We start from the raw sequence: 276,704 nt of genomic DNA, 5'->3' as shown, positions 1-276,704 counted from the left end.
AGTTACTGACAGAGCTTGCAGAACCTGGAGGACTCTTGTAGATGAAGGCTTATACAGACATTCTCTCAATAAATGTCTAAGAAAGCATTCCTTGAACCATCTTGAACTCACCTTAGGTGTTTGCTAAACTCTGGATCTTCTGCAAAATCTTTTTCTGTGAAGACTCACAAGCACAAAGAAAGTATTTCTCTGACTGTGATTTTCTTCTCGATTGCCAGGCAGTTGTCTCATCTCGACAAGCACTCTCTACAGGAACTTGTCTCATCTTGACTGGCAGGTGCTTTACATCAGGCACCTTAGCTTTCTGTTTGAATCTGTTGAGTCTTCCATACAGACCTAGAGCTTTCTCTGTACATACGCAAACTGTGGTCCTCTTAACTTTCAGTCTCTGCTGAAGAGATAGCTGGTGCTTTAACATCAGGCAGGGCTGCTATATGTTGCCATCTCTTCTATTACATTCTGTCCAATCGCTCAAAGAATACAACACCATGTCATTATTGAAAGTCTAAAGTCACAGTCAAGTTACTTATTCTTACCTGTAGAAGTATCATTCTCGCTTTTCGGTCTCGTGGTATTTGTATACAAGATGATCTGTAATCAAGGAGAAGGCTGGTCCCAAATGACAAGATCTTCTTGTAAATACTTTTTTTGGTCTGAGTTGTCCTTCCTCTGAAAGAGATCAATATCACAGTAACCATCAGATGAATAGTATTCACGCATTGTGACAACTTAAACTTTCCTCTAACAAAAAATTACATCAGAATTGATACACAATTTTGATACAGACTGAATCGAAATGAAAACATTAGAACCAATGTATGAAGCAATTTGGCCAACACAGAGCAGATTGAGAACACTTAAAAAGGAGTCACACACAATTATGAAACACTTTTAAGTGTTTCATAAATTTGTGTGACGCCTTTTTAAGAAACAATCTGGAACAGTATCTAAAATAATCAACACTGTAAAATAAATCTGTAAAATTTACGGCACTTTACCTGGCAGCTAGGGTGCCAGGTGATGTGTAGTAAACTTCATGGTGGAAGTTTTGTAAACTTCCACCGTGAAATTTACTGCACTTTACCTGGCATCCTAGCTGCAAGGTAGAGCACCGTCAAGTTTAAGGATTTTTTTCACAGTGAATCTATCGAGTTCAATCTGGAAATAAATGTCAACAAATAATTATTTCAACTCACCTCTGATGTTTCCTTTGATGCCTCTATATCCACTGCACGCAGCTTGAACTGAAGATGAATATTAACACTCAAGACTAGTTATACTTTGACAAAAAGTAATCTCAAAAGTCAGCCCCTACAAAGATTTGCTTTAGCCTGGTTTGGGGCGAAGTTGTATTTTAAAAAAAACACAAAAAACCCACAATTTTCGCCATGCGACTATCTCTTTGACAAAGCAAAGTAAACAACAAGAAAATCAGAAAAACCTTAGTAGCATTGTGTTTAAACTGTTTCACTTTGCTTTTACAACAGTTAAAAACATTTTAGACAATTAAAATTAAACAATATGCAACAGTTTGAAAATAACGGTGTGAGACAGTCTGAATGTAAATTAAATGCAAATTGAACCATTTTAAAGGATTCATGTACTTTTTAACACAAAACACAATGTCCACAGGTTTACATTAAACATACACCGTTTGAAGATAAAAATAAAAGTTGCCGAGGTTCTGTAGTTTTTTGAGAATAAGTAAAACAATGTCATGAAAATATGTTTTTAAGTGCCAACATAATTTTCGTCTCATGATCGCTAAGACCCAAATTATTTTCATGACATTGGTTTACTAATTTCTTAAAAACAACATCACCTCAGCAAGTAATATTTTCAAAGAAGCTATCTACTATCATTATCTTCAAACCGTGTAAATATTAATCTATGGACATTGTCTTTTTTGCCCTACAAAAGGTATCCAGACCCTTTAAAAGAATGATTTTCGAAACCAAGTTTTCAACTTACCTGCGTATCCTCACTTGATCCCATTCACCAAGCTGCTCATTCCCTATTAACATCTTGAAAGACTAACATAAATAGTTCTAGGTTTGGTTAAGTTCAAAGTTAAATTGGTTTTTTTTTGTTTTACTTTGAGACCATCACTTACAAAATGACAGCAGGAGACAAACTAAAACAAAAATTAAAACACAAACGATACAGTTATTTAAAATAATTATAACACTCTGAAACCAAAAATGTAACAGAATGAACTACAATGAAAATCACTGGGCTCCAAAGTTGTTTACTTGTACTTTGATTTTAAGATTACATTGAAATTTGTAATGAACCAGTTTAGCATAACAATAGTTCAGCTAAACTTGATCATTAACTCTGCAAAAAAAATGAGACTTTAAAGGAACACTTTTGAGTGTTGAAGAACTAATAAAAGAAATGAAGCAAATCAGAAAGATTTAAGACAAACTGTAACAATAGGGCCTCATGAGATATTAAAATCAAATAAAACAAATCTGAAAAGACGATTGAAAACAAATGCAGCTCACCTGTCACTCTCATTGCAGATCCAAATATTAACACTTTGCTTTTTCTTTCTGAAAGACAAAAACGAACAAACAACGTGTAATGTTGTTTTGATTATCTATGAAAAACATGATGGAATATGAAAGAAAAATCATTATTGAACAGTTCGTATCATTCTCTTGTATTTTTCCTTTTTCTATAAACTCGTCTCAAAACCATTACAGGCATTTGTGCAGCATAAAGACCCAAAACAGGGAAAATGTTGACAAAAAGAACATAATTAATAATGAATTTACTACTAAGTGCCTACACAAATAAGTAAAAAATAATCATGTGTGTACTTCGTGAACATTTCAGATTTTGTCACGCCGCGGGGCTAGGATTAAAAAGATTAATGTCAAACTGAACAAAACAGTGAGGGCGCTATCCCAATTGCACGGTGTCCACGATCCGCGGTTTGTCTCAAACCGTGGCTTATTTATCGAGAGATGCTCACCGCTAAATGTAAATAGCGCCCTCTTATGTCCACCACCACACCTGGCACGACATTAGGTGTTTCGTTCTACATCAGAGGAACTTGCAGGTTTGGCCACCAACTGTTGCTCAATGCCCACTGCCGGTTTTTCCATTCACGGGAATACTTAGTACAATTGCTCGAATTTAGGTGAATGTTTGAGTGTGTATATTTCTTCATGGGACAGTGTGGGATTGGGGACTCTATAATATTATAGAAGGCAAAAGCCACTGCGAATCACAGATAACAACTTTCTAATTGCAATAACAAAGAGGAAATGGCCGTGCATAATTTACTTTTATACGTTAAGTGTTTTTCAGTTTTCTATGGCGCTCTTTTGAATAAAAAGGAGGAAATCAGCCGATCAGCTAAAAAGTTGCATGCCTGATATAAACAACAATTCAAGTTTACCGTCATTGGCTTTTGCGCCAGTCCAGTCCTTACGGGTGCTTGTTCCTACAGGTGCAGCACGGAGCCAACTTATCGGACCATGATCAAGGAACTGTAATAAGATCATTATATATACCATGCTCACGGATTCTGTCCCCAAACTACTATATACTAGGGCAATATCCCCAGGAGAGGAAAGACATCCCACAGTGGCAGTTGCGACCTCCACCGTACCCGGCCGGACACGATGTTGGATGTTGGGTTCATCGATCATCAAGCAAGATTTTATTTACAAAAAGAAACCTTTAATTGCACCCAGTGCCGGTATGGGTAATTTTGTCTCCATGGTTTTCTGATAACATGAGCACAACACACCTTGCTCTATGCACAAGAAGTCGATATTTTGTAAACATGTCACTAGTTGCTTCGATTCAACTCAATTCAATTAAAAAAACTTTATAAGTCATATAGACTGCATGGGTAATTTCAAAAGATAGGAAACTACTGTAAATGTATATTGCATCCTAATATTGTAAGGAACATCAACAGCTGTTTGAATGTCTTTGATTGAAGATTTTAGTCAAATCTTCAGGATTGAATTTGTTAATATTATTGATAAGACTTGCACACCCCCTTCCCTATCTCTTGTCACAGTCCACTTTCGAGAGAGTACGGTTTATCATGGATGTAAAACTAGTTTTTGAGAAAAGTAAAGCATGGGCAGCAAAAGTTAGATAGAAATTTATATAAAACTTACCTAGCAGGGATGACCATCATCGCAGCAGCATGTTCAGTTTCGCCATTCTTGAATGCCCTCCAGGGCTGTTCATGGTCAGGTCAGGGCATGGAGGCAATTCCATTCATCGTTACTGACGCCTAGACATTCTGTTAATTACGTAGGTCTCAACACACTGATAATGTTACCAAAGGGCGGCGGTAAACTGTCAAAGTGTAGGGTTACTGACCAAGTTGTCAACATGAGGGATACAATGGATTAGCCAGTTTGATTTGTCTGTACACAGGCTTAACTTAACTCTGTATAGCACACAACAGCTGCAGTGTATCACTGAAGCTGCGGTCTATTGTTTATCACTATATTTCTAGCTAAGGCTATTGCTAATTCGTTACTTGACTGTGCGAGTTCCGAGGAAGAAATGGCGAGTGCATGGTCTTTTTGTGAGTGGATTGCTGTAGTCAATGGTGGAGGCGAAACTGAGCTGATTGTGCTTTTGGTTCATGTCTTGTCATAATACTCGGAGGCAAGTTAGATATGGAAGCAGCTCAGTGATTGCGTGTAATTACGGTTATGTAGGCCTACTTTATTACAATTCTTTTAAATTTAGGGTAGAACAATACAATGCAGCAACGCCTGACATTGCATGATATTAATTTTGACAAAACACGAGTTCCCGCTAGACCTAATAATGTTGTTTACAGCCCACAGCAGCGTTGATGATCGCCAGTGAAAGTAGGGGATGGCGGTGTGCAAGTTTTGAAACAATCGATGCACTACAAGTTCCATACTATTAATTTTTTTTTTAACCAGGAGGCAAGTTATAGGGGGTGATATAAAACCATCCGACATGGGGTTTGGGCCTGGTACGTTTCACTTTCCTCATAAAACCATGAGCCTTACTCCCAGTTGCGAAATCCCTTTGACACGAAACGTCTTCTGAACAGCTGGGTAGATTTTGCCGCTGAGTAGCAAGCCAGTGGCAAAGGATACGTAACCCTACCCCTACATATTATGCTCTTTAATGAAGCAAAGGAAGTGTAATATAACACTAAAACGTGTCTGTATAGTATTTCACCTTTTTCTTCTCTGTGCTTGTTTTCACTTTTGAGCATCATTTATTTGCTCAGGCCTTTTGTGTAACGTTCGTTGTTGGGACCTATATCTGGAAAGAGTAATAATTTTCATCGCCCAAGTGTTCATGGATTTTACGACAGTCGTTGTTGTACATTGGTGCGATTGTAACAACATGTAACAGAATGTAACACATTTTGTATTACATTTTGTAAAGACTTCCGCTTTGCGGCATGGTTATGGAGGGATCAAAATGGAAGTTTCATACACAACAGGACGCATATAACTTGAATGCTAACAATAGTCTGGACGAAACTTATCTATTATAGTCTGTATTATGAAAATAGAAATAGGCCCAAAATGGACCCATCGCATTTTCTTTTCCGTTGCATTTTGTCCATTAGCCTCCCCTCGTCGCATTATTTGTTTAGTGACCTTCGCATTTTGTTTGCCGGTCGCATATTTTTGTCGAGGGAAAAAGTCCCCACACGGGCCCCCATGTTGCCCAGCGCTTTCAAGTACCGCCTATCTATACATCCGGTGATAATTCTTGTCAAAAGCCTGTTCAGCATCTGAACAAGGTGTGAAGAAAATGAAGGAGTTTCAGTTTCAAGATGTGGGATAAGTATTCCAGGGAAAACCCATGCAGTAGGGACAACCAAACTTCAAATTCCCACAGTGCCCCGATGGATAACTGTGGAGTGCAAGGCAGTATTGAGCCATCAACTTTACCCGACTCTGTCCTATGGTCCTACCAAATTAAATTAATTTCATTTGGGACTTCAGATTGTATTTTTTTTTAACACCTATGCCTACTCTTGGAGTAAATCTAAGCAACAACCCATGTTCAACACAGATCATGGCACATGCTTATAACAAAATAAGCATCGAACTCTCCCCCACCCCCCCCCCCCCCGGGCTCCAAAAGAAAAATATTTCGTTAAAAATCATTATTATAACATACTATAAAAGATCGTATAGCGGCCATAGAGCTTTTATATAGTTCTACTCGTCACACATACCACCTGCGAGGAGTCTGGTTGATGATTGAACACAATCATGTGCACAAAACTTTGATGGGGGTCATGGGTCACGGAAAATCAACCAATGGAGAGTTAGAGTTTGATCTAGGGATCACATGTGCGCTGCATGCCTTATACCACCATGCAGCAGCCACACACACCACAGCAGTAGTCTTGGTCCCAAGACCATTGGTGTTGCGCGGTCACACACAACCAACGTTCCGATTATGCACGGCAAAAACTGTCCACGCTTGTAATGAACGAACGCTAGCGGGCGCTCTGTTTCTCTGATTTAGATCTCACCATGGTCTTGAATATTTGCAACGACGGGTCTTAACTTTTTTATTGTTTTTCGGCAAATCTCCCCCGACTTTCCGGTGGAGCCAATCAGAGGCTGCGTTGCGGTTGGCTCATGAATAATTCATCAGTGTTGTGCATGTAGTGTACAATGCATGCAGTAATTCCATTGCATGACTTTTGCTTTACTCTGTGTGTGGGTATATATGTTTTTATCGGAGTATAATAATGTCCAGATCAGTAGGATTTGAAACTTTGACACAGGGTGGAAATACGATAAAGAAAGGTTTGTGGTACCAGCACAAACATTTCTGTGTATAATGTCCAGATCCAGACACCTGCATTGCCATGATATGCAGCTTGAAATGCGATCGTGGCGTTATGCTCCCGACGTGCCAGGGCCCACACTGATGAAGCCTGTATTGGCTAAACAATTTGCTTATAGTTAGCACAAAATAGTATTGCTTAGCAGAAACTGGTTGCCAGCCAATTTTTAATTAAATTTGAAATTTTGTAGTGCCCAAGTAAATTTTTGGATAGTAAAGAAATTGTGTACAGTATTTTCTGCCAAACAGATATTAACTGGTGGGCCCTGTAGTGTTATTCACAGTGAAAGTTTTTTAATCTTGGGGGAAGGAAATCTTGAGGGATTCAAAAGCATCTTTGTGAGAACGTATTTTGAAACGTAACCGTAGCTGCATATCTTGGAACGTAAGCGTAGCTTGACTTGGGATTGAAAGCGTACTTTTTGATATTGTAGCGTAACCTATTAGTATCTTGGAGTGTATAAGCGTAGCTGAGTAGCTGCGTAGCTTGGAACGTAACAGTATCTTTTGGTGGAGCGTAAGCATATCTTGGAACATAATTCATAGCTGCGTATCTTGGAACGTAAGCGTAACTTGACATGGGATTGAAAGCGTACCTTTTGATATTATGGCGTAACTTGAAGGAACGTAAGCAGATCTGTAAGCGCAGCTGAGTAGCTGTGTAGCTTGGAACGTTGACATCTTTTGGAACGTAAGCATATCTTGGACTGAAGCGTAGCATCTTGGAACATAAACGCAGCTGCGTATCTTTGAACGTAGGCATAGCTTGACTCGGGTTTGGAAGCGTACTTTTTGATATTATAGTGTAACTTGAAGGAACGTAGACCTAAGCGTATCTTGGAACGTAAACGTAGCTGCGTATCTTGGAATGTAAGCGTAGCTTGACTCGGGCTTGAAAACATACCTTTTGATATTATAGTGTAACTTGAAGGAACGTAGACCTAAGCGTATCTTGGAACGTAAACGTAGCCGAGTAGCTGCGTAGCTTGGAACGTAACCAAATAACATTTTTTGGGAATGTAGTCGTAACAATATCTTTTGGAATAACTCATGAGAAATTTCGAGTTTTGATTGCTTGTCCAGCGGCGACTACTGCTATTCAACTCCCAGTTATTTGAGGCGAATAGTCGGGTCATTAAATTCCACTAGTTGCCCAGTTTAATCATTACCTCAAAAATAACTCTTCATTCACAGAATTAAAAAAATAATACTTTGTTTGACAAAATTATGCTTTGAGGGAATTTTGTTTTAGCATTATTTTTATTTAAACCTTTTATAAAAAATTCTCATAATTTTTTTAAGCTACTCACACAATAATACTGTCAATATAACAATATGCGATATTCCTAGGTTTTGACATCATCAAAATTACCTGAAAACTCATAACAAAAAGAAATTAGGGGCCATGAATTAAAATGGAGCATATTGGAACGTTGCGATCATAAGAAACAACGGATTCGACACCCGCAAGCTGGGAGTTCATAGCGCCTGGGATTTAACACCTTCAACCCCACGAGACACGGCATGGGCGGTACGTGATATTCCACAAGGCTTATTTCATGTTCGGATTGCTCCACGCCGTGGGGCCATACAGCGTCCGATACACGGACTCTCTGAATGCTAATTTTACGTTCGATTTTTGACCATTATTTACGATTTCAAATCGTCACGTATCCATAATCTGAATAGGTACCTATACTTAAAATTTCACTGTTTTCCTTTTAATAGGCCTATAATGACCACGGAATCACTAGTTGGGCAAAGATTATTAAAAATAGACCGCCGATCATATTGACCTTTGACTCGATCTAGTTTGAATAGTCATCTTCAATTCGTCACATGATATGAATATTGCATGCATTAAAAGTAATTTACATAGTCTGGCCACGCCTTCAATTTGCAAATATCCAAGACCATGGTGAGCACAGGACATGGTGAGATCCGTAAATCAGAGAAACAGCGCCCGCTAGCGTTCGTTCATTACAAGCGTGGACAGTTTTTGCCGTGCATAATCGGAACGTTGGTTGTGTGTGACCGCGCAACACCAATGGTCTTGGGACCAAGACTACCACAGCAGCGGATGGACGACAACAACCACATACAACGAATTCGAAAACAATAACTCTGGCTCTCTCTCCATGCGGCTTCTGCTGAAGGGTGCAATTGGCAGCGTTAAATTTCGCAAAATGTGAAATCAGTCGGTGCTCATTCTGCTGGCAGTGGCGGTATAAAAATTGTCATTATTCACGTGACTAGAGTGTGTTCGACACACTGACAGGTTTGTAGTGTACTGACTACTAGTACTACACCGTTTGTAATATTAACTCATGAACTAACACTATTTTCTAAATAAATTCTACCGCCATTTGGCAGGTACATGTACTGTACATGGAATGGATGTACAGAGCATAGAGAAAGGACAGTAAGGTAGAAAGTGCCGGCCGTCGGGAGGAGGGTGACGTTATCGCAACTAAAGTGCATGGTGGTTTGGTTTAACTTTGGTTTGAGTGTCTGACGCCATCCAGTTTCATTTTGCACGTGTAGCCTCAACTTCATGCTTCGATTGTTTTCATGATTTCAAAGTGTCATTTAATCATTGACATTACCATGACATTACCATGCCGTGACAATACAGTCACAGAGTTTATAAATAAAACTTTTATGTGCATGGCCATTGTTTGTTTTGTTAAATGGAATATGAGGGAAAAGTTTCTGTATGGCGCCACCACTTTTTCATTTGATATGAAATAATATAGTAAATTTGTTTGTTTGTTTGTTTTTTATTTCCAAATATCACAATAAATAATCATAAAACATACAAGACATAAGAACAAAGGGTGATAAGAGGAGGGCACCAGGAAAAAGCCTAGGCTTGTACAGAGCCTGGACCCTTTATTTACCTCAATGAGATATCCTTTTTTGTAAAAATGAATAAAAAAGTGGTGGCGCCATAAGGAAACTTTTCCACATTTCCATTGCAAGGCCATTATGATGTAGACAGGGTTGTCCATAGGTTAAAATTTTGTCCGGGCGCTAAACCAATCCTGCACTATTGTCAAATTGCGCAAACCTATCCTGCACTGTTTTCAAATTGCGCAAATTATTCTGTTTCTATCGGCATATTGCGCACACAACTCCTGTACTATAGGCAAATTGCGCAAACTATTCATGCTCAATGAGATAAGCCAACTACACAAACCACAAACCATTCCTGCATGATCGGCAGTTGCACAAACAATTCCAGCAAGATCAACTGATTGTGCAAACAATTTTGCGCAAATCATTTCAGAACGAACAAAACCACTGTTTGCACGATCGCCCCCCCCAAAAAAAATTTGAGTTTCACACTTACATCCGTGTATTTTTCGATCTCTGATCGGTCTCCTCATACCACATAAACTTAATTTCAAGTCTGAGGGTGCGGTAATTTCTCTTCAGCGACAAGAATTTCCCCGTAGATTTGCTGCCACGCTCTAAAAACGCTCTAATGACGGATGTTAATTCACGAGAGGGCGCTATTTCAGTCAATAATATATCAGGGCGACTAAACCGCACGATTCACAGACTTGGAATCAAGTCTAAATACCATGCTGTTGTCAAATGGTAGTCGGGATGCCCTGCGCCACAGAGAAAAATGCATACGTAATGCCGTTACGAAATAGCCGAGATCTGGGTACCAGTCTTTGCACACTATTATTATATACAAAAAGGTATGTGATACAGCGCATCGAATGGTGGTTTGTGTTCGACATGAAGTGTTTTTCAATTTTGTTTGTCCGGGCGTGATATTTTTTTGCCTGGGCGCACAACGATTTTGTCTGGGCGCGGCACATTTTGTCGGGGTGCATTTGGTATTTTGAGATTTTTGTCTGAGCTTCTTTTAACCTTTTGGAAGAGTTGTTCCATCCCTGATCAGCAAAAATGCACCTGCGATTGCACAAATATCTCAGACAGATAATGGACAGATTGATCTTGCATGTAAATCAGTCTTAAAAATCATGCTTGGTAAAGTGTGATGTCACACTATAAATCACCATGGTAATACTTGTTTATACTGACAGTAAGTCTTAGTGATATATTAAAGGTTAAAGACACTGGACACTATTGGTAATTGTCAAAGACCAGTCTTCTCACTCATGTGAAAATTTGAGCTCAATCGGTCATCGAAGTTGCGAGATAATAATGAAAGAAAAAACACCCTTGTCACACCAAGTTGTGCTTTCAGATGCTTGATTTTGAGACCTCACCTTCTAAATGTGACGTCTCGAAATCAAATTCTAAGAAAATTACCTTTCTCGAAAACTACTCCACTTCAGAGGGAGCCGTTGCACACAATGTTTGATACTACCAAACTCTTCCCATTACTCATTACAAAAGGATTTATGCTAATAATTATTTTGAGTAATTACAAAAAGTGTCCACTGCCTATAATTAATCAAAAAGCCAACCAATAAATAAAATGTTGGAATGACACCATTATTTTCAACATCATTGCAGCTGAACCAGATCGAACGACTAGTCATCATTGACAGTCAATGCTACGTCTCTGAATGATGGCTGTATGTGTTAAGGCCCAGGCTTGGCGGTTGTTGGTGCTGGTACAGCTGGTCTTGCTGCAGCTCATTGAAGTCAACATGTTAGAACTTGTCAGCTTAGAAGTAACCAACTTTCAAGGAGGACGCATTCATACTTGTTAAATACGAGTAGGTATGATTAGTTTTTGCACAAGTGAGTGTGGAACAGAAAAATACAGTGCTTCTGCGTTCCAAAACTGAAAAAGTCAAAGGCCGAAGGCTGAGTGTTGAGTTGGATATACATGTAGACTCAATGCAGAGTGTGCAGCACACTCGAACACGCGTATCCTATTCGACATTTTGGGAGTCAAGACCTTGCGAAAACATGCAAACAAAAATTTGACTCCCAAAATGACGTGCATTGTTCGAAGGTGTGTTGTGTGAGGGGGCTACAGAAATCACTAAACACCACAAAGAACGGCTTTCATCCAATGATTTGCCTCCTTTTGATCTTGGGGGAGGGTGGGGGGATAGTTCTTCTTGACAGTTTGACGTATTATGCAAGGGGTCAGTGCATTTCCATATTGCATGAGTGCGCGCGTGATAAGAAAATTATCTTCAAGCAAACTTAAAAAAGTGCCAGGTTTGACATGTCACTTGGATCGACCATCAGAATCGATGATTCAAGATTGCTTGAAGCAAGCTTTTAGCCAGGATTTGAAAATAGGGTGTCCAAATTTGACTTGATTGAAAAACAGGGCGTCCAAATTTTTGGGGAAAATTTTTCAGCTATCATGTAGCCAGGTACATGACATGTACCACAGAGCTATTGCATCTACAGTGTGCTCAACTCAACGTATGCTTTGGGTAGCCAACCATGTACGGACAAATTTCTTTTCCACTGTCTTTTGTTTTTTGGGGAGGACTCTTCTAGATCTTGTGTTCTTTACCCTTTTATTTTTAGATGGGCATGGTACAGACTGATGTTGGTTGCTGTCACTGGAATCGACATCAGTTGGGAGACTTGGCTTGTCTCTTGGTTCGAATCAGGGAAGTCGAACTCACAATGGGAGTGGGACGAGCTGTTATTTTGCCCTGAGGGTCCCGGTTGTTGCATGGGGTCAGGAAAATCACTGCTAGAACAGTCACTCGGGTCACTCGACACTGGATCGGGTGACTTTCTGGCAAGATGTTGGAAGAAATTTGTGATTTTCCTTTCCCCATGATGAAGTAGGCTACAACCATTCATATGACAAAATAAATTGTGTGTGAAATGAAAACCTCGGGTGTCTGACGTGAAATTTGATACCCTTGCTGGCAAACAATGAATGGGCGACAGTATAAGATAAATTGGTTGTACATTGTATCTCGCAGAAACATGCAGCTGGCAGGTAGTAGCAATTTGGGTATTTCTTTCGTTTTGCTTACAATAGGCCTAACTGGTATTGAGTCTGATCAAATTTATGTTTGTTTTTTCAATGGCCAGATACAAGGTTCAGTAAGCTTGAGCATATTTCTTTTATTTACAGGCATGCAACTCTTCCGCGTTTCCGCGGAATTCCGCGTTTTTAAAAATATGATTAGCGCTAAAAAAAGACATTCCGCGGTTAGCGCGATCTTAAGACAAATACAACAATGCATCGTAACGCATGGTCTGGCCTCTGCCTCGGTACGCAATCCATTCTACTGCATGGTCAATCTAAAGCCCACAGCAAGCAACGCATACGTTTACACACTGCGTGCGGTCATTAATAGCCGTGTTTACGGTCGAAAAATCTGGAACAGTGGAACGCACCCCGTGGCGCGGGCGAGTTGTGTGCTAAACCAAGTTATTATACAGCCTTGAAATGAGTCTAAGGTCGTGTCTTCGTCTGGTCCCGCTGTTTTGCAATAGTATACACGTGTTGTACATGTATGTGAGTTAGTTACCAAACGTACATGTATACTGTGTGCTTGTCTCACATTGCGTTACGAAACAGTCGCATCTTCAAACGTCCGTCAAAATGACATCCAAAAGAAATTATATTTTAGAGCGGGACCGAGTGGTACCTGGCCAAATTAAAGCCATAGATAAAGGAGTAAAAAATACCCGGAAGTGGTTCTGGTTGGGAAAAAAAAGACGTAGATGGTAAACTGCTCTCCGAAACCGTCCGGAAAGTGGACAAGCCAGCAATGGCATATTGTGTGGTGTGCAAGAGGGAGATTTAACGACTGCAAGCGGGGACAAGTGGCTCGCACCGACCATTGTAAGGTGGCAAAGCATCGGGAGTTGATTAAGTTGAGGAAAAGTAACTATTGTTTCCCAGGTAGTTATGAAATTTGCATAAAATTATTATTCTTCCCCCCCCCCCCCCAAAAAAAAAAAAAAAAAAAGATTTTTTTTTTTTTTTTTTTTTTTTTTCTATTTTGGAGGGGGGGGGGAATAATAATTTTATGCAAATTATAATTATCTGGACAACAATAGTTAGTTTTCCTCAACTTAATTACGGTGCATACATAGGCAAGGTGTTTTTTCCATGTTATTTTAGTTGTATAAAACACTCCACTTTGTCTTACATGCTAACAATGAACCTAAGAGCATAAAAAACCTCAACACTTTTTAGGGTACCATTGTGGGTCTCGAAAAGTTTCCTCTTTTTTTTTCATCGGGCAGTTGCATGCCTGTATTTATCCCACACTATGTCATCAAAATAGTATCATTTATATTTTTAGCCTAAAATTCTGGCATATTTACAACGCCCAATTTCAACATATAATTACAAATCGGGGTATGGATCTGTGGGGTGTACTGTCTACCCATGGTGTGAACATGGGCCTTTCAGTTACACAATAGAGTTCTATTACACACACATAAAGTGTCTTTTTAAAGTGTCTACTGCACATGACTGTTCTTACATGTGTGCATATTTAGCTAGATCCCGCCCATCTCATTCTAGCTAACCAATAAGCATCCATAATGCACATGGGGTGACCTTTCATTCATAAAACGGTTGTGGATGGGTTGTGGTTTGTGTAATATGATCCCATTGTGGTCTGCAGTTCGGCGGCAAGGCGGCGCACAAGGCTCCCACACAGGGGAGGTAAAATGATACATTGTGTTACTTCTGCAGTGTCTGTGGGAGACAGCCTGGGCGCTAGAGTCTTTTGATGTTTTTTTTTTCAAAGAAACCCTGGTATTTCAGGATCAATTGTGGAATCTTGTGGTTGTTTCTGGGACTTTATATTTTTTTAAACAGCCCTTTGTGGTTGCAAGACGTCTCAATTAGGGAAGACATCAAGATACTTCATCAAAACCATGATTTGCCGACAATTCGATTAATCGCCTAAGCTTAACAGGGCGTCTTCAAGGGCGTCCGACAGTTTTTCGGGGCGTCCAAAAATGAAATAGGGCGTCCAAAAGACGCCCGGACGCATTGCTGGCTAAAAGCTTGGCTTGAAGGATGTGAGAAATACTTTAATGTACATCAGGAGTGTTTTGGGGATTTAAAGGCAGTGGACACTATTGGTAATTACTCAAAGACTAGCCTGCACAGCTGGTCTATCTCAACATATGCATAAAATAACTAACCTGTGAAAATTTGAGCTCAATCGGTCATCGAAGTTGCGAGATAATAATGAAAGAAAAAAACACCCTTGTCACACGAAGTTGTGTGCGTTTAGATGGTTGATTGGGAGACCTCAAGTTCTAAATCTGAGGTCTCGAAATCAAATTCATGGAAAATTACTTCTTTCTCGAAAACTACGGCACTTCAGTGGGAGACGTTTCTCACAATGTTTTATACCATCAACCTCTCCCCATTACTCGTCACCAAGAAAGGTTTTATGCTTATAATTACCAATAGTGTCCACTGCCTTTAAACACAAGAACAATTGAGATTGATCAGTTGATAATCTTTTGTCGTGTTCAGGATGTTGTATTCATTGACAGTTTGTTTTATGTTAATGCCTTTGCAGGTCCTTACGGAGATAGAATTAGGTGCTAACTGGATGCTTGGTGAAGTCGACGATCCTATGATCTAGATAAGAAGGGTCTACTCAACATCAAGGTACAAAAATTACTGAATTATAACTTATATCTGACCTCATTTATGAAAGTTATATTGTAGCTCTCCTGTGTTTGTCAAACTCAGCTCTATAGACGATGTGACCTGTGACATCACATGTTTACAAAAGAGCCACAGAGCATGAACTTCCTGAAGGCACAATTTGTACACAGCCTTTCGGAAGAAAACATGAAATCTTAGATTGTATGGAGATTGCACTGTCTAATTCTTATCAACTTTTGATGTGATGAAAGGGGGCACATCTCAAAACTTATCCAGCTTTTACTGTAATAATTCTTTGATTTGTGTGGAAATTATGATACAAAATGTCAACTTTCTCACAGGACCTTTTGTATTTGTTTAACTCCAAACTGAAACATTCATAGAGTTTAAAGGCATTTCATACTATTGGTAAATACTCAAAGTAATTATTAGCATAAGACCTTACTTGGTAATGAGTAATGGGGAGAGGTTGATAGTATAAAACATTGTGAGAAACGGCTCCCTCTGAAGTAACGTAGTTTTCGAGAAGTAATTTTCTACAAATTTGATATGAGACCTCATAGTTAGAATTTGAGGGATCAAGCATCTGAAAGCACACAGCTTTGTGTGACAAGGGTGTTTTTTCTGTCATTATTATCTGGCAACTTTGATCACCAATTGAGCTCAAATTTTCTCAGGTTTGTTATATTATTTTGGGGGTTGAACAAAGAATTGACTAGAGTGGGATTCGAACCAACGACCTCCGGATTAACGTGCCGTTAATCCGGAGGTCGTAGGTTCGAATCCCACTCTAGTCAATTCTTTGTTCAACCCCCAAAATCATTTACAAATTTACCCAGTCAGTTTCCCTTGTGGTTTATATTGATGTTTGTTATATTATGCACATGTTGAGATACACCAAGTGAGAAGACTGGTCTTTGACAATTACCAAACAAGTGTCCAGTGTCTTTAAATGAAGGAATGTATAATCCCTCTGCAAAATAGTAATTAGAATGTTGTGGGGACATGCTCTAAAGAGCCACAGATTTTATAAACCACAACATTTTTGTTTTGTTTTTGATCATAAGGTACAAAAGAAAAACTGTTTTCAATCATAATGCGGGGGGTCGTGTACAGTGGGGCTCTTAATCTCACATTAGACTTTAATTCTTGTGGGAATTTAACTGCATCTGTGTCCAATGATGAGCTTTGGCAGTTCAAGTTAAAGGCCAAAGCAAGTGAACATTTACAATACAGTTGTGGTTAGCTTTAGGGCACTGATGACAAACACTACATGACAGAGCTCTGTGGGTACGCAATATGTTGGGTCCTGACAGACTAACTCTACCAAGTCAATATTGTAGTTGAAATCAGTAAATCGTCCATTTTCCAATCATCAGTATAGAGTTATTATTGCTTCAGTTATGAAAAACTGTCAATATTTTTTATTGTTGCTCTTACAGATGTACATTTACACGAAAAGCAGTATATTATTGGGCCGCTCTGTGGCTACTTGCATGTTGAGGCACTACTCACTACTTACAAGATCTCGTCTGGACCACTCTCGTCAAGGTATTCAGTCTCAACCTTATGCAGGCTCGTGTATCACATTGGGGTAGTCATCCTTCCATACATCAGAGGTTCATACTGTGTTTGTTCACACACACATTGGACAAGAGAGGAGTTTGATGTCCTGAATAAACCCGTCAATCATTGAGGAAAGCCAAGGAGATGATGGGAGAAAACTTGTAGGTGCGTTCAGTGTCTTTGTTAGTAGTACCGTTTGTCAGATTCCCTCATCATTTATTAATATAGCGTGCTTGAGGGCAGGGAATAATTTATTGCATCGGTGCAACAGGCGAGATGCTTCTCTAACTCAAGTCTAAATTAAATATAATGTCCATTTTTGAAATAAGCAGCTCTATGATATTGGCCCAATTTCATATAAAGCTGTTCAGTAGAAAATAATGCCTGGCAAATTCCTTTGCTTATCAAGAAATGTGTGGGATACCAATCACTTCAATGGGTAAATTTATGTTTTTGGCTAATAACCTATTTTTTTGTTAAGCAAGATTTGTTTGTGCTTAGCAAGCTTTTTGTGTGTGTGGTTTTTGTGTTAGCAGGCTTGATGAAACTGGGCCCAGGTCATAAAGTGTACTATTTTTGATGAGATTCTTGGTCTTTTCTGTCTGCAGTATTCTCTACTTGGGTTTGCTGACGGGTTTTAACACAGTTACAGCTCCAGTCTTCGGTTCCAGGTGTGATGGTGTCCGGTCATCTACGAGCAGATGCACTCGGCAGAGTCATCCAGTACGTCATGAGCCACCAGTAACCAAGATGAAATGCAGTGACGCAATAAGGGAGAGGTGACACTTTTTAAAATCAGACAGGGCTCTTCTCAGAATTTCTCAAAACTATAGGGCATTTTAGCCCTAATATTGGAGTTTTCTACTCCGTGTTTTTCTTGGTTATAAAAGCCCTACTGTACAGTCTTGAGCATTCTAAATGTTTTTATATCTTGAAGCTTAAAAAGTTTGATTTGAAGTTTCAGGGCTCAATTATATCATATCAGCACTCACTTTGTGAGTATCCGCCCAATATTCTAGCTTGTGCATGGGGTGAGCCCTGTTTGAATTAATATATTGTTTATATACCAACACACTTTTTAGCAATTATAGAAACCATAATTCAATTAGCCACATTGAGATTTGGTGGACACAATATTATAACACTATTTGGTTTGGGCGTAAGGGATTGTCTCAAAAGTCGGAACGGTAGGAACGTTCTTTTTGGATCGCAAGAGTATCCCCGCCGCTTTACTTGGACCGGTCCTTTGGACCGCCAGAGCGATCTTTTGGATCGTTCCAAATGCGTGACCGCGTCCAATCTCATGTTAGAACGTTCCTAATGTCATGATGTTGCGATCCTGCGGGCATATGCGGGAACGTTCTTTTGCGCTAGGAACGTGCCCGACTTTTGAGACGCTCCCTAACTTGTCTGTATACACCCAAACCAAAACAGAGCACTCCTATAGTGGCCACCATTACCTCACAAAGGCTAATAGAATGGGATGTCAAAATCTTTCGTGCACTTCAAATGTTGAAACCAAGGCTCAATATGTTAGAAACAAGGTATTTTCATGATCCAGGTTCTGCAAACAGTTATAGGTTCTGTGTATTATTAGGGTTTCTGCAGATCCCTAAATAGTTGTAAAACGTCTAAAAATGAACTAGCAAAATTCAAGGCCTTAAAAGCATCAATGAAATACACAAAACTGGTGAAGCGTGTAGTGAACCAAATAATGCTGTGTGTAGAAAATTAAGTTGTCTGTAGAACTGTTTCTGCCCTGCTTTGTTCACTAATTTTCGGTCAGGGTGGCACTAAGGATCTTAAAAAGTCTTAAATTTTGCTTTTTGATGTGTGCAGATACCCTGATTACTCACAGACTGACAAGTTATTGGCAAAATTCTGCTTTTATTGACTTTTTATGTCGCACATATCGCCTCGCATTCAAACCTTGAAGTGTGCTGATCAATGTAAGTTTGTTAGTTTGTAATTTCACCACGCAATAATTTATAGTTTTGTTCATTGAACTTCTGTGCATACTGTGTAATGCCTTAAAAATAAGAAGGTATGATCAATTGAATCCTGGCAGTTGGTGGTCTGGAACATCATGTACATCAGCTCGCTAACGAGAATGACGAAATTTTGTCAAGTTAATTGGTTCAGGTGACTAGTGCAGCACGCCGACCACAAGCTCTTTCGTGTGAAAATAGTCTGATCTGTGACAGAGTGATCGAGAATCACCTGTAGTTTAGAAAGTAAAAATTTTAAATTTGGGAAATACATGTTCACCATGATGAACTGGGGATAAAGTTAGACAATACACAAAGGTGTACATACAAACAAGAACAAGCCGGCTATGATTGTGACCTCATCCAAGAATCCAAAAGATACGTGTGAGAGAGAGAGAGAGAAAGAGAGAGAGCAGGAGTACGATTTTGTTCAGTAATTTTGCATAGCAAATATTTAGACTGAGCTTGGTATGTGCACACCGAATGCCAATACTGAGCAGCAAGTCCTAATTTTTGAGTAGCAATTGATAGATTTTGTGTAGCAATTTGCTCTGCCATACAAGGGAAATCGATCACTGGAGAGTGTGTGTGCAGTCAAGTTTTATATACACATGTGTGAGCGGAGTTAGAGAAATTCACCTGGCGGTGTACAGCGAATATATGTGGGTCGCCTGGGCGATTTTGATAGAACAAAGAAAAATACTGTAAGACTACTACAACATGACCCATGAACTCCTTTCCATTATCGCTTTGGAGTACCTTTGGAGGACCTTCAGGACAGTAAAGGTCCAAGCATGCCTCCTTGCGATGGGTTCACTCTGTTTGGACGGTAATGGGTAAAGCCAAATGTACCTGCTGAAAAAATCCATGGTGTAATGTCCAGCGTTGTAGCTAGGACATTTTTAGTGGTGGGCGCAGCTGAATTTAAACTTGGTCCGAAATTGCGAGCAGTGCGCACGAACTTTGTTGTAAGGATTGTTTTTAGGGCTAAATATTAACATTCCAATCGTGCCAAATGCACATTATGTAAGATTCAAGAATCACACTTTTTAAGTATAATGACAATTGTTATTACAAAAATGTGTTAATACAAAATAATTGTGATGCATTTGTTGTGAACAGACTGTTTTTGAAATAGTTTCTGCTATTTGCTTGTTGTAATCCCGCCGCGATGAAGTTGAACTTGAATTTTGAAGGTGGAGTAACTGTCTCGATAGTCTCAGGTACAGTTTCATTCTCAGCACTAACTGAAGCTGCACGAGATACTTTTATATCATCTTCCAATCTTTTCCCGTTTTCCAAAAAAGTCGTCCAGCTTATCGTACGTTGCGAGGCCATCTTATAATATATACACAGATCTCATTCAAGTTAAAAACCCAGCGCGCTGTCCCTGTCACACGTGTGGACGAAGCGAACGTGTTTACATGCCTACATCCGGGACACGCGAACTCGTACACTAGACTTTACACAGCCCCCTCGTACTGTTGTGTGGCAATACTGTTTGTGTGTACATGGAATGCGTGAAGTCCCCGCGAAAACCTCACGACTAGACTTGTACATGTTGTGCACTCTAGGGTCTACCACTAGCGCGCTGGTGTACACCACATGTACATACATACATCGTGTACATGTGCACGGTACCAGCACTGCTGTCAGCCTGTATAGACTGTACGCCTTCTACACTAATATATAGTTCGTTCAATAAAAACGTCAGGGCACATTTCCTGAAGAAAACTTCACAAGATGACAAGAGGCAAGTTACATGGGAAAACACGTTTGAGGTTTTAATTGCTCGTAATTCTGGCTCAAACAAATTACAAACTGCATTTAAAATGACAAAACACGAAAAAACATGACATTTTAGTCTTGCAATGTGATCAATATCAGTAGAACTTTCAATTTTTTATTAATTTGGGGGGAAATTTTGTGGTGGGCGGCAGTCTATTTTTCAGCTGAAGTGCCGGGCGGAAATTGTCAGTGCTGGGCGGGCCTGTCCACCGCCGCCCACCGTGGCTACAACGCTGACGGTAATAGGTAAAGCCAAATGTACCTGCTGAAAATATCCATGGTGTAATGTCTTTGTAGCGAATGGCCAAGCGTGTTGTAATTAATAGGATGAGCCTTAGGCAAAGAGTTTAGTATCCACGGATTGACCTGTGAACTCCTTTCCATTATCACTTTGGAGTACTTTTGGAGGACCTTCGGATAGAAAGATCCTCAAGCACATGCTTCCCTGCTGTGGGTTTACTCTGTTTGGACGGTAATGGGTAGAACTAAATGTATCTGCTGAAAATATCCATTGTGTAATGTCTTAACAGTACATGTATATCAGTAACTGATGGGGTCAGCCATTTGCAAAGAGTTTTGTATCGACGGACTGTAGCAGGGTGTGCAGGCGTTTGTTGATACAGTCAATTGTAGAGCGACTCGTTACATGTACATCCACAGATGCACCTGTATCGATAAGTGCATCAAGGCGGTGCAGATGTGATAATCTTTGTCATAATTATCTATTTTGACTATTAATCTTGCAATAGCAAATATTACACATGGTTCTTAGAATGTACCTTTATATGTCTGCCCCTCTTGTAACTACTAATGTTGCCATACGTACTTAGTCTATTTGATGTATTTTCTGTACATTGTTAGCCATGACTGGTTTGAATGGCACTTTGTGTGAAGTTCTGTTAGGTACATGTACAGTACATAGTACATCAGAGCAAGAGGAAAACACTTTGTAACATCATCTATATGTATGGTAACATTAATCTATCTGTCTGGTACATTTGTACATTGAGTTTCCATCTCACACCATATAAAGACAAGTTTTATGCTTGTTCTGGCTTTCGAGGTTGCTGGAGGCAGATGATTGAGTCCTGAGCAGTGGGTAACAGTATTAACAACTAGAATACTTTTTAACTGAAACAAGCACATGATTATACTGTGTACATCTTCCATTTTAAATTACTTCTGTCCTTATGATCTTTCGAGACTTGTCACAAACTCTGTGTTTTAAGTAAGGTCTATAGTTAAGAGATATGTTGTGGTGAAACCCCTGAATCTGTCTTCAGGTCATGTACATGTTTTTGTTTTGCCCAGAGCAAATGTCACTATTAAGTTCTACATCTTCTTCACCAAGCCCAAAGTGAGAGAAAAAATGGTGGAAATACACATGTAGCTCAAAACTGCATTTGACCCTTTGGATGATGCCATCCCCTCATCCACTACGAAGTTGACCTGCTCGGGAATCCCTTCACAACAAACGCCAAATATGCCGCACTTAACCGGGCATAAAAAGTTCATTGAGTCTGGCTGGTTTGGATTATGCGGATAATGCACTTACTGTGCAAAGTCACATGAATAGTGGCATGTCATCTCTCTTGAAGCTGGTTGATTCTGACCCAGCGAAGTCCTGTTACAGCCTCCTTAAAAACTGGGAAGAAATAATTCTTTACAAGAAAAGAAAAATCGTTTGTGTTTTGTTGGTCTTCTGAGTTGCAAATGTTTGCTTTTCATGACAGTGAATTAGTCTTATTACCTTCAGCATTCGTAGTCTCCCCAAGTTGAATCCGCTCAAGTTTGGGGCAACTTCTTTGACACCCTCGAAGGTAAATGTAGCATCATCCGCCACCACATGGAACCGGATGGTGACATTGTTCCCCAAATGCTGGCTCTCCTTTTGAAGGTCTGCTTCTTCAGCCCTTGCCTCTGCCTTTCGCAACATCTGACAGAAGTGCTGGAGGAATTTAGGGACAGAGGATACAAGGCCAAGGGACACAATTAAGAACTGTGATAGTACCTCTCTAGAGGTGTGCTCAGAGAACCTCTCCACAGCATCCTGCCACGACAAGCTGTCTGTCAGATCCACAACCATCTGCTGAGTCCTCTGCAGTTTCTTAAGAACTGCAGCCTCGGTCTTCATTTCAGCGATGGTGATGCTGCGGGATCCAAGTTGAGCGAACGGCTCAAGTGTTGCCTGTCCTGGCAGGAGAGGAAGGTCTCTAAATACCTAAAGGTGTACCTGGACAACAGCTCTACTGTTGTTCTTAACTTTGATCTTTTGTCCTTCTAACTTGCCATCCTCGTGCATGGCCAGCACTTCATGCACTGCCATGAAATTTTCCTCATTCATACCAGCCAGAAGCTGGACTATTCTCGTGGTTTGAGAATCGGGGTCCTTATAAATAAAAAAAACACACAAGTTGCTTTATAATAGTTATCATTTTGAAAATTGTTAAATACGCCCAACAAGGCATATATCAGAGGGGAGAACAAATTTTGTTGCCTCAAAATGAAAAGATTGAGAAATAAACAAATTCAAGAGGTGTCCATCATTAACTGATTGACTAAAAAAATATTTTGGGTACCTTTCGACAGCATCCTCCCACGACGTGCTGTCCGTAAGATCCACCACCATCTGCTGAATCCTCTGCAGTTTCTTAACAGCACTCCAGCCTCGGTCTTCATTTCAGCGATGGTGATGCTGCGGGATCCAAGTTGAGCGAACGGCTCCTTGGTTGCCCGTCGTGGAAGGAAAGGGAGGTCTCTGAAGACATAGGGATGTACCTGGACAACAGCTCTACTGTTGTCCTTGGCTTTGATCTTATGTCCTTTTAACTCGCCATCCTCCTGCATGGCCAGCACTTTATCGGCTGGTACGAAATTGGCCTCATCTGTACCAGCCAGAAACTGAATAGCTCTCATGGTCTGAGAATCGGGGTCCTTGTAAATAAAAAAAACACAACACACAAGTTGCTTTATTTTGAAAATTGTTCTGATAAGCTAAATGAGAATCATATATCTAAAATCTTTGTTTAATTTTTAGATATCTCAGTAGATTTAAAAACCCATATTACATGTAATAAATGAAAAATAACAATAATTATTGGGAAACAATGGAAATTAACAACAAACTAAAACTTGACTTACTTTTCACTTTTCATTAGTTTCAACACTTTTTTTTGTAGAAACAAAAAAGAGCAAATGGTCCAATCCACTCTACATTTTAAAACAGTCTACCGACAGACTGAGAACCCATCTTACAAATTGGGCATTTGTGATAATTTTTGTGTAAATGGCTTGCCCATACTAGGCAAAGAGTGTGACGCAGGGCACAAGAAAATATCTTTCCATCTGTCCGCACAGATGTGGCAAACTGTTGACGCCTTACATGTTATCTGTGTAAAGTAAGAAAGACTAATAAAAGATTACAGAATTCTCCAGCGGCCTTTAATCCGACTAAGCGCTCTCTCTACAGTGCATCTTGCGCCACTTAACCGGGTATTGAAAATTTGCTGCTGCCTTGTAAGCCTGCCATATCTCACTAAACCCCTCAAAGAGATTTTTCATCGAGGGGTGGCCCGGATCCCCAAGAAGGAATATTGGGATGTCCACCCCTTTTATACTTCTTGTTGTATGGGGGAAAGGGTCCCTTCACATAGTTTAGTGTAGAGTGATGAGTTAGAAAAAACCTGTGCGTCGTGGACACTTCCTGGCCACCCAATACGCAGATCAGCCTCCATGGATCAACAAGCCTTCTGTTGAAATCAACAACAGCTTGCAAAATAATTGAATCGAAACCTTTACGATTTAGTTTGGCGTTCTCTTATGGTGCTTTGATTGGAATATGAGAAACATCTATTTTGATATGATTTTTGTAGTCATGCTGGTGAAGGTCCACTCATTGTCTACATTCTTTAATTTTCTCCACCTTCATGGAAGACATACATGCTTTGTGCCCAATCTGTTAAGTAATAAAAAACTGTATGAGAGAATGTACAAGTTAATCTTTGAAAATTAAGCTTTCCTTATATGACCCAACCCAACTCAGACAAGTAGAAATTGTAGTGTGCCTTCAACTTCTAGGATAAGTCATTCTTGCTCATCATCACCCCATGGCATTGCTTGACCCGTGAAAACATTGTGCAAAAGATGTGTTAACTTTTATAGAATGTAGTTTCTTGTTGAGACGAGATTTCATTTGCCATGCTTAGTAGACGTAAAGCCTTTAACATGTTTTGCTGTAGGAAGAACCTGTCATTTGATTCTATGACAACATAGCAATGAATGTGTTCATCAAAATTTTCACTTGTCCATTAGATTTGATTAGTCACTTGGTGACAAAGAAAAAAATGGTAGTGACAAAGGAAAAGTCTAACCACATGTGCTTGACTTTGGGCAAGAGCTTTATATTTCAATTGATGAAGTGGCATTATGTGATACATCACTTTGTGGTGAAGCAAAATGGCAATTCTCACAAAACAACAGATGCAACAAAACCTGAAAATCATCTTATATAATTTGTGTTAAATTTTGTGGCACAAAATTATTGAGAGATACCTGGAAATTAAATTTAAGAAGTAAAGAATCTTGATTGATGTTTTGCTTCAGAATAAAGAATAAAGTATGGCCGCAGATTTACAGTTTAAACTTTGTTTTTTTATATTTTTTGACATTTGAGCACATTCAGTAATTTCTTTATCGTTGAAGACGCTCCATTTCGTCCAGGAGGTTCTCAAGCGAGTTTAAGTCAGAAATTTAAGACTCCCGGCCAGTGGTAACCATCACCTCAAACTGCCAACTGCCCCCCATTTCCGCAATCACGGAGTATATAAATCCTTATTGATATTCTCTTCTATCCATGCCAGGCTCCAAAAAATGGAGAATCCTTTACAACCCCAGACCATAACGCCGAAACCCCCCGTGCTTGACAGATGGAGCCACGCACACTTCAGAAAACTCCTCCCCAATTGATCTTCTGACGTAAACACGTCCATCAGATTGAAACAGTTGGAACCGCAACTCATCGAGATACTTCAAATACCATACCTTTGAGGTGTACACAAAGGGAGTGTTGTGCTGTTGCATTTGGTGTTGGTGGTAGGCTACAGGATCTATTTTCCCCGTGGCTGCTTGCTTTTGAAACCATTGACAGCGAACACTTTCAAGGAGAGTATCACCACAGCTGTACGCGATCTGCATTGCCTTTAAAAACCTTCTTCTTGAATAGTGGACACTGTTGATGTGTTACTTGTAAATACTGTGTTGGCACTGACTGGCTGGAGAGCACTTTTAGTATGTCCATGAATACATGAAACAAGAAACTTTCCTTTACTGGCTGGAGAGCACTTTTAGTATGTCCATGAATACATGAAACAAGAAACTTTCCTTGCACTTCCCTTTACTGAACTGCAGCTCTCTTTGCCCGGGGAGAGTGAATTTAATCGTTACTCAAAGTTACTCTTTGTTGGTCGTGTTGGTTCAATTCGAATGTATAAAACCTACTGAATATTTCCTCTGTTTTTGTTGCATCAATCCGAGGTCATGCCTCATTCCCTGGCCCATTGGCATTTGAGCAGCTTCCTGTGAGGTTGCGTGTGGCTATTGACTCTCTTGTGGTGCCTGTAGTCATAGTTTCTTGCATCATCTTTGGGGGGGATTTTGCTCCTGTTGAGTTTTGCATGCTGAAATGTGTTAAACTGGTTTTATGATGGACGTTCTACATGAAATAGTATTGCCATTATACGAGAATGAGGTGGAAACAGAGCACTTATTTATTATCGTTGTGATTATCGTTCTCACATTGGACCTGTACGGGTTGTTGTTTTTACTGGATAGAAGCGTGCTTCTTTCACCAAGTCTAGTTCCTATTAACACATCTGCTTTTCTTGCGTATTAATGGAATTGGGGAACAGACTCAATGTGTAGCAGTGGGAGATACTTTGTGTGGATCTGTATTTCCAATTGCGCTTAACACTTGTATTACAGGTTGTAACCCAAACTTGCTAACAAGAAGTTGAAACTTCTCGTTTACATTTAAAATTCGGGACTGTACGAAGTCAGAAGAATAAGCCTTACTCCAGGCAGATGAGTACGTAGTGTGTTGGTCGTCACACTCCTTAAAACTATGAACAAGTTCGATGAAGTCCACTTTCAGTTTCTTGCTATTTGGTGGCATATTCACATGAATTAATCTGAATTGTTAGTTGGCATGTTCATCTCTGAATAAAGCAAAGTAAAAGACCAATATGAAGTAAATGAGTTAAATATGTTTTAAAAATATTTACTTTAAATCGTAGCTTAAGACCGCCCATACCTCATCTGTAGTTCTCTTAGAGGAGCTCTCTTCTGTCTGCATACAAATGAAACAATTTTTTTTTATCAAAAGTCATTAAATAGTTAGGTTTCTGTCATCACAACTCGAAGTTTATACTGTTAGCAGATTACCCATTAAATTAGTTAGCTTATTAACGTTTTTTTGAAGCTGATAAAGTGTTTTCCTGTCGAAATGATTTGTTTTTGTGGCATAATAATTTACCTACAAACAAGTCAAAGAAGAAAAACATTCAGAAGTGGAAAACCAAAATAGTTCATGCTAAATAGGTAAAATGTTGTTAAGCACCCACCTCCTATTTGCATACGTCCGCATATTGCTGACCGACTGGCCGATGTCAGACTTGACCAGCCTCCTGGTGTCGTGGTTGTCTGAAAGTGACATGCTCTGCACAACCATATCTACAGCAGTGTAGATCTTGGCATGAAGCTTGCTGGTTACGCCAGTCCTCTGTATGGCTTCTCGAATAGCACCCTAATTAAAGTGATAAGAACAATAACAAATTAAAAATTAAAAATCGGTTAGGTAAAGTAAAGAAAAATGTTTTCTCTCTGAGGAGTATAGTGTATCACACAAGTCATTTAATCAAAACTGATTAAAACTCACTTGATATTTAATCCTTTTGGACGATGATGTTCTTTTCTTTTTCCTGTGGGGTGCTGGCACTGTTTTAACTCAGTCAATATTCTACCACTCTGTGGCTGTTTGGCAACATATCCCTTTCCGGCTGGTTGAGGATAGTAATTTACGTCTAATAATGATCGGTATGATTCTAAAATACACTGACTAGCAGGATCCATGTTGAGTTGGCCTGCAAGACTAGAGTGGTAAGATTGAGTGCTGAGAAGTTGTGAGGCGGGACAGATTGTCTTCGAGCAATTTCTGTGTTTGAGCTAATGCTTTGCTTGTGTTCACTCATCTAAGAAATTGGTTTTAAATAATGGCTTCTCAGAAATTGTTGTTTAACCTCTGTATACACGGGGCCTACACCCAGCGAGTGTTGACTCAGCTTTTTATAATAGTTGTTTGGCGAGCCATGCACTAACGTCAGTGGAGCCATGTTTGAGTCCAGTTTGTGCCTTCTATAGAAATCGGTTGTACACAATGACTTGTGAGAAGTAGTTTAAAGTTTTAAATGAACCCTGTGAATCTTAACTTGGAGTTGTAAAGGTTGTCCTGCAAACCACTACTGACCGCAAGGTATAGTACAAAAACTGGTCTTCTCATCTACAGCCGCTATTCAATACAGATTGATCCCAAGGTATCGCTGCACTTTTCTCACTTGTTGTTCTGTATGAGCAGGGAACAATAAAAGTGGTTTCTTGTACATAGTTCATATCTGTCACTGAGTGACGCTAAGGCACTTCAACAGTCAGCATTTTCCTATGTGGGGCTATATGTTCCTATACATCTTGAGCTTCCTCTGAAGATCTTGCATCTGCCTCCTGGAGGACTTCATAGACTGGAAACTGTTGAAAACAGAAGCAGTTTTTTTACAAATTCAAGATTTGATCACTGCATGAGACCTTCGCTATGAGGAACGTGAGGACAGGAAGAGATGGAATTTGTCCAGATTTTGACGAAGAGAGCGACCACCGACGGTCACTCGATCATGTCTTACATTGGCTCTTTCAAACTCTTGAAGGAGATCGGTCTTCTGTGGCGTTTTTTTCAGCAGGTCTTATATGAAGAATATATTTATCTTTCTATTGAGGATTCCATTGAAGAGATCCTTGAGCACACCAAGCGAAAGGAACAGCGATACGATGTCACTTCAAGAAAACGTCAACAAGTTGGATCCTCTGGCCACATGTCTAACCATCACACAGTATGGCTTCTCTTTCATCAATACCTCCACTCTTGATTCAACAAAAACTCGCTATGACTATGACATCCAGGAGCATCTCTTTGGCCGTACAGTTCAGAAATGGATCTTGGGGTGTTTTGGGATAAGCGAGGCGCTGAAACATAACAGAAACTTTTATTCTCTTCAGTTATGCCAACATATAATTTCAAATACAGTCAACACCTTAGAATTTTTCAACTGTGCCACTCATGGTTTATTGCTAACTAAGATCCAATTTAACTATTATTATGAAAAGTTGTACAATTGGCAAGAATGTGTCGGAATAAACAACACAAAATAAACCACAACAAGAACAATGATCCACATTAACCAATATTCAGAACATACACAAAAATAAACCGCAAGAAGTACAATGGTCAACATTAACCTCTATTCAGAACATACACAAAAATAAACCGCATCAAGTACAATGATCAACATAATTAACCAATATTCAGAACATACCAAAAATAAACCGCAACAAATACACAAGGACGGCTGTCTTGTGACAACACCTCGGTCTCACTGGAAGATGGAGCAACAGCTAAGGAGGAGGGTAAACCCATTTGCCACCCATGGGATTACGCGTGCAAGTACATGTAACATGCACCTTCTTAACTGCGTACTTTACTTGCTGTGCCAGTCTGTCACCTAACCCTGAATTTGTATAAAGAACAAAAGTCACTGTCATTTTCAATTGTTTGATCTCTTCCCCGAGGTGTGCAACCCATTCTGCTCTGGAAAAGAACATAAAATTTAGAAGACAGAATTTAGTCTGTCCATCACTTCAATCAGCTTTACTATCATGATTTAAAACAAGGCAACAATTAACCGTTCTCAACTTGATTATTTAATATTCAGTCTTCATAAGCACATGTATACATCCTTTTTTTAAACTGTTTTATTCACCCGTTTTTGTTAGGGTAAAGTGTTCTTGGGTTTTTTATTAGAAACTCATTAAGATGCAAGGAGTTTTCCCTGTAGCGGCTTCCTTGTCTCGAATCGTTGAGGAAGGAATTGCCACCAAGTTGGCATTTCTCGATAAATTAAGTTAAACCCGCAAGGATCTTGACAAAAGCTTGGTTGTAGATTAAGATTTAAAAGGTCAATGTTCCTTTCTTCGCTTGTTCCAAAACAGCTATAGACTTCTATTAGCTTCAACATCTTCTAATTGTAATTTGGATTTCAAAGATGCTGCAAAGGTTGCTTTAGCTGCTCTCTGATATGAGCATGAGCTGGTTGATCTCTGAGAAATATGAGATTGCATAGAGCGATGAGATTGTGAGATTGCATAGAGCAATGAGATTGTGAGATTGCGTAGAGCGATGAGATTGTGAGATTGCGTAGAGCGATGAGATTGTGAGATTGCGTGGAGCGATGAGATTGTGAGATTGCGTAGAGCAATAAGGTTGTGAGATTGCGTAGAGCGATGAGATTGTGAGATTGCGTGGAGCGATGAGATTGTGAGATTGCGTAGATCGATGAGATTGTGAGATTGCGTAGCAATGAGATTGTTCTACGCTGAGGTTGTGAGATTGCGTAGAGCGATGGGATTGTGAGATTGCGTAGAGCGGTGAGATTGTGAGATTGCGTGGAGTGATGAGATTGTGAGATTGCGTAGATTGATGAGATTGTGAGATTGCGTAGCGCTGAGATCGTGAGATTGCGTAGCGATGAGATTGTGAGATTGCGTAGAGCGATGAGATTGTGAGATTGCGTAGCAATGAGATTGTGAGATTGCATAGAGCGATGAGATTGCGAGATTGCGTAGCGATGAGATTGTGAGATTGCGTAGAGCGATGAGATTGTGAGATTGCTTAGAGCGATGAGATTGTGAGATTGCGTAGAGCGATGAGATTGTATAGAGTGATGACTTCAAGTTTGTCTGTTTCAGCCTCGAGTATTCTCTGGCAGATCATCTTTGTAAGTCGGTGATGTTTCTTCCCCACCTTCTCGAATTTGATATAAAATGAACCACCTCTTGTTGTCAAAAGACAAAAAACGTGGTCTGGTCGGTTGTAACTCTCGCATACCTTTGCAAGACAATATTTATTAAAGCCAGGATTCAATTGATCATCAACTTCTATAATTAAGATATTATCTAAGGTTTTTGTTGTTGATGTTTTTTCAAATGAAGTTAATTGTTAGTTATTATGGCTTAAACATTGCGGGGATTCATGGTAGGTTTACAGCCAGTACAGGTATGACGGGAGATTAATTTGGATTGTTTAAACAAAAATCCTTATGACTTTCATACACAGCACCAGACTGCACAGGGCATTTGGTAATTACTCAAAACAAATATTAACTTAAAAACTGACTTGGTAACGAGCAATGTAGAGCTGTTGACAGTATAAAACATTGTGAGAAACGGCTCTCTCTGAAGTGGCATAGATTTTGAGAAAGAGGTAATTTCTCACTCAAATTACTTCTAGCCAGAAGTCTTTTATTCCTATCTGAAACTGAACCACACAAATTCGCCCAACAAGGGTGTTTTTTTTTTCTCATCATTTTCTCGCAACTGCGATGACCAATTGAGCACAAATTTTCCCAACATAATCATAAAATAATATTTTATTTTTATGTTGGGATACACCAAGTGAGAAGACTGCTTTTTGACAGATACATTCATTCCCTATTGTGTCCTTTGAGAAATAGTGCAATCTATTGGTGGCACTCATTATTACAAATCGCCCTACTTAAAACCACTGTATTACACACATGTATGTTCATTTTATCTATACTGTATTCCCACAGTCATCTTTCTGTTTGTTACTGAATGTGTTCTGTAATTTCAGGTTTATGATTTATCTATTTTGGAAGTTCTGCATTCACCTTAACCAGGCAGGCTTCTCGTGTCAATTTCACAAGGCGCTAAGATTCATCTTAAGATTTAGTTTTCAGTAAAGGCCGTAGTGATTTGATATTGTGATGTCTCACTTTGCTTAGCAATTTACCGGTTTAAATCTTAACATCAATCTTAGCTCTTTGTGATTCAAGCCTAGACAAGGCGTTTTCCGTTCTTCGTTTTACACTTGATTAAAGTTATTAAAATAAACCACAAGGGAAACTGACTATAAAATGTTGTTATGTTTAGGGGCTGAATAAAAAAAATTTGGTTCCATGCAAATTATCTAAAGCGTAATTTGCATGGAACCAAACCCTGCTCTAGAGATTTTGTCTTTGTTCAACTCCAAGTCGCATTACTGAAAAAAGGGAATATTAGCAATGCCTTTTTGATCCACACATTTTATTATGTAAAAGGTTGTTTACAAATTATTATATAACTCTTATATTTATGTGGAAATTATGAGACGAAATGTCAACTTTCTCATATATGACCAGTGCAGTATCTTGCCTGCCAGACCAGCCGAAGAATGCACAAGGTCACACTTATTGTAAACAAGTTCACATGGTCTCCAGCCAGCCATAATTATATTCCCTTTTTATACAAAATGTTAACTGATTTACCTTAAGTTTTTAAGAAGTAACATTGAACACTGAATGCTCAACTATTGACACTACTCCTTTTGACTGCAAAATGCTGGTGCAATGGCGCATTACTTTACAAGCGAAAATAAATGAACCAGGTGTTTAACTTGGTGAGTTTTTGTTGAGTGCCTTCGTTTCAATTTCGTATAAGAATTGTATCGACTTTAAGGCTGCCAATTACCTCGGTCATCTTGGAGCCCATAATCATGTCTTGGAACTACACGGTGTTTTGCGCCTGTTGCAACAATTGTTCCCCCACATCGCTATATTCGATTCTGTAAATATTCGACTTTTGGCGATCATGTATTGTTATTAAGAAGCTGTTATTTGAAAGAATTGTTTTTGTGAATCTGATCCAAATTGTGTATATATATAGTTTGAGTAATTATAATTATTGTAAAATGATTAGAATTGAAACGATTGAGGTTACAACTTGGAAATAAAATCTTTTACACCAGCAACCTTGTCCCCGTTTCCTACCATTTTGTCAGATAAATTATGTCGTATTGGTTAACAGTTAGGCGTTACGTGGGTGTGTATAAACCTTTGTTTATGACCAGTAAAAAGTGTTGAAACATGGGCGTGACACGCGAGCTTGCACCTGTTCTTATAAGACAGTTTCTTCATTCCTATTGGTCGAGAGCAACGGCTGAATCAGTTGTGCCACATCACGCGATACGTGCGACGCGCACAGCATTCCCTTATAAGGAGTTGTTTAACCGAGGGCGGCGGAGGGCTTTACCATTTCATAGCTGGAGGGGTGTTGTGTTGAAAGAAATCATTGAACTATTATAATTTTTGCATTTATTTCACTTTTTGACCAAAAAGTGTTGATGTTTTTTACCGAAAATGTATTATGAATGGGAATCAAAGTGTGTTGAATCGGTTTTCAACTAGTGGTTTAAACCCGCCAAGGCCTGGTTCTTGATAATTTACCTCGACTTCGTCTCGGTAAAATTATCAAGAACCAGGGCTCGTTGGGATTAAACCACTAGTTGAAAACCTCTTCACCACACATTGATTCCCTTATTTAAAAACAAAAAGCAATGAGTATATGAAAAGATGGATGCCACATAACTCAACAGTAATAAAATGTATAGAAATGTCTAGGATAATATCGATTTACGTAATAGTTAATACACACCTATCAGATTGGAGTCGTTGTGAGAACAGCCCTCGCACAGTACAGCCCCCTCTCGCGTGATAGTTGCATGAGAGCTGTTTCTATACAAAGACTTGTACAAGTCTACTGCATTGTACTCGGTGTGTGGTTGTGAAATAGGGGAATACCCGGCGCACAGAAATCGTGTTTTGATTTGTGACCTCGTTTTTCATGAACCACATAATATGGTCGCTCCCTTTGTTGAATAATACGGGTGTATAAATATAATCCATAACTTTACACAATGTGCTATAATAAAGCGGCAACCTACATATGGGAAGGAGGTGGTCCATGTCAATTGGTGTGTCATCAGTATTGGATTTTCCCATCCCAGCAATCAAGTACGTTTAACATTACTCGTATTCGTAGATGTGACACTATTTCATAGTTTGTCTCTGCTTTAGGGAATCATAGGCTCTACTCTTCACCTGCAACAGCCATCGTTAAGCTTGATTTTTAAGCTGTTATCTTGTCCAGTATCATGATTTGCCTAATGTTGGAATGTTTTTTAGAGTTTTTAGACGTTTTCAAAACAATCATGCTAATGTGCTTTCCTTCCTGGTGTATATGGCACCTGTCATGTTTTCTTTGGAAGCGTTCAATGAGGCCATTGCTCTATCGGATCTTGAGCTCGGATCTGTTCTTCAGGTATACCGTGATATATCATGAATACAGCCGTTGGTCCGTCACGTACCCACCTTCATCACACATGACTGTGGAGGAAACTAAGACGTTCTGTCAACAAGGTTATCTGGTAAGATGCCATCAGGGAGAAAATTGATCATTTATATTTAATTAAAGTTACAGATAAATTATTTTACCATTTATTTTTAAACAAAGTTTTATAGCTTTGTGATAAATTTTGAGGTGTGTCATGTTGCAGTTTTCGTGTGCTCGGGAAATCTGTGTGAGTGATTACTTTTAATGGAGTTTACATGTAGTTATAAATGCATGGCCCAGTTTCATAAAGCTGGTAAGCAGAAAATTCTGCTAGGAAAATTTGTTCTGCTTTAGCAAGAAATTGGTGGGTTGGGTACCAGTCGCAGCAGTGTTAACTGTATGGTATTTTGGCTGGTAACTTATTTTGTGCTAAGATTTGTTTGTGCTTACCTACATGCTAATTGGGCCCTGAGCAATACAATACATGTACCATCCAGTTACGTGCCACCTCCCCCCCCCCCCAAAAAAAAACCAAACAAGCCATGACTTTGCAAAATTTTGAAATGATTTATCATTCATATTTTGTATGTTTTTGAATAAGCATGGTAAAATTCAGTGTTGTTTATTGCGTAAACTTTTTTTTCCTTCAGAGCCAGGTCATAAAGATACCTGGATTCCTCAAAACACTGATCTTGAAGAAGTATGGGTACTTCAAGAATCTGCTATATGGAGACAGGAATGAAATTGAGCAGAGAAGTCGAGCAAATTCACGGGAGAAGAGAAGTCGAGCAAAACCATGGAAAAGGAGAAGTCGAGCAAATCCACGGGAGAAGAGAAGTCGAGCAAATGAAGTTGAGCAGAGAAGTGGAGCAAATGAAGTTGAGCAGAGAAGTGGAGCAAATGAAGTTGAGCAGAGAAGTCGAGCAAATGAAGTTGAGCAGAGAAGTCGAGCAAATGAAGTGGAGCAGAGAAGTCGAGCAAATCCACGGGAGCAGAGAAGTCAATTAAATCAATGGGAACAAAAAAGTCGATCAAATCAATGGGAGCAGATAACATTCCAGTACCAACTGAACCAGCCAACTAGGGCAGCACTAGACACTCTGACGTACCGTCAAGGCTATCCGGTAATCAATATCATTATTAACTTTTCGGTTTAATTTAGAAGTGTTTTGAATCGAGACACTTTCGAGAGTCAATTTTCTCGATGTGTCATTGAGAGCATCATAAAGGCTTTTAAACTGAGGTTTGGGATTAGTGACGAATGGTGCAAGAAAGGGCGGGGTTCAACACCTCAGCACCTCTCAGGAACTTCTAAAACAGATAGATTGCTCAATATTGGTTCCATTTCATTTCTGCAGTTTTTCACAACTTAATTATTTGATCATCTTTATTTATTATGTTTTGTTTTATTTTTACAGGGAAAGGAAGACAACATACATCTTTGTGAGAATTGGCTATTCTATAGCAACAACAAACGTGGGCGTAATGGTAAGTGTCTATCAGATGTTCCAGAAGGGGTGTCCAATGTTTTCCACTAAATACTAAAGATGTACTGTATGAAAGGACATTTTGGTACCAGAAAAACCCAAGTGGGAGGCTAATCATCCTTACTCGCAGCTAAGAGCTGAATGTCGAAGGACGGCATGCAAGGGTGCTTTTGACAGCCAGCCACACCAACCCATTATGACCATGGAGCACAGCCAGAGATCGAAAGTGTTTTATTTTTTTTCCTGTTGGAGGAAACCGAATGGTCTGCAAAACATCTTGGCACACCATCCAACACTGCATCACCCATGAGTACGTCTTATTGTAGAAAACATTTTAAGACAACTCTCAACAACAAACACCTTGAATTATGTCCCAAAATGATGATCTTGTTTATTAGCTGTTGGTGTGTATTTTCATTTCGTCTCTGTTTTAGGATATGATTTTCAAGAGAATTGAGATTTCTTTTCTAAATAATTAGACTCTTGTCATTACTAATTTTGTATTCATCACTACCCTTCCCGAGGTATGTCTATCGATCAAGTTCATGACGTCTGGTATGGAAACTACAGTTTGCTTGAGACTTGCCATGACTTCATTCAGTGGTATGTTGGTAGTAAAGAACGGCCATGTGTGTTTGCATGAATTAAAAACTTGTTTTTCAAATATTTGTCAATATTACCACATTCAGTCATTATTAGCTGTGAAGGGGCCAAGATCTTAAAGCCATTGGACACTTTCGGTACAGAAAAAAAAACTTTAAAGATTTACAAATAACTTACAGGGTTTACAGAAGGTAATGGTCAAAGACTTCTCTTGAAATATTATTCCATGAAATGCTTTACTTTTTGAGAAAACATTAAAACAATATCGATTCTCGATATCGAGAATTACGGATTTATTTAAAACCCATGTCATGCATGACACGGCGAAACGTGCGGAAACAAGGGTGGGTTTTCCCGTTATTTTCTCCCGACTCCGATGACCGATTGAGCCTAAATTTTCACAGGTTTGTTATTTTTTTATAGAAGTTGTGACACACGAAGTGTGGGCCTTGGACAATACTTTCTACCGAAAGTGTCCAATGGCTTTAAAAGATGACAATGAAGAATTTTGTCAACCATCTGACAGATTTACTGGCACACTATTCTTGTATCTCAGACGGATTATTTGGGATTATGTTGAAAGATTTAACTTGTTCTATTAGGCTTACTTACTTTTTTCAAAGCTATAGCTGGGCATTTATTTTGAGAAATAAGATTGAGCTAATCACAGTTTTGAAGAAATCATCACTTTTTAGAGGACAATCTTTTAGAGGACAACAGCAAGCAAACTAATACATAAAATCATTCACTCGATTTTATTTCAGACATTCAGACATTTATTTCATGTTGGGATCCTCAATGACAGTAAATACAATTTTCATTGGGACAATTTTAAACAGTTATTTGCAACAGAATAATGGTTGTGACTTGTTTTGTAGGTTGTTTCCAATCCGAGAATTATCGATGTACAATCATCAGGCTCAAGAGCTTCAACTTCACGAGGCAAAGGTAAGAAAGAAAAAGTTTTTAGAAGATGAATATTCATTATAAATATAAATTGATTTTAAGTGTAACTTCTCTGATTTTGATCACTTGACTTTCACTTAAAGTGTTTTGATACCTTTTTTAGATCAAGTTATTTGGCCATGACATGAATCCCTACTCTTTGTGAATGAACATGATTGTATTACCTGATAGAAGTTTCAGCTTCATAAGTCGTCAACAGTTTTTGAGAAAAAAAAGGTGAAAATCACAGAACGATGTTTTCAGTAAAGACCAGTACTGTGAAAAATACGTTGTATCATGCCAAAATAGTGTTCGTCTCCTGAGCCGAATTTGTTTTTTGTGAAACTACAGCACCTAGGCAAGTAATATTTAAAGGGAAGCTTTCTAACATTATTATCTTGGAACGGGCAATTTTAATGTAAATATGTGGACATTGTATTTTGTGTCCTGCAAAAAAACATTATTCATTGAATCTATCTGTGCTTCTCCTTTGCATGTATTGTTGTGTTTATTTTGTATTTTGCCTTCTTTGGTTTTTGTTATTATATTAATGTATCTTGTGATTTTACCTTTCTTCTTTATCAGAGTATTATTGAGGACCCTGCTGCTAGACAACGAGTCTTGAAGTCATACCACATGATGCTTGATTTCTGGGGCATGAGTCTTGAGGATGAGAAGACTGGGGTTATTGTACGAGGAGACAACTGGGAAGAAAGGTTTAGAAATCTCAATAGGTAGGTTTAAGATCTTGAGAATAGTTATTGTAGGAGAAGACAACTGGGAATAAAGATTAAGACATTTCAATAGGTAGGTTTTATATCTTTGAGAATAGTTATTGTAGGAGAAGACAACTGGGAAGAAAGATTAATACATTTCAATAGTTAGGTTTAAGATCTTTGAGAATAGTTATTGTACGAGGAGACACTGGGAAGAAAGGTTTAGACATCTCAAACGTTAGGTTTAAGATATTTGAGAATCGTCATCAAATTTTATAGTTTCATTTTGTATAAAACAATGGTTTGCTATAGTCTACACCAAGCTATGGATGAGAGAAACATCAAACGGGCTTTAAAGGCAGTGGACACTATTGGTAATTGTCAAAGACTAGCCTTCACAGTTGGTGTATATCTCAACATAAGCATAAAATAACAAACCTGTGAAAATTTGAGCTTAATCGGTCATCGAACTTGCGAGATAATAATGAAAGAAAAAACACCCTTGTCACACGAAGTTGTGTGCGTTTAGATGGTTAATTTCGAGACCTCAAGTTCTAAATCTGAGGTCTCGAAATCAAATTCGTGGAATATTACGTCTTTCTCTAAAACGATGGCACTTCAGAGGGAGCCGTTTCTCACAATGTTTTATACCATCAACTTGTCACCAAGTAAGCTTGTATGCCAATAATTATTTTTAGTAATTTCCAATAGTGTCCACTGCCTCTAAAGGCAGTGGATATTATTGGTAATTATTCGCAATAATTGTTAGCATATTAAAAACTTACTTGGTAACGAGCAAGGGGGAGCTGTTGAATGCATACATCATTGTGAGAAACGGCTCCCTCTGATGTAAAGTAGTTTTTGAGAAAGAACTAATTTCTCACTAAAATGTTTGGAATTCAAGCATTTACCTGTTAGTCTGCTGCCACCCAGCGTCCTAGCGTCCTAAAAGTCCCCCACTGCTAAGACTTGACCCAAGTCCCTATCTCGTGCCATTCGCAAGAAAACTGTTGTGTTATGCTCTGCATTTCCCAACCTGTTCCGCACGCGTGAGACCACATATTTTAAAGCGAGCGCGGACTGTCAGACTTGTTTGCTAGTGGCACGATATGCTTGGGGACCTCTCACACGAGAACGGGACTTGAATCAAGTCTAACAATTGCTCTGTGTTTTCTTCGGGGGAAAGGTTTTTGGTACTAAACTGGTCTGCATTTCTAATACTGCTCTCGTCGTTTTCCATACTAACAGATCTTCACACAACTATCTGAGGATAACTCGTATGCTGAAGTCTCTAGGGGAGCTTGGTTTTGAGCATCTTAAGTTCCCTTTCTTGAGTTTCATCCTGTGTGAAGTCTTCTTAGAACAGACTTTGGTCAATGCCTCGGAAAGCTGCCGCCATTATTGGATCTACTTACTTCGAGATGAAGAAGAGAGTGGAAAGATAAGGGAAACTGCTCTGGAGTACCTTGGTTGAGACTAAATGTGAAATATTAATGGTTGAACAGAGATACACGGCTGAAACAATTAATGTTCATGCTTCTCAAATAGAGTTAGAGTTTTTTTTTTAAGTTTTTTTTACGACTAAAGCTTCAAATTCACCCAGTGGTTAAAGCCATTATACACTTTCGGCACAGAAAAAAATAAAAGTTCACAGATTTACAAATAACTTACAGGGTTTACAGAAGGTAATGGTGAAAGACTTCTCTTGAAATATTATTCCATGAAATGCTTTACTTTTCGATTCTCGATATCGAGATAGACGGATTTATTTTAAACACATGTCATGACACGGCGAGACGTGCGAAAACAAGGATGAGTTTCCCCGTTATTTTCTCCCCACTCCGATGACCGATTGAGCCTAAATTTTCACAGGTTTGTTATTTTTTATATCAGTTGTGATACACGAAGTGTGGGCCTTTCGACAATACTGTTTACCGAAAGTGTCCAATGGCTTTAAGCTTAAAGTCACCTGGAAATAGATTTTTTTTTCTTTCAAACATAAGAGTATATGCTTACGAACAATAAAACAATATTTTTAGTAATTGTTTGTCACGATTTATATGTTTAAAAATATATAAAGTTGTTTGGGGGCTGACTCCGCCTACCCCTTTTGTGACGTCATTCAAGGCAGACTTTGCCTGCAATGCGTATAGTAAACACACGTGCAAAGTACATGTACGTCCACGTCGTGAGTTGGTACATTTCAAAAAGTGTTTTTCTGCATTGAAACGTACAAACTCACGACTTGGTCCGTACATGTACTTTGCAATTGTGTTTACTCTACGCATTACAGGCAAAGTCTGCCTCGATTGACGTCACGAACAGCGCCCTCTCGGGTCGGGGTCTACTCTTAAATTTGTAAATAACATAAGAACTGATTTCTTAAAACCTTAGTTAACTGTTTATTCACATTCAACTCATCAAAACACATATAATAGTGGCAAAAGCTTTATTTTGAAAAAATACCACTTCCAGGTGACTTTAAACAGGTATATTGATCGAATTTGTTTTTGACGTGAACAATATAACGTGTTTGTTTATTTAAATGTGATTTTGATATTTGTTCACTTCTGAATTTTCCAAGGTTTTGAAAAACTAAAGACACTTCTTCCGTTGATGGGATGCGTCAAAATGACAATGCTTTGAAGTAATACGTGGGAGTTTGCTTTGTTATACCTCTACGCTGCCACAAAGCGGCTATACAATTCGAGCTCCCATGATGGAACATGAGTGATGATGTAACACATTATTTTCGCGAATCTTTCAGAAAAGCACTGGATAAGGGTATTCGAAATGATTTTTTTTTTTCCACAATCAAAATCTTGTTTCAAATCAAATTTGTAGCCGTATGACTCGAATTCCTTATTGATTGAAAACATTTCAAATGAAATTCAGCAAAGATCACGACTTGTTTCGCGCAAGTACCTGTTTAAGAAATAATACGTGCATGACTATTGGCATCACGAGCAACCTTTTTTTGTGAATCGTCACTCGAATTTACTTGATGTAATTATTGTGTACAATGTTTTTGGTAAACGCTTGTAACCTTTTGGGTTCAGGTACTTACAAAAACACTCTAATAAGTACGAGACAAAGTCGTACCAATCCGTTTAAAACATTTACCCACAATGCAAGTACGTATAGTTTTATGAGAAACATGCTTAGGTGGTAATATTAATTTGTTTCGTGTCGGCTCATCTGATTTTATCAACTATAAAGAAAACCTTTAATTTACCATTCGTCTTAAAATAGAAACACAAATAGTTTCATTGGGTTAATGTTTAAATGACGAATTGAAACAATAAAATTTCAATTATTCGTTTGACCCAATCAATGTTGTTTAAGCATTCAACCGACCTGGCAAACAATATAATTTTGTGCGTTAGTTAAGGTTATCGTATAGTGTATTTGATTGTGATGAAAATATTTTATCAATGCATCTTTACTTTTATTATTAATTTTGTAATGTTTTTATTTGTTTACTTGTAAAAGCGATTTGTATAGGGACAAGCAAATTGAACGTTCAAATAGTTTTAAAGGCAAAGTCTATACCTTTGGTCTAGGGAACCGTCCGTGAACCGTTGTGAAAAGTTCATCGACATCATTGCAATTGATAAACGCATATTGACTGAAATATTGACTGAATATTGACCGAATGAATGCGTCTATTGTTGTGTATGAATGATGAATAAGGGAATTCTCACGTACAGAAATATTGCCTAATTTTCCCACTTCGCTTCGACAGATCGCATGTAATATCGCTCCATTCATTGAACAAATAGGCCTTAATATTGACGTAATAAACCTCAATATTATTACTCGATGTACTTGAGGGTGTTTTTTCTTCCATGATTATATTTCAAATTTTACGACCAAAATTCTGCTCAAGTTTTCACAGGTTTGTTATTTTGTGCATATCGTGAGAAGACTGGTCTTTGACATTTACCAAAGTGTCCAGTATGTTTAAAGGAACACGTTGCCTTGGATCGGACGAGTTGGTCTATTAAAAGCGTTTGAAACCGTTTGTTATGAAATGCATATGGTTAGAAAGATGTTTTAAAAGTAGAATATAATGATCCACACAAGTATCACTCGAAATTGCACGGTTTTCCTTTTACGTCGCGAACTATCACGGTCGGCCATTTATGGGAGTCAAAATTTTGACTCGCATAAATGGCCCACCGTGTTAGTCGACAGGGTAAAAAGAAAACCACGCAGTTTCGAGGCATATTTGTGTAGATCATTGTATTCTACTTTTACAATATCTTTCTAACCATATACATTTTACAACAAACGGTTACAGAACGCTTTTCAAAGACCAACTCGACCGATCCAAGGCAACGTGTTCCTTTAACAGCTCATCTATGACTACATGTGGCCCAGTGCCTTGTTCGCTTGCATATAGTCTGGTTTCAATAAGGCTCGCGGCTTCCGTACAACACACGATAGACAGTTCCGTCGGAGTGAGCCAGTCTTTTTCGTCATATCAGGGAAACCCGTAGGCGAGAATATGGCGGCAATTGTATCGTGTTTGCGTGTCCCCTGTTGCCATGGAGCCAGTGAGTACCAGTCCGTTTTATGCATAATAATATTGCGTTGTCAATAAATCCTAACAATAGCCTACACACGTACCATAGAGGCTAGTCAGTCAATGCCATGTGCCGCGCATCCAATGCTTGCAAGGTTGGCCTTTGAGTTTCATATCCCGTCATATTATGTACAAAGTGTACGACTGGCGGGTTGGCTCGTTACACTTTGCTTTGGTTTTATATGTGAAAACACTTCACAATGATTCCTGGTGCGAAGAAAGATTAATTTTGAACTATGTACATTTTGAACTATGTACGTTTTGGTAAGTCAGATATGCAAATTTTTCACGTCACAGTTGTTACTGTTTATGTTATAATACTCTACATGTATGTGTATGACCTGGTTGCCACAGGTAAGTGTTTGTGGTGTTTACAGAGGGTGGGGGGGGGGGGGGGGGGCTTGTTGACTTATGGGCATGTAGGATGTTGTATACGTGTGGAACAGTTTAAAGGCACCGGCAATTATCTAATCTAATCATTTATTGTTGAGAGTGCACCATACAATTATCTCAGCACACCGCACACTATTAGTAATTATGCTAGAAATTATAATTCTATATAAATGTACAATTTTGTTTACAGTTAAATTCGTGGTCGCTTGTTAGATACCAGCGAAACTCCGGAGTGAAGAAGAATTATCTTTAATAGGAATGCAAGTGCGAGTAGTTTTACCTCGGTAACGCTTCTTATCTTCACTTTTTGGGGGACTAATAAGTGATTATGTTTTAACACTAAATTAGGCCTAGTACTCCGAAGTGAACTGTTTCTGAAAAGCATTAACCTCTTCAAAGCTGCTGAATTACCATTTCAATTGTCAGAGTCATCGTCAAACTTGTATAAACATACCCTTATAGACCTTTGAACCGTAAACGCTCTGCCAAATTCAGGGTGTCAAAATTTACAGATCGAGTTCTTCTTGTTCGGACACTATTGGTAATTGCCGAAGACTAGTCTTCACAATTGATGTATCTCAACATATGCATAAAAGAACAAACCTGTGGAAATTTGAGCTCAATCGGTCATCGAATTTGCGAGATAATAATGAAAGGAAAAAACACCCTTGTCACACGAAGTTGTGTGCTTTCTGATGCTTGATTTCGAAATCAAATTCGTGGAAAATTATTCTTTCTAAAAAACTACGTCACTTCAGAGGGAGCTGTTTCTCACAATGTTTTATACCATCAACCTTTCCCCATTACTTGTAATCAAGAAAGGTTTTATGCTGATAATTATTTTGAGTAATTACCAATAGTGTCCACTGCCTTTAATTGGTAGGCATGCTTTATTGTTGCCGTTTTGCTAAATTAACGAACACATTTTAGTCAGTCCGAGAGCCCAGGCCGAAAGTAAAATATTGAAAAACAATGCTAACAGGAAAGGGATAACAAGGATTTCGCACTATGCTTTGTCGTTTCGGGAATGATTTGCATAATCATATTGGTTAAATTTACGGCATCAAACAATTAATTTCACTGACACGCAATATTCAAATTCACGCATTCTCTCCATTATTCAAGCAGACTTTATGAAGTTATACAACTTTACATAAAAAATAACCTAACTTTTGCTGGTGAATAATGTTGTTTGTTTAAATGAACATTACAGAATTGGTTTTTCTAACAAAACAGTTGCTGGCAGTGTAAGCACTTTATGTAATCCACCATATACATAAACTGACAAACCTGTAGAGTTTGGGATCGATCGGCCATCTAGGTCACGAGAGAATAGTGAAAACCGATACACATTTTGCATGACATTGATGCAAAAAAAAAATGAATAAAACGCTCACTGAGCGATAAACTCCTAACGCAAAGTTGATTTAATTATTTCTCATCAAACATGACATTTCAGGCAGAAATATTTCAAGGGATGTTTTCTATTATCATCGTCACTAGACCGTGTAAGTTTTATGTAAATCTGTGATCTTCACGATTTTGTTTTCTTACCAATTCTGTAACGTTCCTTTAAAATTAAGAGAATAATTTGTTTATCGGTTCCTTCATAGTGAGGAGTGTTTGTTGTGTTCATGTATAATGAGCAAATTTCGTATATCCAATTTCAGGCTCTAAAATAAAAGAATGGAGGTAAGTTTGTGGAGCGTGGAACGAGCAACTAGTGACTTATATTGAAGACTAGACTTATAAAGGAACCGAGTACCCTGTTAGTTAAATCACAAAGTATTATAGCAACATGACGAGCAAGAAGGAATTGACAGAATTGATCAAGGCAGATCCAACGGCTGTGGAGGCTTACATACCTCAGGTTCTTGAGGGAATAAGAAATGATGAAGACGATCTGAAGAGGAGTGATGAGTTCGGTGATGCACTTAAAGGACCAATGCTGAATGAAGTAAAAACAAAGTAAGAAAGTTTACAACAGTAAAAGTTTAAGTTTTTCAAGTGAGAAAATAATATTTGACAGTTCAAACTGCTTATTCAATCCAACCAAAAGGGCCCAACGGTACTGTAAAAATAGGGTTATGGGTCACATTTGGTTCGCTCTTTATAGTTTGTCATGACTTTTTTACGTAAAACTATTTTCATCATATTAGCTGAATAACTAGTGGCGGTGTAGTTTTTTTTTATTAAGTGAATGCCTGTCTTTACGCTGTAACTCATCTCCAAGTTTCATCTCCTGGTCATGGAAGACTTTATTAGAGCTTGGCTACAATTGGTTTTGGATATTAAAAAAACAAAAACAAAATAATAATATTCTTTATCCCCGGTGCAAATTTAACATCTCTTAGATAAAAATCACTATAGATTTCCTCCATTTCACTTCTTTTTTAGGAAAAATAAATACGAGAACCAAATGGCGGATGTATGTCAAGCTTGCTTTGAGAAAAGAACAACTAAGTATTATGAGCTCGCCGCTGCGATGTTTGCGGACAAAAAGATTATCAACTGGAAGGTATGTCTTGAATACATTGTTCAATCAGGAGTGACAAAAACCAAATCAGACAAAGCAACCCTCGACCCTTCAATAATTATTTTAATTGAAAAATAAGATTTTTAAATGTTGCAGCTCTTTCTCCTGCTCAATGGCACTTTGGACACTCTAATAGTAATTACTCTTAAAAATGGTTAGTATAAAAAGTTTATTGGAACGAGCACTGGAGTATAAAACATAGTGAGAAACGGCTCCATTTGAAGTGGCCTTTCCTAGTTTTTGAGAAAGCGGTAATTCCACTCAAATAAAAGAGGTTTCCGCTTAGCACCTTAAAGCACATACATTATTTTGGGCAACAAGTGTGTTTTATCGTGCATTATTCTCTTGCAACTTCGATGACCAATTGAAACCGAATTTTCAGAGGTTCGTTATTTAATGCATATGTTGGGATACACCAAGTGAGAATAAGCTGGTCTTTGACAATTACAAAAGGTGTCCAGTGCTTTTTCGGTGATTAAAATCAATAACCCACTTTGGAGTTCCAGCTGCGCATGTCTGTTACTGCTGACAACGCATGTTGTATGTTGTCTATCTCTAATAACCTATCAAAAGGTGGCGGGAGATAGACAAAATCCGTTGACGGCAGTAACAGACATGCGCCACTGACATTCCGAAGTGGCTTATTACAGGATTGCAGCGAAATTGTTTGTTTTCCATTAAATTAATTGTCTTTTCAGGAACGCATCTCATTGGCGGAGAAGCTGACCAAAACATTAGAAGCTCCGGTAAAACTCATCAGAACTGAAAAGGATGATTGGTGGGGCAAGGACATCAAACCAAGTAAAACTGAAATCGGCAAGGCAATGATGTCATGCATCAAGAAAATGATGGAAGCATTTGAGTAAGTTCTTAATAAACAGCAAATAATGTCAAAAAACTATTGTCACTTGTGTCACTAACCGAGTGTGTATACACCTTTTGGAACCCCTTGAATGTTTGAATATTTTATATTATGCAAAAAACTAACCTGTGAACATTTCGTATCAAAAGGTGGTGGTGTTTTTGAGATGTCGCCTAAAATCCAGGGTTCAGGAATAATCGTTTATATACGCCTCTCATTGTATGCATGACGTCATAATTCTTACACAAAATGAGGTTATGGGTGCACGTCCCCCATCACTGCAGTGGCTGCGCCCATCGCCTTATTTTGGATTAGCATTGTGACGTACCTCATGCATAAACATTAAGAAAGGCGATAAAAAGGTGATATATTTTTTCATCCGCAGTATTTCGAAGTGATATGTTTCTCAACATGCACTATACAAAGCTGTTCTTTTACCACGCAAGTTTTATTGACACTAATTTGCAGAGTCATTATCAAACGTATACAAGCCTAGTCTTGGTGCAAGACGTTTCTCAACTTCCTTTCACGCACACCGCGGCCAATACACCGATCCATTAAGCCAGGCCCAATTGTCATTAACCAATCACAACCGCAAAATCTGATCACCATTTGAACCGTTTGGTGATCGTTGCACTAATGGTGATCAGGTTTCGCGGTTGTGATTGGTCAGCTGGTAAGGAGGCGGGGCGTAATGGATCGGTCTATGGACCAACAGCACGCGTACCGACTCACCTGACCTCACTAAGCCAGGTGATTCGGTGCGGGCGCTGTTGGTGAATTGCCCGCGGTATGCGTGAAAGGAAAACGAGAAACGTCTTGCATCAAGACTAATACTAGCCCAAAGACAACAACGTGTATGTGATTTTACTTTCCTTTTACCTTTATACGCTCATTGCCCAAGTTCCTTGATCAAATAGCTCGCTGGGCCATAAATGGTCCACACCTCCTCCTCTTTCAATAAAAGTTTAACTTTGATTTCAGCCGAGACAAGATCTTGAAGAAAGTAAGCAAGTTCATTGTGGAGCTTCTTGTAGTCTTCTTCAAGGCACCAGACGATTTACAACTTGTTAAAGCAATGGCTTTTTCCTCAAATTCATCTCATCCCATAGTATGGGAGGTAAATATCGAAACATTATAACTATTTAACTAAGCAACTTCTAGAACTGGACGCCTCTGGTGTTGTCAAAGACCGGTATTCTCACTTGGTGTATTCCAACATGGCATACAATAACAAATTGATGCCTAAAAAGGCTTCATGCCTGAAATGTACAATAGTTAAAGCTGCTGGGCACTTTCGGTAAACAGCATTGTTCAAAGCCCACACTTCGTGTATCACAACTTATATGTAAAATAACAAAGCTGTGAAAATTTAGGCTCAATCAGTTATCGGAGTCGGGAGAAAACCCACCCTTGTTTCCGCACGTTTCGCCGTGTCATGAAATGTGTTTAAAATAAATCCGTAATTCTCGATAAAGAGAACTGATAATTTGTTTATGTTTTTTTTTTTTTTTTTTCAAAAAGTAAAGCATTTCATGGAACAATATTTCAAAAGAGTCTTTCACCATAACCTTCTGTAAACCCTGTAAGTTATTCTAAATCTGTGAACTTTTGTTTTCTTTTCCGAAAGTGTCCAATGGCTTTAAGTGAGAAATTATGTTTTTCTCAAAAACTACATTACGTCAGAGGAAGACGCTTCGCACAATGTTGTGTATTATAATACCCCTTGCAAGTATTCTGCCTGCTCATTGGTTTAGAGCGCGTCACATGACATGTCTTAGTTTTGCTAGACGACGGCCGTCGGTTTGCCATGCGCTAGTCCGAAGACTAGCACATGGCACACGGCGTGCAGTACCCAGACGTCCGTTGCGTTTACGAGTATGATAAATTAATAGTCTGTAATCATTTCGGATTGCACGACACTACATGCAACACATTAAAGTAAAAGTGTTTGCAATCTGTATTCGCGTCGTCCGTGGATTGTAGCATTCAGGTCTGTAACTTAATAATAAAAGTACAGTATTTAGAAATGTTTGGGGTGTTTTAAAACAAATATTGACTGCTTTTACTCGTGCAATGGTTAAAAACTATGACTCCCTCGGTGATCCCCGGAGCATTCTATTTTCCCTCGGCTTCATAGTTTACATTTGTATACTATCAACAGCTCTCATATCCATTGATCGTCGCCCAGTACATTTTTATACTACCAGTTTTTTGGAGTAACTTAACTTAAAGGTAGTGGACACTATTGGTAATTACACAAAATAATTATCATCATAAAACCTTTCTTGATTACGAGTAATGAGAAGAGGTTGGTAGTATAAAACATTGTGAGAAACAGCTCCCTCTGAAGTGACGTAGTTTTCGAGAAAAAAGTAATTTTCTACGAATTTGATTTCGAGACCTCAGGTTTAGAATTTGAGGTCTCAAAATCAAGCATCAGAAAGCACACAACTTCGTGTGACATGGGTGTTTTTTTTTCTTTCATTATTGTCTCGCAATTTTGATGACCGATTGAGCTCAAATTTTCACAGGTTTGTTATTTTATGCATATGTTGAGATACACCAACTGTGAAGTCTAGTCTTTGACAATAACATATGGTGTCCACTGGCTTTAACTTAAATGTATTTATTAAGCGCTTTATGATCATAAAATGTAGCGGCCATAATATCTTTTTCGAATAGGGGACAGAAAAGACCCTTGCTGAGATTTTACGTGCCATATGTGCATGGATAAAATCAGAAGATTTGGATTTGGAGTCTTCAACTGATGACAAAGCAAAAGCCATTGTAAGCACATTGCAGTCGTCACTAGCAGGCGCTGGGTAAGTAGATAAACTGTGGAGTGGAAATAGTATACAAATATTGACTGCTTCGAGTGCTATGGTTAAAACTATGACTCCCGAGGTGATCTCCGGAGCGTTCTGTTTTCCCGAAGCGAAGCCGAGGGAAAATAGAACGCTACGGGGATCACCGAGGGAGTCATAGTTTTTAACCATTGCACGAGTAAAAGCAGTCAATATTTGTTTTATAACACCCCAAACATTTCTAATGACTGTACTGTTCTTATTACGTTACAGACCTGAATGCTACAATCCACGGACGACGCGAATACAGATTGCAAACACTTTTACTTACTGTGTTGCATGTAGTGTCGTGCAATCCGAAGTGGTTACAGACTATTAATTTATCATCCCAGTACACGCAACCAATGAGCAGGCAGAATACTTGCAAGGGGTGTTATAATATACAAATATGGAGTGGCTCAGAGTGGAATGGGAAGAATAGTAACGCAAGGTACAATTTGGACTGTTCCATTTCACGAGGCTCCAGAAGAGTTTACCGTTCTATCTTGCATTTATAGAGCTAGTAAAACAAAGAATAACGAGCAAATCGAAATGGAGCATCTGTGGTCGATTTCGCAAAGAGGCCTAATTAATTACAATGCCTAGGACTCTTTGGGAGTTACTTAAACATAATGCTAGTTCCAAGTTAGGAATAGTAACTCGTCTTACATCGAGATAGTCTTAACTCTTTGTGAAATCCACATTTGATACTTTCTTTACCTGCACAACTATTGTTCATTTTAATACTCAGAGCACCATCAAAATATGCGAAAGAGTTGAGTGAAATATTCCAGTATGTGCTGACACAGGATTTGGACGGTCAACCATTCACGGGATGGGGGCTCATAGCACAGACTATCTGCTCTGCATTTATTATAAAGGTGAGTCAGTTACTTAGGCAATATATAAAGACTGGTCCCAAAAAGACAGGTGCTGGCTTTACAGAACCAGTGATTTAATTGGGTACAACGGTTTCATTGGATAAATGTGCAGTGAAGTCCCGTAAGCTTTCCATATCTGTGTTTTGATTGGTCCAAGGTGATGTTTGGCAGCTGCTCTTTCGTTCGTATGCGCAACCAGCGTGCATTTATTCTACTATGTACGTACGATTTGAATGCGAATCTCCATGCAAAATGAATGTAGGGGAAAGTTGATTATGGACACGGATTTGCGTAGACCGCACATATACACCCTTGCTAAGACACTGGACACTATTGGTAATTTTCAAAGACCAGTCTTCTCACTTGGTCCATCTCGATATAAAAATAAAAGACAACACACCCTTGTCACACGAAGTTGTGTGCTTTCAGATGCTTGATTTCGAGACCTCAAATTCTAGATCTGAGGTCTCGAAATCAAGTAGGTGGGAAATTATTTCTTTCTCGAAAACTAATCCACCTCAGAGGGAGCCGTTTCTCACAATGTTTTATAATATCAACCTCTCCCCATTACTCGTTATCAAGTAATGTTTTATGCTAATAAATATTTTGAGTAACTATATCAATAGTGTCCACTGCTTTTAAAGGCGCAGTAAAACAAAACGAAATAAAACAGACACGACAAAACTATGTGTTTGGAAACCTGTGGCATAAGATAAGTTTTGAAAAGAGATTTTAATGTTGTGGTACAAAAACAAGATCTCAAACTAAATTGCTAGAGAGTTCCGACAGCGGAAGAAAACTACCTGTAACCCCGAGACTTGGGTTCAATGAGAAGAAGCATGGAACTTGATCGAACATTCCTTGACGGAATGTAAACTTGAATTAGGCCTACTTCAGCGCTTTACAAGAACTATGTAATATTAATAGTACGTAAACTCAACTTATTGTTACTCCACAGCACTCTGGTACGGCAAGAGTCACCAAAGACTTCGTCCCAGGTTTGATGACGATTCTAAGAGGAGACAACGAGACATTGATCAGTATGGCATCTACTTGCGTTGCAAGCTTCTATCAACAAACAGATCTACTCGCACCGTTTGCTGATGATGTTATAGAAGTATTCTTGATCGGGAAGAGTGTCAACATTGGCGGTATGTTGTCTTGATCTGGCTTCAGACTAATTCAAGCTCGGTTCATACTTCCTACGAATGCGAATAAATAACTTTTTTATAGCGCTTTCCACAGGCGTTCCAAAGCGCATTAACATTGTCTGAAACATGTGTTTTAACAGAGTCTTGAATGAGCTGATCGAGGATGAGTCACGGATGTGAAGAGGGAGCTTGCACGATAAAATTTGTAATTCACATAATTCGCAAAGAACATTTTGCATCGGTTGACTTGTGCCAAATTAGTGGGACACATTCGCTGCCAAGACAGCAATGTGACGTCAAAAGTCGTATTGCATTCGCATTCACGTGAAATAAGAACTGGGCTTTAGTTAGGTTTGCGGTGACACCATCCTAAATCTCTCTTTTCTGACTAGTGGTGGCTCTGAGAAGAGGTTTGGTAAGTGTGCTTCTCATATATAGCAACAGGTACTCTTCAAAGGAGATTTTTACTTAAAGTTTCACCGCAAACTACACTTATTTTCCAACTTACACAGTCCTAAGTCTTATCTTGACTTCAAAACTGTTAACATTCACCATTTAGGAAAACTACGAACTGCTTTCAGATTATGGTATGAATGATTGTCAACGATACTCCTACATTATTGTGTCGTGGTTGGCACATTAAACCAGATGACAATTTTGGTAGATCAACACCAAAATAAATTTCAGACTTTTATAGGTTATGTTCTTGTAACTTTTGTATTCTTATCTGACAAACCTCTTTGAGTAATAATTGAAGTTTTGCCATGGTATTTCAACTGTGCGTATGTTTTTTAGTACATCTTATAATAGTAATTTGACTTACTGTCAATTGCCATAGGCCTACACCAATGTACAAAGGTAACATGACTTTTTTAAGCGAATGGTGTCTTGAATGTAACTAACTATGCTTATGTTACGTTTTCCTACAGTGGTTTTGAAGCCACTATATGCCGTAAGTCCAGATCCAATTCTGCGTAATTTCGACAGATTAGCTGAGTACATGGAAGACATGTGTCAAACTAACAAAGTCTACATCTATATGTTATGGGACGACATAGCAAAGGATAACGCCAAGGTAATATAATCATTTTTAAAAGTCACTATGCTTTCTACTACCCGTTTCAAACAGGCGATCCAGAGTCATGCAGAACCAAGTTCTGAATTAAGTACATGGAAAGTTCGACATCTGAAACAGTCAGGAGCGACTGGATTTTATATACTTTCCCGATTTTAGTCAACTACATCACAGGTATATCTCGGCTGGGATTCAAAACCCACGACCTTTATAGTTCTAGAGCAGTGTCCTATCAACTACATCGCCGAAATTGTCCGGTAGAGGCAATTCGACATCTATTTAACAAAAAGTGCACCGTTGCGCTGATACAGTTCAGACATAACTCCCGTTAGTTTGTCTTTTTTCCTAGTTATTAGTGCCTTATGTCGACCTGATGATGGATGACGCAACAAATGGCCAGCTTTCTCATACGGTTCTCACGGTCCTGGGAACTGTGTCGATCAAATTCCCAAAACTCTTTGTCGACAAGATCGACAAGTTGCTACGAGTGTCCAAACAGACACCAATCACCATCCACGCTGTAGCTAAAGTAGTTGCAAGTGTTGGTCAAATTGATGAGGTAAGTAGAACTAGCAATATTGCTGTTTCGGTAGAACTCTTCGATTTAGGTGTTGTCATTAGTCTTGTCATTAATATAATTGTATGCTTTTGATACATCGACTGTGTTTGAAAGCAAGCGATACTTCAAATTGATAAAATAAGTTACTCTTTGTTTTCGGACAGAAACAAGCCGATCGTTGCCTCAAATTATTCGTAGACATATTAAAGAAAACTGACGTTATATGGACCAGTACCATCTTAATGGAAATGAAGAGAGTTGGTCGAAAATACGTAGACATCTTGAAGAAGTACAGAGCAGATATTGAAAAGTTTAAGACAAGCCAACAGATGGGTGTGCCTGATCTTGTACAGAGTTTGATAGACTTTATGGAAGGCCGGAGGTAAGATTCATTCATTTCTTCTAACGAGGCCTTATTAAATCAAATTTCTTCTGGCCCTTTTCGAAACCACGGCTTTGGCTCCAAGTCGGCTCAGGCTAGGTTGGCTCCACGGTTGTTTTTACAATTGGGGGTGCTTCGCGTAGGTGCTCAGGGCTTCGTACGAGAGAACGGAGCCTGAAGCCGAATCCAAACCCGAAGCCGTGGATTCGAGAAAAAAAAAATCGGTAAATATAACAGATGGTTTAATCCCGTAAACATAGCCCATGATAAACGTTTATAGTAAAATACTCCCTTTTCAAGAAGAAGCAGTACAAATATACACCAAAAATACATCATCTTCCACAATATCTTTTACAGCTTGGAAACTCTTGCTGATGACATAGATGAGGTGAAAGATGACGTCAAGACCTTGGATACTAGAGTCACCGTGACAGAGGATACTGTGGATCGACTTGATAAAACTGTTACAGAGCAAGGCCAGGAGATCGACAATGTAAAGAACGAGGTTGTGGAACAAGGTGAAAGGCTAGACGAGCTTAAAGAAGTGGTGGACGACACGGTGTTAAAAGTCGAAGAAATCGATCAGAAAGTAAGTATTGTCAAAGTCTTTCATAAGTTAATCAGTCATGGCTACTTGTAAAAGTCAAGACAATTAATCAATATCAAGTTGAATTTTAAAGGAACATAAGATAGGTTTTTGCTCAAAGCAGTTGCTGGCAGTGTGAGCACTTTATGTAACCCACCATACAAAACCTGACAAACCTGTAGAGGTTTGAGATCGATCAGATGGGTCGGGAGAACAAAACAATGTTAATAACCGATTATACATTTTGCAGAACACCGATGCAAAAAAAACCACCAAAAACAAAACGCTTGAACTGAGTGATGAAATTAGTTTTCTTTATTTCTAAACAAATAATGACATCTCAGATGAAAACATTTCAAGAGTTGTTTTCTACTGTCATTATCATTAGATCGTGTAAGTTAAATCTAAATCTGTGATTTTCACGATTCTTTTCCTAACCAATTCTGTAATGCTCCTTTGAAAATAATGAAACAACATCAACAATTTGTCAGCACATTGCAGTATTGAAGTAAGGTTTAGTATCACATCTTTTAAATTCAGACAATTACCAATGCACCGAAGTGGTCCCGAGACGTCTCCAAGCTTCTCAACCCCGAACATGAACACGATTGGAGGTACCTGGCTATACGTCTCGGCTTCACTGGAGAGGATGTTCGCAATTGGGCACTGTCTCCAGACCCTACGATGGCCCTACTGGCGGAATGGTACACTGTACATAAGAGTAGTGAAGCTACGTATGCTGTACTGACTGCATTACAGGATATGGGTAGAGAAGATGCGTCCGCCATAGTGGAGGAATCATTGCAGGCTGCAGGTATGATGACGTCACGGTGATGACGTAGTTTGGTATCTCCGTTTAATACTGGTTACTCTTTGATATTCTCACGGCGAATGTGTTCTTCCATACATCAACATTTTTACAACGGTAAAAATCTCAGACATTGGACACTTTTACTCAGGATGATTCTTAGCATGAAAACTTACTTGGTGACGAGCAAAGGAGAGATGTTGATAGTAATAATAATAATAATAATAATAATAATAATAATAATAATAATAATAATAATAATAATAATAATAATAATAATAATAATAATAATAATAATAATAATAATAATAATAATAATAATAATAATAATAATAATAATAATAATAATAATAATAATAATAATAATAATAATAATAATAATAATAATAATAATAATAATAATAACCGTATATATAACACGCCTTTTGCCAAAGGATACAAAGCGCCATGTATTATTATGGTAGCGCCATGTATTATTATGATAGTATACACCATTGTGGGAATTGGTTCCCTCTGAAGTAACGTTTTTTGGGGAAAAGAGGTAATTCTTACTCAAATAAATTAAAAGGCTTCAGCCTCAAGTCTTTTGATACTTTTCAGGCATGTGAAAAGCACATCAAGTTGTGCAACATGTGTGTTTTTTCTGTCATTGTTCTCTTGCAACTTCTATGACCAACTGAGTCCAAATTTAACAGACTTGTTATGTTGTTCATATAACAAATTGGATACACCAAGTGAGAATACTGGTCTTACCAAATGTGTACAGTGTCTTTAAATTGATACCTTTCCAAATAAATAACGAGAGACACACGACAAGCTGTTTCCCCAGAAAACATGCATTATATCTGTATTCTGTTTTGATCCGTTGTACCAATGAAGTGATTGATTAATCCAAAATATAAAAACGGAGTATGTTCACTAAAATTACCGAGCCTTAATCATGATATAAAAACGCTTGACACAACAAAACAATAATATATGTTAATTTTCCGTGCGTGACAGATGCTCTGGTACCCAAGGCTGCCCCCGACATGTCAGAGAAACCCCCTCGGGTCTTCATCAGCTACCAGTGGGATCATCAAGCAGAGGTGAAAGTCATCAAGGAACATCTTGAGAAAGCTGGCTTTGGTTGCTGGCTGGATATCGGTCAGATGGGAGGCGGTGATAGCCTATTTGCTAAAATCAACGACGGCATGAGAGCTGCAAAGTTAGTCCTCTGCATGTGCACCGAGAAATACTCCAAGTCAGAAAACTGTAATAAAGAGGTGAGCGCACATGATTCTATGTCACCATCTTGGTCAAGTTCCCTGTTTCATGAATGTTAACATTCATTGTGCACACATGTCACCAGACTATTATTTCATCCAGCCTCAGTTTGGTTACAATGAGCAGGAATGAAGTAAAATCAGAGATGGTCATAACGTGATAAAGTGCTATACTGTCGACAGTCATAAATTTCACTATACAATACCATACTGGCCACAGTACGCCGCACCTTTTCTTTGGAATAGTCTTTCTGTGCATATTCGCCATGCTAGTTCTTTACAATGTTTTAAGCTGCTTTTGTAACGGTATATTTTACTTACTGTATACTTTATTGATCTTCGTATAAGCTGTGAGGCTTTTTGCATTAGGCGCTTTACAAAATGTCCTTATATTATCACTACAATGTAGGCCTATGTTGAAGTATTCCTCACGAACTTGAAATCCCATATACTATTCAATCCATGCCGACATTGAAGCTCTTTCCTCTAAAACAGGTGAATCTTGCCAACCTGTTGAACAAACCAATTATCCCTGTACTCATTGAGAAGACAGCTTGGCCACCAGCTGGCTCTATGAGTATGTTGTTTGCTCAGCTTCTCTACATTCAGCTTTATAACGATAAGGAGTACATCAGAGGAGACAAGCTTTGGGAAGATGCCAAGTTTGCTGAGTTACTTGGACAGATTAGTTACCACGCTGCTCCGGACGAAGACATGATCACTGACGGTAAGTTTTAATTAAATTCCTCATAGTTCACCAAGTAAACATAAAATAAAAGAGTGGCTTCTTATAGCGCGCACAACCGTCACTCAGTGACGCCCAAGTCGCTGTACCATTCATTTTTATCCTACAAGGTATCTGGGACCACGTTTGAATTATGAGACCTACTCCATTTACATTGCATCATGGTTTACAAGGTGCTGTGGCACAATATGCTACCAACCCAACCAGGAACACCGGGGCCAACCCCTTCTCTTTTCGATAAAGTGCACTGGGCTCTTTTACGTACATTACACACCACACGAGACCAACGGCTTTACATGCCATCCGAAGGACGAAGGTGTCTTGCTTAAGGACATAGGTGTAAAGACTTGGACTCTTTCTCCCATACTCTGCTGATCAGAAACACAGAGTTTGAATCTGGGGCTCTGTATTCCGCTAGGCCGTGACCCGCCATGTTAATGTTAAACAGTTGGCAAACAAACCAACCATGAAGTCATAAAGCTGTACTTAAGTATGGAGCCAGTCGTTGGAAGTGGTCTTTCTACCTCTTCTTATTTTTGTTCCTTTTTCTCCTTCCTCAATAAACACAGAGTATCGCAACTGGGTGCCCCAGATTGATGACCTTCCTCAAGTTGCCAAGAAAGCTGATACTCAACCATCAACCAACTCATCCACTCAGAATCCAACATCAGAAGTTCAGGTAAAACTCAACTCTATAAATCACAGTAGATTTATAAGTCATCTTTAATCGTCCTACCATTGAGGAAAATTTCTTTTTACTGTAAAACATTGTCTTAAACTAGAAACATACACATTTTGCCCTTAGCCCGATGTGCTATGTAAGCACTGTATACTCATATCAGTACTTTTCAAAATACTGAGTACATACAGTGCTTACTCAGTGCCTTAAAGGGTCTATGTAACTTGTGTTGGACAAAAAACACAATATCCACAGATTTACACTAAACTTACATAGTTTGAAGATAATGATAGTAGAAAGCTTCCCTGAAAATACTACGTGCTGATGTGCTGTAGTTTTTGGGAAATGAGTAAAACCATGTCATGTAAATAATTTTCGTCTCATCATTTACAAACTTATTTTCATGACATTGTTTTACTCATTTCTCAAAAGCTACAGCACCTCAGTAAGTAAGGTTTGAAGGGAAGCTTTCCACTATCATTATCTTCAAACCCTGTAAGTTTAATGTAAATCTATGGACATTTTTAAAAAAGTACCCAAATCCTTTAGTACGCACATCGGTGTAAGGGTAAAACAAAAAATAACATCTGCTAACTAAGTGTTTCATTCAAAGCCAGACAAAACCTAAAGGTTTTACAAACCTTTTCCCCCAATTATTTTCCCATTGACAGGTGGATGAGTTGATCCCGCAGGTATTTATCTCCTACCAATGGGACAAACAAACTGAGATCAAGAGACTTTACTCTCGATTGACATCACTGGGGCTCAGCTGCTGGCTTGATATCCTTCAGATGGGTGGAGGAGATCCTCTCTACTCGAAGATCGATAAAGGAATCAGGAATGCCAAGGTATCAACAAATTCTTATATAGCGCATTTCACAATAACCGCCACAATGCGCTTTACATTAGTGCCCTGGCCATTGGGTGAATATCAATTTCTTTGATCTTTCTCAGCTCCCTGGGGAGTACACGACCTTGCCAACTGTGGCTCTCTAAAGGCTTAGTCATTTACAATATCAACCTCTACCCTATGGCAGGTACCCATTTATACTCCTGTGTGAAGAAAATCATTTATAGTAACGCATCTTGCTGTAAGGACACAAGTGTCACGAACCCACACAACGATGACTTTAACCACCAGAACTTAAATTCGATGCTCTTTGCCACTCGGACATGAATACCTACTCATTAAACAGACATAACATTCCTACCCATAACAGCTTTGTAAAATGTATTAACTTGTTTTCCTCAACAGGTTGTAATTTCTAGCGTGACCCCAAAGTATGCCCTCTCTGCAAACTGTCGTCGAGAGGTCAGCCTTTCCGATGCCCTCAGGAAACCCGTTATCCCGATCCTCATGGAGCAGATGACGTGGCCTCCAGAAGGTCCAATGAGCATGCCCTTTGCGCAGCTTCTCTACATCGACTTCACAAAAGAGTCAACCCAGAAGGAATTCACCGACAACAAATTTGATGAATTGCTGGAGAAGCTCAAAGAACACGCAGCAGTTGAGGAACTCGTCATTCAGCGAAAATTACCAGTAGAGGAGCGTGAACAAGACGAAATGCCAGTAGAACAACCTGCAACTAAGAAGCCCTGTCAGACCATGGAACAGACGGAAGACAAATCGTTGACATCTCTCCCGGATGAAAATCACCTGGAAGAAGCAGATCATCCTGAGCGGCCGAGATTAGCAAGTGACCCTCAACATGAGGTAGTTGAACCCGAGAGACCCAAACCGGCTCTTGTAGAGTTCAAGAAATCTTCGTCCGTCAATCAGCAACCAGAACAGGGTTGTCATGAGGAACTACCCGAAGAACAACCTGTAACTAAGAAGCCAAGTCAGACCATGGAACAGACGGAAGGTAACCCATTGACACATTTCCCGGATAAAATTCACCATGAAGAAACTCTAATTAAACCTGAACGGCCAGGATCGGCCAATGGCACTCAGCATGCTAAAGTAGTTCAAGCAGAGAGACCCAAATCTGCTCCTGAAAAGCCAAAGAAATCTTCGTCTGTTTGTGCAATTATCTAAACAATAAGACAAAGTAGAATTGAACAACTTTGAAATGCGTTTGTGTGACTATTGCCTTTATTTGAACGGTCAAATACTTGTTTTGAAGATATTTATTTTTGGTACTGCACGAAGAAATGTAGTCAAGAGGCGCCCTTGCGGAAATTTGTTTCAGAAATAACATTGTTTATCTGCACGAGGCGTGGTTCCAATGGAAATGCGGTTCCATTTACAGGGCTGTGTCATTAAGCACGGGCAGCCATTTTGTTTTTCCTACTTTCGCATCAACGTATTTTGACGTCATATTATTAATACTTCTTACCTGGGCCCAATTTCATGGAGCTGCTACGCACCAAATTTGCTTAGCATTGAATTTCTTCCTTGACAAAAACAGGATTACCAACAAGTTTGTTGCATATTGCTTTTTACTGGTATTCAGCTGTTGTTTGCTAATCCTGAAAATAATGTGGAAATTTGGTTGGTAATCCTGTTTTTGTCAAGGAAGAAATTTCCTGCTAAGCAAATTGTTGTGCTTAGCACCTCTATGAAATTGGGCCCTGAAAACTAAAGTTCCCTAACCGCTTTTGTGGTGCTGAGTTGTGAGTGCGATTGTCTTCAGAGGGCGTACTACGTTGCGTATCGCCCGACAGGGAAAGAAGTCACGCTGAAACAATAAAGCTGGGGAAAAGGAGCAACAACACAATTGAGTCCCTTTATAATTCTGCCTGGCACAGTACACGGTTCAACTTTTGAAATGAACAATTGTCAAACTGTTTCGACTGTATCCGCTCCAATGACTGTAAAGATATACATTATAAAATAACTCAGAAAACAATGCAACTCGAACAGTCTACATTAACATTACTTGTTATTCTTAATTCATTTCTCTTCGGTACATTATTGTGGTCTCAATATTTGATTTTATAGTGCGTTAAATAGATAATGCCAAACCTCGCGGGTATTCAACAAGTTTCCGGAACCGTGTGTTCCCTTTTAATACATAATATAGCTTTTCAAAAACATTTAGTATATATTTACAACATTAGTATCGCTCTTGTTTCGCTCTTCCTCTCGTCTAAACTGCTATGATCAAACTAAACATTTGTATGTGTTGTCCAGTACAGAAGATTTGTGCATCCCCTTTTTCCCCCTTTTGTTGTTGGGGGGGGGGGGGTTAAGACTGAATATAATGGCCTCAAATGAGTTTGTAGGTGGATTCAAGGACCCATCGAGTTTGCTACAAGCTTGCGTCATTCATAATGAAACTAAGGCCGTTTCCGATCAGCTACGGCTACGTCTAGGGTCTTCATGCATCGCCATGCATGCATTGAGGTATCGGGCAGCCTTGGCAACTCCCTTAGCAGCAGCCGTAGCTGAAGCTTCAGCCACCATTTCGTTATTGTCGTCACTGCTGATTCATGCAGGTGGTGGAGCATCAGAAAAGTTGAACGTGTATATAGAAATAAAGTACTAGTAAGAAGAGATCAAGCGTTTAATTAGAGGTGACGTCATTCCGTACTACAATGAAAGTCAAAATAAAATGTTCATATTTGGATAAGGGATTTAATTTTCAGATAAGTATCGAGCAGCCAAAGACAGTAATCATGATTAGAGTATATTTCCTCATCAGAAACATGTGAATCAAGATTGTAGCAGCGGACACTCTCTTGAAAATATTCCCTCACGACTTGGTAGAGAGTGGCGTTATTGAGCTCACAAAAATGGGGCGTGGAACCAGACGAACTCCGCTTGATGTTGAATGAGAGACAGTCTTGGCGCTCCGTACATCGTCGTCTGCAGACGGCTACTGTGTCTGTTTGATATCTGTCCAGGGTGTGGCCGAAGAGACAGCGAGACACGAAGTAACCAGTAGACTAATCTATGGTCATGCAGTACACGTTCATAGCAGACTGGCTACGGCCGACTTGGCGAGGACGCTCACAGACGATGAACATAGGTCGACCTTTGGCCATATCACCCCAAAAGCCAAGTATGTCTGGATTCTTATCATCGTAAACATGGGTTACCATGAAGCCATAATCCTGATTTGCGTCCCATTGGTCATCGTCTGGTTGGTCGGGCTCCCACTTCCGATATTCAGTTAGATATTTACCATTCTCGATGCAGTTCCATTCACCTTCAACTTCAGCATCATTACAATTGATCCAAACACCTCTCAGATCTCCGTGGTGCTGAAACGAATTCAATAAGAACCCATTTTCGCCTTCTGAGCTTGGGACCATTATATATGCGTTGTTACGATCACACTCCATCACGGCAGTGGTCCAGTCGCCCTCCAGGGATCCATCTAGACCCAAGTAGCAAGACTCAACATAAGGTACCCATCCATAAGGGCAACCTCTCCCTGCAAAGACACCCTTTATCACCATGCCAATGACAGATAGAGCAACAACTGAGGTCGAATACATCATCAGATGAAATGAGCACTGTTTAACAATTTGAATCTGCCAGATTTCTTGAGGTTATTAAGAGTGGTGAAATCTTGGTGCTTAAATAGCGAGCATAAGTCAACAGTGAGTATTGCAAACCTGTGACGCAGTATGGACTTCGCTTTTTCTAAGGTATTGCGTATACTCCCGAATTCGTGACCAAACAACGACTAATTTAATTTAATAATTGCGAGCATTGTTGCGTAAAGCTGAATCTTTTGTTCATTTATTGGTTACCGGGATACGGTCAAACTTTGATATAATATTATTTCGTTTGGCCAAGACGTTATATTCAGTACGATAAGAACATGAAGAACAATTATGCACAAGCAAATTTAGTCAGACCTGTTACCAGTAGCACACGATAATCAACGGCAATTGCCGAAGGTATAACTTATTCCATCAATAAAACAACATTGCTAACACTGTGAGTACAATTCATTTGAAATGACAATTCTAACCATACACGGTGTCCGCCATTTTTGATCGTTGACTTTGGAAGGTTTTTTAGGCCTTCACAACCAGCTGGTAACCAAACTGAGTGAGGCCAGTAGGAATACTGGTTCCCTCATTATCATGTGGTCAACTGATGACGGCATGCACTGGTACTCGTCGCCTTTTGCTTGGGTATTGTGTGTTCGTGGGCACGCCATTATACACTTTCGATTTTTTTTTAAACACATGTCATGACACGGCGAAACGTGCGGAAACGGGTGAGTTTTCCTGTTATTTTCTCCCGGCTACGATGACCGATTGAGCCTAAATTTTCACAGGTTTTTTATTTCACTGTATAAGTTGTACTACACGAAGTGTGGGCCGTTGGACAATACTGTTTACCGAAAGTGTCCAATGGCTTTAATTTCAATGGGTGAAAAAAAAAAAAAAAAAAAAAAAAAACTTAACAAATTAGTGAGCCAAAGTAACTATAAATTTGTCAGGCCTCAAATTAAATAGTAACATTTTGGTGGTCATGCAAAAGAAACTGGTTATCGTGGCAAAATCACCTTCAATTCTAAAAGGTTATTTGGCATGCAGCTTTTGATTTTGACAATCGCTCAGTCCCAGTGTTTTTCAGCAGACCTCGGCAAAGTACTGGGTACAGAGTGCTATTACACAAATCGGTAAAGGTGAAACCTAAATTAATATTCTCAATATCCCCGATGCAACTTTAACAGCTATCGCGGTACCTGATGAAAAACCATGGAGGATAAAAATTGGATCATAAACTGCTTCCAGTCAATCTCAATGGTCTATAGTTAAGGATAATAGTGTAGAATCGACGGTTACGGAAGTATTAGGAACTCGCGTAAAGTTTAAAGAATTTTAATGACGGCATTCGAGCAGGGCGCCCTCTTGCTTAGAGGTAAAAGGAGGTTGTTCTTTAGCCTGAACATCTAACGTTACACTTCAAGGCTCGTGAATATAAACGTCAGAGACCTACCTCGAGTCCGGCGTGTATATTCACCTTTAACCTACCCTCATTTCAAATAGAGACATGCAGTTAAATTTTATTGCGGACGTTGACAGCAGCGACTGTTTGGGCATCTTATGTCACTGCACGTTTGATATCATTGTATCCAATGGAATCACTAGATCTAGCGGCAGGAAACTCTCTTTATCCTTGCGGATAAAGACAGGGGCCCAGTCTAACGGGTCAGCAGCTGTAACAGTTACTTCGAGTGGGCTTGCCAACAACTTAAGGTGCTTTGCTCTTGGCTGGCAAACAGTAATTATTTAAACAACTCTTGAATAATTGGGCTCTTTCGGCTAAGTGTTCCGAGGCGAAAGGAGGTTGGCGAAAACTTATGTAAGGGGCTTTGCTGTGGGATGCTGGTGACAGTAATTATTTACTTAACTCGTGAATAATTTGACTCTTTCTGCTACGTGCTCTCAGGCTATATTTATTTTATTATACTGCTTGTATTAAAAAGTGTTTGAATTAATTATTATTAAGGTCAATATCACTCTCATAGTCCGATCTGTGCGATCACTGGATGTTTGGTGTGTAGGTCACTCAGAAAGTAAGGTTATAATCGGTGAGATACTTTCCCAAAGCCTAGTGACTCTAACTTGAGAAAGCCGGAGACATTAATCAATGCTAGTGAGAACGACTATTATGCTAACTTAACATTTCAGAACTATTGAGGGCGCCTCACATTAATATTGAAGAATAAACCAAAACAATAATGGGTGTGTTCGATAAGCTTCCCTGGGTCGACCCCGCAGTGCTCACTGGGTGAGCCCCTGACAATTTCTAATCGAACGATCACACTCTCTTGTTGTGACGGCATGCACCTCAGATCCCCCCCCCAAGTGACCCACTCCACAAGCAGGGCACTGGGGGCGACCCGGGTGAGCCCCATCAAAACTATTCGAACGTACCGGGGCAGACCGGGTCGACCCAGGGAAGCTAAACGAACGCACCCAATGAACACACTTATCATTAGCTCTCACTGAAAAGTACTTATTTGGTTTTGTTCAAGAAGAGTTCACCTCTGTTTTTGATATCAGCCGTTATTCAATGTTTTATGCTAGCGACAACAGTCAGTGCAATTCTCACGTGTTTTCAGAATGTTGGTTGCGTCCACGTGCCCGAAGTTTTCCCTTCACTCGTAGTGCTTGAAGTGCGGGTTTATTTCAAACTATTACAAATTCACTGTCTCTGCCACAACCAACGCCCTAGTAGTAGAGACGACCATTGCACAACAAACCAAACGAGTCGTTCGATTGAGTGCGTCGATTGCGCATGTACGTTGCTGGTCAGTGGTCAATCACGGGTCGACTAAATATGCGCAGTTGAACTTGCTCGAAGCTGCCTAACGACCCTCGGTCAGTTCTTATAACAGAGCAATTCCATAGGGATCCACTGTGTTATTTTGCGCACGTTTTTTACACAGTATCATCAAGTTTATTTATCTCCGTCTGACGCCGCCGTTTCGGTGACAAATGGGGGATATATAAACCGAGGAGAGAACAGCAGAAGATCTATTAACAAGACCAATCGCCTTGCTGATTCGTGTCAACAATTCTACTTTAAACTCGTGTCTTTTTCACACACCTTAAAACTTAAAAGATATCAACGCAGTCAAAGTGAGCAAGTGACGGGTAAACAGATACCGAGCCAGGTGTGTCACGAAATGGCCTATCGAGTTATTGAAAAGATTTGTTACAATTTGGTGTCACTGTCTGTCATCAGCATGGTGATCAAAGGTGTCTTTGCTGCAAGAGGGTGCCCTTATAGATGGGTGCCTTATGGTGATTCTTGCTACTTGGGTCTAGATGGATCCATGGAGGGCCACTGGTCCGCTGCCGTGACGCAGTGTAACCTTCACAACGCATATATAATGGTCCCAAGCTCAGATTGGGAAACCAGATTCATACTTAATTCATTTCAGCTCCACGACGATCTAATTGGTGTTTGGATCAATTGTAATGATGAACAAGTTGAAGGCGATTGGAACTGCTACGAGAATGGAAATCCGACTGAATATCGGAAGTGGGATTATGATCAACCGGATGATGATACGCGCTCTTCTGATCAGGATTATGCCATGATGATAACCAAGGGCAACACAGACAGTCTTGGCCGTTGGCGCGATCTGCATAACGAATTCTCCCAGTACATCGTCTGTGAGCGTCCCCGTCAAGCAAGATGTGGTTAAATAAACTATCTCGCTGTCTCTTCGGCCACACCCTGGACAAATATCAATCGGATGGAGCGCAGACTGTGTCCCATTCAATTACAATCGGAGTAAGCTGCTACTATTCTTATTTCAAACGTGACTAAAAACTAACTTAACCAGTACATCGTCTGTGAGCGTCCCCGTCAAGCCAGATGTGGTTTATCAACTATATCGCTGTCTCTTCGTACAACCTGGACAACTATCCTATGGACACAGTAGTAGCCTGCAGACAACGATGTATGGAGCGCCGACAATGTCTCTCATTCAATAACAATCGGAGTTAGCTGCCACTATTCTGATTTCAAACGTGAATAACAAATAACTTAACCAGTACATCGTCTGTGAGCGATACGTCAAGCAAGATGTGGTTAAATCAACTATCTCGCTGTCTCTTCGGCCACACCCTGGACAAAATCAAACAGACACAGTAGCCGTCTGCAGACGACGATGTTTGGAGCGCCAAGACTGTCTCTCATTCAAAAGAAACTTTTCAAACTTTCAAAAGAAAATTTTCTGTAACCATGTTCTGAATCTGGAGCAATATCGGAACTTTCAAGATCGCCAAACTCTGTTAGTCGATACAAACGTCTAACTTTTCGACTACATTGAAAGCGGAGAACAAACCTGTCATAACTACAGACAGTTCAAATACCTTGACTTCGACAATTGGGGGACATTTTTACTGAGCAAACTGTAGTTTTTTTTACTTGTCAGTATTATATCGATAAATTCTGCCTTTGCTGCCTCATGGAAAATTGTGGTAAAACATTTGCTCGCCGTGAACATTTAAACTTCGCGCAAGATGCCACTTGTTGTTGCATTTTAATATTGTATTTTTTATGTTATCAATTTGCCTTCACCTGATTCATATTTGCTATATTGGTGTCTGAAGTAATGGAAAGAAAACAATGCACTCTTAGATATTACTTAGTGATACACGTAAACTGATTGAGGCACCATTTCAGGTATTCTAATTCATCAATTAGGTGTATGTCTTACCGGGAATGCTGTAGTACCCTGCCCTTATCGCTCCAAAACACACAGCTGGTTCTCATAGACCTACATAAAGCTAAAACCTCTCCATTGCATTTTCTCTTCTGGTCTAGCTCTATATATTAAAGAGCGTTGGGCATTTACATCCAAATTCAAGAAATGTCAAACTGAGCAAAGGTCCATTTTAAACACTTACCGAGTAAACATAAACAGTTTTTAGTTTTTCGAATGTATCCCATCAGTGAATTAAGTCATGTGGCTCATGTACATGGAATTTCAAGAAATAATATTTCAAGAGAAGTCTTTTACCATTACCTTCTGTAAACCCTTTAAAGTTATTTGTAAATCTGTGATTTTTTTTCTTCCTGTTCCGAAAGTGTATAAAGGCTTTAACAGTGCTATAACTACTGGGTATAGTAAGCCCACATTCGAGCAATTGCGCGCAGGAATCACTGAATGATTGATTTAACAAAGCACGAATTCTTCCCTAGACTTGCTCCTCCCCCACTTAGCCATACAAGATGGCTTGACTGCACCTGTAACAAAATCTGAGAGTAGAACAAAATTTACAACAATGTTGAACACCCCTTTTTACGAATGGAAGATGCGCACAAACCATTGTTGTGCTCGACTCTTGCAACAAAATTTGCACAAAAACAGTATGATCTTTTACAAATAGGTCACTTCGTAGTACGAGCCACAATATTATGACGTAAATTTATTTAAGTTACCATAATTAATTCAAGGTGCATCAAAGACAAACTTTTACAATGTTTATGAAAAAGCACTTCCTGCGAAAATTATAGCTCATTACAAATTTATTTCATTGTTTATGTACATGGTTAGAAAGGGGCATTTTGGTTAATAGGGTTTAACAAAACACTTGACTGACTTTCAATAAAGGATGATCTCAAATATATAGATATTACAGTTTTCTAATAGCTGCAGTCCATAGGAAACATAAAAAAAAATATAACGAGTCTCTTACCTCACGTTAAAACATGGTAATTTTTTTTTCTCCAGAACGCTCCTAGCCAAATTTCTCAAAAACGCGGGGTCAAGCATACCCGCGCGACAAAGGAATCGTGACGTCAGTGGCGGCTATTTGATGTGGAAAATAACGCCCTCAGTTTGCCAAAGCTGGAGAACTGTGTTCAAATCCAATTAGGGGAAAATCGTCACTGGCGTCAAGGGGTCATTGTAATAGATAAGCCGTTTTGACTCTCGGCTGAAAAAGCCGCGCGGCCGGGTGCATTTTTGACTCGAGTTGTTTATTACTAAATGCAAATTTTGAGAGTAAAATGGTTATTAACCGGTATCTACGATGTCTATTTGGCCATAAAAAGGTAAAAGTTGAAATATTGAGATCATCCTTTATTGGCTGTTTAACCTTTCACTGGCTTTCAGAACAATTCACACACATTTCTTCATTCCGAAGCTGCACTAACTTTGGGTAGATCTTTTTTAAAGCTATTATCTATTTTGTGAGATCGCATACAGCAATTTGAAGCCAATAATTGCGGCCCGGAAAACAGGAACAGAAGGCTACGGAAGCGTATCGCTGCCACATGAAAACTTACGTACACGTTAAGTTTACTTAGCGTTTACGTCTAAGATAAGTTATCGTGTACGTAAAAGATAAGCTATCGCCTACGTAGTATATTATACGTATAGACACTGAATACTATTGGTAATTGTCAAAGACCTTGCTCCTCACTTGGTGTATCCCAACATATGCATAGAAAACAAACATGTACAAATTTGAACTCATTTGGTCGTCGAAGTTGCGAGATAATAATGAAAGAAAAAAACACCCTTAGGATATAAAAAAGTGTTTTCCTCCACTATAAGAACGCACCATCAATACACGTAAAAGACCCCAGTACACGCTAATCGCAAAGAGAAGGGGTTCGCCCGATGTGTCTAGCAGTGCGACTATCTTCAATTATGAAGGCCTAGAAAGGAAGAAGAATAAGAAGAAGAAGTCATAGAGGTTTTACTTAAGGTTTGGTATACACCTGGGAAACTCCAACATTGTCGTTCTAGTAAAGATGTCTTTTGTGTCGGTTGTCTTTCTTGTCCTGTATGGCATTCCCAAATCAAGCAAAGACTTACCGGGTTTCAATAAGTCTACCCCATCCATACTATAATATACCATAAATGTATGATTGGCAAATGTGAAGTTGAAAACAAAACTGGTGAAAACCCTTTAATGCATAGCATGGCACGGTATACACAGTCCGTCCAGCTACCATATCAGACACCATGACGAACATGACGGTGGCCATAATAAGTCTGCTGCCACCTAGCGTTCCAAAGTCTCCCATTCGATCTATGGACTTTTCTTGAGTTATGGGTGAGCTAGTGTTGCGTTAACATAGCATGGCACGGTAAACACAGTCCGTCCAGCTACCATCTCAGACACCGTCACGTACAGGACGGTGGCCATAATAAGCGGTGTGAGCCCCATGATCAACCAGCAGACGACTGTTTCCAGTAAAAAGAGTTTCCTAAAAGATAAAAACAAAAATGTTTCTTCCATGGAAAGAAGTATAAGGTTCAAACATTAAAATGTATTGGAGGGATGCACATAAGATCGAGCATAAATGGTTAAATAAATTAGGAATCGGCCAACTGTCGCCTAAAAACGTATAATTTCTCCCTCCCAGATCCTTGAAAAAGCATGTAAATATATTAGGCAAATCAGGGCTTAGTCATACCAAAAATAACCCAAAGATAAAAAGAAGCATAGGCCTAACAAAATGCCTTAGAATAGAAGAGCAACATGATACAAAGGAGTCTATACAAAAGATACATACTTTGTACACACCAATTGAAACACGTATAGGTTTTCGTATAATGATAGAGAGGTTTCGCAAAGTCACCTATACTCTTACGTGAACGGATACGTCATAATACGTCATCACTTTTTGAGGTCCATGTGACGTATAACCGTTGTACACAAGTAAGAATAGTCGCTCAAAACGGGAATCTGTCGCCATACACGTAAGTAAACAACGAGTATATTTTGTTCATGTTTTTGTAGCGGATCGTTATTTTTTAATGCACCAGGTTTTCACCATGTCTATTAGAGGTATCATACATGGATGTAGTTGGACATTTGACCATGCTTCAGAAAAAGAGAAATTGACTAAAAAGTTAGGCGACGGATGTCAGTTTAGCCTGTGGTTTGTTTATGTACTGTACATTTGGTTAATAGCGCCCTCTTGAGCCTCAAGTTGAGGGTATTCGTTAGAATTTTGCGAAACAACTACACAGCTCACTTGACGCGAACGCGTACGGTTCGACATCTGTATGCGTATTCGCATCCGCGACTCTGCGAAACATCTGTTTGTACACGAACATAGAATGAGGTGCATGCTGGTCTAGTTAGGGATCAAACTTGAGCGCTAGCTAGACCAGCATGCACCTCCATTCAACACCTACATGCGCGTACCGAGTGTGTTTTGTGATCATGTCTATGGGATTTACATTGGGACCACCCGAACAGACTTAAATGCACTGTATTTTAAAAGTGAAAGCGGCGAAAGTCTTTTGACAGAGCCTCGGGTTCAATTCGCTCGTCCCCAGCGCCTTGCTTTAACCAAAGGCACTGGGATGGGCAAACGTATCATGCACTGTCATTGGTTTAATAATGCGCAGTCCCATCATGCATCACACTCACACTGCACCATATTTCTATGCACTGTACGCATGACGTACTTCCTGAACAAGAATCTGTGCAAGCGATTAGCCCATCCCAGCGGTCCTGGATAGACTGGCTGCTGGGGCCGAGCGAACGGGTTCAAGAGTTATAAAAGGCTTGTAATGTTTTTTAACTTAAAAATAAAAAAAATGCGGGACTTTAGAGACGATTGGTGGCAGCAGACTTTCCAGGTAAATTCCACAGTTTCCGGTAATGTGCACATGCGCAGAATTACGCAAACAATGAACGTGTACCTGGTATGTCTGCTGCCACCTAGCGTTTGAAATTCACCCATTGACATATGCCACTTACGGTGTTTTACTGATCCCGTTTTCTTGAAGCTGTAATCGCTGGAGGCGTGTATAGCACAATGCTGGTAGGAAAAACCCAACAGGAGGTAAGAAACAACCTCCAACTATTGCAAAATACAGGTTTACTTGAGGCACCGTTTCTTGCAAGAAAATCTGGAGGAGTATAACTAAGGGGCGTAGAACTAGTCGTTTCCAGCTGAAATCTGTCCGTTGATAAAGTAAGAAATGAACATGAGCTTGGACATGAACATGTTGCATTAATGAGCTTGGAGCATGGGTGGTAGGCGGTAATTATAGTGTATTATGTTCCTCTGTCCTACTGTTTACATGTATGTCTGTCTGTTTTGTTTCTTTGTCTCTGTCTGGCTGTTTTTTTACAAGCTTCTGCTTATCAAAACCACACTCGTATTTCTAACATTTTGTTTAAAGATGCTTATCAGATTTTTGGCCCAAAACATTAAAAAATAGATTTTTTTGAGTGAATGGTATTTCAAAGAGTATCACCCGCTCTAACGACAAAAAGTAAACTTTTACTTTTTATGGTCAGGAACCATGACAAAAATTTATAACGTTTCTTATAAAACACATAAGAATTGGTCACGTGATACATTGTCGGGATCCCGACAAAATCTAATTTTGAGCACTTTATTTCACTGCTACTAATAATTGGCGGACTTTTTCGAACAATGGCTCAAATGAAAGCTTGTAACTTTCTCGACCCCCATCAAAATACCTGTTGAATTTTAAATCAAAATTTTTGGGTCAAATCGGCCAAAAATCTGACATAGCATCTTTAATCTTACTTAAAATGTTTTTTTTTTGCTTTACTTAAATGCTAAGAAAGGTCACAACTTACCACCCGATGGTATCTCAAGTTTTTCCTCTAGGAACTGATACAAGGGATTGTTGCAGAAAAGTATAACCTGTAGAAGATGCACCATGATCAATGACGAGCCAATGGTCTTGAAGGCACCATCTGGGAGCAACGTCAGAGCAGAGGCATTCCCGGTTGCGCTTCCAAGCGACCCGTAGATAATGAAAACCGTAATGATAATAGGCAAGAATGCGACCGTGTTTACTGCAGGAATTATACAAAAATGAAATTAAAGACATTTGGAGACGAGCAGAGTTTACTGTTCAAAACGTCGAGACCAAACCGTTTAGAGCCAACACACAAAGATTTTAAACATGTTTGTCTGATTGTCCCGCATGTCTGCTATTCATTTTTATATTAATTTGTATAGTTACTCAAATTTGGAGACCGTCAAAACACTACACTCCCGGTCAAAATGCTTGGACCACCAATTCGCATCATTAAAAACATTCTCTCACGCTTCCCAAACTCAATGTTGAAGGCAGCGCAGACCACGCAATGAGAGCCAACATTAAAAGGAGGCAATGGGGCGGGGGAGGTGGGGGTGGTAACAAGATATGGCTGGGATGTAGGTCGCTAAATTATCCAGGAATCTTCAGGAGAAATTTTAAGTACTACCAACGATGATTATTACCAGTGTTGCTTGAAGGGTTTGGATACGTTTTTTCACAACACAAAACCAGCCTCCTCCTTTTTATACTTTGATATATCTCTACATATACATGTTGATGAAACAAAGCACAGTACGACTTACCGCAAGCCGATATAAGAACAACCTTCCCACCATCCGACGGTTCTTTCATGTCCTGTTGTATCGTTGGGAATATGTAGTGGACACCGGTTATATATATCAGTACCCCAATAATTTCTGCAAGATGGAAAAGAGGGGTCTCGTCATCCGGAGTGTCATCGTTGGTTGCACTGCTCGATTCCCCATCATTCGATAAAATCATCCCAAAGAGAACGACCGTGGCTGCAGCAATGTTACATGAAAAGGACAGCAACGAAACCAGCCTGTAATAGAAGATAATAATAATAATAACAATAACAATAACAATAAGAACAATAACAATAAGAACAATAACAATAAGAACAAGAACAAGAACAAGAACAAGAACAAGAACAAGAACAAGAACAAGAACAAGAACAAGAACAAGAACAAGAACAAGAACAAGAACAAGAACAAGAACAAGAACAAGAACAAGAACAAGAACAAGAACAAGAACAAGAACGAGAACGAGAACGAGAACGAGAACGAGAACGAGAACGAGAACGAGAACGAGAACGAGAACGAGAACGAGAACAAGAACAAGAACAAGAACAAGAACAAGAACAAGAACAAGAACAAGAACAAGAACAAGAACAAGAACAAGAACAAGAACAAGAACAAGAACAAGAACAAGAACAAGAACAAGAACAAGAACAAGAACAAGAACAAGAACAAGAACAAGAACAAGAACAAGAACAAGAACAAGAACAAGAACAAGAACAAGAACAAGAACAAGAACAAGAACAAGAACAAGAACAAGAACAAGAACAAGAACAAGAACAAGAACAAGAACAAGAACAAGAACAAGAACAAGAACAAGAACAAGAACAAGAACAAGAACAAGAACAAGAACAAGAACAAGAACAAGAACAAGAACAAGAACAAGAACAAGAACAAGAACAAGAACAAGAACAAGAACAAGAACAAGAACAAGAACAAGAACAAGAACAAGAACAAGAACAAGAACAAGAACAAGAACAAGAACAAGAACAAGAACAAGAACAAGAACAAGAACAAGAACAAGAACAAGAACAAGAACAAGAACAATAACAATAACAATAACAATAACAATAACAATAACAATAACAATAACAATAACAATAACAATAACAATAACAATAACAATAACAATAACAATAACAATAACAATAACAATAACAATAACAATAACAATAACAATAACAATAACAATAACAATAACAATAACAATAATAATAATAATAATAATAATAAGAATAATAATAATAATAATAATAATAATAATAATAATAATAATAATAAATAAATTACATTTGTATAGCGCTTCCCCCAGGCGTTTCAAAGCGCTTTAACATTGTCTGAAAAGATGTGTTTTTAGCTGAGTCTTGAATGAGTTGATCGAGGATGTGTCACGGATGGGAAGAGGAAGCTTGTCACGGATGGGAAGAGGAAGCTTGTTCCAGCAAGTTGTTGCAGCCACTGTGAATGCGCTATCACCATAGCGGGTATTCGTGCGTAGGCCATTGGGAAGTTGAAGATGTATGTTGGATGTTGATCATGGATGAAGAAGAACAAGACATTTCTCAACCCTCAAGTGCACAATAGTCAATTATTTGACAACTGGCAATGCTGATCTTAAGATACTAGTCATAATACTGTTTGTTGTTTGTTGTTGAATGATTTTCCCATCAAGGGAACTCGGCAAACAGCCAATCGCTCCCATACAAACATTAGTTTAACGTCTGTGATTATGAATTACACAAATCATGAAATTGTGACGACAATATTTCTAGTCACTGAGGAATAAACTAACTGTAGCAATCACACAGTCTTCCATATGGTCTAGAGATTGTGTTTCACCATTCTAGGGGCATACAGGTGAATATTTGCACGGGTGGGGTTTACGTGTTAATTGATACAGGACATAAGGTTCATTTTGTGCACGAGACACAGGGGAATTTCTTCGGACAGCGGACTGGTCTATGTTGTTAAAAACTCGGCGGGTAAACGAACTTGCCCCGGCCACTCTAACTTTGAATTATGTTACTCTTGCGTATTCTCTTATAAAGTGTGAGAAAATGGAATTTTAACTTAATTCTTAGGCAGAGTAAATGGTCTTTCTGGTAAGCAGCGTGTGGGTTCGAGTCACCGTCGTGCCATATTTGTCCTTGAGCAACCTACTGAACCTGTGACTGTAATTATTGTTCTGTTCTTCGACACGTAAAAGAACCCAGACGGAACATCGTGGAAGAGTAAAAAATAGTAAAAATTGCATTACATTCAAATATTTCACTCACCAAATATCTTTGGGTGTCTTCAGAAACGTTAGCGGGCAGGCAACGATGCCTATCGCAACGGGAAAATAGCAGAAGTAGCCCCGGAGTACCGGAACACCAAAGAGCATTATTAGTTCGGAACCGGCCAGAGGTACTGCTGAACCGGACAAGAAACATACACAGACCAGGAGAATATTCGCAACAGTTCTGCGTGATATAAAAATTACAATAAATAACTGAATTAAAACAACACTAGTTTTAGAAAGTGTAAAATACATTTCCAGCACGGAGCTTCGAACAATGATATAAAAAAGAAAAAAGAAAAAAGAAAAAAAAAACATAGAACTGGTTGACATTACCCTGCTCGGCTACCAAGGGCCTCAGAGCTAATCGCCCCATACGGATGACGCTCTGTTGGATATTTCTCGCGAACCATGTTCCAGCAGCGTGCTAGGAGCACCATGGTAAAAACAGCAGCGGAATAAACGAGACCACCAGTGACAAGCCCAAGCCATCCTGTGAAAAACAAAAACAGTCTTAAAATGTCCAGAGATATTTTACCGATACCTATACAGCGTGAGCCAAAAAGAAGTTGACCGGGATTGGTGATGTTTTCTCAAAACAAACAAAATGACACTCAAAAGTTCAGTAAAGCATATAAATTTAAAAATCATACTCTCCTGCTTATTAGAAGAAAAACAATTAAATAAATTGATCATTCTTGAGAGGAGTTATGTCTATTTTTATCAAGGTCTCATTATTTTCGCAAGCTGTCCACGGAATACTTGACAAAACAAAAGAATGACTTTTTCATACCCTTTGCTACTTACTCCATGATTAGATTACACAACCATGAGTGCTTTCAGGCATAACTTCTCTTAGAAATGATCACATTGTTTCATTCTTTTTTCTTCTTCAGATAAGCAGGAAAGAATGCTTGTTCAATCACCTGGATTTTGAGGTTCAGTTGTTGTTTGTTTTTTAAATCATATATCTCGGGGTAGTGTTTGTTGCTATCACAAGGTTGTGGGTTCGAATCCCCCAGCTAACCGCTGATTTCTAAATGACTAAAATAAATATTGTTGATTAGTTACTGAATCACAATTTCTTAATTTGTGTAATTTATAATCATATAGACGTTAAACCAATGTTTGTATGAGAGAGATTGGCTGTTGCCAGCTTGGTGTTTGTATCCCCTTGTGGGAGTTTGCCGAGTTCCCTTGATTGAATGATCATCTGAACATTATGTTGTCTTACCTGTACTGACCACTAGCACTGACGTCACCATTGAGCCATATCCACAGGTGCCTGCACTCAGCGAGAAAACCGTCTGGATTACACTCAACCCATCATCCTGCCAAAACATAATAACAAGTAAAACGTCAATAACTTAAAGACACTGAGACGTTTCTTAAGTGTTGTCAAAGACCACTTGGTGTATCCCACATACATAAAGTAACAAATCTGTGAAAATTTGGACTCAATTGGTCATCGAAGGTGCAAAAATATAATAATTTGCACAAATTATGCCTAATAAAAGGCTTCAGGCCAGAAGTCTTTTAGTATTTGAGTGGGATTACATTTGTCTGAAAAATTACGTTAGTTCAGAGGGAGCCGTTTCTCACATTGTTTATATCAACAGCTGTACCATTGCTCGTACACCAAGTAAGTTTTCATGCCAACAATTATTTTGAGTGATTAGCAATCATAGTGCCCAGTGCCTTTAATGTGCGGTGATCTTTATTTGGCAGAGGGAATCCCTTTTGTCTCAGTTTGTATGAGTATTTTTCGTCCCTGCCCTTACCTTTCCCGATAAGTCTCTCATACAGTCCTCATCCTGTCCTTGGTACAGACGAGTTCGAGAAGATTTCAGGAGGTGTAACTCCTGCCCGTGCTCCGTAGCTTTGTCGGCCATGATTGGTATACGGTGAGTTAACTGTATGAGTGTTTTGACCCAGCCTTTGGTTCTCACAGTGAAGTTTGTATGCCTTTCAACACGGTACTAGGCCTACAGGAGACTATTAATTCAGCTGTGACTACCAAAAGAAATCCACAAAAGAAAACGCACAAAGCTGTGATATGTTGTGTGAATAAACGCAGTTCTTTCAAAATCACTGATGCTAACCGGTATAGTGTAAGTATGTACATTGTTGGCAAACGAAACAACTGCAAATGTTAATAGAGGGTGAAAATCCAACTATACATACTACAAGCTGGTATTCAGGGCAAAATTTATGAAAGCATGTAAATCATTATAGTTTATTCATTTGTGTTGCGCCCATTCCAAGCAAAGAGTTGGCGCTCACGGAAACGGGGAGTTATTGGCTTCAAGCGTACTTCACGGGTTAGCAGGCTGGGAGTTTTGGCTTGCCCACGTGCGTACACCACATAAATGGGAGGTATTTAAAAGTGAATTCACATGATTGTAATTAGGGACCAATCTATTTTTAGATTTAAAACTAAATCTTTTTAGATTTGAATTTTAAATGCTTTAGGCTTATTTTAAATCTTCAAGTAGGTTGGACCTTACAATAAACTGCAAACCGTTGGATTTAACTTTTAAATCCCTCCACTTTAGAGTAGTGTTTTATAAAGTCATTTCAATTGCAGAACCTCTGCACTAGCTGGCCCGGACAAAGCGCTTGTTGACACAGCTAGTGCAGAATATCGGCAACGGCCCGGAGAGCAGAGAATGGTGATCGTAAGGGCAGAATGCAGCGGCAAATAGAGCCATGTGATATAGGGCCCTGTGCCTAATTTCATCGAGCTGGTTAAGCAAAAAAAAAAAAATGCTTAAGCACGAAAATAGCTTGCTTATTTACACACTGGCAAAAATTTAATGCCATATTATTGCTTGTGACTGCAGTGTTTAGCTCGTGTTTACTTAGCATAACAATTGAGTGGAGTGTTGGCCGGTAGTCTAATTTGACTAATCAACGATTTGTTTGCTTAAAAGCAAAATTGTATTCTTGAGCAGCCCCATGATTAACATCATGTTTTAATGAATTTCGTCTGACAATAAAGGTATAGTTTACTTTCCGAACATGAGATTTACCATTCAGCTGTCCACAAATTCGCTCAGTTTTCTAAATGCACCAAAATAATTATACTGGGCAGAATTATATTATGCTCCCTTTTTTTCAGGGAAAGGTGGTTAGGAATACGCTTACTTACAGTGTGTTCCTGTTATTATTATTATTATTAGTAGTAGTAGTACAGTATAATTGTATTTTATTATGCCATTTCAACGATAAAGGCCAGTGCTTTCAGAGGAGCTAGGATAATAAAAAACATAGTAATTACTGTGATCCGTAGACCTGCCCCCCACATCTGGTTGTAAAACAAGTAATAAAACGAATAATAAAATATAATTATAATATCACTTTATGTACAGAAAAGACACGAAAATGAACTATTAATAAAACATGTTTATGAATATCAAAGGGTAGCGTTATAATGCATGAAATTATGTGAAACATTAGGCCTACATTGTTTGCAAACAAAACTTGTCTAGCGGAATGTTACAAAGATAATTTATAGTTAATAGAAGTCCCAAGCTTGCATCATGTGATTTCATGGCACCTGTATGCTTTTGCTGTCAAGAAAAGTATTAACTTATATATTGTTTACGATTTTCGCCTGTCAAATTAGAAATAGTCTAGTTCTTCAAACCGATAATTACTAGCTGGCATTACAATGCTTAGTTTTCTGAAGGCTCGTGAGGGAACCAGACTACTGCAACAGAATAATTATCCTCTATGTTCATCTCTCTAAAACTAACGAATTTTCTCAGAACGCACCCCAATACTTACCTACATGTTCGTTTATGTTTCCCACGAAATTCATTATTAGTCGTCCTCAGAACGAAAAAAACAAAAACCCGCCTCCATCTGTCGGTCGGTGGCGCTGTTTATTGAACTATGCAAACTTGTACAAAATAAACACTACAGGAAAGAGCAGTGTTGTGTTCAAGACCGTTACACCCGAGACCAAGACAAAGACCAAGATCAGCATGTCCAAAGAGGAGACCAAGACAAAGACCAAGATCAGCATGTCCAAGGGGGAGACCAACACCAAGAAAGTCGAGACCAAAGGGAAGACGTGTCGAGGGGAACCGGTCTCGAGACCTCCAACACTGAAAAAGACAGGTCAGATTCAGTGATTATCTTGTATTATGGGTGCGTTCGATTAGCTTCCCTGGGTCGACCCCGCAGTGCTCAATCGTGTGAGCCCCTGACAAGAGCTAATCGAACGATCACACTCGCCCTCTCGTGGTGACGGCATGTACCTCAGGTCAGCCCCAAGTGACCACAAGCAGGGCACTGGGGGCTGACCCGGGTGAGCCCCGTCAAAGCTATTCGGACGTACCCGGGGCAGACCGGGTCGACCCAGGAAAGCTAAACGAACGCACCCACAATGATATCATTGGATAAAGGTGCAGTGACATGAGCTTTCCATAGCTGTGTTTTGATTAGTTAGGAGGATGTTGGTGCAATCACCTCGTACCAATCAAAGCACAAATTATGGAAAGCTTTTTTTGCATATGCATGTACTTGCGTGTGATGTTGGTGTAGAATTTGACTACGTTCATGTGAATTAAATGTAGGTGAAAGGTGAAGATACACGGCGGCTGGAGGCCAGTCTCTAGAGTTATTCACGAGCCTCCGAATGTAACGACAAAATTAACCAATCATTTCTCTTTCGCTTAAAAAATGCAATAACTTCTTTGGACCATATAACATGCAATGCCGCGGTATAAGACTAATCAATATTATTGTGCGTCACAAATTTGCAACACAAGTTCATCTGTCGATCGAGTTATTGCCGTAATTTGGTAATAATATTGCATTTGGTGTTACTGTCTGAAATCTTCATGGCTGAAAAAGATAACAATAACAAGTTTTAAACGTATACCAGGAACGACCAAATTAACAAGTCGTTTCTCTTTTCGTAATTTAAAATTATTGACTTATAATTGCATACAATGCAATCACTTCTTTGGACCACAATATGCAATGCCGCGGTAAAAGACTGGTCAATAGTGCGTCACAAATTTTCAACACAAGATCATCTCCCCGAGTTAATGCCGTAATTTTGTAACAACTTGTTATTTAATCCCACTGTCTGTTATCATCATGGCTTGACGAAATGATAACAATTATAACAACAAGTGTTTAGCGTATCCCAGCAACGGCTAAATGGACAAAATATTCCTCTTTTCCACATCACTGCATCAAATGCAATCACTTCTTGATCTGCAATTTTAAATGCAGCGCTACAGAAAAAAAGACTATTTGATACCTCGTCACAAAATTTGTAAGACTCACTGCAGATTTTTGCATGCACAGCATCACCTCAAAGATCCATCAACTTGCAAAATACCGTCTAGAAATCTTCCAGTCTCTAATATATTAAAGTGCTCATTGTGTCTGATGATGACTTCAATGACAGTTTAACTCTATCCGTTATCATTATGGTAACAAAGGGTGTCTTTGCAGCGAGAGGGTGCCCTTATGGATGGGTGCCTTATGCTGAGTCTTGCTTCTGTTCTATTTTTTAAACGTTTTGCCTCTGTTCTATTTTAAATTTTCTTTGTTCTGCCTTTTATCCACTATAAAAGATAAGAAAAAGTGGGGAAAACAGTGCAGGTACTGTGGTAAAAAATAACTTTAATCCGTGAACAACTTGGTGCCAGATGCCGGCTTTTTTGTGTGTAATGTTTTCATTGTTCATGTTGGTTGTTAATTTCACTGGACCTTTATCTGATTCATATTTGCTTTATATCGTAAGCAACATAATGAGGGGTCACTGCAACCAAATTTTATGTTTGAGAAAACAGTTAAGAAAGTAGATGATTTTACGACATATTTGTAAATAAGGGAATAAAAGGGTAGCGACGAGTTCTTACACGACCGTTTAAAGCCGGCAGGGTCGAGTTGCAGTGTGATAAAGGCCCGAGCCGATGGCGAGGGCCTTTAGCGCACGGCAACGACCTTGCAAGGTTTTAAACGGACGTTTAAGAGTGAGTCACTACTGATTTATTCCCATTCATAAATGCCCTTTTGTTAAAAAACGTTAAACAATACAATGACAGACACTTTGACAGTTGAAAATTTGAGGTTTGAAATATTGTTTTCAAAAACTTTGTGAAGAGTCTGTTGCGCGTGGGTTGTGTGTACGCGCGCGCGCTTAAAAATGGATTACGCGCGCGCGCTTAAAAGTAGATTACGCGTAGTTACTAATAGCTATGAATTGCGTTCCGCGCATAGAGTTATATATAAGAACTATAGCGCGCACTGGCCTGTATACGCGCCCCAGTATGCGAGCAGGCGGCCATTTTCTAAGTTGACAAAACAGCTATCTCACAGCGTGTGTTTGTGCGGCCATTTTGTAAGTTGAACAAATAGCATCGCGTGAGCGTTCAATAAAAAAAACCTCAAACGTGTATTTCATATTCAACGCGCGTGCAGAATGACGCGCTTGTCATCTTGCGGTCCCGTGGCGTTTGTGCACGAAGCATCACTCGTGCGCCCTCTAGTTCTTATATATAACTCTATGGTTCCGCGTGATAATCTTGCGCGCCTGACACGCGGAAGCAAACCGGTTATAAACACTGGTCATTATCAACCAGTCAAACACCCCCACGTGACGTTTTCTCCACCAATAGGAGTAGAGAAACTGTCTAGGGTATTTATGAATGATTTTTTTAATGGTTCATCCTTAGCACTATGTGAAATTACTGTTGATGTACAGCATGCGTTAAGAAAAGAACAGTAAGTGGTCTCAACTGTGGTGCACGCTAACTGGTCATTGCATATGCTTATTGCTCTAATTTACGTGTGTAGGATTCCTTAGGAATGATTGGATCACAAACAACCCCAAAACACATCGGGCCAAATATGAATTCGAACCGTTTACCTACCTCCCCCCCCCAAAAAAAAAAGAAGAAGAAGAAGAAAAAAGAAGAAGCAACCGGTTCAAAACAGTTTATAAGAGTTAAAATATTTACGTTGTGACGTAGCCTGGCCTAAATTCGTCACCATAATTGTTCAAGATTTGTTGTGCAAAATTTTTGACAAATTTAATGTTAAAAGCACTTATAGGCGTACGATTAGTGGGGGAAGTTTGTATATTTGATGTACTTTCACCTTTTTGTCTTCCCAATTTTTGGAGGCTATGAGGAAATAAATAAATTAAGAAATAAGTAGCACAGTACTAAGATATTTTATATTTATTTATTTTTTGTTAGAAAGGGGGATTATTACTAATGGTATTTACAAACACTAAAAGGATTAGCTGGTACGCAAAAGGATTTTTCATTAAATTTTCGTCGGCAGCCAAGAAAGCAACGTAACTTTATTTCGAGGGAGCCAACTAATAGGCCAAAGGAGAGAAAAACATTATTCGAAGGAACAAAACAGTATTCGAGGAAGCATATAATTTTTTATTTTACCTTGTTAATTTCTACGTTTATACCGGTATTCCCTTTTGGGCTCCGTAGAAAAGCGTGCTTTGTGTTTGTCTTGTTGTACATTAAGGGGCGTCATTAAGGCAGCACCATGACCGTGCATTTTCTGCACGCTATCCTTTCTGTGACAATGATTAATTTAAAGCACTCTAATATTCTAAGTAGGAATCTTTTGAAAGACCACTCGCCTCAAGAAAGGTAGAGTTGAGGCCATACCGATTGGCAGACCTGACTGAAATCGCTGGTAGAGACGTACATGTGAGCAATTCAGTGGCACAAGATGGCCTGTCGAGTTATTGCGGCAACTTTTAACATAGTTTCTTTTACTGTCATCATGGTCAGCAATGGTCTCTTTGCAGCAAGAGGATGCCCTTATGGATGGGTGCCTTTTGCTGATTCTTGCTACTTGGGTCTGGATGGATCCATGAAGGGCTACTGGTCCACTGCCGTGATGCAGTGTGATCGTAACAACGCATCTATAATGGTCCCGAGCTCAGACGGCGAAAATGAGTTCATATTCAATTCGTTTCAGCAACATGGATATCTAAAAGGTGTTTGGATCAATTGTAATGATGCTGAAGTTGAAGGTGAATGGAACTGCAACGAGGATGTTAAATATCCGACTGAGTATCGGAAATGGGCTCAAAATCAACCAGATGATGAGAAACACGTAGGTGATCAGGATTATGGCTTCATGATAATCCGTGATTACAAGAATAATCCTGATATGCTTGGCCATTGGGGTGACGTGTGGAAAGATTATGACATGTTCATCGTCTGTGAGCGTCCTCGCCAAGTCAGCCGTAGCCAGTCTGCTATGAACATGTACTGCATGACCATAGACTAGTCTACTGGTCACTTTGTGTCTTGCTGTCTCTTCGGCCACACCCTGGACAGATATCCAACGAACATAGTAGCCGCCTGCAGACGACGATGGAGCGCAAAGACTGTCTCTCAATCAATATTAAGCGGAGTTCGTCTGATTCCACGCCCATGTTTGTGAGCTCAATAAAGCCCGGTTCTCACTTCCTGCGAATGCGAATTTGAAGCGACTTTGACGTGAATTTGACGTCACAACCCTCCTTTCGCACCGATATTCGCAAGTGAGTTGAACAAAGTTGAACTGCTGCAAATTATTCGTTGCGAATTTGTGACGTCAACATTCGTATCGCATTCGCATCCGCAGGAAGTATGAACCGGGCTTAACGCCACTCGGTACCAAGTCTTGAGGGAGTATTTTCGAGAGAGTGTCAACTGCATGCTACTATCTGGATTTCACATGTTTCTGAAAAGTAGAAAGACTTTTGTCACAAATTATTTTTGTAGTTGCGCGGTTAGTTATCTGAATACGAGGCAAGATAAGTCCCATGTCAAGATACCCGAGCACTGTACTATAATTTCGAGATTTTCGAGCATTTTATTGAAACTTTTTGTATTTTTCCTTGTGGACCGAGCGACAGATAATTCAAAGGAATACAACGCGCCTGATGTTCATTTGTGTGTTACTTTCTTCCGACTGAAAGAGAACAAATCAATGAAAGTGATAACAGACAAACACTACTCGCCGTAAACAATAACCCTTGCACTCAAACACAACACTTTATTTTGCGGCTGTTGTTTCCCCGTAATTTAATTTTAAAAAACAAGTTTTTTGTATTGGTGTTACATTGGTGGTACGAGATGACTTTTACCTCTATATAGCATTTTGATCTATTCTAAGTACTCTAATGCAAGGAACGTAAAACTGCCTAATGCTCCACCTGCATTGAATGGAACATAAACATTTGGTTTTTGAATCATCCGATTGTTTTCATCCTACATCAGATATGTAGACATATACAACAAAACTAACCTTTGAAAATTGCATTTCTAAAGGTGATAGCGTTTTTGACACATCGCCGAAAATCCTTTGCGGTTTAGTCCATGCAGGAAAAGGAATACACAATCTGGGAAACGTTTCAGACAGTAACGTTTCTCAAATTCATATTTTCGGGTAAACAAACCATTGTCTGTCTTTATAACCACATCACTTCGAAGTGAATTTATTCTCAAAATGCTTTATGCTCTCGAACGTTGATGTGGGCCTATTTCTTCTAAAGTAAGTTGTCATTACATCTCTGTGGTACCCGCTGCCTAACATATGATTCGAATTGCCTCTAGGTACCGGGCAATCTCATTGGTCTAGTAGGTATGACTGCTATTAAAGACACTGGACACTTTTGGTAATTGTCAAAGACCAGTCTTCTCACTTGGTGTATCTCAACATATGCATACAATAACAAGGCTGTGAAAATTTGAGCTCGATTGGTCGTCTGAGTTGCGAGATAACTGTGAAAGAAAAAAACACCATGGTCACACGAAGTTGTGTGCTTTCAGATACCTGATTTTGAGACCTCAAGTTCTAAATCTGAGGTCTCCAAATCAAATTCGTGGAAAATTACTTCTTTCTCGAAAACTATGTCACTTCAGAGGGAGCCGTTTCTCACAATGTTTTATACTATCAACCTCTCCCCATTACTCGTCACCAAGTAAGGTTTTATGCTAATAATTATTTTGAGTAATTATCAATAGTGTCCACTGCCTTTAAACATTGGTGTATATGGGTAAAACCAAAACTACTTTTCTTTATCCCCGAAGCAAATTTAACATCCATAAAGTTGTCAGTAATTCTCAAGAGTGATCATCAAACACTTACCTTCCCTTTGGAATTATTACCACCGGGTTTTTCAGCACTTATGTAAATCCAGGTGAATACTAATGGGGTCATGCGATGCAAGGGGGCGTGGTGTTCATCACACCTCCTCTCCAATTGCTCATCAGCAGTGATAATGAATAAAATGGCGGCTAAGGCTATGGCTACGGCTACGGTAGATGCTTAATGGATTGCTTAGAACCCCCAATTCTTCAACGCATGATGATGCGTCAATCCAGCTGTAGACGTAGCCATAGCCGTCATTTCGGACACGGCCTGGTACTAACTCCCATAGGCCCCTTTCGAAACCACGGCTTCGGCTTTGGATTCGGCTTCAGGCCGTCTGAAGCCCTGACCCCTCAAAGCACGCTCAAAATGTCAAAACAGGCGCGGGCCAGGCTAGCCTGAGCCGAAATCTGGAGCCGTAGCCGTGGTTTCGAAAAGGGCCTTAGAAACGGAAGTTTCATTATCAATGCTGTTAGTTTGTTGTATACACGTGGGATGGATCTTTGAGCTTACCTTTCTTTTCAAACGAATTCAAAGCCATATTTCAAAATTTTGAAAGCAAATCCGTACCTGCCCTCCCTTCCACTTCACCACAACTGAGTTATTAAGTCACTGGAATTCTCATGTTCAATTATCGTGTTACACCTGCCGTGCTGGTTAATCAATAAGTGTGTACTTGGAAAAATACGAAAATGAGGCAATGCAATTCTCGCGTGTTTTTAAAAGTTTAATTGCATCAAGGTGGAAAATGGAAAATGTCATAATCCAACAAAATGCAGAGATAACCTTATGCAGTTAACAACATTTTCAATAACGTCATTAGACAAGCACAAATTATTTGCAACACCGACGAACGATTTTGTTTAACTTTAATTCCATAATAGCACACCAAGTATGAGTTTACAATAGCCTACAAATTTTAGCTGACACTAGGTTGCATTATTACTAAAAACTTAACATTATTTTGCTCTCATGTCTTAAGAAGCGTCTTGTCTGTAGGTGACGCCCTAGCATTTCGGCTGTTTCCCAAGGCATTAGTAATAACAATGACATATATTTTTCGGAATATAAAATGATATGATATCAAAGATTGATATCAACTGTTACTTTCAATCGTTAAATAAAGTTAGTTATCAGGTAAATATGATTCTGTAAAATGCACTGTACACTATTGGTAATTACTCAAAATAAGTATTAGCATACAAACTTTAACTTGGTAATGAGCAACGGGGAGCTGTTGAAAGTATAAAACATTGTGAAAAAGGACTCCCTCAGAAGTAACGTAGTTTTTGAGAAAGAGGTAATTTTCCACGAATTTGATTTCGAGGCCTCAGAATTAGATGTTGAGGTACCGAAATCAAGTATCTGTAAACACATAACTTATTTTTCTTCCATTATTATCTTGCAACTTCAATGGAGTTCAAATTTTCACAGGTTTGTTATTTTATGCGTATGCTGAGATACACCAAGTGAGAAGACAGGTCTTTGACAATTATCAAAGGTGTCCACTGTTTTTTAATTAAAACGTGACATGATTATATAGGTTTTCTCGGCGAATTTCGGAAAAAGAGCAGCCAATTTAACCGTCAAGCTATTCTATTTCGCACGAAATCGAATGCTACTGAAAAGGGTCATTCGATTTCGTTTTATTAATAGTCAAATGTAATGTTGCGTCATTCGATTTAACAAAATAATCATTCAATTTAACAATTGATCAAAGCAGCATTCAAATTCGCAGTCGCTTCTTGAGGCGTGTGTGTCTCGAAAAAGAATGACGATACACTAAATTGAACATAGTGCTAAAGGAATTTGACTCGACTCAAAACGAAATTGAATGGCCGAATTCTGAATTTGAAACGCAGTAACAACTAGAGATGCAAAACAGCTTTGATTCGAACGCATGAAAATGAAATTGGCTGCTCATTTGCCGAATTTGACCGAGAAAACCTATAGTAAAAAAATAAAAATAAAACCTAATCGAATGAATCAATATTTATGAGTAAATAGTTTGTTAAGTTTTATAATGGTTTATCTACCATTTATCAAATCGACGAAACAAATATGGAGGGTTTTGTCGTGCCCCTTATATCTTAACACTGCCCTCTGTTGATTGAAACACCTCTCAATAGGAAGTGGCATGGTCCAACTTATAGGATATCCTGGCATATGAGCTGACCGGTGTGCACGGTGTGGTTAAACGAACTGGACACTAATGGTAATTGCTCAAAATATTTGTTAGCAAAAAAACGTACTTGGTAACGAGCATTGGTGTTGATGAGAAACAAAGACCCCAAAACATTTTTTTTAGAAACAGCTCCCTCTATAAGTAAGGTAGTGTTTGGGGTAATTTTTCATCCAAAATAATAAAAGGATCAGACCTGAAGCCTTTTATGAGGCATCTGACAGCACATGTAGTTTGTGCAACAACAGTGGTTTTTCTTCCATTGTTTTCTTGCAACTTCGATGACCAGTTGAGGCAACATTTCCACAGATTTGTTATTTTATGCATATGTTGGGATACATCAAGTTAGAAGACTGGTCTTTGACAATTACCAGAGGTGTTCAGTGCCTTTAAAGTCACCTGGAAGTGGTATTTTTTTCAAAATAAAGCTTTTGTCACTAATATATGTGTTTTGATGAGTGGAATGTGAATAAACAGTTAACTAAGGTTTTGAAAAATCAGTTCCTATGTTATTTACAAATTTAAGAGTAGACCCCGACCCGAGAGGGCGCTGTTCGTGACGTAAATCGAGGCAGACTTTGCCTGCTTTTTTTTCTCTTTTTTTTTCCGGCAATGCCGACCAGGTGTATTGCTGCTGAATGCAGAAAAACACTTTTTGAAATGTACCAACTCATGACTTGGACGTACATGTACTTTGCACGTGTGTTTACTATACGCATTGCAGGCAAAGTGTGCCTGGAGTGACGTCACAAAAGGGGTAGGCGGAGTCAGCCCCCAAACAACTTTATATATTTTTTAAACATATAAATCGTGACAAACAATTACTAAAAAAATTGTTTTATTGTTCGTAAGCATATACTCTTATGTTTTAAAGAAAAAAAATTCTATTTCCAGGTGACTTTAAGACAATGGACCGTCTAACGAGCTCACAGAATTCGCAGCATCGAAACAACTTAAAAAAGGAGCGATTTTACATCTCCACCTCCTTCAATTTGGTTAACCAGCTCAGCGAACATAAATTCACGATATACGCGAAAGTTTATCATTTTGACTTTTGAACAGATTGGTACTTTTTTTCTACAATAAAGTTTGCGTGGATTTGTCCGAGTGATAGAAGTATCACATTCTAAAGGATGGTTTAACATTGTTAACTTCGAAAGTTGCAAATTAGCTAAATTATCAATTTTTCCGACCGGGACGGCATTCACACTCACACGCGATGCAAAATCTTGACCGAGGTGTGATCAGCCACGATGAGGTCACCGGTAGGAGTAAACGTCATGCCTAGAGGGTTGTACAAGCCTCGAGCTACACAGCCAATGTGATCACCTGATGCATCGTAATGATGTATCTCACAGGTTCGCAATGTACCGCAGACGTAATTGAAAGACGCATAGATGTCTCCAGCATCGTCGCAGCACACACCAAGAGGTTTTGCCGGCTTGCCGTCAATGGAGGTGCTGATATTGAACACCTCGTTTCCCGTAAAATCCAGACAAACTAGTTTCCTCTTGTCGAAGTTTCGAAAGATAAGTCGCTCCTTGCTGCTGACAGAAAGACGACAGATATTACTAACGTCACCATGATGTATTGTAGAAATGTTGGATCCATCCATATTTTGGAGAGATATTACCTTTCTCTTCCGGTCAACCACTGCAATCCGATCTTTCTTATCCACTGCGATTCCACGGAGACTCCCTGACTGCCCCTCGACTTCATTCTGTGAGGGTCTGAACTGACGAACATATCGCAGTTCTTTATCATAAACCTTCACAGCATGTCCATCAGTAGCCAGAATCAGGTCATCGGAGGTCACGGCAATCCGATAAGGTTTTTTTAGTTGACCATCCTCTGTTTCACTTTGAACACCAGTACATTTGTAACAACCCTTTGATGTAAATGTGGATATTAGATCCCTCCCTATATCAGTAACGACAATGTCACCATTGCTTAAACAAGCAATGTCCTGTACATAACTAAACTCCCCCTTACCTTCCCCTTCTTCACCAAACTCTGTCTTCACCTCCCACTTCTCTTCCTCTAGTATTTCACCGATATCCGCATCAGTGACGACATCATGACCTTTGAACCCTATGAATGACTTGCTATGCTGCAACGCTTGAAACTGGAGCTCTTTGTGGAATGTTAAGTTGTGCATGACTTTTGGCTTGAGGTCCAGCAGCTCAAAGTCATCAGCTTGTTGCATCAAGTCATTGACTGACGCTACGATCCGCTCTGCACGGCTCATCTTATCGTGATTGCTTCTCAGTTTGCTTTCGAATTCCTCACCTCTTCCTTGACCGATTAGAGTGACTCTTTCTTGAAGGAGGCGAGATGCATTTCTTATTTTAGCGATTTCCTCTTCCTCCTTAGCCACAATATCTCGAAGAGCCTGATCGACCATGAGTTGCAATCTACAACGTGAGTGTTTGATAGAGTTATCCACTTTTTGAAATTGCTTGCGACATTCATCAAACTTCATCAATGCCTCTTCAACAGCTTGACGGTAAGATGTAATGGAATCATTGATTTCAGAGAGAACATGGTTTTGTGCTCGGTGATCGTACGCCACACATTTGAGACACACAAGTAAGTCACACGTGTCGCAATAAAAACACAGCTCCTGGTCAGTGTGTTTCCGGCACTTTGTTGATTCCAGTTTGTCCTTGTTCTCGGGTCGCTGATTTGACGAGCCGACAGTATTAACGATTTGATGATGCCTGTTCATTTTTAATTTCGCGTGGTTTTCCAGACATATATCGCACAAATTCGCATCACAGTCAACACACCGTAAGACGGCTTCAAGACCTTCGTCGCATCCTTCGCAAGTCGAGACAGGGGGGTTAATGTCATCTGCCGGACCTTCAAGATTGATGACGTCATCAATAAGTGAGCTCAAGAAAAAGCAGTTAAAAAGAGCCGAAACTCCCTTATCTGGGATTGAAGTTTTCTCTCTACACACTGGGCAAATTATAAAATCCTTATTTTGATCCTGTTTGTCTGCAAGATCATGAAGACATTTTAAGCAGAAATTGTGCTGACAATCAAGGATTTTCGGATCGGTAAATCGAGTCAGGCAGATTGGGCATTCGATGTGTATATGTCTAATCTTGCAAGTGGTCTCAGTGGGTGGTGCAGCTTCGGCCATCTTGGTGAGAACGCACAATCCTGTAACCTGAAGTAAAACGAATCTCATTCCCATTAGTAACTACAACCAGTGAGTGAAATAATTAATGGATATTGTAAGACACTAGGTGGCAGCAGACTCACATGGGAAACTCGTTTGCACTCGAAAAAAGGTGCGCATGCGCAGAATTTTGTAAACAATCGACTGATTACTAAGGAATTTGTGCCAGTTGTTTGACAGACGAACAACAGGTTTCTTGACTTCAATTTTCATATTTCGAAGTTGCCTTCAAAATATTACAATTATTATGCTATTTTTCTTTATTAAAAGAAATAACAAAATAAGAAATTGTTTAACCTCTTTAAATATTTTAACCAGTTTTTTTTTAATTACATCTGAAAAAAGAAACCATTTATGGATGGAGTAGTGTTACTTTTCTGTGTTAATACCCACGGCAACATGTGCGTTATTTTTGCTCACAAATAACTGGATTTTATGCATGTTTAAATTGTAAACTTATTGCAATTCTGTTTGAATTTTGACCTTTATCAAACTAACCAGTTGATCTTAGTCAGATCTTGTTTTGTGTATTGCAACATACAACTTGGGTTAGTGTGCAAGAATGCAGCATGCCACGCCCCAGATGAGTCATGGTTTGTTAGGTCTTCTTTTGTTAGTAAGCTACTTCCATTCACTAGCTGAGCCTTTAGTGTTCTTTCTTATACATGTGCATTGTGTTTACCCGGGTCTAAGAAAGTTTGAAGAGCCTCTGACCTCTTTTAATTCCCAATGCTTTGTGATTTATATTAGTGCTATTGAATGCATTATCAGCTGACTTCAGTTTTGGTATTAAATCATTGTGCTCAGTTTCACATTGAGGACTTGTGACTCGGGAACCGGAGTGGCTAAATTCAGTGTCAGTGTTTTTATGGCTGGGTTTTCTGATCCCATGTGGTGACACATGCTTGCCTCTACTTGGTGATGATGTGTAGTGTAGCCAAGCCTTGTTTCTGTAAGTTTACATTTGTATTTCTTATACCCCGAGTCCGTTTCAGTTCCATTTTGTAGTGCCTTATTCACATTTTTGTAGTATAGGGCCCTTGGTTTCGACAGTGTTTTTCTTTGTACATGCGGGAGGGTAACATTTTGGGGTTTAATTCTGGGGAAAGTTGTTGTTGTGTGTTACAGCCTTCTTTATTAGGCCCTCCAAATTCAACAGCCGATTCGGCCTACTTTTAACCCAAATTTAATGATTAAAACATTGCTGCATGTACAGGAGACACATTGGGCGGAATTTGGGGTTCCTTTCCTGTTTATTCTGTAAGGTTCAATGGTTTGGTCATAATAGCGACATTCATTGACATTAAGTCCATACTGCCTCCCGTTTTTATGTGAATTGAGATTTGAAGGTTGTTTTGTTCGTTGAATTAAAAGTCGCTAAGAAATTACAGTGACGACAACTGGAAACTTTTGAATCGATTGCTAGTCCAAAGATTATTGACTTAATTGTTCATTTTTCTTTTGGTAATGGTTTGGCCATTTCTTTAATCCCTAGACTGGCGGATCTCCTAGGGGGCGGGGGGGGGGGGTCGTTACAATATACTGTCAATAATAACTGAATTTCCTGAAGGCAACCAATATAAATTCCAGAACATCGACAATTTTTGGTTCCCGTAGCTTTCGTACAACTTGTCAGATGAGGTTTAATCACAAGGTTTCATTGTCTATTCATAAACAAAACACTAGCCTACAGCTTGCGTGAACCAAAATGATAATTTTCACAATGTCCAAGGCACAGTGTCGGTTATAACAATAATTTGTCTTAACGTTCATTGGGAAAAACATAGGCCTACATAGACCTTAGTAAAAGTGCAGTGACGTACCTGAATCTGTAGACGTTACTATCTTTACTCACGACGTACAGTTGAATCTAATGGCCGTCAACATTAACGGATTATTGACGATAAACAACGTAAACATTTATCAAAAACGGTGCAGGTAATAATAATATTGCACTCAACCATTGCGATAGTGCGCGCTGTATGGTGGTTTCCAGATGTCATGAAACATTGATGTGTTCAGTGCTTGAGATATTGACCCCCAACAAAACACCATAACTTGGAAATTGGGAACTGATGCAAATGAAAAGCCATTAAATGTGCGTTGGTACTAGTCGGAACATTGTACATAGTCTACAACGTATGTACACCCAACGTCACCAATACATGACCCTGTTGACATTCCCCCATTGATAAAAGGATATTTTTGTATCAACATTGTTAATATGCAAATAAAGCCGGCAATGTGAACCACTTGACTGATATGACAAACACGCTGTATTTGATTTTAGTCGGTTCGTGTTATCCCGTTATTGTAACCCGCTCTCGCTGTGTGTGCAGTATCAGATCAGTACGAGTGTTTTGCTGCGATGAGCGGTATGCGTATTACTCTGTCGGCCTGACTCCTCCGCATGCGGGAAGCGAAAGTGGTACAAGTGCCGATGACCTGTGCAATGTAGTTGTACGAGCGTCGTGTATGTTAGTCGTGCGCTGTGATCATACACACACGTCCAGATTGTTTCAGGAATATTTCGGCAAAATGAAAACTGGGGTTGTATGTAGGGCACTGTTTAAAGCGTAAGGGGTGGCCTATCTATGCCTATAAAAGTTTTCATCTTTAAAATATGTATGCGTTCAATCCGTTTCTTTTGTTTATGTTTTAAAATAGGACATATATATTTGTTGTTTCCGATGAAGACATGTCCGCAAAGCCAAAGCTCCCATCGTACATTTAAAAATAATCGGACCATGTTGCTCTCTCTGCCTCAAAATACAAGAAATACAAGATGGCTTCCAGTGTTTTCTTTTTGTCGTGCTTACATGTAGCAAGGAGGAGCAGTTGCTTGTTATTTCATACAGCCCTTCAACTGTTTACACGGGTCCATTATTTAATAGTAAATAGGGATGCTTTTCAATCTGTGAACATTTCATTTCAAAAAGTGATTAAGTTTGTGAAAATCGGCAGTAGTTATGTCCATGTAAGGAAAACGAGTAACGATTCGGAGACCCGGTTTTAGGGTGTGTGTGTGTGTGTGGCGGGGGGTAACAGTTATTATAACCGTTTAAAATAAAATGTTTGTCAAAATGCATTTTATCCATGTTGATGTACTTCTTAGGAATTTTTTAATGCCATCAGTTTTTAGAGTCATTACTAAACGTATACTTCATCTACCTTTCAACTACCAAACACAATTAATATGTATATTAAACCAAACAATAATACAATTGCTTTCATCATTAATTGAGAAATTTGGGTTGAATAATAAATCTATGATGTGACAGCCAAGAAACTTGCGGTGACCAGCCAAAATAATAAGTCACAAGAAAAAGCTGTGACTGCCCCCGGGCATGTTTGGTTCAGGGGAAGGTTTTAGGCAACAGTTTAGGGTTAAAGTTAATAAAAAAAAAAAATTTTAAGAAGTGAAATGTGAAAACAGCTTTGGGGAATTAATGCAGTTTACCGTTTATTACTAATCATTTCTGTAATTTTAATTTACATCATGCTATATAATTTTACGGTTAAATTCAATGAAAAAAATCCAATAACTAAATACCAACCACAAAAACAGAGTATGCAGTTTTCTATATGATGTTATATGTATATTTTTTTAAGTTATTGAATAAAACCATACAAATAGAACCCGGAGAATGCTGAATGCTGTGTCGTCTGTGGACGCGGCACATCGCAGCGCGTGAACACGCGTTTATGGCAAAATGATCATCACGTGACATGTTCAAAGACCGTTTAATGTGTTTTTATTGGTCAATGTTCATAACGTCTACTGCTGGAAAAAAAGCAAATGCGCATCAATAAAATATGTTTACAACGAAGTAATTAATAAATTAGCGTTCTCCGGGTATTCTTGTAGTGTACACAAAGAATTTTAATTACTAATTGATTTTACAAGCTCCAGATATTAAAATAGAGTTACCAGAGTTTACGATACCCTTAAAGCCATTGGACCCTTTCGGTATAGAAAAAAAAAAAAGTTCACAGATTTACAAATAATTTACAGGGTGTACAGAAGAATGGTGAAAGACTTCTCTTGAAATGTTATTTGCATGAAATGCTTGACTTTTTGAGAAAACATCAAAACATTATCAATTCTCGATATTCTCGATATCGAGAATTACGAATTTATTATAAACACGTGTCATGACACGGCAAGACGTGCGGAAACAAGGGTGAGGTTTCCCGTTATTTTCTCCTGACTCCGATGACCGATTGAGCCTAAATTTCCACAGGTTTGTTATTTTATATATAAGTTGTGGTACACGAAGTGTGGGCCTTGGACAATACTGTTTACCGAAAGTGTCTAATGGCTTTAACAGGTTTTCCGATCAGAAGGTATGAACATTATGTTACATAATTTTTTTAATTGGAATATACAAACAACATGACCAGCAGCAGTAGCTGAAGGGGGTCACTTTACAATGGTAAAAAAAAAAACAGTCTAAAAGATTTAAATAATCACATTTTCAAAAGGCAACAACAAGAAAAACTTTTTTACAAAACCCTTCATAAAAGCTTACAACATCAGACCAATTGTGGAATGAAAGATTGCAAAACTCACTGATGCAATTTTAAAATGTAAGAACATGTAGTAAATACGAACAATAACTAGACACGTACGAGGGACATGTAGTAAAATAACTATTACAACAAGTTGGTAAGTTGTGGAGGGGTAGATTTCCCGTATCTCTCTGTTTTGCATTGAATTGAGTTTAAACCAGACTTTGAAGATGGAAGCAACTGTCGGGGGTGTGACAGTCCGATTTCAAAAGATTAGTACAAACAATAGTAAATCAGTGTCTATAGGTGGCGCCCTGTTCCGCTGCAATGCATAGATAAAGGACGTCAAGGCACATGATGAGGCGACCGGTGTGTATGATGTGGTGAGGACAATGGCAATACTTAAATTATAACTTGTAGTCTCAAAAGCTCGTTTTCCAGAGCTTAGAGTTTGTTTTCAACAATTTTAGTCTGGTTGTGATGTACCTCATTGTTGGTTTAATTTGACATTCCGGTGTTTCGGCCCAGCAAGATTAATCCATAAGTGGTTCGATTTAAACACAAATTAAATCGAATATTTTGTGATTTAGAGAAGTGATTGTTACGGCCAAAATAAGAAACTGTAGTTTGTGGTTTTCTCAAAATGCCATACATTCTCGAGTATGACCGAGTTTTTCATTTAATTATTATTAGCTACTTTTACTAACATTTTCTAAACTGTACGAAATTGCCTTGCAAATGTGTCGTTTTCGATCATGGCGTCATTGAAACTCACACGCAGTGCAATATCTTGACCGAGTGAAAACTAGCTATGATTAGGTCACCTGCGGGAGTAAACGTCATGGATAAAGCAAACACGCCACGAGCTACACGGCCGATGTGCTCACCTGATGCATCGTAATGATGTATCTCACAGGCTCCCAATGTACCGTAATGAAGAGACACGTAGATGTCTCCAGCATCGTCGCAGCACACACCGACAGGTTTTACAGGTTTGCCGCCAATAGTGGTGCTGATATTGAACACCTCGTTGCCCATAAAATCCAGACAAACTAGTTTCATCTTGTGGTAGTTTGTGAAGATCAGTCGCTCCTTGCTGCTTACAGACAGCCTGCATGGATTGCTTATATCGGCATGATGTGTAGTATTAATGATAGATCCATCCATATTATGGACAGATATAACCTTTCTCATACAGTCAGCCACTGCAATCTGACCTTTCGTATTCACTGCGATTCCACTGAGTAGACTCTCCGACTGCCCATCGACTTGATTCTGTGAGGGTCTGAACTGACGAATGTATCCCAGTTCTCTATCATAAATCTTTACATCCTTTTCGTCAGTAACCAAAAGCAGATCATCAGAGGTCACGGCAACACCGTAAGGGTGTTTTAGTTTACCATCCATTGTTCCGCTCTGAACACCTGTGGATTTGTAACATCCCTTTAATGTAAATGTGCTTAATAGCTTTCTCTCTATATCAGTAACAACCAAGTATCCAGTGTTAAAACAAGCAACGTCCATTGCAGCCTTGAATTCTCCCCTACCTTCCCCTTTTCTACCAAACTCTGTCTTCACCTCCCACTTCTCTTCTTCTAGTATTTCACCGATATCCGCATCAGTTACGACATCATGACCTTTGAACCCGATAAATGACTTGCTACGCTGCATTGATCGAAACTGGAGCCCTTTGAGGAAGGTCAAGTTGTGCATAACCTTTGGCTTGAGGTCCAGCAGCTCAAAGTCATCAGCATGTTGCATCAAGTCGTTGACTGAAGCTAAGATCTGCTCTCCACGGCTCATCTTATCGCAATTGCTGCTCCGTATGTTGACAAATTTCTCACCTCTTTCTTGACCGATTTGAGTGACTCTTTTTTGTAGGAGGCGAGATGCATTTCTTATTTTAGCGATTTCCTCTTTCTCCTTAGCCGCAATATCTCGAAGAGCCCGGTCGACCATGAGCTGTAATCTACGCTGCGAGTGTTTAACAGAGTCATCCACTTTTTGAAACTGCTTGCGACATTCATCAAATTTTATCAATTCCGCTTCGACAGCTTGACGAAAAGATAGAATGGAATCTTTGATTTCAGAGAGATTGTGTTTCGACGATCGGTGATCATACACCACACAAGCATGGCACGCAAGTAAGTCGCAAGTTTCGCAGTAAAAACGCAGTTCCTGGTCAGTGTGTTTCCGGCACTTTGGAGATTTGTCCTTTTCCGTGTCTTTGTGTCGCTTTTTTGACGACCCGACAGCATTAATGATTTGATGATGCCTGTGACTTTTTAATTTCGCGTGGTGTTCCAGACATGCAGTGCAAAAATTCACATCACAGTCAACACACCGTGAAACGGCTTCAAGACTTTCGTCGCATCCTTGGCAAGTTATGATAGGAGGGCTGGTGTCTACTTTTAGACCTTCAAGATTTATGACGTCATCAATAAGTGAGTTCAAGAAAAAGCAATTTAGAAGAGCCGACACTCCCTTGTCTGGGATTAAAGTTTTCTTTCTACAGACGGGACATATAATAATTTCCGTTTTCGGATCCTGTTTGTCAACAAGATCATGAAGACATGTTAAGCAGAAGCTGTGCTGACAGTCCAACATTTTTGGATCGGTGAACCGACTCAGGCAGATTGGACATTCGATGTGTATATGTCTAATCTTGCAAGTGGTCTCAGTGGGTGGTGCAGCTTCAGCCATCTTGATGAGAAGGGGCAATCCTGTAACCTGAAGTAAAACAAATGTCATTTCGGTTAATTTAAACAATCAATGGCTGCGTTTGATTATGACGTAGAAGCTATTCTATTCTCTTTATAGCAACTCTTTCGATCAACGCACAGCTCTGACCGGATAAACATTAGTTGCACTAAAAAAAAAATATATATATAGATATGGTCTTACCACCCAAAATACCGCTAAAAAGGACTGGTGTCATTTCATGCCAAAATGAACATACTTATAGGTTAAAAACTATTCTCAGTGCTTTTCCCCTACAGTTGTTTTAACAAAACGTTTAACTAAGGGTAATCACACAAACAATTTTTTTCTGTAAACCATGTGCATTTTAGCTTTTGCCTGTGATACAAGATCTTTATAATTGCCCGATTTCTAAATCGATGGCTTTAGAACCAATATGTTAACTCATTTTAATGTGAGTTCTGTATTTTGCATTTTTGCATTTTTAGCTGATTTTTACCGTGGTAATGATTTTTTCAAAACTGTAAACCATGTGCGATTCAGACTTTGCCTGCAATGCAAGATCGAGTCAGCATAAACTTGTCAGATCGGGTTTCATAAACGGATTGGTACTTTTCATAAACAAAGTACTGATTTGTGTGAGCCATCGTGCTCATGTTTTAGAGTGTCCGATCTGTGTCGGTTATTGGACAACATGAACTCCAAATGAAAGTTAAGTCCTACCTGAAGCTGTTGTTCCTTTGACTTCACTCTCTGCGTAGAGTTGATCCCTTTTGCTGAACTTCGGGAAGAGGCTAATGGCCGGCAGAAACTGGATCCTGAAAGAAACAACCCAAATAATATAGTGAACTTAATCGAATGGCAGTACGGTACATGTATCTGCTTTACTAACACCCACGCGCAAAGGTAGTTTCTCACAACTGGAAAAACCCACAAGTATTTATAGCGTTCAATGGTGCATGGATTGGTACTACATTATAATGTAGCCTATTACAGCAACCATTTTTTATAGAATCCAGCTATATACCTTTCTTTTGTTGATAACTAAACAAACCGTCTTGGTTGGTATGGCCGGCCGAATCTTAGTAAAACACTCAATCGTAAAAACATATGTTTAAGCAAAATTCAACATTTTCTGCAAGTTTTCAACAATAAGTAAAATACCTCTTTAATAAGTTGTTATGTATTAAACAAATTCAACAAATTTTGCTACATTGTTACCAAATTTGCACCTATGGCTTTCAATAGTTTTCCTGTCTGGGTTGGCAAAAACTCGGGCTGTGACGTTGCTAAAGAAAGGTCTCTACGATGATCTACACAATTCGCATATGTGTTTAAGGAACTTGATGATTTCAGTCATTTACCTGGTGACCCCAACATAAACAATAACACAAAAATTATGCAAATACAACCTGTTTTTGTTTGGTAGATGCATGATACTTTGTACCTTACGACAGTAGTTCGTCTGCGTACCCACATCACAACGTCATCAAGTAGGCCCTGACCTTCACATTCCCTTAAAGACACTGGACACTTTCAGTAGTTGTCAATAGTTGTGAAAGACCAGTCTTCTCACTTGTGTCTCAACATGTGCATAAAATAATAAACCTGTGAAAATTTGAGCTCAATTGGTGGTCGAAGTTGCGAGATAATAATGGTAGAAAAACACCACTGTCACATCAAGTTGTGTGCTTTCAGATGCTTAATTTCGAGACCTCAAATTCTAAATCTGAGGTCTCGAAATAAAATTTCTGTCTCGAAAGCTATGTTACTTCAGAGGGAGCCGTTTCTCACAATATTTTATACTATCGACATCTCCCATTACTCGATACCAAGTAATGTTTTATGCTAATAATTATTTTGAGTATTTACCAATGGTGTCCACACTGCCTTTAAGGAAAAAGAGGCGTTTTGGTAACAGCATAATTATTGTTATGCAAACAAAGCCAACAATGTGAACCACTTGGCTGCTTATAAATATGACACAAACAGTCCTGCTGTAATTGCTGTTTACGGTGTTCATGTAGCTGTAACCGCTGTGAAATGTGCCGTACAGTCCTGCCATTGGGATTCGTTACCTGCCTTGTTAACTTTTGAAAGAATTTTTATTCGAAAACGGAGGGTCCGTTTTACTGTTGCTTCCATCACAAAAGCACCAATGTACCACAGCACTGTGGAATGTAGATCTAACTTAGCAAACATCCCTCGTCGAAAAAACCGGGACTCGAAAAGCATGTTGTTCTGTCGACTTTTTATTTCAACAGAAAAGAATTACACGAATAGATTTATATAAGGATACAGACTTAAAAAATCAGAATAGAGACACCTATCAGCATTTATTAAGTCTAAGTTTTAGCTATTAAACTTCTATGTATGGTATTATCTTCCTCAAAACATCTGACAATCTACTTCATTGACCAATTTCAAAAGACAAACAAATGATATAAAATGATATAAAATTTACTGCATTACGTATCTATGGACATCGGACGATTCAGACGATGGCTTCGGCACCACCAGACTTGACTCAAATTCCAATCCCTTTGCCATTCTCGGAAAAACAGTAGCTACATTTTGACGGTGAGGGCGCACTGCTACACGGCTTGTAGTTGGCACGGTATTCCTAAGGGACATCTCACTCGAGAACGGGACTTGAATCAAGTCTAACACCACTAAGGTGGGGAAGCCACAGTGGTATTTAGCGGTTTCTAATGGTTTATATTTTTACCAAATTATGTAAATTAATGTTAAGGGTATTTAAACACTGCTAAACACCCAACTTTAATCTGTTAGATACTTGGCCGCCCAATGTATATTCATCAGTTATTTAATGTACACGAATCGATAATTATCAACTTGAATACTCAAAAAGATATACAACTCGCGGGCTGAAACACAATACACACATGGATGCCACAAGCAGGAAGTAGCTCTTTCGATGCACCAATCAGACAATGACCATTGCAATCAATGATTTTGTTTTATTATCAAAAATTTTAATTTGAATTCAAATACACGTGTGCTTTCATACTTCCATAAAAACAATTGACGACAAGTTCATGTATTACGGAGTAAGTAAGGCAAACAGATCATTTAGTAAACATAAACGTAATAAATAGAGTATGGGCCAATATGTCTATCTGGTATGTAAAGACGTAGCTTTACTGACCGCTAGTTAAAGGGCGGTATCATTCTTAATTTTCCTCCTGTGGCGTGGAGATTTGGGTAGTTTGGATTCTAGTACTAATTCGAGCTTGTATTTCAATAAAGGTCGTTATAATATTATTCATGAGCATGGATTACATTCGTTGAATGCGAAGGTGTAACCAGCATGCAGGGGACAGGGGTAGGAGTCACCCCTCCACCCATTAGACCCCTCCCCTTTTAGGCTTCAATATGAGATCGGGAGTAATAATATGCACGAACGATAATTTCAATAAGTTTAATAATATCAGCACTTACATAGCGCCTTAATCATGTCGATATGCTCTAGGGTGCTAGTACAGATGGTTTGCCTTCCTCCCAACCATTGTTTTAGCCTACCTGCACCCCCCCTCCGCACCATAACTATAATGTCTAGTTACGCCACTAATTACAAGCAAAGCATAAACTGTGTCCATGTTGAATGGATGGAGTGTTAAAGACACTGGGCACTATTGGTAATTTGTCAAAAACTAGTCTTCACAGTTGGTGTATCTCAACATATACACAAAATAATAAACCTGCGAAAATTTGAGCTCAATCGGTTGTCGAAATTGCAAGATATTAATGAAAGAAAAAACCCCACCCTTGTCGCACCATGTTTACACGAAGTTGTGTGCTTTTAGATGCTTGATTTCGAGACATCAAATTCTAAATCTGAGGTCTTTAAATCAAATTCTTGGAAAATTACTTCTTTCTAGAGAACTACGTAACTTCAGAGGCAAATGTTTCTCACAAACTGTTCTGCTATCAACCTCTCCACATTACTCGTTACCAAGTAAGGTTTTGTGCTAATAATTATTTTGAGTAATTACCAATAGTGTCCACAGCCTTTAAGCCGGGTGCGGCCTGTTAAAACCAATGACTTTTATCCAGATGAACTTTACTACAGAAATGTATTGGTTGTTGTTTGTTCATACACAAGCACTTGGTATTGGGTGATATATTATGGATCTCTTACTCAAGGACTCTGAGTACGTCTCTGCATGACAAGATGACTTTACCAACAATCCTCTGCAAAAGCATTTACTTAAATTTGCTCGTAATGTCTGTATTATGCTACCTGTTATTGATTTATTTTGCTATAAACGTCTCGACAAACTAGAAATTCCATAGACAAAATCAGAATATGATCACCGTAGTAAATATGACGCAGAGACTTGAAAACATCAGACGTTTAGTATTAATAACGAAATGTATACCCGATATAATATTCAGATTTTGTCAATCTCCAGCAGAGAGTCGCATCTTTCTTGTATCCGTGTTGATGTCAATCATGAAGACTTTAGTCTTAGTATTCGCAGTTGCCCTTAACTTCGTGGTATCGAGCTGCAATGAAGGTTTGATCTGCCCATCTGAGTGGGTGTTATTTGGCGAGTCATGCTACAAGTCAGTTATGGAGAAAATTACTTTTGATACCGCATTCATCACCTGTGCCGTTATGAGTGGCCACGTTGCAGTGCCTATATACGTCACTCACAGAGCATCAGCTTATCTGGGACATGGTCAGTAACGTTGAAAGTGGCAACGTCTGGGTTGGCTGCACTGACAGGGAGGTAGAAGGCAAGTGGGTGCAGCCTGGTGAGGGAGAGTGCAGTTTCTTCAACTGGTATCCAGGAGAACCCACCAAACAGAACGGTGAAGATTGTGTATTGATGAATCCTCCATGTGATGGTAGCTGGAATGATGGCTCCTGTAACTATCCGAGCTACGTGGTCTGTCAGCGCCCTGCCGTCGCACCAACCATCCCGCCAGTCAGTCCGTACTGTCTGCAAGCAGACACCAACGGCCGCTTCGCATCCCATTGCCTGACCGGTCATGTCATCAAGGAGTTACCGATCAAGGGCGTGGTTGCGTGTGGCTCAGCGTGCCGTGATGAGCCTCGGTGCCGCTCCTTCAATGTACGGCTTGGACGAAGAAGCAAAGAGAAGATCTGCCAGCTCAACAACGTCACTCGTGAGGGAGCTGATAACGAGGTTTTTGACATAGACAATTCTTGTTACTATTTCAACACCTGATGACCGTGGTAACATACGCACCCAAGCTTGTCCGTTGAGTTACTCTTGTCCCTCTTTTGTTTATACTCAACTTTTTTGCAACAGCTCCCATTGGTTTTGTACACGTTTTCCAACTGTGGACCTTTCCCGAACATTTTGATATCTTGTCCTCATTTGTTATAGGTTCCCGGTTTGAATATGTATACATACTCAAAGGAACATACCAAAGTAGAAACAATCGGTGGCATAGTGAATCGATAATGGATTGCTTAATCGATTAATCTTTCAGTCGATATGATTATTGATCAGTTATTGATATTACCTTCCAGGAAGTTACATTTTTGGAGTATGTTTGTTTGAACATGAAGCGCCTCCTGCAAAATCAATGGAAGTTTCATTCTATGACGTCACATTCTCCTTGGACTAAAGGTCAATCTTTGAGTTATGGACGTGGTTCGAGACAAAACAAAAGATGCCATAATCTTTATTTTCCATGTCCAGTATTCACATCACGAAGTAAACAAGGCGCTTGACCATGTTTTGCCTTTTTAACCGCTAGGGGCACTGTCGTCGTCATGATCAAGGCCCAATTTCATAAAGCTGTTTACCTGTAAGCAAATTTGTGTGAAAACAACGCAGCTTCAATGATGAATACTCCATGGACATCTGACGCTTATAACATAGACGACTCGGTCGCAGCACTCGATCACGTGATTGACACACCCTACTTTCTCTGCTTGACGCCAACATCAACAAGAACATATTTTCAGTGGAATCATGTCCTTAACAAAATAATGGACTTGCCCACACATTTTTAAGCTAAAACATTGCTGGTGATTCAGGCTAGCCAGTATTGAAAAGCATCCCTTTTTATTATGAAACATGAACCCGTGAAAAAAGTTGACAGGCTGTATGGAATAACAAGATACTTGCTCCTCCTGGCTACATGTAGGCACTACAAAATTTAAGAAAAATCCTGGCAGCAACCTTCCATCCATTTTCTTATTTAGCCCAGTGTAACCAAAGGGAGGCTGAGAGGGCAACAACCATCAGAACACTCTCATCTGCTCACAACCGGACTTTTTTCCTTTGTTGCTCCCCGAATATGGAACAACCTCCCAGTACGCATAAAAAAATATTGTAACTCTTTGACACTAATAAAAAAATCTCTATAAACTCCTTTGTCTCAGACGTTATAATATTATATTGTAGTTACAGTTCCATTGGTTTTGCTATTTTCAGCGCTTTGATCTTGATGTAAATGCGCTTTACACATATTTAGTTGTATGTGTTTGGCTCAGATGGTCATGTCTCCACCTTAATAGTATTTACGAAAACAACAGAATATCTGCCCTGTGTTATTAAAACATTAACAGAGTGAACGCATACATCTTATAAAGGTGAAAACTTTAGGCATACGTTTTTAAAAAGTGCCTTGCTTTCTCCTATCCTTGTTTTCAAAGAGCAGAAACATTCCTGAAACCATCGCTAGTCTTTCAGAGTCGTCGTCTAGTATACAAATATTGACTGCTTCGAGTGCTATGGTTAAAACTATGACTCCCGAGGTGATCCCCGGAGCGTTCTATTTTCCCGAGGCGAAGCCGAGGGAAAATAGAACGCTACGGGGATCACCGACGGAGTCATCGTTTTAACCATTGCACTCGAAGCAGTCAATATTTGTTTTATAACACCCCAAACATTTCTTAATACTGTACAATTATTATTAAGTTACAGACCTGCATGCTACAATCCACGGACGACGCGAATACGGACTGAACAAAAACTTTTACTGTGCTGCATGTAGTGTCGTGCAATCCGAAATGGTTACAGACTATTAATTTATCATCCTCGTACACGCAACGGGCGTCTGGGTAATGCACGCCATGTGCTAGTCTTCGGACTAGCGCATGGCAAACCGACGCACTAACACACGGCCGTCGTCTAGCAAAACTAAGACATGTCATGTGACGCGCTCTAAACCAATGAGCAGGGAGAATACTAGTAAGGGGTGTTTAAATCTGTATTACTCCACTGCAGGAGGAAAGCCTCTTCACCAATTCTGTGTCTCATTCTATCCTGCGCTGTCTGTTGCAAAGAAATGCTTCTGTAGGTACTTAACAGTTTATCTCTCCATCTTCTGATTGTCGCCCTCTTTTTCTTGTCCAGTTTCTTGGGGTCCAGTTGGTTGCTTTGCATGCCCATTGTCGTGCCTCCTTGCTAGATGGCCTGACCATCTCCACTCCTTTCATTTGATCGTCTTCCCTGCACTCTTGTCCTCATTTGTCACCGTGTCCTTCTCTGTTACTCATATCATAATCCTTCCCATAGCCCTTTCTGTCGTCCATGTCTCAGAGTACGCAGCACCAAATGGATGCTACCTTGCCTATCATTCACGCTATAAAGGAGTACACATTTACTCCTGGGTGTTGAGAAGCAATTAAAGCGGGCATTAAGCGTCTCGCCATATACTACAATTGTTACATTCATACAGATGCTTCAGCACAAAACAGCTAATCACAAACAAGAAAAAGATGAAAACCAGAGTTAGGTATAACTTTGCAGCTTAAATACTGAGCCATATGTACCATTATTTGACTTGCTGGCATCCTGCTTATAGTTTTGCAAGTCAAAGTGTTATTAAGTACAAACTTCTGCTTCAAGAGCTCTTTGAAACTATATGCTCTCATGGAAAGCCCAACACATCGGACAACTCTTGGACAAAACTTGCTAATAGGCTGACATACACTGCCAGCACACAACCTGCAGTGAACCGTTTTCCCGCCCTTTTTAATCACTACAAAAAAATGTTTCACAAAAAAAAGTATCACTTAGCTAAAAAACAAAAATCATTTTGCTCCTTTGGCATTTTGTTTCATGTTATCATCGAAAGGCTTGAAATTATTTACTGACATCGCGGTAAAGGGCATTTTTCACACAGAATAAAAAGTCGATAACACAGCATGCTTTTTCGAGTCCTGGTTTGTATTTATTCAGGTTTACTCTACAAATGATAGAGTCGTTATAGTTTTTGTGGATAAATCGACACAATGTCTACTAGTTTATAATCCACATTTTTTTCTGGTTGATTTGTACCTCTTTGGAAGCAACAGTAACACGAATCCTTTGTTTTCAAAGAACTTTCCTTCATAATTTATAAAGGAACTATTTACCAAGGCACGTGACAAATCACAGTGGCAAAACGGTATGCCCTACGCCATACTTGAGATAGGGTTACACTTATACATGAACATGAACCGTTACAAGCAAATACAGTGGGACTGTGTTTGTCATAATATCATCAGTCAAATGGTTCACATTGCCGGATTTATTTGCATAAAATAACAACGTTGATACCAAATAAACATTTTGTCCATGGGGGATGTCAACAAGGTCATGTATACAGTTGGTGATGTTGGGTGTACAAAGCAGACTCTGTCGTAATGTACAATGTTCCACTTCTACCAACACACGTTATGGTTTTCCATGTGCATCAATTCCCCATTTCCCATGTCATGTTATGGTTTGTGTTTGGGGTCAACAGCTCAAGGACTGAACACATAAAGTTTCATATACACAGCCTTTCTGTGGCATGTAGACTCGACGACAAGTCGTTAGGCGCTGCCTAGCTGTTACAAACACACATTCTGCCGTTCATGCAACAGTCACAGTGCGATTATACATACATGCAACGGTCGTAGGTAGCGCGTGGCAGCTGTTGCCACTGACTCACACACATACTGGGATCGAGGATGTGTGTGAGTTTCCGTAACTACACCGCGCTTAACAAATTACCGACTTGATTTCAAGACTATGTGACACGTGGAAATCGCCATACCATACAGCGCGCACTGTCGCTATGGTTGAATGCAATACCAATCCCGATTGAACGCTATAAATACTGTGGGTTTTTCCAGTTCTGAGAAACTACCATTGCGCATTGTTCGTATTAGCCGATGCGTACTTTACATTAGTACGCGGGTAGTGTTTGCGAATAAACCTGCACTGTTTTTGATCAGTTTCAACGTTTTTTTTGTCGTTAATATCCATTAATTTCACCTACCATAACATTCAACTGTACGCATTGAGTAAAGCTACGTCTTCAGCTTCAGGTAGGACTTTACTTTTACTAGTGTTTTCTAATGCAGATGACAATTGTTATAATAACCGACACACTTGTGAAACATGGTCTTGTTTGGTTGTTTATGAACAGACAAGCTATTGGAATGAACCTGATCTGAGAAGTTGTACAAAAGCTCTACGGAAACCGAATATTATAAATATCGACGTTTTAGAAGAAATAATTGTTGTTTTAGGAAACCCAATTATTGACATGTAAATCTGCAACCATTATGAAGTCCCGGTGTGGCAGGACACTCTGTCCCCCATACAGCGAACTGTGAACAAAATAATTCTGATAGCGCCCATGTTTTAACCCCCCTCCAACCGATGCAACTTTCCCATTATTATTATTATTATTATTATTATTATTATCATATGGGGGAGAGAAACCCTGGCTGACAGACCTTGGGACACACTGGTCCTTTTGGGGCAGTATAGCTGCCATTTAAGGGTCAATGTAATGAATTTTCTAGTTTTTATCACTAAAAATGTTTTACTCAAATGTAGGGCCTACAGTTATAATAGTAGCTGGTCAGTTTGAATCAGAAAACAAACCATGCTGACTCGGGTATAGGCCCTCTGTATAGAGTATGGATGCTAAATGGGATTGCCTGTTGGTAATAGTCTAACTCGGTTTTAAAGGGGAAAAAACAATGAAGAAGATATATTTGTACGCCTCAACCGGTTCATTGGTAACTGCATTCTTTTTTTTCGTTTTTCTTTTTTTGAGGGGGGGGGGGGTTGTTGTTAACATTTACAGCTTTAAATTATGGTTATAGTTAGCCTTGCTCAAGGCAGTCGCATTATTCGCTCCGAAAAGACGCCGCTGTAAACCCACCCGTATACCCTGTGCGTGGTGCGTGCGATCACACCGCATGATCCACCCGTATACACACTGTTACATCGTACTACTACTGTGCACATAAGTCAGCCGCACTCGTACCACTAACCGCATGCGGAGGCCGTCAGGCCGACAGCCTTGTCGGGTCTGTAACTTCCGGGTTTAATGTGTTGTATTGAAAAAATTCCACTAGTGGAAAAAATGGGGGGGGGGGCTCTCGGATATGCTAGTATGCAGCTCATGAATATGTATATCTTTCGTCAGACCTATCAGACAACACAGGATGTAAGGCAAATGAATTATTCATTTTGACGTCCAATCACGCACTTCCCATATCACGACCTTTGGACCCTATCATGCGTCCATGGTGGTGGTGTGTGATGTATGTCTCGTCTTTCGCGGGCATTATGGTAATGAGCTGACCGTGGGAACTCTTCGCTTATTATATTAATGAGGTCAGTGGCTTCAACACAGACCCTACAAGGCTGTCGGCCTGACGGCCGACGCATGCGGATAGTGTACGGGGGCATCGTGGCGTGCGATGTTACGCACAGTGAATACGGGTGGGTTTTTATACAGCGGCGTTCTTTTTTCGGAGTGAATAATTCGACTGCCTTGAGCAAGGCTAAGTTTTTATAGTCCCAAAGTTGCTCGTTAAAAAGAAGTTTTTAAAACAACACGATTTCGTTCAACCACAAAATGGTAAAAAAAAAAAGGAAAAAAAAAAGACATGCTCAGTTTTCAATTTAAAAATTCATAAAGTCCTATTATAATAACGCACAAAACGTGGATATTAACACAGGAAATTATCACGATTCCATCCACATATAGTCACCTTTAAAGCCAGTGGACACTATTGGTAAATTGTCAAAGACTAGTCTTCACAGTTGGTGTATCTCAACATATGCATAAAATAACAAACCTGTGAAAATTTTAGCTCAATCGGTCGTCGAATTTGGGAGATAATAGTGAAAGAGAAAAACGGGGTCCGCCCGATAGTCCGAAGGTCCGTTAGTCCGAAGGTTCAATAGTCCGAAGGTTCGATAGTCCGAACGCGCAATTTTCCATAAGAGGGGGTTCATTAGTCCGAAAATGTAATAGGGTTCTTTAATCCGAACATTTGATGCGATAGTCCGAAGGTTCATTAGTCCGAAGGTTCATCGATCCGAAGGTTTACTGGTCCGAAGGTTCGGTAGTCCGAAACAAAAACGAGGTTCAACAGTCCGAAGGTTCATTATTTCGAATCGACGATAAGGTTCGATAGTCCGAATCGACGATAAGGTTAGATAGTCCGAATTGACAATAAGGTTCGATAGTCCGAATTGACAATGAGGTTCGATATTCCGAATTGACAATAAGGTTCGATAGTCCGAATTTACAATACGGTTCGATAGTCCGAATTGACAAAACAAGTTGTTTAAATAGTCTGACTCCATCGTATTGGAAGGTGGAGTTGACGCCCCCTCCCCATTATATCGCGTGATGGGACGGCAACGGGAGTGCCCCCCCCCCCACTCAAATAAAACTAATAATAATAACAATAATTATTATAACCGGCAATGGGTTATTAAATAAACACCCTTGTCACATGAAGTTGTGTGCTTTCTGATGCTTGATTTCGAGACCTCAAATTCTAAACTTGAGGTCTCAAAATCAAATTCGTGGCAAATTACTTCTTTCTCGAAAACTACGTCACTTCAGCGGGAGCTGTTTCTCACAATTTTTGTATACCATCAGCCTCTCCCCATTACTTGTAATCAAGAAAGGTTTTATGATGATAATTATGTTGAGTAATTACCAATAGTGTCCACTGCCTTTAAATAGTTCAAAAAGGTCATTCAAGAATAATTGTAAACAATATTTTGAAAGGTTAAACAATTATATCTTGCTTTGTTTTTCCAGTTTTTCTTTAATATCGAGAAAAACAGCATAATATTTATATTTTGAAGGTAACTTCAAAACATCAAAATTGTACTTAAGAAACCTGTTGTTCGTGTGGCAAACAAATGACACAAGTTCTCCAGTAATCAGTCGATTGTTTACAAAATTCTGGGCATGCGCACCTTTTTCGAGTGCAAACGAGTTTCCCATGTGAGTCTGCTGCCACCTAGTGTCTTAAAATATCCATCAATTATTGCACTCACTGATTGTAGGAACTAACGGGAATGACATTCGTTTTACTTCAGGTTACAGGATTGTGCGTTCTCACCAAGATGGCTGAAGCTGCACCACCCACTGAGACCACTTGCAAGATTAGACATGTACACATCGAATGCCCAATCTGCCTGAGTCGGTTCAACGATCCGAAAATCCTGGACTGTCAGCACAGCTTCTGCTTAAAATGTCTTCAGGTACTTGTAGACAAACAGGATCAAAATAAGGATTTTATAATTTGCCCAGTGTGTAGAGAGAAAACTTCCATCCCAGAAAAGGGAGTGTCGGCTCTTCTTAACTGTTTTTTCTTGAGCTCGCTTATCGATGACGTCATCAATCTGGAAGGTCCGGAGGATGACATCAACCCTCCTGTCTGGACTTGTGAAGGATGCGACGAAGGTCTTAAAGCCGTTTCACGGTGTGTTGACTGTGATGCAAAACTCTGCACTGCATGTCTGGAACACCACGCGAAACTAAAAATGAACAGGCATCATCAAATCGTTGATGCCTTCGCCTCATCAAATGAGCGACCCAAAGACACGGACAAAACTCAATCTCCAAAGTGCCGGAAACACACTGACCAGGAACTGCGTTTTTACTGCGAAACTTGCGATTTACTTGCGTGCCATGCTTGTGTGGTGTTTGATCACAGAGCGTCGAACCACAATCTCTCTGAAATCAATGATTCCATAACATCTTACCGTCAAGCTGTTGAAGAGGCATTGATGAAATTTGATGAATGTCGCAAGCAATTCCAAAAAGTGGATGACTCTATCAAACACTCTCAGCGTAGATTGCAACTCATGGTCGATCAGGCTCTTCAAGATATTTTGGTTAAGGAGGAAGAGGAAATCACTAAGATTAGAAATGCATCTCGCCTCCTTCATCAAAGAGTCACTCAAATCGGTCAAGAAAGAGGTGAGGAATTTGGCAGCATACGGAGCAGCAATCACGATAAGATGAGCCGTGCAGAGCAGATCGTAGCTTCAGTCAATGAGTTGATGCAGAAAGCTGATGACTTTGAGCTGCTGGACCTCAAGCCAAAGGTTATGCACAACTTGACATTCCACAAAGAGCTCCAGTTTCAAACAGTGCAGCATAGCAAGTCATTCATCGGGTTCAAAGGTCATGATGTCGTAACTGATGCGGATATCGGTGAAATACTAGAGGAAGAGAAGTGGGAGGTGAAGACAGAGTTTGGTAAAGAAGGGGAAGGTGAGGGGGAGTTCAAGGTTGCGTCAGACGTTGCTTGCTTTAGCAATGGTGACATTGTCGTTACTGATATAGGGAGGGGTCTATTATCCACATTTACATCAAAGGATTGTTATAAATCTACTGGTGTTCAAAGTGAAACAGAGGATGGTCAACTATATTGTCCTAACGGTGTTTGTGTGACCTCTGATGACCTGCTTCTGGCTACTGACGGACTGGATGTAAAGGTTTATGATAGAGAACTGAGATACATTCGTCAGTTCATACCCTCGCAGAATGAAGTCGAGGGGCAGTCAGAGAGTCTACTCAGTAGAATCGCAGTGGACGAGAAAGATCGGATTGCAGTGGCTGACTGTAAGAGAAAGGTTATATCTCTCCATAATATGGATGGATCTACCATTTCTATAAAACATCATGCCGAAATAGAAAACCTGTCCGGGCTATCTGTAAGCAGCAAGGATCGACTGATCTTCACAAACTACTACAAGATGAAATTAGTTTGTTTGGATTTCATGGGAAAGGAGGTGTTCAATATCAGCACCTCCATTGACGGCAAACCTGTAAAACCTGCTGGTGTGTGCTGCGACGATGCTGGAGACATCTACGTGTCTGTTCATGGTGACGGTAGTGTGGGAACGTGTGAGATACATCATTATCACGCATTAGGTGAGCACATCGGCTGTGTAGCTCGTGGCTTGTACAATTCTTTTGGCATGACGTTTACTCCTACCGGTGACCTAATCGTGGCTGATCTTCAATCGGTCAAGATCATGCATCGCGTGTGAGTGTCAAAGGCATTGTCGAAAACGATACATTTGCAAGACAATTAAAACGAACAAATCGAGAGAATCAGTCCTACTGAAGAATGTGACAAAATCATTATTCAAAGAAATCCACGAACTATTATTCAAAACCGACAAATCATTTCATGAAATCTTACTGATTTACTGTAGCATTAACATTGAGTCAATCATTATTCATAAATAACTCAAACAGTTTCGCTATTCGTATTGGTGGAGAGCACGTCACGTAGGGGTGATTAAACGGTTGATAATAACCAGCTGGAGCTCTGTTTATAACCGGTTGTTTTCGGATACTACACGCTTGTCTTGGTGCAAGACGTTTCTCGTTACGGGCGTTGCGGGCGCTGTTGGTGAGTTGGCTGCGCTGTGTGTGAAAGGAAAACAAGAAACGTCGTGCACCAAGACTAACTACGCGCACGATGCATTTACGAAAACTGTCTCAGTCATAAAAATGCAACCCACGTACAAAGCTCAAGGACGTCGGAAAACGGATAAGTTTTACAGAGTTTCTTACTTTATTACGCCTTTTAACCAAAATGTATTGATGAATGGGAATTAAAGAGTAGTGACTTGTTCTTAAACTGCCGTTTGAAACCTTGGAGGGTCGTGGCCGTGCGATAAAGGCCCGAGCCGAAGGCGAGGGCCTTTATCACACGACCACGACCCTGCCGGTTTTAAACGGCCGTTTAAGAACTCGTCGCTCCTCTTTTATTCCCTTAGTTAGTTTCCACTAAGCCGTTTAACCAATCAAAGGGAGGTGGGATGCGAAATCACTGAGAGAGGACTCAAAGCTCTGTTCAGTTGTTTTGAGACTAATTCTGTCAGAAGGAACACGTTGTTTTGGATCGGACGAGTTGGTCTATTAAATGCGTTTGTAACCGTTTTTTATCAAATGCATGTGGTTGGAAAGATCTTTTAAAAGTAGAATACAATGATTCACACAAGTTTAACTCGAAAATGCGTGGTTTTCCTTTTACTGTGCGAACTAACACGGTCGGCCATTTATGGGAGTCAAAAATTTGACTCCCATAAATGGCCGACCGTGTTAGTCGACGAGGTAAAAGGAAAACCGTGCAATTTCGAGGCATGTATGTGTAGATCATTGTATTCTATTTTTACAACATCTTTCTACACATATGCATTTTATAAAAAACGGTTACAAACGCTTTTCAAAGACCAACTCGACCGATCCAAGGCAACGTGTTCCTTTAATCCACACCATACCCACCGGTCATTTCATAGGCATTTATATCCTAAGATGGACCATACCACACGTCCTAAAGGGGTTTCAATCAAGGGGCAGTGATTCGGTTAGAAAGGGGCAGGACTAATCTCTTCTTGCTTTGTGTACAAATTTATCAATTGTCAATGGTAGATGAAACCATTACAAAACCTAGCTATTAACTTAAATTGAATCATTTGATTATACTTTTGTATTTTTACATTAATCAAGCAACGATTTATTTAAAAGAAACATGGTCGCCTGATAAAATAATTATAATCAATTGAATGAACTGCTGATACAATTCTTCCGAAAAGTCGATATAATCATGCTTAATAATGTAGGATTTTAGTTGAAACGTGACATTGGAAACAGCGGAAATGCTAGGGCGCCACCTATTGACATGACATACCTACAGACATGGCAGTAAGTACTGTTCAGTATGCTTGTATTTAGTTACAATTTGTATTAAACGGAAAGCTTGTTAAGTAGGATTTAAAACTTTGCATGGAAAGCCTGTTGACTATTTTAAACTCTAATAACTATATTATAATAGCAAAGCTTGTAAAATGCGTTTTATTTGCTGTGGGGCCTACCCTTATGGAACTATCATAAAAATGCAATCGATGTAAACAGTAAATTTAACTTCTCTGGTGAATATAACAAAATAACATCTTAAAAAATAATTGCATACTCTAGATTTGATATATAGTAGAAAATGAAACATTTTAACTTTAAATCTACCGTGAAATTATTGAGCACAATTAAAATGTCAGAAATTAACAGTGATAGTCTTGTATAAGCGTAAGTTTGTTGGCTGTCCTGTCGTGGATTCATTATTCAAGCAAAATTTCTCAATCAATGATGAAAGTAATTTTATTATATTTGGTTTAAATGATATACATATTACTTGTGTTTGGTAGTTAGTAGAAAACTGTATACTTTCCTGTAGTTCCACCTTAACATTATCAAGCACAAGGTAGATGAAAAGGTCTGTACACGTTTGATAATGACTCTGAAAACTGGTGGCATTACAAATTTGGTAAGAAGTACATCAGCTTTGGATAAAATGTATTTTGATGAACATTTTACTTTAAAACACTGCGGTTATATATCTGTTGACCCCCCCCCCCCCACAGCCACACACAACCCCAGAAAAAAGGCCTGCGAAACGTTACTACATTCTCCCTGCATGGATATAACTACTGCCGATTTTCGCAAACTTTACCACTTTTTGAAATGAAATCTTCACAGATTGAAAAGCATCTTAAGCATGGTTCGATTCTTTCTTAATTGTACAAAGAGTGGCTTAGATGGCCATGTCTCCAACGCGATTTTGTTTGAGGTAACACAGAAAATGTGTGCCTTTTTTGTTAAACATAAACTAATGTAAAAAGATTGAACTGATATGATTTAAGGATGAACCCTTTGGGCAAACGCTTTTGAAGGGAAAAAATAGCCTTACATACTGCCCCTGTTTTCATTCGGACGAAACATTCCTGAAACCATCGCTACTCTTTCAGAATACTCAGAATGGGTGCATACCTTGTTTATCATTCACCCTATCTAGCAGTATGTTGAGAAGCAATTAAAGCATGAAGCGTCATGTCCAAGACTACAAGATTAGTTATTGTATTACATCCATACAGACGCTTCAGCACAAAACAGCTAAATCACAAAAAGACACGATGCTTAGGCCCTATATACCAGAATTAAGTATAACTTTGCAGCTTAAATACTATGTCACATGTACCATGTTTTACTGACTGGTATCCTGCTTATAGTTTTGCAAATCAAAATGTTATTAGGCACACATTTTTGCTTCAAGAGCTCTTTGAAATAAGGCCCTCATAGAGCGGCAGCCCAGAGCACTTTGGTTAAAGGAACGAGGTACCAATATTTGAGTACAGGAACATTTAGTGGATAACCTGACATAGTCAGATATGGATGTCTGCCAGGGACCCCCCGCTGTGTGTAGCACGTGGACCCCCAACAAAGAGGCAAAATAATGGGCTGAATCAAACATTCTAGGTACCAAATGAAACCAAGTGGAAATGTTCATTAACATCATGCTTAGTAAAAAATATCAACCGCCAGACAAATTGTCTGCTGCATTAGGCCTGCCAGACACCCCCTCCCCCAAATATTTAGTGTACAAACCTATGGGTTGAAATTCACCAGTTGTCAAATTACCTCAGATTTACATGAAACTTTGTTTAACTGTTCTACTATGGCTAAAATGAACACAAACCAAAAATTAAATCCATACTCCATACCGTTTCCGAGATACAGCCTCTTAAAAAATGCTAAAATCTCCCCCTTTTGGCGCTCCGCCCCCGAACGACCGCGCGTCGTGGTGATATTCTTTTCAAACGTTAAGAGCCCGTAATTTAATAACGACACCAGCTGTGTGGCTAAAAATTGTATGCTATTTAAGTTGTGGCCCTTGATTCATAATTTGGCTGCACTGGGCCTGACAGACACCCCCACCCCCGGGGTAAAACATCGGAGGAACAACCTAAAACCAAATTGAAATTACCAATAGTCCTAATGCACAATTCTTAACAGAAGACAATATCAGCCGCCAGACAATGTTTTGCTGCATTGGGCGCGGCCCGACAGACACATATACCCTCCCGGGTTAAACATTAAAGGAACCACCTGAAACCAAGTTGAAATGACCAATAGCAATAATCTTAATACAAGTATCAACTGCCAGACAGCAGTTTTGCTGCATTGGGCCCGACAGATGCCTCCCCTCCCCCGGGGTAAACATCAAAGGAACCACCTGAATTTAAGTTGAAATGACCAATAGCAATATTCTTAATACAAGTATCAACTGCCAGACAGCAGTTTTGCTGCATTGGGACCGACAGATGCCTCCCCTCCCCCGGGGTAAACATCAAAGGAACCACCTGAATTTAAGTTGAAATGACCAATAATAATATTCTAAATACCAGTATCAACTGCTGCATTGGGCCCGGCAGACACCTCCCCTCCCCCGGGGTAAACATCAAAGGCCCCAAGTGAAATTAAGTTGAAATGACCAATAACAATATTCTTAATACAAGTATCAACTGCCAGACAGCAGTTTTGCTGCATTGGGCCCGGCAGACACCCCCTCCCCCGGGTTAAACATCAAAGGAACCACCTGAAATTAAGTTGAAATGACCGAAAACAATATTCGTAATACAAGTATCAACTGCCAGACAACAGTTTTGCTGCATTGGGCCCGACAGACACCTCCCCTCCCCCGGGGTAAACATCAAAGGTACCACCTGAAATTAAGTTGAAATGACCAATAACAATATTCTTAATACAAGTATCAACTGCCAGACAACAGTATTGCTGCATTGGGCCCGACAGACACCTCCCCGTCCCCGGGGTAAACATCAAAGGACCACCTGAAATTAAGTTTAAATGACCAATAACAATAATATTCTTAATACCATGCTGCCAGACAACAGTTTTGCTGCATTGGGCCCGGCAGACACCTCCCCTCCCCCTGGGTTAAACATCAAAGGAACCACCTGAAATTAAGTTGAAATGACGAATAACAATATTCTTACCACCATTATCAACTGCCATACAACAGTTTTGCTGCATTGGGCCCGGCAGACAACCCCACTCCCCCGGTGTGGCGGTTTCAACTTTCCGCCGTGTTCAGTTTTCCGAATGACCAAATACGGTAACATAGCGTCATGCGACACCTGCGCGCAGCAACCGAAAGAAGTCAATACTGTTATTCTTTACTGAGTCCCGGAAAACTGAATACGGCGGAAAACTGAAACCGCCACACCGGGTTTTACGCATCAGAGGAACCACCTGAAACCAAGTTGAAATGACCAATAACAATATTCTTAATACCAGTACCAATCACCAGACGAAAGTTTTGCTGCATTGGGCCCGGCAGACACCTTCCCTCCCCGGGTTAACATCAGAGAAACCACTTCAAACCAAGTTGAAATGACCAATTTACACTCTTCTTAATACAAGTATCATAACACGCCAGACAAAAAATTGGTGCATTGGGCACGCCAAACACCCCCACCCCCTTGGTTTAAGAATATTGTTATTGGTAATTTCAACTTGGTTTTAGGTCGGTCCTTCGAAGTTTAACCCCGGGGTTGGGGAGGTGTCTGCCGGGCCCAATGAAGAATCATAAAAATGTCTGGCGGTTGATACTTCCGTTTGTATTAAGAATATTGTTATTGGTTATTTCAACTTAGCTTTAGGCGGTTCTTCTAAAACCCGAGGGAGTGGGGTTGTCTGCCGGGCCCAATGCAGCAAAACTTTCGAGTGGCAGTTGATACTTTTATTAAGAATATTGTTATTGGCCTTTTCAACTTGGTTTCAGGTGGTTCATTTGACGTTTAACCCGGGGGGGGGGGGGGGGAGTTGTCTACCGGGCCCAATGCAGCCAAACTTTTTTCTGGCAGTTGATACTAAGAATATTGTTATTGGTCATTTCAACTTGGTTTCAGGGGGTTCCTCTGATGTTTAACCCAGGGGGAGGGGAGTTGTCTGCCGGGCCCAATGCAGCAAAACTGTTGTCTGGCAGTTGATACTTGTATTAAGAATATTGTTATTGGTCATTTCAACTTGGTTTCAGGGGGTTCCTCTGATGTTTAACCCGGGGGGGGGGGAGTTGTCTGCCGGGCCAAATGCAACAAAACTTTCGCCTGGCAGTTGATATCTGGCAGTTGATACTTGTATTAAGAATAATATTGTATTGGTCACATTTCAACTTGGTTTCAGTGGTTCCTCTGATGTTTAACCCGGGGAAGGGAGCTGTGTCTGCCGGGCCAAATGCAGCAAAACGTTCGTCTGGTGGTGATTGATACTGGACGTCAAAGAATAGTGTGTTTGGTCATTACTTGGTTTCAGGTGATTCCTTTGTTTAACCCGGGTAAGGGAGGTGTCTGCCGGGCAAAACATTTGTCCGGCGCCTGATAATGTCTTGTGTTAAGAATAGTGCAAAAGGCCTTGGTAATTTCAACTTGGTTTTAGGTCGTTCCTCCGATGTTGAACCCCGGGGGTGGGGGTGTCTGGTAGGCCCAATGCAGCCAAATTATGACTCAAGGGCCATAACTTTAATAGTATACACCTTTCAGCCGCAAAGCTGGTGTCGTTATTAAATTACGGGCTTAACGTTTGAAAGAATACCACCACGACGCGCGGTGTCGGCCGGGGTCGGAGCTCCAAAAGGGGGAGATTTTAGTATATTGTAAGAGGCTGTATCTCAGAAACGACATGGAGTATGGATTTAATTGTTGGTTTGTGTTCATTTTAGCCATAGTGGAACAGTTAAACAAAGTTTCATGTAAATCTGAGGTAATTTGACAACTGGTAATTTTCAACCCATAGGTTTGTACACTAAATATTTGGGGAAGGGGGTGTCTGGCAGGCCTAATGCAGCAGAAAATTTGTCTGGCGGTTGATTTTGTTTACTAAGTATCATGGTAATGACCATTTCCACTTGGTTTCATGTGGTTCCTAGAATGTTTGATTCAGCCCATTATTTTGCCTCTCTGTTGGGGTCCATGCGCCACATGCAGCGGGGGGTCCCCGGCAGACATCCATATCTGATTATGTCAGGTTATCCACTAAACGTTCCCGTAGTCAAATATTGGTACCTCGTTCCTTTAACCAAAGTGCTCTGGGCTGCCGGTCTATCATGGAAAGCCAACCACTTTGGACAAAACTTGCTAATACACACAGTACATCCGCAGCACAAACCCCGCAGTGAACCATTTTCCCGCCCTTTAAATCACTATAGAAAAACGCTACACAAAAATTGTATCACTAAGCTAAAAAAACAAAAATCATTTTCCTAACTGGGTCATTTGTTTCGTTGTTTATCATAAATTGAAAAGCTTGAAATTATTTACTGACATCGTCGTAAAGAGCATTTTTCATATAAAATAGAAATTCGATAAAACAGCATGCTTTTTCAAGTCCCGTATTCAGGTTTATTCTACGAACGATAGAGTCGCTCTAGTTTGTGTGGATACATCGATTCAACGTCTAGCTTATAATCCACATATTTCTGGTCGATTGGTCCCTCTTTGGAAGCAATATATAGTAACAAGGATCCTCTGTTTTCAAAGAGCTTTCATTCAATGGTTATAAAGGAACTATTTACCAAGGCACGTGACAAATCCCAATGGCAGAACGGTAGGCCCTACGCCACACAATACATGAACATGTAGCGTATAAACAGCAAATACAGCGGGACTGTGCCGGCTTTATTTGCATAAAAACAATGTTGATACCAAAAACACATTTTTGTCTATAGGGGAATGTCAACAGGTCATGTATACAGTTGGGTGACGTTGGGTGTACGTAGTAGACTGTTGTCATGTACAATGTTCCACCTAGTATCACCACACATTATATGGTTTTCCATTTGCATCAATTCCCATGTTATGGTTTGTGTTTGGGTCAACAGCTCCAGGACTGAACACATCGAGTTTCATAAACACAGCCTTTCTGTGACATGTAGACTTGGTGACAAGTCGTTAGGCGCTGCCTAGCTGTTACAGGCACACATTCTGCCGTCCATGCAACAGTCACAGTGCGATTATACATTCATGGAACGGTCGTAGGTAGCGCGTGGCAGCTGTTGCCACTGACTCACACACATACCGGGATCGAGGATGTGTGTGAGTTTCCGTAACAACACCGCGCTTAACAAATTACCGACTTGATTTCAAGACTATGTGACACGTGGAAATCACCATACCATACAGCGCGCACTATCGCTATGGTTGAATGCAATACCAATCCCGATAGAACGCTATAAATAGTGTGGGTTTTTCCAGTTGTGAGAAACTACCATTGCGCATGTTCGTATTAGCCGATGCGTACTTTACATTAGTACGCGGGTAGTGTTTGCGAATAAACCTGCACAGTTTTTGATCAATTTCAACGTTTTTTTGTCGTTAATAATCCATTAATTTCACCTACCATAAGATTCAACTGAACGCATTGAGTAAAGCTACGTCTTCAGCTTCAGGTAGGACTTTACTTTTACTAGTGTTTTCTAATGCAGATGACAAATTATAATAACCGACACACTTGTGAAATGGTCTTGTTGGTTGTTCATGAGCAGACAAGCTTTTGGAATGAAACCTGATCTGAGAAGTTGTACAAAAGCTTTACGGAAACCGAATATTATCGACGTTTTGGAAGAAATAATTGTTGTTTTAGGAAACCCAATTATTGACATGTAAATACTGCAACCATTATGAAGTCCCGGTGTGGCAGGACACTCTGTCCCCCATACGGTGAACTGTGAACAAAATAATTCTGATAGCGCCCATGTTTTAACCCTCCTCCAACCGATGTTACTTTCCCATATGGGGGAGAGAATCTCTGGCTGACAGACCTTGGGACATTGGTCCTTTTTGGGCAGTATAACTGCCATTTAAGGGCCAATGTAATGAATTTTCTAGTTGTTATCACTAATTTTACTCAAATGTAGGGCCTACTATACACATATTGACTGGCAATGAGGTAACTAGTGTACGTCTATTCCCCCGAGGGACTTTGAGTGACCAGAAGAGCGACTTATTTGGGCCCTTCTTCTGGTCACTCACAGGCCCGAGGGGCAATAGACGTACACTAGTTACCTCATTGCCAGTCAATATGTGTTTTATAACACAGCTCGGTCTTAAATGTCAAATGAGAACAGAAATCTGGAAAAGAAAGGAAGTTTTGTAGTTGCAGTTCACGGTTCAAGTCGCAAGAGGGCGCTGTAACCGGGCACTATTTTCAAAGACTAGTGCCCGCTCGGGTACTAGTTCCCGCAAACACGCGCGCGCGATCACTAGACTATATTAGTTAATCCCACGTGACCGTGTTTCAGCCAACCAGAATACAGAGGAAGCAAAAGGTGTGTTATAAAGTATAATAGTAGCTGGTCAGTTTGAATCAGAAAACAAACCATGCTGACCCAGGTATGTATAGAGTATGGATGCTAATTGGAATTGCCTGTTGGCAATGGTCTAACTCGGTTTGAAAGGGGAAAACATACAATGAAGAAAATATAAATGTACGCCTTAACCGGTTCATTGGTAACTGCATTCTTTTTTTTTCTTTTTTTGAGGGGGGGGGGGGGTTACAGCTTTTAATTAACATTTACAGCTTTAAATTATGGTTACAACAAGTTTCTAAAGCAACACATTTGTCTTTCAACCACAAAATGGTAAAAAAAGGGGAAAAAACATGCTCAGTTTTCAATTAAAAAATTCTGTTATAATAACGCACGAAACGTGGGTGTTAACACAGAAAATTATCACTATTCCATCCACAAATAGTCTCCTTTAAATAGTTCAAATTGTAAATAATAATATTAATATTAATATTTTGAGTTTATATAGCGCCTTTTCACTCCCGAATGGGTGTCTCAAAGCGCTTCAAATTATTACCCTTGGTCACTGAGCCTTAATTCACTCCTTAAACCATCTCAGCTCTCTCAGCATCGTGCAACAAATGCGCTACTCGGCTAAATCAATCACAAGAACCATCTCTGCCCTCATTTACCCCTGGGTGGAGAGAAGCAATAATAGTTAAGTGTCTTGCTCAGGGACACATGTGTCAAGACCGTGATTCGAACCCACTCACTGCTGAACAGAATCAGCAGAGCTTGAATTCGGTGCTCTTAACCGATCGGCCACGACACCCCACAATGGGTGCGTTCGTTTAGCTTCCCTGGGTCGACCCCGGTGTGTGACGTTTTTTTTTCCCAGGACAAACGTGGGTAATTATCTGCACACGTTCGACCTGGAAAAAAACCGCCGCACACCGGGGTCGACCCAGGTGAGCTAAACGAACGCACTCAATATTTTGAAAGGTTAAACAATAATATCTTGCTTTGTTTTTCCAGTTTTTCTTATCGAGAAAAACAACATAATATTTATTATATTTTGAAGGCAACTTCAAAACATCAAAATTGTACTTAAGAAACCTGTTGTTCGTGTGGCAAACACATGACACAAGTTCTCCAGTAATCAGTCGATTGTTTACACAATTCTGGGCATGCGCACCTTTGTTTAGCCTTGCTCAAGGCAGTCGCATTATTCGCTCCGAAAAGACGCCGCTGTAAACCCACCCGTATACCCCGTGCGTGGTGCGTGCGATCACACCGCATGACCCACCCGTATACACACTGTCACATCGTACGAATACTGTGCACACAAGAAATCCGCACTCGTACCACTAACCGCATGCGGAGGCCGTCAGGCCGACAGCCTTGTCGGGTCTGTAACTTCCGGGTTTAATGTGTTGTTTTGAAAAATGTCCACTAGTGGAAACAAATGGGGGGGGGGGGCTCTCGGATATGCTAGTATGCAGCTCATGAATATGTATATCTTTCGTCAGACCTATCAGACAACACAGGATGTGAGGCAAATGAATTATTCATTTTGACGTCCAATCACGCACTTCCCTTATCATGACCTTTGGACCCTATCATGCTCGCTGAGCGTCCGTGGTGGTGATGTAAACATGTCTCGTCTTTCGCGGGCATTATGGTAACGAGCTGACCGTGGGAACTCTACGATTATTATAGTAATGAGGTCAGTCGGCCTGACGGCCTCCGCATGCGGATAGTGTACGGGGCATCGTGTCGTGCGATGTTACGCACAGTGAATGCGGGTGGGTTTTTATACAGCGGCGGTCTTTTTTCGGAGTGAATAATTCGACTGCCTTGAGCAAGGCTAACCTTTGTTCGAGTGCAAACGAGTTTCCCATGTGAGTCTGCTGCCACCTAGTGTCTTAAAATATCCATCAATTATTGCACTCACTGATTGTAGGAACTAACAGAAATGACATTCGTTTTACTTCAGGTTACAGGATTGTGCCATCTCATCAAAATGGCCGAAGCTGCACCACCCACTGAGACCACTTGCAAGATTAGACATATACACATCGAATGCCCAGTCTGCCTGACTCGGTTTACCGATCCGAAAATACTGGACTGTCAGCACAGCTTCTGCCTGAAATGTCTTCAGGAACTTGTAGCCAAATATGACCAAAAAGAGGAGTGTATAATTTGTCCAGTGTGTAGAGAGAAAACTTCAATCCCAGAAAAGGGAGTGTCGGCTCTTTTTAACTGTTTTTTCTTGAGCTCGCTTATTGATGACGTCATCCATCTTGAAGGTCCGGAGGAGGACATCAACCCTCCTGTCTCGACTTGCGAAGGATGCGACGAAGGTCTTGAACCCGTCTCTCGGTGTGTTGACTGTGATGCAAACTTGTGCAAGACATGTCAGGAATACCACGCGAAATTAAAAATGAACAGGCATCATCAAATCGTTAATGTCGGCTCGTCAAATGCGCGACCCGAGAACAAGGGCAAACTGGAATCACCAAAGTGCCGGAAACACACTGACCAGGACCTGTGTTTTTATTGCGACACGTGTGATTTACTTGTGTGTCTAAAATGTGTGGCGTACGATCACCGAGCACAAAACCACGTTCTCTCTGAAATCAATGATTCCATTCGATCTTATCGTCAAGCTGTTGAAGAGGCATTGATGAAGTTTGATGAATGTCGCGAGCAATTTCAAAAAGTGGATGACTCTATCAAACACTCACAGCGTAGATTACAACTCAAAGTCGACCGGGCTCTTCGAGATATTTTGGCTAAGGAGGAAGAGGAAGTCACCAAGATAAGAAACGCATCTCGCCTCCTCCAAGCAAAAGTCTCTCAAATCAGTCAAGAAAGGGGTGAGGATTTTAATAGCAAACTGAGTAGCAATCACAATAAGATGAGCCGTGCAGAGCAGATCGTAGCTTCAGTCAAGGACTTGATGCAACATGCTGATAATTTTGAGCTGCTGGACCTCAAGCCAAAGGTTATGCACAACTTGACATTCCACAAAGAGCTACAGTTTCAAACAGTGCAGCATTGCAAGTCATTCATCGGGTTCAAAGGTCATGATGTCGTAACTGATGCGGATATCGGTGAAATACTAGAGGAAGAAAAGTGGGAGGAAAAGACAAAGTTTGGTAAAGACGGGGAAGATGAGGGGGAGTTCAAGATGGCATCGGACGTTGCTTTTTTTAGCAATGGTGACATTGCCGTTACTGATATAGAAAGTTGGCTATTGTCCACATTTACATCAAAGGGTTTCTACAAGTCCACTGGTGTTCAAAGTGGAACAGAGGATGGTAAACTAAAACAACCTTACGGTGTTGCCGTGACCTCTGATGACCTGCTTCTGGTTACTGACGGACCGGATATAAAGATTTATGATAGAGAACTGCGATACATTCGTCAGTTCAGACCCTCACAGAATCAAGTCGATCGGCAGTCAGAGAGTCTACTCCGTGGAATCGCTTTGGACGAGAAAGATCGGATTGCAGTGGCTGACTGTATGAGAAAAGTAATATCTCTCCATAATATGGATGGATCCACCATTTCTACAATACATCATGCCGAAATAGACCATGTGTGCAGCCTATCTGTAAGCAGCAAGGAGCGACTGATCTTCACAATCTACGACAAGATGAAACTGGTTTGTCTGGATTTCATGGGAAACGAGGTGTTCAATATCAGTACCTCCATTGACGGCAAACCTGTAAAACCTGCTGGTGTTTGCTGCGACGATGCTGGAAACATCTATGTGTCCCTTCATGACGGTAATCTTGGAACCAGTGAGATACATCATTACCATGCATCAGGTGAACACATCGGCTGTGTAACTCGTGGATTGTACAATCCTATAGACATGACGTTTACTCCTACCGGTGACGTCATCGTGGCTGATAGGGACTCGGTCAAGATCATGCATCGCGTGTGAGTGTCAATGAAGTAATGGTCGAGAATGAAACATGTTTAAGACAATTACAAGTCACAAAGTTAGACAATAATAATTATTGGAGAGACTCAATCATACCCAAGATTGTGAATAATTTATCATTCGAACAAATCCATGAACAACCCTCTCATTCAAAACCGGCATATCGTTCCGTGAAATTTTAATAATTGACTTTCGCGTTGACATTGATGAATCATGAATTAATTAATTAATTACAGTGCTAACACACATCGGTGTTTAGGTAAAAAACTAAAATAATATTCTTTTCCCCGATGCAAATTTAACATCTATTATACATTAATTAATTTCCGCTAATGCCGTTTAACCAATCAAAATGGGGTGGGATGTGAGGTCGCTAAGAGTAGAGGGAACTCAGAGCTCCATTGTTCAGTTATTTTAAGACTACAAACTCTGTCAGCACGTACTGACATTGAGTTATGGTCATTGTCTTAAAGGCAGTGGACACTTGGTAATTGTCAAAGTCTAGCCTTTACAGTTGGTGTATCTCAACATATGCATAAAATAACAAACCTGTGAAAATTTGAGCTCAATCGGTCATCAGACTTGCGAGATAATAATGAAAGAAAAAAACGCCCTTGTCACACGAAGTTGTGTGCGTTTAGATGGTTGATTTCGAGACCTCAAGTTCTAAATCTGAGGTCTCGAAATCAAATTCGTGGAAATTTACTTCTTTCTCGAAAACTATGGCACTTCAGAGGGAGCCGTTTCTCACAATGTTTATACCATCAACCTCTCCCCATTACTAGTTACCAACAAAGGTTTTATGCTAATAACTATTTTGAGTAATTACCAATAGTGTCCACTGCCTTTAACCACTCCATACACCCCGGCCAGCTCATATAGGCATTGCTGTCTTAAGTTGGACCATACCACACGCATATAGGGGTTTCAATCAAGGGGCAGTGATTCGGTTAGAAAGGGGCAGGACTAATCTCTTCTTGCTTACTTTGTGTACAAATGCATCAATTGTCAACGGTAGATGAAGCCATTACAAAACCTACTTAACTATTGATCCACATTGAATCCGTTGATTACTTTCATATGTGTACACAAAAATCATGCAACGATTTATTTAAAAGAAACATAGTCACCTGATAAATAATTATAAGCAATTGAATGAACTGCTAATAATTCTTCCGAAAATTCGATATAATCATGCTTAATAATGTAGGATTTTAGTTGAAACGTGCCATTGGAAACAGCGGAAACGCTAGCGCGCCACCTATTGACATGACATACCTACAGACATGTGCGTACTGTTCAGATTTCACAAAGCAATAACATTCATCGCAAGACAAATTTTCAGTATCACCATAGTGATTCGTATTGTGACATCACACTTAACTAAGCAACTACGATTGATTCGCAGTTACGATCAATTTTAGATCTTTGTGAAATCGGCCCCAGCTGGCGGCCTTACACTTTCGTATTATACTACATTGACGTCCTGGTTGGTTATCAGGGCCCATTTCTGGGGCGGAAAATTTTAAAAGCTTCATATCCCAAATCTTACCTGACAGAAAGCACTAGTTTCAACAGATTCACATTCCAGGGCAGCATAGATTTTTCTGCGGTGGGTTTTGATCGTCAGTTATTCTTCACAAATCCGTCATTGTCATGAAATAATGTAGCTCCCAACGTTAAAGGAATTCCCATTTGTGTTCGTACTCTCACAGTCTGCCGTGTGTACGAAAGACGCACGACGCACAAATCTTGCGTAGCGTTTGCGTGTTAACGCTGTGCAGTCAAGATACGGTGACCAAGGAATTCGTGCGTCTAAGCTTGCATCATGCGTCTTGCACGCGAATGTATACGCGTACGCACGGCAACAGACAACACTGTGAGAAAACGATCAAAACGGGAATTTTTCAACGTTGGGAGCTGCATTATTTCACGAAAATGACGGATTTGTGAGGAATATATGAGGACCAAAACCCACCGCAGAAAAATGTATGCCGCCATTGAATGTGAATCTGTTGAAATTAGTGGCTTGATGCAGGTAAGATTTGAGTTATAAAGCTTTGAAATTGTTCCGCCCCAGAAACGGGCCTTAATATAATAGTTAGGACTCTGTATCTGTGTACAGAGGAAGAGTCCTATATAGGGCTCTGCATATGGTGTCATGTGTTTTCAGTAGGACAGGAAAATTGTTCAAAATCAAAAACTGAATGTTTTTTTTTCAAATCATCTATCCAATTTCTTAACAATAACACTTACACTTCATGGTGTGTTGAAATTTTTAAAGTTTTGGTTTTACATTGCGAGAGAGTCCGCCATTAACACAGTGCTTATGCATGCACGTCATTGGAGCAACGTCATATGTTTTCACACCTTTCATTGGTTGGTATTTTATTGAATATTCAGAAGCTAGTATGGCGTGCAGAATAAATCAAAAATATTATTCAATTACTACTTAACAATATTAATTACATTTTTGTCCTAAGGCATTATGGCTACTATATTAGAATCCAGAGATATCATAAGGCATGGAAGTAAAACACCCCACCCCCCTTAAAGCACACACACACTTCATAACAATCCGTTTTCCCCCATTTCAGACAAGTAATGTTTGGTTCAGGAGATAAGAAACCAATCTATGATATGTTCTCTTTAATGTAGACTTAATATTTATTACGCTTATCGGAATTTATTACAGTACGCAGTTAATCAAAACAATTTTTTTTGTCATTTTCACTTAAAATATTTAAATTTTTCCCCCATATTGGGACACCATAGAATCCCAAATAGTAACCACCTCACGTGATCCATCTAGTGAATCCCAAATAGTAACCACCTCACGTGATCCATCTAGTGAATCCCAAATAGTAACCACCTCACGTGATCCATCTAGTGAATCCCAAATAGTAACCACCTCACGTGATCCATCTAGTGACTAAAGCAGAATGAAACTCAATCTAGCAGATAGTAATTTTGTTTTGAACTTTCGAGGTTGGATGATGTTTCTTTGACGCATTTAAATGTTGGCATAATAATGCACTAGTGATTTGTACCAAAAATCAATCATTTTTTTATACAAATGTTGGAGCATAACCAACGACAGGAAACTTTATTCTCAGCATGATTAAGCCTGATGAAAATACAGACCGTGAGTAAACTGCATAGCTTCTTTCACCGGTGCAGCTTGCACAATCTCGCTGTAAACGGGAATCAAAGTTGGGGTTCGAATGAGGGTCGATAACGTATGACGTTACGATACCTACTATTAGTTAACATTTTTATAAAACGGAAAGCTTGTCCACTATTGTAAACTCTAATAACTATATTATAATAGCACAGCTTGTAAATTGCATTTTATTTGCTGTGGGGCATACCCTCATGGAATTATCATGGAAACTCAATCGATGTAAACATTAATTTTAACTTCTTTGGTGAATAAAACAAAATAACATCTTAAAAAATAGCTGCATACTCTAGATTTAAAAGAGAGTACATAATTTAACAATTTAACTTTAAATCCACCGTGAAATTATTGAGCATAATTAAAATGTCAAAAATTATTAGGAACCACTGGCAACTGCAACGCACGACACTTAATTACTCAATCATGTGTATACACTGGACTTGATGAACTCTAAACAGAGCTTGATTTAAATGGAGCTGCTTGACCATTGTTAAAGGCAGTGGACACTATAGGTAATTACTCAAAATAATTATTAGTATAAAACCTTACTTGGTAACGAGTAATGGGGAGAGGAGAGGTTGATTGATATATAACATTGTAAGAAATGGCTCCCTCTGAAGTGACATAGTTTTCGAGAAAGAAGTAATTTTCTACGAATTTGATTTCGAGACCTCAGATTTAGATTTTGAGGAATCGAAATCAAGCATCTGAAAGCACACAACTTTGTGTGACAAGGGTGTTTTTCTTTCGTAGTTATCTCGCAACTTCAACGACCAATTGAGCTCAAAATTTGACAGGTTTGTTATTTTATGCATAATGTTGAGATACACCAAGTGAGAAGATTGGTCTTCGACAATTACCGACAGTGCCAGTGCCTTTAATTGCTTAACATGCTAACCAAACAATAAGCATTAAACCAGACACATGTTTTACATCTGTATTTTGGCTGGTCACCACAAACCTCGTAAGCATAAACTTGTGGTGCTTAGTCATTTTTTGACAAGCTCTTTGAATTTTGGTCAATATCTACAGAGGGCGCTCTGTTTAGTGCGGTAACTTGGTTAGAGTTCACCCATCCATGCAGCTAGAATAGCACCACGTGAGAAAGAAGGTAGAACACACCACTTGTTGCTAGTGGCCTTATCTTCTAAAGATAAAAAAAATACGATTATAATTTGTTACCGTCTCCTCGCCCCTTCTGTCTCCTTACGAAAGCTCCCTATTGTAGTACAACATTCTTTTGAATCGTCCTCCCTCAACCCATTGAGGTTTCTACATCCATGCTCAACCCGAGTTAGTTTCCCATGTGGGAGACAGATTCTCCGGTGGACATATTTTCCTCTGCCCTTATCTGCCCTTTCTTATACCTCTGCAGCCGGTTTCTCGAGTTAGGACGAGTAAAATAACTCGTTCTAATTTAGGATGGATTCAATTCATCCTATAAAAGTCTATGGATACGGAACCATCCCAAGGAGGACTTAATGTATTCCTCCATGCTCATCCAAAGTCCTTATAAGATTAATCTCGGTTTAGATTGTGTTAGCACAGGTCGACAGTGTAACATATCCAGAGGGATTAGGCAAGTCTACGAATCTTTTTTCAGCAGAATAACTACCGCGTTTGAACTGCCGGTGTCGGTAGACTCTGACTCAAGTCCCAATCCCGTTAGAGTCCTCTTATTTTCAGTTCCATATCGCATAACATCAGAAAACGCCCTCAACCTGTGTCGCACCTCGTTGTGACGGCCACCAACGTGACCCGGCAAACTGTGAGCAACTGTGTACAAACTTCTTTTTATAGTGCTCTCATAGTACATATTATATCCATATTCATGTATTTATTTATATAGACCGATCCGACGCGCACCGGGCGCGCAAATGTTTAGCACCGCGCGCCATTGCAGGGGTGCACATGTGCCAAGTTTTGTGCACAAAGACATAAGGAAATCATGTTTCTTTTTACTATTTATGTAAATTAAATGTTTTCCTCAACGAACAACACAATCTCCTTAACAGGACATCATGATAATACCAATGTATATCACTGACCACAAAAATTTACAACAAAAATATATGCCGAATCATCTTGAAAAAGTGCTTGTCTTAGGCGAGTTAGGGGTCAAACACGCGGAAACTGCATAAAAGTAGCTAATGCGGTACATCGGCAAGGTAGTTTGTCAGAATTTCAGTATTTTACTTTCTGCTTAATTAAAAAAAAAAATTCAAGATTGTAATACGTTGTTATATCAATCAGCCATATCAAGAAAATTTCATAGATTATCGAGGAAGACATTAAATTCCCACAAAAAGTGAAAAGGAAAACGATTTTCTCGTGTCTTTGTGCACAAAACTAGGCACAAAGACACCCCAGCAATGGCGCGCAGCACTTGCGCGCCTGGATCGGTCTATGCGTCATTCCGTGTCAATTCAACACGCTTTTTGCCATGTCAAGAGCTTCAAAATGATGTAAATATTATCTCTGTAGGTATTTTACTTTTGGAGATATGATTGTCCAAACATAGCAGGTATGCTAATTAGTCAAAAGTTCGTTAAGCCGTATCTCCCAAAATAATTGGGGATTTGGGCATTTCTCAGGGAGTCCAACCAGCACACCGAATTTCATTTAAATCCGTGAGGGTCAGGTCCAAAAGCGTGTTGAATTGACACGGAATGACCCCTATATAGCATAGATGTCTCTATTTAAACAACTAATGTATATCTCTCTATTCATAGTCTATGATGTCTCTATGTCTATTTAATACATATCTCTATATTCCAGCTGACTTATAGCCAGATGTCTCTCTTCTCTGATACAGATATCTCTTTTCCTGTTTCCATTCCTATGTATCTATTAAAATTACACATATGTCTCTATATTTCTAAAATAGATGTCTCTATGTTCCTAATCCATGTGCCTCTATTTCTATACATCTATTCCAAGTAGCCTACAGCTGACTCTGTTACTAGACAGATAGATATGTCTTTACTCCGATTACAGAAGTCTGTATAATTCCTTATTGTCTCTATTTCCCAAAGTCGACAGAACAGCATGCTAATATTCGAGTCCCGGTTTGGACTTTAAAATCAGGTTGTTTGGACGAAGGATTAAATATTATTGTGGGTCGATTCAATGGTTTCTAAAAAAATAGATAATCCACACGATTAGTACGGTTTATTGGTGCTTTTGTGGAAGCAACAGTAACTAAAACGGATCCTCTGTTTTCGAATAACTTTTCTTCAACAGTTATACAGGTAATAAATCCCAATGGCATGACTGTACGCCATATTTGAGAGCGGGTTCCAATAATACATAAGATAAACCGTAAACAGCAGACACAGCGGGACTGTGTGTTAGTCATCATCAGTCGAGTGGGTAACATTGTCGCCTTTATTTGCATTACAATAATGTTTATACCAAAAATAATTTTTTACCAAAAGGGGAAAGTCACACCAGACGGGAAGGTCAACCAGGTCATGTATGCAATAAGATGACACTGTGGAGCTACATAAGAATGCAGCACCAATCGATGCACCAAGCATTAAACGCTATAAATACCTGTGGGTTTATCCAGGTGTGAGAAACTACGTTCATTGCGCGTGGGCGTTATAGACCTTTCTTTTGTTGATAAACAAACCGCCTTGGTTGGCATGGTCGGCCGAATGTTAGTAAAACACTAAATCTTAAAAACAGATGTTTTAACCAAATTCAGCATTTTCTGCAAACTTTCAATTAAATAAAATACCTCTCATAAGTATTTGTTTTGTTTTTAACAAAATCAACAAATTTGGTTACATTGTTACAAAAAATAGCGATCTTTTCTTAATTTGCACTTACAGCTTTCCATAGTTTTCCAATCTGGGTTGGCAAAAACTCGGGCTGTGACGTTGCAAAAGAAAGGTCTATAGCCGATACATGTACTGTACATCCATTCACGCAAGTTATAGCGTGGCAGTGCACTATTTTGTGTTATTCTAACGTTGTTTGTCGTTGAGAATCCAATCGTTGCCGGCCATCAGCCTCTTCCTAAAGTTCAGCAAAGAGGATCAACTTTATAAGCAGTGAGTGAAGTTTATTTAAGGAACATCTACAGCTTCAGGTAGGACTTTACTTTCATTTGGGGTTTAAATGTTGTCCAAAACCGACGCAGAACGCACATTGTGAAAATGAACGATGGTTCACATACATCAGTACTTTGTTGATGAAAAGTACCCAATTTTAAGAAACCCGATCTAACAAGTTGTATAAAAGCTACGGGAAGCGAACTATTGTTGTTCTAGAAGTAATTGTTTGTTTTTAGGAAACCCAATTATTGCTAGATGTATACTGTCCTTGTGACCCCGGAGATGAACCCTGGAATGAACTCCCTACAACAATCAAATGTGCTGGGTCCTTACAAATGTTTAAATCTGCTCTTAAAACATACCTGTTTAGTAATTAATCACAGTATTTACAATTGCTCATAATTGCTCCTGACTCGATGCATGTTGGAGGGTTTGATCTTTTTATTGTATTTTTAATTTATCCATTTGTATGTGTTTATATATCTTGGTCTGTTGTTTCTAATGTTTTAAATTTGTATCTACTAATGTGTATATTGTAGAATCTTTTTATATCGGGTATTTTCGGTTTACATAGCTTTAATTCTCTATTCTAATTGTCCTGGTTTTTAGCTTTTTATTGTTGATTTATTTATCTCTTTATAAATAGCCGATTTGTGTGTGTGTGTGTGTGTGTATGTTATTGGATCTCCTCCTTGGATATCGCATCAAACCTCGCCAAAGAAAGGAGCTGACTTCGTCTTGATACTCATCTATTTTTGAATAAAATCCGTTGAAAATTGACAGATTTATGAGCAAAGAACCACCAAAATTGGTGGGGTTTTGCGCGCCGTTTTAACTGTTGCTATGGGCAGCGCGCGCGTACAATGCAAGCGCCTCATTTTGGGTAAGAATTATGACGTCATGCATAAATATTAAGAGAGGCGTATAATGGGACGGGATCATGGAGAACGGAGGCAGGCTTAAGAGCACGTGGGACGGGAAGAGGAAGTAGGGGAACGGGGGAACGGCACCTTTTATTTAACTGGGACGGGGAGAGGAAGGGGCAGGGGGACGGGGGAACGGCACCTTTTATTTAACTGTTGCTATGGGACGGGATCATGGAGAACGGAGTCAGACATTAGATCACGTGGGTCGGGGAGAGATAAGGGGAAGGGGGACGGGGAAACGGCACCTTTTTGCTATGGGACGGGATCATGGAGAATCATTTTCTTTTATTAGAGCACGTGGGACGGGGAGAGGCAGGGGGACGGGGGAACGGCACATTTTTATAGCACGTGGGACGGGACGGGGGAGGGGCAGTGGGACGGAGGAACGGCACCTTTTATTTAACTGTTGCTATGGGACGGGATCATGGAGAACGGAGGCAGGCTTCAGAGCACGCGGGACGGGGAGAGGGAAGGGGACGAGGGAACGGCACTTTTTATTAAACTTTTGCTACGGGACGGGATCATGGAGATCGGAGGCGGGCTTTAGAGCACGTGGGACAGGGAGAGGCAGGTGGACGGGAGGACGGCACCTATCACGCAGCTCCATTTTTTCAGGACACATGCATCCGTCCTCAAGCAAACTGAATAGAGCACGCCTTACATTTAAAGTTTACACAAAAATGGGGACATTAATTTTTATTTTAAAACTCGCGACATCTACACCTCTTTTGTTACCCCCTCCCCCTCCACAAACACACGGCTGTTTGGTAGTAAAACATGCCTTTAAAGTTTACGCATTTTGGACATTCATTGCACATGAAAAATTATTTTTAAGCTTTGGTTAACACAATGAATTCGACTGACAAATAACACAAAACGGGAAAAACAGGACGATAAAATAATGATCAGGACGCAGGACGAAAACAAAGTTACGGGGCTGGGGAAATAATACGGGAAAGGAAAACAGAAAAGGGACGAATAAATGATACGGGACAGGAACAAAAATAAACTGAACGGGAAAAAATAAACGAAACAGAGTACAACCAAGGACAGGGTAATTGGTGTGACGTCACTCAAGAGATTAAGATTGATACAAAGTTAAGATCAATCTAAGTGCTTTGTGAAATTGAAAAAGCGCGGAAATCTAGCGGGGCCCGCGCGTAGCGCGGGTTTTCCGCTAGTGATTCATAATGCGTCTTATAAATGCAGTTTATTATTTGAATAATAAACTGGCGATTAGATGCTTTTTTGGACCAAAAAAACGCATCTAACCGCAAGTTGTCGCAACTGTCCCAATAAAGGCTCTGCACTTTCTCTTAGGTACCCGGTAAATCTGCTGACACGTATCTAAAAGTATCCACCCATATGATTGTTGCACTAATTGGGTGCGTTCAATTAGACTTCCCGGGTTGACCCAGGTCAACCCCCCCCCCCAAAAAAAGGGCCATCCTTGGTTCGATATAACAGCTGCTACGTCATTTCCAAGGCTCACCCAGGTTAGCCCCAAGTATACTATAGGCTACACTGCATGTAGAGTGGGTTACTTCGAACTGACCAGGGTGCCGTCGCGACAAATCACTTTCATTGGCCACCATTTTGTTTGAAATTTAGCGGGTCAGTACGTTTGACACACATTTTCACCCTTTAAACAGCAACTTTTGTGAGCATCAACCGAAGGGGGTTCTTTTGTATCAACGTTGGCTTGTTAATTAGTTGAGACATTGGGTCGTTTGAATAAAAATAAGTAATTACTGACAAGTACTACCAAAAAGTAAAAAAAATAAACTTCCAAGTAGAAGCATTCAGTAAAAGCATCTTCTAAATTCCGTTTACTGCAAAGTATTCACTTAGGCCTATGCTTCGGAGTAAATACTTCTGATATCAAGCTGTCTGCAATATGGTTCTAAACAAAATGTTTCCTTTGTATTACTACTCCCATTCACGTCTACGACGAACTCTATAAAGTCAGTCATGAGATTTTTATTCTGACAACAGTTTGATAAAGGCAAGGCTCATGTGGATCCCCAGAATCAAAGCAAAACGTTTTTGTTAAGCTTCTGAAACGTCATATAGTGACCAAAGCACTATAATTGCCAAAAGTTAAGTGGAGCAGGAGAGTGCTATTGTAGAGAAGATGAGAGCTAAATACGAACATAGCTAATTAAACCTAAAAGTTGTATTAATAAGGGAATCAATGTGTGGTAAAGAGGTTTTCAACTAGTGGTTAATCCCAACGAGGCCTGGTTCTTGATAGTTTTACCGAGACGAAGTCGAGGTAAATTATAAAGAACCAGGCCTCGGCGGGTTTAAACCACTAGTTGAAAACCGATTCAACACACTTTGATTCCCATTCATAAATACATTTTCAGTCAAAAACATCATAATTTTTTGGTGAAATGGTAAAGCCCTCCGCCGCCCTCTGGTAAACAACTCGAGGTAGATGACAATGTCATTAATGTTGCAGAATGATGGCTATTAACCACCTTTACATCAAAGGGTAGTTACAAAGATACCGGTGTTCAAAGTGGAACAGAGGATGGTAAACTAAAACACCCTTACGGTGTTGCCGTGACCTCTGATGACCTGCTTCTGGTTACTGATGGACTGGATGTAATGGTTTATGATAGAGAACTGCGATACATTCGTCAGTTCCGACCCTCACAGAATGAAGTCGAGGGGCAGTCAGAGAGTCTACTCAGTAGAATCGCAGTTAACGAGAAAGATCGGATTGCAGTGGTTGACTGTAAGAGAAAAGTGATATCTCTGCATAATATGGATGGATCTACCATTGCTACAATATCTCATGGTGATATTAGCAATCTGCGCTTCCTTGTTAGCAGCAAGGAGCGACTCATCTTCACTAGCTACGACAAGATGAAACTAGTTTGTCTGGGTTTTACGGGAAACGAGGTGTTCAATATCATCACCTCCAATGACGGTTAACCTGTAAAATCTACTGGTGTTTGCTGCGACGATGCTGGAGACATCTATGTGTCTGTGCATGGTAGTGGTACAGTAGGAGCCTGTGAGATACATCATTACGATGCATCAGGTGAGCACATCGGCTGTGTTGCTCGTGGGTATTTGGCATGACGTTTACTCCGACCGGTGACCTCATCGTGGCTGATCTTCATTCGGTCAAGATCTTGTATCGCGTTTGAGTGTCAATGACGTCATGGCCGAAAACAATACAATTGCAACTCGCAACTTTATAGTATTAGACAACGCTAATTAAACGAGAGACTCGGTAGCCTTGCTCAAGGCAGTCGCATTATTCGCTCCGAAAAGACGCCGCTGTAAACCCACCCGTATACCCTGTTCGTGGTGCGTGCGATCACACCGCATGACCCACCCGTATACACACTGTCAGATCGTACGAATACTGTTCACACAAGTCATCGCACTCGTACCACTAACTGCATGCGGAGGCCGTCAGGCCGACAGCCTTGTCGGGTCTGTATCGTCCGGGTTTAATGTGTTGTATTGAAAAAATTCCACTAGTGGAAAAAATTGGGGGGCTCTCGGATATGCTAGTATGCAGCTCATGAATATGTATATCGTTCGTCAGACCTATCAGACAACACAGGATGTAAGGCAAATGAATTATTCATTTTGACGTCCAATCACGCACGCCTATCATGCTCGCTGAGCGTCCGTGGTGGTGGTGTGTGATGATGTAGACATGTCTCATCTTTCGCGGGCATTATGGTAATGAGCTGACCGTGGGAACTCTTCGCTTATTATAGTAATGAGGTCAGTGGTTTCAACACAGACCCTACAAGGCTGTCGGCCTGACGGCCGACGCATGCGGATAGTGATGTACGGGGGCACCGTGTCGTGCGATGTTACACAGAGTGGATACGGGTGGGTTTTATACAACGGCGGTCTTTTTTCGGAGTGAATAATTCGACTGCCTTGAGCAAGGCTAGAGACTCGGTCACCCTCAAGAATGTGAATAATCTATCATCAGACGAAATCCACGAACTACTCTTCATCAAAACCGACAGATCATTTTACGAAATCTTACGGATTGATTGTCGCATTACCAATAAGTCGATCATGAATGAATTTCAGCCGATCCGTTCAATCAACCAAAAGGGGGTGGGATGTCAGATCGCTAAGAATAGAGGGAACTCAGAGCTCCATTATTAAGTTATTTTTTAGACTACAAATTCTGTCAGCAAATACTCACATACAGTTATGGCCATTGTCTTAACCACACAATAAACACTAGTCAGCTCAAAGGCATTGATATCCTAAGACGGACCATACCACACGTCCTCTAGGGGTTTCAATCAAGGGGCAGTGATTCGGTTAGAAAGGGGGCAAGACAAATCTCTTCTTGCTTAGTTTGTGTACAAATTCATCAAGTGTCAGTGGTAGATGAAACCATTACAAAACCTAGTTCACTATATATTATTTTACATTGAATCTTTTGTCAATGTAAACCACAAGGGAAACTGACTGTTAATTTTTAAATAAATGTTAGGGTTGAACAAAGAATTGTCTAGAGTAGGATTCGAACCAACGACCTCCGGATTAACGTACCGGCGCTCTATAGCCAACTAGATAGCTCAGTTGGTAGAGCACCGGCACGTTGACCCGGAGCTTAGTAATTTTTGAAACATGAGAAGCTCTTTGAATTGAGGCCCAGATCTACAGAGGGCGCTCTCTTGTGCAGAAACTGAGTTTGAGTTCATCATTTCATGCAGAGTCACAGGCCTGATATGATCACGTGACAGTTTAATGTTTCCTTTTCCTATCACGTGCACAGCAACGTTAATATCCAATGATAGGTTTACTTCGACTGTGACAATCAAAATAAACACATAGGTGGTTTCCACAAGGTGTGTTCCAAACTGTGGCGGTATTTCAGGGACATATTATGGCAATCTGACTACTGGTTTGAATTTTAAAATAACAAAGGTTTTAGATTGAAGTTATTAAGAAAATATAGTTTAGGTGTTGAGTTACTGAATGGTATCATTTACTGCAGACATGCCATGGGAATATAGGGTGACACAAACATACATTGTTTTGTGTAGCGTAATGCGTATACCTATATAAACTGAATTTGTATAACAACAAGTAATCGGAAAATTTATTGGGTTTTGTATAATCCAGTGATTCTTGTAAAATGCAACTTTTGGCTGTGCTGTTTTGGATTCATTATTCAATCTATATCAGTCAATCAATTATCAAAGTCAATTGTTTTGTTAATATGATATACATATTTTTTTATAATTGTTAGTTGGTATAAAATGGTAAATTTCCCTTCAATTCCACCTTAACATTATTAAGCATAATTGAAGGGTCTGTACACGTTTGCAAATGACTCTGAAAACGAATGGCGTTAAAAACTTGGTAAGAAGTACATCAGCTGTGGATATTATTTGACAAACATTTGACTTCAAAACACTGCGACTATATAACTGTGTCCCCCCCCCCCATTCCCCGAAAACGGTCTGAGAAGCGTTAGTTTCCTTCCTGCATGGATTTACCTTCTACCGATTAATTTAGAAAACGCTGCTACCTTTTGAAATGAAATTTTAACAGATTAACACGGCATGATCTGCAAAGCTATAGCCAGGATTGAAACAAACGGGATGACAATTACCAAAACGTGTTATTCCCTTATGTTAGAAATGTTTATTCTTTGGTTCCCTGTGTTCACATTGGGCCTCTCAGAATTAAATTATCTGTTATAAACTCTACCCTAGGCCATATCCATGACGCTACTCTACCATAAACTATTGCTTAAAACGTTTTCCTAAGCAAATGTGAGCAGGGTACCAGTCACAGATTGTGCAGGGTACCAGTCACAGATTGTGCATGTGACTTGATATTTTGGCTGGTCACTATACAATCTGGTAAGCATACATCTAGTGTGCTTAGATATCTTTTTGAAATTCTAAATAACCCAAACTTTAAAACAAGAAAGACTTGGGTTGGCCATTGTCCTACACTAGCGCATGCGGGTATGACACCAAACCCTATTCTGTTAAACTTTGTTTAGTACTGCTCTGTAAACTTTGTTATTTTCAAATAATGAATTCATGTGTGCAATAAAGCTATAAGTCGATGCCTAATCAAAGAATTTGTGTGCAGCCAGCGTGATCTACTGGCAAAATGGTAGCAAATAAAAACACCACTGGATTCAGTCAAAACTGTCACCAATCTATGTGTTCAGGCTAAGCCTAGCCAATGTTGAAAAGCATCCCTATTTAATATGAAACATGGATCCGTAAAAAGAGTTTACTGGCTGTATGAAATAACAAGCTACTGCTCCTCCTGGCTACATGTAAAGTCACTACAAAGTTTAAGGAAAAACCTGGCAGCCATCATGTACTTTCCTACTCAGCCCAGTGTACCCAAAGTGAGGCTGAAAGGGCAACACAGTCTGATTCTGTATTAAGTGTACGAAGGAAGCCTGATGACTAAAAGCCATGTCTTCACCTTAGTTTATTTGAGGAAACAACATGAATCTGTAATGTTTTAAAACATAAACAAATTTAACAGAGTGGACGCATATATATTTTGAAGGTGAAAACATTAGGCATACGTTTTTAAAAAGTACCTTGGTTGCTTTCTACCCTTGTTTTCAATGGGCAGAAACATTCCTGAAACCATCGCTAGTCTTTCAGAGTCGTCGTCTAGTCTGTTTCACTTCACTGCAGGAGGAAAGCCTCTTCACCAATTCTGCGTCTCATTTTATCCTGCGCTGTCTGTTGCAAAGCAATGCCTCTGTAGGTGCTTAGTTTATCTCTCCATCTTCTGATTGTCGCCCTCTTTTTCTTGTCCAGGAGTCCAGGTGGTTGTTTTGCATGCCCACCTGTTGTCATGCCTCCTTGCCAGGTGGCCTCCCCATCTCCACTTCTTTGATTTGATCGTCTTGAAAATATCCTGCACTCTTGATTTCTTTTTTAGGTCCTCACTCGTCACCCTGTCCTTTTCGTTACTCCCATTAAATATCCTTTCCTTAGCCCTCTCTGTCACTTTTAGGTTTTTTTATCTAGTCGTTTGGTGGTCGTCCATGTCCCTCAGTACGCAGCATTTAACGGGTGCTACCTTGCTTATCATTCACGCTATCTAGCAGTACCATAAATACTCCTAGGTATTGAGAAGCAATTAAAGCAGGCATAAATAAAGCGTCTTGCCTCATACTACAAGTGTTACATTCATACAGATGCTTCAGCACAAAACAGCTAAGCACAAACAAGAACAAGATGCTAACCAGAATTACGTACAACTTTGCAGCTTAAATACCGAGCCATATGTACCATTATTTGACCGGTTGGCATCCTGCTTATAGTTTTGCAAATCAAAGTGTTATTAAGTACAAACTGTTGCTTCAAGAGCTCTTTGAAAGTATGCTCTTATGGAAGCCCATCACTTCGGAAAACTCTTGGACAAAACTTGCTAATAGGCTGACATACATGATTCACGGCACACAGTAAACCCGCAGAACACAACCCGCAGTGAACCATTTTCCCTTTACAATCAAAAGAAAAACGCTACACAAAATATGCTTAAGGACAAAAACATCATGTTGCTAACTGGGTCGTTATCGTACGGAAGTGTATATAGGACATACCGAAAAAAAATCGGGCTCCACTATTTCGCCCGGGCGGATTACTATTTCGCCCAGAGGGATTACTATTTCGCCCGGGCGAAAAACGTACCCCGCCCGGGCGGGATAGTAATCCGCCCGGGCGAAATAGTAAACCGCCTGGGCGAAATAGTAATCCGCCCGGGCGAAATAGTGGAGCCCGATTTTTTTTTTCGGTATGTCCTATATACGCTTCCGTATTATTTAGTTATATTCGACGAAATGTAGAGTGACATGTAGACTTAACGACAAGTAGTTAGGCGTTGCCTCTAGCTGTTTCAAACACACATTCTGCCGTCCACCCATGCAACAGTCAAATCTGGAAAAGAAAGGAAGTTTTGTAGTTGCAGTTAATGGTTCAAGTCACAAGAGGGCGCTGTAACCGGGCACTATTTTTTAAGACTAGACTAGCCCGTTAGGGTACTAGTTCCCGCAAACGCGCGCGCGATCACTAGACTATATTAGTTAATCCCACGTGACCGTGTTTCAGCCAACCAGAATACAGAACAAGCAAGAGGTGTGTTATAAAGTATTATAGTAGCTGGTCAGTTTGAATCAGAAAACAAACCATGCTGACCCAGGTATGGTCTAACTCGGTTTGAAAGGGGAAAACAAAAAATGAAGAAAATATAAATGTACGACTTAACCGGTTCTTTGGTAACTGCATTATTTTTTTTCCCATTTTTGTTTTTTGGAGAGGGGGGGGGGGGTTGTTAACATTTACAGCTTTAAATTATGGTTATAGTCAAAAAGTTGCTTGTTAAATTAAGTTTCTAAAGCAACACATTTGTCTTTCAACCACAAAATGGTAAAAAAGAAAAGGGGGAAAAACACATGCTCAGTTTTCAATTTAAAAATTCATAAAATCCTATTATAATAACGCACAAAACGTGGGTATTAACACAGAAAATTATCACTATTCCATCCACAAATAGTCACCTTTAAATAGTTCAAAAGGTCATTCAAGAGCAACTGTAAATAATAATATTAATATTAATATTTTGTATTTTATATAACGCTTTTTCACTCCCGAATGGGTGTCTCAAAGCGCTTCAAATTATTACCCCTGGTCACTGGGCCTTAATTCAGTCATAAACCATCTCAGCTCCCTTGGGAGTATACGGCCTCGTGCAACAAATGCGCTACTCGGCACAATCAATCACAAGAACCATCTATGCCCTCACAGGTCTCCATTTACCCCTGGGTGGAGAGAAGCAATAATCGGGACACAAGTGTCACGACCGGGATTCGAACCCACAAACTGCTGAACAGAATCAGCAGAGCTTGAATTCGGTGCTCTTAACCGATCGGCCACGACACCCAACAATAATTTGAAAGGTTAAACAATAATATCTTGCTTTGTTTTTCCAGTTTTTCTTATCGAGAAACACAGCATAATATTTATATTTTGAAGGCAACTTCAAAACATCAAAATTGTATGTTGTTCGTGTGGCAAACAAATGACACAAGTTCCCCAGTAATCAGTGAGTCTGCTGCCACCTAGTGTCTTAAAATATCTATCAATTATTGCACTCACTGATTGTAGGAAAACTATTAAACAGAAAAGACATTCGTTTTACTTCAGGTTACAGGATTGTGCGTTCTCACCAAGATGGCCGAAGCTGCACCACCCACTGAGACCACTTGCAAGATTAGACATGTACACATCGAATGCCCTATCTGCCTGAATCGGTTTACCGATCCGAAAATCCTGGACTGTCAGCACAGCTTCTGCCTAAAATGTCTTCAAGCACTTGTAGCCAAGCATGATCAAAAAGAGGAGTGTATAATTTGTCCAGTGTGTAGAGAGAAAACTTCAATCCCAGAAAAGGGAGTGTCGGCTCTTTTTAACTGTTTTTTCTTGAGCTCGCTTATCGATGACGTCATCAATCTGGAAGGTCCGGATGATGACATCAATCCTCCTGTCTCGACTTGTGAAGGATGCGACGAAGGTCTTGAACCCGTTTCACGGTGTGTTGACTGTGATGCAAAACTCTGCACTGCATGTGTGGAACAGCACGCGAAATTAAAAATGAACAGGCATCATCAAATCGTTGATGCTTTCGCCTCATCAAATGAGCGACCCAAAGACACGGACAAAACTCAATCTCCAAAGTGCCGGAAACACACTGACCAGGAACTGTGTTTTTATTGCGACACGTGTGATTTACTTGTGTGTCTAAAATGTGTGGCACACGATCACCGAGCACAAAACCACGTTCTCTCTGAAATCAATGATTCCATTCGATCTTATCGTCAAGCTGTTGAAGAGGCATTGATGAAGTTTGATGAATGTCGCAAGCAATTTCAAAAAGTGGATGACTCTATCAAACACTCACAGCGTAGATTACAACTCATGGTCGACCGGGCTCTTCGATATATTTTGGCTAAGGAGGAAGAGGAAGTCACCAAGATAAGAAACGCATCTCGCCTCCTCCAAGAAAGAGTCTCTCAAATCAGTCAAGAAAGGGGTGAGGATTTTAATAGCAAACTGAGTAGCAATCACAATAAGATGAGCCGTGCAGAGCAGATCGTAGCTTCAGTCAATGACTTGATGCAACATGCTGATAACTTTGAGCTGCTGGACCTCAAGCCAAAGGTTATGCACAACTTGACATTCCACAAAGAGCTCCAGTTTCAAACAGTGCAGCATAGTAAGTCATTCATCAGGTTCAAAGGTCATGATGTCGTCACTGATGCGGATATCGGTGAAATACTAGAGGAAGAGAAGTGGGAGGTGATGACAGAGTTTGGTAAAGAAGGGGAAGGTGAGGGGGAGTTCAAGATGGCAGCAGACGTTGCTTGCTTTAGCAATGGTGACATTGTCGTTACTGATATAAAGAGGAATCTATTATCCACATTTACATCAAAGAATTGTTACAAATCTACTGGTGTTCAAAGTGAAACAGAGGATGGTCAACTATATAGTACTTACGGTGTTTGTGTGACCTCTGATGACCTGCTTCTGGTTACTGACGGACAGGGTGTAAAGGTTTATGATAGAGAACTGAGATACATTCGTCAGTTCATACCCTCGCAGAATGAAGTCGTGGGGCAGTCAGAGAGTCTACTCAGTAGAATCGCAGTGGACGAGAAAGATCGGATTGCAGTGGCTGACTGTAAGAGAAAGGTTATATCTCTCCATAATATGGATGGATCTACCATTTCTATAAAACATCATGCCGAAATAGAAAATCTGTCCGGGCTATCTGTAAGCAGCAAGGATCGACTGATCTTCACAAACTACTACAAGATGAAATTAGTTTGTTTGGATTTCATGGGAAAGGAGGTGTTCAATATCAGCACCTCCATTGACGGCAAACCTGTAAAACCTGCTGGTGTGTGCTGCGACGATGCTGGAGACATCTACGTGTCTGTTCATGGTGACGGTAGTGTGGGAACGTGTGAGATACATCATTACCACGCATTAGGTGAGCACATCGGCTGTGTAGCTCATGGCATGTACAATCCTTTTGGCATGACGTTTACTCCTACCGGTGATCTAATCGTGGCTGATCTTCAATCGGTCAAGATCATGCATCGCGTGTGAGTGTCAAAGGCATTGTCGAAAACGATACATTTGCAAGACAATTAAAACGAACAAATCGAGAGAATCAGTCCTACTGAAGAATGTGAAAAAATCATTATTCAAAGAAATCCACGAACTATTATTCAAAACCGACAAATCATTTCATGAAATCTTACTGATTGACTGTAGCATTAACATTGAGTCAATCATTATTCATAAATAACTCAAACAGTTTCGCTATTCGTATTGGTGGAGAGCACGTCACGTAGGGATGATTAAACGGTTGATAATAACCAGCTGGAGCTCTGTTTATAACCGGTTGTTTTCGGATACTACACGCTTGTCTTGGTGCAAGACGTTTCTCGTTACGGGCGTTGCGGGCGCTGTTGGTGAGTTGGCTGCGCTGTGTGTGAAAGGAAAACAAGAAACGTCGTGCACCAAGACTAACTACGCGCACGATGCATTTACGAAAACTGTCTCAGTCATAAAAATGCAACCCACGTACAAAGCTCAAGGACGTCGGAAAACGGATAAGTTTTACAGAGTTTCTTACTTTATTACGCCTTTTAACCAAAATGTATTGATGAATGGGAATTAAAGAGTAGTGACTTGTTCTTAAACTGCCGTTTGAAACCTTGGAGGGTCGTGGCCGTGCGATAAAGGCCCGAGCCGAAGGCGAGGGCCTTTATCACACGACCACGACCCTGCCGGTTTTAAACGGCCGTTTAAGAACTCGTCGCTCCCCTTTTATTCCCTTAATTAGTTTCCACTGAGCCGTTCAACCAATCAAAGGGAGGTGGGATGCGTTTTTTACTGAGAGAGGACTCAAAGCTCTGTTCAGTTGTTTTGAGACTAATTCTGTCAGAAGGAACACGTTGTCTTGGATCGGACGAGTTGGTCTATTAAAAGCGTTTGTAACTGTTTTTTATCAAATGCATATGGTTGGAAAGATCTTTTAAAAGTAGAATACAATGATCCACACAAGTTTAACTCGAAAATGCGTGTGCGAACTAACACGGTCGGCCATTTATGGGAGTCAAAAATTTGACTCCCATAAATGGCCGACCGTGTTAGTCGACGAGGTAAAAGGAAAACCGTGCAATTTCGAGGCATGTATGTGTAGATCATTGTATTCTACTTTTACAACATCTTTCTACACGTCATGCATTTTATAAAAAACGGTTACAAACGCTTTTCAAAGACCAACTCGACCGATCCAAGGCAACGTGTTCCTTTAATCCACACCATACCAACTGGTCATTTCATAGGCATTTATATCCTAAGATGGACCGTACCACACGTCCTAAAGGGGTTTCAATCAAGGGGCAGTGATTCGGTTAGAAAGGGGCAGGACTAATCTCTTCTTGCTTTGTGTACAAATGCATCAATTGTCAACGGTAGATGAAGCCATGACAAAACCTAGCTGTTAACTTACATTGAATCATTTGATTACACTTATGTATTTTTACATTAACAATGCAACGATTTATTTAAAGGCAGTGGACACTATTGGTAATATTGTCAAAGACTAGCCTTCACAGTATCTCAACATATGCATGAATTAACAAACCTGTGAAAATTTGAGCTCAATCGGTCATCGACTTGCGAGATAAAAATGAAAGAATGAAGTTGTGTGCGTTTAGATGGTTGATTTCGAGACCTCAAGTTCTAAATCTGAGGTCTCGAAATCAAATTCGATGAAAATTACTTCTTTCTCGAAAACTATGGCACTTCAGAGGGAGCTGTTTCTCACAATGTATTACACCAGCAACCATTATACCATCAAGGTTTTATGCTAATAATTGAGTAATTACCAATAGTGTCCACTGCCTTTAAAAGGAACATGGTCACCAGGTAAAATAGTTATAAGTAATTGAATGAAGTGCTGATATAATTCTTCCGAAGAGTCGATATTATAATCATGCTTATAATAATGTAGGATTTTAGTTGAAACGTGCCATTGGAAACGCTAGGGCGCCACCTACTGACATGACATACCTACAGACATGGCAGTAAAGTACTGTTCAGTATGCTTATACCTACTATTAAAGCTTGTTGACGGTTTTAAACTCTAATAACTATATTAGCTTGTAAACTGCATTTTATTTGCTGTAATGGGGCCTTTATGGAATTATCATAGAAACTCAATCGTTGTAAACAGTAAAGGTAACTTCTTTGGTGAATATTATACAAATAATGAATGTTTATGAGTGCAATGGTGCGAATATGTTCATGAGTTGAAATAATGGAATGTTCTGTTCAACGAGGCGGAGCCGAGTTGAATGGAACATTTCATCTTTCAACGAATGAACATATTTGCACTATTGCACGAATGAAAAACACTCATTATTTGTTTTATATAACATCCAAGTAGATATTTGTCATGTTGATTGGAGGATACAACTTTCAAAATAAACAAAGCGTAGGCCTACAATTTCTAATTGTGAAATTGCACACGTTTCTTTTGGGTCGGCCTGTTTGACAATGTGCGTTCAGCAGTACAGCTATCTTGAGACACGCAGTTGCAGAATGCTAGTATGTGCCCATATATATAAAATTATATTTTATAACACCCCTTGCAAGTATTCTGCCTGCTCATTGGTTTAGAGCCCATCACATGACATGTCTTAGTTTTGCTAGACGACGGTCGTGTGATAGTGCGTCGGTTTGCCATGCGCTGGTCCGAAGACTAGCACACGGCGCCGTGCGCTAGTCCGACAGACTAGCACACAGCGTGCAGTACCCAGACGTCCGTTGCGTGTACGATGATGATGAATTAATAGTCTGTAACCATTTCGGATTGCACGACACTCACTACATGCAGCACAGTAAAAGTGTTTGCAATCTGTATTCGCGTCGTCCATGGATTGTAGCATTCAGGTCTGTAACTTAATAATAATAGTACGGTATTTAGAAATGTTTAGGGTGTTATGAAACAAATATTGACTGCTTTTACTCGTGCAATGGTTAAAAACTATGACTCCCTCGGTGATCCCCGTAGCTTCGTCTCGGGAAAATAGAAGGCTCCCGGGGATCACCTCGGGAGTCATAGTTTTAACCATAGCACTCGAAGCAGTCAATATTTGTATACTATATGTATGTGCCTTGTAGTAACACTTCTGCGTTACCAAAGACACGCGCACGCAGTGATGTTTTTTGCTCAGCATACAATAACACTTTTCGGATGGAACGAAAAATGCATGCTGAGTGACGTAGCGTGCAATGGTACTTTTATTTGCTAAGACGTGACGGACAATCCTCCAATCAAATGGCAAGGATCATGCTTGGGCGTTATATAAAACAAAATAACATCTTAAGGAATAACTGCATTCTCTAGATTTGATAGATACAGATACAAATACGGATATTGTAACCGTATCCGTTCACGTCAGCCGTGAATACACTGCATTTTCTCATCGTAGTGTTCGCAACAATTGGCTAAATTTGTTGTTATATCAAGCACGGCACCAGTGAAAGCAATTCCATTGGAATTGTTTTTGATCTGGCACAAAAAGACAATATGAAAGTCTGCAAAAAGGTTTTCCGTTTTTCTAAGACGTGTATGAGCTGTCGTAGTTCATCCGATGCTAACGTGTGTGCAAAATACGATAGTCGGCGGTTACGTGTCGAGTACGTATCGGTATCTGTATCCGTACACTTTGGAAACCTCTCTAATTTCCCATGTGGGAGACACATTCTCCGGTTGACATTATTTTCCTGCCCTTCTCTGCCCTTTCTTATACCTCTGCAGCCGATTTCACGAAATGCTTGGATTAATGCTTTCTCGAGTTAGGACGAGTACGTAACTCGTTCTAACTTAGGATGGGTTCTTCCTAAAGTCTATGGATACGTAACAATATAACTCATCCAAAGTCCTAAAATTAATCTCGGTTAGGATGAAGAGTTTGAGGAACGACGGCATGTCCCCACCCCACCTATGGCAAGCTGAATAAAGTAAGAGTGACTTTTGGTGGGCCTTTCGACCTTAAAAAGTTGGCCCTGCCTCCCGGATTTACAATTGCACATACAAAGTCAACATGAATAGTCATAGATCAAGGATGTATTGCCAGGCTTCCAACAAAAGAAACTTTGCTTTATACAAGAACCGTGCAAATGCTCCACACGGCGATTGTGTACTGATAATCACCCACCCGGAAAGTATGCCCTCGATGTAGTGCAGCAACAACATTGGGCTTTCTACCTCTTACCTTTATGATTTGTTGTGTATAGTGAGTACACACGTACACAGTGTCACACTACTGTAAACTGCTACTTGACTACCGCGAATCAGCGCTGACATGACAACTGTATTTCAAGGGGCTTTCCAGCGAATTATCCCGGCCCGCTGTTCCTGGTAACAGTACAATAGAGTGGACTGCTCTGGAAGTACGATAGGGTACTTGACATGCAAGATACGGAGACACATGGTTGTTTTATAGGTAAGATTGGATTACCCTTAACTTGTTTAACCTCAACGGTTTACTTTAGTTAAGCTACACCATTGCTCATCTGTTTAAAGGCAGTGGACATTGGTAATTACTCAATGTATTTATTAGCAAAAACCCTTCTTCATTACGAGTAATGGGGAGAGGTTGATAGTACCACAATTTGGGTACGAAGTGACTTGGGTACGAAGTGACTTGGGTACGAAGTGACTTGGGTACGAAGTGACTTGGGTACGAAGTGACTTGGGTACGAAGTGACGTGGGTACGAAGTGACTTGGGTACGAAGTGACTTGGGTACGAAGTGACTTGGGTACGAAGTGACTCGGGTACGAAGTGACTCGGGTACGAAGTGACCAAAATCGATACAATATGGTGAGAAACGGCACCCTCTGAAGTGACATTTCGAGAAAGAAGTAATTTTCCACAAATTTGATTTCGAGACCTCAAGTTTAGAATTTGAGGTCTCGAAATCAAGCATCTGAAAGCATACAACTTCGTGTGACCACGGTGTTTTTTCTTTCATTATTATCTCGCAACTTCGATGACCAATTGAGCTCAAATTTTAACAAGTTTATTATTGTATGCATATGTTGAGATACACCAAGTGAGAAGACTAGTCTCTGACAAATACCAATAGTGTCCACTGTCTTTAAGAACAGTAACATAGCTTGAGAACCGGCCTCTGAAGTTCAAATACTTTAAAACTTACTTTTAAAACACAAACTTCCTTGAGAAATTTAATAGTACGAGAGGAAATGCCATCTGAAGTAAAACAAGGACTATGAGAAACTGTTAGAAAAGTAGACACCTATCACCTGATAGTCCTACGGGTAGATGGATTAATGGTTTTCGTTGTTATCTGTTACAATCTTTAATAACTTACTTGTAAGAAATTGAATATGGGGTTAAAAAGGTTATTCCCATCAACCTATTCCACTCAACCTAAGTTTACTTAAGTTGATGGCAAAAACCTTTCAACCACATATTCAATTTCTTTCCAATATACATCCATTTGGTTCTTAAACAATCGGTGAATGTTGAGCAAGAACAAACTTCACTTGCCTTAGTTCAAGATCCTTCATCACTCGTTTGACCACAGTTTTGTACAACTAATTAAGGTATACATTGTACATGTATACTATGTCAACTTAAGATAAGAGAAAAAGGGGGATGCTTAGACCTAATTAGTACATAATTTAAATAACGGTAAAAACAAAAAGTATTGTTTTTTTATGACTATCCACAAAAAGTTAGTTCAATTATGTTAATTAGGTTTAAATTATGTTAATTAGGTCTAAATATCTGATATATTTTTTCTCTTCCAAACTCATTAAAAAGCATCGTACTCAAACTATTAATATTGTGCTTTGGACTGGGCCGTGATACAAAGTCGAATTCACCCATCACCCACTGGCTACCTATAACAGTGATTGTAGTAGGGCCTAGACATGTAGTACGGTGTACTGTTATTTCGGTGCATTGTCTTTTTATTTGCTCTACTAACTCGCCCTATTCATAACATCAGCAACATATACGTAGGTAAATTTACACTTCAAACTTAACAGTGTAACTGAGGTAAATAAAGTGTTCAGCAGCAGCCATGTGTTACGTCACGTTCCTCGTATTAGTTTGTGTAGAATGAATGGATTATTTTAGATTTCTTCAATTCACAGTCACGGGGAAAAGGCCACCCCCACCCTCGCCTATTTTCCCCAGTAATTGCCGCCAACTGTTAAAGACAATAGACATCATCAGTAATCGTCATAAATCATTCATCACACTTAGTGTATTTCAACATAAACACATATAAACGACATAACAAACCTGTGAAAAGTTGGTCGTCAAAGTGGCGAGAGTGGAATGAAAAAAACAAAAACTCGTCACACGAAGTTGTGTGCTTTCATCAGATGCTTGAATTCGAGACCTCAAAGACCCCTTCGAGGTCTCGAAATTAAGTTCAAATATTTTTTTTAGTGGAAAATTACTTCTTACTTCAGAGGGAGCCGGTTTCACACAGTGTTTTATACTATCCACTGCTCGTTACGAATTAAGTTTTTATTCTAAAAATTACTTTGAGTAATTACCAATAGTATCCATTGCCTTTAAAGACACTGGACACTATTGGTAATTGTCAAAGATTAGCCTTCACGGTTATTGTATCTCAACACATGCATAAAATAACAAACCTGTGAAAATTTGAGCTCAATCGGTCGTCGAAGTTGCGAGATAATAATGAAAGAAAAACACCTTGTCACACGAAGTTGTGTGCTTTCAGAAGCTTGATTTCGAGACCTCAAATTCTAAATGTGAGGTCTCGAAATCAAATCCGTGGAAAATTACTTCTTTCTCGAAAAGTACATTACTTCAGAGGGAGCCGTTTCTCACAATGTTTTATACTACCAACCTCTTCCCATTACTCGTTACCAAGTAAGGTTTTATGCTAACAATTATTTTGGGTAATTACCAATAGTTTCCAGTACCTGTAAGTTTTATCATGGTTTTATTTAGTCAGGCACTCGACTATGAACCACTTGGTCATCACGAAGTACCAAAAGTGAAGAGCGTTGTCAGAAGTTGTTGACAATGATGGTGATCGACATCAGTTAAAAAAGGGCTAATGCAGTGTTGCCCTAGCTGCTGCTTATTAAATGTGTGTAAAGGCTTTCACCCATGGAACTTTTGCTTCACACAAATTATATGGGTAAAATATACCACGTTTCTTCAGTAAAAAAGATGAAAAAAAACAAGGTCAAAATACTTTAAAGGCAGTGGACACTATTGGTAATTACTCAAAATAATTATTGGCATATAACCTTTCTTGGTGACGCGTAATGGGGAGAGGTTGATGGTATAAAACATTGTGAGAAACGGCTCCCTCACTGAAGTGCCATAGTTTTCGAGAAAGAAGTACTTTTCCACGAATTTGATTTCGAGACCTCAGAATTAGAACTTAAGGTCTCGAAATCAACCATCTAAACGCACACAACTTTGTGCGACAATGGTTATTTTTCTTTCATTATTATCTCGCAACTTCGATGACCGATTGAGCTCAAATTTTCACAGGTTCGTTATTTTATGTATATGTTGAGATACTAACTGTGAAGGCTAGTCTTTGACAATTACCAATGGTGTCCACTGCCTTTAATTGAACTGTTGTATTTTAATTAACATCAACAGTCAATGACATTTAAGTATCAATATTGCATTCGATGTGAAACAAACAAAAAAGCGGCCAACTCTATGTGACGACATAAACCATTAGTTAAATGTTAATTAAATGTTTAGTACCATCATCAAGTCATAAAGACAATGTGTGGTTAGATTTTCTGAATATGTGCCTGTGGATTAATTTTTCAAATAAAAACCATCATCAATAACTCACCAAAACATTAAGACCAACGACTATTGGTTATTATTGCACGCCTCAAGTTATACAGGATTAGAGCGCTAATTTGATCATGACTCACACAAGCGCTATTCACATGACAGCAATTTAACTGGGGTCCCTTGCTTAATTTAAGCATGATTGTAAGTAGCAATGTTTGAAAAGAATTTGCAAGACAACTTGTACAATAGAACAAAATCGTTGTCCTTTTACACGAAGTACAATTTGTTACAATCTTACAACCATGGTACAATCTAGCATCAACCCTTGCTAAATTACTCTCGTGTGAAACGGGTTATCTTACCCACTCCTACAGTGTATTACAAAAGACACAATACAGAATACTCCTGCATTGCCAACTGTTAACACTTGATGCTTACTCTCAAATGGGGCCCACTTTTGGTTACTACAAAGGAATGAAGGTGGATAGGTCGATATTCAGTGTAATTGTACCCGTGACGCATACAATGGTGAATGGGATTATTGCCTTTTAAGATAACTGCTACAACTTGTTCAGGAATTCAGTCCACAGGTGTCTGAGCATGGAGGTAGAAATCTATTTTCACCTCCAAATCCATGGTCTGAGCGATAATAACCCCAAATAAACGAATATTGTTTCACGCAGGATTATGGCTTTATTTGATCGACTTAACATTAACTGTTCATTGATTATAACACCTGAACGGCGGAATTGAATGCTTTAGGGGTATTTTCCAATAATCATCATTGTGACAACACTCTCTATCTGGTTTTACGTAACCATTGCTGTCTTCGTGTTGGTGTTCATGAGGACTCGTGGTGGTTTTTATTCATTGTGAGCAGCCATAGATGTGCAAGGTCGACACACATTTTGGGTGTTGCCGATAGTCAACCAGGCCTTGCCTTTCTTCTTTGGGACATTTCTTTTCTGTTGGACTTCATGTGCTTTTACATCACATCACTCGAGGGAGTCAGACGCTGAATGTTTTTGCATGAACAGTAGATGAATCCGTATTATAAACGCCTTTGAAAGCAAAAACTGTCAAATTATTCAGGATATGTGATTTCTCAAAATGCTCTATGGTAAAATACACGATTAGTAAAGGTAAGAGGAAACCAGTGTCATTTTCTTGTGGGACATGTACAGTGTATACGCAAATTGGTAGCTTGTTAAAAAGTGTATGGCTTCAAACTCACAGGAAAGCATTGTACATGATGTTTGCTGTTGTACATTTATAAGTATTTCATATTATGCATTCTCGGTGGGCTAGTTGGTATGACATCGGTCTAGAATTGCAAAGGTCGAACCCCACACGAGTAATTATGCCTGTTAGTGAAATTTTTTTGCAGCGTGCAATAGTACTTTTTGGATGGAACGAAAAAGCTGAGTAAAAACATCACTGCGTGCGCGTGTCTAATTGGTAACGCAATGTTACTGCAAGGTATATCAGTAAAATTACTAGCATTCGGCTTTTGCGTGTCTCAAAATAGCTGAACGAACGCACATTGTGACTGTTGAATCCAACAGGCCGACCCACAGAGAAACGGGTGTAATTTCACAATTAAAAATTGTAGGCTAACGCTTTGTTTGTTTTGAAAGTTGTATCTTCTAATCAAAATGACAAAGATCTACTTTGATGTTATATAAAACAAATAATGAATGTTTTTCATTCGTGCAATTCGTTGAAAGCTGGAATGTTCCATTCAACTCGGCTCCGCCTCGTTGAATAGAACATTCCATCTTTCAACTCATAAACATATTCGCACCATTGCACTCATAAACATTCATTATGTGTATAATGTTATAGATCATGCTTTACTTCATGAAAAGGGGAACATCCATAATGCTTCACCTTTGGTCAAAAATGTGTTCAGGCGCTTCTCTATTGCAGTGGAATAACAAACTGAGTGTAATGATGACAGCAAACCGTTTTATGCAAATCGACTCGGTGTTAGACTCTGGAAACTAACCCCACGTTAGCATTGTCAAGTCTTATCAACGCGTGGCCTTATTGAACCCGGAACTGATGAGATCCATGCCAAAAAATAAGTACAGCCTATAATCGTAAATTATGTCATACTTTGTTATCATGATCCAGAACATTTTTCATGTTGTGTGTCGTTAGTTTGCTCAATAATACCGATGAGTGAAAGAAGAGACTAAACATTGCTCTGTCACACCGTTGACGCAGGCACATCGGAACGCGTTTGAAACCAAGTAGCGGTACATTGGAGTAAGGTATGTGATAACATGCAGTTTCATTTCAACAACCAGTGGAATATCATGTGGCCGGGGGCGTGGCCGGGAGGGGACAGTGGGGGTGGGGAAGGGGGGGGTTAGGATGGGGGGGGGGTGCTCATAACAAGCACATTACCTGATTACTGCCTGTTTAAATTATGATGATACTTTAAAGATTTATATTTTGCTGAAAGTATCTTTGTTAAACAGTCTTAAAACAAATCCATTCATTTTTATCGCGCTACCCCACCAGGGCCCGATTTCATAGAGCTGCTTAAGCACAAAATATTGCTTACATATATCGAGTCTAACATCAAACCAGAGTCATGCATGTGGGTTTGGGTTTTTAGTCCCCTTGGGGTTTTCCACCCTCATCTGAACAGAACATTAACCAATTCTTCTCGTTTCCTATTCATACCTGTTTTTGGCGATAGTTATTCTAACTTATCCCTTTCTTCTGTTGTATATTCACTGCAGCAGTATACACTTAGTAGTTTTTGCCCCACCATTTCAATATAATCCAGAAAGCTAACATACAAGACTGGTTATGTTGAGGGATAGTAGATTTGGTCAGTTCTTTAAACATGACAGTTCTGTCAATATGTGCTCTTTGTGATGTTAATAAATCATATTTGTTTAACCACGGCGAGGAAGCTACTTGAAGTATCCTCTTAGGGAAATGTAAATAAATGTACACTAGTCTTATATCGGTGTGTCTAATCGAACGGAGATTGCATAATAGACTATGTAAGTCTCGCTCGTTGGGACCCGTTAAAGTTCGCGAGATTGTTTTACAGATACATGCGTTAAAGGCACTGGACACTATTGGTAAATTATTACTTTAAAAAGGTTATCCTTAGCATAAAAACTTACTTCGTAACGAGCAATGGAGAGCTATTGATAGTATAAAACATTGTGAGAAACGGCTCCAACTGTTTTATAGTGGTAAATTTTGAGGGAGAGGTAATTTCTCACTGAAGTAATTGAACTGAATTCGACACTTCAGCGCATCTGAAAGTACACAACTAATTTGTGTGACAAGGTTGTTTTTTCTTTCTTTATTCTCTCGCAACTTCGACGACCAAATGAGTTCAAATTTTCCAAGTGTATTTTATGCATATTTCAGTTAATACCCTGGTAACTTTTAAACATGAGTACACCATAGATAACTGTTATGTTATTTTTTGTGTTCTATAGTTTTATCTTTCTTGCATTATTTTACACAAGAGTAGAACATAAATGTGATATTTTGCCACCGTGAGTACTTAGTCTTTTAGGCTGGCCGATATACGAGTAGGTCTATGTGTGCTATTTCGTAGTACTCGACGACATCAAGTACCAATGACGAGTAGTAACACTGCCACAAGCCTGATCATGTACTTCAAGGAGGCAGCGGTTGCAATTGCCTTGATGCCCTCTGGTCATTGCATTGGATGCCTTGATACAATGTAAATTTACAATTTCTTCATAGGATGCCCTTCCCTTTCAAAAACAAAGCATCCTGGCCTGCTGTCAGAAAATCATTTTGATTTTTTGATTTGTTTTTATATATTTCGAACTGCCTCTAGACACCAGGCAATCACATGGTCTAGATTGTATGACACTGCTTTAGAACTGCAAAGGTCGTGGGTTCGAATCCCACCCGCCTAATATGCCTGGTATTTTTTCCACAGATCTCGGGTAATTACTGAGTACACAGTGTTAACACACATCGGTGTGTATGGGTAAAAACCAAACTCAATTTTATCTTTTTATTTCGCAGCCTAAAACAACATTTTGAATGTGATGGACGCCAACGAGAATGCAGCCTCTTTGCTGGTGTTTCACAGGGACCGTCTCAACAAACTCAGGGACGGCATATCCCGGGTACTTAATGCCTTTTCTGAAGTCTTGGTAGCGAGCGGGCCGATCGTGGCTGCAGAACCAGCTGAATTGAACAGAAAACTTCAAGAAATAGTAAGAAAACATGATAATATTCATTGATATACATGCTATAACCAAAATTTTTACTTACCGAAATATCACCCATCATGCCGTACATTATGGAAATAGATAGATCCCGGGTGCCATTCTTACACAGCTATACACTTTTTGCCAGTGTACTTGCAATGCGGGACTTAAATTTGTTTTATTTGTTAACTGGTGTTTTATACAAACAAAATTAAATGCAGCAGTAGCTGAAAGGGCCACTTAAAAATGGGGGAAAAAATTAGAGTACATGTAAAAAAAAAAAACAGCCGGGAAATGAAATTACTTAGAGGAACACGTTGCCTTGGATCGGTCGAGTTGGTCTTTGAAAAGTGTTTGTAACCGTTTGTTATGAAATGCATACGGTTAGAAAGATGCTTTAAAAGTAGAATACAATGATCCACACAAGCTTGCCTCGAAATTGCGTGGTTTTCCTTTTACTTTTGCGACACGGTCGGCCATTTATGGCTCCCATAAATGGCCGACCGTGTTAGTCGACGAGGTAAAAGGTAAAACGACGCAATTTCGAGTAATACTAATTGTGTGGATCACTATGTTCTACTTTAAAAATATTTTTTTAATCATGTGCATTTTGTAACAAACGAGTACAAACGCTTTTCAAAGACCAACTCGACCGATCCAAGGCAACGTGTTCTTTTAACTTACAAACCCTACATGAAAACTTATTACATTTGAGCTGCAATTGTGGATCGACAGGCTCTATGGCTACATGTATACGGTTCTATGGTTCGAGTCCCACCCTGTGGACTTTTCTACACATTTTTTTTTTTTTTTTTTTTTTTTTTAACAAAGGCTGTACATCAAATCACTCCTGGGAAAGCCCCCTCTTTATTTCTACTATCTATAATCTATGATCCTTTATTGTGGGCCCTCGGTGAACTAAGGTTTGTTGTCAGTGTGGATTTGATAACTTGGTTTCTTAATAGGCTTAATGTTTGTGTGAGAGGTTTAGATATAGACTGACCTGAATGATAAAGTCATGCCAATTTGTACATTGTAAACACTGCTAATGATTATCCTAAACGATGTCAATGCGTAACTGAATGCAAACAGTGAACTGGGAACTTCTTGTTTGTTCAAACACAAGGGGTGGTAAATAAAGTTGCCCTTTCACACGAGGTACTTTTTTTTCAATGTTACAACAATGCCATAACTTTGAAAATAAGTAGAACAGACCACTGTAAAAGAACAGAAAAAAAACAGACATAAAACATTCGTATTCTGGTGAAACGACTTCGTGGTTGTGCATATAAATCAGGTGAAACGATGCATAGGTCTAATATAAATCTGGACTACAATCTAATATAACAGCTTGCTAAAAGGCCTACTGGTAATTTTATTGGTGTACAAAGTGCAAGTTTTCCCCCAAGGGTTTTACTTGAGCCTAAAATAGATACGGATCCATAGAGGTCTGTTGTGTTCTTCCCATTCCTTGTAAAAGTAAATGTTTTTTTGTGAACCTACATTCCGGGTCAACTAAACATGAAATCTGGAACATGCCGACCCAAAAGAGGATAAGACAAAAAATTAAAAACAAAATAATTGTCGTATTTCCTTTTCATTCAACCCGGGTTGTGTATTCATTAGTATTAATTTTGTTATTAATGACATAAAGGAGCAGGCTTCTTGGAGTCGGATTCGGGAGCATTTCCTGGATAGCCACGTACCATCAGATGGATTGGAAACCAGCAGAAATGTTGCTAGTATCCTACTGGACTTTACTAACAAACTGGACGATGTAAAGGAGGCACTGGAGGACAGGCTTAGGGTAAGAGAAACAATATTACATAATTGGAGGTAGGTTCTGTCGATCAATCACTCACTGTTGATTGGAGTCATACCGTATGTCTTTTAAGGGTCTATGTGTACTTTTTCCTAACACAAAACACAATGTCAACAGATTTACATTAAACCTTCACAGTTTAAATTTATGGTAGAAACCTTCCCTTTAAATTTTATTCACTGATGTGCTAATGTTTTTGAGAAATTAGCAAAATAAATAATTTTAGTCTCAGTTTTAGCACGTACAAACGTGTTAACCAGTTATGCTATGGTTATGGTATAATATCAAAACTGGTTAATAAGATTTTACATGCTAACATGATTTTGTGACTTGTTTTACTATTTCTCAAAAACTGCACAACCTCAGTTAGTAATACTGAAGGGAAGCTTTCCACTACAACTATCTTCAAACCCTGTAAGTTTAATATAAATCTATAGGCATTTGGAAAATTACTTGAATCCTTTAAAAGCCAGCCACTTACAGTAACATTGTTGCTCCACTAACACGAAGAAGTAGTTTACTGTAACATCGGCCCATTTAAAAATTTGTATTTTCATTGTAAAGTTCCCAACCTCTTCCCATGTAGTATGTTACACTGCCAGATAGCAACTTATTAAGCTCGATTTACTCTTCGTTTGAATTCATTTAAAATTAACCCTTTTCCTAGCTTCTTAAAGAAGCAAGGGCAAGGCCAGGGCAAGGTCGTGTAGCCGTTGGACTTTTTTTCCAACATAGACAGGTCCGCTGTCTCAGGAGGAAATTCCCGCTCACCCGTACACAAAAGAGCCTTAGTTTGTTGTGTAAGATATAATAATTGTTTGACACATCTGACCCGCTCGGGCGCGCTCGTCCAAACATCCATGGGTCCGCCCATGGAATTTTAAATCTTAGGACCATGGAAGACTGTGGGATTCAATAGTTAGTTTAAGTATTAGTTTTAACCTCGATGACTTGAGACAAACATTGTCATTTGTCAACGGGGCTCAAATTGAATTGCCCACTTAAGAGGTTTGAAGAACATAAATGATGCACGCTCACAGGAACCCAATCCAAAAATGACGATTGACTATATCGTCTAGTCCATGTGACACATTGTTATGTGATTTGTGGTTGGTAATAACAGTTGTATTGTATAATTTGAACTCTTGAGAATTATTGTCCTGTGTCTGTTTTACCCAAAATGGTTGATGTTCTTTGTTTGTTCCTATGTTTGCTTCAGGTTATGCAAAAGCAACAAGATGACAAAAAAAAGCAAGATATTAAAAGCCTTCAGAGTAAGTGTATAATTTGTTGACATTATTGCTTGCTGTACCTCTGCAGAATAGAGCAGTGTACGAGTGTAATATTCCACACTCTGTTTGACAAATGGGCTGCAGAATAAAGTGATGTACAAGTGCTTTATTCTACATCTCTGCTTGACGAATGGGCTGCAGAATAAAGCGATGTACAATTGCGCTATTCTACATCTCTGCGTGACGAATGGGCTGCAGAATAGAGTAGTGTACGAGTGAATTATTCTAGACCTCTGCTTGACGAATGTGCTGCAGAATAGAGTAATGTACAAGTGTATTATTCTACATCCTCTGCTTGACGATTGGGCTGCAGAATAGAGCAGTGTACAAGTGTATTATTCTACATCCTCTGCTTGACGATTGGGCTGCAGAATAGAGCAGTGTACAAGTGTATTATTCTACACCTCTGCTTGACGATTGGGCTGCAGAATAGAGCAGTGTACAAGTGTATTATTCTACACCTCTGCTTGACGATTGGGCTGCAGAATAGAGCAGTGTACAAGTGTATTATTCTACACCTCTGCTTGACGATTGGGCTGCAGAATAGAGCAGTGTACAAGTGTATTATTCTACACCTCTGCTTGACGATTGGGCTGCAGAATAGAGCAGTGTACAAGTGTATTATTCTACACCTCTGCTTGACGATTGGGCTGCAGAATAGAGCAGTGTACAAGTGTATTATTCTACACCTCTGCTTGACGATTGGGCTGCAGAATAGAGCAGTGTACAAGTGTATTATTCTACACCTCTGCTTGACGATTGGGCTGCAGAATAGAGCAGTGTACAAGTGTATTATTCTACACCTCTGCTTGACGATTGGGCTGATAGCGCGATGTACATGGGTATACTCTGCACCTCTGCTTGGCAAATGGGCTTCAGAATAGAGCATATGAGAGATGTATTGTTCTGCAGAATAAATCAGATTGAAAAGTTATCCCAAAAATTATAAAACACAATATTTATCTTTATTTCCACAGAAAAGCAAATGGGCTTCAGAATAGAGCATATGAGAGATGTATTGTTCTGCAGAATAAATCAGATTGAAAAGTTATCCCAAAAATTATAAAACACAATATTTATCTTTATTTCCACAGAAAAGCTTGCGGATGAAAAGGAAAATGCTTCTAATTTAAAATGGAGGCACCAGGAGCTGAGCGAGACATCCAGCTCGGAAAAACACTTAAAGACTATCTTGCATCAACAGCTAAAGGAAAAACAAGACATTATCGCTCAGTAAGTAACTACAACGCTTGCTAACCGCTCCTTCGTGCACTAGGTAGCTGTGTATTTCAATTTAATTCAAGATTACATTTATTTCCATACTCTCATAAAAGAGTAACAACAGTTACATGTATTCCCGGAGTAAAGCAAAACATATCTTCAAGTAAGAGTAAACATAAACAAATAAATAGAGTACGGGCCGTTTTAGTAAGCATGAGCATCAATTTTTGTGTTTTACTGAAGTTCATCTTTTAGTAAAAAACGAAAGCATCTCAGACATTAAACTGCTATAAGTCCAATTTGGATCTAAATTTTTAAGAAAATTTCTATAGATTTGAGAAAAACAATATAGGCCTATATCTGTGTATACGCTTTTATTACAACACAAAACAAAATTCCGCCAGTGTCAGTTAATGACTGAAAGTTTACTTATTTCTGGGGATGTCCATCGGTCATGTGCGAACAACTTCGCATTTTACATGCATTTCTTTTTGCAAAGTCTCCCCAACCGCTGTGTTGCGTCATCATAATGCAATTTTCCCAACCTTTTTTAGGTTGAAAAGAAACGGAACAGTTCAACTATGGGAGAAAGAAAAGACGAAACTGCTTGAAGGTAGCAAACAGCGCGAGGAAAACCTTACACGAGAACTGAAGGAACTTCGTGAAACACATGAAGATATGAAAGAGCGCCTCCAACGAAGAATAAAGGTAACACATTGAAAAAGTATCCTTTTTAAATAAGAGTAAGCCTATAACTCTGTATCGGAGTTTGTTTCATTATTATCCATTTTATTTTATTTATCTTCTGTTTTTGCAGTCTTTGTTCGAAATAGTTTTACCTAGTTGAATGTGTTACTGAATACCTATTTCTTGTAACTTGCATTCATTGTTATAGTTTCATTTTGTTTCATTTTGTGTAATATGTTTTATATGGTAAACGCAATTGTGTGGAGTGGAGAGGGACAATTCGTGGAGCAAACGTCCAGCGGTATATGGTGCAAGATTGTTTGATTGAAACGCAATTTAGGGTGAAGTTTCTTTCTGTAATGACAGACTTTTACAGTCAATCTAATGTGCATTCTGATTATAATAATAATAATAATAGTGAAAATTTATATAGTGCCATATCCATCGAAAACAATGCTCCATGGCGCTAATACAGAGAAACATGAAAGATTTAGATAATCAGCAAAAACAACAGGATATAAAAATAAGTTCAAAATCAAGCGAACAATGACAAGCAATTAAAGAAATTAACAATAAAGCAATTAAAGAAATTAACAATAAACAATGGAAAGGTATAAAATATACATGAGGTATAAAATATATGATTGTATTATTCTTTATTATAAACTGTAGTCGTCTATTTTGGTTCCTTTTTCTTTTGCTTCATTTCCACTTTTTGTACTGCTTTGTGTTATGTTGAATTCAAATTGTATTGTAATCTTTTGCTTGATGAAGTACGTACCCTCACGCAAATTAATTACTGGAACTGCAACACCTGTTTTGGACATTCATCATCATTTAGGCTGCGTTCGTCCAGTGTAAAGCCCGGTTCATACTTCCTGCACATGCGAATGCGATACGAATGTTAACGTCACAAATTCGCATCGAATAATTCGCAGCAGTTCAACTCTAGGCAACTCACTTTCGCAGCGAATATCGCTGCGAAAGGAGGGTTGTGACGTCTGAACCGAATGAGAATCGGGCAAAAGATGTAGCCAGCCCTCCTCATGTAGACGCCATTCATTTATATTTCTTGCAGTTCTGGTCCATGTTGTTCCTGCGAAAACCCTGATGTCATCTCTCCATCATCTTCTCTGTCTACAGCCCAGTTCATACTTCCTGCGAATGCCAATGCGAAGCGATTTTGACGTGAATTTGACGTCACAACCCTCCTTTCGCAGCAATATTCGCAAGTGAGTTGAGCAAAGTTCAACTAGGGCAACTGCTGCGAATTTTTCGTTGCGAATTTGTGACGTCAACATTCATATCGCATTCGCATTCGCAGGAGCTATGAACCGGGCTTACCTCTTTTCCTTTTCCCCATTGGTTACAAATCTATTATTCTTTAAGTCCATCTATCGCCATTGCTTCAATTAGTGTGTCCAGCCCATCTCCACTTGTTTTCTATTATCCTCATGACGTTTCTTACTCCAGTTTTCTTTCGTATTTCTGTGCATTTAATCCTGTCTCTTTTTGAGATATGTATAGTTATTGCCTCTTACAAACAAAGATACATAACAAATCCATTTTTAGAATAGGTTTTTAATTGCATTTCTTCTTTCTGTGCAGGATTTGGAAGGCAAAGTGAAGCTGGAACGGATGCGTGATGTTGTAAACAAGATTACTCCGATGTCTGGTACGGTTATTAAAGGAGTCAATACAGTTCCCTTGATGTTGTTATTTTATCCTCGTACTTTGACGTTGTGTGGTTGGCTATTTGAGTGTTTGGTTACGAACATTCCTTCGTGTAGTCTTTGGGTGAATGTTTTTCACCTTTTCCAATTTCTGTCACCTTATAAATAGCTTCGTCTTTTCTTTTGTTGTTATATTTGATAAAACAAATAATGTGTTTGGGTGCTAAATGATGTGCCGGAAGGGTCACCCTCGTGAAATATTTTAAATAAAGTTTAAAGACACTTGACACTATTGGTAATTGTTAAACAGACCAGTCTTCTCACTTGGTGTATCTCAACATAATGCATAAAATAACCAACCTGTGAAAATTTGAGCTTGATTGGTCGTCGTAGTTGCGAGATAACTATGAAAGAAAAAACACCCTTATCACACGAAGTTGTGTGCTTTCAGATGCTTGATTTAGATACCTCAAATTCTAAATCTGAGGTTTCGAAATCAAATTCGTGGAAAATTATTTCTTTCTCGAAAACTACGTCACTTCAGAGGGAACCGTTTCTCACAATGTTTTATATACTATTAACCTCTCCCCATTACTCGTTATCAAGTGAGGTTTTATGTTGATAATTATTTTGAGTAATCACCAATAGTGTCCACTGCCTTTAAATGATAGATTTCCGTATTATAGTACATTTATGCTGTGTTCCTCTTCATAAAGCAAATAAAAGGAGAGTTACTTAAATAGCGTGATGAAATATTGCTTGTCAATTAACCACAAGGGGAACGTTGGTAGTCTACCAAATTGTTAAATATTTGATAGGTTGTCGTAAACTATTTCCATTCTTAAGTATTCAAAGCTCAGTCATTAAAAGTTTGATTTTGTATTACCCATGATAAAGAAACGTAACGGTATATTTGTAATCGTCCCCAGATGCTGAAGCTGAATCCGAGTCCTTAAAGCGTCAGCTGTACTCAAAAGACGTCGATCTCTCAAGGTTTGAGCAAGAGGTTGTCAATCAGCAAAGACTCACTGTTGGATGCATTAAAGGAATACAGCGTGATTTCAGGTAAGGCACAGATTTGTGTATATTAACTCGTTATCAATCTCGTCACATCAATTCGTTTTGTGTTCTCTAGTTTACCAACTGTGATTTATCATTTCTTTATTTAATACAAAGGAGCTGTTTATCAGTCCTAATAATAGTAATTACTGTAACAACAATGGCATTATTGGATTTACAAAAGGTTGCCCCCCCCCCCCTTTTCATTCTCTTTGGTAATAATCGTATTTTTGACTATTTGTGTAAACTGTACATTTCGGCTTGTAGTCGCTGTATTGTGGTGTTTTAATAAACCATAACTAACAACATAACAACATCAATAAACGTCTTGGTCATGTTCCCTGTTTCCATAACAGTAATAAAATGCTTAGCATTCATTGCCACCAGACTATTCTTTCGTCCAGCCTCAGTTTGGTTACAATGAGTTGGAATGGAGTAAAACCTTTAATTTTTACTGCTACCAATAATTACTTTTTTTACAGAGTCATGGAGACCAGGCAGGAAGGCCGCAAACTACGGAAGGACGATTTGAGGAAGATGAATGCCATTTTGGACGCCATCTTGCAGGGGGCAAGAGAAGGGAGGCTAGATATCCTTAAAGCAGACTTACCTCTTCACTATATTGCACTACCCGAGGTTAGTCAGTACTGGATTTATCACTAATTAGGTGCAGTTTGTGGAAGCACGTTCTGAAAAGAACTGGTGGTTACAACTCGACGTTTCGATCAGTATGCTTTTTTTGTCTCTTGCTTTGAAGCTATCAACTTCATTTTTTCAAAACAAATAGCCACAAAGCAAACAATAATACATACATTTCACAAGTTTAAGGTCCACATTATAATGCTATTGAAAAGAAACTGATTACAACCACAAAAAAAAAAAAAAAATACAGATACAAGAACAATGTAAAGACGATTGTGACCTATGTTTACATTCTAACCGCCCTCTGTTGACAAAACACTATATGCACCATGTTTCGCCTGGCAAAATGGGCGTAGTCATGGTGAAATTGCACACACTTTCTAGCTGGCTGCCAAAACACAAAGGTTTTGCCCGGCGGTATGCGCGCGAATCGTGTTGTGGTTTTCGAGTGACGTCAGAAGTCACATCGTCTCTACACAACAACCCCAAATAACACAAAATAACCAAAACTATAATATAAACAAAATATAAAAAATACAAATAATGTAGTCTTAAGTTGCCGTTTATACATGTTCAGTTAACAAGTGAACCTCCTTGCCGATTTGTAATCGAGTTCTACAACTCCGACAAAAAGCCTATAATAACCTTCACATCTCCTAATGAAACAAAATATATTTTTATGGTTATGTTTTTTTTTCTTTTTCTCAAACCTTCATCAGGACATCATCGCTCATCCTGGCAAAAGAATGACCAAACCCAGGTAAGTTCAAGTTTTTCTAAATAAAAAATGCAAAAAAAGGAGCCCGTAGTCTGTCTGAACGAAATTAAAGAAGAATTGGCATATTAGTTATCACATGGGATGAAACTTTTGTCTGTAAGACAAATCAAAATAGGCTTCATTTGAGGACAATTGATTTTGGTATCATCCCATGTTAGGTTATTTCACTTCTCTGGTGATTAGGCAATCATTGAGATCAACTTCTGCATCATTAGTTTCAAACTGACATTCATCAGAATGACACAAACAAGATAATGTGTACCCATAATTGTGGCTGAACAGGAATGAGTTTTCAGATCTACTCATAAGCACCATCTATCGTACACTTCGATCATCATCACAACACTTCCTCCCTTAAATCGAAAGTCAGTATTTTTAGTATTATTATCATTAATATTAAGAATGCCAAATCAAAATCGGATTATAATTTATTAATCGCCTTTCAGCGTTCTAGCTCCAGTAGTCAACCGACATCTTGAATTAATAGGGGACTCCCCGCAAGCATCACCAGCTTCCAGTCCCCCTGGTAGCCCAAAGATGTCCCCACGCCGCATGCCACCACTAGAGTTGTCTCACTCGGTGTCTTCCCCGTCAATCCGGTCCTCATCCTCCACTCCAGTACCCTCCATAGACATCCCACCAGAGCCTGTGTCCGTCTGGAAACCAACCTCAGTGAAAAACAAGATCTCCGTAGATGAGGTTAGTTTTGTTACTAAGTCGCCCCGTAGCCTCGGGCCCAAAGCACCGCCAAACCCCAACACTAATCCCTCTGGAAGGAGTCCGAGCCTCGGGCAAAAAAGCCGCGGTCCAACCCACGCTCCCGAAGCACCAAGAAGCCCTTCGTTACTGAAGAGACGGACTTTGTCGTCACCGGTGCCGCCGAACCTCGCTGCATTGAACCCACCGGAAAGGAGGCGAGCCGGTACGGTCACAGGAGTAGCAGGGAGCCCCAGTCCCGTATCAAGAAACGGCATGGCTTCGGCGAGGAAACTGAGAGGTTCAAGTAAGAGCCAAGCTGGCAATGGTGTGGAACTCCGGAAGGAAGAGGGGACTGGGAATGGCAAGAAACCACGACCGAGGAGTGTGGTTTCTAATCCAGGAGAAGTCGCCCTTGATTCAGGTACGATCTTTCAATGTCAATCCGTCTATAGAACATTCAAACATAATCTCACCCACCTTTCGTTCTTTGACAGTGTTACACTGCTAATCCCTTTGTTGTATGCTTTGCTGTGCATGTAACTACATACTGCCATATTTTGGATTGATGGGTTGTTATCCTTTATATACTTTTAATTTGAATTGATCTTTGTTTGCATTCGTGCATTAGCCATCTGTCTTGTTCCCCTGTCGTCAATTCGCTTGCTTCACACACTACCAGTATTCATAATTAAGTATAATACCAACGATTTTGTACGTTAACAAGCTTAAAATAAACATTCCCATTTGATTTTATATGTGACGGTTTGAAATGGTTTGTTCACAATTCAAAATGTATTCGCGGCAAGAGGCTGAATTCAAACAGTTCTACGTGCACACAATCATTTAAAAAACCTAAAATACAAAAATAGTGAATGAATTTAATGGAGAAAGAAAATTGATCTTTAGAAAATCAAAAATTAAAAAGCAGAAACTACAGTTACAAAGAAACCTTCACCATTAAGACTGCTGCCCATCATAATACAAACGACAGGTAATTTAATTCACTTATATGCGTTGAATAATATATGTATGTTTGCCTTTAGGCGAAAACTGCTATTGTGCCACATTTATTTGTTTCCAGTATCGTCATAAAAACGGCTATTGTGCCCATTTATTTGTTTCCAGTATCGTCATGTTTATATAAAATAAGCCTTGTAGTTGTAATGTGCAAAATTAAGTAAGTTTTAATGGAATATACAATATTTTGCTGAAACATCGAAATCAGATGTATACACCCTGACAAATAAGCATTGTAGTTGTAATGTGCAAAATTAAGTCGGTTTTAATGGAATATACAATAATTTGCTGAAACATCTAAATCAGATGTATACACCCTGACGCCCACTCTCTGATGAAATATGCATAATATGTATTCCATCATCAAAACATATTTCTGGCAAGAACACAAAACAACACACAAACAAACACTGCTTTCCCGCCACATTTTGTTTCATGTATGGCCTTGTTATATAAACATATGAAATGAAGTCGTTTTGTTATTAAACATATCAAATCACGGGTTTTTTTAATAGCCAAGTCGCATGTTCACCATAACGCCCACTAATATGTATATTATTATGTCTTAATAAAATAAAAATCTGAATTTTAATGTGACCATGGACCACCTGGCAATATAATTATGTAAAATCCTCTATTTTATATTCACCAAACAGTTCATTTGTTGTTTTCCTCTGTCCCACTTCCTACGGCTTTCCCCCCGGTAATCTGTGACTGGTTCAATGGAATATTCATGATTGTTACTATGATTTGATTATAATGCTACTTCAATGCATAATATTTTCCCAGTCTATTTGGAGAAAGGCTGCATGTGATAATAACATTGCAGTGGTTGTGCAGAAAGCCGGGGGATATAGAATATAATTATTATATGCTGTAAATTTACCCCTTTTCCTCCTACTTTTGAAACTGGTACCAATTTTCCTTGAAAATAACAATGTCTGACATTGTTGTCACACAATAATTATATATTTATATTTATTTTCTTTCTCGGGTAGATAAATAGTACAATAATGCAAATTAGTTATGTGAGCATATTTTAAAATACAGCAATGAGCAATTTCAATACGGGATGGAAAATGAATAATGCTTGTTTGTGTTGATTGATTAATAATTTTGTATAACCGAGTGAATGTTTTTTTTTTTTTTTTTTTTTTTTTTTTTTTTGCTGCAGTTATTCACGTGTTTTTTTGTCTGCTTTTGTTTTACATTTTGCTGTTTCCATGTATGTCAATGTTTTATATACTAACATGCAGGGAGCCAACGAAGAAAGAACGGCTGTGTTTTAACTGAGGGTCATCTGTCTGTTTTGCCAGGTTTGGAATCTACATAGCTTTATCATCATTCATCATTATCAATATTGTTTGCATCACTTATTGTTGACCCCTTTCTAAAATGTATTCCCTGAGAGTGACCGAGGGGAATGAAACAATGGGACAACGATTTGTTTAACCATAGAGAAAGATACAACTAATTATAGCCACTTCCCATTGTTACTCACACGTTTTGCATCACTGCGTTACCTATTCCTTATTCACATCTGTTATACTCATGTACACGTAAATAACCCACACGTTTTGCATCACGGCGTTCCCTATTCCTTATTCACATCTGTTATACCCATTTACACGTAAATTCATGGAGGGAATCGCCCTGTAGAGCCGTTTCTCATTCAAACTTGAAGTTAGTGTGATGGACATGGTTGTATTCATGGTAAAAGTATCGTGTTTGTTTACTTCAAACTGAGTTCCCCCAGCTACTTTTACACTTACAGATGGATATACACCCAAGCTTGTTGACGCTTGCAACCGCGTGGACCTCCTGATGTCCCTCTTATGTTTATACTCTTACTTTTTGGCAACAGCTCCCACTGGTGTTTTACATGTTTTCCAACTGTGAATGTTTCCCAAACCGTGGACTCTATTTGCTCTTTCGTTATAGGTCCCCGGTATGAACGTGTATTGTACATGTATTAGAAAAGGTGAATAAGGAATAAAGAAGAACATTCATTGTCATCATCTTGTTTTGTGCTTATAGCTGACAGCATATTCACCCCAAACTGATCTTAAATTCTGATAACACAACTAAACTCACCTCAAATTTAACAATTTGTATTTCCTACGTTTTAATGCATATAACTTTTAAGCTGACTGAAACTAAATTCTTGTGCAATATTAAGTGTATTTTTGTTTTAATCTATTTGTTGTCTTTCCATTGTGCTTTCTACGTTTAAATTTATAATGGATGTTAAATTTGCATCGGGGACAAAGAATATTATTTTTAGTTTGCTTTACCCGTACACCGGTGTGTGTATTTAGCACTGTGACGTGTTTTCACATGACTCGGGGGGGGGGGGGTAAAAAAACATTGGTGTATGGGTAAAAGCCAAACCAAAAATTATCGCCACTCGGGAAAGTACTAAGTATACAGTGCTTACACACATCGGTATATTTAAACCTACACAAATGTTTTGGTTTTATATGTGTAAAAACCAAAACACTTGTGTAGGTTTAAATACTTGTATACAAATTGCAGTCTGTGGTTGTTTAAAGACTTGTAGACAATTTGCAGTTTGCAGTTGTTTAAAGACTTGTAGACAATTTGCAGTTTGCAGTTGTTTATAGACGTGTGTACAATTTGCAGTTTGTAGTTAAAGACACCATTAAATGAATAAAAGATGAACTGTGCATTACATCCACATCATGTTTGAGGTATTTAATTAGAACGTAGAGTCTCCATTGGGTAGAGTGCAAAAATAATTAATAGTTTAGATTAACCGCAGTTTTCCCGATTATTTTAGCGAAGTAGCAAAAAGCTTTGTGGTTATTATTCAGTTACAATCGGCTTAGCGGGTAAAATGTTCGCACGACGCTACTTTGACTTCACTTAAACTGTTCTCCATGTTTAGGCCTACTGTTTTGAAAGAGCTCTAAGGAAAGATTGATAGTGTTTTTAAAATCAAATCAGCTTGGTTCTATGCAAATCAAATTAGCTTAGGTCTACGTGAACAATAATGTGTTTTTCTTGATTAAAGGCATTGGACATTGTTGGTAATCGTCAAAGACTAGCCTTCACAGTTAGTGTATCTGAACATATGCATACAATAACAAACCTGTGAAAATTTGAGCTCAATCGGTCATCGAACTTGCGAGATAATAATGAAAGAAAAAAACAACCTTGTCACACAAAGTTGTGTGCGTTTAGATGGTTGATTTCGATACCTCAAGTTCTAAATCTGAGGTTTTGAAATCAAATCCGTGGAAAGTTACTTCTTTCTCGAAGACTATGGCACTTCAGAGGGAGCCGTTTCTCACAATGTTTTATACCATCAACCTCTCCCCATTACTCGTCACCAAGAAAGTTTTTATGCTCATAATTATTTTGAGTAATTACCAATAGTGTCCACTGCCTTTAACATTAGCTGCCCATTAGAAAAGTAGTAACGTTTTGTATTTTGGTTCTTTTCCTTCAGAGCACCCAGACTTGATAGACGCAGAAACTGGACTGGTGGATGTAGTCACAGCTCGCGTATGCTTCCCGCACTTTTCGGAAGAACAAGTAAGCCTCCAAATTGTAATAATATGCAGACCGTTAAAGAATAAGAAATGGAAATGATTAGTTGCAATGGATTTACACACAAGAGCTACACTGGTGTTGATATTCGAATCTTTCCTAGACGCAGGGGTCGGGGATGCTGGTGCAGCCGATCCCCAAACGTTTGGATGAATAGCAGGGACCGAGCGAAAATAGTAATTACAATGGTCTACACTACCTGAATCTCTTTCGCATAGTTTCAAAAATTACACACCCACTTCGCTTTAAAGGGTTTATGTACTTTTTGTAAGACAAAAAAACACAATGTCCACAGATTTACATTAATGGCAGTGGACACTATTGGTTATTACTCGAAATAATTATTAGCATAAAACCTCACCTGGTAACGAGTAATGGGGAGAGGTTGATAGTATAAAACATTGTGAGAAACGGCTCCCTCTGAAGTGAAGTAGTTGTCGAGAAAGAACTAATTTTCCACGAATTTGATTTCGAGACCTCAAGTTTAGAATTTGAGGTCTCGAAATCAAGCATCTGAAAGCACACAACTTCGTGTGACAAGGGTGTTTTTTCTTTTCTTTCATATTTATCTCGCAACTCCGACGACCAATCGAATTGAAATTTTCACAAGTTTATTATTTTATGCATATTATGTTGAGATACACTAAGTAAGAACACTGGATTTTGACAATTACCAATAGTGTCCACTGTCTTTAAACGTAAACACTTTGAAGATGATGATAGTAGAAAGCTTCTCTGAAAATATTACTTGCTGAGGTGCTGTAGTTTTTCAGAAATGAGTAAAACAATGACATGAAAATAGTGTTCGTCTTAGTGACCATGAGACGAAAAATATTTTAGCATTTAAAAACGTATTTTCAGGACATTGTTTTACCCATTTCTCAAAAACTACAGCACCTCAGCAACTAATATTTTAAGGTCCGCTTTCTACTATCATTACCTTCAAACGGTGTAAGTTTAATGTAAATTTGTAGACATTGTGTTATGTGTTACAACAAGTACCCAAATCCTTTTAAAATAATGATTGACACTAATGCTCACAAAGTGCAGAAGGCTTGTTTGACATGTTTCATTTTCTGCATGGTTAGATACGGGAACATTTACAGCAATTCAAGAAATACGACACGAATGCAGACTACAGCTTGGACTTCATGGAGATGACGCAGGCAATTCAGTCAACGGTTTCTGATTACTACAAGCCAAGACAAATAAAGGTAAATGTATACTTCAACTCTCTCGTATCTTCTCAACCATAAAAATGTAAACTAAAGATATGGCGTGCAGAAATGACATTAACATATCATTTCAAGGCACTAGACACTTTTTGCAATAACCCCAAAATTGTAAGTACAAAAACTTACTTGGTAACGAGCAGTTGAGAGATGTTGATGTACTACATTACACTGTGAGAAACGGCTCCCTCTGAAGGAGAGTAGTTCTTGAGAAGTTTTAATTTCTCATTCCGATAATAAAGTACTTTAGGCCTGTATTGGGCATCTGAAAGCACGTTATTATGCATCTGAAGTTCAACAAGGGTATATAATAGAATAATGTTAAATTTACATCGAGGATAATGAATATTAATTTAGATTTTCACCCATAGGCCTACACCGATATGTGATAGCACTGTATACTCAGTACTTTGCTGAGTCATGTGAAGAAGAACAAATATCACAGGCATATTACTCAGGTGGGATCAAATCAAAGTGAATATTCGACAAGGGTGTTTTCTCTCCCAATATTATCTTATCAGTTCCGGTCTACGTTGTGCGTGCACAAACTCTGTTGTCATCTCTCCATCGTCTTCTCTGTCTACTTCTTTTCCCTTTTCCCACTCCTTGGTTGCCAATGCATTATTCGTTTTGTTCATCTGTTACCAATTACATATCTATGTATGTATATTTGGTTTGCGGTAACACCATGTTAAAAAGCAGGACAGTTCTTTTCAGAACTGAGAAGTCTCCCGAACATCAACTCCGCGGTAGTAGAATTAAGAAAGGCAGTTCTCTAAGAACAAACTCGACCTGGCGAGTAGATACACACATGGTGATACCGCAAACCAAATATATATTGATACCTCTCCATGCAATGCCTCAAATCATATATCTATGTGTAATTATGTTTCTTGTTAGTATTTGTATTTTTGTTTTATTCGCAGGAAGCAATGGTAGAAATCGACGTTGACCAGTCGGATTCAGTTGATTTCTATGAGTATCTTGGTATCTCAACGATGCTTATGATGAAAGTGGGAAAGTCCGAGATATTCCGCAGTAGCATGGTCAAACATGCCGGCGGATCCATATCCAAAGTTTGCTCCATACAGTGAGGTGTTGTCGAGAAATTATGAAGTTGGAAATTTGACTCAAATTCAGGTGACAGCCGAGTTCATCTTCAGTGAGAGAATCAAGTTTAAGTGGGGAGTGAACATATTATTGTTTGTTGTTCATCTTATCTGGCGTGAGCTATTCAATGTAAATTGGTTGAGGTATTCGATTCAATTTGAAAAAAACTATTACATCACAGCTCGGTTCTATAAATGCATCAATGGCAATTTCATACTTGTAATAATCAAAAGGTCATATTAAAGGCAGTGGACACTATTGGTAATTACTCAAAATAATTATTGGCATAAAACCTTACTTGGTGACGAGTAATGTGGAGAGGTTGGTGGTATAAAAAATTGTGAGAAACGGCTCCCTCTGAAGTGCCATAGTTTAAGAGAAAGACGTAATTTTCCACGAATTTGATTTCGAGACCTCAGATTTAGAACTTGAGGTCTCGAAATCAACCATCTAAACGCACACAACTTAGTGTAACAAAGGTGTTTTTTCTTTCATTATTATCTCGCAAGTTCGATGACCGATGGAGCTAACATTTTCACAGGTTTGTTATTTTATGCTTATGTTAAAATACACCAACTGTGAAGGCTAGTCTTTGACAATTACCAATAGTGTTCACTGCCTTTAAATGAAAAATTGTAAAAAAAAATTGAGGAAAATAGTCAAAACGTTTTTCTTGAAAAAGAGAATGTTTTCTTTTTTGCCAAACAACTACTTTTGAAGACGACTCTTGATCCATTAAGCCCCGCCCTATTACGTATTGACCAATCACAGCCCATTGCACAACCAAAAGTCCGACATGCATGCGCGTATGCTTGGTGGCATTGGAGGGGCCCACGTTCTTTTGCTCACACGTGCGCCGTAGGCGGAGCCTAATGGATCGGTCTAGTTACCGGTAGCTCAAAACAATTCAGTAGCAATTTCATGAAAATCCATAAAAGGGTTGCACTATTAAATGACCTTTTATAATTGTGTGACAATGTCGTGAGAATAAGACAGATCTACGTTTATATTCATGTATGGCTTATTTACTTTATGGTCAATGAAATACTCAGTTAAACAAAGGGTGAAAAGTTGCCCTTTCAATGACCCTGAATGTATACTCTCTATAAATGTAAAAGAGTGAAAAGGCAATCTTTGAAGAGCCATATGAGGGACAACTCTTTTTTGAGTGGTAGTCCACTCTTTTAGATTGAAGTGTGCATCTTTTTCAGTGATTTTTCACTCTGTCCTGGAGTGAAACCCCTCTAAAAGAGTGACAGAACCACATTTTTTTAAGAGCCATGTGAGGGACAACTCGAAATGTAAAGATTGGTGTTTTTCACTCATTTACATTTAGAGAGTACTCAGAACTCACTGAAACTTGTGAAAATATGTAAGTTCAAGTTGAGTGAAATATTCAACTCGGTTGAAATAATATAAGCTCTGCTCTTTGTGTAAAACGAGCAACTTGGGTGTAGATAACTTGATTACAAAATTGGTTTGAGTGCCCTTTTTCTACATCAAGAGAAATTTACATTTTTTTTCTTTCAGTATCGTATTCTCCGCCGAACTATTTTAATAAAAGCAAAAGCCGAGTTCTATATTTAAAGTTTTATTGTTAACACAGAATACCAAGTACTCAGATAATGACAATCAGTTTATAAATTTAATTAGTTTTAACTGTTCACAAAGATGTTAAACTTTCATTCAAAATAGTGTATCATGGGTGTAACGCTTGTATTCCAAAATGTTTTCATGTGTTTATTCCCCATTTAAAGAAATCACTCAAATTAAATATTTTATTTCGAAATATTCAGAAATATTAAGAGTATTGTATATTTCTGGTGATATCATGTCATTAATAAATACAGTTTTTAAGATTGGGAAGAAAGAAATAACCGTGGACCGATTTGTTGTTTCCGATAGAAGCACAGTAGTCTTACAAATAATACAGATGTCGCAAACAAAATCAATATAACATATTTACGCTTGTAATTATGAGCAAAAGGGTGCTTAGCTATACACCACTTATTTAAATAGTTGTAGTGACCTAAATCGTCAATACACATTTAGTGTTTTTTATTGTTGTTGCATTTGGCACGCCATACAGCTACATGTACTGAACTTTGACCTCACTGTGCAAAGAGTTACATGTACATGTACAGCTGAGAGTAGTAATCAACCCAGCCAAGTGCCAGTTTGGAGCTACAAATCTAGATTTTCTCGGTCATCACATTGACGAGAAGGGTATTCATCCGTTAGATGAGAAGATCACTGCCATCAGCGAGTTCCCTCGTCCCACTTCAGTGCGTCAATTACGTCGATTCCTCGGTCTCATCAATTTTTATCGACGTTTTCTTCCGCATTGTGCAGCCATTCTTGCACCCCTGACAGATTTATTGCGTGATCAACCAGAGCGTCCTCGTAAGCCAACCACCTTCACATGGTCCGAAAAATGCGAGACTGCTTTCAGCGACATCAAGCTTTCCCTGGCAAACATCACCATGCTCGTTCATCCATCCTCAAGTGCATCACTTAGCCTGATGGTCGACGCTTCGGACACAGCTGTTGGTGGGGTACTACAACAACAACTCGAAGGAGATCAGCGGCCCATCGCCTTTTTCTCCAAGAAGCTCCAGCCAGCTGAGACAAGATATAGCACCTTTGGGCGTGAACTGTTAGCGATGTACTTAGCTATCAAGCATTTCCGACATTTTCTTGAGGGACGCAATTTCTGCATATACACAGACCACAAGCCCCTCACTCGCGCCTTACACTCTAAGGCTGATCGTCATTCACCGAGGGAGATTCGTCATCTAGATTTTGTCTCGCAATTTACCACAGACATCCGCCATGTTTGTGGTAAGGACAATATCGTCGCTGACACCCTTTCTCGATTCAATGTTGACGCCATTCATACTTCGTCATCCATCAATTTCGATCAGATCGCGGCTGATCAAAAAGACGACGCAGAATTCATCAAGCTGCGCATGACTTCAACTTCACTGTAATTCCGACAGGTTCCATTACCCACCACACGCGGATCTATCTGGTGTGATGTGTCCACCGATCACCACTGCCCCTTCGTACCATCGCAACATCGACGTAGTGTATTCAACGCACTCCACTGCCTATCCCACCCAGGTGCGGTCCACACAGAAGCTGATCACCACTCGCTTTGTTTGGCCCGCTATCAACAGGGATGTTCGCGAATGGGCAAGAACGTGTTCTCAGTGCCAGAAAGCGAAAGTTCACCGTCATGTACGCTCACCTTTAGGTACATTTGCCTCACCGGATGCTAGGTTTGACCACATTCATATCGATCTCGTAGGACCTGTAGTGAATTCCATTAACAGCTGCCAAGCATTGTAACCAAATACCCTATAGACCATTGCCGCCTTCAGAAGGTTACAGTTATCTCCTCACGTGTATTGATCGCTATACCAGGTGGCCGGAAGCCATTCCCTTGATTAACATCACTGCCGAGTCCGTCGCCAAAGCCTTGGTTGATCAGTGGATTTCACGATACGGTACACCTTCAACTATCACCACAGACCGTGGCAGGCAATTTGAGTCCAACCTGTTCGCCGAGTTAACTGCACTTTTAGGTTGACAAGTGGCATGAGGTATTCGCACTACAGTGAAAGAAGACCTACAGTGTACATCTTCAGAGCTCGTCTACGGCACAACCTTCAGACTCCCTGGACAATTTGTGGCACCAGACACTCTAACCTCCATGTTAGATCCTACTGCATACGTTCATCGTTGCGGCATCACATGTCACAATTCTCCCCAGCCACGACACGAGTTCAGCATCCTCCATCTCAAGTACCGCGAAGCCTATCCAACTGCTCTCATGTATTCATCCATTGTGACGCAGTCAAACGACCCCTGCAACCTCCATATTTGGGTCCCTACAAAGTCATTAAGCGTACACCAAAGTTCTTCATCATTGAACGCAAGGGCAAAAAGGATTCAGTCAGCGTAGACCGCCTTAAACCAGCATACTTAGAGCTCACTGGTTCTCCTGCAGTCCAACCACAACAACCCGAACAGACAGTTCCTGCTCCTGCCACACCGCTTCAACCTCCCACACCGCTTCAACCTCCCACACCGCTTCAACCTCCCACAACAACACCTGAGGTCAGGACAACTAGAAGTGGCCGACATGTTCATTGGCCTGCACGTTACGTCCAGCACCACGTTTTGGACACCTGAAACGGTTTTCCCTGGATCATATCGATCGTTTTCATTCTTGCACCGATCTAGGGGGGAGCTACTGTAGTAACCTAAATCGTCAATACACATTTAGTGTTTTTTATTGTTGTTGCATTTGGCACGCCATACAGCTACATGTACTGAACTTTGACCTCACTGTGCAAAGAGGTACATGTACAGCTGAGAGACATGTAGTTTTTGCTAGCACATGTAGTTTTTGCTAGCACTGAGTTGCACATGTTTTACTAGTTCTCCATTTTTCGCGTTCGTTCTACTCAGCATTTGCCAGCGTATGTACAGCAGTTTTGTTCGTCATTTGTATTAGTTAATTCGTCATCGTTTCTCCGTCAAACTGTTTAGTCATTGTGAACCTTGTGAACTTTGTGAACACTATTTTTGTATTCTGTAGATTGGAATTGGTGTTCATCGTACCGTGCTACGGTCGGCGTTTTAGCCTGTAGTGTAGCACTCCAGTCTTCAGGACCTCGACTTTTCTTCGTCCCGGTGTGCAGATATTAAGTGGTGAGTTTTATTAGACATCCTTCTAAAGTAGTTTTGACTGATTACTACATAGTCGTACATATCACGCATAAATATGCGTGAAATGCAACAGGGTCACAACAGACCGATCCAGTAGGCTCCGCCCACGACGCACGTGTGAGCAAGAACACGTGGGGCTCTCCAATGCCTTCCTGCACAACTCTGCCGCGCGCGCCAAGATACGCGCACGCATGTCGGACCTTATTTGTCGGACCTTCGTTGCTTTGTGATTGGTCAATGGACAATAGATTAATGTACCCCACAGGGGAATTCTTTGTCTAAAGTCTCGCAAGTTAATTATTTATGAAAGGGAATAATATAACAACAGTTGCATAACAGTTTGCACTGGCCATTCCCGTCATAGCAATCTGTCAAGTAAACGAAGTGTGACATTGAATGCTCCTTAACCATGTGGACAGCTACACACTAGGGGAACAGTTCCAGTCTGCTTACAAGCGCTTTCATAGTACTGAGACTGCCCTCCTTCGGGTGAAAAATGACATTCTTCGTTCCCTTGATAAAAGTAAAGCTGTTCTCATGGTGTTGCTTGACATGTCTGCCGCCTTTGACACGGTTGACCACGACATCCTCCTCCAGAGACGTCATACTCAATTTGGAATAAGCAGTACGGTCGATACTTGGTTCAGCACTTATATCAAAAACCGTACCACCAAAGTTTCGATAAAAGGCGATTCCTCAAGACATCATATCTTTACCTATTCCATACCTCAGGGGTCCATAGTAGGTCCGTTGGCTTTCATTTTGTACACCAATCCCATTGGCGAGATCATTCGTCAACATGGTATCTCATTTCATGAATACGCTGATGATATTCAGCTCTATGCTGAGTTTGACCCTAAGTCTGAAGGTGATCGTCAGCGTGTACTCAGCAAATTATCATCATGTGTGCTTGCCATCAACAAATGGATGGCTCAAAACATGCTTCAGCTGAACCAGGGAAAGAGTTTGTTGATTTTATTGTTTTTGCGAACAGTCATGTTTTATCCACTCTCCCTAATCTTGAACTAATATTGGCCGACTTGACAAATCCTGCTTCCACATCTGTTAAGAACCTAGGAGTCTCGCTTGATTGTTCTCTGAATATGTCTCATCATATTAGCTCTGTATGTTAAACTGTTAATTTCCACATACGTAATCTATGGCGTATTCGCCGGTTTATTACACAAAGCGCTTGCCATCATGCCGTCAGAAGTCTGGTCTTGTCCCGTCTTGACTATGCCAACTCTCTTTTGGTAGGTGCCCGCGAAAATGACCTCGCTCGACTCCAGCGTCTACAAAACAAGGCCGCTCGGCTAGTATTTGCGTGTGGCCGTGACCAGCCTTTTGCCGGCCTGATTGCATTGCTGCATTGGCTCCCTGTTAAAGAACGTATCAACTTCAAAATTTTCACTCATGTATACAAAATCCTCCACACCCAATCTCCATCATATCTGGTTGAACTTGTTCATTCCCAAAACTTCAATACTGCTGATGAATACAGGCAACGACTCCGCTCATCAGCTGATCAGACCCGGCTTTCCGTTCCTAGAACTAGACGGAAAGCTGGGGATAGCTCATTCTCCATAGCTGCCCCTCGCCTATGGAATGAGCTCCCCGCAGGTCTGAGAGAGGCGATCTCGTTGCCTGTATTCAAAAGCCTCCTCAAGACATTTCTTTTTCCCCACCCATCCTAGTTTGTTTGTTTTTCTTTTGTTTTGTTGTCATAGTCTCATGTAAAGCGCTCTGTTCTCCGTAGAGCGCTATATAAATGTTTCATATTATTATTATTTATTATTATTATTATTAAATTGTCCCAGCTTATACGTAGTTAAACTAATTAGTTCATCAAGTTTCATGGCTACTCTAAATGGCTTTTCTAACGATGAGTTTTCTGCTGGTATATTTTGTTGATATATTCTAATCTATAGTTAAATAGATTCGAATCTATAGTTAAATAGATTCTAATCTATAGTTAACTATAACAATTATACACAGGTGGGCACAGTTTTTCCGCAATTTAAAGGAATGTTAAACGTACAGCAATAATAAAGGATTTGGATACTTTGAACACAATGTTCACAGATTTACATTAAACATACACCGTTTGAAGGTAATGATAGTACAAAGCTTCCCTGAAAATATTTGATGCTGAGGTGCTGTAGTTTTTTGAGAAATGAGCAAAACAATGTCCTGAAAATACGTTTTTACATGCTAAAATAATTTTCTTCTCATGATCAGTGAGACGAAAATTATTTTCATGGCAATGTCTTACTCATTTCTCAAAAACTACAGCACCTCAGAAAGAAATATTTTCGGGGAAGCTTTCTACTATCATTATCTTCAAACTGTGTAAGTTTAGTGTAAATCAGTGGACATTGTGTGTTTTTTGTCCAACAAAAAGTACATTGACCCTTTAAACGTAGTTTACAAAAGGAACTCTACGCAGATGTACATTTGTTTACCAACAGCAGCAGCAACAACAAAAACAACAACAACCCAAACAACAGCAACAGCACTAATATCAAAACACTTTCGCGAAGACAACATCAATTGGCGGAAGTATGTATTGGAAATGTTAATTTTAGTTCCATACCATATTTCCGTGCTTTGGTTTTGTTATCCGGTCTTTAAACGATCAAATTAATATTGTTATTGACCTTGTGGGAGTAACATGGATTTTAATTAAAGTCCCCTAGAATGTGCCCTTGGAATTTCTTGTCAATGTCGTTACATTTAAATTGTTGCCCAGCATTAATTATACCATACGGTAGAATACAACATTAATTGTATAAATTGTCTCACAATATATTAACAAATCATTATATAAACAATGGCAGTACGAATACTTGGCCTCGAAAACGAAAAAAACACCGGGGTGGATTTCACAAAGAGTTCCCCGAGTTAGGACGAGTTTAAATCCTGACCGAGTATTAACCCTGTGGGTGAAGAGTTAGAATCTACACTACAACCCCTTTCTCACCTGTGGCCAGTCTTTCTCTGTTTTAAAGACATTTCCATGGTAAATGTTCCAGCAGTCTATCCAATCTTGTTCCGTTCTGTCAGGGTGTTTGAGCGCGAGACCAGGCCTCCTGCTTGTTCCCATCCTTTATGGTTGTGCCGAGATGTAGAACAAAGAGCTACCCCAGTAGCTTTTTCCCTCGTACTGCATCTCTTTGGAACTCCTTGCCTGGTGCATATTTCCCATCATCATATGATCTTCTATCTGTCAAGAGGAATATCAATTCCTACCTTCAGCTCCTCCGTTTCTGCATTTCAATGTGTTCTTCCAAGTAGCCCTTTACCTAGAGTGGCCTTGTTTTGAACTAGGTTTTCTGGACAAACGTATATTTATTTTATTGTGGCTTCACAATAATTAAAAAGTTGGTATGACACTGTCTAGAATTGCAAAGGTCGTTGATTGGAATCCCGTCCGAGTATTACATGCCTGTGATTTGTTTTCAAAAATTATGGAAAGTACTGATTATCAGTGTAACACACATCGGTGTATTTGGTTAAAACCAAAGCGAATAATGATATATGTATTAGAAGAAAAAAATGTTACAAAAAGATACATGATTTACAAATAATTTGTGTTTACACAATTACAGCGACGTCTTCTCGAGTGTTGAGCCGTAGTTGACTGAATATCTCTCAGGAAGATTTTCTCTCATTGCTTGCACTGTACTCCATTCAACCAGGAGCTCGTCTACAATCTCCGCCATCTTGTTGCTTAAGCATCCTGGGCTGTCGTATTTAGATTCGTGAACGGCTTGTAGCGCATCTAAAATCTCATTTAGAGAGTCTCTTATAATATTGATATTAGTTTCCATTTTGAAACGGCTCTCTTTGTCTGATGAAAATGTCTGGGAGACCTGCAACACCGTCTTAGATTCCTGTGATAAAGAGAAAGGAAAAAAAAAATCACTTCTCAACTTTTTTTTTTTTAAATTGATTTTCTCTTGTGTCTACTGGTGTCTTTTTAGGGGCTCCGTATTACCCCTTATTAGAGAGCGGGAACAGTGGTCTATACTTTTGATTCGGTACATTAAGTTTTTTTTCCTCAGGTTAAAGGCAGTGGACACTATTGGTAATGACTCAAAATAATGATTAGCACGAAATCTCCCTTCACGAGTAATGAAGAGAGGTTGATAGTATAAAACATTGTGGGAAACGGCTGGCTCCCTCTGAAGTAATGTAGTTTTTGAGAAAGAAGTCATTTTACACAAATTGGATTTTGAGACCTCAGATTAAAAATTTGAGGTCTCGAAATCAAGCATCTGAAAGCACACAACTTCGTGTGACAAGGGTGTTTCTTCTATCATTATTATCTTGCAACTTTGACGACCGATTAAGCTCAAATTTTCGCAGGTTTGTTATTTTATGCATATGTTGAGATGCACCAACTGTGAAGGCTAGTCCTTGACAATCCAATAGTGCCCAGTGTCTTTAACTTAAAGAAAACTAATTTTAATTCAAACTTACATCTTCAAGTATTTGAAACAAACTAGGAAACGATCTCTTAGCTAGTTCATCGATGTTTGGTCGCTTTTCAAGCCGCTGATAAAGCCGCTCCTGTAGAACAACGAGTGGAGCAATAACCTTCAGCAGCTGCCCCAGCCTGTAATGACGTGCCAGTGCAGCTAACGTAGGCGTCTCTCCAGTCGTTCCATTGTGTGTGGACTCATTTTTGCAGTGATCTGTACACTGTGCTTCTCGATGAGAGTTTAAGCATGACGTCAGACACACGGATGACTCGTACAGACGCCATGTACTTGGTTTCATCGACCGGACAAGTCCATTTTGTGACATCTAGGAGTAACAAATAAAACAGATGGAACTTAAGCCCGGATTGAATGATACGTATCTTATTTTTAGTGTTATCAAACCAAAGAACAGTTCCAAAAGGATACTATGTGAGCATTGTTTTCACAATCGATAAAAAAAAATTGTTTAATAGAACTTCAAACGAGCTACCAGTTTATAATTTTCAGTAACAATGCAATACAAATTTAGCAAATTTGCTTGAACTCCATTGACCTTGACGGTTAACGATGATAAAATGTTTATTTATTGAGTGACTTTTCAAACTTATATATATAATTTGTTAAGGGGAGTCAACCTGATAAACGCTTGTGGTTTGTAGGCCTTTGTTTTAAAGATGACCTAGATAAATTTTGGGAGGATTTATAACATGATGTGTTGATTCATTGTAGCAATCATAGTGTGTAAGGGGAGAAGCGAATCATACATGTAGCTGTTTTTTTTTTATTAGATAAGTGCATTTTTATTCAGAGTTTTACTATAGATGGGCATGCGCCGTTTGTATGATGGTGCGGGTACGAAGAGAATGCAGAGGTTGATGAGGAAAACGCATGTTTTTGGTGTGGTCCCTGGTAGTAAACCATCCCTTTAGTGTTTGGACGTTGCTTTTGGAGCTGTCAATACGGTGGTTAAAACTGCACTTACTATCGTTGATGTTTTTATATATCTCCACGGAAGAAAGGGTGTGTGGGTTTATTAGAGATTGATCATTGGTGGTGGTTTGCAATCTTTTAAAAACACGACAACTGACAGACCATTCAACAGTTTAGTGTGTGTAGGGGAAAAGAGAATGACGTGTAGCCCTTGTGCAATCAGACTATAAAGACGAGACTGTATATGTGACCAAAAAACAAAATTTTGATGGTTTTGTAGAATAATAAGCATCGTAAAGAGTGTTTGTAGGAAGGAGGACACGCACAAACAAAAATAAAGTAATACCGGAACGCACTGAAATTATTTCCCTTGTTAATGGAGAATCATGTAAATTAAAGCTTTAAAGAACGTATGAGGCGATATGTGGGTAGTTCTTACGGAATGGGTTTTTTGTGTTAAGTGATAGGCAATACTAAGAGGGAAACATGTGTTGGGTGGGGGGGGGGGGGGGGCTGGGGGTGGATAGGATAGATAACAACACATGTTATCGGTATGGTCTCTGGTAGTAAAAGTTTCCCGACTGTTAATTGATGTTTTGGGGTGGGAGACAGATGTCTCTGTGTTCAAACACTGAGTCGATGATTACAGCAGAACTAATTTATGATGTTTTTATGAAACTCTTTGAAGACAGGGGAGGTACAAAGGGAGGGTGGCGGTAACAGAAAGGGGTTTTTGGGGAAAGGGTAGTTGGAACATATAGGTCGGGGAGACATTGAGGGTAGGGTGTTTATAGTAGCGGTGTTGAACAATAAAAACAAGTAAGTATTCCACATACTTTCTATACGACGAATATCTAGCAGTAGGTTTATGTTTTTAAAAAAAAATTATATGAAAAAGGCGTTTACATCCAAAACGAGAACATTCCAAGGTTCATTCGGTGTTTGTGAACAAAGCTGTTCCGTGGTCTTTTGCTGGATTATGTGCTATAATTACCAATGAGTCTTTAACTGACAAAAAGTTTGAAAAATGTAGTATAGTGTCTTGAGTTATGGTTCCACTTCAGGTTGACCAGGAAGTAGAGGTCAACTTGAGGTCACGGTTTTTCAAAATTTATCTCCAACCCCCAAGGAGTCCAAACTACAAACAGTTCAAAAATCGGCCGTGCAGAAATGATGGTGTGATGCTGCAAAGATTTCCTAATTTAGTATGCAAATGAGGATCACGTAGTTAGTTATTAACTAAAATAAAATAAAAATACGATAGGAATAAGCTTACGTCATAAGTTTCCACTTGATATTGTTATACGTGTTTAAAAACACATCATTTTGTAGGATACTTCTTTCCTACTCCTGCCGATAGGGGGCGCTATTAAGAGACATTTCAATCGCACGATTTCTGCACCATAGTGTCTGTATCTGTCTCTGTATTAGTATGTGTACGTCGCAGAGACTGAACTGGCATAAAATGTCAAGAAATGTCTTCCCCTTAGATTCTTTTTCAATCAGTAAATTTTGCCATGCTTGGCCTGTGGTTCTAGTCAAAGAGGGACCGGTTTTTAGCGGGACTTTCTTGGCTAAATGCTGCAGACTTTGCCTTGTCGTGGTTTTCATCTTGGTTTTTGTTTGCATTCCCTTTTTTTTTTTTTTTTTTTTCCCCCTGTCATTCTCTGAGCGCTTTGTAACCTTATGAAAAGGCGCTATGTAAATGGTATTACTATTATTAGTATTTGAATACAGGCCCCCTATAGAACGGGGCCCAGTTTTAATGCCTATATGCTTCAACCAAACTCTGCCCTCACGACCACCATGTTCCGCTTATTGTGCAAGCACTGAAAAATCTGTGCGAGCTTCGAATCAAATATTACATACGATGAGTTTCCCCGCAAACAAGCAAAAATATCCCTGCTAAGCTGTGAAATATGCTCTATGTATAAGCGCATAATTAATATCCGCGCTTTTAAAGTGTCAATTATTTACCTACGCAGTGAAGCAGAGTCATTTTTTTTTTTACTTTTACATGTTTGAAGTGTAGGCCTTACCAAACCTACTTACAGAGCAACATGTCATGGTTTTGATTGATAACCACCAAACTCTGCGCTTACGATCACCATTTTCCGCTTTAAGTGCAAGCGCGGAATATAATGTGCGAGCTTGGAAGCACACATTTCGCTTGACTTAAGCACATAATTCACCAGTTCTGCTAAGCACTGAATATTTGCTTCCAGAGCAGAGCATGACATTGAGCCCTTTTGCACAAAAGTTCCCATCATGATAGACCTGGGTGGATCCTCAAGATTTGTGCCGCAATGTGGGGCAAGCGCAATATTAACTAGACATTGTTTGTGAACAAACACGAAGCTGTTCCCTGTTGTTTTGCTGGGATTATGTGCTTCATTGCCCAAGGAATAAATAACTGGAAAAAGGATTTTTCAAAACAGTTGTGTAGTTGTGATAAATTTGTATGGTCGCACTTCATGTTGCCCGTAAGTAAAAGTCAACATGGCCTCACAGCTACTAAAGACTAATATGCAATGCCCAAGGAGTCTATAACTGAAATAGCTTAAAAATTGGTTGTGTATATATTGATATATGGTCCCACTTCCGGTTGATCCTGAAGTAAAGGTCAACCTGGGGTCACCGTTTTTCAAAGTTAATATTTATTGCTTAGAGTATATAACTGAAAAAAAGTTTGATCATTGGCTGTATACTTTTTAAGATATGGTCCCACTTCCGGTTGACCCGGAAGTAAAGGTTAACATCGGGTCAAAGTTATTTCAAACAAATTGTTGATGCACAAGGAGTCTATAAATGAAAACAGTTTGAAAATCGGTTGTGTAGGTCCCCCTTCCGGTTTAACCGTAAAGACAGGTAAACCTGGGGTCACGTCTTTTAAAGTTTAATTTGAATGCCAAAAAAGTCTACAAATGAAAACAAATTGAAAATCTGTTGTATATATCTTGAGTAGAGGTCAACGTGAGGTCACGGTTGTTCACATGTTAATATTTTATGCAGAAGGAGTTTATAATTGAAAAGAGTTTGAAAATCTGTTGTAAATTTCTTTAAATATGATCCCACTTCCGGTTGACCCGGAAGTAGAAGTCAACTTGAGGTCACGGTTTTTGACAAGTTAATATGTTATGCCGAAGAAGTTTAAAATTGATAAGAGTTTGAAAATCTGTTGTATAGTTCTTGAGATATGGTCCCACTTCTGGTTGACCCGGAAATAGGGGTCAACTTGAGGTCACTGTTTTTCAAAATTAACCTCCATCCCCCAAGGAGTCTGTAACTACAAACAGTCTTGTACTTCTTGAGATATGGTGCTGCACAGATGTCATTCAATGTTTATGGAAGTTTACACATTCTTTTGTATATTGAAAAGGAAATTACTTCTTTCTAAAAAACTACGTCACTTCAGAGATAGCCGTTTCCCACAATGTTTTATTCTCTCAGCAGCTCACCATAGCTCATTACCAAGTAAATTTTTATGCTTACAATTATTTTGAGTAACTACCAATAGTGCCCCAGTGACTTTAATGATGAATTTCTACTCGAAGATGTCGCTGCATGGTTAATTTAATATTTTCCTGAATGTGATTATCAAAGTGAAGCTAAAGGCGAATCAACTATGGGTTTTGTCTTCCCATGGAGCTCAGAAACTGTTACAGCAACTGCAACAAAAAACAACCAAAAACCGACCAAAAACAATCAAACAAACAAACAAATAAACAAACACCCTTATACAATAGAAGAACAACGTCTGTGAACAACAGTGGTGAAAGTAATGTCCACTCAACTCTTCAAGTACGTGTAGCCACAAGATTTAAAGGGGTGTATTTGTAACACTATGTACCTAGATCGAGTCATACGGTTTGGCTTCAACACGCGATAGACGAACGGCCCTCTGATGTGATATATACATGTATACCTCGGACAGAGGTCAATGCCAAAGGTCAACAACCAACCTTTTCATTTTTCCTTAAACCATTGTTTTCCTTTAATACTGTTTACTAGAGGGCATTAGTCGTTATCATCAACTGACCGTTATTAAGGCTTAGTAGTTGTCACTAAATTTCAATTTCATAAAATGATTATACTTATAGTAATACTATTCAAATGCATGTAGGTTATCCATTTTACTTTATCATCGCACATACTCGTCTTTTACATGAGTAGGGTGTTCTTTAACCACTGCTTCACGACTAGGGTAGTGCGGTACTGGCTGATTCGGGTGAGTCACCGTAGTGACGTCATAAGCTATTCAATGACACAGGGAAACCCCTTGCTGACCAGTGAGGAGAATGGTTGCGTAAACCAGACTAGTGGGGGGGGGGGGGGGGGTCAAGTGAAGTAGAGACATTGTTGGCTAATTTAAATATTGTTGTTATTTATCTTACCAATACTGTTTTTTCTCCCCCTCATTGTTGTATTTATTTATTTATGTGTTTCTGTTTATTTCAAACACCTGCATGTATTTTTGTTTAATGTGGATACTTAATGTATCGATCAATCATTTGATGTTTATGTTTCCATCTCGATAGAGAGATTTAATTTTGCATTTCTGCCAATGACTTTAATTTTTCACGTGAATAATGTTATGTTAAATAATACCAAAAATAATAAACATAATTATAACCATAATACTTCCAGCGTCATTTTAATCCTCAGAATTGTTAGTAGTAGAGTCCAATCTAATGCAGAGACAATGCAAAGTAGCTGGTGGATTATATACGAGCGTTCAATGATATTGGCTGGAGAATAAAAGCACTTACCTTCATTCACAAACAATGGGCTCTCTCTCTCTCTCTCTCCACGATGTTACACAGCTTGCAATATGAAGACAGGCCTTGATGGTAATGGGCTCCACTGCACACGCCGCAAAGACACTTGCCTCTCAAGCTAATTATGGCAAGCTGTCAGGCAGTGTGCGCCGTCATCAAGCGAAGCGAATAAATTATGCTAAATCTCAACTGGGCGTCAATTATTATCATATACGCGGTGCCCGAAACGGTTACGGATCGTGGACGTATAATTCGAGGGATGTTTTTTCGCTTTTACTTATTATTGCAGACGCACGCCCCCAGTAATATCACATGCAGTGTTTTAGGTCTCAAGACTGGCTTGGTCTCCCTACGCTGGTCTTGATCTCCACTTGCTTGGGCTCCCCTTGGTCTTGGATGTGCTGGTGTTGGTCTTGATCTTTGTCTCGTGTGTATATGTACCGGTCTTGACTATAACTGATCATAATGCGTTTTCCATACTTTGTCCAATAACACACAATAAGAGAACAATAATTGTATCCAGCAGCTGTTTTCAACGCAAAAAATTGATAACACGGTAAATATAAATCGCAAAGTTCAATTATTGATATGCAAATATCTTGTTTTGCAAGTAAACACGTATTGCATTGCAAGCTCATCAAAGTGTTTACATTAGGAGTGAACGTTTGAAGTGGCAGTTTACAACACGCGATCACTATCGAACGGGGGATATTAAGAGAAATACCCAATGCTTTGCAGGTTATTTAATGGCAGTGGACACTAACGGTAATTAGTCAAAATATTTATTAGCATAAAACCTTACTTTGTAACAAGTAATGGGGAGAGGTTGGTAGTAGTAAAACAAAAACATTGTGAGAAACGGCTTCCTCTGAAGTGGCGTAGTTTTCGAGAAAGAAATAATTTTTCCACGCATTCGATTTCGAGACCTCAGATTTAGAATGTGGGGTCTCGAAATCAAGCATCTGAAAGCACACAACTTCGTGTACAAGGGTGTTTTTCATAGTTATCTCACAACTTCGACGACCAATATTATGCTTAAATTTCCACAGGTTTGTTATTTTATGTATATGTTATGAGTTACACCAAGTGAGAAGACTAGTGTCTAGTGTCTTTAAGAACCTCTTGCAACCGTAATACACTATGTGATAATTGTGGTACAACGTGCAAGGGAACCAAACACGTATTTATTTATTTATTTTTTTCTTTTTTTTCTTCGTTACATAATTTTTTTTTTAAATGATTTGAATTTATATTTTTTTTTGTGGGAAATATGAAGGTCTTTATTTCACATTGGCATCGGGGATAAAGCACGAATTTTTCTTTTTAACACAAATATCATATTTTTCAATAATAAATGAAAGGTGCTCATTGTTGTTAAAGTAAAAATAATTTATTGCCTCTCCTACGTGTATTGTCTTCTCAGTGTAATATCCAAAGTCCTGGGGCCCGTCGAGTCATTCTCACTCAAATTTAAAGGAACACGTTGCCTTGGATCGGACGAGTTGGTCTATGAAAAGCGTTTGAAACCGTTTGTTATGAAATGTATATGGTTAGAAAGATGTTTTAAAAGTAGAATATAATGATCCACACAAGTATCGCTCAAAATTGGACGGTTTTCACCGTCGGCCATTTATGGGAGTCAAATTTTTGACTCCCATAAATGGCCGACCGTGTTTGTCGACGACGTAAAACGAAAACCACGCAATTTCGAGGCATATAATTGTGTAGATCATTGTATTCAACTTTTACAACATCTTTCTAACCATACCGATATTATAACAAACGGTTACAGAACGCTTTTCAAAGACCAACTCGACCGATCCAAGGCAACGTGTTCCTTTAAAAACATCAACACAGCAGTGTAATATTTTACCCAACGTCCAAGTTCCAATCTTAAGAAATCTCCCTATATCTCTCGACTTAAAAAGGACAATCAATTTTAGGGCCAATGTCATAGAATGTACTTCAATTTGAAAGTCCACAACCCATGGTCACAATTGAACAATATTTTTGCACCACCCCTGTTAATGGGCTCTCAGTATTATAGATATGTTGACTGGCATAGTTCGGTAAGTGTTTTATAACACACCTCGGTCTTGGAAATAAGAACAGAAATCTGGAAAAGAAAGGAAAATTTGTAGTTGCTATTCAAGGTTCAAGTCAGGAGAGGGTGCCATAACCAGGCACTGTTTTCAAAGACTAGTGCCTGGTGGGCACTTTTCCCACAAAACACGCGCGCGAGATCACTATAGACTACATTAGTTCATCCCACGTAACCGTGTTTCAGCCAACCAGAATACATAAATACTAATAACTTGAGGCCAATGCTAGTCAGTTTTCTCTCTATGTTTGTGGGATGTACCCAGATATCTCGCTGTGACTGTAGTACGTATCATTTTGTAATTTTATTTATAGAGTGGGAGAGGTTAAATAAATGCCACGTCAAATCGGTAAAAAGTTAAATGTGTTGGGGTAGATTTCACAAAGAGTTCAGACAAGTATCGAGTAAGGACGAGTTACTTGTCCTAACTTTAAACTGTCTTTAGTTTTGATTGCCTCCGGATGGGACTAGTCGACTCCTGCTCTCGGTTTAGATGAGAAGACATGTCAAAGAAAACAGACCGATGATGTTGGTACTCAGTCTAAAGTTGGATTTTCATTGAATAATTCATCAGCCTGCTGTTAAATCTACGGTGCGTCCCAACGAGAACTGTTAAAATTTCGAGTGTTTTTTCCTGTGAGACATGGGTTAAGAGGTTGGGGTGTGTCGTGTTAATTTTTTCTTATTACGTTATATAATGATTCAGCTGTTGAGACTCTAGTGATGGAAAACAATGAGAAAGGAGTTCATCATATAATTTTTCTAAAGACGGTTTCACGTCAGTGCTATAAACATAGAAGCAAGGGGACTATTAGACTGGTCCATGTGACTTTATCCGAACAGACTTGGTTCGCGCGGGTAAAGCTTGGAATTAGGTGCATTGTGGTCTAGCTTGCACATTGGTATTTGCGACGAGGTCTATAGCCAACACACTATTGCCTGAAATAGCGCCCTCTTGAAGACTAACCCATCATTGGCCAACTCTACGATTGCGAGTTACAGGTTGTGTTTCTGCGTGGCTGATGCAGAGAAATATCCGCAGTCTCAGTCTATCACCCGCATGGTCCTCTCAATAATACTATAAAAGTACAGCTGTAAGGGATGTTCATTGTATCATCAAACCATGCTAATTAAGGTCATCTACCCTACTCACCATAGGGGCCTATTATGTACAAATATTTGTATATCTATTAATTCATACAAACAGAGTCTTGCTAATCAATTGGGTCGAATTGCATGGCTCTGCTTACTGCAGAATTCTGCATAAGCAGAGCCATAGATTTGGTCCCAGCTGGTCATTATTCCTTCTTATTGTCTGTCACCACTTTAAATTGCAAGTGATAGTTACAAGTGATTGATGCACAGGATACTATGTCCTACTTTTGCACTTTGTTGTTTTAATTAAAAGATCTAAGTATTCAGTATCCCCATCTCACCACATTTACTATGAAATTAAAATCTTTTGAAAACTACCTCAAATATAGTGGTATAGGAATCCTTTCCCCAGGCAGGGATAAAACTAATAAAATATTAAGGAATCAAAGATTACTACTTGTAGACAATTGTGCAGAAAAACCCTTTCAAATTCAAGAAACACTCTTTTAAATCCAAGAAACACTCTTTTAAATCTAAGAAATACCCTTTTAAATCTTTAAGGAACACCCTTTTAAATCCTTAAGAAACACCCTTTTAAATCCCTAAGAAACACCCTTTTAAATCATAAGAAACACCGTCCCTTTAGTGTCTTGAACGCAAAGAGCCAATTGCCACGACCCTCCTATGCATTTGTATACTGCGCTGACGTCGTCTGCTTCGTTTTACTTGCCCACCGGGTGAGGGCGCCCTCCCCCATGTTCCAATTATTGTGGTGAGTCATCGGGTTACAACGGCTGCTGTGGAAAACAGCACTAGTGTCCTATCTTCCTTTTAAAGGGTGCGTTCGATAAGCTTTCCTGGGTCGACCCCGTGGTGCTCACTGGGGTGAGCCACTGACAAGAGCTAATTGAACGATCACACTCGCTACACTCTCTAACGCTATCTTCTGAAAGTCTCCCATAAGTGTAACAGGGGTTTTTTATTCGTTGTCCTAGCGTCATGTCTAGGGACTTTTCATTTCGACGACGGATGGTTCTGCGACGGTTGTTCAGCTAAACGTTGTCGTTTTCAGCACAACGAAGATTCATCCCAAGTACTGACGTAGAAATTGAGGGACGACCGTCCTCAAAGCCGACGCATGCGCAGATGACGCCAAATGTCATATTTACCGTCGCAGAACCATCCGTCGTCGAAAACGAAAAGTCCCTTCTATCGGCGCTTGGGTGGGCTAATATGCGCATTGAGCCATGTGGCGTAATAAAACCTCTTTCTTGTACTTTTCATGTGCTTGAAATAGAGCACCGTCGCAGAACAATATTCTCATACTTGGATACGATCTATACAGATCGCCCCGGGAACTAGTTTGTCAACGTCCAATACCTCGGGGAGCTATTTATCGACTAGTCACCCTCTAACCATGTTATATTAGCCAACCCTCAAGCGGCAATGGGCAACTACAACACACAGTACTAATCAAACGGTACTCGCCAGTGTCGGGCCAATACAGATACAGTTTTCTGGATTAGACTGCCAGCAACTGTCTGTTAGCATACGCAAAAACTATTCTGTAAATTACTTTGAACTTATGCGATGGAGGGGGGGGGGGCGGACTGTCTCCACTATTTGGAACAAATAAAAGTGCAAACACATAAATGCAAACACTAATAAATCAAATAATTAAATTTTAATTAAGTTACTTTGCAATAAAAAAAGTACATTACAATAAAGTGTAATTGTCCATGATATAGAAACAAGAAAGAATACAGCAGTAATCCATTAAGTAAATTATTTAAAAAAAATAATAATAATAATTTCTATTTCAAAAAAACCCTCAATAAATCAATAAAATAATAATAAAGGTAGGTAAACGTTTTAGAACGAAATAAAAAATAAATTAATGGTGTTGTGTGGAATAATTTTGTTTGTTACCCATACACCGATTCAGTGTGTCTCCCATTCCAACCATTTTGTCTAGTTTGAAGTGGATGTTCATTTGTAGTATAATCATGTCCGACGATGGCAATCCCCGTGGAAGCTGGTTCGCCGTCATATGTCTTCTCGTTTCAATGTTCATGTGGATTGGAATTATTAAAGGTCAAGGCATAATGCTGCCGACTCTTACGGAGCAATTTACAACCGAGGCGTGGCTGACGGGCTGGTTGATGGTGATAGTCAGTGGCTCCATCTACCTAACTGGTTAGAATTATTTGTATAACCTTTTATAAGAAAACCAATGTATGATTGATCTTGTCAGTTAATATTTCATCGGCTCATATGTTATGGTCAGTCTGGATCGGATGTTGGTCTTCTGTGTAATAATTTTGGTTTCAACCCATACAATAATGTATCAGTAGACATGTTTCGAAGACGATCAGTGTCACCAGGAGACAAAACAAAACTGTATGTGTCTCACCAGAAAAAGAAAAAGAAATTGTTTTGCTGCCAGGGAATGGATAAACAGAACCATAAATACCTCAGACAGTTTCGCTATTCCTATTGGTGGGGAGCGCGTCGCGTGGGTGTGTGTAAACCTTTGTTAATGACCAGTAAAAAGTGTGAAACATGGGCGTGACACACGAGCTTGCGCATGTGCTTAAAGACAGTTTCTTCATTCCTATTGGTCGAGAGCAACGGCTGAAACAGTTGTGTCACATCACGCGATACGCGCGACGCGCACAGCATTCCATTATAAGGAGTTGTTTACCCGAAGGCCTTACCGTTTCATAGCTGGAGGGGTGTTGTGTTAAAAGAAATCATTGAAAATTATAATTTGTGCATTTTTTAAAAGTCTTTTGACCAAAAAGTGTTGATCTTCTTTTACCGAAAAGGTTCTTATGAATGGGAATCAAAGTATGTTGAAACGGTTTTAAACTAGTGGTTTAAACCCGCCGAGGCCTGGTTCTTTACCTCGACTTCGCCTCGGTAAAATTATCAAGAACCAGGCCTCGTTGGGTTTTAACCACTAGTTGAAAACCTCCTCACCAAACATTGATTCCCTTATTTATCTCATATTTGTTAGAATGTTTCTTCTACTTCACTCTGCATAATGGTCTACAGAGAAGACAAATTTGGGTACAATAGTCTTTGAAGTTGTCGTAACTTTTATCAAAAAGGAACAAAACTTGAAATATTTAGTTGCTTAGTAACATATATTCCAAAACAGCCATCTGAGTACGCATAGATGTTAACACAAGCAGGATGGGTAAAGAAAAAAAAACTTGAAATGTTTTAATATAATTTGCCTGTGGGGATTGTAGTGTTGGTTGCTATGGAAAAAAGGTAAGATGACAACCATTGCTACGCTATTGACAATTCATATAGGCTCCAACCCTGAATGTTTAGAATGTTGTGTTGATCATGTCTGCCAAGTTTTATGCTTTTAGCACAATCTGAGCTATTTGTTTCACCGTATGGACTGTAAAAGGGGTAACCCTGTTTCAGCCTTAGGAGTAGGTAGCAACGGCCTCTGGAAAAAAAAACAATTGTAGCCCACACCTTGAAGTGGCTTTCAGGCCTTGGGTGTCTGGCGACTTGCATAACAAAAAATCGCCACGACTTCCCCAGCTGAGTGGTTTCCTTCTTATCTCCATTTTCATGTTCCATGCAGATACCTCTAACAGCCCGTTCCTCATTCCCTGACATTGGCAGTGCCGTAACATTTGCGAGTAGACGCCGTCTGGTGCTCTTTCGGGCTGCGTTGATAGTTGTTATAAAATGTGTGGAATCTCCGATAAATTAGGGAGAAAAGGGCCGGGAAAGTAACACAGAATAGAAACAGTTTTGTTTGTTTTTATTACATAACTGCAGGTGTCTTTGCAGCACCACTTGAATCTATATTTGGAACTAGAGCTGTGATCGTAGCGAGTGGTTTCATGGTTGGGGGATCTGTGATTGCTGCCTCCTTCGCAACAAGTATCGTTCAACTCGCCGTAATATTAGCTCTTGGATTCGGTAATATTAGCAATGAATACATTATTTACTCAAGTATGAATTCAACTATACCATCCTTGTATTGCAGCATAGTTGCGGCTAATGCTTTGAAGAAGAAAACAAATCATGTATCCCCTTTTTCGGGTAGGGTTTTATAGTGTTTTATTCTCAATATGTCATTCTTCTTTTATTTCACAGGACCTGGGATAAGTTTTGCTTACATATTGTCGAAATCGTTGATTGGTCGTTGTTTCATGACTAACTATGCTACGGCCAATGGTATTGGACAGATAGGGAGTCCATTGGGATTGATTCTTATGGCTCCTTTAGTCCAATTACTTCTTGATACCTACGGGTGGCGTGGAGCTATGCTTTTGCTTGGTGGATTTGGTTTACATCTTGCCGTATGCGGCGCTCTTCTCCGACATCCATTAGCAGAAAAGCAGAACCAAGAATCCTACCAACAAATTCCTTCTTGTGAAGATTCGAAATCAAAATTACGAAGAGACAACGAGTCAAGTTCTAGAATACAACTTTTGGAAGAAGTTCTAATGAAGATAAAACGTAGTTTTGGTATCTCCGTCTGTTTGCAGAAAACTTTCTGGATCCCAACTGTCATAGCCATATCCAACAGATTGTTACATACGTTATGGAGTGTATATTACGTCGATCACATACTCAGTAAAGGTTTCAGTGCTGAAGATGCTATTGTATTTTGCATAGCTGCAGGAGTGGCAAAGTTAACTGCGAAGTTATTGACTGGTCCCCTCGTTGACAGAGGTGTCTTAAAGTTACGAGCTCTCATGACAATACTACTCGCCTTGTGTTCCATAAGTTTATTGACCGATCCGTTGGTGAACTCATACTGGCTAGCGATAGTGAATGTGGCAATTTATGATTTTTCTAATGGTGGAATAACTTCATTGAATGACGTCTACATAAGGGAGTTGATTGGCCCAGAGTTACTCACGTGTGCATTCGGTTGGATGGAAATGGTGACTGGAATTGTTATCTCTTGCAGCGGGTTTTTCCCAGGTAATAAAGTCTTTTTAACAACATTTTTTTGTATTGATTAATTTTAAGGCACGCTTTGAAGGGACTGGACACATTTGGTTCAAAATATATACAAGTAACATAACAACTTATTTGGTAACGAGCAAATAACAGCTATTGATAGATTACAACATTGTGAAAAACAATTCTCTCTGAAGTATCGTAGTTTCTGAGAAACAAGTAAATTCTCACTAAAAGATTTGAATCTGAGAAAAACCATAGGCCAGAAACTTTCTCAGGCATATAAGATAATAATATAAAACAAAAACAGCCTTGTCACACGAAGTTATGTGCTTTCAGATGTTTGATTTTCGAGACCTCAAGTTTTAAATCTGAGGTCTCGCAATCAAATTCGTGGAAATTTACTTCTTTCTCGAAAACTACGTCACTTCAGAGGGAGCCGTTTCTCACAATGTTTTATAATAGCAACCTCTGACCATTACTCGTTACCAAGTTGTGCTAATAATTAATTAAAATAATTACCAATAGTGTCCATTGCCTTTAAGGACAGTTATAGAAACAACGAGGAGATAATAAGTGCTCATTATAACTTATTTTATTTTATCTTTCACATAAAGGTTTGATACACGACCGGACTGGAAGCTACGACTTGGCTTTTGTCATGATGGGGTGTGTTTGTCTCGCATCACTGGTTGTGCTTATTGCAGAGAGCCTTTTGTTAAATAAGAACAACTGATTCAACGAAACACTGCAAACAATATCCGTAAAATGTACGGCACTTTAGCTGACAGCTAGGGTGCCTGGTAAAGTGCCGTTAGTTTCATTGTGGAAGTTTTGTAGATTGTGCCTTGAAGGGGTAGTTTACAAACCGTGAAATTTACGTTAATTATGGTCATGATGCCAGTTTTCTGAATGACTCATACTTCACCCATTTTTGAAACAACGTACTGGATTCCATGTTGGTTCTACGTCAGGGGATCAACATTATTTACATTTTGCAAAACAAATCAATATTCATCGTTACTCCAACGTCAAGAACCAATAAGTCACTCTTTAAGACAAAATAAAACGTACGAATTGTTGTTTGAGGAGAATGTAATGCCGACTGTCAGACGTCTGTGTTACGATCCCTTTTATAAGCAACTACAAGGGGGCGCTAGACTGAACTGGGGCAGAACCACAGACATTCAATACCTACTGTGGGCAGCACCACATACAACTTATCTGTGCGCTCTTGATTGCGAAAAGAAAATTTGTTTTTGCTTTCTTTAAATTGTGCTAGCCTTGTGTTCCGTTGATAGGAAACAAATTAGAATCGGTATAAATAGACATGTTCGTGGTCACAATATTTGGGCGATATGAATACTTAATGCAGTGAGAATTAAACTCGATCCTGGTGTCCTATTATACGGTGTATTATCAGCGACAATTATTGTGCCATTACTCTTCGAATCGTGGAATATTGCTGCTGTTAGTTAGACCTATGTTGTTCTGTGGCAATTGCTCTTGGCTTAAAGGAACACGTTGCCTTGGATCGGACGAGTTGGTCTATAAAAAGCGTTTGAAACCGTTTGTTATGAAATGCATATGGTTAGAAAGAGGTTTTAAAAGTAGAATACAATGATCCACACAAATATGCCTCGAAATTGTGTGGTTTTCATTTTACCTCGTCGACAAACACGGTCGGCCATTTATGAGAGTCAAATTTGTGACTCCCACAAATGGCCGACTGTGTTAGTTCCCAAAGTAAAACGAAAACAACGCAATTTCGAAGCAAATTTGTGTAGATCATTGTATTCTACTTTTCCAACATCTTTCTAACCCTATGCAATTTATAAAAAAACGGTTACAAACGCTTTTCAAATACCAACTCGACCGATCCAAGGCAACGTGTTCCTATAACTTGATTTTTTAGGGGATAACAGTTGATGGTTTGGTTCGAGCTTATTTAGTGTTTCAAGACTTTCTTGTCACTGTCGAACAAGACACCGATTTGAATTATGTCAGCCTAGTATTGTGTACCAAAGATCCTTACCGTATATCGCTATTATACGATCCTTGGTGTTTTTACTGTTTTAAGTTATTACCAAAATGATGTAACGGTTAATCTATACACACGGACCATGTTGAATATCCGAGTTCAAATATCGCAATTTGGTATTTTAGTTCGCAGAATTTGTGTTTTCTCTATGTTCATAAAACCGAGCTGAGACTGGATGGACAAGTAGTCTGGTGCCATAATATTGAGTTGCTATGGACAGAATCTTTTTTCAGAGTGTTTTCTTACCTGTGATCATTGTTACGAAATGCTTCTAGAAAGAGATGGCAAAAAATGTTTAACATTTGAACAAAATCTATGAATGTGAATTTATGTTTCCGTTTTTTATAAAGAATACATAAGACTCAACTTGTTGGCTTACAACAAAACATATCTACCATGGACAGATCGGCCCTTATTCAGCTCTCCTTACATATACTTTGTTGTGAAAAAAAAAATGGAATGCTAACAATAAGGCTTTGCACTTGTTGCGTTTTTCCTTTACGCCCCAAAACGCTTTAAAGGGAAGGTACACTAAGCTGGTAATTGTGAAAGACCAGGTTTCTCACTTGTTGTATCTCTCAACATACGCATATTGGCTGGAAAGCTTCTATACCGGACTAAACTTTAATATCAGCTGGATATGGTTCACAGGATGTCCACAATCTCCCTTGTCAAGCATTGATTCGAAGTTGATGACTATGGACCAAACATAAATATACGACACCACTTTTTCAGTAATAATGTGACAGTTATTAGCATAAAGTTTGCACATGAGAATGAGGGTTCATACAATGGCGCACCCAGACATGGCATTTTATGGGGTGGGCGTGGAGTTTGCACAGGAGAAATGGGTTTCAATATAGACAGTGGCGCACCCAGACATGACATTTTATGGGGTGGGGCGGGTAGGGAAATGTTTCGGCGGAGGGGGGGGGGGGGGGGGCTGATGGCTCTCTCTGTTTCCGGGGACCAAAGTATAATATCGGGGGTTGGTGATATACATACAGTAGTGTTGAAATCCATGTCTCAACGGGGTACAGCGGATAATTTCTGAAGCACCGTTCCAGTATCATATTAAAAGGTATCCAACTGGTCTTAGAAGGGATTTATTATGTCGTCTTAGGAATTAGCAAGGCTTTCAAGTGGTGAAGATCAATAGGTAATGCTAAGTAACTGTAAATGGTAGTGTTCTGTACAGCACCATTCACAACAACGTCGTGTACAGGTTTTATAACTAGCTGTTCAAATTACATGGCGAATCTTGAATTATATTTCATTGAAAAGGTGCAAACTAGGTTGCTGATTGGCTCTGTCGGGAAGCCTTTACAAAACAATAACACACACAAAAACACCCTGATAAAAGATTTTCACGACCTTCGCGGAGGCTGGAAATAAAACTGAGAATAAGCTTGCGCAGAGCTAGCGGGTGACACGGCGCGCTGTTCTCACGGTGGGAAAATAATTCATGCAAAGGTCTTGAGAACCCTTAGAGCTCAGACCAAACATCAAAATAAATGTATACTAGACCAAGACCCACTCTCTTCAGAGAATGAAAGCCAGTCTTTGTCACTCGTTTTGAGTGAAAGTCGAACGAATTTAACTCTAAATCTCGTTGAGAGTATCCGTTTTACTCTAATAAAGAGTTGTCTGCTTTGATGGCTCTTTGCAACGAGAGGCTTTTCACACTAAGAGTTCAACTATATGAAATCTTTCTTTCAATCGAAACCGAAGTGGTTCTATTGTCTTCGAAATATTGCCACAAGTACACATTTAATGTTCATGAACTAAACATCGAACTAATTAGATTATAAGGACCAAACGGTCTTTAAAGTCATTGGACACTTTCGGTAAACAGTATTGTCCAATGCCCACACTCCGTGTATCACAACTTATATATAAAATAACAAACCAGTGAAAATTTAGGCTCATCGGTCATCGGAGTCGGGAGAAAATAACGGGAAAACCCACCTTTGTTTCCGCACGTTCCGCCGTGTCATGACATGTGTTTAAAATAAATCCGCAATTCTCGATCAAGAATTTATATTGTTTTAATGTTTCCTCAAAAAGTAAAGCTTTTCATGGAATAATATTTCAAGAGAAGTCTGTCACCATTACCTTCTGTAAACTCTGTAAGTTATTTGTAAATCGGTGAACTTTGTTTTTCTGTACTGAAAGTGTCCAATGGCTTTAAGGACAATGGTCGCAACGGTCCGTTTGCCTTTGGTAAGTGGTACTTGACAATGAAGTTGCTTTGAATATTAATTGGTTTTGCAAATTTAAATAACGTTAAACCCCTGACGTAGAAACAACAGGGAAACCAATACTGTACATTGTCTGAATGTTCGCATTTATTGCTGCTTCAACGTCCAGTGTCTACGCTGATGTCATGTTGAATAGTGGTTGAATTTGAAAATTGACTTAACGTAGCCATTGTGGAAATCACAATATTGTAAACAACGTGGAACAATGCCCTTGTAATTCATTCATTAATTCATTAATTCGTTCATTAAGTAATTATTATTAGTGTCCGTTTAATTACACCTCTTAATTATACGACTTATTTGTACTATTTGATTACAATATGCACGTACGATAATTTATCCGCGCCTCTACATATTTATACACGCTAGGATCAACAACCAGTCATGGTTCACATAATGTTAAACCGTTACTTATTAGATCGTGTACTTGCAAAACAAATGTTTGTTTAAACTTTTATTGTACATACATAGTGTGACAATGACCTCCTATTCGTATACTAATTATCGATAGAGTTTCTTATACCCCTCTCTTAGATCAGAGTGTCTACACTAGTGGATAGATTGTTCACTACTCCTTGTAACCTGTTGCTTTTATTTGGTACTTTAGCCGTGGTTTCACAGGTCATTAACCCCTCTTTTCTGGTATTATGTAATATGGGGGTACTAGTAGGGTGTAAGAGTGGAGTGTGGGAATGTGTGTTTTGCAAGGGGACAGAAGCCTTGTGACAGTCGACTGAGAAGCCGGTCAGCATTTTGTATTGCCACGTGATGTGGGTTTGATTTTGCCCAAGTTTTGTGCCGGTTTTGCTTCTGCGATCGTCTACGGATGAGAAACCGTAAGTTGATTTATTTCATTGTGTTATTATGTACATAAGGTTATGATTTAATATAGTTGCATGTAGACCAATGGATTTGGCATTTTGAATATAAGTTATGCTGCATTTATTTTCTGAGGATGAACATAGTGTTTTTCACAAGATTGTAGGTGTTTATAAAGCTAGGGCTAAGTAACTGGGTATGGTATATTCTTGTTCTCTTTTCTTAGACGGCTTTTAAGTGGGGATTGGTAATCGGGTTGACTGAGACAGAGGACACTCCTTGGAGCCACTACCGTTGAGGGCGCTAGATGCGAACGAGTAGTCGGGCTACCACCACCCTGTGAACTGTGGCTGTGTGCTATACATGTGTTGTGTGATAATTTGAGGACAGACAGCGAACCTCGCAAGTATCTTTTGGATTAAGATGAACTGAATACCGAAATGAACTATAACTAAGATTCGGTGGTGATAGTATTTCAGTAATTTATAATTATTACTGTGCTTACATTATTTGTTGTGGGACCGAGGTTTTGGTTAAGCCTTGTATCCTTAATATACTGGGTATAACCAACAATTAACGGGTCTGCCGAGCCAATACTTTTATGATTGTGTTTTGGTTATAACAAGAACAAAGACAAGTGCATTTCCTTTCTATTGTGTGACCAATTGTTTTGTTAAAGCCTTGTGTTATTAATATACTTGGCCGTAAAAAATACTACGGGGTCCAACATCAGTAATGTAGCCTTGATTTATGGGGGTTGTGAGGGATGAAACATAATTGATCATGTATACGTTTATTCTTTATGCATTGTTCATTTATTAAATTTATTTAATTGTACTTACAATTCTACCGTGTGAGTTTTTCTGTCGTCACTTTGGGTAGGCAAACAGCCCGTAAAATTTATTGTTGCTGCGCGTTTAAGACGGCTTGTGACATATAGACGAATTAAACACAAAAAATGTAAATCTTCAAGGTGGTCATGGAGCTTTGACTATTTGGGGCGTCGTACACCATCGTTACAGCGGGTGCTATACCTCTTCGGAGTTTGCAGGGGTGACAGTTGCCGGCGTTCCCTTTATGCTTCTGTGAAATTAGCAATTTTAGGCTTTTGGTAAAACAGCCATGTAGGCGTGGCGTTTTTGGTCGTGAAGGGGTTCCACATTTTAGTTTTAAGAGTTCTAGTAAACCTCTCAACCACAATGGCTTTTGTTTTATTGTGAGTGGGGAAATGTGCAATAAACGTTTGTGACAAGAAACTTGTGACCCAACCCTTTTTCATCCTGGAACATTTTGGGCGGTAAAAGCTACATGCTCCACAGAAAGCAATTTTTTGATAAATCGCGTATCCACTGCTGAGATGGTGACAAAGTGATGTTGAGCTTAGTGTTCGCATTACTGCATTACCTATCAGTAGCTTCTACATACATAATCTTATCATTCGAGTTAAGCTAGGTCGCATGCATTTATACTTTTAACTGAAAATATTCTACTTGGAAACTAATTACTAAAGTCTGTCCCCCTAAATGTGTATTAAAATACTTTATTAGCAAATGTAATGCTACAAAGCCTTAATTAATCCAGATCTCAAAGAACCAGACTTAGTTTCATGCAAGTAGCTTCTATCATTTCAGTAAAACGAATGTGACTCTATAATTTGTATTAGAGAATACATTTTTCCAGAAAACTGATTTCATGTAGTACCTGAGTATACACTGGAACAAACAAACGAACAAACGAACAAAAATCAAACAAACAAAACCACATACTAACAACATATATGTGTCAGAAACCAGAGGTCGCTTAGGTTTGTTTATTTCAGTGAGCACATTACAAGTAAGATAACTAATACATTTATGAAACGAAAAAGCCGGATGGCAATGTGATCTGGTAATTTATGTGATGTGAGTTCAATTAAATATTATTATTATTATTTAAAAAAAATTGTGTGAGTGAAAACATGGTTATTAGGAACCACTGACAGAATCAGTCAGTCCCTCTTTGGTTGAGTAGTGCATCAATAACAGGGATCCAGAATAAAGTATAACAAGTGGTAGAAAATCTCTACGGGACAGCAAATCGGATTATTTCTGGAAATGTGGTTTAGCCATTGTTCTGTAAAGCAATATAAAGGGTATATATTTGGTTTGCGGTTACACCTTGTAATGTGTGTATCTACTTGCCAGGTAGAGTCTGTTCTTAGATGACTGTCTTGCTTTATTTTAATACTGCGGAGAAGATAGTTGAGCAAGCTAGTCGACTCCGCGGTAGTACATTTAATTACGATCCTATAAGCTGAATTAGTCCCAGCCTGTTTCTATACCATCCGCCCTGATATTAGTTAAAAAGCAGGACAGTTCTTTACATGGCAAGTACACATGGTGTTACCGCAAACCAAATATATATTGATATCCACCATGTAATGCCTAAAATCCTATGTAATATAAAAGGTGTTTGAATGATGAAATCTTAAAGGGGTTTCAAATGGACTCAGAGGAGAAATAGGATGCTGTCGTCATAGGAATCAGATTAGCACCATTGGTCACCCAATTCAAATCTAGTTGTCTTTCTCCTATATTGTTGATACTGATCACGCTTAACTTCTCCTAAGTGAGCGCTAGAATAAACATTTTATCGATTAAAGACACTGGACACTTTTGGTGATTGTCAAAGACCAGTCTTCTCACTTGGTATATCTCTATACATAAAATAACAAACCTGTGAGATAAAGTTGCGAGATGATAATAAAAGAAAAATACCTTGGTACACCATGGAGGTAGGATCTCCATGGGTACACGAAGTTGTGTGCTTTCAGATGCTTTATTTTTACTTATTTCTCGAAAACTACGTCATTTTTGAGGGAGCCGTTTCCCACAATGTTTTAAACTTTCATCCTCTCCCCATTACTCGTTACCAACTTAGGTTTTATGCTTACAATTTCCTTGAGTAATTACCAAATGTGTCCACTGCCTTTAAAAGCATAGTGAACATTTAGATTGTCGCGTAATGTTTCAACGAGGGCTTTTTGTGTTGCTGGTGTTCTCGGATATAGACCTGTTTCATTAAACTAGTAGTAAAAACATCATCGTTAATTTTAAATATTGAAACAAATAAATTTCTTAAGAATCAAAACAATGATAAAACTGGTGACTCATATGTGTGTGAAAACAATGTGGCCAAGGAATAATTTGTATAGAATAATCATTGAACGTAACTGGCTATGGCTAGATAGCTAGGGCTCTTTTCGAAAGTATTGCTTGGGTTTGGCCCAAAAGCGAGAAAAAATCGACAGAGTCCAAGCCGCAATTTCAAGAAAGATCTTCAATTGCATAAATTTAACCCGATAAGTCTAACAACCGTTCGTATACGTAACCGATACATGATTTTGATCGTACACGATAAATCTGAACACATGTTTTAGGTACGTACCATAAATCCAAATGTATCGTGTACTTACACGGTCATTACGAATATCGCGTACATACAAAATGAGTTTGATCAACATTGGTTTTTGTTTTTACCCTACAATTTCCATGGTTCTGCTACAAACAATCCGTTTTTGTTTACTACTGCAACAAATTTAATAAAGGATTCATAACATTTGAAAATCCCTTTCGGATCTAGGTAAATAGCACGTGAAAAGCAAGTTACACAGAGTTGCCTCTTTGATCAATTTCATCGATGACCCCCCCCCCCCCCCCCACCCACCCTTTGCACATATTTCTTAAAATTATCCATAAGCCTGGGGGCAATTACACAAACCTATGATGTCTTCGCCAGATGGCATGATGAGTTTGAATTTGTTAACTTGGCACCCAAAGGTTAAAAAGTGATAATTTGATAGGTGCTTATGTTCACCACAAAAAAACTTACAGATATGCCAATGAATAGGCCTATACTATAGTTTCAAAATTCATTGTGACTTTCCAAAAACACAAGCATCTTAAAGGAACACGTTGCCTTTGGATCGGTCGAGTTGGTTTTTGCAAAGCGTTTGTAACCGTTTGTTATAAAATGTATATGATTAGAAAGATATTTTAAAAGTAGAATATAGTGATCCACACAAGCATCACTCGAAACTGCATGGTTTTCCTCTTACCTCGTCGACTATAACACGGTCGGCCATTTATGATAAATGGCCGACCGTGTTAGTTCGAAAAGTAAAAGGAAAACCATGCAACTTCAAGGCAAGTATGTGTGGAGCATTGTATTCTACTTTTAAAACATCTTTCCAACCATACGCATAACAAACGGTTACAAAACGGTTACAAACGCTTTTTATAGACCAACTTGTCCTATCCAAGGCAGCGCGTTCCTTTAAAATTAAGATTAACTAAAGATCAATACTATAGATGTATAAAGTATTGCCGTGTTTGTTTTTAGTTGCAGCTGATGAGTTCAAATCGCATGCAGAGATTTGGTCCTCTTGTCATTGTGGGTCGTAGGCGGATGAATCTTGATCGGATCATTCTCTGTGATGTGGTTTGGACAAAGACCCACACGCCACTACCATCAGATTGCCTTGGGTATGAACTATAGATCTGGATTAATAATAATGATTAAAAAACGTCTCTAGTGAAAATAATTCCCATCATTGTTAAGTCATGCGTTGTTGTAAATATATACATTTTGTCAATAATTCTTCGGGGGGGTTTTCTATACAGGTTTAAAAATAAACATACCCACTTTTAGCCGCCATTTTCACCTACTACTAATCCTTTCAAAAATTTCAAACAACTTAATTTTTGTTATTACCTTTCTTGACCCGTCCTTTTCTGTCATGCCCAGCCATGTGTTTCCATCATTACTGTACGTCAGTTCAACATACGTTACGCGGTCGTCGGTTTGGTAACGCTCCTGGATGATCAGGGCGTAGAGGTCCACAGTGCGACCGAAATCCACTTGAATCCATGCTTGAGTTTGCACAACCCCACACCAGGAACCTGTTAAACCAATAGTTTTTTGTTAACTCTCTAAATGTGTAAAGCATCCTCGATACACTCGTATTATTCTAAACAGTAGCAAAAGCACAATCACAAAACATCAACAAAATAATCTTGCAACACCAAATAAAAAACACCTCATATTCTGTTTTATTGTTTTTCATTTTACATTTCGTTATCAAAAAAAAAAATCTAAAAGTAAGTGTTAACGTTACACTGAAGGATTTGTGGCCAGTTTGAAATAAAATGCCTTGCGGCCAACTTTGACAGAAATAATAAAATAAAAAATAAAAATCCCTCATACTCCTCTTTTTGCAAAAACCCGGACGATCATCCGGTTATTTTTACTTGGCCTTACACAAGATTTATGGGAAGGGGACAAAAGTACCTGATAAATAGGAATGAAACATATGAACAAGTTTAATTTAGTTTTGGAAATGTGACCGTTGTCTGCCTAGCCCATGCGGATAAAAAATTCTCGGTTGTAAGATTTTAATCATATAGATTTAAATACCTTGGTGGTTAACGCACAATGTTATGCCCTTATTTTCGTGCAACTATTCGGACGACATAAAAGATGTACTCGTTTGTTAATGTTATTAGGCAAATTTATAATTGATAACAATTGGCAAAAAAATACCAAGAGGATTGTTGATACTTGCGTTATTTAAGATTATATAAATGACATACAGATCCATGTCATTTGATTGGTGGAACTTACTTCACGTGACATTCATTGTTACTCCCATCCGCACCGGCGATCAAAAAGACCTATTCATCCATGGGGAATAGCATTTCCCATTCAACAGTTAGGATCATCCTTGTTCCCAATGTTTTTTAGCAGTACAGCAAAGGAGCACCTGTGCAAAGCAGCACCTGTGCAAAAGGTTGTGATCCGATTTGTGCATTGTTGCCGCTACGCGGCGCTATATGACTTTTGGTTGTCAGTAAGTTTGTGTGATTTTACACAACGTTATACTTTTAAAATACACTAGCAGGAATGCCGCGCTTCGCGCGGCACCCCGCTAGGATATAAAAATCCTTTACACAAATATTTTGAAATGTGGGTGAGGGTGTTATACGCCTCTCTCAATATTTATGCATGGCGTCATAATTCTAACCCGAAATGAAGCTATTTCGCACGTCCACCACTACTTGCAGTGGCTGTACCCACCTCGTTTTGGGTTAGACGACGTACCTTATGCATCTAGAAACTATAAGGCTCCCCCGTGATCCTTATAGGGGTCTAATATGTTGGGCCTCCCTAACGTTACACGTTTTTCAAATCAGCGTTGATAGGTGAAACTGACCGTTAGCCAGCAATAACTAAAGTTTCTTTTGTACTACACTACCAAAACTTTCTCTACACACTCAATACACATTCATAATGCTTGCATTTCCTTTTTAAAAAACATCGTCAAAAATGACATTTTTACGTCCCACGATACATAGCGTTGCTACAGCACTATAAGTAAAGCGAGTTTTTGGAACATGCTGTGTGCCACAAATCTAATTTATCTACTGTATTTTCGGGGGGGGGGGGGGGCGGGGGCGGTAAGAGCGTAGGCCTCTTTTTAGTTTATTCTCATCTGAATTGGTCTTGTAAACTTTCTGGTCAATAGGCTGCATGTATAACGGGAGCACTTAACGTGAACGTCAAAAAGTGTTTTGCAGGCAGAGATGCCAAGTCCAGAGGCTAGCTATGTGTGAGATTTTTCAAAGCTCAACCCCCATCCCCCCGGAAAAAAATTGCCAGTTTAAGAACGCCTTTTTTTAAATCGCCGCCCAACCTTTTTTTAATTTTTTTTATAAATAAAACAATGTGAAACTTAATTGTGGACAAAAAGTGTTTCAAAATGCACCAAAAACCTCCTCAGAATAATTAAAACTCACTTGAGGTACACAGGAGATGTTGATGGTTAATGTGGAGGTTCGATTGTGTCAGATTATATCCTTCCAAACTTGAAACAAAATAGACTAAAAATGATGTCCAAAATCAATCGCTCACTTCTTCTGCCTGTTGTGTCTTCGCTAGTGGAGCGCATTTCAACGAATTTGCTAAAAGAATCGGAACAAACTTGTGCGCAATAAGCGTTTTGCGCTCTGCCGAATTTTAGCTGAACCTACTGGATGAGCAAAAGCGTGCGCAATCTGCAAATTTGCGCTCTGTTTGTACAAAAAATGTCGTTAATTTTTTTTCCCGATCCCCCCCCCCCCAATAATGGTTGATGTGCGTGTGAGCGTGAGACAGAGCCCAAATGCGTGAGTCTCACGCCTAATGCGTGAGACTTGGTTTTATTGTCACTTTGGGCTTATTGCATCTCGCGAAATTTGAACGACAAACGACACAATTTCTGACCGCGTTCCTATTCACGCTGCTCTAGGAACAAACCTCCATACATCCCATATCTCTGGAACCCTATATCGTACAAACTAAATAAAAACGATAAACTCGTCCCCACTCCTTAATTTTCTCTAACTTATTTCACTTTCAGAAAGCATGTCAAGTCATGTTTAGGGTTTGTTACGTCCAGTTTGGGTCAATAGACAAACTCTTAAAAATGTACCCCATTCAGCCGCACGAGGTCTCTTTTGTTAATATTATCTCCATCAGTAACCAACCCGACGGGCCGATGGCTAAATTAGGCTTCAAAATGGATTTGGCAAAATGTACATTCTGAGACCTGACCGACACACTGCTCTAACCAATTTTGTGAATGGACTTATTCAAAAGGAAACTTTATGTCGTTTTGCTTAACAACTTTGACCAAATGCAAAGCAAAGTTCTTTTTTACAGCTTCAAAACAGCCTTTGACGTACGTGTATAAGTTTCACCATAGAGTAAGGAATGGTTTCACAATTCTACCTCCATGGTTAAGCTCTGAAACTGCAACATTATACCTCCATGAACAGACCGTATTCTAAAACGGTATTCATGTACCCATTTGAGTTTACTGGCAAAAGGTCCAAGGTCGCCACCCACTGTCAACCTAAAGTGGTCCCACGGCGACCTTCTTCCCCAAGCAACAGGTGGCCTGTCTCAAACCAGACAACACACCACTCACAATACACTGACCAGAATGGCTCTTTGTGTAAGGCCCCCCCCCCACCCCCAAAATGTTATTAATTGTTAAGTTCCCTTTAGACACCTTCCAACCTATAGCCGGCCCTACCCAATGTTTCCAAATTATTAAGCTTCCGTTTGATCTCATCCTTGTTCATCATGATAATTCTCATGCCGTTTGGAAGTGAATGCTTTTTTATAAATATTCTCCATTTAATCTTTTCAACAAATGAGTCACCCGCAGAAGGATTTCTAGGAAGTCTGATAACAACGTCGACCAGTGGTTGACACATGGTCGCCTGCGAAACATCAATCTACGGTACTTCATCCATTCAATGCAAATTCGGTCAAATTCGTGAGATTGGTTTCGGTTTTGTCCTGGCACCCAGCCTCTTCGACCCTTTCGACCCTGCGCGGCAATGAATGAACCAATCCGGAGAACCATGCTTAGTACAACACGAAAGTAACCTGACCAAAAAGGGCGGATCGAATGGCGGGTGGGCGGTCAAGGGGCAATGAATGAACCAATCCGAAGCACCATCTGCGAAACACTGTCGAATGAGTCGCCTGTCAGAAAGATTTCTAGGAAGTCTGGTAACAACATCGACCAGTGGTTGACGCACGGTCGCCGCCCAAACTTCCTCCAATCACATGACTTGTAAGTGCGAGTTTGGATCCGGGTTTTGCAGACTTGTAACCCGACGTCTGAAACCACACAAACGTATTGAATTCCACACAAACAACCGTGTTGGATTCCACAAGGATGCCATACCACTGGACCTTCTAATTTTCAATCCAAGATGGCGCAGGTTACGCTTTTAATAGTATAGATTAAGTGACAAGGATCTAAATGTCAGTTAACCAAAACAAATATTGAGTGGCTTTAATTTGTGGAATGGAAGGAATATTTGTGGAATGGAAGTAAAATTTGGACTCGTCCATTTCACTCGGCTTCGCCGTGTGAAATGGAAGAGTCCAAATTTTACCTTGCGGTAATATTCCTCCCATTCCACGTTCAGCCACTCAATATTTGTATACTATCGTAGTTTGGTCTAGGATTCTTTTTTGAAAAGGATATACTTACCCTTACTGTTCAACCTAGCTAGTGCTGGTCCGTAGTTCGCGTAGTCGTCGTTCAAGACGTTCTTTGCAGTAATCTGATGGTCGGCTATGGCGCCGCTTTCCATACCCAAGCGAGTCATGTTGCAAACTGGTTAAAAAAATAATCAAATGAAACACTTCTTCCATAAATTGAACAAAATAAGTCACTTTTAACATTGCTCTGATGTTTTGCGCTTTTATTTTTGGCAATTATTGTGTTTGGTGTATAAAGTGGTTTATAAACGCTAAGTTCCCGCTGTCGTGCGATCCGTTAAGAACGCCGCGGTTAGCCTGTCGCAACTGTTCCTGTAGCTTCTCTGCAATGGGGTTTGGTAACGAAGTGATGCAAGTTGACGTTCTATTTGTTGCACTTAGATACGATATGGTCAATACTGGTCAGTTTCTGGAGACACGCTCTCACGTGTTATGTTAGTTCACCCACTATGAAAGGTGTGCTTCAAAGCATTTGGTCCGAACCAAGGTAGATTGAACGTGTGAGTTTTTCAACTACAAGGAATAATAATAGTTACAAACCTGTGACATTGGCTTGGAATGTACACTGTCCAGTGTTACCAGCTGAATCCCACGCCGTACACGTGACTTTGGTTGAACCTACTTTGAAGTAGTCACCCGATACTTTCCTTACTTTGTCCTCGTCACTGCATTTGGCTAAGACGAATATGTCATCTTCCATGTCCCACCAACAACGTGACGTCGACCATCGAAGAGAAGTAACAGCATTGCTGTCGTTGGTTAAGCCGAACGCGCCTAGGGGACAGACCGCTATAGGACCTTCAGTGTCAACTGGAGCACGAGATTGATAGGAATGGAAAAGATTTGGATCTTGTAAATGCTGGCCACAGTACAACCTACAAATTGGTAATTAAGTTTTCAAAAGGCTGTCTGATTCGATACGGTATAGATTTTTTTCTTTTAAAGTATGTAATAGTGAGTTCGAAAAACACCACCGACATTATTTGCTCTTAAGCATCTGACATCATACTCAAGACGTTTGAAATATACACGTGTGACTAATGAGCTACTCCCCTCCCGCTCGTCCATGAACAAAAGTATCGAATTCTGACTGCTTCGAGTGCTCTGGTTAAACTACGACTCCCGAGGTGACCCCCGGAGCGTTTCATTTTCCCGAGGTGCAGCCGATTGCAAATGGAACGGTCTGGGGATCACCGAGGAAGTCGGATTTTAACCATACCACGAGTAAAAGCAGTCCATATTTGTTTTATAACACCCCAAGGGACTATTTATCATCCCCGTACACGTAAAGTTCGAACGCACATTTCAGATATAAAGATGCACATCTGATTGGGTTCAAGGTGAGGTAGGTACGTGCAGACGTCATACGCGAGCACAAACATAAATAACGCCTAAGTGATGACGTCACCTAGAAACAACACAATTTTTTTTACGTTTACGTTTTTTAACATGCAGCTAAGCCTCCCTAATGGAGAGGTTTCGCAGAGTCACCGATACTCGTACGTGACTGAACGGATACGTCATTTAGGTCATCACTTTTTGAGTTCCATGTGACTTACAACTGTTGTACACAAGTTAGAATAGTTGCTCAAAACGGGAATCTGTCGCCATACACCACCATGCTTCAGAAAAAATGGCGGTGTCCATGGGTGCAGCCATCTGGTTAATAGCGCCCCCTTGAGCCTCGAGGGTATTCGTTAGAATTTTGCGAAACAAAACTACACAGCTCACTTGACGCGAAAGCGTACGGTTCGATATCTGCGAAACCTCTCTAATATTGCATGACAAACGACTATCACAAGGCCACTGTGTTTTATAGTAAAACTAAGACATATCACGTGACGCGCTCTAAACCAATGAAAAGGCAGTAATTCTGAAGGGTGTTACAACTAACATCATTCGATTCACTGGTACTACAAACACCCGCCATCCTTAAGCAAGAAACAGAATGACAGAATTATGTAAAAGGTAGTTGCTACTATTCGGGGCTAGCTTGTGGTAAATAATGATGTTTTCGTATATTTTGATTGATCCTTTACAACACAAAAATACATGACGTAAGCAGACAGTAATACAAACATTAAACGGTAAACTTATTAAAAACGGTATTACACCTGTAACCCCATTTTCTACCTGCTTTTGCTGAAGTTATGTCGGCCGTTATTGTTGAAAGTTCCTTTGAAACTGCAGTGATCTGTAGACACACAAGTGGAACATTTAAGTCAATTAAATTATGAACCCATAGATGTTATAACTCCCAGGTTCTTTATGAGGTTATAAAGGTTTATGAGTTATATGTTTTCAATATTTGTCTTGTTTCGAAAATAAAAGCTCCCATCCTGTGATTACGTTTGATTTACTAACCCCGTAGAGCAGTGTCTTACCACCGAGATTGCCCGGTAGCTAGAGGTAGTTCTACGTGTTATTATACAAATATTGACTGCTTCGAGTGCTATGGTTAAAACTACGACTACGACAATAATACGAGTCGGAGTTAAACCATAGCACGAGTAAAAGCAGTCAAAATTTGTTTTATAACACCCCCAACAGACTACTTATCTTCCTCGTACCCGTAACGTTCGTACGCGCGTTCCAGATACACAGATGCTCAACTGAATGGGTTCGAGGTGGGTAAAACACACGCCTATGTACTGCAAGCCGTGTGATAGTCGTCGGACTATCACACGGCAAATTATGCACTACCACACGGCTGCCGTGTGATCCGAGCCGAAGGCGAGGGCCTTTATCACACGGCACGGACCCTGCAAGGTTTTAAACGGCCGTTGAAGCACGAGTCGCTACTCTGCTATTCTTATTCATAAATGTCTTTGTGGTTAAAAGGCGTAATAAAGTAAGAAACTCTATAAAACTTATCCGTTTCCGACGTGCTTGAGCACTGTACGTACATGTACGACGTCCGTGTTATGACTGATCAGACACCTATGTCCGACAGTTTCCGGTTCCGTTTTCCTTTCACACACAGCGCGGCAAACTCACCGACAGTGCCCGCATTGTCCTTAATTAGCAAGAAACGTCTTCCACCAAGACATACCGCTGAGTATCTGCTCACAACCGCTTAAAAAGACTGGTCGTTATCAAAGGTTTAAACACCCCATGTGACACGCTCTCCATAAAAGGTTTTATGCTAATATTACTTTGAGTAATTACCAAACGTTTCCAGTACCTTCAATGGAAATGATGCAATTAATGTGCACAACATGTAGAAGTGTAAATAATGGAATTCCTATAGCGACTTAAAATTAATGAAATATCAGTAATTTTAATTCGAAAATGCAAAGTTTGGATATCTGTGTAGCACAATTCATAATTGCAATTGAAAGTAAACCAAACTATCTAGTGTAGTGATCACTTTGTGATTCTACACCCCAAATATGAAAGTGGACTAATTTTTAATTTACTTAAGACCTATTAGAATACTGAGACGAGTAACCTTTTCTTATTTAGATTAAATGAAAGTATTTCAAACTGTCCATCCTTAACTATTGTTATGGCCATGCGTGAATGGGCAGGGTCCTGGATAGGGACACACACACACAAAGCCCTATGAACACTCTCTCGTTATGCCATGCTCATACAGACCACTGGAGTGGACAGTGCGTTTTATTATCATCTCTACTACCAGCACCAGTCCAACTATCTTAATGTACATAGTATGACACTTAGCCTGTGTGCTCAGTAATACACCGGTTTGGGTATATATTCTTATTAAATAAAATATTACTGTATTAAATAGGCTAGGAAAGTTCCATCATATTGAACGTTGGGCGTGTCCATCCATCGTGGTGTTGGCAGTAGTATACCGCCACTCAAAAGGTGTTCACCCCCTGTCCAATGACGATACTAAGCCTGAACATCTGACGTCACACTTCGAGGCCCGTGAATAACGCCAGAGACCGGCGTCAAAACCGGCGTGTAGTTTGACGTTTGACCCCGGTCATTTCAGAACGAGGGACGCAGTCAACTTCTTTTGTGTACGTGACAGTTTGCGCAGTGACTATCAAACGATGATTGTATCCAATGGAATCACTGGATCTAGCAGCAAGGACATGTCTTAGCGGATAAAAACAGGGGCCCAGTCTACGACAATACCTGCCAGAACCTACGCCAGCTAGCTAACTATGAACAATTGTAGGAGGGGTAAGTACTCAAACCACCCTTTGCCTCTTCACTACGCTAGAATGTTGATAACGGAAATGCTATTTTAAAAGAATGTTGCAGAATTTGTAGGAACAAAAACCGTGAAGATCACAGATTTACATAAAACTTACACATGATGATGATAGTAGAAAACATCCCTTGAAATATCTGTCTGAAATTTCATGTTTGATGAGAAATAAATATTATAATATCGCGTTTGGAGTTTATCGCTCAGTGAGCGTTTTATTCATTTTTTTTTTTGCTATCGATGCAACGCAAAATTTGTAATCGGTGTTTCACTATTCTCTCGTGACCCAGATGGCCGATCGATCTCGAACTTGTAACAGGTTTGTCAGTTTTAATGTGTGTGGAGGATTACATAAAGTACTTTATACACTGCCAGCAACTTTTTTGCAAGCAAAACCAATTATGTAATGTTCATTTACTGTGTCTATAATGCGTTTGTTCACCATTTAAATGTTATTTTAGTATGTGTACTCTTATGAATTTTCGAAATTATCGAATAAAAAATCAGGCCCCCAACCTCAAGAATTTGAAAAAGTTAAAAACACCTTTGCCGTTGACGGCGTGCGTTAAAGTGACAATGCTTTGACGTCATGTCTGGGAATTTGTTACACCTCCACGCTGCAACAAAGCGGCGTACAGACGCATAAAATAAGTGATAACGGAGCTTTTCGCGAATCTTTCAGAAAAGCGCTGGATAAGGGTATTCGAAATTATTGTTAATTACACAATTAAAACCTATTTATAGTTATATGACTGCTTCCTTATAGATTAAAATCATTTTAAATTGAATTCAGCGAAGTTCATGACTTTACATTTTCGTTCAAGCAGATCTTTAACGTGATGTTAGAGACTGTTATTCCCACTAGTCCTCACGTTCTGTTAGAAAATGACCTCATCTCAAAACTGATTTTTACTTTGGAACCCCACCTGTTAAAAATCTTACTCGTTCAGTAGTTGCTGATGTTTGGGTTTTTGAAGATCCTTGCTCTGTTTTGTTTACCATCGCTGTACCTTCGGTGAGTTGTTTTGTTTGATTCGAACTTTCTTGCTTGGTGCTTTTGCTTGAGTCGTTGAGCTGTCGCTGAGTGTTCCTCGGGCAAAGAATCATACACCTGATCCGAACTGTCCTTGGTCGGTTCAGGAACGAGTGACCAGTCAATGTGTGGTGTTGGTCAGGCAGGACAATATGCCCATGAGACCCAGCAAGGCTGCAACTAGTCTCAGTCGCTGATGCCTCCGGGAACACCCATGGGAGAATCACAATGCTGAACCTTATCAGAGTTGTCATCGTCGGTGTGTGCATGGTTTCACAACCAGTCTATCCCGACTCAGCAGTTGAAATTATGGTGTGCCTGAATAAACGCTTTTGACGTATATCGCTCAGGAAGGATGGACAGTAATATTTAAGGGGAGTGACTTATGTTGTAGTCAGTTTGTACGTGTATTTGGATAGGCTTGTCAAGACTCGAAGTCGAGAAAAACTATTAACACTCGTTTTTAAATTATTCTTGGACTTTAATCATGTTGCTTTGTTAGTAAATTAACAATTTGCTTCGTCACCGATTACTCGTATTGATAACGCGCAAATTTCTAGGTTCCCTATCAAAAGGTGGTATAGTCTAGCCTGCAATTGTCATAGTTTGAAATCCTTATACAAGGCAATTAGACATATTCATGGTCACTATTGGGGAACGACTTAAACTTCTACAACGAAAAAAACAAACTAAGAAACACCAAAAAAGCCTCATGATAAATTAAACGAAAAATCCGAAGGATATTTTTCTGTACAAATCCTTTCGGTACTAAAAATTACTTCGCGAACACCTCGTGATGCATAAATGTATTTATTTTCCAGACGGTTGTGAAAGCCTTAGGCCTTAGGTCTTTCTCAGATCCAAATATTTTAATGAGAAAATACATCTTACTCAAAAACTACGCACTTCAGAGGAAGTCATTTCTCACAATGTTGTGTACCATCAACAGCTCTTTGTTGCCTCTTACCAAGTAAGTCTTTATGCTAATTATGTTTTGAGTAACTATCATGTCCCTAAAACAACTTATTTACCTGGGAAAATACAGCTGCAAGAGACAATAATTCCAGTCACCAATTTTATCTAACTGGGGTCGGACAAAACTCTGACCTTAAACGTTTTCATTGTACAATGATGATCATACACAAATGGAATTGTTACTATAGACGAAAATGGTGCACAGTAGAGCCTCTCTAACAGTTAAAAGTGATCATTAGTTCGAATGTTCCCCAATCCTATGCAAATTTACCTTTTCTTTTGGGAAAACACTGGAAATAGAAGCATTTTTTGTTGGATCACATGGATTTGTTTAACAAAAGAATCTCAGCAACAAGCACCACCAATGCTGTGGTAGAAACACATCCCATCATGACAAAAGCCAAGTCGTAGCTTCCAGTCTGGTCGTGTATCAAACCTAAATGTAAAAGATAAAATAACAATTATCATCAGTATTGCATCTCAAGTTTTGCATTGAACTGTCCCTAAGCAGTTCGGCTCCATCCAAATTTGTGCTCAATCGGTCATTGCATCACGAAGATTCAGGCTTATAAGATATTTCTCAGATTCAAATTTGAGTGAGAAATTACCTGTTTCTCAATTCTACGACACTATAAAGGTACAGTCGTTTCTCGCAATGTTTCATATTATCAGCTGTTCTTCGTTGCTCGTAAGTTATATGTTAATAATATACTTTATTAACAAGTAATTACCGTGATTTTTAAATGTATAAATCAGTGCTGTTAAAAGACTTTATTACCTGGGAAAAACCCGCTGCAAGAGATAACAATTCCAGTCGCCAATTCCATCTAACTGAACGCACACGTAAGTAACTCAGGGCCAATCAGCTTCCTCATGTAAACGTCATTCAATGAAGCAACTCCACCATTAGTAAACTATTTGCACCACTGCACACTCGCGGGCTCAAGACTCTACATTTAGGTTTATATATGGGTGTAAACGATTGGGGGTGTAGAATCCCGAGTCCGGAGTTTTCCCTCTGTTACAATCGCCCTGTGGAAAAGGTAAGTGGGATGAAAAAACAAAAAAAAAAGTGTTGTACCCTACTCAGACGTACTGTAAAACCGGCCCAGTGGCCAAACCTCACTGTACGCATATTTAGCCATTACAAATTTCTCTGGTTACGTCTAAACTTGAATTGAAACATTGTACTGATTTTGCTATTTACTTTTGCCTAGGGGGACCACGGACCATCCAAAAGTTTTGGACCATTTGTGAAAGTTGTGCCCCTCACTTAAAGCCAGACGGACTTTTAGGGAGGAGTACACCAAGTAGGAGGGTTGACAGTTCTTATACTGATCCGGGAAAAGGGGGGAGACTGGGTGGGTACATTTCCCCCTTGCTAACCTACAAACCACTTGCTGTATCACTGACCCCGTACCCCCTCTCAACCTTGAGCCTGCCAGAAACGCGAATGATTTGAATCATGCGCCCTCTTTGTTCACAGTGGTGCAAATAGTAAACTATTTGCACCACTGCACACTCGCGGGCTCAAGACTCTACATTTAGGTTTAGATATGGGTGTAAACGATTGTTCGCTTCTAACCCTGTGGCGTGCTTCCTCACGCCGACAAAGCAAAGGAAACCCTAAACCTCCCAGCTCTCACCAAACCCCAGACCGCCTCAAGCATCTGTTTCTTACCAAAACTCCCCATTTCTCACCCAAACCTAAATGACGGCCCAAAGGTTGAAACGCCCGCCATTCGGTCAAACTGCTACGCCAAACGTCAATTTGTACAGACCTTTTGGTGCTGAGGTGATGAAGACCCATCTGATGAAGACCCATGCATGCTTCTCATACTTTCTCTATGGCCATTGACCGTCTGCTGAATTCTCACATCTTTGAGTTGCCCAAACTCGGAAACCCCCAAAATCGACCACCTGGGCACACAATGCGCAGTCATCTCGCGACCCGCTGATGCTGCGAGAAGCAGTTAGAATCTACTGCCTCCTGTGGTAGGAGATCGTCGGATGAAGCAAGCAAAATGACAAAACAACAAAACCCCCATCCACCAACTCATTTGTTGATGAAAAGCAAACTGTGCCAGCTTAGGGGCAATAAACAAGGGAGGACACATCCCCGCGGAGTTTGCCAAGGAGTGATCACTGCCATCAGACCTCGTCACTTTTTTTTTTCCTTTTTCTTTTCTTCTTCTTTTTGCTTTTGACCTGATGGGAGCTGGCTCATAACCTCGCCTACCACCAACGAGCTGGTCTCGCCTATAACGTATGGACATCTCCTTCCTCGTGACGTGGGCCTCTGACTGCTCCAAAGGTTTAATGTACTTCTGTACCCATTGCAAGTATCGGCCTATAAAAATAATATACTACTTCAGTGATATCCCTTTTCTCGTGTTGGACACAAGCCATTTGGAAGAAATAAAAGGCTGTACCTGAGGACCCAGCCGATTAAAACTAAAATCATCCATAGTATGGAGCTCTAAAAGGTATCTCCGTGTCCTTGTGAGGTTGCCGTGTAAGGTAATTGCCCTCCGTATGAGGCTACACGTGTGTCCTATCAGTCAAACATGAATACACCATCCGGGTAGAGTTGTCGTCTAGATGGTCATCCTCAGCCGTATGATGGTCTAGCAACCGACATTTAAACAGATATTTAGGCTCTTAACAGAAATCTATGCTCTTTAAGGCCGTGGGTTGTACGAAAAACGTCGAGTCTGCCGTTAAGCTCGGCCTGACTGTTTCGTGAGAGCTGCGGGAAGGAAAACAGAATTGCCATAACGCTTCAAGGTCACCATAGTTAGATTCTGTCCTGACAAAACTTCTTCAATTTGGCGATGACCAACGCAACGGTGTTTCAACGGCACCATGGTATGATAGACTGCATACCACGAAACCAAATAGACCGACTAAGTTATATATCCACCATGCAAAACCTCCGCGTTAGGCTACTTGACAACAAGATGGCATCAATCAGTCCAACACATCACTCTTTGCCATCCTTCCACGCTCCATTGAACATTCTGTGAGGCTAGCCAACCAAGCTTGTTATTGTTCAGCAAAGAATCTGACACTAGCACACGCATTGCATGAAGTTCTGCCCATCTGTGATACTCGTTTAGAAACATTCAAATGCCCGAAACCGAAGGAAAGCCTTGTCTAGACGGAGTGAAAAGTATATACTGAAAAGTATAAATATATAAAATAAAACCATTCAGCTTCTATCGTCGACCGCAGCCTCCGTCGACTGAACAACGTTAATAGATTTGGTCACCACTCATATATGGATCTGGAGGCTGCCTAAGTATCTTTAGAAAGAAACATGCAAAGCCAAACTGGTCTGTCCAATTTCCCTTAGAATACCTAAGATACATAAGCCCAATAACCCGGGGAGACCTATTGTATCTGGGAGCGCATTTCTGAGTTTGTCGATAGCTTCCTCAAACCCTTAGTCTGCCGTATTCCTTCCTTCATCAAGGATACCAAAGACTTTCTCCACAAACTAGATGAGGTCAAGCACCAAATACCTGACTCTGCTATTTTGGTTACTTTTGATGTTTCATCACTGTATACTAATATACCCCATCATGAAGGCATGAGTCCATGTGTCTCTGCCCTCAATGCTAGTAATCAGTCCCGCCCCTCAGTGAGTCATATTAAGGAACTCATGAGCCACATTTTAATGAAGAATAATTTCACATTTTCTGACAGGCATTTTCTACAGGTACAGGGTACTGCCATGGGTACCAAAATGGCACCCTCATATGCTAACCTATTCATGTCTCAGTGGGAGGACAGACTCCTGTCCTCCGCCCCCAACCGACCACTAGTTTGGTGGAGATTTATTGATGATATTTTCTCCATCTGGTGTGGTGACCAAGACAGCCTGGATGAGTTTATTAACCATATCAACTCATTTCACCCCACCATAAAGTTCACTACCGAACAATCTCTCACCAGTGTGAACTTTCTAGATGTGACAATAACCAAGTCTCCTAATGGCCTTGTCACAGATGTTTACAGTAAACCCACCGACACCCACCAGTACCTTCTCTCCAATAGCTGCCACCCTAGTCACTGTAAGAAGGCAATTGCTTACAGTCAGGCCTTACGTATCAGGCGTATCTGTTCCACAGATACCCTGTACAAGAGGCGCTCATCAGAGCTAAGGAAACACCTTGTATCTAGGGGACACAGCGAACGTAGGGTCCAACTTGCTATCAACAGGGCTCTCAACGTACCTCGTCATACTCTGTTGACTAACACGGGAGCTAAAAAAGCTCCGATCAATAGAGTTGCTTTGGTCACCACCTTCCACCCCAAACTATCCAAACTTCCTCAATTCTCAATAATAACATGCCTATACTTCACTCCCCCAGCAGGTTACACTCAGCAATCCCCAAGGTTCCCATGGTTGCATTCCGCCGCCCTAAGAACCTTGATGACATACTAGTCAGGGCCAAACTTTCCCCAGGTACAGTCCAAACACAACCCCCGACAGATATACTGGGCTGTCACAAATGTACCCGTTCCAAATGCAGAACGTGTCTGCACATTAAGCCCTCACTTAAGGTGAAGAGTCATACCACTGGCTCTTCATACAACATCAAGACCGACTCTGAATGTAGCACGTCTAATGTAGTCTATGTCATATCATGTAAGAGATGTGGGCTACAATATGTGGGAGAGACTAAGACCAAACTTAGTCTTCGCTTTGCGAATCATGTCTCTTCCATAAAGACTAACAAACCGTACCCAGTCTCTATCCACTTCAACAGCCCCAATCATAGTGTCAGTGATGTTGAACTTCTGGTGATTGAAGCTTGCAATGGTGATGACACACACCGCAAGAGTAGAGAATCACACTGGATTCACCAACTCAAGACAGTCAAACCCTTTGGACTTAACATAAACACTGGTATCAAATAACTTCTCATTACCCTCCAATTCACTTTGGCCTAAGAACTTATATGTTGTATATATTCTGTACATAAAGTATAAATTAATCTTGTTTAAAGTTGTTTTTATAAATTCATCACTGTAACTATCTGATGTAAGTAACCCCCCCCCCCCTTTTTTCCCACAGGTCCCTCATACCTATTTTTAAAATCATACCTTTGATCTTGCTATTCTTATTAATTGACCATTGTTAGTTGCATCATGATGCAACTTGCTCTCTAATCCTACCCTTTCATGTCTCCCTGCATTGTTGTCGAACAATACATTTACCACTTTTATGGTCCAGTAACCCATCCTTTCATTCTAAACATCCTTTGTCCTCGCCACTTTACTCCTACTGGTTCATAGCCACACATTGTCTCTGAAATAGAAACTTTGATTGGCTGTTATTTTCCCGCTTCTTTCTGGATTAATTCCTTAATCCCTTTCCCCCTCGTTTTTTCTATAAATGGATATGTATTAGTTTGTACTTGTTTTATGCCTCTGAAGAAGGTCCGGATTGGATCGAAAGCTAAGGCCATCTACCCTATTCATTAAATAATGATCAGTTCAATATAATTTTCCCGTCGGATCGGACAAAAAATATTATTATAGACGACAATTTGATATTAAAAGCCCTTTTCAGTATTTCAGTGGTCGTGATTTCAAATATCGGCGAATTCCTATATACAAATTAACTTTTTTTCTTTGGAGAACACACTGGAAATAGAAGAATTTTTAGTTGCATCACATTGATTTGTTTAACAAAAGGCTCTCAGCAACAAGCACCACCAATGATGCGAGACAAACACACCCCATCATGACAAAAGCCAAGTCGTAGCTTCCAGTCTGGTCGTGTATCAAACCTTAATGTGAAAGACAAAATAAAATATATTATTGTTAGTAATAAACGAGTAATGGGGAGAGGTTGATAGTATAAAACATTGTAAGAACAGCTCCCTCTGAAATTAAGTAGTTTTTGAGAAAGAAGTTAATTTCCACGAGTTTGATTTCGAGACCTCAGATTTAGAATTTGAGGTCTCGAAATCAACCATCTGAAATCACACAACTCGTGTGACAAAGTTTTTTCTTTCATTATCATGTCGCAAGTTCGATGACCGATTGAGCTCAATTTTTCCCAGGTTTATTTTATGTATAATTTATGTTGAGATACACCAAGTGGGAAGACTGGTCTTTGACAATTACCAATAGTCCACTGTGTTTAAAATGAACAAAATAATGTTGATAAAAAGACTTTCTATTACCTGGGAAAAACCCGCTGCAAGAGACAACAATTCCAGCCACCAATTCCATCCAACTGAATGCACACGTAAGTAACTCAGGGCCAATCAGCTCCCTCATGTAGACGTCATTCAGTGAAGAAACTCCACCATTAGTAAAGTCATAAATTGCCACATTCACTATCGCTAGCCAGTATGAGTTCACCCATGGATCGGTCAATAAAGTTATTGAGCACAGTGTAAGTAGTGTTGCCATGAGAGTTCGTAACTTTAAGACACCTCTGTCAACGAGGGGACCAATAAGTAACTTCGAAGTTAATTTTGCCACTCCTGCAGCTATGCAAAATACAATAGCATCTTCAGCACTGAAACCTTTATTGAGTATGTGATCGACGTAATACACACTCCATAACGTACGCAACAATCTGTTGGATGTTGCTATGACAGTTGGTATCCAGAAAGTTTTCTGCAAACAGACGGGGATACCAAAACTATGTTTTATCGTCATTAAAACTTCTTTCAAAAGTTGTATTCTGGAGGTTGCCTCTTTGTCTCGTCGTAGTTTTAATTTCGTTTCTTCACTAGAGGGCACTTGTTGATATGACTCTTGGTTCTGCTTTTCTGCTAATGGTTGTGGGAAAAGAGCGCCACATACGGCAAGATGTAAACTAATTCCACCAAGCAAAAGCATAGCTCCACGCCACCCGTAGGTATCAAGAAGCAATTGGACTAAAGGAGCCATAAGAATCAATCCCAATGGACTCCCTATCTGTCCAATACCATTGGCCGTAGCATAGTTAGTCTTGAAACAACGACCAATCATCGATTTGGACAATATGTTTGCAAAACTTATCCCAGGTCCTGTGAAATAAAAATTAAACGCTGTGTTAAAAGATTATAATAGCAAAACTCCACACACTAAAAGAAATACATTTTGTCGCAAACGTGTAAAATTGTTCATTTAGTCTCATTTATAATTATCAATGCTGCAATTCAGGTATAGTAATTCAGATTTGAGTCATTCTTGCTCATCTTACCGAATCCAAGAGCTAGTATAACGGTGAGTTGAACGATACTCGTTGCGAAGGAGGCAGCAATCACAGATCCTCCGACCATGAATCCACTCACTACGATCACAGCTCTAGTTCCAAATATACATTCAAGTGGTGCTGCAAAGATACCTGCAGTTATGTAATAAAAGCAACAAACACTGCTTCAATTTGTGAATCCTCGTTCACACTTGCCCTTGTTTCTTTACCCCCAGCTTCGTCCCGGGTAGCATTTTGATTTTATGAAACAATTATAGGCTAACAACATTGCAAACGACTCCACCAAATACATAAGCGTTTCACATGCCTGTTCGTACCCTTTGTATGTGATCCTCCAAAACGGTACTATCCAGTTGACGGATTCTTTTCAAAGTTTCAAATAAAGGTGTAGGGGACGATCGAGTTGTTCTATACAAGCGTTTGAAACCGTTTGTTATGAAACGCATAATGGCTAGAAAGACGTTTTAAAACCAGAATATAATGATCCACACAAGTATCACTCAAAATTGCGTGGTTTTCCGCCAACTAACACGGTCGGCCATTTATGGGAGTCACAAATTTGACTCCCATAAATGGCCGCCGTGTTAGTCGACGAGGTAAAAGGAAAACCGTGCAATTTCGAGGCATGTTTGTGTGGATCATTGTATTCTATTTTCAACTCGACCGATCCAATGCAACGTGTACCTTTAAACTTCCGTTGAATTTGTACCCATGTTTTGATATTGATTATCAGTTACTCAAAATTTTTACGTTATTGCAATCAAGATTTATAAAAAAAAAATGGCTCGTCAAATAGTATCTACAATTTCGGGGGTATTTTATAGCAAAAATCCACACAAATTACATAACCTAGTAAGTTTTTAATTGTTTCACAATCTTAAGCCATCTTGTGGCACAGCTTTGACACCCTGCCTTGAAATCTGCATATTATGACCAATGTCGGTTCAATGCCGGCCCAATGCTGCGCCGTTACAAAATTAGTATTGGCACACAAAAGGTTTTTTTATACCATTATTTGCCAAAATGGTGTGCCGCTTCGAAACGAGTGTTGTCCCATAAAAAGTTGTCTTTACCATTTTGCCAAATTGGCGTGGCGCTGAAAAAAAAGTATTGGCCCAGAAAAGATGTTCTTTATTGCAGCTACAAAACCAGTATTGACCTAATATAGGTTTTCTACCATTTTGCCAAAATGGTATGCCGCCAAAAAACCAGTAGACAGATGTCGGAAAGTAAATCTTTCGCTATCTGACGAAAATTCACCCAGCACGTTAACTTGTCAGTTTTTATTAATAAAATAAAAATGCAAAACATATATCAAATATGTTAAATTTAAATGAAATTAATTTGCAATAAAAAAGTCCATTACAACTAAGTGTAGTTGTCCATGATATAAACAAAACAAAAAAACCAGTAGACAGATGTCGGAAAGTAAAACTTTCGCTATCTGACGAAAATTCACCCAGCATTTTAACTTGTCAGTTTTTAATAAATAAAAATGCAAAACATATATCAAATATGTTTAATTTCAATGAAATTAATTTGCAATAAAAAAGTCCATTACAACAAAGTGTAGTTGTCCACGATATTAAAAAAAAATAAAAAAATTAAAAAAAACAGCAGCAATGAATAAATTAATTTTAAAATGCTATGTAAAAACCAATAAAATAGTAAAGGAGGTATACACTTCAGCACAAAATAATTTTGTGCTATAATTGTTTAAATTAAATTATGGTTTATTTATTAATTTTAAAATGTCATCGCAGCATACCGCTGAATTGCAATTTAATTCAAAGTCTTTAAAAAATGTTAGAATAATTATTATCTAGACATTAGGTGTCTGTGCAGAAACACAAAGCTGTTCCGTGGTCTTTTGCTTCAAATGAGTGCTTCAAAGATTATAGTTGGTCTGATTACAAGAAATAACAGTTTTGGTCTTTGCCCAAAGAGTCTATAACTGAAAAAAAAGATGAAAATCAGTTGTGAAGTTCTTGAGAATTATGGACCAACTTCCGGTTAACCCGGAAGTTAAGGTCATTATGGGTCAAGATTACCCCAGGCTTGTCCCCGATGCCCGAGTCTCCCATCAAACATCTGTATTGGCTCGATACTGGCATTTACATTTGAAACATTGGCAATTAATCGGCCCAGTACAGTTGTCATAACTCATCATGTACAGGCCCAATAACGCTCGCGCCGATGCTTGCACTTCTGTTTTAGGCCATTATAGCATGGCACTATTTGGCCCAGAATTGGCCAGCCAATGGCCAGATAATGCAATATGTGGCACAAGGTTGGCCAAAATACTTTTTGCACAGTAACAATTGCCAAAACTCACACAGTAGATACAGGCCCTATAACGTTCATGATGATGCTGGCACTTCTATATTTGGCCAACACAGTTTGCCACCATTGGCCATAATTGGCCCGTTACTGGCCAGATTGTTCAGTGTGTAATTAGTACGTTAATTAACTAAATATTCTACTAATTGCACCCTCAAACACATATATATCCATGTGACTATACTAACACAATACAAACAGCCTACAGCCTAATATGCTGTATAATAAGCACCGAGTGATATAATATATAATTAAACTTCCGTTGAAAAACACCCTTGTCACACGAAGTTGTGAGATGCTCGATTTCGAGACCTCAATTTCTAAGTCTGAGGTCTCGAAATCAAATTCGTGGAAAACTGCTTCTTTCTCTAAAACTACATTACTTCAGAGGGAGCCGTTTTTCACAATGTTTTATACTATCAACCTCTCCCCATCTATACTCATTACCACAAAATGGTTTTATGCTAATAATTATTTTGAGTAATTACCAATAGTGTCCACTGCCTTTAAAGAAAAAACGTGTACAAATCTTTTGAGGTTTTAGGTGGAAACAAAGAATAATAATTTAAAAAAATAATAACAATCTCGACGAAAACAATACCTGTTCCGTAGGTCGGAACAGCTAAAAAGCTTTACAATAGAAAATAATTTATGCAAAAAAAATCACAAAACAAAGGCCTGGCAGAAATTTTCAAATAATTGATCGGGTTTCATATCGATTGCCAATCATTTTGGGGACACCATTGGAAACAAAACGTTGATACACTGCTGTTGGAGTTGGTTTGCTTGTTTGATTGTTGTTGTTTGTTGTTTTTTTTTTTGGTTTTTTTTGCAAACCGACAAAGCTTTCAAATGGAAAACGATGGAGTTGTGTTGAAATGTTGCGCAGTTATATGTTGGAATTAGGTCAGCGGTCAGATGTTTCGTCGACAACCATTTATAACAAGAATCATACTACGACAAATGAGTCGGCGATATGACCAAGTTAAGTATGTCTGGTCAGAAAAATAAATTAAATGTGATTATATTTGCTTGTTAGTTAAAGGACATGTTTGATGGTCAGAATCATCGCTAATGCTGAAGTTTTGGCTCAATGTTTGATTTCGTTGTCCTGATATTGGTTCAACGTTTTAACATACATGGGCAACACTTTGGCCCAATGTTGAGCCAATGTCTACGTTGGACCAACGTTCGGCCAACTTTTACATTGGCCCAACATAAGGCCGACGAGCAAAAGTACGTTGGGCCAATGTTGACAGCCAATGTTGGTCAAATGAAAGTGTTCCGTCGGCCCAACGTTGGTTCTTGTTGTGATGCTATCTGGGTTTCTAGACTCCCAAAATTTCAATGTATTCACTGAGATCAATCATATCCTTAACTGGTGGACACTATTGGTTATTGTCAAAGACCAGTCTTCTCACTTGATGGTGTATCTCAACATTATGCATAAAAATAACTAACATGTGAAGTTTGATCTCAATTGGTTGTCGTCGAAGGTGCGAGATAGTGAAAGAAAAAACACCCTTGTCACACGAAGTTGTGTGCTTGCAAATTGCTTGATTTCGTGACCTCAAATTCTAATTTTGAGGTCTCGAAATCAAATCCGTGGAAAATAACTTCTTTCTCGAAAACTATGTTACAGCTCTCCATTACTCGTTACCAAGTAAGTTTTTAAGCTAATGATTATTTAGAGTAATTACTAATAGTGTCCACTGCCTAAGTTTATACATTTAAACCTTACCAGTTATGTAGATGGAGCCACTGACTATCACCATCAACCAGCCCGTCAGCCACGTCTCGGTTGTAAATTGCTCCGTAAAAGTCGGCAGCATGATGCCTAGACCCTTAAGAACTCCAACCCACATCAACCATGAAACTAGTAGACATAGTACGGCGAACCAGCTTCCACGGGGATTGCCATCGTCGGACATGATTTACTAAATTAATTTCGACTGTCAGATACATCAACATCCAAACCAAAAAGCTCGGTTTGCTTGTCCGATCATTGACGCTCTCTTTGACAAAAGCTGATCATGGATTGCGTTCATCATCTCACCGCGAGGGTCATGAATTCATTCACTACGTACGACGGACGTGGATTCATAAGTGATAAGTACGGTGGCCCTGAAGGTACATCGCATAACGCAAACGTGTGCGCACACGTATGCAATGTCGTGAAACAATTCGCGAATATATGCGCACACGTATACAATATCGTGAATGGGTCATGTTTAAAAACATAATGTGAGTACATCATCAGCTCCAAGATGGCACAAAGATTATGACTGTGCCATCGGTTCAGCAAAATTATTTGTCTTTATTTGAACCTCCTGTTTGGACCGGAATGAACGTCAAAGTGTGGTCATGTTTTTGAATAAAATTTCAAAATATGTCTGTTTTTACAAAACAGCACACACACAAACAATTAGGGAAAAGACACTAGCAAATATCGATGAAATCTTCAGAGCTGGAGCATTATATGCAGATCAATGAAGGCATCGCCTTTCAAAGGTTTTTAAACAGGCAAACTGTACTTCACTTCTGAATAATTCTACTCGAAATTCCGTTCAAGAGGATATTGTGTTGCCACCCATGACACGCAGCGAACCTTTTCCCAGGGCAAAAATCTATTGAATGTAGCAAGGTGGTAAACCAAAGTTCTAGTCTAATCAATCTATGGTTTGACCGAGAAAAAATTGCAACAGAAATGATTTTTTTGCAAGTGTCTACTGAAACCCTCTAAAAACAACATATCCAAAAAATGTGGTATTTTTCAACTCGGGAAACTCTTTCTTTAGTTAACAATATAGGTTGTCTCGGTCAATTTCGGCAAATGAGCAGCCACTTTAACCACCAAGCTATACTATTTCGCACGAAATCGAATGCTACTGAAAAGGGTAATTCGATTTAGTTTGATGATTAGTCAAATGTAATGTTGCGTCATTAGATTAATAATCATTCAATTTAACAATATTCATCACAGTAGCCTTGATCAAGGCGCTACAGCCAGCCGCGACCTGCAAAATCCCAGTCCCCGTCACTGAGTTCCGCCAGCGCACCCCATACATAACACAGTGCATAATAATAACTAGCGGGATGCCGCGCTTCGCGCGGCACCCCGCTAGGATATAAAAATCCTTTACACAAATATTTCGAAATGTGGGTGAGGGTGTTATACTCCTCTCTCAATATTTATGCATGGCGTCATAATTCTAACCCAAAATGAAGCTATTTCGCACGTCCACCACTACTTGCAGTGGCTGTTCCCACCTCGTGTCACGTACCTTATGCATCTAGAAACTATAAGGCTCCCCCGTGAGCCTTATAGGGGTCTAATAAGTTGGGCCTCCCTAACATTACACGTTTTTCAAATCAGCGTTGATAGGTGAAACTGACCGTTAGCCAGCAATAACTAAAGTTTCTTTTGTACTACACTACCAAAACTTTCTCCACACACTCAATATACATTCATAATGCTTGATTTCCTTTTTAAAAATTTCGTCAAAAATGACATTTTTACGTCCCACGATACATAGCGTTGCTACAGCACTATAAGTAAAGCGAGTTTTTGGAACATGCTGTGTGCCACAAATCTAATTTATCTACTGTTTTTTTTTTTTTTTTTTTTCGGGGGGGGGGGGGCGGGGGCGGTAAGAGCGTAGGCCTCTTTTTAGTTTATTCTCATCTGAATTGGTCTTGTAAACTTTCTGGTCAATAGGCTGCATGTATAACGGGAGCACTTAACGTGAACGTCAAAAAAGTGTTTTGCAGGCAGAGATGCCAAGTCCAGAGGCCAGCTATGTGTGAGATTTTTCAAAGCTCAACCCCCATCCCCCCGGAAAAAAAATTGCCAGTTTAAGAAGGCCTTTTTAAATCGCCGCCCAACTTTTTTTTTTTATCAATAAATAAAACAATGTGAATGTGGACAAAAGGTGTTTCAAAATGCATCAAAAACCTCCTCAGAATAATTAAAACTCACTTGAGGTACACAGGAGATGTTGATGGTTAATGTGGAGGTTCGATTGTGTCAGATTATATCCTTCCAAACTTGAAAAAAATAGACTAAAAATGATGTCCAAAATCAATCGCTCACTTCTTCTGCCTGTTGTGTCTTCGCTAGTGGAGCGCATTTCAACGAATTTGCTAAAAGAATCGGAACAAACTTGTGCGCAATAAGCGTTTTGCGCTCTGCCGAATTTGAGCTGAACCTACTGGATGAGCAAAAGCGTGCGCAATCTGCATATTTGCGCTCTGTTTGTACAAATTTTGTACAAAAAATGTCGTTAATTTTTTTTCCCCGATCTCGCCCCAATAATGGTTGATGTGCGTGTGAGCGTGAGACAGAGCCCAAATGCGTGAGTCTCACTCCTAATGCGTGAGACTTGGGAGGTCTGGTTTTTTTCTATTTTTTTATTGTCACTTTGGGCTTATTGCATCTCGCGAAATTTGAACGACAAACGACACAATTTCTGACCGCGTTCATGTTCACGCTGCTCTAGGAACAAACCTCCATACATCCCATATCTCTGGAACCCTATATCGTACAAACTAAATAAAAACGATAAACTCGTCCCCACTCCATTTTCTCTAACTTATTTCACTTTCAGAAAGCATGTCAAGTCATGTTTAAGGTTTGTTACGTCCAGTTTGGGTCAATAGACAAACTCCTAAAAATGTACCCCATTCAGCCGCACGAGGTCTCTTTTGTTAATATTATCTCCATGAGTAACCAACCCGACGGGCCGATGGCTAAATTAGGCTTCAAAATGGATTTGGCAAAATGTACATTCTGAGACCTGACCGACACACTGCTCTAACCAATTTTGTGAATGGACTTATTCAAAAGGAAACTTAATGTCGTTTTGCTTAACAACTTTGACCAAATGCAAAGCAAAGTTCTTTTTTTACAGCTTCAAAACATGCCTTTGACGTACGTGTATAAGTTTCACCATAGAGTAAGGAATAGTTTCACAATTCTACCTCCATGGTTAAACTCTGAAACTGCAACATTATACCTCCATGAACAGACCGTATTCTAAAACGTAATTCATGTACCCATTTGAGTTTACTGGCAAAAGGTCCAAGGTCGCCACCCACTGTCAACCTAAAGTGGTCCCACGGCGACCTTCTTCACCAAGCAACAGGTGGCCTGTCTCAAACCAGACAACACACCACTCACAATACACTGACCAGAATGGCTCTTTGTGTAAGGCCCCCCCCCTCCAACCCCAAAATGTTATTAATTGTAAAGTTCCCTTAGACACCTTCCAACCTATAGCCGGCCCTACCCAATGTTTCCAAATTATTAAGCTTCCGTTTGATCCCAACCTTGTTCATCATGATAATTCTCACGCCGTTTGGAAGTGAATGCTTTTTTATAAATATTATCCATTTAATCTTTTCAACAAATGAGTCACCCGCAGAAGGATTTCTAGGAAGTCTGATAACAACGTCGACCAGTGGTTGACACATGGTCGCCTGCGAAACATCAATCTACGGTACTTCATCCATTCAATGCAAATTCGGTCAAATTCGTGAGATTGTTTCGGGTTTGTCCTGGCACCCAGCCTCTTCGACCCTTTCGACCCTGCGCGACAATGAATGAACCAATCCGGAGAACCATGCTTAGTACAACACGAAAGTAACCTGACCAAAAAGGGCGGATCGAATGGCGGGTGGGCGGTCAAGGGGCAATGAATGAACCAATCCGGAGCACCATCTGCGAAACACTGTCCAATGAGTCACCTGTCAGAAAGATTTCTAGGAAGTCTGGTAACAACATCGACCAGTGGTTGACGCACGGTCGCCGCCCAAACTTCCTCCAATCACATGACTTGTAAGTGCGAGTTTGGATCCGGGTTTTGCAGACTTGCAACCCGACGTCTGAAACCACACAAACGTATTGAATTCCACACAAACAACCGTGTTGGATTCCACAAGGATGCCATACCACTGGACCTTCTAATTTTCAATCCAAGATGGCGCAGGTTACGCTTTTAATAGTATAGATACGTGTGCAGCGTATGTACACACACATACCTACTGTATGTATGTACATTACATGTACAGATGGTACACGTACGGTACATCATGAGTACTTTCTAAGTAGCGCCTTGATGGTTCTGTGACTGCCAAAATTTAGGGCGGAGCTCATTATGGTAATGTTTACTATAAACAACCCGTTCTCATTGGTTGTTGGTTGACCTATAAACTCTTGCTGCGATGTCAATCACAACGTTCTGCAAGCACACGCACGTGCTCCGACGTAAACAACAAGCCGTGGCTGCTGTGCAAAAAAATGCAATGGCGGCGGGCGAGAGGAAGGAATCCCTACCCTAAAACAAAGTTGTGTAAATCAATGGTGTATAATTTGCAACAGTAGCCTACATCGTGGCACAACTGCAGAAGCTTTCAACAAGATAAAACAACCAAGTTTAATGCACCAATCATGGATTTAGAAATAAGAAGGAAGAAAATGGGACCATACAGTGTGTGAAGTGTGTTTGAGAAAAGTTCAAAAAGTATCAAGGTGTCATGGGTTTCCGGCAATGGCTACTTGGTTAGAATTATGTTGGGCATACCCCATCCCCTTGAAGCACTTACATTTAATAAGATTCTGTTTTCCCCATTTCAGACCAGATGAGATAAGAAACCCAGCTGTTTATTTTGTCTACACATATTATGCGTTACGTTTCTCGCAGTAAATCAAAGTTGGGGATCGAAAATAAATTATGTGTTGGTCAAAAACATACCAGACGGTAGAAGATGGCGTGTGGCTGAACAACAACTACAAGTAAAGATCAATTTCATAAACTAACTCTTGCCATACTACTACACTACAACGTTACACTTATAGTAAAGCAGCTTCCCATTCAGGGACAAATCTACCAGCTACATTGTACTGATGCTAGTCCTCGTATTATAATGAAACGCAAGACAACGGGGCCAAGGAACCCCTCCTCACTTTGAAGTTTTTTGACACCGTACCGACCGAGCGAGGCTTGTCCGGCTCACATCGGTAGCCCGTGTACCGTCCGGCAGCGCATTCAGACCCATTATACATCATAGTGACACCACGCTCATGTCCATACAGCTAGCGTACAGCGTTACACACACAAACATACACACATGGACGTGGCATGATTGCTAGCAGTAATACGTCATTCTCAATCGCGCTTGTGATTGGCCAATGTTTAGAATGACATGCCCAGATCATGCACGCCCTTTTATCGGAATTCCGATAAAGCTGTTACAGACCCATCAAGGCTGTTGTTTGAGCCACGTGTGCGAGGTTGAAAGTAGAAAGACACGACCGTACTCACGACTGTACTCACGACTTCGCTATACTGTTCTCACTGTACAATGTACATACAATGTACTGTATACATGTACATTGTTCGTGTATGCACAGCGTGCAGACTGCCGAATCGCGCCGGGCCGGGGCACACTACGCCAACAGCCTTGAGTCAAGGCTATCATCACAGCAGCATTCAAATTCGCAAACGCGTCTTGTGGCGTGTGTGTCACGTGTCATATTTTGCTGTTGCTGCAATTCAGGGATAGTAATTCAGATTTGAGTAATTATGTGTTTAGCCATAATTACCGAATCCAAGAGCTAGTATTACGGTGAGTTGAACGACACTCGTTGCGAAGGAGGCAGCAGTCACAGATCCCCCAACCATGAATCCACTCGCTACGATCACAGCTCTGGTTCCAAATATAGATTCAAGTGGTGCTGCAAAGATACCTGCAGATAATACAAGCAAACAAAACTTCCGATATTTTGGTTTACTTTCCCGCCCTTTTCTAATTCCTGTGTAGCTTGTTTATTGGAGATTCCACAAAGCACATTCCTTAAACTAAATGTTATATTTTACGTAGGCTGGTAATACTGAGCGCAACATTACCTTCAGTTCAAGCATTCCGCATGCATTCGAACCCATCACCTCCCTTAGAAAAATAATCCAAAAATATTGACAAAATAGGAACACCGCCAACATAGGCTATGGAAAGCGATAGTTCAGTAGGTAGAGCGCCGGAGATTTGGTCCCCCCATTCCAGCAAACTATATAAAAAATACTTCCGGTAGCGCCCTCTTTTGAATCTTGCCCCTCCTCCCCATGTTAAGTTTTGGAGCTTTCGTAAAGGCGACGATAGGCACACACGACGGAACGTAGTTAAACACGGTAGTCCGGATGCCCTACCTCGAGTGCTCCCCGTCCTGTATGTTGTGGACCGCTCGTTGACATAGAATTGACTAAAGTCCCGTTCCCATGAGGGTCATTTTATGTCCAGTCCCATCGTCTAAACATGAAACAACTTTTGCGAGGCTGGCATCCCCTTACCTTTGCCTGGTCATTCTTAAGACCACAATGGATACATTTTGACGTCGGATATGATTGTACAAGAGGGACCTCTTGCACAAGAGCGAAGCTCAGTGCAGTGCAGTGCTTCCGAACCATCAACGTCTACAAACGACAACACTTCGTTGACGTACAGACCGTACTTTGTTTCACCCAAATATCGTTCCCAAACTCTACACGATGGAGACTACTTCAGTTTGACGCACGCGTGGATCGATTTTCCTTCTTACACTGTTATCTTTTACAATCAGTAATCCCTTAAAGCGCATTTCTCCATGCCAGCTCCATGCGTAAACTAGACTTGCTTCAAGTCGGGTCTCGTGCTTGTCGAGTCAATAGCCGCGGCAGATGATTTTTTATATATTATGCGCCCTCTATTGGCAATCCAGTGACTTGGGTCGGGACTTTCGAAAGCAGTTAATTGGCACTTTGCTGGCAAGTGAGGGCGCACAACAAAGGGGTGAAATTTAGCTCCGATTTACAGTTTTTCAATTCGACGCGACGAAGGACCCGACGAAAGTTCGACTTGGGTGTAGTCTATGCGTAAACATGTAGCCTACATTCCGTCTTCCGTCTTTGTTCACACCACCAATGAGTATCCTGGGTTGGAATTGCACCATCTTGTGTAGTATGAGTTTTCTGAGTAAATTTCGGTAAATAAACAGCCAATTTAATAAGCACCACGCTTTTACGCTTTTCTTTTTCACGCGAAATCGAATGCTAAAAGATACATGGAAACTATCAGCAAATTCTCGAAAATTCCTAATTACATTAGTTGTTATGGTACACTGACTTTGCCTTTACTGTACTCGCTCGTTTCTATTTTTATGATAGAACAACCATGCATATATTACATTAAAATTGTAATTTAAAACCTCGTCAAAACTCTGAATAATTTGCCAAATGTGGTTGAACCTTTACATCCGTGTTTTATTTTTAAATCCTGCCCAGACTGACTAAACGTTTGTACGAGCCGATAGATTCATTGTCAAATCCAGCATACCTCGAAAAATGGTTTTATTGAAAGTAAAGTGACCTACTTACAGTTAGGTAGATGGAGCCACTGACTATCACCATCAACCAGCCCGTCAACCACGTCGCGGTTGTAAATTGCTTAGTAAGAGTAGGCAGCATGATGCCTAGACCCTTAAGAACATCATTAAACTATCTTTCAGAGGAGAGCTTCATATCAATCTGTACGGATGTTGAAGGTCATTAGATTTTAGCCAGATAAAGTGCTTCCTTTATCCCTGTATCCATAGGAAGGAGGATGGACGACAGTTTTTCTGAGCAACCGCCCGGAATTATGTGATTTTTTTTGTTGCGTTGTGGTTGCGCCAATGCCACCAATAGGGAACACACACAGTTTCATAAACAACATTATAAAAATGTAATTTGAGATTTAGGCCTAATTTGAGGCCTAACCCGACAAAAAGATAAAGCACAATCAAATGATTTCCTTCAACCAAAACTTACAAGCGCGAAGGCCTATATTTAAGTGTATTTTTTGTATTGGTGTTGTTTACCTTTTTTTAAATACAAAATTGAAGTACCACCATAGGGCCACCATTGAGATAGAACGCCATATATACACCTGGTAGATGTTGTACTTAAGAAGTCTTGATATTGAAAGTGACTGATTACTTAGGTTTTAAGGGTCAATCACTTTCTTATCAAACCTTTCGAGCACAGCATCGTCCATTTTCAAAAATGGCGTCTTTTCTTATAATTGCCCAGTAACAAATCACTACATATCGTATTACATATAGATTGTCGCCAAAATGGAAGGTATTAATGGTTTAGTGTAAGTCTACTGTTTTCAAAAACACTTAAATATGGAGATAAATATATCAGTCTGATAAACATCGTGTAGGCAATTAAAATGTTATGTTGTATGCAAGATTATAGGGACATAGTTTCGTTTTATTAGACTTTCCACTGGCATAAAAATATAAATATACAAGACGATACATAAAGAGACAATGAATCAAAATAGCTTTAAAATACCAGGCCAGTGAGTGGCGAGGAGGAACAGGTGACCAGTACCTCTACAAAGCCGTCCTGCCACAAAGAATGTCCCCTGAAACCCACCCACAGTTAAAAACCACCCATCGCACTGAACAAAATGAAAACAAAACAAAACAAGGGCGCTTGAAGGCGGGTGAATAACGTTGCCCACTTGTGACCTCATCTCCCGTGTATTTTAGATAACATAAGCCCTAAAATCAATTATCTAATTTGCCGAGAGGTCTAGGAACATTATCAAGATTGATGCTTGGACGTTTAGAAAATTCCCTACGTCGGTGCCGGACTTTTTTCGTTCGGAAGGTGAATAACTCGACGGGCCAGATTGAGCAGAGGATATCAAATCAAGAGTCATTGAATAATTCACCCTTTTTGGTAATTTCCAAGTATTGGTTGTCTGTGCGGCACCTAAATGTAGCCCGAGCCCTAAATGTAGCCTGGCCTAAATGTAGCCCCAAACCTGTACCTCGAACCGTATATGTGCCGCACAGTCGTCAGTTTTTAATATTTAGTATTTTGCACTGTTTGCATGCTATTGGTGGGTGAATCCACCAATTTATTGGGCATGTGAAATTTTGCGCAATTACCTAAACAGCGCCCTCTTATGACTAAATTTTCTCAGTCTATGTTTTAGATAGACTGGGCCCCCTGTCTTTATCCACAAGGATAAAGACAGGTTCCTGCCATGTGATCCAGTGATTCCATTGGATACAATCATAGAGCTATAAACGTGCAGTGACATACGATGCCCAAACAGTCACTGCTGTCACGTCCGCAACAGAGTTTGACTGCGTATCTCTATGTGAAATTGAGGTAGGTCAAAGGTCAATTTAAACTAAACGCCGGTCTCGATGTAGGTCTCTTCTCAAGCCTCGAAGTGTGACGTGACAGGCAATGTTTTAGACACCTCTGGGAGTTTTGGGAAAACAATGGAAATAGAAGCATTTTTAGTTGGACCACACTGATTTGTTTAACAAAAGACTCTCAGCAACAAGCACCGCCAAAGATGCGAGACAAACACACCCCATCATTACAAAAGCCAAGTCGTAGCTTCCAGTCTGGTCGTGTATCAAACCTAATGTGAAAGACAACAACGTGTTATAATGAGTATTGTATCTTATTGTTGTTTGAATTGATCTGTCCTTTATCCAGATTTTTGCTAGAATTGATATAATTTGAGTAGTTAACGTGCCCAATGTCTCTAAAGCATGCTTTTAGAATGAACAAAGAATGCTGATAAAATAACTAAGTATTACCTGGGAAAAACCCGCTGCAAGAGACAACAATTCCAGTCACCAATTCCATCCAACTGAACGCACACGTAAGTAACTCAGGGCCAATCAGCTCCCTCATGTAGACGTCATTCAATGAAGCAACTCCACCATTAGTGGAAATAAAAATTGCCACATTCACTATCGCTAGCCAGTATGAGTTCATCCACGGATCGGTCAATAAACTTATTGAACACAATGTGAGTAGTGTTGCCATGAGAGTTCGTAACTTTAAGACACCTCTGTCAACGAGGGGACCAATAAATAACTTCGCAGTTAAGTTTGTCACTCCTGCAGCTGTGCAAAATACAATAGCATCTTCAGCACTGAAACCTTTATTGAGTATGTGATCGACGTAATATACACTCCATACCGTACATAACAATCTATCAGATATGAATATCACAGTTGGGATCCAGAAAGTGTTCTGCAAACAGACGGAGATACCAAAACTATGTTTTATCTTCATTATAACTTCTTTCAAAAGTTGTATTCTGGAACTTGACTCGTTGTCTCTTCGTAATTTTGATTTCGTTTCTTCACTAGAGGGCACTTGTTGATATGACTCTTGGTTTTGCTTTTCTGCTAATGGTTGTGGGAGAAGAGCGCCACATACGGCAAGATGTAAACCAATTCCACCAAGCAAAAGCATAGCTCCACGCCATCCGTAGGTATCAAGAAGTAATTGGACTAAAGGAGCCATAAGAATTAATCCCAATGGACTCCCTACCTGTCCAATACCATTGGCCGTAGCATAGTTAGTCTTGAAACAACGACCAATCAACGATTTTGACAATATGTTTGCAAAACTTATCCCAGGTCCTGTGAAAGAAAATTGAAAGACAAACTGTTTTAATATCAAAACTCTAATCACTAAAAGAAATACATTTTGTAGCAAAAGTGTGAACGATTTCATTTAGTCTCAACTATATTATCAATGCTGCAATTCAGGGATAGTAATTCAGATTTGAGTAATTATGTGTTCATTGCTATAATTACCAAATCCAAGAGCTAATATTACGGCGAGTTGAACGACACTCGTTGCGAAGGAGGCAGCAATCACAGATCCCCCAACCATGAATCCACTCGCTACGATCACAGCTCTGGTTCCACACACAGATTCAAGTTGTGCTGCAAAGATACCTGCAGTTATGTAATAAAAGCCACAAAACACTGCTTCAATTTGTGAATCCTCGTTCACAGTTGCCAGTGTTTCTTTACCCCAGCTTCGTCCCGGGTAGCATTTTGATTGGAGATTCTACGAAACAGATATAGGCTAAAAACAACATTGCAAACGACTCCACCAAATCCATGAGCGTTTCACATGCCTTTGCGTACCCTTTTTATATAATCATCCGAAACGGTACTATCCGGTTGACGGATTCTTTTCAAAAGTCATCAGGAAGTTTTAAATAAAGGTACAGGGGACGCTCAGCCCCCTCCATCAGCCCCCCCCCCCCCTCCACCCCCTTAATAAAAAGTCCACATAAACTTTGACAAAATAGTGTCGCAAAAAAGTCGCAACAACAAATAATTCTGGCTTGGATTGGGACTTCATTTTCGAAAAGTCCTCAAATTATTCCAGGTCACCAGAATAATCATGAAGAACTTCATCCCAAATACAAAGCCTGTAAAATATCTCCCAACTTCGATGACCAATTGGGCTCAAACTTTCACAGGTTTGTTATTTTATGCATGTTTAGAAGACTGGTCTTTGACAATTACCAATAGTGTCCACTGTCTTTAATGTACCTGTAGTTTCATATTTACCCCAGTTTCACGAAAATTACTTTCTAGACTGCCAACATTTTAAAGGATTCACTGAGATCAATCATATCCGTAATTGTGGACACTATTGGTAATTGTCAAAGACCAGTCTTCTCACTTGGTGTATCTCAACATTATGCATAAAATAACTAACCTGTGAAAATTTGATCTCAATCGGTCGTCGAAGTTGCGAGATAATAATGAAAGAAAAAAACACCCTTGTCAAACGAAGTTGTGTGCTTGCAAATGCTTGATTTCGTGACCTCAAATTCTAATTTGAGGTATCGAAATCAAATCCGTAAATTATAACTTCCTTCTCGAAAACTAAGTTACAGCTCCCCATAACTTGTTACCAAGTAAGTTTTTAAGCTAATGATTATTTTGAGTAATTACTAATAGTGGCCACTGCCTAAGTTTATACAAGTAAACCTTACCAGATAGGTAGATGGAGCCATTGACTAAAACCATCAACCAGCCCGTCAGGTACGTCTCGGTTGTAAATTGTTCCGTAAAAGTCGGCAGCATGATGCCTAGACCCTTAAGCCCTCCAACCCACATCAACCATGAAACTAGTAGACATAATACGGCGAACCAGCTTCCACGGGGATTGCCATCGTCGGACATGATTTACTAAATTAATTTCGACTGTCAGATACATCAACATCCAAACCAAAAAGCTCGGTTTGCTTGTGTGTCCGATCATTGACGCTCTCTTTGACAAAAGCTGATCATGGATTGCGTTCATCATCTCACCGCGAGGGTCATGAATTCATTCACTACGTACGACGGACGTGGATTCATAAGTGATAAGTACGGTGGCCCTGAAGGGACATCGCATAACGCAAACGTGTGCGCACACGTATGCAATGTCGTGAAACAATTCGCGAATATATGCGCACACGTATACAATATCGTGAATGGGTCATGTTTAAAAACATAATGTGAGTACATCATCAGCTCCAAGATGGCACAACGATTATGACTGTGCCATCGGTTCAGCAAAATTATTTGTCTTTATTTGAACCTCCTGTTTGGACCGGAATGAACGTCAAAGTGTGGTCATGTTTTTGAATAAAATTTCAAAATATGTCTTTTTTTACAAAACAGCACACACAAAAACAATTAGGGAAAAGACAATAGCAAATATCAGTGAAATCTTCAGAGCTGGAGAATTATAATATGCAGATCAATGCAGGCATCGCCTTTCAAATGTTTTTAAACAGGCAAACTGTACTTCACTTCTAAATAATTCTTTTCGAAATTCATTTGTGTTGCCACCATGACATGCAGCAAACCATATCCCAGGGCAGAAATCTATTGAATGTAGCAAGGTGGTAAACCAAAGTTCTAGTCTAATCAATCTAGGGTTTGACCGAGACAAAATTGCAACAGAAATGATTTTTGTTTTTGCAAGTGTCTACTGAAACCCTCTAAAACAACATATCCAAAAAGTAGAAAAATGTAAGCAGGGGAAACATGCATAATTTGCATAAATTAAAAATATGGTATTTTTCAACTCGGGAAACTCTTTCTAGTTGATAATATAGGTTGTCTTGGTCAATTTCGGCAAATGAGCAGCCAATTTACGCACCAATCTATTCTATTTCGCACGAAATCGAATGCTACTGAAAAGGGTAATTCGATTTAGTTTGATGATTAGTCAAATGTAATGTTGCGTCATTAGATTAATAATCATTCAGTTAACAATATTCATCACAGCAGCATTCAAATTCGCAAACGCTTCTTGTGGCGTGTGTGTCACGAAAAAAAGTGACGACACGCTAAATTGAAAAGAGTGTTAAAGGAATTTGGCTCGACTCAAAACAAAATGGAATGGCAGATTTGTTAATTTAAAACGCAGTGCAACTGGAGAGTCAAAACAGCTTTAATTCGAACGCATGAAAATGAAATTGGCTAATCATTAACCGAAATTGACCACATTACTCAGGATTAGCAAAGGTCGTGGGTTCGAATCACACCTGCGTAACTGCCTGTGATTATGTTTTCACATAACTCGGGGAAGTACTGTACGTGTTGCTAACACACATTGTATACAGGTAACCAAATGATAGCATAGATGTTTTCAACTAAACTAAAGCATAAAACGTATCACGGTTATTTCAAATGCGGCGCGGTGCGGCAACCCAAATCGTGACGAGTATGAGAGCTAACAGCCCCCCCCCCCCCCCCCATTCTAAACTTGACTTTTGGGAGTGGATTTCCAGTTCCGGGTGAAACAACATGTAGGCCTATTGAATAAAATGCCAGACTATTGTAAGTGACAAAAATAGTAAATTACACTAAACAAGGCGGAGGGCTTTTTCGTTTTAGGGAAATGGAAACTTGGCCAGACGTGCCCAAAATAGAAAACAAACATGGGACAACCCTTGTTCCCGTACACACAAGTCTGTGATCGTGTTTTTAGAAGTCAATCCTTCTACAAGTCGTTATTGGATTAAACAGCGCCCTCTTGTGGATAAAGCTAAGTGTAGGGGAATTATGCTAGGCTGATCTCAAACTTGCAATCAAGTCTAGACTATCTCTCGGTATATCAGACGGCAGTTTCACTAGCAATTTGGACAGAAATACTTTAAAATAAATAACACAAAACAGTCGATAAAATAGTTAGGTTCCTATCCGTTTAATAGCCGTTTTCTTTCTTTATTGAGCTGATAAGCCCATTCCAGTGGGTCCTGCATATGGTCACTGGGGACGAGCGAATACAGAAGGCTTACTACACAACATAATGTCCATGTTTGTATCACTACGCCCGTCTACCAACGGAACCAGGGGGTAGATTTCACAAAGAGTTGGGGCTAGTCCTAACTTAGGACTAGTCCTAGGAGATGATAAAAACCTAGGGCTAGTCCTAAAAGTTAGAAAGAGTAACTCGTCCTAACTCGAGATAAAAGTAGTCTTAACTCTTTGTGAAATCCCCCCTGACATCTTACTATCCATCAATACCATGCTGCCCCATTTTGTTGAGGAGACCACACCACCTCAATGTTGTGTCACTGCTTTGAAATTTCTAAGGTATTTTTAAGGCAGCCGTGCATTTTTTTTATGCAAGTCGCCAGACACACACAGCCTGAAGGCCACTTCAAGATATGGGCTGCAGTTATTTTTTCCAGAGGCCGTTGCCACCTACTCCTAAAGGGCTGAAACAGGGTTACCCCTTTTACAGTCCATACGGATGTAGGCTTGGGTATCATTAGCCATTTACCAGTCATTTACATTTAACTGTTACCAGTAGGCCCATTTGCCAAGATGAAACAGTACAGTATTGTCTTTGAAGAGGCTGTGTGGTGAGGACTGCATGTAAGTTTGGGGAGTCAGCAAATTTCCTTCAACAAAGTCTTGGGTCATAGGTTTGAAGGTAGAGGTTCGTGGAAGCTCTCCTAAAGGCAGAACTTGCCACAATTGGCACTGTGTAATCCCTCTTGAAGGCATTCCATGTCTCCTATACCCAACATGCCCTCCATGTTCACTCGCTTGAACTGAAACTACTTGCGTTGCTGCGTTCATTGTGTACGACGGTTGACTTTGAGTTGTAAGACTCTCAATACCACATAATTATTGTCAGTTCACTTAGAAGATATGTGTAACCTTGATAGAAACCCATCCTGATGTGGCCCAAGAATTGAATTGACAACAGGATGCCAAGCCATGTCTAGTAAAGCAGAAGCACAGGTCAGTCTTCCCAAAAGTGAATCCTCTCTCTGTCACCAACCAGCCCCGGTCTCTCTTCCAGCCTCAAGGCAAAAAACCACACCCACGTATTGCGTCTCAAGCCTCACTCTTCAAGAAGTCGCCGATTTTTTTTTTTAACAATAGGCTCTCTGCAACAAGCACCACCAATGCTGTGGTAGAAACACACCCCATCATGACAAAAGCCAAGTCGTAGCTTCCAGTCTGGTCGTGTATCAAACCTAAATGTGAAAGACAAAATAAAAAAATATGACAGTAAGCAATTATATCTTTAAAAGTCACCGGACAGTTTTGTAATTGTCAAAGACCAGTATTCCCAAGATATTAATAAAGTAACAAAAGTGTGAAACAAAATTCCGATTGGTCATCGAAGTTGTCAGAAATTAACAAAAGAAAAAACAATCTTGATGCACAAATACGTGTGTGCCACTAGAAGCCTGAGGAAGCTTCAGACCTAAAGGTCTTTCTAAGATCTGGATCTGGATATTTGGATCTGGATATTATTATACATGTACTCCGATGAAAACGGATACCTGCATCACATCACCAACTCAAGCCAGATATACTATCACAGCTCTTCTTTGCTTGTTACCATGAGTTTTATGCTAATAATATATTTTGAGTAATTACCGTGCCCAATGCCTTTAAAGCGTGCTTTTAAAATGAACAGAATAATGCTGATAAAAAGACGTTATTACCTGGGAAAAAACCACTGCAAGAGATAACAATTCCAGCCACCAATTCCATCCAACTGAACGCACACGTGAGTAACTCTGGGCCAATCAACTCCCTCATGTAGACGTCAACTAATGAAGAAACTCCACCATTCGAAAAGTCATAAATTGCCACATTCACTATCGCTAGCCAGTATGAGTTCACCCACGGATCGGTCAATAAAGTTATTGCGCACAATGTTAGTAATATTGCCATGAGAGTTCGTAACTTTAAGACACCTCTGTCAACGAGGGGACCAATCAGTAACTTCGCAGTTAATTTGGCCAATCCTGCAGCTATGCAAAATACAATAGCATCTTCAGCACTGAAACCTTTATTGAGTATGTGATCGACGTAGTACACACTCCATAACGTATGTAACAATCTGTTGGATGTGGCTATGACAGTTGGTATCCAGAAAGTTTTCTGCAAACAGACGGAGATACCAAAACTACGTTTTATCGTCATTAAAACTGCTTTCAAAAGTTGTATTCTGGAACTTGACTCGTTGTCTCCTCGTAATTTTGATTTCGTTTCTTCACAAGAGGGCACTTGTTGATATGACTCTTGGTTTTGCTTTTCTGCTAATGGTTGTGGGAGAAGAGCGCCACAAACGACAAGATGTAAACTAATTCCACCAAGCAAAAGCATAGCTCCACGCCACCCGTAGGTATCAAGAAGTAATTGGACTAAAGGAGCCATAAGAATCAATCCCAATGGACTCCCTATCTGTCCAATACCATTGGCCGTAGCATAGTTAGTCTTGAAACAGCGACCAATCAACGATTTGGACAATATCATAGCAAAACTTATCCCAGGTCCTGTGAAAGAAAAGTGGAATGCTGCATTAAAAAACAAAATGTTTGTTTTAGTATTGAAACTCCACTCACAAAAAAGGAATGCGTTTTGTCGCAAAAGTGTTAACAATTCCATTGAGTATAATTTAACAATACAGTATTATCAATGCTGCAATTTTGAGATAGTTTTATTACTGATTTGAGTTATTCTTGCTCATCTTACCGAATCCAAGAGCTAATATTACGGTGAGTTGAACGACACTCGTTGCGAAGGAGGCAGCAATCACAGATCCCCCGACCATGAATCCACTCGCTACGATCACAGCCCTAGTTCCAAATATAGATTCAAGTGGTGCTGCAAAGACACCTGCAGTTATGTAATACAAACAAACAAAACTGGTTCAATTTGTAAATCACAAGGGCGTCGATGGGTGGGGGACGAGGGGGGGGGGGGGGTGAATCCTCAATTATTTCACAAGGGCGTCGATGGCTGGGGGACGGGGGGGTGAATCCTCAATTTCACAAGGGCGTCGATGAGTGGGGGTAGGGGGGTGAATCCTCAATTTATTCCAAGTCATTTGAATCATCATGAAGAACTAACCTGTATAACAGTAAAATACACATTTTAATCCAAAAGTACAATACAATACAATATACAGTACAATGGGTTCACCGCGCCATTTCATTTAGACCACAGCGCTTTAGACAAACAATAGCAATGCAAATAATACAACAAAATGAGCAATAAAGCAATAAACAGAAACTAAGGAAAAAGCACTAAAAAAACATCTGTTTCCTTAGTTTCTGTTTATTGCTTTATTGCTCATTTGTTGTATTATTTGCATTGCTATGTTTAAAGCGCTGTGGTCTAAATGAAATGGCGCGGTATAAAAACCCATTGTACTGTATATTGTATTGCATTGTACTTTTGGGTTAAAATGTGAATTTTACTGTTATACGGGTTAGTTCTTTCAGATCTTTTGTCTTTTTTCTCTTGTCACCGGATATAAACGTTTTCACCTTTCAACTTTAAGGGTCATGAATAATTTCGTCCCCTAAAATTAAGCTATAAAACAAAGATTTACGGTTAGTAATAGTTTGTGAAAACCGTTCCAATCTGTGTCTGGTTTGTATCACCTTATTAAATCTTATAAAATACAAACATGTATTCCCTCAATTTAAAATTAACTCGTCCCAGCAGTGTTCATAGGTTTTGGAGGTACGTCGGCCGGTCGACCACGTCAGAGCCAATAATCCGCTCTCCCTGCTACACCCATAATTTACATACACGACGAACGTTGCACAGGTTTCCATTATTCTGATTCATAACAACAGGGTGAATATTCATGGTTCCACAGTCCTGGAGCGGCTAAGGAAAATGATTTATATGCAGCGGATTGAAGAGATTTGCTGCTTAGTTTATTTTCAGCAAGACGGGCTTTGCCTGATGCTGAGCGAAGTCCAGCCCTAGTTTGAATGTGAAAAGAAAAACAAGATGCAATTATGCTGGTGCAAGTCCATTTAAGCATTTGTACACATGCACCAATGTTTTGAAAATTCAGAAAGTTCAGAAAATTCAGAAAATTCTCAAACAGTGTAAAATACCAACGTTTTTGATACACTGAGACTATGGATAAACAAACACTTAAATGGTGAGAACCCCGTGTCTCAAATGAAAAGCAACCATGTGTTCATACACTCAGAAAAATATTTACACAAGTTGTGTAAAAAAAAACATGTTTTAGAGGCAGGGGGTGAACCTGCTAACAGTTAGGTAAACTTTTACCAGTTCGTTGCAGGGTAAAACTTACACAACAAATACTTACAAACTTACTTCGTTTAGGAGTAAACATATTTACCTAAATTTTAAGTAAACGCTAGATATGTAAAATATTACACATTGATTGTGTAAACCTTACACTTTTATGACATGTAAAACTATTCCGCGTTTACCCTTTGTATGGGTTAAAACTTTAAAGGAACACGTTGCCTTAGATCGGACGAGTTGGTCAAAACAAAAGCGTTTGTAACCGTTTTTTATAAAATGCATATGGTTGGAAAGATGTTATAAAAGTAGAATACAATGATCCACACAAGTTTGCCTCGAAATTGCGTGGTTTTCCTTCTACTGTGCGAACTAACATGGTCGGCCATTTATGGGAGTCAAAATTTTGACCCCCATAAATGGCCGACGTGTTAGTCGACGAGGTAAAAGGAAAACCACGCAATTTCGAGGCATGTTTGTGTGGATCATTGTATTCTACTTTTACAACATCTTTCTACCCATATGCATTTTATAAAAAACGGTTACAAACGCTTTTCAAAGACCAACTCGACCGATCCAAGGCAACGTGTTCCTTTAATTTACCTTATAGCTGTGTAATTACTATTTTTTTACTGTTTGTTTAGGTAAAATGTTTACTTGGATTGTGTGTAGTCGTACACAATTACATATTTTTACCGTTGTACCCTTTTCCCGTCTGAACGTTTGAGTAAGGCCTTACTGCCTGTTCGTGCTCGTCGAGCAAAAGTTACAAGCATGGGGATTTTGCTCCTTGATGGACGTAATGAAAGGTGAGTTTCTCAAAGACAATTGCGATCTGCAGTCATATACACAGACTGATGTGTGTCGTATTATTATTTGTTAGTTTTTACAACCATTTCGGCCTACATTTTTGTCATAAACGTGAAGATGTCTGCAGCGCTATAAAGTGGGCATGTGTTGTAACGTGTTGCAATATGTTGTTTTGTTATAGCAGCACTATAGCGCTGTATACATCTTCAAGTTCATGGCAAACATGTAGGTCAGAATGGTTGTAAAAACTAACAAATAATAATACGACACACATCAGTAGATATGACTGTAGATCGTAACAACTTTTGAGAAACTCACCTTTTAATACGTCCACCTAGGAGCAAAAATCTCCATTCTTGTTACTTTTGCTCGACGAGCACGAACGACATGACTGCATGGACTGAGACGTTAGCAACTTGTCACGCAGACGCGCGTGCGCACACGAGGGGAAAAACAAAAAACATAACTTGCATGTAAACACCGGATTCTTTTCATCAGTTCCTAGTAAGACCTACCAATGCCATGTAAAGTTTCTCTTTACTTCGGTAAATCTTACATAACTTTTGTTAACTGCAATATTTACTCTCAAAACATGTATAGATTTTTATACACTACAAATCAGTACATATTTTTGGCCGTGTTTTACTTAATTTAGGTAGTTTCTTACACAACTTTTTTTACATAACATCTTTTTACCATTTGTTTTCTGAGTGTAACCACACAATGTTTTTGAAATCTGGTCAAAACTCTGAATAGTTTACAATTTAGTTTCAATTTTACCTCCATTTTGACCCAATTCCTGTCCAGACTGCCAAAAGAAACATTTGAGTGGATTCACTGTGTGGATCAATCATACCTTGATATTCTTTATACAGTGTTTTAAAGACAGTGTACACTATTGGTAATTGTCAAAGACCAGTCGTCTCACTTGCGTATCTCAACATATGCATAAAATAACAAACCTGTGAAAATTTGTACTCAGTCTGTCATCGAAGTTACAAGATAATAATGAAACAACAAAACACCATGTCACACGAAATTGTGTGCTTTCAGATGCTTGATTGCGAAACCTCAAATTCTGAGGTCTCGAAATACAATTCGTGGAAAATTACTTCTTTCTGGAAAAGTACTCCACTTCAGAGGGAGCTGTTTCTCACATTGTTTTATACTAACAACCTCTCCCCATTACTCGTTACCAAGTAAGGTTTTAGGCTAATAATTATTTTGAGTAATTACCAATAGTGTCCACTGCAGACCTTACCAGTTAGGTAGATGGAGCCACTGACTAAAACCATCAACCAGCCGATCAGCCAAGATTCGGTTGTAAATTGTTCCGTAAAAGTCGGCAGCATGATGCCTAGACCCTTAAAAATTCCAACCCACATCAACCCTGAAACGAGTCGACATAATACGGCGAACCAGCTTCCACGGGGATTGCCATCGTCAGACATCATTTGCTAAAAACCAAAAATTGCAAAAATTCTCAGTTGGTTTGTGTGTGTTTGTTCATGGAGGAATAATGGTTTGTCTGACCCTGGTTCCAGTCTTTGTGGAAAGCTGACTATTATTTGCGTTCACGCTACCGCAAAATGTATTTTCCTGCGTTACAGCGTATAGCAGGAAAATACTGTCTGTTAGCAGTCTACCTGCTCCGCTGGTCAATATTCTCCTTTGTGATTTATCTGCAGAATATGCATCGTTTTTTCGTGCGTTGACCTCTATGTGAATATTAATTAGTCAAAAGGGCTTCTGGAATTCGGTCATTTTCAGCCTTTTCTGAAAAGTCTCAACCAAAATAATGTACCAGTAAATTGACACGAAGAACATATCTGTCGTTATGTATGAAAACAATCGGTGCAACTCAAATTTTAAAAAGAGAAATTTATACGTAAAAAAAGGCTTCAAAAACAGCAAAAACAAGTAATAATAAATAATAATAATCATAATAATAATGAAAACTTATAAAGCGCACAAATCCACAGAAGTGCTCATGGCGCTAAAATACAAACAATAGCATTAATTAATATACAATAACAACAACAAAAATTAAAATGTAAACCTAAGTCACAGAAACACGGCAACTTTTCCCATTATGAATGTCGGCAACAGTCCCCAATTAGTATGTATGGATAGATTATATCATATTCTACCTGGAAATGTTAAAAGCGAGACCGGATCGTACCTAGTCCAGTCAGGACTCAGGATACTTCTAGAATTACTTGCAATAAAATTATTTGAGAAGTGTATTAAGTTTCCATTTAGCTGAATTTGTAACAAAATTAAGCCATACGCTTAAAGCTTTCGCAAAATAAAGTGAGTGACGTGTAAATTTATTCATTTTGCTAAATTTGTGACAGATAGTAGGCCACAAGGTTTTCCAGAGTCTTTTAGCTCAAAGAGTTTTTTCTCTGGTTTTTAACCCTGGGCACAGTTAGTGGGAAAAGTTCCACATGGAGCAGCCTGAAGGGCCATGTGTGCAATGGCACGCAGACAATAGAATGTCATTTGGGCAATTCCATGGTATCGGAAGGACGTTTTGACTCATTTAACAATATTTAAATCGTGGATATCTTTAACAGTTTAATTAGTTTCAGCAAGCAAATGTCACAGTTTCTTTTATTAATGACTGCCTTCAAAATGGCCTCCTCTTTTTGGCTGAAAAACTTTTCGTTTATAGAATATGAATATTAATAAGGTCGGTAACGGAAGGACGCCAATTAATAAAAGAAACTGTGACATTTGCTTGATGAAACTAATTTTACTGTTAATGATATCCATGATTAAAATGTTGTTTAATGAGTCAAAACGTATACCGTTACCGTGGAATTGCCCATTTGCATTGTACATGTATGTGTGTACAATACTGAATGAGAATAACAAAAAGGATGTAATACAATGTAATGAGTAAAAGTACTGAAAAATAATGTAAAAATCAGTTGAATAAACTAGCCCAGCAGCAAGTTCGGCAGGCTCAACTCAATTTTGGTGTAAAATTGTGAAAATTATTAAAATTATGATACTTTTGGTTTAATGTATGATAAGGTCACGCTATGCGTGGAAAACAGACAGGTTATGAATTACACGAGGTTGACCTGTAACCGAATTATGTCGTTGGCGGCAACGAAAACATCCCCTGAGGAGGCAACACCATGTTTTACATTTTTTTGCAACCCTGCGTCGACCCCGGTGTGTGGCAGGTTTTTTTTCCAGGACGAACGTGGGTAATTATCTGCACACGTTCATCCTGGAAAAAGAAAACGCCACACACCGGGGTCGACCCGGGGAAGCTAATCGAATGCACCCTATGTTATGACGAAGTTTCTGACTATGTCTAGACTTGTTTCCAAGTCTGTGATTGTGGTTTTTAGTCATCATTTAATAGCCGATACATATATGTTCATTTTTGGCTTAAAGACACTGGACACTGTTGGTTATTGTAAAAGACCAGTCTTCTCAAAGTGTATCTCAACATATGCATGAAATAATGTGCGAAAATTTGAGCTCAATCGGTCGTCGAAGTTGCCAGAATAATGAAGAGAAAAAAACGCATTGTCAAAGTTGTGTGCGTTCAGATGCTTGATTTCAAGACCTCAAATTCGGAGGGAGACGTTTCTCACAAAGTTTTATACTATCAACCTCTCCCCACTACTTGTTACCAAGAAAGGTTTTATGTCAATAATTATTTTGAGTAATTAATTACCAACAAAAAAGTGTCCACTGCCTTCAAACAGCGCCCTCTTGTGGATAAACCTCCGTGCGATGGGGAACTCTGCGTTTCAGGCTTGAAATACAGTCTAGACCATCTTTCGGTATATCAGACGGCTGTTTTATTAGCCATATATTATGGACAGAATATCTATAAAATAAGTAACACAAATCAGTCGTTGATAAAATAGTCAGGTTCCTATCTATCTGTTTAATTAATAGCGTTTTTTTATATTTCACTTCACGGGACAGGGGCACGCGACGCCTGTGTTTCAGACCAAGTACAGGAGGAGTGTTCGCGCGGATTTTATAAACAGGTAAATACTTGCTTTACCTTTTGAAAGTTGTTCGAAACTTTGTATCTCATTTTTCACTAGCAGTGGCTGTTCTGTGAAAATTTTGAAACACGTTTGGAGAGAATGGGTAAGTATTTCAGCCGGCTTAGTTTTAATAGTTGTGATTCCAAACGGCCACCAGAGCACTTCCGCACAGTCATGCTTATGATGTAGGGAATACTACATGCTCCATCCACCGTGACCATGCACACACCATGTGTACATGTATCGAATACTAGACCATGGGATGATCGCTAGAATTGTTCAAAACCGTAGTCCCCACTTTTGGACCACGCGATTTTAGTATGTAGGTATGAAATAAATTACAGAAAATCCATTACTTGCTGTTGCTTGGCGAAAATCCTGCACCGTATCCCGAAAAGAAACAATTACGGCGACAAATAGTGATCTAAAAATCCTCGGAAGCCTGCGATGTGGGTGACGTCATTCGAAGCAATATCGTGTTTCGTTCCTACACTGTACCGTTATAACATACAGTGTAATTCTTCAAACCCCTGAACAAAAGGATGCCGATTGACAGGCTCGTTCGACAAAATTATAAGTTATCACACAAGCGCGAGTGGAAATACGAACAAAATAGTGCGTCTGTGTCCCGTAACTCGGCCGCGCGTGTGATAATAAAAATTTAACACATGCACGCCGTAGCAATGAAAAACAAATGGCATTGTACTTGATGTTCAATTAATAAAAATCATGGGTTTTTGTTGTAGGCCTTTGCATGTAATCCGACAGAAAAGGGGAAAATTTACTTCGTTCACGTTAAACACTTGGAAAAGGTTTTTGCATTGCCGTGAACGATTGGTCAATAGTCCCAGTGTATACAGACGTCAACAAATACTGTTTTTGACCTAAAATGACCCAAAAATTGGTCTGTTCACAAACTGTGCAGTTTTAGAGCTTAGCAACATCAAAATTCGGATTCAGTACCATTGAAAACCCTTGTGCGTCAAATTTCATGCAGTCCGGAGATGGGGACCATGGAACCCCTAAAATAGGCCCCTTTTCAATACCCATCCCATGGTCTATACCGGACACTTCGGCACCTCGCACACTCGGCACCTTCAAACTCGGCACCTTGCAAACTCGGCACCTTGCAATCTCGGCACCCACTCGGCACCAAGAATGTCGGCACCATACAAACTCGGCACTGGCCTTTTATTGACTAACAAACTCGGCACCAAGCGAACACCCAAAGGAACACGTTGCCTTGGATCGGTCGAATTGGTCTTTGAAAAGCGTTCTGTAAGTTTGTAACCGTTTCTTATAAAATCGGTATGGTTAGAAAGATGTTGTAAAAGTAGAATACAATGTCTTAATTTTATTCAAAATTTTTTTTTTTTAAATTTTAAAAATTACCATAGTAACTTGCAACAAATTAAAATAAATAAAAAAATAATAAAAAGTGTGAATAATTACTGGCTTTCAAATCTGATTGTTATTTTTTTTTTTTCTTAATATTTATAATAAAGCACATAAATAAACAGAGATAATTGGACCAACAAGATGATGTTTAAATTTTAATATTAATAATAATATTGATATGAGGGTTAAAAAAATAAAAACCTCCAAAAATATTAAAACATTATATAAGGCACTATGGCTTCTTTAAGCCTCTGTATTTTTTTCCAGAATGCTCAGCAAAATATTCAGTCACATGATTTGATCATCATGAATTGTGAATTGATATAGTGTTTGATGAAATTTTTTGGTAGGCAAATATTTTTATATGGCCTCAACAATTATGACATATTTTTGTACCTTGTAGACATGCCTAAAATACCAAACTTTTTGCATTTACAGGTGCAAATAACCAGTGGAGCCTTGAGTGTTTCTAAGTTTTGGTCAAGGGAGAGGAGACTTAGCTTGGCAAATAAAACCACAAGTTTTGTATCTAGGGACTGTTTACATTGCACACAGAGAGGTAAAAGATTTGCCTTGATTTTAGGGACACCTCGAAAACAGGACCTCCTACGATATATTATTTCATATCGAATGAAAAAGTGGTGGCGCCATAAGGTACCGTGGGTCTCATATACCACAAAATTCACTATTTTTTATATAAACAACTTTCATTTCAATTTCATACATTAAATTGATAGCCAAGCCAATAAAAAAAAATGTCGTCTGAGTCTGACTCTGAAATTATTTATTTTGATTTTTTTTATAGATTAATATTAATGTAGGCCTATAATAATAATCTAATAATACTAGTTTGCTGACCATGGGCATGTGTCACTCAAAAATGCCATTTTATTAATATCACACTGATGTCTTTTGTTGACGTATGTAGATCCTGTTTCACACAATCTCCGGGGACAGATTTCTGTATGCCAGCAATTAATTTGGAAAATTATGTGACTCAAATTATTACATTTTGTGCGATTTTAATATGAGCGATTCCAATCGAATGGCAGACTTATTTTAAAAACAACATACTTGTTTAAAGGAACACGTTGCCTTGGATCGGTCGAGTTGGTCTTTGAAAAGCGTTTGTAACCGTTTTTTATAAAATGCATATGGGTAGAAAGATGTTGTAAAAGTAGAATACAATGATCCACACAAACATGCCTCGAAATTGCGTGGTTTTCCTTTTACCTCGTCGACTAACACGTCGGCCATTAATGGGGGTCAAAATTTTGACTCCCATAAATGGCCGACCATGTTAGTTCGCACAGTAGAAGGAAAACCACGCAATTTCGAGGCAAACTTGTGTGGATCATTGTATTCTACTTTTAACCAACTCGTCCGATCTGACGATCAACTCGTCCGATTTGACCAACTCGTCCGATCCAAGGCAACGTGTTCCTTTAATTTTGTAACCCTCACTTTTCTTTTATGAAAGTTTATTAATTTCCAGGTCACGCCCAAAAACTTTTTAAAAACCTATCAATCATCAAAGATGTGTCTAACTCTACGGATTTCTATTACAGGAAATTTGTGTAAATGTATGTCAGGAATGGAAATCTACCATTAAACACAAGGCGGCAGTTTAGTTGTCTCAATTGACAATAATGTTGAGTTGTCTGAACCGTTGGGTTGTCCAAACTGTGGAGTTATCTAACTGTTGAGTTGTCCGAATGGTCGAGTTGTCCGAATGGTCGAGTTGTCCAACGGACGAGTTTTCTGAACATCTCACACCAAACAAAGATATTGACCAAATAGGGGGATAGTCAACATACATGGCTAAATTGCTCAGTTTGTAGAACGCCGACACGTTATTCCGGAGGTTTATTTGTTCAAATATCACCCGAGTAAATTTGTCTTCGTTCAATTCCAACCAATATTAATAATACTATTTGCGCACGTTTTATTAGACACTTGTGGTAAGTGTACAATTATTCTTATTTCTATCATCAAGCAGATTTAATTGACAAACTGTTATTGTTTTTTTAATTTAGAAACATGGATAACTCTTATTCCCAACTAGTGACATCTCACCCACCTACAGCAGAAAACTTCAATATGCAAAATGGCGGAGTTGGTAGTAACGCCTTTCACATGACAGCTCAACAGATTCAGATGGCACAGTATCAAATTGCATCCCAAAGTACAGGGTTGGTATCAAGAACAACAGGAGGGACGTCAGCATCATCTTCTTTCTTAGGCAATGAATTAAGTATAGGAGGTGTTAGGATTGGAGGAGGTCAGCAAATACAAAGAGGAGGCAATGAGATGGCTCAAGATGTTTCAGATGAAGGCGTACAGGAGACGCTTAGGTGAGAATATTTCAAAGTCTCTGGTGAAATTTTTTATTTTAATAATCTACTTTTATGTTATTTTATTTTATTTATTTCAACATCAAACAAACTGCTAATTAAAGGATGGATACAAGATTTATTAGTGTTTTTTAATGTTTAGTATTTTTGTCGGTAGCATTAGTCTTTTCCAACGTGGCTTATTCTTACATGATTGGCTGTCGTGGCCGAGCGGATAAGAGCACTGAATTCAAGCTTTGGTGATTCTGTTCAGCGGAGTGTGGGTTTTGAATCCCGGTCGTGACACTTGAGCAAGACACTTCACTATAATTGCTTCTCTCCAGGGCAAAGTTAGTTCTTGTGATTGATTAGCCTTGATTGCGCTACATATTTGGCGGCACAGGCTGTATACTCCACAGGGAGCTGAGATGGTATAAGGAATGATTTAAGGCCCAGTGACCAGGGGTAATAATGTTGAAGCGCCATAAACGTCACTGCGTGACAGACCTGAACGCTATATAAGAACCCACTAATGTTATTACTACTTGAGACCTTTACTGGCTTTTTTAATCTTTGACATAGTTCATACACATTACTATTGAACTTATGTCCACAGAGAGAGACGCCTGGGGTACCTTTGTTTACAATTTCCTTTTCTTTTTTTAGTGAAGAAGTGTTTACAAAGTACCAAAGCAGAGATCTTATACCAGGAGCACGGATTCATCCAGGCGATATAGTAGAAGCAGCATCACTAGCCGTAAGTATGGCTGTGTCCGAAAGGGTGATTTCGGTTACAGCTACATGTACATCAGTGCATGTGCCAGTGATGATAAATAGACGCACGATCTAGCCGTAGCTGTAGCCGAAGTCGCCGTTACGGAAAACACCGCCTCACTTTGTCATCTCTGGAGTGTGATATTTTTATATTAGTAATAACAACATAAAAGTTATAAGGCGCACAGTCTCTGGAATGTACCATTCACAGGCGCCGGATGCTAGCAAGCAAACAAATCAACAGATGAGTTTTGAGGTTGTGTTTGAATGTAGACAGATCAGGTGTGTCCCTCAGCTCGTCTGGCAAGGAATTCCAGAGACGCGGTGCGCAGCTGGAAAAGGCACGGTCTCCGTAGCTTGCCAGACGAGTTTTGGGAACATAGAGTATGTGTGATGATGATGACGATCGAAGGCCTGGTCTGATGTTACGTTGTTGTAGAAGATGTGTAATGGAGCAAGGTGCTAACCCATGGAGGGCCTTGAATGTGAGAAGCAAGATTTTGAATAGTATTCTATGTTTAACAGGAAGCCAGTGGAGATTATATAAAATGGGTGTTATGTGATCAGAAGATTTTGTCCAGGGCCCAATTTTCATAGAGCTGCTTAAGCACAAAACTTTGCTTAAGCGAAAAAATCCTTGCTTATAGTAAAATCAGATTACCGGCCAAGACTCCACTCAATTGCTATGCTAAGTAAACAACAGCTAAATACCAGTCACAAGCAATGTAGATGACATGAAATTTTGGCCAGTAACATGTGTAAAATAAGCGAGCTATCTTCGTGCTGAAGCAAATTTGTTGCTTAAGCAGCTCTATGAAATTGGCCCCTGGTGACTAAACGGACAGAAGCGTTATATTACATACTTGGTGTACCTGTAGTTCAAACCCTAGTGTACTTGTTGCTTCTTGTAGGGTGTCATGGTCGAGCGGTTTAGAGCATCGAATTCAGGTACTGGGCCCAATTTCATAGAGTTGCTTTTAAAAGCAGGAAATATTGCTTGACAATTTCCTTTCATTTAATATTTAAACAGAACTACCTCCATAAAAACAGTGGACACTATCGGTAATCACTCAAATAAGTTTTATCATAAAAACTTGCAGAGCTGTTGATAGTATAAAACATTGTGAGAAACGGCTCCCTCTGAAGTAACGTATTTTTTGAGAAAGAAGTTATTTCTCACTAAAATAAATTATTCAAATTTGATTTTGAGACCTCAGAATTATATTTTGAGGTCTCAAAATCAAGCATCTGAAAGCACACAACTTGAGCGACAAGGACGTTTTTCTTCCATTATTCTCTTGCAACTTCGACGACCAATTGAGCTCACATTTTTACAGGGTTGTTATTTTGTGCATTTGTTCAGACACACCAAGTGAGAAGACTGGTCTTTGACAATTATTAATAGTGTTCAGTGTCTTTAATTCCATTTGTTTGATTTAAAATGTCGAAGTACTTTTCTAACTTAATCTGACTTCAGGCGATTCCGTTACCAAAGCCAACCTATGACCTTGCAGCCTCCATTCCAAGAGACCTCATCACAACCGGCAAGTTTAGTCGTCTTCAACTCGAGGGAATCCTCTATGCTGTAAGTATTAAGAAAAAAACCTTGAGATCTAAAGTGACTCAACATTGTACTGAGATTACTCTTGATTTTTGGGGTTGAACAAAGAATTGACTAGAGTGGGATTCAAATCAACGACCTCCGGATTAACGTGCCAGCACTCTACCAACTGAGCTATCTAGCCCTATACTGGCGGTGTCCCTATTTTGTCAATAACTTTGTTCGGGGGTGCCAGTCAGAAGCCATACAACCGTTAACTGCCGTGTAGCCAGGGATCACACCCAAATTACGATACAACCTGGGAAGTGGCAGCTAGGGGATCACCTTAAGGGGATACGACTTTTTGTTTCAGATATCAATATAAACAACAAGGGAAACTGACTGGGAAACTGAAATTACTCTTTATAACTTTTATTGGAAGGTCAGCGTTCTGCCCACAGTGGTCGGTGTTGGAAAACCCGCCCGGCACTCAGGGTTTCCCATCCACCACTGGAAGAATTTCCTCCTGTTTCAAACCACCACACATTTTCCAAAATTTTTAAATTACATTTGCAATTTCCTTCAAAGGTGTTGAAAGAAGTGTAAAAATTGGGTACATGTATTTACTAGTAAAAAATGGTATCCGAAGCCTTTAATTTTGAGCACTTCTTTGACTTGAGTCTATTTATATGATCTACATGTACCATGTAACTGATCCATCTCGCAATGGTTTCCAGGGAAAAAAAATTCCACCACTAAAGAAATCCTAATTCCACCACTAAAGAAATCCTGGGCAGAACCCTGGAAGGTCTAGTTTTGTAATCATACTGAAAATGAATGGCAATACAAATTGCTTGGTCAGCAGTACAGTAGCTTTTGATAGTATAAACTAATTTGAAAATCATTTCACTGAGTTCCTAGAAGGTCTCTTAGCCAACTGCATTGTTGGTATCCTGGGTCTCCCAGTAAAAGGGAGTCTTTGATTCATGTAAGCTTGGGCGATATCACGATATTATCGAATATCGCGATATTAATTTGGAAACGATTTCGATATCGGATGGATTTGGTTTTAATCGAAATATCGATATATCGCGATGTATCGCGATAATCGCGATATATCGCGATATCGATTAAATATCTCGATGTATTTGCTAGCTGAGACATCTTGCACCCCATAGGTTTAGAGTAAAACCAGAAGAATAGGTCATTAGAACACCTCTCTTATGCTATGACTGTTTCTTCTACAACTTTCACTTGGAGTTTGAAGACTGATGATGTCAAATTTAATTAATCGCGATTATATCAAATATCTCGATATATTGTCGGCGATATATCGTGAATAAAATAAATCGATATCGCCCAAGCTTAGATTCATGCACAAACTATACTTAATCAAGACATACCCTGGTAAATAAACCTTAAAAAAAATACTAAAAACTTTTGTTCAAATCTTCATCTTAAAAAAACCCAGCAGGAAACCTCAATAGCCCCCTTGCATTATGCAAAACGCAACAGGGATACTGAAGTCACGCACAGATTTTGTGCACAAAAAGAACAGCTATTGTCAAAATATTGGCCCTCTTTTGACCTTGGTAAGGATTTTTGGCTTCAGTAAGGGCCCTTTTTTAGAGTGTGCCATCATATACAAGGTGTCTCTTTCTTAAAGAGATTATTTTCATGGTGTTACAACAACCCTTTACTAATGTATATTTACTAGATTGTATTCTAACTATCCCAAGCTCTGAAGATGATGTAATAACACCAATTTGTTTCCCCCCCTGTGGTTGGTTCTTTGCAGTGTCAGCGCCATCTTACCATTCTACCCAGTGGCTCAAGGGCTGGTTGCTTCATCGGTGATGCTGCTGGCGTAGGAAAAGGTAGACAGGTAAGAAACAGCAACAGACTTATCAAACTTAAGGGGGAAATTGATGCACAGAGATATGATGAGTAGATTATATTTCCAGCAAAGTTTGTTATACAACAAAAGATAATGTGCCAACTCCTTGTAAAGAATGAAGTGTCAATCAGTGAATTCATAGCCTTTTTTCTTAACATTTTCTGTTAATGCGATGATTCTCCTGTAATTTGTTGTTTCTTTTTCTCTCTTTCAAGATTGCTGGAATCATTCTGGATAATTTTGCTCGCGGTCGTACCAAGCATGTATGGTTTAGCATATCTTCGGACTTGAAAGTAGATGCTCAGAGGTATGTATTATTTAACAGGAGTCTTAAAGACCCCTACATCCCAGAAAAACCGATTCCTTGGTGGTCATTGTGTGAATGTCTTGGCATTGTTGTGACATGATGACAGCACGGTGATGTCATTGTGGTGACATGATGACAGCACGGTGATGTCATTGTGGTGACATGATGACAGCACGGTAATGTCATTGTGGTGACATGATGACAGCATGGTGATGTCATTGTGGTGACATGATGACAGCACGGTGACGTCATTGTGGTGACATGATGACAGCACGGTGATGTCATTGTGGTGACATGATGACAGCACGGTGATGTCATTGTGGTGACATGATGACAGCACGGTAATGTCATTGTGGTGACATGATGACAGCACGGTGATGTCATTGTGGTGACATGATGACAGCACGGTGATGTCATTGTGGTGACATGATGACAGCACGGTGATGTCATTGTGGTGACATGATGACAGCACGGTGATGTCATTGTGGTGACATGATGACAGCAAGGTGGTGTCATTGTGGTGACATGATGACGGCACGGTGATGTCATTGTGGTGACATGATGACAGCACGGTGATGTCATTGTGGTGACATGATGATGGCATGGTGATGTCATTGTGCAATCATGTTGACATTGTGTTTTCATCGGCTGTCATTCTGAATAACTGTCCTTGCATTTGTTGATTTTTTTTAAAGGGATTTCCATGACATTGGCTGCCACATCAAAGTGATTGAGGGGTGTCAGCAGATTGATAAAGAAACAAAGTAAGCCACTCAACCTATAACCAATTACTTTCTTTACTACTAACAAAGTCTTATAATAGCGCACGTATCTACCGACAAGGTACTCAAGACGCTTAGTGTATAGATACAGTATATTTTTCACAGAAGGTACATGTAGGTTATTGAGTTATAGTCTCCTGACTAAGACTAGAGCAATTTTAAGAACTGACTCCGCGGCAGTACAGTTAATCACGATCCTATAAGCTAAAGTAGTAGTCCTAGCCTATTTCTATACCATCCGCCCTGGTAATAGTTAAAAAGCAGGACAGTACTTTTCAGAACTGAGAAGTCTCCCCAACCCCTGAACATCTCCTCCGCGGTAGTAGAATAAAGCAAGACAGTTCTTTAAAGAACAAACTCTACCTGGCAAGTAGATACACACGTGGTGTTACCGCAAACCAAATATACATTGGTAATTGAAGTTATGAGTTCTGAGACCAAACTATGTAGCACCTTAAAAGGGTTAACAAGGTGCTACCGTGCATGTTTCTGAGAATAACTACATGTAGAGTGCCCAATGTTTCAGACGGTACATGTATTATCCTTCAACCATGCAAACCTTCCAAGTCTTATTTAATTTTCTTGATATTATGTCAGAGTTCTTGGACTGCCTAAGGATCTTCAGAATGGCGTTATCTTCAGTACATACTCAACACTAGTCTCATCTACACAGAGAGGAGGTAAGAAAGATTCTCAACATTAACATGACAGAGCGGCAGGTATAGAACATCAAATTCAAGTTCCGGTGGTTTAGTCACCGGGTGTAGGTTCGAATCCTGGTCTTGACACTTGTGTCCTTGAGCAAGATACTTTTAATGGACCCTTCCCATGAAATATGCTAATCACATTCACGCATGCGTACAGACCCTGTTGGTTGGCAAAGGCCATAGAGTTGTGCACTTAGCAGACGCGCAATCGCGTCTGCGCCATGCACCCATTAGCCGTGTAAAAAACAGCGGGATATTCCCTCATTTTGCCAACCAAAACGTTAGTGCGCACACGCTATGTGCAATTTACATATTTCATGGGAAGGGTCTATTGCTGAAAAGGCCTTCAAGAGGGCCTTGACACCCAGGACTGTATACTCTCTATGGAGCGGAGAAATAATAAAGGATTGTTATAGCAGACTTATATGGTATATGTTTGATGCACTAAGCAGACGCAAAATTGCGTATGCGTCACGCAGCCATTAGCCGTGTACAAAACAGCACGATGTTCCCTCTTTTTTGCCAGGCGCTAATGCAAAATGGCATTGGTATGTTTTTGTTGAGTGTGCTAAGTAAGAACAAGACGTTAATAATATTATCATGATGTGTACAATAAACAAGTGGAAATGAACACATTCTGGAAGATCTTGGTTGATTATAAAGATTTATTTGCTCTAGTTGAGAGCAAATCTCAAAGAACTCCGTTGATTCTTTTCAGGAGATTGACAGAATTAATTTTTTGTTTGGTTGAAGGTATGTGGGGATCAACTCGTAAGAGTCGATTAGATCAGATGATCAGTTGGTGCGGAGGGGATTCATTTGACGGCTGTCTCATCTTTGATGAGTGTCATAAAGCCAAACATTTCGTCCCGGTAAGTACAAGTCTCCTGACGATGACTAGAGCAAGCTAGTTGAAACGCTTAGACCGATTCAGAACTGACTCCGCGGTAGTGCAGTTAGTTACGATTCCTATAAGCTAATATAATGTAGTAGTCCCAGCAAACTTTCTAACCCTTCCGCCTGGGTAGTAGTTAAAAAGCAGGACAGTTCTTTTCAGAACTAATAAGATTCCTGAACATCCAATAAATCTACTCCGCTATAGTAGAATCAAGGAAGACAGTTCTCTAAGAACAAACTCTACCTGGCAAGTAGATACACACACAGTAAACCAAACATATATATGACTACAAGTTCCATGTAGAAAATTTTGAAATATCTTGGGACTTTACACAGGCCTCAAAAAAATCAACGTCATCCAGGGCAAATGCCATGTTTTAGCCACTCACAAACATCAAGTTTTAATTCCGAGTCCAAGTGAAATGCTGGGTTCCGCGGATAAGAGCACCAGACACAAGCTCTGATGTTTCTATCAGCAGAGTTTGGATTTGAGTCCTGTTCGTGACACTTGTTGCCTTCAAGCAAGACACTTAACCATTATTCCTGTGCCTTCGAATGAGACTTTAAGTCGTCTGAAGTTTTTTACTTTAGAGATACAACTCCTAAAAGGATTTCTTAGTGTTTGCTTGAGATATTTTTCTTTATTTTTCCAGGTTTCATGGTCTTTTTGTTTGTCTAAAAAAGAACGCAGATTTTGTCCAAACTAGATCCTGTTTTGATCATAGAAAGTATTTCTTTATTGTTTCTTTTCTTCAGGGCAAGGAAGAGCAAAGTACCAAGGTGGCTGCTGCCGTGGTAACCATTCAGAGGTGAGATTAGAGCAAATTAACGGAAATATTTGAGGTTGAAGAAAGATAAAGACAAATTTGTGGCTTCTGACTGGCACACGTCAACATATTTGATAGCTCTGTTAATAGAGTGCCAGGATGTTAAACTGGCTCTAGCCTTGCTCAAGGCAGTCGAATTATTCACTCCAAAAAAGACCGCCGCTGTATAAAAACCCACCCGTATTCACTGTGCGTAACATCGCACGACACGATCCGCGGCCGACAGCCTTGTAGGGTCTGTGTTGAAGCCACTGACCTCATTACTATAATAAGCGAAGAGTTCCGACAGTCAGCTCATTACCATAATGCCCGGGAAAGACAAGACATGTTTACATCACACACCACCACCACGGACGCTCAGCGAACATGATAGGGTCCAAAGGTCGTGATAAGGGAAGTGGTGATTGGACGTCAAAATGAATAATTCATTTGCCTCACATCCTGTTTTGTCTGATAGGTCTGACGAAAGATATACATATTCATGAGCTGCATAATAGCAATATCCGAGAGCCCCCCCATTTTTTTCCACCAGTGGAATTTTTTTTCAAGAAACACATTAAACCCGGAAGTTACTGACCCGACAATGCTGTCGGCCTGACGGCCTCCGCATGCGGTTAGTGGTACGAGTGCGGATGACTTGTGTGCACAGTAGTCGTACGATGTGACAGTGTGTATACGGGTGGGTCATGCGGTGTGATTACACGCACCACTCACAGGGTATACGGGTGGGTTTACAGCGGCTTCTTTTCGTAGCGAATAATGCGACTGCCTTGAGCAAGGCTAAACTGGCTCTAGTAAAAGAAAAAAATTCAGCCCTGAATAATTTTTGAATTTACCCAGTCATTTCCCCTTGTGGTATAAACTTGACATTTCAAATTGAAGGAAAAATGTTTTTTTTTGCCAAAAGAAAGGGTGACTTGTATTTCAATAATCAAATGTTGGGAGGACAGGTACGATAACGAGACCTTTAAAGTCATGTATTTTTTCATTATGTATAAATTGTTTTGCTGATTTTGATGTGTTTTTCTGCACAGGATGCTACCAAAAGCAAGAGTGCTTTATTGTAGTGCAACTGGAGTCTCTGACGTCAAGAACATGGTAAGCATAGCAATCGTATTGTTAAATAAACATTCATAAATACCTCAGACAGTTTCACTATTCCTGTTGGTGGAGAGCGCGTCATGTGGGGGTGTTCAGACGGTTGAAAATGACCAGCTGGAGCTGTTTATAACTGGTTGCTTTCGGAAAAGTTTAGAAGCATACTACTACGCGCATGAATGCATATCTGAAAACTGTCTCAGTCGTAAAAATGCAACACACATACAGAGCTCATGGACGTCGGAAAACAGAGTTTCATACTTCATTACACATTTTAACCAAAAAGGCATTTATGAATGGGAATAAAAGAGTAGTGACTCGTTCTTATACTGCCGATTAAGCCTTGCAGGGTTGTGACCAAGCAATAAAGGCCCGAGCCGAACGCACGACCACGACCCTGCTGGGCTTAAACGACAGTTTAAGAACTCGTCGCTATCCTTGTATTCCCTTATTTTTTGAGATGTAAAAGCTGACGTGTTTTTCTTGTAGAATGATAGTAGAAACGTTTGATTAAAAGCCTATAGCAGCTTTCGATAGCATAAAGCATTTTGAGAAATATTTCAAAGTAGGCGAGTGTTCCTAGGGTGGAATGTTTAACAAATAATTACATGAGTAAATATTTTTCTCCAACTGTTTGTCACCAGGCTTTTATGGAACGTCTTGGGATCTGGGGAGAAGGTGCAGCCTTCAAGTCATTTGAGAATTTCTTAGACGCTATCAATAAGAGAGGATTGGGTAAGAAACTGTTTCAACATAATATATAGGACTTGAGGCATTGCATGTTGATGTATCAGTATATATTTGGTTTCCTGAGGATGACTAGAGCAGAGCAAGCTATTCGAAACATTGAGACCAATTCAAGAACTGACTCCGCAATAGTGCAGTTAATAGCGATCCACTAAAGTAGTAGTCCAGGCCGATTTTCTACCTTCCGCCCGGGTAGTGGTTAATAAGCAGGACAGTTCTTTTCAGAACTGAGAAGTTTCCCGAACATCTGATAAATCTACTCCGCGGTAGAAGAATAAAGTAAGACAGTTCTCTAAGAACAAACTTTACCTGGCAAGTAGATACACACATGGTGTTACCGCTAACCAAATATTTAATGAAAATAGTGGCCTCTTACATAGCGCTCATATCCATCAGTCAATGATACTCTCGGCGATTCAACATTCAGTATTTTCCTGCAAGGATGTGGAAGAAAAATTTGAAGTCTGAGACCAGATCCTTAACATAGCACCATGTAATGGTTTACAAAGTGCACTGGCGCAATATGCTGCCAATCAAAATACAAGGGCGAACTCCTTCTCTTTTTGATATGTGCACTGGGAGCTTTTACGTGCAGTACACAACACACAGGACCAACAGCTTGACGTCCCATCCAAAGGACAAAGCAATTTGTTAAGTGTCTTGCTTTAAGGACACAAGTGTCAGGATTGGGACTCGAACCCACACTCTACTGCTCTGAAACACTGGAGCTTGAGTCCGGTGCTCTTGTCAACTCTGCCAAGGTTCCAAAAACCAAACGTATACTTTTTGCCTTTAATTGAGTGTAATTTTGATCTCTTGAAGGTGTTGCTGAGATGTTGGCAATGGAGATGAAGGCATCTGGGATGTACGTCTCTCGTGGTCTTAGCTTCAGAGAGGCAGAGTTTGTTACCATGGAAACAGACCTAATAGAGGAGCAAATCAAGATGTACGATACCGCCGCTCATGTCTGGTGAGTCTTAGGCCAGATCCGAAACAGTGGCTACAGTTACGGCTACGACTGTTGCTAAGGGTGGTGTCAGGGAAATCCTAGCCATAGCCGTAGCTGCAGCCGCTAATTTGGACACGGCCAATAGTTTCCCAAGGCTGATTTTGTTGTAGAATGAGTTTAAGAAATAAAAGAGTGGGATTAGATCCTGAGTGTGCGTCACATGGCCACGACCTTAGCAAGGGCCCACGCATGTAAGTGGCCTATTTGTTAAAGAGTGTAATAATGTTGGTAAGACAGGTAGTACCTATACAAACCAAAGAATTGGGAATCGTCAGCATATCTTTCCTGAAATGGAGTTCAAAAATAAATAAAAACTCACCTTGTAGCACCTTGTAACGGGGCTACCTCTGCCTCTGTTTTTGGCTTGCATTTGGTGAGCGGGAAACTATGATGTTAAAAATGTGATCTGACAGAGGAAATTTGAGAAATACTGTAAAAACTGTAAGAAAAATTCATCATCGCCCATTTTCGTTGAATTTTTATTATTTTAGGAATGAGTTGAAGAATTCTCTGGAGGCTGCCTTAGGGAGGACAAACACCGGTTCTCCGAGGGTGTGGTCATTTTTCTGGTCTTGTCATCAGCGGTTCTTCAAACAACTTTGGTAAGAAATATTCTGCTCTCATTGTAGATTCCCCTGGAATTTGTTTGTTGCAGATTTGTATTTTATGAATTTGTATTTATAAAGTCACAAAAAAAGAATAACAGTGTTTTTTTAATTATAATATAGCGCTCAAATATGTCACTCAATGGCGCAACAACATTATTATTCCCCTGGTCACTGGGTCATTTATTTAATTTCTAAAACCATCTCAGCTCCCTGGGGAGTATACAGCCTGTGCTGCCAAATATGTAGTGCACTAAGCTAAATCAATCGCAAGAACCATCTCTGCCCTCAAAGACACACATTTCCCTCTTGGTGAAGAAAAGAAGTGTCTTGCTCCAGGACACAGGTGTCTTGCTCAGGGACACAAGTGTCTTGCTCAGGGACACAAGTGTCTTGCTTAGGGACACAAGTGTCTTGCTCAGGGACACAAGCGTCTTGCTCAGGGACACAAGTGTCATGCTCAACACAAGTGTCTTGCTCAGGAACACAAGTGTCTTGCTCAGGGACACAAGTGTCTTGCTCAGGGACACAAGTGTCTTGCTCAGGGACACAAGTGTCTTGCTCAGGGACACACGTGTTATTACCGGGATACGAATCCACCATAACTTGAAATCCGATGCACGAAACCATTCAGCCACAACATACAGGAATTTGAGTGAGCAGTTTTAATGATGGGAGTATCCTTAACATGCTCAAGAGAAATTAGTTTTTGATTTTCAAATTCCAAATAAAAAGTTTCCATGAAGTTGATTTTGGAGTTTTGTTTTTCTCAGTTTGGGTGTGAAAGTGCCGAAGATTGTCAAGGAAGCAAAGCAAGCATTGGAGGATGGATACTGTGTTGTGATTGGTCTACAGACTACGGGAGAGGTAAGACTGGTAGGATCGGCCAATCAAAACCAAAGTTTTGGAAATCGTCAGCATTTCTTTCCTTAAACGGAGTGATAGTGTAAGCCCTGCATCAGGCAAAGGGTTGTAGCTAGAGCGTTTTGAGTGACGGCTAATTTACAATCAAAATAGAGCGCAGTAAGCGAAACTTCTGTACTCCTTTCAGGAAAGTAGTATTTATTTATCTCGCATCTAAGATTATGGCTATGCAATGGACAATGTTTTTCTTTGACCGTTGTCTTCTGACCAAATGCTACCTAAAACACATATGGATCAGTGAAAAGTCACTCCAAGGTGTAGTGTCCAATAGATGGATTGCAACCCGCGTCATCGACCACCATCTTTGATGTATGAACAAGGGAAAAGTGTCACGCAGCGGGTACGCGCATACACTTTTCCCTTGTTAATACATCAAAGATGGTAGTCGATGACGCGTACTGCAATCCTTCTATTGGCTGCTTTAGTGTTGACAAGCATCCATATTTCTTTAGGAAGTATGGACAAGTGCTGAAATTTTACGCTAGCCCTGTTAGCCAACAATGGTGATCGCAAGCGCATAATTTGGCGGTAAGCAGAGCCATATATTGAGCAGGTTATAGACGATGTAACCTATGTTTACATTCAAACTGCCCTCTGTTGACAAAAAAACTGTACACGTCATGTTTCGTCGAGCAAAAAGACGCGTAGTCATAGATTGTATGTACTTTCTAGCTGGCTGCCAAAACACAAAGGTTTTGCCCGGCGTATGCACGCAAATCATGTTATGGTTTCCAAGTGATGTCAGAGGTCAGAGGTTAGTATTTTTATTTTGGGTTTTCTCTTTACAGGCGAGTATGGATAGTGAGCGCAATAAACATGATAAAGGTAACAGTAGTTCTGAATCAGGTTTTGTGTCTGTAGCTCGTGAGATTCTCCTTCGGTTCATCAATCAATACTTCCCAACAGTTATCATCGCGGTGAGATGCTTTTCTTGTTTTTGTAGCTAATTAAATAATAATGATAATAATAAACAATAATAATTTGCAGTTCTCATGTAGGGCTTTGTCCACTCCCAATAGGAGCACGCTGTATTTTCCATACAGGGTATGTGCAACTATGTGTTAAACTATTGGACCAATTTCTTTACATACATGTAGCACCGTGTAATGGTTTACAATGATGTGCTGAGGGCAAAATAAAGCCAATCAAACCAGGGACACTGGGGCGAACCCCTTCTCTGTACAATAAGTGCACTAGATTTCTTTAAATACAGTACACAATACACGGATCCTACGGCTTTGCATCACATCGGAAGAACGCAGCAATACTGATTCAGTGTCTTAGTGTCTTGCTTAAGGACACAGGTGTCACGACTGGGACTCGAACCGACACTCTGCTGATCAGAAACGCTGGATTTTGAATTCACTGCTCTTATTCACTTGGCCATGATACCTCACATTCCATGTGACATCTGTGCATGTCACTGTTTGCATTGTCCTACATGTACCTTTTTCTATTTCCTTCTGTGGCATGTACCACATGTATCAACCTTGGTACCTAGGCTCCTCCAAGATTGTCCTTAAACATAACTGTATAGAGATATCTTTGTGTTGTGTGCCTGGCTGCAAGATGTTTGTTGTTGGGTTTGTTTAGATGATCTTCCTGTCGAGAGAATTCGGCGAACTCCCATAAGGGGATATAAACGCCAAGCTAGCAACAGCCAATTTCTCTCATACAAACATTGGTCTAACGCCTATGATCGTGAATCAAGAAGTTGTGATTCAGTAGTTAGACGACAACACTTTCTAGTCATTATGAAACCAGCAGTTAGCTTTTGGGATTCAAACCTACATCCCTGTGATTGCAAGTCCTGCCGTCTAACCACTGGACCAAGGTGACAATTAGAAAAGATGGAAGAATGTACCACCATTTTACCGGCCATGTTAATATTGAGATCAACATTCAGCTCGGTATAACTACCTTAAATCAATTATGCTTTTTTGTTGTGAAATATTCCTCATTTGATTTCATTGTGTTGATGTTTTTCTTATTGCCAATCTTATTGTAGGATGATCAAGGGCCAAGGGATGACAACTGGAGCTTGACAGCTAAGACTATGCTCCTTGACTTCACTAAGAAGATGCCTTTACCGAACAGGTGAGGAACAGATGGTTATCTTATTCAAGGCTTTATTTGTTTGTATCTCTTTTAGTTTAAAGACACTGGACACTATTGTCAAAGACCAGTCTTCTAACTTGGTCTATCTCAACATGCATAAAATAACAAACCTGTGAAAGTTTGAGCTCAAGTGGTCGTCAAAGTTGCGAGACAACAAACACCCTTGTTACACAAGTTGTGTGCTTTCAGATGTCTTGAATTCGAGACCTCAGCTAAGGTCTCTTATTCAGTTCAAATACTTGAGTGATTGTTTACTTCTTTCTCAAAAACTACGTTACTTCAGAGGGAGCTGTTTCTCACAATGTTTTCAACTATCAACAGCTCTCCATTGCTCATTACCAAGAAAGTTTTTATGCTAACAATTATTTTGAGTAATTACCAATAGTGTCCACTGCCTTTAAGGACTTTCTGGATAAAGAAAACAGAGCTACCCATCTTTCAGATTGGTTTATATTTGTACAAGTACCCTCCTGTATTTATCTAAACTGCATCGTCTTCCAACGACCCCTTCCCCAACCTTTCCTTCCCCTTCTAGTCCTCTTGATGACATCATTGATCAACTGGGTGGAGTTTCCGTCGTTGCTGAGATGACTGGGCGTAGAGGGCGTATGATACGCGATGGTCCGAATACAACGGCACGCTTTGAACCGCGCACACCGAGTGACTCCTCTGATGTGAATAGTATGAATGTACAAGAGGTAACGGTAGACAGGCCTGATAGTTTTTCAACCTTAGTTTGATTTCTGATTTTGTTGTTGCCCTTGAAAAAACTGTGATTAAATAACTTGAAAAAGTTATTGAAGCCTTCACCCTATGATCAAGTACATGTAGTTCAGCCCTTGCACTCGTTAAAATGTTCACACTTTTTCCAAAAGACCAAATATCGTGCCTGGTCAAAATTAGCAGTCTTTGGTTCAATCTTAAAAATGAAGCGCAAGTTTTAGATCTGTCAACAATAATAATAATAACCATAATTATAACGCGCCTTTTGCCAAAGGATACAAAGCGCCAGGTATTATTACTGCAAGGAGTGGGGCGAATTTTGAGATATAAGACCTAATCCTTAAGCACCATGTAATGGTTTACAAGGTGCTGTGGTGCAATATGCTGCCAATCCAGCCAGGAACACCGGGGCGAACCCCTTCTCTTTTCAATAAGTGCACTGGGTTCTTTTACATGTGTTTACAGAACACATGGGACCAACGGCTTTACGTCCCATCCGAAGGACGAAGCAATGGTTATGTGTCTTGCTTAAGGACACAAGTGTCACAGCTGGGGATTCGAACCCACACTCTGCTGATCAGAAACACCAGAGTTTGAATTCGGTGCTCTTAACCACTCGGCCACAACACTATAATAACTTTTTTAATTTTCAAGAATCGGTAGAAAATTTTGTAGAGTAATGTTCAGTGCAAAATATTATTTATAAATAATCAACATTAACACCAAGCTGAATCAGTTTGTAGCTGAAATGAATTCAAAGGCATGAAATAACATTCGGATCTTTCAGAAGCTCATAATGTGAACTGTATTTATTTTATCTCAATATTTTCAGAGGAATAGTTTTATGTGCGGGAAGAAGTTGGTAGCCATTATCTCAAATGCTGCTAGTACAGGTAAGACAGTTATTTCAATTTGAGGATATTTGAATGTATTACAATTTGTTTACTATTTCAATAAATGCAAAAATCTTGCTAGAGGCTTTTGGTCTGTTTTTGCAGGTGCTTGACAAAGTTCAGTCTCCTGACGATGACTAGAGCAAGCTGGGTGAAATGTAGCCTTTAGTCAAGGCGCACGCTGCACCCCCATGTCAAGCACACCCCTAAATAACACGCATGAAAAAAAGACCAGCGCGAGCGACGGAGCCGTGAAGCGCCTTTATCAACTCTTTTGGGCCCTTGTTTGGGGTCATTACTCATTATCAAGTAAGGTTTTATGGTAATAGTTATTTTGAGTTATTATCAATGGTGTCCCCTGCCTTTAATTAGGTGAGACGGTAGCATCATGTGTAAATCTCTTTTGAGAAGTGTTGGTTCTGAAAAGAACCAGTGGTTTGACAACTCAACGTTTCGATCAGTATGCTCTGACGTCTTCAGGAGAGATATACAGATGGTGCTAACGCAAACCTCTCTTAATTATACTCCCAACATGCAAAGTTTTAAATTCTACCTATTTTTTTTCAAGTAAATTTGGTTTTGGTTTTTGTCTTGAGTAAATGTGGTTTATCACAAGAACCTTCACAAACTCGGAATGTTATTGAAGGTTATGTCGACTTACCAATACAGACCAAAAGTTTATATGGATCATGAACTTGATCGATGGTTATGAGGCAGAACCAGGTGAAGGTTGTTATAGGATTTAGACAACCTCGCTACCATGGGCAGCACGCCATATCACCCGCTAGCTATGCGTACGTCTCTAACCCCTGGTAGGGAAACTCCGATCTGTGTCTTTGATTGGCTATCATATATGCGCAAAATTTGAAGCGTCATGCGTCTACAAAAAGCTCTATACTCTATATAAAGATGTACGTATTCACTTTTTTTTGTCACCCAACACTGAACGCCAAGGCAAGTTTATGACTTTTATTACACACAGCGCATCCAGCGTGTGCGTGACTAACGCCCAACACAGAACGGATCAACCACAGGACTAATTGTAATATCCCATATATTTGGATATTTTGTAGTTACACTTCCAGGGGTTATGATCGAGCAAGGCATGCTGGGGAAAAATGGCGTGGCGAGAACGATCACCCCTGGGAACAAGGTTGGGATTTAGGATATGTGAGGGTTAACCAAATTACCATATTCTGCCCAGGTATTTCGCTGCATGCAGACGCCAGGGCCAAGAATCAAAGGAGGAGATTACATCTAACAATTGAGCTACCGTGGTCAGCAGATAAAGCCGTCCAGCAAATGGGACGATCACATCGGTCAAACCAGACAAGGTGATTACAAACAAACCCCTCCCCTACCCCTAACCTCAACTTACTCTAATAAGCAGAGAATGTTGATTGTGTAAGCACATACTTCCTTAGTAAACAGAGCCACTAATTTAAAGGATCCATCAAAGAAACTGCTGAAGAAGAATACTTGATTAAAATATATACAAGGAGAGTTTATTGTCGTGAATAACTGCAAGACACTTGAGCAAGATTTAGTGGCTCTGCTTACTGTGTTAGTGGTTTTTAAAATTGTATTTTTGATAATTATATGTTTTTTTTTTTACCAAACTGCATTCTTGTTCGTGTTAAGCACATTGAGGACTAGCATAAGGCACTATATAAGTACCTTTTCATTATTATTGTTTATGATTAAAATGATGTCATATTTAATAACACAATTTGCCTTCTCCTTAAGTGATCTGTACCTCCATCATAAGAGATAGACTACATACCATTAAAATAAGGCAGTTGATCTCGGTTTCACTCTCGTTGATATGAGTTTCATTGTTTTTAAACTACCGCTGCCAAAGCAAGCGGCTCAAAGTGGTGGTTCTGCGAGACAAAATCCTGTAGTTATCACTCCATTTCCTTCGTCAGTCAACAACAAAAAACACTTGAGCTCTTACTCTGATGGAGCTTTCATCATTTGGGTTTGTTGTAAACAGAAAAGTACATGTGTATATATAAGCATCCCTGATGCAAATTTAAAGATGCTATGTCAGATTTTTGGCGTGAATGGTATTTCAAAGAGTATCACTCGCTGTAACGAAAAAAGTTTAACTTTTACTTTTAAAGGTCAGGAACCATGACAAAAATTTAAAACGTTTCTAATAAAACACATCAGAATTGGTCACTTGATATATTGTTGGAATCCCGACAAAAACTAACTTTGATTATTTATTTCACTGCTACTAATAATTGGCTTGTAACTTTCTCGACCCCGATCAAAAAAACCATTGAATTTTAAATCAAAATTTTGGGGTCAAATCGGCCTAAAACCTGACATAGCATCATTAACATCTATTAAATATATATACTTGGCTCAAAAAAGTTGTGACTAGTTGAATAATTGGATGACTTTGTCAGATGACTAGTCAAGTAGTGAATTCCACAAGTAGCCTCGGCCTACTATCATCTAGCCTTTGCCTACTGTCACCTAGCCCAGGCCTACTGTCAACAAGCCTAGGCATATTGTCAACTAGCCTAGGCCTAGTTGTACTGGCACAAACATGTGTGTGGGTTTCCATTGGCAGCGTATGCAGAGGGGACCACCTGGCCACATACAGTAATTATAGCAAGCTACCAATATACAATTGTTGCACGCTGGCGAAGCCGAGGTTGCCATTTGTCCTCAAGGGTGTACAAAACCCATGGACCCCAGTCACAGCGTGCAGCAATTGGTTTGTTATACGTTGGTAACATTATTATTCCTCTTCTCAAAGTTTTGTTGTCATCCTCAAACATTATTACATAGTTTTAAACAATTTTTCACTGTTTCCTCGAACCCGCGGTTGTTACGTACAAATCGCTGAAAAACGGTGGGAACGATCAAGGTAGTGTAGATGGTGAACATCACTCAGCCATGGTACATGCATATTTGTTGCACGGCACGTGATTGGTTTTTGACCAATCAAACTTGACAATTTGTTCCCGAGGTATAAAAAACTGTTTTGTTTGTTAACCCACATTTGTAATTTTATTTTCCAGCGGTCCTGTGTACAAACTACTGACAACCAATCTTGGTGGTGAGAGACGTTTTGCTGCATCTGTTGCCCGGAGGTTGCAGACCTTGGGTGAGATATCTGGACTCTTATTTCATAGAACTCATTAGCAGGAATTGTTCAGCTAAGCAAATATTAACAGACGATAGGGAGGACCCCTATGTGGTACATTAGCTGGGACCTCTTTCTGCTAAGCAAGAATGTCCTGTACTAAGTAAATTTATGTATTAAGTGTACCTAGCTTACACTGCTTTCATGGAAGGATGGCACTTACCCTTTGTAAAGGGTCACACTGGTTAAAAGCAGTGTCACCTGTGTAAAGGCCCGGTCGCACAGGCCCCGATAACGAGAACGAAAACGATAACGATAAAAATGCACACCTTGGGTTGGTTGAATGACGTGGGCGTTTTCTGCAAGGAGCAATTCAACCAATCGCGAGCGTGCATTTTTATCGTTATCGTTTTCATTCTCGTTATCGGGGCCTTTAGACATGGCACATAATAAGTTTCCTATATTATTATATTAATACTATTTTAATAATAAAACAGAGAGTGGTGAACTTTTGCGAAAAAGAAATGTCAAAAGAAGCACAGAATATATGCATGTATAAACAAAAAGGTATTGAAACGTCAATGGAAAACAACATTTACAGTGCCCCAGTGAGCTAGAAAGGCTGCCGTTGATTGGTCCTTTTGCATCATGTGGTGTAAATATTCATGCAAATAAGGCAGTCACCATGTACAGAGGAGGAAGGCATAGGTTCTTTGTTGAGAATATAGAGATGAAGATAAGTCAATTTTTAACTTTGATTTTGACCATTAGGTGCATTAACTCAAGGTGATCGTAGAGCTGCAACAGGAGCTGATCTGACTCAGTTCAACTTTGACACGCCGTATGGACGTTTAGCATTACGTACCATGTACGCATCGATATGCAATGTAAGTTGGGTAACAAAATGCTTTTATCCATAAGCATGTAAGTAACCACCACAAAAGTTTGCTTGAGTTTGATGGACTCACTACTGCACAACCAAACTAACCATGCATATCAATCTTATCAGAGTCTAAAGGTTTTGACCCAGTCTGGTGGCTGATTTACAGAACTGTCTAAGTGTTTACAATTATGCAAGTTTTTTTACAAGGTTTTTTATTTCTAAACTTCACTTTGTCACACTACGTCACTTCATGAAACAAAATTGGTATGTGGCATTCGTTTTGTTTGTACTGATTTGTGAACAACTGAAGATTTGATGTTAGAAGGCACTATGCTTACATTTGTTTTGTTTTTTTACAGAATGAATTGGCCCCAGGCGTATTGCTATCCTCGATTTCAGCCGGTAAATCAGAGGCCACCTTCCAAGACCTCAATATTGATTTACAAGACAGTATTTCAGTGATGGGTGTTAAGGAGCACAACGTCATCGGCTGCCGGGTCAGCGATAAGGACAGTAGAGACGTCAGCAAATTCCTAAACCGAATCCTAGGTCTACGAGTGGAGAAACAAAACTTGGTAGGTCTCCTAAATCACCAGGGCCCAATTTCATGGCTCTACTTTTGCCGAATTCTGCGCTTATGATCAAGATTCCCCGCTTACGTGCAAGCGGCGAATTTCTGTGCTAGCCTTGTAAGTTTAGAATGCCTAGTAACGTGGAGTACGTATGCGCAGAAGCCAAAATTCGCCGCTAAACCGTGAAATACGCTTGCCAGAAGCACAGAATTCCCTGCTTCTGTAAGAGCGGATTCTGTGCTTATGGTAAGCAGAGCCCTGATATTGGGCCCTGCTTGGCAACATGTTTTACCCAAATTTATATAACATTATAAACTTTCTTATTAGTAGAATTTGAAATTTAAGTTTATTTAGAGGAGTGTTGGCTCTTGAAAAGAGCCGGTGGTTGACAACTCAATGTTTCGATCAGTATGTGCTCTTATCGTCTTTAGGAGGAAGACTAAAGATGACAAATACAATCAGTTCAAACTGATCGAGCGTCAGTTGTCAACCATTAGTTCTTTGAAGACCAACACTAATCAAAAGAAATTTACATATATGGTGCTAATGTATTGCAAACCAAATGAACTTTCTTAATTTTTAGGCATGTGATATCTCAGGTTGTTCCTGATTTCAGGATTTTCTCTAAAACACCTTTGGCTATTAAATTGAAAGATGTAAAGCAGTCACCAAAGGAAGCTAAAAAATATTACCGGTGCACATAAACCTGTAGTTTTGTATTTCCAGTGCTAATTAGAGTCTGTAAACCTGGATTGTTTAAAAGAAGAAATACTTAGCTGTCAAACTGTGAAACTGTGTGTTTTGAATGAGAATTTAACACAGTATTTACATTTTCCATTTCTAGATTTTTAACTACTTTTACGAGTGCCTCCAAGCTGTGATTGCTACAGCCAAGAAAGAAGGAAAGTAAGTTACTGCTTTATTTTTTTTAAACAACCACCCCCCACCCTCCTCCCTTTCACCAACAGTAAAGAAAATCCTGGGCAACTTATTAGAGAAATAGTGCTTAGAAAACTCATCTACTTACCAGAAATTTGCTTGAAACCAGGCACAAATGTTAGCATAGTATTTTGGTTGGTAATCTGTAAGATTTGTCCGTGCTTAGTAAAGTTGTGTGTTTTAAGGCACAGGACACCTTTGGTAATTCTTAAAGCACAGTCTTTTTACTTGAAGTATCTCAACACATGCAAAAAGGCCCGGTCACACAGGCCCCGATAGCGAGAACCAAAACTAGACAATAAAAATGCACCCTTGCGATTGGTTGGATTGCTCCACGCAGAATACGCCCACGCTCATTCAACCAATCGAGGGCATGCATTTTTATCGTTTTCGTTCTCGTTATCGGGGCCTGTGAAAATTTGAACTCCATTGGTCGTTGAAGTTCATCATCATTCAGCATAGACTTGCGTCAGTGGCCGCCTCGTCCTCAGATTGTAATGGGGGCGAACTCCTGGAGTCGCTGCCATCACCTGGTGTCTTTCAATCGCTGCTCTTCTCAGCTCTCCTACATGTACACTTCTTCCACTCCACTTTGTAACGTTGTCTATCCAGCGCAGCTCAGGCTGACCTCTGCCTGGAATTTTACCTGTAGGCAGACTATCAATAACTGTGTTGGGTAGGCCTCCCTGTCTCATCACATGAGTGCACCATTTTGCCTTCTGCTCTA

The 276,704-nt window shown here is 39.6% G+C and overlaps 20 protein-coding genes and 1 long non-coding RNA gene across 28 annotated transcripts in view; 13 read left to right on the top strand and 8 right to left on the bottom strand.

The window, feature by feature from the left end:
• Nucleotides 1-8,936: 8,936 nt before the first annotated feature.
• On the top strand, nucleotides 8,937-19,932 carry LOC139944997 (uncharacterized). Its single transcript, XR_011787042.1, has 5 exons — nucleotides 8,937-9,118; nucleotides 11,338-11,543; nucleotides 15,309-15,400; nucleotides 16,843-17,131; nucleotides 17,575-19,932. It is a non-coding gene; the product is annotated as an uncharacterized lncRNA (long non-coding RNA).
• A 13,832-nt stretch (nucleotides 19,933-33,764) lies between these two features.
• Nucleotides 33,765-41,612, top strand: LOC139944755 (uncharacterized). Its single transcript, XM_071941848.1, has 7 exons — nucleotides 33,765-34,321; nucleotides 34,878-35,351; nucleotides 35,646-35,715; nucleotides 36,239-36,317; nucleotides 37,196-37,265; nucleotides 37,848-37,996; nucleotides 39,227-41,612. The coding sequence occupies exons 1-7, from the start codon at nucleotides 34,049-34,051 to the stop codon at nucleotides 39,450-39,452; spliced, it is 1,341 nt and encodes a 446-aa protein (XP_071797949.1). The 5' UTR covers nucleotides 33,765-34,048; the 3' UTR covers nucleotides 39,453-41,612.
• Nucleotides 41,613-42,220: 608 nt separating this feature from the next.
• Nucleotides 42,221-60,219, top strand: LOC139945518 (uncharacterized). 3 transcript variants are annotated; one of them, XM_071942890.1, is made up of 19 exons: nucleotides 42,221-42,537; nucleotides 43,150-43,243; nucleotides 44,630-44,927; nucleotides 45,357-45,477; nucleotides 46,194-46,357; nucleotides 47,342-47,477; nucleotides 49,043-49,182; nucleotides 49,955-50,084; nucleotides 51,043-51,235; nucleotides 52,165-52,310; nucleotides 52,660-52,869; nucleotides 53,034-53,251; nucleotides 53,609-53,840; nucleotides 54,378-54,651; nucleotides 55,648-55,910; nucleotides 56,406-56,637; nucleotides 57,225-57,334; nucleotides 58,006-58,182; nucleotides 58,590-60,219. In XM_071942890.1, exons 3-19 carry the CDS (start codon nucleotides 44,758-44,760, stop codon nucleotides 59,370-59,372), a joined length of 3,699 nt encoding a protein of 1,232 aa, XP_071798991.1. In that variant the 5' UTR covers nucleotides 42,221-42,537; nucleotides 43,150-43,243; nucleotides 44,630-44,757; the 3' UTR covers nucleotides 59,373-60,219. The 3 variants fall into 3 exon arrangements, with proteins under 3 accessions (XP_071798991.1, XP_071798992.1, XP_071798990.1); XM_071942891.1 differs by lacking the exon at nucleotides 43,150-43,243; XM_071942889.1 differs by lacking the exon at nucleotides 43,150-43,243 and having other exon boundaries at nucleotides 42,221-42,830.
• A 1,006-nt stretch (nucleotides 60,220-61,225) lies between these two features.
• On the bottom strand, nucleotides 61,226-61,780 carry LOC139945402 (asialoglycoprotein receptor 1-like). Its single transcript, XM_071942751.1, has one exon. It carries the CDS (start codon nucleotides 61,778-61,780, stop codon nucleotides 61,226-61,228), a length of 555 nt encoding a protein of 184 aa, XP_071798852.1.
• Nucleotides 61,781-64,938: 3,158 nt separating this feature from the next.
• Nucleotides 64,939-65,463, top strand: LOC139945401 (asialoglycoprotein receptor 2-like). The gene has a single exon (XM_071942750.1). It carries the CDS (start codon nucleotides 64,939-64,941, stop codon nucleotides 65,461-65,463), a length of 525 nt encoding a protein of 174 aa, XP_071798851.1.
• Nucleotides 65,464-67,228: 1,765 nt separating this feature from the next.
• On the bottom strand, nucleotides 67,229-76,423 carry LOC139945089 (uncharacterized). Its single transcript, XM_071942347.1, has 8 exons — nucleotides 76,197-76,423; nucleotides 75,650-75,746; nucleotides 74,752-74,908; nucleotides 74,414-74,599; nucleotides 72,123-72,382; nucleotides 71,351-71,572; nucleotides 70,496-70,697; nucleotides 67,229-68,987 (listed from the first exon to the last, which is right to left on the bottom strand). Exons 1-8 carry the CDS (start codon nucleotides 76,305-76,307, stop codon nucleotides 68,828-68,830), a joined length of 1,395 nt encoding a protein of 464 aa, XP_071798448.1. The 5' UTR covers nucleotides 76,308-76,423; the 3' UTR covers nucleotides 67,229-68,827.
• Nucleotides 76,424-82,140: 5,717 nt separating this feature from the next.
• On the top strand, nucleotides 82,141-82,707 carry LOC139945400 (asialoglycoprotein receptor 2-like). The gene has a single exon (XM_071942749.1). It carries the CDS (start codon nucleotides 82,141-82,143, stop codon nucleotides 82,705-82,707), a length of 567 nt encoding a protein of 188 aa, XP_071798850.1.
• Nucleotides 82,708-87,950: 5,243 nt separating this feature from the next.
• LOC139945434 (uncharacterized) lies at nucleotides 87,951-91,867 on the bottom strand. Its single transcript, XM_071942782.1, has 2 exons — nucleotides 91,751-91,867; nucleotides 87,951-89,915 (listed from the first exon to the last, which is right to left on the bottom strand). Exon 2 carries the CDS (start codon nucleotides 89,886-89,888, stop codon nucleotides 87,951-87,953), a length of 1,938 nt encoding a protein of 645 aa, XP_071798883.1. The 5' UTR covers nucleotides 89,889-89,915; nucleotides 91,751-91,867.
• A 1,200-nt stretch (nucleotides 91,868-93,067) lies between these two features.
• On the bottom strand, nucleotides 93,068-97,992 carry LOC139945126 (uncharacterized). The gene is made up of 2 exons (XM_071942399.1): nucleotides 97,863-97,992; nucleotides 93,068-97,169 (listed from the first exon to the last, which is right to left on the bottom strand). Exon 2 carries the CDS (start codon nucleotides 97,140-97,142, stop codon nucleotides 95,211-95,213), a length of 1,932 nt encoding a protein of 643 aa, XP_071798500.1. The 5' UTR covers nucleotides 97,143-97,169; nucleotides 97,863-97,992; the 3' UTR covers nucleotides 93,068-95,210.
• A 3,850-nt stretch (nucleotides 97,993-101,842) lies between these two features.
• On the top strand, nucleotides 101,843-102,358 carry LOC139945399 (macrophage mannose receptor 1-like). Its single transcript, XM_071942748.1, has one exon. It carries the CDS (start codon nucleotides 101,843-101,845, stop codon nucleotides 102,356-102,358), a length of 516 nt encoding a protein of 171 aa, XP_071798849.1.
• Nucleotides 102,359-106,317: 3,959 nt separating this feature from the next.
• LOC139944752 (uncharacterized) lies at nucleotides 106,318-112,362 on the top strand. The gene is made up of 2 exons (XM_071941827.1): nucleotides 106,318-106,446; nucleotides 109,484-112,362. Exon 2 carries the CDS (start codon nucleotides 109,511-109,513, stop codon nucleotides 111,446-111,448), a length of 1,938 nt encoding a protein of 645 aa, XP_071797928.1. The 5' UTR covers nucleotides 106,318-106,446; nucleotides 109,484-109,510; the 3' UTR covers nucleotides 111,449-112,362.
• Nucleotides 112,363-119,565: 7,203 nt separating this feature from the next.
• LOC139945220 (uncharacterized) lies at nucleotides 119,566-125,625 on the top strand. Its single transcript, XM_071942527.1, has 2 exons — nucleotides 119,566-119,706; nucleotides 122,540-125,625. The coding sequence occupies exon 2, from the start codon at nucleotides 122,567-122,569 to the stop codon at nucleotides 124,496-124,498; it is 1,932 nt and encodes a 643-aa protein (XP_071798628.1). The 5' UTR covers nucleotides 119,566-119,706; nucleotides 122,540-122,566; the 3' UTR covers nucleotides 124,499-125,625.
• Nucleotides 125,626-131,756: 6,131 nt separating this feature from the next.
• LOC139944826 (uncharacterized) lies at nucleotides 131,757-174,468 on the top strand. Of its 5 annotated transcripts, none has more exons than XM_071941948.1 (15): nucleotides 131,757-131,775; nucleotides 155,616-155,809; nucleotides 157,458-157,610; nucleotides 158,845-158,899; nucleotides 160,012-160,150; nucleotides 160,693-160,846; nucleotides 162,434-162,500; nucleotides 163,428-163,563; nucleotides 164,040-164,193; nucleotides 164,919-164,959; nucleotides 165,424-166,097; nucleotides 167,950-168,009; nucleotides 170,166-170,251; nucleotides 171,355-171,480; nucleotides 172,425-174,468. In XM_071941948.1, exons 2-15 carry the CDS (start codon nucleotides 155,639-155,641, stop codon nucleotides 172,590-172,592), a joined length of 2,184 nt encoding a protein of 727 aa, XP_071798049.1. In that variant the 5' UTR covers nucleotides 131,757-131,775; nucleotides 155,616-155,638; the 3' UTR covers nucleotides 172,593-174,468. The 5 variants fall into 5 exon arrangements, with proteins under 5 accessions (XP_071798049.1, XP_071798047.1, XP_071798048.1 ...); XM_071941946.1 differs by lacking the exon at nucleotides 131,757-131,775 and adding an exon at nucleotides 147,878-148,243 and having other exon boundaries at nucleotides 172,425-174,467; XM_071941947.1 differs by lacking the exon at nucleotides 131,757-131,775 and adding an exon at nucleotides 152,230-152,719 and having other exon boundaries at nucleotides 172,425-174,467.
• On the top strand, nucleotides 141,861-144,452 carry LOC139945169 (uncharacterized). The gene has a single exon (XM_071942454.1). The coding sequence runs from the start codon at nucleotides 141,888-141,890 to the stop codon at nucleotides 143,823-143,825; it is 1,938 nt and encodes a 645-aa protein (XP_071798555.1). The 5' UTR covers nucleotides 141,861-141,887; the 3' UTR covers nucleotides 143,826-144,452.
• Nucleotides 174,469-179,704: 5,236 nt separating the features above from the next.
• LOC139945257 (uncharacterized) lies at nucleotides 179,705-187,653 on the bottom strand. Of its 2 annotated transcripts, XM_071942577.1 has the most exons (4): nucleotides 187,529-187,653; nucleotides 181,828-182,154; nucleotides 180,944-181,238; nucleotides 179,705-180,568 (listed from the first exon to the last, which is right to left on the bottom strand). In XM_071942577.1, the coding sequence occupies exons 1-3, from the start codon at nucleotides 187,532-187,534 to the stop codon at nucleotides 180,948-180,950; spliced, it is 624 nt and encodes a 207-aa protein (XP_071798678.1). In that variant the 5' UTR covers nucleotides 187,535-187,653; the 3' UTR covers nucleotides 179,705-180,568; nucleotides 180,944-180,947. The 2 variants fall into 2 exon arrangements, with proteins under 2 accessions (XP_071798678.1, XP_071798677.1); XM_071942576.1 differs by having other exon boundaries at nucleotides 179,705-181,238.
• A 5,086-nt stretch (nucleotides 187,654-192,739) lies between these two features.
• Nucleotides 192,740-197,181, top strand: LOC139945398 (monocarboxylate transporter 12-like). Its single transcript, XM_071942746.1, has 4 exons — nucleotides 192,740-192,929; nucleotides 194,541-194,684; nucleotides 194,862-195,698; nucleotides 196,295-197,181. The coding sequence occupies exons 1-4, from the start codon at nucleotides 192,740-192,742 to the stop codon at nucleotides 196,411-196,413; spliced, it is 1,290 nt and encodes a 429-aa protein (XP_071798847.1). The 3' UTR covers nucleotides 196,414-197,181.
• A 22,502-nt stretch (nucleotides 197,182-219,683) lies between these two features.
• Nucleotides 219,684-221,689, top strand: LOC139945397 (uncharacterized). Its single transcript, XM_071942745.1, has 2 exons — nucleotides 219,684-220,290; nucleotides 221,673-221,689. Exons 1-2 carry the CDS (start codon nucleotides 219,684-219,686, stop codon nucleotides 221,687-221,689), a joined length of 624 nt encoding a protein of 207 aa, XP_071798846.1.
• Nucleotides 221,690-221,773: 84 nt separating this feature from the next.
• On the bottom strand, nucleotides 221,774-227,587 carry LOC139945550 (monocarboxylate transporter 12-like). The gene is made up of 4 exons (XM_071942939.1): nucleotides 227,398-227,587; nucleotides 223,305-223,448; nucleotides 222,292-223,128; nucleotides 221,774-221,892 (listed from the first exon to the last, which is right to left on the bottom strand). The coding sequence occupies exons 1-4, from the start codon at nucleotides 227,585-227,587 to the stop codon at nucleotides 221,774-221,776; spliced, it is 1,290 nt and encodes a 429-aa protein (XP_071799040.1).
• Nucleotides 227,588-236,991: 9,404 nt separating this feature from the next.
• On the bottom strand, nucleotides 236,992-239,706 carry LOC139945395 (monocarboxylate transporter 12-like). The gene is made up of 4 exons (XM_071942743.1): nucleotides 239,517-239,706; nucleotides 238,315-238,458; nucleotides 237,301-238,137; nucleotides 236,992-237,119 (listed from the first exon to the last, which is right to left on the bottom strand). The coding sequence occupies exons 1-4, from the start codon at nucleotides 239,704-239,706 to the stop codon at nucleotides 236,992-236,994; spliced, it is 1,299 nt and encodes a 432-aa protein (XP_071798844.1).
• A 2,633-nt stretch (nucleotides 239,707-242,339) lies between these two features.
• On the bottom strand, nucleotides 242,340-248,327 carry LOC139945216 (monocarboxylate transporter 12-like). Its single transcript, XM_071942522.1, has 4 exons — nucleotides 248,138-248,327; nucleotides 244,525-244,668; nucleotides 243,489-244,325; nucleotides 242,340-243,011 (listed from the first exon to the last, which is right to left on the bottom strand). Exons 1-4 carry the CDS (start codon nucleotides 248,325-248,327, stop codon nucleotides 242,869-242,871), a joined length of 1,314 nt encoding a protein of 437 aa, XP_071798623.1. The 3' UTR covers nucleotides 242,340-242,868.
• A 2,530-nt stretch (nucleotides 248,328-250,857) lies between these two features.
• The window catches only part of LOC139945350 (uncharacterized), a 36,932-nt gene continuing 11,085 nt past the window's right edge, over nucleotides 250,858-276,704 (top strand). The window contains exons 1-24 of the mRNA XM_071942701.1: nucleotides 250,858-251,004; nucleotides 254,336-254,653; nucleotides 255,299-255,389; nucleotides 256,884-256,991; nucleotides 258,745-258,831; nucleotides 259,059-259,150; nucleotides 259,846-259,914; nucleotides 260,530-260,612; nucleotides 261,393-261,511; nucleotides 262,293-262,345; nucleotides 263,398-263,461; nucleotides 264,106-264,196; nucleotides 265,031-265,178; nucleotides 265,709-265,819; nucleotides 266,596-266,689; nucleotides 267,535-267,663; nucleotides 268,755-268,843; nucleotides 269,400-269,562; nucleotides 270,420-270,480; nucleotides 271,685-271,814; nucleotides 273,519-273,604; nucleotides 274,355-274,470; nucleotides 274,826-275,041; nucleotides 275,883-275,944. Coding sequence (XP_071798802.1) covers nucleotides 254,340-254,653; nucleotides 255,299-255,389; nucleotides 256,884-256,991; nucleotides 258,745-258,831; nucleotides 259,059-259,150; nucleotides 259,846-259,914; nucleotides 260,530-260,612; nucleotides 261,393-261,511; nucleotides 262,293-262,345; nucleotides 263,398-263,461; nucleotides 264,106-264,196; nucleotides 265,031-265,178; nucleotides 265,709-265,819; nucleotides 266,596-266,689; nucleotides 267,535-267,663; nucleotides 268,755-268,843; nucleotides 269,400-269,562; nucleotides 270,420-270,480; nucleotides 271,685-271,814; nucleotides 273,519-273,604; nucleotides 274,355-274,470; nucleotides 274,826-275,041; nucleotides 275,883-275,944 — 2,576 coding nt within the window. The 5' untranslated portion in view covers nucleotides 250,858-251,004; nucleotides 254,336-254,339. The remainder of the gene's footprint in view (nucleotides 251,005-254,335; nucleotides 254,654-255,298; nucleotides 255,390-256,883; nucleotides 256,992-258,744; nucleotides 258,832-259,058; nucleotides 259,151-259,845; nucleotides 259,915-260,529; nucleotides 260,613-261,392; nucleotides 261,512-262,292; nucleotides 262,346-263,397; nucleotides 263,462-264,105; nucleotides 264,197-265,030; nucleotides 265,179-265,708; nucleotides 265,820-266,595; nucleotides 266,690-267,534; nucleotides 267,664-268,754; nucleotides 268,844-269,399; nucleotides 269,563-270,419; nucleotides 270,481-271,684; nucleotides 271,815-273,518; nucleotides 273,605-274,354; nucleotides 274,471-274,825; nucleotides 275,042-275,882; nucleotides 275,945-276,704) is intronic.

Source organism: Asterias amurensis, chromosome 12, assembly GCF_032118995.1.
Source record: "Asterias amurensis chromosome 12, ASM3211899v1".
Lineage (NCBI taxonomy): Eukaryota > Metazoa > Echinodermata > Asteroidea > Forcipulatida > Asteriidae > Asterias > Asterias amurensis.
Note: the sequence above shows the minus strand (reverse complement) of the source record. Positions and strands in the feature narration are given on the sequence as shown.

Bases quoted from the DNA above. Each gene is read 5' to 3' on its own strand.
- LOC139945399 (XM_071942748.1), top strand. From the start codon at position 101,843: ATGGTCAGTAACGTTGAAAGTGGCAACGTCTGGGTTGGCTGCACTGAC.
- LOC139945220 (XM_071942527.1), top strand. From the start codon at position 122,567: ATGGCCGAAGCTGCACCACCCACTGAGACCACTTGCAAGATTAGACAT.
- LOC139945169 (XM_071942454.1), top strand. From the start codon at position 141,888: ATGGCCGAAGCTGCACCACCCACTGAGACCACTTGCAAGATTAGACAT.
- LOC139945402 (XM_071942751.1), bottom strand. From the start codon at position 61,780: ATGTATTCGACCTCAGTTGTTGCTCTATCTGTCATTGGCATGGTGATA.
- LOC139945216 (XM_071942522.1), bottom strand. From the start codon at position 248,327: ATGTCTGACGATGGCAATCCCCGTGGAAGCTGGTTCGCCGTATTATGT. The intron at 244,326-244,524 runs GTAAGATGAGCA...TTTCTTTCACAG, and splicing joins AATATTAGCTCTTGGATTCG to GACCTGGGATAAGTTTTGCT. The intron at 243,012-243,488 runs GTAATAACGTCT...TTTCACATTTAG, and splicing joins TTGCAGTGGTTTTTTCCCAG to GTTTGATACACGACCAGACT.
- LOC139944755 (XM_071941848.1), top strand. From the start codon at position 34,049: ATGATTTGCCTAATGTTGGAATGTTTTTTAGAGTTTTTAGACGTTTTC. The intron at 36,318-37,195 runs GTATGTTGGTAG...CTTGTTTTGTAG, and splicing joins TGCCATGACTTCATTCAGTG to GTTGTTTCCAATCCGAGAAT. The intron at 37,266-37,847 runs GTAAGAAAGAAA...CTTCTTTATCAG, and splicing joins TTCAACTTCACGAGGCAAAG to AGTATTATTGAGGACCCTGC.
- LOC139945400 (XM_071942749.1), top strand. From the start codon at position 82,141: ATGGCCTGTCGAGTTATTGCGGCAACTTTTAACATAGTTTCTTTTACT.
- LOC139945401 (XM_071942750.1), top strand. From the start codon at position 64,939: ATGGCCTATCGAGTTATTGAAAAGATTTGTTACAATTTGGTGTCACTG.
- LOC139945089 (XM_071942347.1), bottom strand. From the start codon at position 76,307: ATGGCCGACAAAGCTACGGAGCACGGGCAGGAGTTACACCTCCTGAAA. The intron at 75,747-76,196 runs GTAAGGGCAGGG...ATGTTTTGGCAG, and splicing joins TGAGAGACTTATCGGGAAAG to GATGATGGGTTGAGTGTAAT. The intron at 71,573-72,122 runs GTAAGTCGTACT...TAATTCCTGCAG, and splicing joins TGTTCTTATATCGGCTTGCG to TAAACACGGTCGCATTCTTG.
- LOC139945395 (XM_071942743.1), bottom strand. From the start codon at position 239,706: ATGTCCGACGATGGCAATCCCCGTGGAAGCTGGTTCGCCGTATTATGT. The intron at 238,459-239,516 runs GTAAGGTTTACT...ACATAACTGCAG, and splicing joins TGGCTCCATCTACCTATCTG to GTATCTTTGCAGCACAACTT. The intron at 237,120-237,300 runs GTAATACTTAGT...CTTTCACATTAG, and splicing joins TTGCAGCGGGTTTTTCCCAG to GTTTGATACACGACCAGACT.
- LOC139944752 (XM_071941827.1), top strand. From the start codon at position 109,511: ATGGCTGAAGCTGCACCACCCACTGAGACCACTTGCAAGATTAGACAT.
- LOC139945126 (XM_071942399.1), bottom strand. From the start codon at position 97,142: ATGGCTGAAGCTGCACCACCCACTGAGACCACTTGCAAGATTAGACAT.
- LOC139945398 (XM_071942746.1), top strand. From the start codon at position 192,740: ATGTCCGACGATGGCAATCCCCGTGGAAGCTGGTTCGCCGTCATATGT. The intron at 194,685-194,861 runs GTAATATTAGCA...TTTATTTCACAG, and splicing joins AATATTAGCTCTTGGATTCG to GACCTGGGATAAGTTTTGCT. The intron at 195,699-196,294 runs GTAATAAAGTCT...TTTCACATAAAG, and splicing joins TTGCAGCGGGTTTTTCCCAG to GTTTGATACACGACCGGACT.
- LOC139944826 (XM_071941948.1), top strand. From the start codon at position 155,639: ATGGACGCCAACGAGAATGCAGCCTCTTTGCTGGTGTTTCACAGGGAC. The intron at 158,900-160,011 runs GTAAGTGTATAA...TTATTTCCACAG, and splicing joins AGATATTAAAAGCCTTCAGA to AAAAGCTTGCGGATGAAAAG. The intron at 164,194-164,918 runs GTTAGTCAGTAC...AACCTTCATCAG, and splicing joins ACTATATTGCACTACCCGAG to GACATCATCGCTCATCCTGG.
- LOC139945397 (XM_071942745.1), top strand. From the start codon at position 219,684: ATGAGTCCATGTGTCTCTGCCCTCAATGCTAGTAATCAGTCCCGCCCC.
- LOC139945518 (XM_071942891.1), top strand. From the start codon at position 44,758: ATGACGAGCAAGAAGGAATTGACAGAATTGATCAAGGCAGATCCAACG. The intron at 44,928-45,356 runs GTAAGAAAGTTT...CTTCTTTTTTAG, and splicing joins CTGAATGAAGTAAAAACAAA to GAAAAATAAATACGAGAACC. The intron at 50,085-51,042 runs GTGAGTCAGTTA...GTTACTCCACAG, and splicing joins GCTCTGCATTTATTATAAAG to CACTCTGGTACGGCAAGAGT.
- LOC139945550 (XM_071942939.1), bottom strand. From the start codon at position 227,587: ATGTCCGACGATGGCAATCCCCGTGGAAGCTGGTTCGCCGTACTATGT. The intron at 223,449-227,397 runs GTAAGGTTTAAA...ACATAACTGCAG, and splicing joins TGGCTCCATCTACATAACTG to GTATCTTTGCAGCACCACTT. The intron at 221,893-222,291 runs GTAATAGAAAGT...TTTCACATTAAG, and splicing joins TTGCAGCGGGTTTTTCCCAG to GTTTGATACACGACCAGACT.
- LOC139945257 (XM_071942576.1), bottom strand. The intron at 181,239-181,827 runs GTAAGTTTGAAT...TCTTTATCACAG, and splicing joins TGTTTCAAATACTTGAAGAT to GAATCTAAGACGGTGTTGCA.
- LOC139945434 (XM_071942782.1), bottom strand. From the start codon at position 89,888: ATGGCCGAAGCTGCACCACCCACTGAGACCACTTGCAAGATTAGACAT.